Raw genomic sequence first — 264499 nt, 5'->3', positions numbered from 1 at the left:
CATTTTTTGTGTCCCCCGCCATGATATTGCTGGAACATTGCTAAAAGTGGCGTAAATCCCTACTCACTCACTCACTCTCTTGTATATTTCTTACACATAACATTGAAAACCCAAGAACCTCTTGAATGGAACATCGCTAACGCAAATCCTATCATAGCTCCCATACTTTAACATTGACTGACACTGCGTTTTACGCTCGTTGAGATCACAAAAGTTGTCGAACCTATCGAACTCAACAGACAAATGAATGACAAAACCAATTAATAATATACTGTAACATCATTGAGTCAAGGACGCAGATCTTACATGTTATCTCCTGGTCACAGATGCTCCGGTCCATCGCCATCACTGAAACAAAGATATTAATCATTATGTGTGTCCAATGTACATGTACTGCCTGCTCGCACTACTTTAATGCAGAAGGTCTGCCGTGAAGATCCGGGTCAGAATAGGTCAAACGGGATCGGGTGGTCAGACACGCTGACTTGGTTGGTGCATGTCATCGAATCCCAATTGCGTACATCGATGCTCATGATGTCAATCACTGGACTGTCTGGTCCAGGCTTGATTATTTACAGACCGTCGTCATACAGCTGGCATATTGCTGAGTGAGGATTCAAACAACAAACAAACAAATAATGCAGCACGTTCCTGTTTTAACAGTATCATCATGTGAAAAAAGAAGTACAACATGCAATTCTCTGGACGGGACTGTGTCCCTCAGCTTCCACACGTAATGGAATCCCAGCCATCAACGTGCGCCAAGTTGGTGTTCGTCCCATGTCAAGCTGACAGGGCACGATAATGTCTGACAGACCGTTATCCCCTGGATACCACAGGGACATATATGTCTTTGAGGTCGAATAGAACATATTCAACATCATGCATATTAAACGCATTTCAAAGCAGAATTCTGCTGCAGATGTGTTTTTCTGTGATTATCCGGGGTTGAGTCGAGATCACTGGCATCTGATTTGTCAAGACAACAATTTTTTTTCTGAAACGTCACAACGAACCAAAGAATCGTTCAGTCCGTTTTAGAAACACACACACACACACACACACACACACACCGTTGGTTTACGGTTGCTAGTGTACACATGACGTACTATTTGAAGATGTGTACACATCCTTCGAGGTATAAAATAGTGAAATAAAATAATGATAAGAATTCAATTTGACATTTTGTGGGAGGATGGGCTTACATAGAGCAAGGGCCAAACTGTATAAACGTCGGTGCATGCACGCCAATGCTTAAATAACAAAATTAATCATATTTTATTCTTAAAATATGTAAAATACTGAGACAAAATGAAGATAATAAACACATTCTATTTAAACACATACGTCCGATATTACCAAAAGACTTTTTAGAAAAAAAAATGGATGAAATTATATTAATGTCTAACTATAACGCATGTTATGAAATTAAAATAAAGGAACTGATTTATTTTTTCAAAGACATTAATTACTTACATGATATAGGCATAATTTAATGTTGCCGAAAAAGTATCAAATTCTGTTTTACACATCCAGGTTGTTTTTTTCAGTTGAACGAACGTTGATGAAATATATAATAATATTTATCAATATACCACTGTCGTCTTGTCTCAATGCCACATCTCCAAAGATATAAAACAAGTCATGACATCAAACAAACATGTATCAAATTTTCAGTTTTCATCATATATGCTGGCACTTGATTATTAATGGCACACCATGAGTCATGAATGCTTGAATCTGGGGACTAATTCACATGTGTGATACGCCCATCCATTTCGTTATTACTTCCTTTTTATGTAGTATGATATCCTCATTAATTATGATTTGTGACCTCAACGAATTCAGCTTCAGTATCTATATCTGTGAAAGTAAACACTATCATTGAGTGATTATAAGCTGTCTGTTAGTCGAAATGTTAAATAACTACATATTGTTATCGATCAATACTTGCAGTATGTATTCAGGGAACAGTCTTTATGTCTTTTTGTTTATGTTCATAAATGTAACACATCCGCACAAACGTAAGTGTCAATTACGTGTACACTGAAATATTTGCATATTTGTACCTGAGGCTACATATGAAGTCAATTCTTCTAAATAAGTACGTTGAAGTTATGACTTCACAGGGTGTCTTTTTAATCCTTAACACAAAAGAACAACAAAACAAAATCAGTTTATTGTTCAGCGTATTAATGCAACTACGGCCTTATTTGTGTTCGGTTTATGGAAACATAAATCAAACGTAACAACAAACATTTCCATAACAGCGTACATATAGACCAAAAAATAAAGAAATGTACTTTGACTTTCGTTTTGTTTTAATCCTATCATTTTCAGCTGGGGTGTGAAATTAAACATCTATTGGAATTCGTTATGATACATTTTTCAGTCAATTTGTAAGATAACTGAATATTCTGAATGAAATATTTAATGTGACACAGATATGGTTTGCACGTGGATTATCATATGAAGAGTGTTAAATGCTGGTATAAACCAATTAGAATGAATGATGACAGATATCCCCGACAATGTTATTCACAATGAAGGAGCTGGATGAATGTGGTAGAATTACTTGGGCAACTCATATTAAACATTTACTTGACATTTATGGATTTGGTTACGTTTGCACGAGCAGAACATTGGTGATAGTATTGGATATGGAATATTATGTTACAGCTTTCAGAAACATCAGAGACAGATCACAACTTTTGAACAAAAGTGTCGTTTGACGCTCCTAGAAATCTTCGGAGAAAGAACATCCACCAGTGTAACCTAAAAATGCTGAAACGTCGGTGCTGGAATACTGCTCGTCACAAAGTTCACTTTTGGAAAGTTGGAAAGTTGGAATCACCCCCGTTGTGAAACAGTCTTGTGGAGTTATACTGAACAACAAAAGATCGTGTGACATTGAATAGTGAGTGAGTTGTGTTTTACGCCGCATTTAACAGTATTCCAGTTATATCACGGCGTGTCAGCTTCATGTGGGAGGAAAGCCCGATGTGATGCAGGTCTTCCGTGAAACAACCGAGCACGGGTATGGTGCTGACAAACCAAGAAACAAAATCGGGGCGAACCGGGACTCGAACCCACAACTCTGCACAGCGAATCGCGGCTCCTTAGACGACTGGGCCACCCGTGCCCCCTTCAATTCAATACGATTTAATGCAAAGTTATGTTTTTTACCAAATCTGAAACAATTTCGGTTTCCAACAGATAAAAGACTCCTTTCAGAATTCAAATGGTTTAATTTGCCATACTGACTTCAGAAAATGCGTGATTTCATTAAAAAACATGAACATGCCAAAATGTCAATTTACACATCAATAGCGTGTGTGTCCACCTCTGGTTGCGATGCAAGCAACACATCTTCGTCTCATGGAAGTCCTGTGGGATATCTGTCCATGTATGCTGGAATATGTTCCTGGAGCGTCTGTGGAACACGTGGTTGACGTTGAAGGCGCCGATCCATCTCATCCGACTTGTGCTCGATTGGTGAGAGATCGGGGGAGCGAGCCGGCCAGGGGATGACATACACGTTGTTTTGTTGAAGAGAATATCGAACAAGTCGAGCAATATGAGGCCGGGCGTTGTCACGAGGAAAGGTAATGCCTGGGCCATGACGACGCAAAAGCGGTAGAACATCAGGGCCGATGATCTCGTCGGAGAAAGTCAGTGTTTGACCCACAGTCTGGGGAAGGTTTTTGCGAATTGTGAATTTAGGGAGGCAACAAAAGACATCATAGCCGCGGGTTCAAAATCAGTACCTGGTGTGGCCACCACGGGCGTTGACTATAGCCACACTTCTCCTGTACATGCAGTGGACAAGCCTGTTGATGAAAGCCATTAATATTGGGATATGGGCCCATATCCTCAGGAACGCTACACGCAGTTCTGCTGCAGTTGTCGGCCTTGGGCGTACGTCGTTGGGTCGGCGTTGGATCTCATCCCACAAGAGTTCAATGGGATTCTAATCCGGACTGAGGGCAGGCCAAGGCATGATTTGGATGTTGTGCTGCTGGAGGAAGTCCCTGGTGACTCTGGAAGTGTGGGGACGGACGTTGTCTTGCTGAAAAGTGTGGTTTTGATGACGGGCAAACAAAGTTCAGTCCGATTCCACCCAAACCATAATGCTTGGGCCGCCCCACGGGTCTCGTTCCATAACACAAGCATCAGCATTACGTTAGCCCCTCCTTCGCCAGACCCTGACTCTGCCATCCACCGTTGAAACACAGTAGCGACTTTCATTAGTGAAGATGATTCTTCTCCATTGCTGTTGACGCCATTTTTGATGCTGCCTGGCCCAATGCAGTCGGGCCTGTCGGTAACGATCTCTCAGGATGGGTACACGACCAGGATGGTGGCACGAGATGTTGTTGGCAGTTAGATGACGCCGGACTGTACGATCACTGATGGCACGCTGGTGGTTGCCAAAGGTTTGCCGAGCTGTTTCAGTGGCCTTTCGTAATCGATTCTGCAGATTTTGTCGTATCTTGTCTGGGAATAGTAACTCAAGGACGACCACTACGCGGTCGGTCGTCGGTCGTCGGTGGTGATGTTGTGGCGATGTTGCAAACGATATATCGTTCTGACGTTGACATTGAATGCATGTGCAACGATCTGTGCACTCTGGCCTGCTTGCAGTCTTCCGACCGCTTGTTGCCTCTCATTACCTGATAATCTTGGCATAGCTGATTAATCGAAATAACGAAAGCCAGCTTAACAGTTTTGATTGTCTTTTATACCCATACCATTCACGATATGCACGTGCATCATTTTTTTTACAAGACTTTTCCGCAACTGAGTCCCATTCCCTTTTTGTAGGCTGCGTTTGGGTAAAGCACTCCATTTTACACTCAATTGTTAAATGGACTTTAAGGCAACAAAAAGAAGCAGTAGAACGATAAATGAGTTTATTGACCACAGAACATGTAACTGCCAGTGTCTGTTAAGTTTTATCAGTATTTTCAGAAGTGACGTTTCTTTTGCCTTTCAGTATACATATTCAATGTCTTCGATATAGTAACTTCATAAAGAATAACTTACAATTTACGCTGTCAAGATATCACACAAGTCACATGATGACCAGTTATCAAATATCATGACGACAAGCTGATAATGTGAGAAGAATTTCCTTGCCCAAAGAGGCACCACATGTGCATGTGCTTCAGCGTTGGGCAGGACCGAAGCCCTAGACACTCTCAGGAGCCAAGCAGCCGAACACAGTCACCCATCAGGGCTCCCCGTGACTAACGTGACCTGTGGTTTAACGCCGCTTTGAACTAAATTACAGTTATTTTACAGCGTGTCAGGAAATCCCTGAGTGTATGGTTCTGGGGTTCAATTCCACGATCACAGTTTTTTGGTACTTCTACATTTGTAAGGGGGCAGTCGGGTAGACTCGTGGCTGAAGGGTTCGCTCGTCACGCTGAAGACCCGGGTTCGATTCCCGACATGGGTACAATGTATGAAGCCCATTTCTGGTGTCCCCCCGCCGTGATATTGCTGGAATATTGCTAAAAGCAACGTAAAACCTTACGCATTCACTCACTCACATTTGTAAAAGACGCGAACGACAGGGCCGTTGATTTGAGAAGATGTCTGAGACCAGAATTAGATTGAATAGAAATAGCAACGTTGTTTCTTGCTGTGAAGACACATTTCGTTTATGAAAAACGACACAGACAATAACGATATATGAACTATATTGTTGTAAGGGCGACAATCTGACAACGCGACAGTGTCCCTTCTAGGATCCCATACATAGGAGGTAGCTGCACACATGATAAATAGATGAACAATATGTAATAGTTTACTACCTACCTGTAGGGAACTCTGCAGGTTCCAGTGTGATGGCGTTGTATACTGCAGTATCTGGGATATCATTCGGCCTCTCTGTTGGGGAGAACGTGACTGATCTGACCATTCCTGCCATATTGATAGTATCCTGCAGATGTTGTACGTCTGCTTGAACAAAAATTATTCCAGTCCTGTCAAAGGGTATTTCTTGTGGTGACTCCTTCAACATGGAGTTCAAAGTGGCCTCAGATGATCCCATTACTTGTAGATCTTCTACCTTGTCAGCTTTGTTGCGCATCTGTCGCATGTATTCGGAAGAAGATTTCACTTTAGTCAGCAGTAGTCTTGTCGAATCCAAGGCCTCCTCTGTTAGCTTCAGATTCTCAGCAGATTTCCCCTCAACATCTGATAGAAGGAATGTTCTTCTTTGATTCAGCCTATCCTTCAGGTTGTCAGAGATTTTATTGATATCATCTCTTGCTACCTTCATTGACAATTTGATGTTCTCTATCTTCTTTTGAAGGGCTGACTCCGTTTCGCTCAGTCTCTTTGTCTTCTCTTCTATCTTTCCTAAAACATCATTTGTGGACTTCGCCTTTCCTCGGTGTGCTTCATCCACGGACACGACGTTGTGCCCCTTCCCTTTATCGTGATCTACTACAGTGCAGGACACACAGACAACCTTGTCACAAGTGTAGCAGTAGAACTGTAGAGGTTGTTGGTGCTGACTGCACTGATGTAGACGACGAAAACTCTGCACAGGTCGGCCCTTCATTTCATCAAAGGTATTTATAGTGTGGGTCTTTGATACCGTATTCCGTTTGTGGGCACTTAAGCAAATGGAACATAAAAATGTTCCACAGTTGTCACACTGAGCTACAGCTGTTTCCTTGTCAGGGCAATCTGTACATGGAAGATGGAGACCTTTCTGGATCTTGAGGTAGTCCAGGGTCTTCAGGATGACAGTCTCTTTTGGCAGAGATTTCACCCCACCAGGCAGATTATGTCGCCGTCGACACATGGGGCAGGATAGGGTTGCAGCACCTCCACTGCAGGTTTCCAGACAGGGCTGACATATGGACTGTATACAACATGGCATACGACGGGGAATTCGTTTAGCGTCATCAAAGTGTTCTGTACATATTGGGCACTCTGTCAGAAGATCCTTGATCGCAGCAACTGAGACAAGATCCGACATGATGTCTGGCAAAAGACAATCATCACGACCATGTTAAATTAAATGGAATCAATTTCTTTCATGATTGTGATGGATATCAACATATATTATGAATTTGAAAGTGTCGTGAGACAGTGGTTATATATGTGATCAATTTCCCGAAGCATAGACTCCCACCTACACATACGCATCTCATCCCTTCACACGAATGTTACAGACTAGGATTCAGAATTCCACTCCTCATATACATGTTTCTCTTTCGGGTATATCACTTTTGCTATGTGTAAAGCGATGTATTATTTTAACACATGTGAGAGTGATGTTGGGCTTACTCTGCTTACAGTAGTTCAAGTATTTACCGACATGTCAGCTTAATGTGGGCGGCTTCTCGTAGTAACGTACGTACCCAGTGGAGAAACTTACGTGCATGAAAGAGTGCTGACAAACTGGCATCTTAGCAGGAGCAAACATTTTATTCGAATCGCCGATCCTGGTTTCTGCAATTTGCAGAACTGAGCAGCCTATGACCCAAATCACCTCGGAAATAACAGTAGCAAAGGTTAAACCACTGGTACATTTATGGAGGACACGTCTTTGGCACCGCAATTCTCTGACGCAGTTATGTCCTTTAGACATGACAGAAACCTTTGGTCGAATTTGTTTCGAATCCCGCTTTGCCCTGATTATGTTTTTAGGTTTGCCAGTACCATACCCGTGCTGGTTTCACCAACCGGTGACAGTTGCTATAAACATAGCCATGCAGCACTAACAACACTCATCAAGTGACATTGTGAAACATATGTAACCTTAATTTTATATTCTGTTACACGTCCCATTTTAATTCTGGAAATCCAATAGTCCTGAAACTCTACTTTCTTTGTCCACCTATTTCAACTTAATTCAACGATTTTATAGCGATATTGAAATATTTTGCTCATGGGCGAGAATATTTTCCTTTACTCAAAAACTGTGTTTTAGTGTCGCGAATACATCAAGGTGTTCTTAGAAGTTTCCTGTCACATAATTTAACTCATTTTAACTCTAATTCACCTATTTTACGGAGTTATTGAAATATTTCGCCCTGGACGAGAAAGTTTGGCCCATGGGCGAGAATATTTTCCTTTACTAAAACTCATGGTTTTGTTTCGCAAGTTCATACAGATGTTCTTACAAGTTTCAGGACACACAGTGTAACTCATTTTAACTTAATTCAACGATTTTATAGCGTCATTGAAATATTTCGCCCATGGGCAAAAAAAGGTTTTGCCCATGGGCGAGAATATTTCCTTCACTCAAAACCAGTGTTTTAGTGTGGCGAATACATCAAGGTGTTCTTAAAAGTTTCATGTCACAAAATTTAACTCATTTTAACTTAATTCAACTATTTTACGGCCTGTTTGAAATATTTCGCCCATGGGCGAGAAATCTTTCCTTTGCTCAACAGTTTTAGTATCGCAAATACATAAAGGTGTGTCTACAACGATACACATGATTCAACTCATTTTAGATTAATTCAACTATATTATGGCGTTATTAAAATCTTTCGCCCATGTTTTCGTCAGTCCCTTTAAAGCATCAACTGATTGTGTACAAAGTATATTGTATCATGTGAAATATGCTTTATATATAATCATTACATTACTATTTAAAAGGGGCCTTTGGTTGGATGTTTCTTTTATAGAAGTTTTACAAATTTCACCTGTTTTACATATTGTAACGATCTTTAATGAACCCGGCCTTACCTCTTAAAACGTTTTGACAGTTTATCATACGAATTCATGCGCGTGTACTCAAATTCATTGACGTTATTTTCCACATTGTGTAAGTTAAGTTAGTTTCTTTTTCATTTCCCATATTATGTATCGTTGATACATCACACTGGGCCATTACATGACACTAGGTATGCAATAATACAGGTAACGTGCACGTATTTGAATGGAAAAAACCGATTCGTCTTTCATTGCATAACGTTTGACATTCTCACATATCTCACATTCTAACGAAATCTCGAAATAATTACTTAATTACATGCGGTGTCGAACTGACCAATGGGAATTATGTTTTAATGCGATTGAGGAAAACTTGAGTGAATATTATGACAAAAAAGCAACTCTTAAATGTATTGCCACTTTTGGTGTGAAAATGGTTACAGTTCAGAAAAAAAACAGCCTTCTTATGATAATTCTCATATTCTCATTAGTATGTTGTATCTAATTACAGTGTCGGCCTTAAGAAATACATTCATGTAATTGCGAAACAAAAACATGAGTTTTAAGTAAAGGAACATATTCTCGCCCATGGGCCATATAATATTGCTGGACTATTGCTAAAAGCGGCGTAAAACCACACTCACTCACCCACTCTTCAATTAAAAGAATCAGTCGATTAGTACTGTAAAGAAACATCAGCATTGCGTATTTAGCGTTTACGTAGATTATGAGTGAGTGAGTGAGTGAGTTTAATTAAAGTCACGTCGGCAGTATTTCAGCCATAATGTGACTTGAAAGAGTTGGACAAGATTAATAAAAAACTGTCCACGAAGGACAGTAGAATAACTAGCAGTATATCACAGCTTGACTTAAAACTAGTTGTAGAACATTAAAACTATTTGAACAGTTGGATACGACACAATATAAAAATGGGGCTATAGATCACCAGCAACAAGGTGAAGGTCACCATACTAGGGACCAAGGGGACTTACTGTACCTCTGCTACCTGCATGGTTCCCCAGCAGGATTTTCACCTTTACCCGAGTTACCGGTGATTGTTGCAAGTTTAGCCAGAGATTAAAATCAACAAATATTCTGCAGTTAAAATAGAGGTAGATATAAATATACATTGAAAGAGGTGGTCTTACATACCCTCTCAGGGGGACAATAATTTTACGCTACGTCAACCCCCGTCAAGGGCATAGCCACGAACAATCTCTGTTAATAATCATACACTACCGATTCATAAAATACATATCAAAATTTGTGAACTAGTTCAATATCTTTTAAAAAGGTAAGGATTAAATATGAATTAACATTGTTAAAAAGGTCCTTAACTGTTTTGACACTGAAATATTGATCCCTTGTGATGAAAAAATCGATACAGTCAGGCAGGACATGCCTGACTGTGATTCTTTCATCAGAAGGGATGCAAAACGGAGGATCCTCACCTTTCAATAGATAATCATGAGTATATCTGCTGTGGCCAATACGACATCGTCGCATAACGACCTCATCAAATCTGGACTGACAACCCAAGTAGGTGTAACCAATATTGGGTTGAATGGCATGTAATTTATTGTCTACTTGGGTGTCCCACTTCTGTTGCATTAGATCACGGATGTAAGATCTTATTGCAGGCTTCAAATCACTATATGGTTGCAGAAGTGGTGTCACAGACTTGTTGAGCGCCGCCTTTGCAGCAGCATCGGCCATGGTATTTCCGGTTATGCCCACATGGCTCGGCAACCAACAAAATACGATGTCGCATTGGCCAGTTGAAAGATCATTGTATAGTTCTAAAATATGTAAAATAATCGGATGAGTAGAAGATACCTTAGTTAACGCCTGAAGAAAAGAAAGAGAATCCGAAAAAATGATGAACTGTTTACATGAAGACTGTCGTTGAATATATACCAAGGCTGTAAGGATAGCATTGGCCTCAGCAGTGAAAATAGAGCTATTGTCTGGTATTCTAGACGATATAATCTTGGATCCAACGACAGTGGCACTTGCTACTTTGCCACCGTCCTTGGATCCATCAGTAAAAATTGAACGGTGAGTGTCATATTTGCTTCTCAGTTGTAAATATTCCTGTTGATATACTAGTTGATTTGTGTCAGATTTTAGAAAGCGTGTCAGTGAAATGTCTACTTCTTGCCTCACCAACTGCCAGGGAGGAGTAGACAAAGGCCGGAAAGGAGAGACGTAGATTATGAGGGCGGTCTGGTACCCTAGTGGTTAAAGCGTTCGCTCGTCACCCCGAAGACCCGGGTTCGATACCCGACATGGGTACAATGTGTGAAGCACATTTCTGGTGTCCCCCGCCTTGATGTTGCTGGAATATTGCTCAAACCAGCGTAAAACCGTGCTCACTCAGTAGATTATGAAAAACGCAGCAAAAGCCTTTACAGAATCAAAAGAAATCTCTGCTTAAAGGCAAAATCTGTTGTACGATTCCGAATATATCATTAGCAGGTGTCTATGAATCACCATCACTTAGTGACGATACGTAGTGTACACGTAAGGTGAGAGCATTGTGGTCCACCAGTGGCACCCGTCACAAACATATGCAAAAGAAATTCAAGAGTTCACCTGCACAAACGCGGGAACATAAAGAAAAGTTAAAACAAGGAATTACATCGCACATCATTTTCATCACGTGTCCTTCCACATCTGACATAAAACATAGTAGAGTAGAATTTCAGATACAATATCTTTCGAGCCTTTTGGATGAGCAAGGAAGGGAGGGATGGGATGCATACAATGGTCGCTGAGATCTGAACGGGAGTAATGATCATGAAGTCTTTATTCTTTCACAATGGACGTCGGGTGCTGTCCAAGAGACCATCTCCTCTGACGATGTTTTACGCGTTTATCACCATCTAGTCATTTCCTTTCAGATATAACAACAACTGGGTCATTCCTTCTGATAGCGTCAGGTTGTGACCTGATATAAGTTCACACGTCATGTTTGAATCTTGGGATGCATCTAGATACGCCATGACACAGAATGGTCTGTCAAACACAATGTCAGTCACAGACTGAATCACTGTAGTGCTGTCAAGGTCAACAACATAAACTTTACTGTTCCTGCCGTCAAAGTAGAAAGCCTAGATGTAAGGCACCTGCCTCATCAATTTGATTGCAAACAATAGGTATATCAGAGAGGAGCTTGCCATCAAACTTCATCCAGAGACAGAGCTGCTGCTTATGCTTTGGACATCCTATGATGCGTACACTCAGTCCAGTTGATTGGTTCCAGCAAGTATCTACGGGGTTGGCAGTCATTGCTGTCTCAAACACCATGATTCTTTTCTCAGTGACCTGTTTCAAAGAGAAGCTGACTTTCACCAGAAACATCTCTCGGCTTCCAGCTCTGATAACCAAAGGTATTGATGTCAACAGACGTCTCCACGACCTTATTCGACATCCTGTATCTTGTGGCGGAGTTTTGGGCTTTTCATTTGTTCCCAAAGTATCAGATACAGTGATGTCGTCACTCGCTGTACTGCGTCCCATTCAAGGTGCGGACCTGGGGATAAAACAAGAGACAAATCAATAACACAAAACACATTCATTGTAAATCTAATTCACAAATACACATTATTGAATCAGTATAACATTACACCCATTCGAGTTGACAGCCGCCTCATAACAGAATGTTTTTATTAAAATGATACAAGAAGAAATATGAATTTTTTCACCTCCCATGTGTTATTCCTTCCAGTCAAAAAAATTACATTTCATTTCAGCGAAATACAAGAGAACAAGAGAAGCACACCTTCATCTATCCATGCAACTTTCACCACTATCTATAGCGTGTGGTTTTTGTTTGTTTGTTATTTTTCGCCGCCAGCTATATGAAGGCGGTCTGTAAATGTTCGCGTCTGGACCGGACCATCCAGTGATTGAGATCATGATCATCGATCTACGCAATTGGGATATTATGACAAACAACAACCAAGTCAGCGAGCCTGACCACCCGATCTCGTTAGTCGCCTCTTACGGCAAGCATCTGGTGCTTGTGAAACCGACGAGCATGCGTGTGATGTAGACAAACAAAGAGTCATAGTCAGGGTTAAATTTTTGTTCGAACCCAGGCATAACCGTCTACGGAAATCCATAGCAATATATCACAGGTCAAGCAGTGCCCCTTATGTTGATGGGCACATGACATGATATGTTGAATCTTAAACACATGAGATCTCACATGAAATGGCTTCATCTCCACTGGAAATCGTCTTGTCCACATTAGCGACTGAAACAGATTACAATGTAACTAAGAAATGAAATTCACCAACTGTCGAACAAAAGATTATGATATACCTTTATCTGTTTACAAACTAAATGTTAGTTTCACATACTAAAACAAACTATAATAATGTATATATCCAACCGTTTACATTTAGTTATCAAGTTAAGTCATTACAAGCAGACATGGGACAGTAGTCATCACAAATTTTCGAACCACAGCTACCTCATGTCGACAATAACATTTTATAGATATTTTTTACATACATGTACATAATAAAAATTAATATACCCTTTTGAAATTCTGCAGGTGTCATTGTGATGGTATTGTATCTGTCAGCCCCTGGTACATATCCCGGCCTCTGAGTTGGGAAGTATGCGACTGACCTTATCAGTCCTGCTCCCTGGATTGCGGAGGAAAGGTGGGTCAGGTTGGCAGGTACAAAGCCTACGCCTGTCCTCGTATATTGTATCTCAATGTGAGACTCCTGCAACATCTTTCTGAAAGAAACAGCTGATGATGTCATAATTTGTAGATCTTCTGTCTGGTCAGCTCTACTCCTCATCTGCCGTGTGTAGTCCAAAGAAGACTTTACCTTGTTTAGCAGTTATTACTACAAACGTCTTCAAGGTGTAACAAAAGGATGTGTCTTCTGTCCTGAACTTCTTTTATCATTTTATCAAATCTTTGGTGAAGGATATCTTTGGCAGCTTTCTTGGAAAGTTCTAAATTTGTTTTAGATCTGCTTCTGTCCCGCTGAACATTTCTACCTTCTCGTCAAGTTTGACAAGAGTGTCGTCAGAGGCATGTGCTATGTCGTGGGGCGCCTCAGTAATAAAATCAACTTCGTGTCCACTCCCTTTATTGTGCTCAAGTACAGTGCAAGAAACACAGATCACAAATCTGCAGGTATGGCAATAGAACTGTAGTGGCTGTTTGTGTTGTCTTGGAAACACTGATGCCGGGATTCAAAACTCTCCAGCGGCAAGTCTTTCATCTGCTCAAAAGTCACTGTCCTGTGTGTTCTTGTGACTTTTTTCCTTGTGTGAGCATTTAGGCATATCGAACACAGGAATAATCTGCAGTTCATACATTGGGATACCTATATATATATATATATATATATATATATATATATATATATATATATATATATATATATTTATTTTTTTTTTTTATATTTGTATGTCAATATATTTGTGCTTTTATATATCTATATATTCCGTGTTTACACTATATTGCTACCTAATACGAAAGAACGATGTGTGTTCACATTGCTTCATATAGAAGAATGCAGTGGAGTATTGATGATGTGAGGCAAATGAAGGGTAAAACCATTCACAAGCACGAATAGTTTAACATCAGTTTTGAAGATTCTAGATACATATACAGCATTAAACACATATCCAATTAAGAGAGGCTAAAATATATTTATACCACAAGACTTCATATATCCTGTATAACAATGGCCTTTCCTTTCAAAAACAATAATCATGGATTCTAAAACATCCTGCCTCTGGCTCCTGGGGATTCCCGGTTATGTGTGGTCACTTGCAGTCTATGCGGCTCGTAAGAGGCGAGAAAATGGATCTGGTGGTCAGGCTGCAAGACTTGGTTGATTTGGCGTCATCATACCTCAGCATAGATCGCTGTTCATTATATTATCAATCACTGGATATTCTTGGCCAGATTCGATTATATACAGGCCGCCGATTTATAGCTGGATTATTGCAGAGTGTGTTATTAAACAAGAAACTTCTATCCTTGGTCATTGCAACATGTACTCACTGTACTCACTGTACAAACTGTACTCACTTAATACAAACGTCTCTTGAAACTATTTCTGTTGTAATTATTCGTGGGGCGTATACTGACCTACAGCCCTGCATATGTGTCACACACACAAGAACTGACAGGTTTTGACAATGCTCACATAGACGGCCGGGTTATTACAACAGGGTTTGATGTTATCGTTGTTGGTTATCTCAATGGCCGCGTTCCTGTTTTAGTTAGTGAGTGCGTTACACAACATCATTTCGTCAACATTTCAGCCGTATAGCCACAGGAATAATGTTTGCAATCATAAAAAAGGTATATACAATAAAACAGTAAAAAAACAGATTCAGTATAAAATATTCTCTTTCAGATATGTGAAGTTAGGTTTCCGCATTCATTCAAAACTTTTTATCATGTGTATTCTGTAAGTGGTCATACATTGACCAGATAGTGTATTCTGTCAGTGGTCATAGATTGACCAGATAGTGTATTCTGTAAGTGGTCATAGATTGACCAGATAGTGTATTCTGTAAGTGGTCATAGATTGACCAGATAGTGTATTCTGTAATTAGTCACTGATTGATAAAAAGGATGAAATGAAGCTTGTCTTTCTGGCATAGTATACAATGTGCGTGAAATAAGTTTCAGTATACTTTTCCTAGCACTACAACTCAAACTGGAGCATGTATAATATGCAACACCAATTAATAATCGGAGATATTGTGTAGGTTTATAGCTATTATGACAATAAAAAGTCAATAAACAATATTACGTGGCAGTAGATTTGGTGGCTGCTTATTAAAGTGCTCATGAAATGTTTACGTTTCCAGATAAGGGTAGATTTGCAACAAGGTACTTCAAAACACCCACCTTTGTGTATCGACGCTGGGATAGACTTATTATTCGATACTATTTGTGAGGTTTCATGTTCCGGCAGGCTAGCTGTACCTATATAAGAGCAAGGCGAGGGTGATTCGAGGTATTTTACGACCTGACCTACGAATTATTTACTTGTCCAGTGCGGTCGAGATTCCAATCTGGAAGCGCTAATCTTTCTTCCTGCTTTCAACACTGTTTCCCGAATTCATGAACGGAGAACGTGCCTCATTTAAAGCATTCGACTGTGACAAATCCGGGATATAATGTGTCTGCAGCTCCCAACTGCTACTCGAAGAGGCGACCTAATGGATCGGATGGTCAGGTTCGGTGACTTGGTTGATGGCTCGTCAACCAACCGAATCGGCGTGGAACGTTGCTGATAATATCAGTCACTGGATTATATGGTCTTCAGTGGCCTATTTACACGCCTCGATGGCTTGAATAATACGAGGCACACACATACCAAGTGGGTGCAAACATTTTCCTTTATTTCCGTCACATCTTTTCATATAGTTGTGACAGTCTTGAAACAACACAGATGTATTCATATTCAAAAACATAATAAATCATGTACAAAAGTGAGACGTTTGTGCATTATATGCTCCAACCACCCGCGAGGAACAGAATAACATCATGGGTGCTGCTATAGAACATGCATATATATTCAAGAACAATATATAATTACTAAAATACAATAATCATTCAAAACTATCATGGAATCAAAGCTATGAAATTCCGCACATCCTCATCCATGTTGAAAAGTAAATAGATACATATACAATGTCCACTAATAACCAGTCTCGATTATCCAACAAAACAGATTCCAGTGGGTGCACAATAGTATGGGTTATTTGTTGGGATAATTTGAGCTCGATCATGATCAAGTCCTCCACTGGATAAGTATGTTTAAACAACTGGTGTTCATTGTACAGCTGCTGACAGAAGAGAAAACATAAGTCTCCAAAACAAATCACATCATGGCATATGTTACACTAACAAAACACCAATGCAATTTAAATATTGTTACCATTTTGCAAAATATAGATGTGATATAGATATAGATGAGTTACACAGTAGAGGCAATTAAGGATATTGGCTGATCACTATCCACACAAAAGACAATTTATTTCTTCATTACAGTACACATCTTTTTGCGACACCATTCCGCTTTGCTGCTGAATGGATGACGAACAGCTGCTGGTTAGTTAGTGAGTGAGTGAGTGAGTTGGGTTTAACGCCGCTTTTAACATTATTCCAGTAATATCACGGCGTGTCAGCTTAATGTGGGAGGAAAGCCCGAAGTGATGCAGGTCTCAGACGTTTACCACTTCGGTGAACCCACGAGCACGGGAATGGTGCTGACAAACCTAGAAACATAATTGGGGTGAACCGGGATTCGAACCCACACTCATAGGTTTCTGGCGTGCCCAAGGGACGCAGCTCTGCACAGCGAATCGCGGCGCCTCAGACGACTGGGCCACCCGTGGCCCCGCTGCTTAGTTAGAGGGTGCCGAAATTCCTTATACAAATGGTTCACATGTCTCATTCAGATAGTACATCATTTGTACAGTATACAAATAATTAGAACATGTGTTAGTAATTTAAACTTTACATAGACCTACATGTATTATAGAAAGTTGTTGAGAGACATTTCATATTTTTGTCTAAATATTTTGGCTTTACAGACAGAGACAGACTGTATATTCAGCAGAAAGGCCATAGGCCCATAATACAGACAATGTTTGGTTGCATGAACTACGCATGCCAATGAAGTAATCTATATAAGTTTCTCTTAGTTTTGGACTTTGTATAAATATAAACATATGTTATACACAACATCAAATTTTTCTGATAAAATAATTTCAATTTAAGATGTTACAGTATGAGACTTGATATACTGCGTATAATCCGTCGCTACCGTGAAGGTATTGCCACGATAAATATTAACTGACTCACAGTTCAAACATGTGACCCTTCTTGTCAATGTTGTGGCCTGATATTAGTTCCCCTGTCATCTCTGATGTAGATGGTAGAGAAACGTACATCAAGACCCACAGTGGCGTGTTGAGTAGAACATTCGACACAGTGCTGAACGTGTTCCCATCCCTAACATTAATGACATGTATTTTCTGTGTGTTGCCATCAAGAAGAAAATTCCAGTGCAACTCACAGGACATGCCAACTTCATTCTTGAAGAGTGGCAGGTCAGTGACAAGTTTCCCATACCTCACCCAGACACACAGCTTCGTTTTGTGATTAGGACAAGCAACAACACTTACACTCAACCCCAACAACTGATTCCAATCAGAAGCTAATGGTGAAGGGGTAAGAGCTGTTTCAAATAGCATCGTATTCCTTTCTGCCTTCTGTCGTAGGCTGAATCGAGACTTCACCTGGAACATGTCAATGCGACGAGTCTTCATGATCAGAGGTTTCGATGCCATGACACATCTCTGGGATTGTATCCTACAGCCTGTGTCATTTGGCGAGACATCCGGCCTGGCATTAGAGATCGTAGTCCCTTCTACAGTCACGTCACGATTAGCAACGGTTGAGTCCCACTCCAGATGTATACCTTTTGAAAGGAGTAGGAAACATATGGCTAATATTCAGAAATCACGGTCGTCCATGGCAAATGTGGATACATTTTGAATCCATTGTTGAAAATAGATCAAAGTATGTAATCTTAATATCTATGTTACTCACGGTAGATCAGAGAAATTGCAACTGTCAAAGGTTCGATAGATTGGACAAATCTCGCATTCTCGTGTTTTGGGCATATTTACCTCGTTTCCAAAGGTCGAGATCGCGAGAATGTCCCTTACAGTATTCCATAATCATCTGACGGTAACCACTGTTCAAAGTGGATGTGACAGTTTAGAGAAGGATGTTTGTAACATTTACTGATTGTCTTAAGCTAAGGTGCACCCAATAGGTGGGATGTTAAATGGAGACAAATTGCTATACTAGCAGTCGTGTTTTTTTCTTTTTAATACTTGATTAGCTCAGGAGAGGGACTTTATTTTCATGATGAGGTTTAATTACTTAGCAAGAAGCAATGTTTTTCTTTCCCAGTTTGGTCTCTTCTTTCAAGTGCACATCACACTTGTATTGTTTACGTCATTCGATTGTGACATAGGGCCGGAATGACGTCACACTAGAAACGACGTCATAGCTGAAGTTGAAGTCACTCAACAACAGGGGTTTTCTAAGACGTGACAAGGAGTACTTTTAATATTACAATCTTGTTTATTAAACATATGGTATGTGTATATGATCTGTTCGTATTTGTAATAAAAACGTTGTTATGAATAGAAACATATTTAAACTTACATGTTGTAACCATTGTGTCTACCTTCGATAGAACCATGTCACCATCACACACTGAAATGAGATACTGATTGAGTGAATAAAATGAATGCCAAGCCTACCGTTTGTCATATCAAATCATATTACTGAAGCCTTACTAGATTAAAAAAGTTACACGGTGTTTACAACTATTAAACAATACATATCTAATAAGGATCCAGCATAGAACTGGCCCCCCAGTTCTCAATTTCCTTTCGTAAGAGGTGACTAGATTGGAGTGAGGGAGTGAGTGAGTTAGGTTTAACGCCACTTTTAACAATATTCCAGTTATATCACGGCGTGACAGCTTAATGTGGGAGGAAAGCCCGAAGTGATGCAGGTCTCAGACGTTTACCACTTCGCTGACTAGATTGGATCAAGGGGTTACGGTTTGGTGACTTTCTTGGGTCCGGGTGATCGTAGTGTGTGAACTGCTTACTACTTGTGACATTGGGATACATATGGCATATTTTCAGTTAATTCCATGGTCATATATGACGTTCTCTAGTGTGAATTGAGGGACAAGAATTCGTCCCAAGTAATCAATGATTGCTAGAAGAGGAGATTAAAACTGCATGAGATATCGCTAAAAGGCCAACAATTTTCAATCGAGTATGTACATATTGCTATGATTTTGCTGGAATATACATAAAAGCAATTACAGCAAATAAACAAGCTTAAAATAACAGAATTGAACAACCAGTTTAAGATAGGGTCACAAAGGTATTGAAATATTTGAACTATTGCAGAAACCGACCTGCAGGTACCTCAGCTGGCTCCAGTGTGATGGTGTTATATATTGTCTTCTGTGGTACATATTTTGGCCTCTGGGTTGGCGTGTATGTGACAGACCTGACCATGCCTGTCACCTTGATAGTGGACGCGAGATTATTCAGATTGGCTGGGACAAAGGATGTTCCCCTGCTTACAAATTCCACTTTCTTTGGCTCCTCAGCTAGTATGCCATTCAGTGATGGTGTAGAGGAAAGCATCAGATGAAGATCCTCGATGTTATCGGCCATGCTTCTCATCAGTCTAATGTACTCTGTTGAGGATCTCACCTTCGCCAGCAGCTCTCTGGTTGACTGGAGGATCTCTTCCGTCAGCTTTACATCAGCGCCGGTTCTCTCCTCAACGTCTGACAAAAGAGTTGCTTTCCTTTGTTGCAACTCCTCTATCATCTTCTCAAAGCATTTGTTGATGTCCTGTCTGGCTGCAAGTGCTGACACGTGCATGTTGTCGACTTTGTGTAACAATTCTTGTTCTGTTTGACTCAGTTCTACAGCCTTTTCGTCAAGTTGATTTAACATGTTATCAACATGTATTGATTTTTCTTGGTGTGCTTTATCCACAGGTACAAACATGTGTCCCGCTCCTTCTCGATGCTCCTCTACAGTGCAGGAAACACATATGATCTTCTCGCAGGTATTGCAGAAATATTCCTGACGCTGTGGGTGATGGCCGCATTCGTGTAGTCGTCTCAAGGCCTGGATCGGCTGACCTTTAATCTCCTCAAATGTATGAGTTCTGTGATGTCGTGACAATCTGTGTTGATCATGGGTTATCCTGCATTCCTTGCATAAAAATACACAGCATTCTTCACAACGTGCTATTGCCTCGTTGCTGCTTGGGCAATCTGTACATACCACCCGCTCATTTCTTTGGATTTTCTGGTAGTCAAGTATCTTCGATGTGATAGGCTCTGTCGGAAGAGAGGTAACTCCATTATGAAGTTCGTGCTTGTGGTGACTGACAGGGCAGAGCAACGTCTTGTCTTCTTCATTGTAGATCTGCTGTAAACATGGCTGACAGACACACTGTACACAACACGACAGACGGCGGGGAAGGCGCGCGGCATCATCAAATTGTTCAGAACATACTGGACACACTGTGAGATAACTTTGGACATGTGACGATGAGAGAGAGTCAGACATTGTTCCTGCGAAAAGCACACACAACTCGATAATGAATGTTGCAATATTAATTTGTATGAAAGTCCTCTTACCTTATAATGCCCCCTATCTATATGAAAACATGCAATCCAATTATATCAATTAGTACAGAGAAAATAATTGTGATGGTTCATGATAGCGATTGATTTGATGCTAACTCCTTTCGTGTTAAGGTGGTACAGTTTAATGAAAACATGATTATTAATGTTTTCAATACCTTAAATGAAAATTGCCTTGATAAATATAACCCGTGTAGATCCGGGGAAGAATGGTCTTCAGTGACACCTGCTTGCCGTAAAAGGCGACCATGCTTGTCGTAAGAGGCGACTAACGGGATCGGGTGGTCAGGCTCGCTGACTTGATTGATACATGCCATCGTATCCCATTTGTGTGGATCGATGCGCATGATGTCAATTACTTGATTGTCTGATCCAGTCTCGAGTGCGGCGTTAAGCAAAAAACAAATACATATATATATATATATATATATATATATATATATATATATATGTGTGTGTGTGTGTGTGTGTGTGTGTGTGTGTGTGTGTGTGTGTGTGTGTGTGTGTGTGTGTGTGTTTGTGTGTGTGTGTTTGTGTGTGTGAAATTTAATTTGTTAAATGAAAAAAATTATAAAGGACATGTTGAAAGGTGCGTCAAACCTTACTAATTTTAATCCTTAAGTCTCAAGTGGTAACACACACTGACGCTATAACTGTTTGGGACCTACCTTCCTGTAAAAGTGATCTGTGGTCGCATCACCCTGACATACAGACATAGACACAATCGCATTAGCTTTCATGAGTCAAGGGAGATGCAGATATATGTGGGCGGCACAGATCAATGTGACTGGAACACGGACCCAGGGTATGGATTGGATGTACAAAGTCCACACATATCATGTTGATAACCCGTGCACATGTGACCTCATATAGAACATTAGGCTGTTTTGTCTATCATTATCAATGACAAATACCTTTCACAAGTGTAAGGTCTCGATATCATCGCCCATGTATGAATCATGTAGGAAACTAGCTTCGAACATATAGGATTTTATTGCTGATCGTTGCGAAAAATTGGATTGCGTGGTCAGTATCTGTGACTTTGTTGATGGCGTAAAAATTTCAAAAGGTTTGATGTACAATCGATCATGGTCACTCTAAGGAGATTCCAAAGAGCTCCGTGCAACGCTTGGTGTTTGATCAGGGCTACAACACTCAAGGCCTCAGTATTGCTTCCTATTGGTTTAAACACATGGAGGACAGTTGACGCATTTGGTAGTGATTTACATTTATAGAAAAAAATATGCTTATTTTGGAGAGGGAATCGTACAATGGAATTTATAATATCTATATATATTATGATTATGGAATTGGGTTTCATAGCTTTTCTTGTTCATGTTAAATTGTATAGTGCGGTATTAAACAAATTATTAACGCGCACATGAACTTATTTTGCTTACATTACATTATGCTTATTTTCTATTGTATTTATGCGATCACAATCAGGATTTGTTATGTCAAGATCACATTTAACTAAACCATGGATGCTTGTTGACTTTATTGATCACTGTTGCCCAGGGGGCACGGGTGGCCCAGTCGTCTAAGGCGCCGCGACCTTGGGCATGCCAGACCCCATGTGGGTTCGAATCCCGGTTTGCCCCGATTATGTTTCTAGGTTTGTCAGCACCATACCCGTGCTCGTGGGTTTCAACGAAGTGGTAAACGTCTGAGACCTGCATCACTTCGGGCTTTCCTACATTAAGCTGACACGCCGTGATATAACTGGAATACTGTTACAAGTGGCGTTAAACCCAACACACTCACTCACTCACTGTTGCCCAGTCTGTGTATTTGATGTGAGGTTGGAAATCGGAAATCAAGTAAACGAATAAGGTTTAAGGTACAATGTACAGTTCACAAAGGAAACAGAAGCTACAACATCAGGATTTGACACAGGATTTTCAAATGAAGCAAGAGCTTTACTTAGCAGGTAAATGTTTATACCTCAGGTGATCTCATGCAGAAAATATTTTAATGAAAATCACCATTGTAAGTGCAAGATAATATACATTTTCATTTCCTGCTGCAGGACCAGATATTTTGTAAAATAAATGTATGAGCCTGAAATGTTTTTAAGAAAAACACCTTGCAACCAGGTAGTTGTTGTGGCAGACATTTTTTTTACAACAGTCTGAAGCATAATAATGAATGTCAGCGTTGCTTGCCCTTCCGGTAGCACGCCACAAAAATGCATGCAAAGGCTAGTCATGGGATTCGTGCGAACCAACAAAGGAACAAATGCCCTCCATATGTCTACATCCTACATCGTTCAGCACCACTACCATTATTTCCAAACAGGACGGTCGGGTAGCCTAGTGGTTAAAGCGTTCGCTCGTCCCGCCGATGATCCGGGTTCGATTCCCGACATGGGTACAATGTGTGAAGCCCATTTCCCCCGCCGTGATATTGATGGAATATTGCTAAAAGTGGCCTAAAACTATACTCACTCACTCACTCATTTCCAAACAAATCGCGTGCTCATGATCACTGACAGTAGTGTGTGGGAAATTCAGATTCAAACACTTTATTTACAAAAATCTATTGTTAAAATGTTAATATGTTCTACAGATTCTACAGATTAAAGTTGGCAAAGGTTCCTTGGATTTTGTGGCCAGATATCAGTTCTCCTCTTACAACCGCTTTTGTGGGATCACAAACATACATCATAACCCACAGTGGTCTGTCAAATTCTACATCTGTAACAGTGGTGTACACTGAATTGTCAATGGCATTAACGACTAATATTTTGTCACTAGCTCCATCCAGTAGAAAGTATAGCTGAAGGTCATAAGACTGTCCAACTCTGTTCTCAGTGAGTGGAAGGTGAGTGAAGAGCTTTTTATTGTAGTTTACCCGAAGACACAGCTGTTGGTTGTGGGTGGAGCATGTTGCAACATACACACTCAGTCCAATGTGTTGCGGCCGGACAGCATCTTCAGGAGAGGATGTCAGGGCTATCTCTTGTATAAGTTTATTACTTCCTACCAATGTCTTTATAGATAACCCCAACTTTATTCCATACATGCAACGCTGCCCAGGACTGTTTCGGACCACCAAAGGTCTGGACGCTAGACATGATCTGGCATTTCGTATCCGACATCCTGTGTTCGGAGAAATAACAGCCGGTCTTGTGTTTGTGATTACACATTCAGATACGTCAATGATGCATTTTGCAGTGTCAGTGTACCATTCCAGAGTTGGACCTGTGATGAAAAAAACATTCGTAATGAGTACCAACACATCTTGTAGCTAACATATATATCACTTAATACGTGTTTAACTCACAATTTAGTCAATCTACCAAATGAAAGTTATAAGCTATCATGGGGGCACGGGTGGCCCAGTCGTCTAAGGCGCCGCGATTCGCTGTGCAGAGCTGCGTCCCTTGGGCACGCCAGAAACCTATGATTGTGGGTTCGAATCCCGATTCGCCCCGATTATGTTTCTAGGTATGTCAGCACCATACCCGTGCTCGTGGGTTCACCGAAGTGGTAAACGTCTGAGACCTGCATCACTTCGGGCTTTCCTCCCACATTAAGCTGACACGCCGTGATATAACTGGAATAATGTTAAAAGCGGCGTTAAACCCAACTCACTCACTCACTCACTATAACCTATCATTGATATATTATGTATTAATTTAGAAGTGTATTCGTTCTGGGGTTTAATATATATAACTTCAAGATTATTACACGTATAACGTGCATGCACGCGCGCGCGAGGGTGTGTATGTACGTATGTACGTGTCTATGTATGTGTGTGTGGTGTAGGACGACTGCCGAGTTTAAAGTGCTAGCCAACTGAGATACCATGCCACAGTTTAACATGAATACCCCACTCAGTATGCTGACTCCGAAACGACCAGACCTAGTTTTGTCCCCTTAGTGCCGGGCGCCAGGTAGGGTAACAACAAGTACCATCATTTAATGTCTTTTGGTTATACGTGACTGGGGATCGAACCCCCGACATTCAGCTCTCCGGACGGATGTTCTATCCACTACACCAAGGAGGCTTTCTTCTCCTACATTACTTAACATTCAAAAATCAGGCAACCCATGCATGATATGCAACATAGCTAACGTGACGACTAATAAAACTTCTGTACTAAACTATCAAAAGGTAAGCACAAAGTTCAGATCTCGAAAGCGGTGGTAACCTCTCGAAATCAACTGACAGATACAAAACCAATGAACAATATCTTGTAACATCATGTCATGATCAAGGGCGCAGATCTTACATGTTATCTCCTGGTCAGACATCTTCCGGTCGATCTCGATCACTGAAACAAGATATTAATCTTTATGTGTGTCCTATGTACATGTACTGCCTGCTCTCACTATTGTAATGCATATATTAACCGTTATAACAGTATCGCGGGATGAAACAGAAGAACAAACTTCACTGGACGGGGTAGTGTCATTCTGATAAATGTACATATTTGCCGTAGATATTTAGGCAAGAAAGTAGTCATCACCATGGGCATCAGTTTTGCTCCCCTTCTTACTTATCTGTTCTTTTTACAAAAGGATCAGAATTTCTGCCCTGCTTGACAAAGTCAAAACAAGTTAATTTGGATAATACGTTTGATCTCATATAATTCCATTATGGCTAAGTAGCCAGTTCCCTTCAACTGATTTACCAACATGAAGTCATCGATCCCATTTGCATGGATCGATGCTCATGATATCAATCACTGGATTGTCTGGCCGAGACTCGATTATTTACAGACCGCCGTCATATAGCTGGAATATTGCTGAGTGCGGCGTTAAACAACCAACCAACCAGCCAACCAACATTAAGTGGAAATAAAGAGACAAATGATACCGCCTCATCAGTTTCATATTTATATTTATGAATAAAGATTCAGAATAACCAAACAAATTCACCAGACCGTGTAACAAGAGTGATGACTTCAACTTCCAGAAGTCAACTTTCTCTTTATGTCAAGCAAAATCCAGCGGGTCCGGTCTTTGGGTTTTCTATTGTTTTGAGGTGTAATCGAGCATGCTGTTCTTTGACGATTTCAAAGAGAGTCATGGGACTCTTGCTCAAAAGTTGTTTGATAAAAGTTACAACATTTAAGGCCTCAGTCAAGTTTTAAAAAACATGTATAGTAGATACATGGATGACATTTCCAAATTTGACGCAACAGTGACAAGAATGATGCAAATCCCTGTTTTGACTTGTACCATGTGTTCCCGAGTTTTTGCAGGTGAACCCGTTGATTCTCGTGATAAACAACATTTCTCACTTGTTCAGATGTATCAGAAATCTAAACCTTAATACCGATTAACCACTGTGGGTGGAACATAGTATAACATTTCTACATAGAATGGCATGACAACATAAGCTTTCAATACTACATTTTCTTTGGAATAGCGTAACGTCACGTAATTAAGTCCTAAGACGGAACGTTGTATAAAAGTAGGAAATCGTGTAATTTCGAAAACAAAAAAAACTGTCTTGGGACGACGAGTGGATCGTTTTAGAACGCAACAGAAACATACAACAAATTCGATGTACACACGACTGAAAGTTGTAGTATCTTACTACAAATACCTGGGTATAGCGTTTTTCACCCAGCCGTGTAGGCTCCATAAGCATCAAAGGTTTTTATTCCCATTTATAAATTGCTCAAGACCAAAAGCCATTTATATTTCGAGCCAGCTACAATATTGTTTGATGGAAACAAGTCTCCAATAATATTATTTGTGAAATAAAATGTAGTAAATGCCATACTTGGGGGAGCTGGGGTTACAGTATGCATGTCCAGTGCCAATATAGAGTTCAAAGCTGTTGGATAGGTTGCTGGGGATAGATTGTTGTTTAATGTTAAAAGGTTGGGATGACTATGGAAAAGAAAATTTGAGATAGACCTTTTTTCCCTACTGGTTTTGCCTATGTTGCATCTTATAAGAAAAAGGATCTGTTGTTCAGGTGTTTCATTGTGTATGTACACATTGTGACAGTTGTGAAATTGAGGATGAGTATATTTTATTTACATGAGAACCAAAAATCTATTGTTCCAAAATAGGTCTTTACCAAATATGACCCGTGAATATCCGGGCTAGAATAAGTCTTCCGCGACCCATGCTTGCCGTATAGGGTGACTCTGCTTGTCGTAAGAGGCGACTAACGGGATCGGGTGGTCAGGCTCTCTGACTTGGTTGATGCATGTCGTCGATCTCAATTGCTTTGATCGATGCTCATCAAATTAATCACTGGATTGTCTGGTCCAGACTCGATTATTTACAGACCGCCGTCACATAGCTGGAATATTGCTGAATGCGGCGTTAAACAACAAACCAACCAACCAACCAACCAACTTTACCAAATATTGATCGAATTTATAAATGTAAAGAACTCCTTGTCAATATTTTACAGTGAAATCAGTAAAGTAAAATCACGCGTGTTTAACATGTTGTATTGCAGTTATGTTGAGTTATGTCCATTGTATACGCTTCGTACACTTACTTGTCTACTACATTAGACCTTCATACTGTCTGTCTATCGTATCTGTTATTTCCATGAGAAATATATTATTTAGTACTACCTACCTGAAGGTAACTCGGCTGGTTCCACAATGATAGCGGTGTATGCTGCAGAATCTTCCACACCATGCGACGTCTCTGTTGGGGAGAACGTGACTGATCTGACCATTCCTGCCCCCTTGATAGTATCCTGAAGATGTTTTACATTTGCTTGGAAAAAATTAACTCCAGTCCTGACGAAGGGTATTTCCTTTGGTGACTCCTCCTTCAACATGTATTTATGTATTGATCCCAATACTTGCAGATATTCTATCCTGTCAGCTTTGCTGCTCATCTGTCTCGTGTATTCTATAGATGACCTCGCTTTCCTCAGCAGTAGTCTTGTTGCATCCAGCGCCTGCTCTGTTAGCTTGAGACTTTTAGCTGATTTCTCCTCAACATCAGACAGAAGGATTTTTCGTCTTTGCTTCAGAGCATCGATCAAGTTGTCAAAGACTCTGTTGATATCATCTCTTGACACGCGCTTTGACAGTTCGATGTCCTCTATCTTCATGTTAAGATCTGACTCTGTTTTGCTCAGTCTTTTCGTCTTTTCCTCCATCTTAACCAAAAATTCATCGGTGGATTTTATCTTTTCTTTGTGTGCTTCATCCACGGACACGACGTTGTGCCCCTTCCCTTTATCGTGATCTACTACAGTGCTGGACACACAGACAACCTTGTCACAAGTGTTACAGTAGAACTGTAGAGGTTGTTGGTGGTGACTACACTGATGTACACGACGGAAACTCTGTACAGGTCGGCCCTTCATCTCATGGAAGGTATTTATTGTGTGTTTTTTTGTAACCATATTTCGTTTGTGAGCATTTAGGCAGATTGAACATAAAAATGTTCTACAGTTGTCACACTGGGCTACAGCTGTTTCTTTATCAGGACAATCTGTACATGGAAGATGGAGACCTTTCTGGATCTTGAGGTAGTCCAGAAACTTCAGGATGACAGTCTCTTTGGGGAGAGATTTAACACCTCCTTTCAGGTAATGTCGTTGTCGACACATGGGGCAGTCTAAGACTGTTGTGCCTCTACTGCAGGTTTCTAGACATGGTTGGCATAAGGACTGTACACAGCACGGCATACGACGGGGAATTCGTGTCGACTCATCAAAGTGTTCTGTACATATTGGACACTCGGTCAGATGATCCTTGATCTCAGCAACTGAGACAAGATCCGACATGATGTCTGGCAAACGAAAATCATTACGATCATGTAATATGAAATTGAAATAGAATCTGTAACGAGGTAATGTGTATGTACTGTAGTTGTTAAGCATTCAATGAGCAAAGGCATAGTTAGGAAACAATGACAACCACAATATCCACAAAGAGGAAACTCTGTATGATCTGCTTCTAAGAGCAGACACATATACACACCCGTACACATACATATTGACATGTCATCAACCAATTCGTCTGTTACAATGTAGTATACATGTTTTATACAGTTGTTGCTAAGAGACAAGAACAGATTCGGGATTTCACATGTTTTGCCTCAAGTAAAACCCCCGTGCAGTGGGTAATCAAGCGATATTCTAATAGTTTATCTCGCCCCGGATGATGACCTGAGTGGTGTTGGGCTTTAGTCTGCTTTAAAACACTTTTTCAGTAATATAAGGACATGTCAGCATAATGTGGGAGGAACGTTTAAAGTAACAGTGTAGAAACTCACGAGCTTGAATATGGTGCAGACAAACCAAGAGCAATTTATTGGGGTGAATATGGGATTCGAACAAATAATCCTGGTTACCTGCAAAACATCTAATGGGAAATCACAATGACACAGGTCTGAACTCTAGCACACTTATATGCGTGTCAATGTACTCCATATCTATTTTATTCTTACAGTTTTAAGATGTCACGCTTCTGGTGGGAATGACATTAGCTATACATGTCATCTTTGCTTGTGGAAGGGACCGCCCATTTCTAAATAAAGCAATGAGCCCTGAATATTTTTTATTAAAAACACTTTGCAACAATGTTACTTTGTGGCAAACTAGTGTATTTTATACAAACAGTATGATGCATTTTAGGTTTTTTTCGAGCAACGACAGGGACAATGTTTTATTCGATACAAATCAAATCAAATGGTCGAACCCTAAAGGACACACCAAAAATGCCTTGCACGATTCTAATTAGCAAGTTGTAATGTCAACAACAAGTTGTCATTAATAAAAAAAATAAAACATTTTTTTACAATGTTATAGCTTAATTGTATTTTCGTCTCTTTCAAAGAGGAAACTGCCGTTATAAACTTTATCAATTGTATGCAAATGCCAAAATAATTAAATATCATACGTATGTTAGTTGACGTCTAACGAGCGCATCGCTGTCTCGGCTGTCATTGCGTGATACGATGTTTAACTCACAATCTACACATGAGGTATATAACATGTAGTTTATGTGTCTTTGAAGATTGTGCTGAACTGTATTTGCAAGCCTCGACTTCGGACAGATCGAAATTTACGCGAATTACTGAGTCAACCCAACTCGCCCATCTCCGAAACATTCAGTGATGCACAGTAGCCCTGATCGAAACATTGAAATGTCTTTGCTATTACTGTCATACCCAACACAGTAAAAACCTTTTGTCACCAAGCTCCATACTAATACAATACATCTTTCCCTACTTGCAAGAGCAAAGCAATCTCTGCGCATGGCATAAGGTGGTCAACTACAAGATACAACAATATTGTTTTTATTTCAGAAACCCTGATAAGATTCCAGGTTGTCCCAGAAACAAAGAGTTATCATGCTTGTAAAATAAATATGTAAAATTAAATCCAAAGAGCACCTAGAACAATGTTTATCAATCAGGCCCAGGGCTCAGGCATTTAGGACTTGCCAAATCATTCTAGACTTGAGTTCCTTTCTCTATTTATTCATATGTGTCGGAGAGACAGAGGTTCAGGAATGTGCAATCCATATGAGCAGAGATTCTGACACACTTTCATTCATTCTGTACTGCTTAACTATGGTCCTCATGCACGTAGAATATATAAAGTAAACTATATTACAAACAGTTCCAGGTGTTAGATTGACACAACTTTTATCTCCAAACAGTATATGATATGATGCCCTATTTCTATAAAATACACTCTTCAAAAAAGAAACGCATAGGTGTTTTGAGAATTCCAATTAGATTTTTTTCCAAGCAATCGTCATAAAGACAATTCTTATGTTTGCTTCCTGTTAATCGTGTCATGTTTGTTGTGCACTGCGCGCAAACACATTTCAAAATGTTTTTCGGGGAAACGTTTATCAGCAAAAATGCAAAGGATGCACGGAAATTGCTTTCAGAAAACGTTTTCAGCACAATGCACGTGCAAAGTGTTGGAAACAATAGTTGAGACACTGACTATAAAAGACCGTACAAAATTCAACAGTTCACTACGAATTTTCTGACGTAAACGGAGATCGAAAAATGCCAAGATTAACTGCAGCTCACCGAAATATCGCCATTGGACGTTTGGAATCAAGGGAGTACCAGTCTGCCGTTGCAAGACTCTTCAACGTTCACCAAATCTCGACTATGGGATCGATATACCAGCACTAATTCGACTCAAGATCATCACAGAAGTGGAAGACCAAGAGTGATCACCCCTGCTCAGGATCGGTACATCCGGTTACATCACATTCGGAATCGATTTGCTACAGCAACGGACACTGAAGGACAAGTGCCTGGTATGGGAAAAATTTCCGACCAAACCATCAGAAATCGTCTGAGGGAAGTGGGAATTAGAGTGAAACGACCAAAAGTTGGACCTGTCTTGCGACGTCTACACTGTCAACGACGTGTCCGGAGGTGCAACAGAGTACAGGCATGGGATCTCAGGAACTGGCGACGCGTTTGGTTCAGTGATGAGTCACGTTTTCTTCTTCAACGACGGGATGGAAGACAGCGTGTATACCGACGTCGACATGAACGTTTTGCGCCGAACTGCGTTCGACAGGTGCACCGATTTGGTGGAGGGAGTGTCATGGTTTGGGGAGCCATATCCTACACGGATAGATCACAGTTAGTGGTTGTGCAGGGCAATCTTACAGCAAACCAATACATAGACCAAATTTTGCGTCATCACCTCCTCCCAACTTTGGCCCGCCAGAGGGAGCTGTTCCAACATGATAGTGATCTCGATTATGATAGGATCACACATGGGGACAATATTTTTACGCTACGTTAACCTCCTGGACAGTATGAATACACAATGCCATTTAGAAAGTGGTCAAATGTAACTAATGTTATATTTGGGATAACACTTTCTTAGTAAAGTACAGATTCTAGTACTTTTTGGGGGTTGAGTACCGTGCGGGATTCGAACCCACACCTGCCAGGGTGAGGCACCTAATCGCCAGCACACAAAGTCAGCTCCTGGACAGAGCCCTCAATAATGTCAGTTCATAATAGCATCACACCAAATAAAAAACAAGCATTTAATTATTCACATACATATTTAAAATTTATGATACAGACCAATTTCTTTCAAAAAGCTTAGGTCAATCTTCATCTCAATAAAACATTATTATTATTTATAATGCCTTTGGGATCAATTTTCATCCCAATAATCATTGCTATTATTCATAATGCCTGTTGGTTGAATCTTCATCCCAATAAAACATTTCTACTGTTCATAATGCCTTTGGGGTCAATCTTCATCCGAATAAACATTACGATTATTTATAATGAAAGTTGGTTTGAATCTTACTACTACTTATAATGCCAGTGGGGATACATCCCCAATTAAACATTACTGTTATTTATGCCTATGGGCCTGCGACGATACATGCTTTTGGTAAGAGCCGACTAGGAGGATCGGGTTGTCAGGCTCGCTGACTTGGTTAATGCTTGTCATCGTATCCCAATGGCTTAGATACATGTTCCTGATGGTGATCACTGGATTGTCTGGCCCAGAGTCTATTATTTACAGACCGCCGTTGCTGAGTGCTCCAAAAACAACTAAAAAAACAAAAATCATTAATATTTAGGATGCCTAAATTAAAAGCTACTTATGTCTTCGTTTAGACTGAGGTTTTATGTTCGTTTTCGCAAGATGCTTCAACATAAAGCACCTCAACAACAGTGTTGTTATGACGTACTGGTGTGAAAAAATAAAGAAAGAAATACTTTCATATACCTTTTAGATTTGATTTTATTTTTAATATATTCAGCACATGTTTCCAGTGTTTAATTTCCAGGACTAAATGACAAAAAGAAATGTGGCAAACTAAGAGATTACATGTCCAACCGTGACATTCTTGCTTAAAAGCTACACAATCTTTAAACACCACTTTGTAATATACAGTTCGCTTTGTTCATTTCACAGGGATTCACTTATATGATCGTTTGCTTATTTAACAAAGAAGTTACAGGTTGTTTAGGTTATAGTGATTGTACCGCAAACAATGGAGTGCCGGCATATACGCTGTATGGTGTCACAACTCGGCAGAAGTCCGATGCACTTCCGTGTTCAGGTGAGATGCAGTGCGTCCGAAACAAGTGTGGCATGGTCACATAGGTTCCGCCCACTCATGAATATTTTAGACTTAAGACCGTTGTAGGTTTATGAGAGCACCATACGTACTGTATTTCCTCAATTAGACGCCTCGACGTCTATAACGTTCGCGCGATACGTTGTTACGGCGATTAATAGAGAAAATATGGTATATACGGTGAATACTATTGAAGTCGGTGTAAAACCTCTGAATCCCCTCAACCTATTAACTAGCTATTCCACCTGAAAAGCTGCTGCATTACAAACGTTAATCACCCCCTAACCACCACCCCAAGACACTCTCCGATTAACAGACAGATTAACATTCTTACCTTACGAGAACTGACAGCAGAGAGTACAGTTGGTTGCCTATATACATGTACACAAACAATACTGGACCTTCGCCTTATCTGCACACGCGCAGTAGCTACTTTCGTTATCAGAACAACCCGGAAATCACGAATACCTCGTATGGTACAACGGTAAAGTAGGTCAGCTTTGACAATGTTCTTCGATCGCACCGTGTGGGCACACTTGCGCCTCGTGCAGACGGTTGAGATATGAATTCATACCAGTATCAAGGATAATGTGTAGGCTGTCTCACTGTCCCTAAAGCATATTCCTTCCCCTTACGTCCAGGTCTTACTGTTATGATATATCCCTAAATAACGCAAGTCTAGATTTTCCACAAAACTCTCATCTCACTCTGGCTCCTATTCAATTTATATGGTGTTGCTTGTGTCTATCAAAAGTATATATTTTCAAAGATTAACTGTTAGTCTAGGTTAATGGGGATTTTCACACTGAGCGAGAGGAACAAGTTAACTGTATAGCTATCAATATGTGATATCTATCTTGCTTGATCTATGTGTTTGTATTTTTTGTTAACTGGTCGAAATTGTGCCAGAAGAGGAGGTAAAATTCCCATGTACTTACTATATGGAATGAAAATACTTTTGCGAAAGACGAGACACAAGCATTGAAAAGTCTGTATCTTTTTGAAGGTTTTGTATATGTTGCATATGCCCAATTTCAATTTGGAACGTCATACTGAGCGAGGAACGCCTTCAAACCTTTGAATCTAAATCTATCATATATATCATGGTGGAGGGGGCAAATCATATGATGACTTTGAGAAGTCTTGAAACGGTCATTTTGCTGGAAAACATCAATAAACAAAGGAGCTGTCTATAATAAAAGCAAAAAACAATTCCATAATCATACGCAATCCTTGCTAAAAGCAGAATCCATTGTACGATTCCGATTACATATAAGTAATACAATAGAATCAGGTGTCAAACCAGAAGGGGTATCCCTAGTTTTGTGTATGACAGACCCCTTATTGTTGCAGTAATGGGCAATTTAATCCTGGAAAATATATGATCTGTCTTGTAGAAAACGCACTGATTTTTCTTTATTATCATTTCAGGCTGTCAGACGTGGAGATCCAAAGTCCATGTCACGATCAAATGTATTGAATAAGGAGTGTTTAGTGAGGTTTGTTGTGAATGCTGGCTACAATACTGAATAAAATGGTGATTGGAATGATGTACTCACGAAACTAGCACCAAATGGGAAAAAGGGAGCATGGCAAAGTACATAGACAGCTTCCTGCAAGACAGGTCGCTATCAGTCAAAATAGGGAACACTCAATCGAACTTCTACAGATCACTTATCAGATTTAAAACAATAGACTATGTTTGTAAGGCCTTTCAGCATCAGCACTGTTTTGAGCCGCCTCGACAGAATACAACACAAAGCCCAAATGCTAGCACTACAAGTTGAAACAGGAGAACTCCCATTGAAAGGAGGAACAAAAAGCCCTTTGGTAAAAAAAAGATAGGGCAAGCCACCCGAGATGAAGACCTAGTTCTTGGTTTAGGCATTAATTGTCTTGACACCGTCCGGTCCACTCTCCTACCCAGAGTTCCGTGAGGACAGCATTCGTCACATCTAACACAGCCCATTCAAGATACTGAATGTTTTTCATCGGTTTCATTTTTAATGAGTCTACACATCTAGATAAACATTTGGCATGGTTAACTTTCAGTGAGAACGTATCCCAAGACGTGAACAAAAAATTTTCCATTTGCGTAGTTTTCCTTCAAGTTACACTACAGAGAGCTAGCGATACGAGTCACTTTGATGCATAAATATATATTGTCGGGCACCTCACTGTCGCAGTTGTAGTAGCAAACCTATATAATGATGCAAAACAATACGTTAAGTGCACCAAAGGCTTGCATTAGGCAAGTCTGTTCTGATTTCAGTGTTTGTTTAAAAACGAGAGAAAAGTCCGGTCACGGCGACATGCAAATTAGCTGATGGCAGAGGTGTTATGCTAAGTTTGATTAATTAAAAACTATATTTAATTATAGGGATATTTATTTTAGGGATAATTTTGTTTTTGTAGGTAGTTTTAGTACTTTCATTTAAACGCTGGGTGTATTGATTGTTGAACTGATGATCTGGCATGGCCAGCTACATGACCAACAGAATAACAACAAACGTTTTGAGAAAAACTATTTCAAGTTAATTTTACAAATCAGTAGATAAGGCAAAGAAATAGTGATAAACATTAATATATCATCATTATCAATATGCTTATACATCACTGGATGTAGCTAACGATAATTTCTGGTCATACCCTTCTGTTGGATGGCCACCTGCTTTGCTGGGGAAAAGGTGGTAAAATATTTTGTTTTTGTGTATAATATATACGCACCCCTTATTTTGAGTCTAAAAATTCTGAAAAAGTGCGTATTATGTACGAGGTGAGGTGAAATGGGGTATGACGTTGCGTCCATGATTATTGCAGATATATAGCGACGCACATGCATGTGTGTGTGTTTACATGTGTGGCTGCTTTTGCTGGTACTGACTAATGCCGATTTCATAGTGCAAGCCAAATATGATACCATGCAGCAGTATGTCACGCACATCCCTCTCAGTAAACTGACTCCGAGACGACCAGTCCTTAATGCCGAGCGGCAGACAGAGTAACAACAAGTACCATCTTTTAACCTAACGTCTTTTGGTATGACGTGGCCGGGGATCGAAGCCCGGACCTTCCGCTCTCCGGGCGGGCGCTCCACCACCAGACCACAGAGCCGGTCGATTGTACACGACTAAATTTAACATGTAATATTTATGTGATCAACAAATGTGCTCGAGATGGTCCTATCTAATCTGAATACGTGTTCCGCGACATGCATTTAGCAACCGTAGTTGCCTCAGACCCTAGAACACGTGTTAAAGTAGACTTACTCATAGTCTCTGAAAATATTTAATGTTGATAGAAATAAACCACTTAAATTGAAAAGGAACCCCAATGAGATGGGAGATTCAGAACCTCTGGAGAATCCAGACTTGCTTCATTTAGGGATATAGCATCACAATAAGGGCTACAATATTGAAGGGAAAATGAATGTTGGTTATTGCACTTCAGGGTAAAACCGACGATTTCAACTATAAAACATCGGCTCCGAGCAGTCTTACCTATACCTACATGTATACTTTCCGTACAATAGTCCAAAATTACAGGACGCCCTGTGTTACAAGGTGGAGCAATCATTTTGCAGGATTATGTCGATTAGCAGTGTGCAAATATGTCATCATGGGTTAGAAAAAGCCAATGATCATCTTGATTATAGTCCATGGTTAATCGGTACCATACCCCTGCTATTTGGTTACACCAAAATGACTTCCTCCAAAATTAAGCTTTTTTTGGAATCCCGTAAATGCTTCAGTTATGAAATGGGGATTTTCAGCCTCACAGCCGTGCTAACGAAACAAAACATTGAAACGGTCACCTAAGATTTTATTCCTACATTGTAGTCACACATCGTGATAAACCGAAATACTGTAAAAACAACGTTACAATCAACTTTCTTTGAGAATGACCATATTTTACTTGCTACAATTTCGTATAAATGACCAACGTGTCAGACAAACTTTAATTGATTAAACTGACAAAGAGCAGAAATACAATACACATTGATGCCGATGTGCAAAAGAGATCCGGAAAAGTATATTGTTTCATAGAGAATAACCTTCTGGGGATGTTGTATATGTCAATGTATGAGTGAGCGAATAGGTCCCAAACACTCGTATTGTTTGTACGAGGCAACTAGTGGTGATCGGTTGGTCGGACCTAACTATAGTGACATGCTGATCGAGTGTCGGCCTACCCTGAAGGCGTGGGACGTTGCTAATGTGATCCGCCACTTGACGGTCTGTCCAAACATAAAGTCCACCGTTATATCGCTTGACCATTGCTGACAGCTGCATTAGACAATACCCACTCACCCAAATTTGATTGGAACAGAATTACAATATTTCGTTGGTTATGTTGATATTGTTTCTGGTGCATGTAAAGACAATCCTCATCATAAACTCCCTACTAATTAATTCTCTTCAAGAGAGAACAGCAAACCTTGGCCTGCAATGTTGTCTCTACTTGGTACACATTGATTTACTTTTGTGAAAGGACAAAATCACTGGATTTTAAAACTGTTATCATCAAAAGTGAATTTATAAATATTTAAATGCTAAAATGTATACACCATTAGTGTGAAAATTCATTTTTGATTAGTTGTAATGTACCCACAGGGCAGCTGTGTATTAGATTACGAATCATCTGATGTAGATTATACGGGATTTCCCCTTCACTGAATGAGTGTGATAATGGACACAGTTAAAGACAAATGGACACCTGTCAAACTTTTACTCCACTGACCTAGATACGTATATGTTCCAAAAGTTAATTATCATGGTGACATTTCGATAAATATATGAAGATTACCGACTGACATTACTGACGGAGAAATAGTTTTTGTGAATATAAAAAAGGCCTCCCTTGATTGTGTTAAAGATTATGGTTAATCTTTAAAACATGGATTTGGTGGTATATTTGCTGAACCCAACAATATATCTCTCTTTGTACGGATTTCGTTGGAGCTTTGGAATCCAGTACAATCTAGGAGTAAATATGTCTTCAGGTTTCTAGTCAAGTCAAAAGTTGATAGTACTGATGCATGGTTTTGGCAGATTATACTGGATTTCATTTTTTGACGTGACATACTGATGCATGGTTTTGGCAGATTTCTTCTTCAGTTAACATATTGGCCTTATATGTGGCATTATTTGATATGTCACTTATTCCAAATTCTTTGATGAACCAATGTGTGTAGGATGCTAACATGTAATGGTTATGTTATTTGAGGCCTTATCAGTGGGAACAACTACTTTTCATGTAAGGCAGCCAGAAGTTGGATGACTGCTGATTGGGACAGAATTGGTTTGTTCCATTTCTATTTCCTCTCTTTTCAGTTTGTGCATTCTACCACTGACAACACCACGCACAGACTTAACCCACTCTGGAGGACATTCACAGGTTCCTGTTCTCCTTTGCCCCATTTATTGGCATATTCTTCGACAGCATCCCTAAGATTTACAATTGTGATCCAAATTGGAATGATGCTGCTCATTGGAATGATTTTGGTCCATATTTGAATGACTGACGAATGTTATTATTGTCAACAAAAGAGAAGTCACCTGTGATTATATGACCTATAGGCTGGTACATGCTATGTCTTAGAAGGAACAGGTAGTGGAATTCACATTATGAGCTGCCAAGTCCACGTTCTGCAACACTTTCCTTAAATTGAACAGCCTGGATGAAATGGTGCTCGCTTTGGAAAATGGCATTGTTGGTGGTTCCTGTAATTTGAAATATAGAACAAACGGGGGAACATATGGTACAAGTTGACATAGGGAATTATATCTGACATCATTTGAGTCACATGTCCTCCACATATCTGACAGACCCGTGAAGATCCGGGCTAAAACTTGGTCTTCAGCAACCTATGATTGCCGTAAAAGGCGACTATGCTTGTCGTATGAGGCGATCGAGAGCATGGCCATCTGATCCGTATTTGAGTTGCCTTTTTCAGCATGCATGCGGTTATCAGGACTTATTCTAGATCTACAATGTAAATAAATAAAAAAGTGCAAGTTGACAAATACATTTTGATAGTTTTATTAATATTCAAATCAACGAAGGGACAAATATTAAATTACACATTCTTTGCATTTGTTAAGTGATATATTTCGATTGTGTAATGCTACGTGTCGACGTCCAAATTGAAACAAGTTGACCCATTAATCCATGTGTAAAATCATTTAGTGTGAAACCCAACAAAAGGCAAAGAAATGCTATACAATCAACAACTATCATATAGAATTAACTAAGTTTACAAATCGGTACAAATTCCTGCAAAGTAATTACAACGGGTGGACACACTATAGTGGTAGTACAAAATCCACAAAAGTATATGTGAGAGCAATAAAGTCATTGACATTAATATTTACCTTGAAGCAACAACGGTCAATCTTCCAAAATAGGCCTAGTCTGGATGTCCAGGGTGGAAACAATGATCTTCACACGATTATTTTTCACCAGCCTTGACTGTTGACATTTGAGCAGATGCACTCAGTGCATCAATGGAATGTTTGAAGCCTATGTGCGTATACATAGTTGTCTTGTCTACTAGACACTAATGTTTACACAGGACACTAATTCATAGAGCGAAACTAATGATAGATCATGGTGAATGTAGCGTTTTCTCACTAATTATACAGAACCTCTGTGTCAGAGCCAAAACTGTTACATTTCTTTCAAACATTGGCGTCGAATGCCGTGAAATCTTGAAACTGACAGGTCACAAATCACTCGTGTCGTGTCACTCATCTGCAGCCTAAATTGCGGCTGTTCCAGTTCCATTCGCAATCACGTTGCACCAACAGGTTCATTCCCAATAAATCAACAGGTTAATGTGGAACCACATCATAGATCTTGGTTCGTGTAAAGCGCTCGGTTACAAATTAAGGTAAGAGGCATCTCCTCTACAGTGGGACTACATCAAATTTCAAAACAGGGTAAGTTTATATTCTAAATGACGATGTTTCTAACACAAATTCAAGCAATTGTGAAGCCCAATTCAAAACATTGCAACATAACCTATATGTTGCACTTCACTTTTTCATTCATTATCCAGTTAATATAACATCATAATACGAATATACATATATAAATAATACTAACATTGTGAATTGCTGTATACACTTGCACAACTTCACAATAAATGAACACTTTAAGACATTTCATGGTGACATCTTAAATGTATAATAAGTGTATATCTTTCACAATAAGGAACAATCCACACACACGCGCGCGCTATGTACAGCAGCATTAACGCAAGTAGTGTTCGACTACACAGCAAGTATACAACATTGATACTAATGAGGCTCTTTGGTTCTATTTCCTGCAAGAAATATAAGTACCAATGTCTTAAGGAAACAAGGCAGAAACGTTATACATTGTAGAGAGTAGAAACATAAATTATGACTGCTGATACTGATTATTCAATGCGGAAAGAACTTTGGATAATAATTCCACAGAGAATAACATGACCACATCATTTTACCAGATGATTTCTTTCCTGTGATGTTATACAAGGGGCGAAGTCACTTAAAAACTACCATTCGAAAAGGTATCATTGAATACGACTTACTCCCCATACCCAACCCCAAACCAAAACCCACCCACCTCAACCTCACCCCATCCCACATAACCACACAGAGAGGAAAACACGTTCATATTTCACGAGTGGATGTACTAGGTGAAGTTAGCCATCATTATTGTTTCGTCAAAGTAATTTGGGTTGGAGTGTGTAAGGTTTAACGCTCCTTTGAGCAGTAGCTCAGTTAAATAAGAGCGCGTCAGCTTAATGATGAATGAAAACCTTAATCAAGGAAATATTACTCATAAACCAAGAACCTTAATCTAAGTATGAAATTGGAAAGCAGGGCCACCTGACTATGTCCCGTCCATGACACATCGAGCTACGGCGCATTGGACGACTGGGCAGCCCGTGCCCCGAGTCATAAAAACCCTAATGAAAATATATTTTGCAGTCCAGCCTTTACCTTGGAGGTATTTTTACTTACTCAAATGACGTCATATGATTGACATAGCTTTATATAAAACAAGCTCGCTGACATTAAATGACGTAGTCCTTTGTGAACGTCATAAACATTGGTTGAAGTAGAGAAAATGATGTCAGATAAAAAAGTACATAATCATGTCTAAAAAATGAAAATACACAAATGCGGCATATTTACAATTGCAGTAAAACATGGTAATAACAAATATCACGGGACTGTTGAAATGAGTTGATTACAGGCCAGGGTGTATCGATATGGAGCGGGGATAGAGATGTGGTGGTGCCCTACTCAGTAGTACCACACGAGTTATCTCCCATGAATTATTGCCACACGTTGACAATGGCAATGCTTAAATGATTTCAACGAAGACTTTTTTGTCAGGACTTTTATAGTTGCTGTCAATTCTATATTGCTCTCGGGATAGCACTGTTAACCTACATGTTTGTATACATTCATAATGGGCCACAGCAACTACACAGCAATGCCATGTTTACTTGAAATAGTATTTGCCGTGGTCAGCATGCGATAATCGGTAAATGAGAATTGATATGATTACACTCTTCGAAGGTAAGACGCAATTTATGCTAGCATGAGAATATTCAGTCATTAACTTTGTTATTCTAGTTTGCGTTTAAATTATGTCCACTTTGACGCTTAATGTATTGCGACAGTAAGATACTAAGGAAAAGTACTGAACAGCAGCCGTGTTGCAGTATTATGGCTTCAAATTTAATTCGGATTTGCTTTCTTTGTTGTTTGTTGTTGAACGTCGCAATGAGCAATATTCGAGCTATATGACGGCGGACTGAAAATAATCGAGTCTGGACCAGACAATCCAGTGATTGTTGTCATGAACATCGATCTACGCATTTGGGATACGATGACATGCACCAACCAAGTCAGCGAGCCTGACCACCCGATACCTTTAGTCGCCTCTTACGACAAGCATAGTCGCCTCTTACGGCAAGCAGGATTCTAACCCGGATCGTCACGGTTACATTAATATTTGTATTAAATATGTAAATCAAACGTGTTTTTACATATGTACACAAGTTGATAATGTGTCAAGGGCATACATATTATTTTACTGAGCTGTGCTTTTATACATTGCATGTTACATATAGTGTGTGATTGTTGTGGATAGTGTAAACTAGTCTAATGATTGTAGTTGGCGAAGGTTCCTGTGATGTTGTGGCCTGTAATCAGTTCTCCTCTTACATCTGATGTTGCGGGTTTACCAACATACACCATGACCCACATGGGTCTGTCAAAAGCAACATCTGTGACGGTGGTGTACACTTTGTTATCACCGGCATCAATAACTAATATTTTGTCATTAGCCCAATCCATTAGAAAACGCAGTTGTAGGTCAATAGATCGTCCAACTCTGTTTTGAATGAGAGGGCGATGAGTGAGGTAGGTGCTATTATAGACTACACGGAGACACAGCTGCTGCTTGTGGTTGGGGCATGTAACAACACGTACACTCAGTCCGGTGTCTTGACCCCAGGCAGCATCTACAGGGGTGGGGGTCAGGGCAATCTCTTGTATAAGTTTATTATCTTCTAACAATTCCTTAACACAAACTCGAAACTTTACGCGAAACATGCATCGCTGGCCTTGACAGTTTGTAACCATTAAAGGCCTGGATGCCAGACATGAAGTGATATTTTGTAACCGACATCCTGTGTCAGGAGAAGGGACGGCTGAGGTGGTGTCTGTGATAACACATCCAGACACGTCAATAGTGTTATGAGCAGTGCTTGAGTCCCATTCAAGAGTCGGGCCTGTCGGAAGAAAACGTCCATAATAAATACCAACACATCTTGTTGTAGTGTATAACACTTTAACTTCCTAACTCACAAGACACTAGTATCTACCAACCAGATAAAGAAAGTCACAAGTTATCATAGACATTTATAAGAAGTGTCATATCAATTTCAAATGGCATAAGCGTTCTTCTCCTATATATTGGGGTGGTCGGGTAGCCAAGTGGTTAAAGCGTTCGCTCGTCACGCCGAAGGCCCGGCTTCGATTCCCATCATGGGTACAATGTGTGAAGCCCATTTTTGGCGTCCCCCGCCGTAATATTGCTGGAACATTGCTAAAAGTGGCGTAAATCCCTACTCACTCACTCACTCTCTGGTATATTTCTTACACATAACATTGAAAACCCAAGAACCTCTTGCATGGAACATCGCTAACGCAAATCCTATCATAGCTCCTATACTTTAACACTGACTGACACTGCGTTTTACGCTCGTTTAGATCACGAAAGCCGTCGAACCTATCGAACTCAACAGACGAATGAATGACAAAAACCAATGAATAATATACTGTAACATCATTGAGTCAAGGACGCAGATCTTACATGTTATCTCCTGGTCACAGAGGCTCCGGTCCATCTCCATCACTGAAACAAAGATATTAATCAGTATGTGTGTCCCATGTACACGTACTGCCTGCTCGCACTACTTTAATGCAGAAGGTCTACAGTGAAGATCCGGGTTAGAATAGGTCTAAGGGGATCGGGTGGTCAGACACGCTGACTTGGTTGGTGCATGTCATCGAATCCCAATTACGTACATCGATGCTCATGATGTTAGTCACCGGACTGTCTGGCCCAGACTCGATTATTTACAGACCGCCGTCATATAGCTGGCATATTGCTGAGTGTGGATTCAAACAACAAACAAACAAATAATGCAGAACGTACCTGTTTTAACAGTATCATCATGTGAAAAAGGAAGTACAACATGCAATTCACTGGACGGGACTATGTCCCTCAGCTGCCACACGTAATGGAATCCCAGATATCAACATGCTCTAAGTTGGTGTTCGTACCATGTCAAGCTGACAGGGCACGATAATGTCTGACAGACCGTTTTCCCCTGGATACCACAGGGACATGTACGTCTTTGTCCCTCAACCCCACTTTGAGGTTGAATAGATATAGAATACTGCACTCGTTCTCGTAAGATACTATTTTTACGAAACGAGTGAACTTTTTATGGTATCTTACCGAGCGAAAGTGTAGTATTTTATTTATTACCCACATTTTTATGGACGAAAATAGCGTTTTCGTTACTTTATACGCCAAACGCAAACTGTCTCGAACTCTGGTTGCGCATGAATAGTAAAATGCCAAAATATAGACATGCTAACTTATTTACGCCTTGGTAAATAGTTCCTGTTGTTTGTGTATGAATAATTGACAATACAGCTCATGCCAAGAAATAACAGTTTTAATTTGGAGAGAGTAAACTAACTGGAATGTGTATGATGTGTACACACTGAACAAGAACATGTAAAAAAGTAAAACGTCGCCTCCCGTTTGAATCTCGGCCATGCCCCGGAGACGTTCACTCACGCCGCTAGTGCATTCAACAGTTAGCCTACTCAACATTACTGTCGTCAGTGGACCTAGTTTCCAGCTTTTGACGTTTCGGAGCATAGATATCACTGTGGAAGTTAATGTTTATCGTTCCTCCATATATAGGAGCAGAGAAAATGAAATTGACAAAGTCGCACCGAGTTTGCTTGGATTGTGCGGAGGTCACAACATTGACGGAACGAGATGTGCTTTCGGGAAGGGCAAGGTCACCGCGAGTGTTGGAAGAGATCATGTTGCTAATGTCACGATGCTGAATGCTGGAAATACTGCTGTAGTTGTTCACACTTTGGATGTTTTTGTGACCGGAAATTTGCATGATTTCTGTGCTGGGGACACAGATCTCACGGAGTGATTGAATCATGGTTTTCCTGGCCGAGTGATTTGTGACACGTTTTCCAATGATTCCAGCTGAAGTGGATATTCTTTTCATAATTGAGCCAAGTTTATTTTTCCCATCTGGTCCTCGTTTAAACCAAGGATGGTTAGGGGCAGGTGCTAATTTCGAATTCGTAGCCAAATAGAACGGAGTATCTGGTGAACAAAAATCTACAGGGCGCAAACTGGCATACAGTTTGTACAGTGCAACTGGACATCGTGGGTCGTTGGTAGACCATGCACGGGGAGGCGCGTCACGGACATTACGTGTGTCATTGCTAGTGCGTGTCTTTGTTTGACGTTCATTGTACTCAATGAACTCTCTACCATCAGAGTCGAGTTTTAGAACTACATCTCCCCACCTCATCAAGTGATGAGGTTTTACACTTCGGAGACCAAAGTGTCTTGTGATATTCCACCATAGTGTGTTTAGAATGGATTCTGGATTATTAAGACCCAATTCGTTTGCATCAAACATCATGTTGATTTCATCATTGGACAGACTTTCGGCCCTATTAGGTAAGTTTCCTCGCCCTTCTCTTTTTAGAACTTTTTGTTTGGTTGACAGAACTTCGCGAAGTTTTGAAAACTCACGATCCTGCAACAAGGACTTTTCATATCCCCTTGATTTTAGAAATCTGTCAATACTTGATAGCTTTGATGTCAAAGACCTTGGTTCATAGTCCTGGCCGTTAGATTTCTTTGTAAAGATGAAAAAGCTACACAATACATCGCATAGTTCTTTTGGGGGTATGGTTTCAACCGGCCTAGAATCAGCGTTGGCGTTCATGAATTTCTCCAAAATACTTATGCCATATTGGGTTTTTCTCCAGGTGTTTTGATTTCGATTTTGATGTATGAAATTGTCAATGTTTGAACAGTCATACTGATACACATTGTCACCTGGTATATCATCAAAAAAGTCATCCTTAAATAGTTCCTCATAGACACATTTTGGAACATTTTCAAATGGGTTCAAAACGGATATAGGGGCCGACGATATAGTCTCAGGAACAACAGTAAGTCTATGCCGTACTACTTGCCTCATTTCACTATTTAGAGTTTTGATATTGTAGGCATTGAATGTTCCAAGTGGTTGAACAATAGAAAGCACCCGTCCTCTAACTTCTCCGTCAATTTTGACACAATCGTTAACACGAATAGTGGTAGCCATCTTTCGATCTGCGCTAATATTTTAGCAGACGATCGTGCGGGAGATGTTGGTTTTGTGTAGTATATTTGTTACCAAATGCAAAATGTTTCAAGTTAGCCAAACAAAACACCATTTGTTGTCATGACCTGTATTAAAATTGCTTGTGATTGTTTGTAAATGTCTCTCGTTTTCATGAGAATCCTACAGTTCTGCTTCGTAGTAGTAAAGAGTTGTGAAAGCGAATGACGTCTCGTGATTGTTTATGAATGAAAAAAGTAGTTCCGGTGTGACCGAGGTCACGATTGTCCAATCAAAACGAATAAACCGAGGTCAACCTTGTACGACACATGTATGTTGCCACCTGTATCTTCACCACGCGGGTAATAAAACATCTGATTTGTCATGACGCCAAATTATATTTCTGAAACGTCACCACGAACCAAAGTTCGTTTTAGAAAAAAACCTGCAAACATGATCGCCGAAGGGAACTTTCTGTCATTGTATATCATTGTCCTAGCACAATGAAATCGGCATTGGTCTAAACCAGTGCAAGCAGACACACACACACACACACACACACACACACACACACACACACACACACACACACACACACACGTAGCTATATCAGTACAATAATCTGGAAAGCGACGTTAATACCCTATACACATCACTTACATCACTTATTACATTTAGACGTCTTCTTCTTTATGTGAATGTAGTACGAGCCGTTGTAACTGTGACTTTGTGAGGTTGGTTGGTTTACGGTTGCCAGTGTAAACATGACGTACTATTTAAAGATGTGTACACATCCTTCGAGGTATAAAATAGTGAAATAAAAACATGATGGGAATTCAATTTGACATTTTGTGTGAGTTCGAGGATGGGCTTCCATAGAGTAAGGGTCAAACTGTATGAACGTCGGAGCTTGCACGTCAATGCTTAAATAACAAAATTAATCATATTTTATTCTTAAAATATATAAAATACTGAGACAAAATGAAGAGAATAACCACATTCTAATTACACACATACCTCCGATATTAACAACAGATTTGACTTTTTAGATTTCTTTTTTATATGTAGTATTAATGTCTATGTTTTAAAAAAAATAAACGAACTCATTTTTTTCAAAGACATTTCTTACATGATATAAACATAAATCAATGTTGCCAAATAAGTTTCAGATTCTTTTTTACACATCCAGGTTGTTTTGTTCAGTTGAACGCACGTTGATGAAATATATAATTATATTGATCAATATAGCAATGTTGTCATGTCTCAATGCCGCGTCTCCAAACACATAAAACAAGTCATTATGTGAAACGAAATTGTGTCAAATTTTCAGTTTTCATCATATTTGCTAGCACTTGATTATTAATGGTACACCATGAGTCACATTACATACAATCAGGTGAATGTTTGAACCCAGGGACTAATTCACATGTTAGATGTGGTCATCCATTTCGCTATGACTTCCTATGTATATAGTTATTATATCCTCATTAATTATTATTTGAGGTGACGTTGGAATGGATTGGTTAATCGTGAACAAAACAATGCGAAGATACATTGTCGTTATCCACAGCAAATTATCCACAAACTCGAATGCATAACGTTATATATAAACATGCAAATCAACTTGATATAGATTTAAGTCCTTCAGAAATTAGACAGTATTTTGGTGGTGTACGAAAAAATGTGGCGCAATATGCTACGGGTTGCCGTATAACAAAATCTCGGCAACACAAAGCACTGTCGGATTCTCGAGCCAGTTCAATGATTGCAGTTAATTTTACACCATGACTAATTTAATTTTCAGATCTTATAGAAATGTGCGTCATACAACTCATTCATCATCCAGAAAGTAAAGACTGGCATGAACTGGCATTTTTCATCATTGAGTGATTATGAGCTGTCTATTAGTCGAAATGTTAAATAACTATATATATTGTTATCGATCGATACTTGCCGAATGTATTCAGGGAACAGTCTTTATGTCTTTTTGTTTATTTTCATAAATGTAACACATCCGCAAAAACGTAAGTGTCAATTACATGTACACTAAAATATTTGCATATTTGTACCTGAGGCTACATATGAAGTCAATTCTGATAAAGACAGGGTGTCTTTCTAATCCTTAACACAAAAGAAACTGTAGATAACAAACAAAATCAGTTTATCGTTTAGCGCAATAACGCAACTACAGCCAACCCATTTTTTTATCGGCCAATCAGGACACAGAAGTCAGTTAGTGGACGTGGCCTTATTTGTTTTCAGTTTATGGAATCATAAATAAAACGTGACAACAAACATTTCCATAACAGCGTCAATAAACTTTGAGGCAATATCTATACGCATTTCTGAACACTGATTGGTTACCCGTGATCTATGAAGTCTCCGATATTACAAAGGGCACATGCTATTTAATTTCTTCAACCTAATAAAACAGACAAAAAGAACGGCGGAAGCCCATCCGATGTCATTATTTGGAAATACCCCGGATGGTTACATGGTTTAATCGAAAGGTATCCCTGCAATGAAAGCAGTTTTAGATTTCGGATGACATGGCAAACAACAGGGAGACCATATAACGGATAGTCTATATACGATTGCCACTCCCTTGTCATCCATCTTTCGTGGTATACCCAACACCTGTGTATTTTTCTTCATTCACTTGATGCTCAGTTAATGAATTTATTACAGATATAGTTAGTGGTAGAACCAGTATACCTGCCAAAACTTCCAATTTGGTATTTCTTGTGTCTGGGGTAATTCAATCCAAATCCAGGTTTGAACTGGGGGGAAATGCATGTTCTGAACAATACACGTAACAGCGCAGCAAGAAAGAATGATCAGTTGAGTTACAAAAAAACAGCATCCATCAAAGTATTAACCGAAAATACGTCGATTGATTAATCGCTGTTATCTTGCACTGTGGATTTGTCACAAGTAAGTGTTTACATTGGTAGGTTTACTATGCCTATGTAAAAACAACATATTTTGTTCAACGGATTAGCCAATAGTACGTTTTTGATTGTTCACTGATTTTTTTAAAGAACCATGGCCATCATGAACATAGTTGTCATGTGTGCTATCTCAACTGACCAATGAGACTTTACACTCATATGAAACACCTGAAACAAATCTACGTGATCAGTTGAGAGACGAACTCGGATTATAACATCCAGACACGCTAAATAGATTTTTAAATATTATATCTGTATATATGTGTACATACTTAGATATTAGATTGTTACAAAAATACGTGACATCTAACAAGCTTCTTTGTACGGCTGCTAACCTATGGGTATTGTTCCTTTATGTGGATATTCACGGATACATTCCTCAAACAAGGTAATTGCCTAATATTACTTATATAGCTTTGTCCGGTTGTAATAACTAAATTTGCATTTGGTTTTCAATCTCATGCGAGTCAGACAACACCAACTCGTTGTTTTCACAAGCCTTTTTCGTTTGTAGACGTGTATATGTTACAGTTAATGTGTAAAATGTGATTCACTCAGGCAATTTATAAAAGTCTAAATATTCAGTCATTTTACAAATGACCATTTAAATAACAAATTGTCTAAAATATATTGAGACGTTCAAGAGGGCTTAGAACATGACAACAAACTAACACGAAAACGTCGTTTTTTTCCGTATATGGTCATTGGACGGAAAAACGACGTTATTTGGACGTTTTCAAACCATCGTTTTTCCGTCCAAATAACGTCGTTATTTGACATCGGAATGTACTGGGAGAGAACGATATCATCAAGCTCCTCCCTTTCTTGATTGACGTTGTCAATCAAGCAACAGCGTCTACCGGTATTTCTACTTTTCAGATTTCATTGGTCAGTTCTCGCGTGTTAGATTACAGGCCCGCGTTTGACGCTGCACTCGAAGCGCTTAGCGGAGGTAATGAAATCAATCGTTCTGCGCATGCGAAATTACTTAATGCCTTGTCCAAATTTTCCGTTCTGTGCATGCGCGATTTCGCGTATTGTTTCCGAGATTTCATGTCACCACTATTTGACAATGATTCATAAACACAGTCTCGTGAAAGTTCGGAATCGTACAATTCCAAACTGGTGATGCCTATTCAAACTAATGCTTAGTCTCTAAAACTGTATAGTTTTGAAAGAAACAAGTAACTCAATTTAAATTGAAGAGGAGCCCCAGTGCTATGGGAGATTCCGAGATTCTATGGCTATCAAGGCTGCCACCCAAACCGATCCAAACTGCATCGTGATGTCTTCAGAAATATAACTTTCTTTCAATATTTATACTACGAGATAGTAAGGGTAAGGCTTACTCACCGGTGGAACGTAGATAATATCGCTAATACAGATATAACGTTTTTGAATGTTAATACTAAAGACAAACACTCATTATTTTTGCAGTGACGATATAACTCTTATACACGTTTACTAGTAACTTTCGTCAGTTTTGCTCTTCATTTTAATAACTGTGTTTTCACATATACATGTAGCAATAACCGACAAGCCTGTCATACATAATGATGAGGCAGTTTTCAATCTTGTACTGACTTACTCTGGTGTTCCTGAGCGAAGCTTAATGGCTTGGGTGTTACACCTCGTTTTTCTGGTAATCCTATTATTACTTTTTTTTATGTAATGACACCCTGTACACTGGATCACGGCTCCGTGACTATCCATAACAATCAAGATGAACATTCAGTTCAAGTAAATGATGAGTTTTTTTTGACGCCACAGTCAGTCAAAAACCAATGATGTGAGGTTTGATTACACACTTCTACCAGGTCGAACATCGTGGATCCTCATTTTGAGAATCAAAGTTCATATGCTAATCCACCTGCGAATACCGTCCCGCTCAAGATGACCTTACTTGTTGCTCAAACTATCATCTATACCCCACTCTGACCCCCACGCAGTAGTTATTATGTCACTGTTTTATTCTTTCAAAAATATATTACGTGTTCATGAATAACAATTAAGATGAACATTCACTGTGAGTGAGGCACCCAATCGCCAGCACACAAGTCAGCGATCTAACCCATTCTCAGTAAACTACATATTCTCGTAATTTTTAGGGTTGAGATAATAGACGTTGATGGACAAATTAAAGCCAAAACTTAACTTATGAATGATTGGTAATGGGCAATGGACAATGGGCAAACGGGAGGCCGGGGTAATCAGCGCTAATTATTTGTTGGCTTCCCTTGTTACGTTTCCTTCTTTGCTATCTTTTTACTTTTGTTGTTCTTACAGGTACATATATATGTTCTCTGCCTCATAGCATTTATTCACCCGATGAAGGAGTGAGTATATACACCGAAACGTTGTGTTCCTCATAATAAAGACGTTGACATTCATATTTTTTTCCTTATGTGTATCACTTCTTAATGCCCTTCAAAGACTCAATCTAGCTTTGTTTTTAAATGTGGAGATATTTGCTTAGAATATAATATGGTCATGCCTATAAACATTTGGGTCTTTGTCATCTTGAGTATTTAAACATAAATTTTATAGCTGATGACATTGCTAAATCTGCAGGAATGCAGTACACGTCATAGCAAGCTGTGATCTTTATTCACACTTTAGATATTCGAAATGGAGATCTGTAAGTTTATCGTAATCTTCCGCAACTCTCACCTCCTGACCAGTTGAACTTCTTAGTGCATTCTGATGCCATTGGAAAATTCCATGCTGCCCCTCTTTCTGTGATGATTTGACGAATGAAATCTATTGCGTTATGATAATATCTGTTTGCTGATATTTAATATGTACATATTGTAAAATATTTACGATATTTTAAACGTGTAATTCGATGCATGCAATGCAATGTAAACATAAGTGCGGATGCACGAAGGCGGTTATAGTCATAGTTATAGTGCGATGGATATAGGGGAATGGTAGGAGGGTGAATGTATGTAAGCACGAATACCGATACATGAAGGGCGGATATAGTTATTGTTCGATGGATGTTGGGGAATGGTGGGAGGATGGATTATGTATGTAAGCATGCGCATGGATCCATGATGGCTGACGTAGACATATTGGTGGGGAAAGAAGAATGCGATGTGTGTGTGTGTGTGCGCGCGTGCGTGCATGCGTTGTGATACTAGGGTTGATGAGATGATTGTGTAAGTAAGTTAAGTGGGTGAGGATGTGGCAGGTATGAGTATTGATACATGCAGACTTGGGGTTGGGGGACATGGTGTGCCTGTTCTGATGTCTTTTGTTACACTCACTTGTAGTGTTTTCTTTTACTCAAAAAAAATTGTTACGGATTTTAATGACTGAAAATGTAGTGTCTCAAAGGTCATACTGACCGGGCATTCTACATATCTATTCGAACTACGTAGCCATGTTTATGCTGTACAATTCTTCTACTTCTTCTTCTTCACACAGACACAGACACACACACACACACGCACACACACACAAACACACACACACACACACATTCACATTAATTGTTTCATTAAATGTATCATCGAGTATCAGTATGAAACTAGAAACAACTGCCTTTGTTCTGTAAATCTCACCAAGTTTCAGCTTTCGCCTCTTCCTTTGTGGAATGAGGTTTCACATTTGTAAAATTATCTTTCTTATCTGTCTGTACAATCAGCTGTGCCCTCACCCCCTGCAGTTTTCCCGTCCCATATTGCCAAGCAGGTCACCCACAAGGAGGAATACGGCCCTCCCTCATTCCAGTTGTGCCGTGCCTAGCACAATATGTTGTGGTGCCTTGCTGTGGCCAAACATTTTGTAACAATTTGGCAAACTTTGATATGTAAACAGCAAATATAATTCAGTTTTATTTCAACAAAAACGGAAAAAAATCCTACTTATTTTGTGGATACCATAACAATAAATCAAACCAATAGATCATTTGAGCTAGCATAAATATCAAAAATATTTAGCAAGTCGATAGTCATAATTCCCACTGTTGGTCCCAAGTGAAATGTTCTTCATGAATACTGTAAATCATGAAATTAACGCAATAATAACCACATTAATGCGAGTATAGAACCCTGGCTTAAAATGCGTCATGACATTTATGAGAGTAGCCTTTCAAAAATCACCGTAGACTCACAATTCAATAATGTAGTATTGGCTGATAGGCGTTCGACCGAATAATATTATTTGCTTACTTCAACTGTTCATCTTATTTCCATTAATGTATGTTACATAGTTAATATGTTCATGGGCTTCATCACTGAATGTATAGTGTGGAGGACTACTTCAGTTGAGGATAAGTAACATAAATAATGATATTATTATGATATTATCATTATTATTCCTTCAGATTATTATGTTTTCATATTAAACAAAGAGATAGAGGTATTGAGATTGTGGAAGATATTTTTAGCACAGGAATTGTTAACATCATTCTTAAAGATATTATGTTTTGTTTGTTTGTTGTTTAATGTCAAACGCAGCAACTTAAGGATATTACAACATACATACATTTAGGTTCAGTTGTATTTTTAAATTTGTATTATTTTGCAAATGTTACAGAGACCTGATAAGTGATATAATAATGTATAGTCGCTATTCTTAAAAGTATGATTATGTTAGATTTATCAACCAGAAATATTGCACACCAAAGGATAATCATATTTCATGACACTATTCTACGTCGAAGTTAACGATATTTGTGTATGAAATTGCTACATGATTGGCTATGACACGGATACGTCATGATAAAGCAATGATAAATTGATATTTGATGATATAAATAGCTACGCGATAAATTGCAAAGAACAAAGAATGAAGCGATATTTATTTCACGATAAAACATTGTTCTATCATGACGTCATTTATGGAGATTCGAACATGCACTCGCAACTTGAAAACGTTGTAAATATGACCTTATTTTGGAGAGGTATGTGTCTAGTGTGTTGTTTCCAATAGATGTAGCTTGGGAAGGTAGATAAAGGCAGCGCATCCGAAAGTGAGAGCGAAATGGCAATCGGTATTGGGAGAAAAGGTACAGATAATCGACGAGAAAATTGTGAGAATATGACCAAAGACCAAAAGAAAGACCAAATTCAAACCCTCCTGTTCATAAAATGGATTTATCTGGCATGGCCGCGGTCGGATTCTATTCAAGGAGTCATCATTATTTAAGTACGGGTAACTATTTTAAAACGTGTACTTTTTCCTAATTTAACACCCTTAAAAAAGGCTGTAAATAATGTGGATATCTCATATAGAAATAAACGAGTCGTGGTCGTTGTTTATCGTACAATAAACAACTCCCACTCGTCGTTTGTTTCTTAATTACCTGACCATATACACTAACATTATATCTTTTCATGTTTATCAGTCAACCAAAGCGACATAAGCATTTCCATTACCATAAGAAACCCTTGCCAAAAGTAGCGCCAACTGCACGATTACGACAAGACCAGGAGCATGTTTCATGATTCACCATAAAAATAATGACACTGGGTGCTCGCAAAAACGCGAGCTCATTCCGATCCACTCGTGGCACCCGCAAAGGCAAGCAAATTGTTCACCCGAAAAGGCAGAGAATTGCATCAGACATCATTTTGGTCATTGATACGTCAAACCTGGAAATGCCGTCTACACGTTTAACACAAAACCCAAGCAAGGACACTAATCCTTTAAACCCGCCCAAAGTTCTGTTAATTACATAGTTTTTACATTTACCCCTAGCCTTAAGTAATATATACTAGTTCTGAAGTAAATCGTATTTACCCGTATACCCGTATGACCCGTCTTATGTCATTTATTGCCGATAAACAGAATATGCACACTTTCTGAAAGTAATGTGATAAGTCACGCACCAAACCTATACTCTCGATATACATGCTGCTCTTACTTAAAAAACTATTGGGTTAACAAGATACGTATATTAAAGTGCCATGCTTTCCTGATGTGTTATCATTCTAATTTGAAATAATGACATAAATAGTTACCACTCATCTTTCAATATTTTTCAAGATTGGGTTATCACGAACATATTTGAATATATACAACAGCTGTACTTATCTTTATACTTAAAAGCATCAGGTTTGTCTGTCATACAGACCCCGAAACAAATATGTCCAATACAGCCCAATATTTGGCAAAATGAAGAAGATCTCTCGGCTCCTTTTTATTATATTTTATAACTATTGTTTAATAAACTGTGTTTTTTCTGTCAAATCTGTTCCTTTCAGAGATTAGATGTTATTCTAGCATCAGGTCTGTGGTACGTTCACTACATCAGCGTTGACATTAAAACGATATTTACATATATAAATACATACAGAGGAAATGTTTAGCATTTACCTTTTAAGGAAGAGTCCAGGACGACTTGTTTTATACATATATATCTGGACATATATGTATGGACATTTGGATGAATATAGATATACCTCCTTATAGATAGTGATCGTAGATGATTGTAGAACGTGCATGAAGAAAATGGAATAATTATGTGAGTAATCGGGTTAATACGACGTTTAACAATATTCAGCCATATTGCGATATTGGTTTCCAACATACAAGACGGACCGTGAAATTATGACTTGAATTTGGAACTGTCTTTCTGGTGTGATGTAACACCCCATAATCTCCTGTAGAAAAAGAGCTTAAAGCACGAATAAAGATCACGAGATGATACTGATGTACATACATCTGGACATATATTTGCGTAGTATTACTACGTTAATTCATCAGTATATAAAAATTATGTATTTTGCGCAAAAGGATATTGTAGGATCGACGCTGACATGCGCATATAACCTATTCACCAGTGCTGTAATATTTAATTCATTTGTATTTTGACACATATCGATAGGAACATGGAGAGTCTGTCTGAAGATATATAGACATGCATGGGATCTTTTGGATAGTTGTACCTCACGGCTAGACTAACGCTTATTAGTCTCTGAAAATATATTATTTGATCAAAACGAGAAACTATATTTAAATTTAAAAGGAGCCCCAGTGGGATGTAAATTTCAGCCTGAACCTGTTGAACATCTAGGCTTGTTTCATTTGGTGCTATGGCATTGCAGTGAGGCCTGGGCGGAAGGGAAAACCTGTTTACACCCATCAGATTCCAGTCACTACTTCTCTCTCCAAACGAAAATATAATACGAAAAATGTCGGAAGTGTTTCTTCTTAATCCTTCTAATTTTCTATTTAGATACATGTTTTAACTTTAAAGTAATTATATGTATCTCATGTTCAAAAAATGTATTATTGGTATCTGTGGTGCTGGTATCGTTTTGTCGCCATTGTGAAGCTTTTGTGGAGTTGCTATGAATATCAAATACATGTCTTGAAATATGGACTTGTAACCATTTGCAGTCTAACCCATCTAATTGCCGTGTATTTACATATTATCCATCTACTTATACACACTTATTATGGACATATACATAATTTCATTGTACCTTATTATTAAAAACATACCCGTGAAGAATATAGGCCTTCAACAACCCATGCTTGTACAAAGGCGACTTACATTATCGGGTGGTCAGGCTCGCTGACTTGGTTGATGCATGCTCTTGATGATGATAACTGGATTGTCTGGTCCAGACTGGATTATTTACGAACCACCGTCATATACCTGGTATATTGCTGAGTGCGGCGTTTAACAACAAACACTCAAACAAAAACCATTATTAAACACCTTCCAACAATGATATATTAAACTTATATTTTCTATATATTTTGTTGTATTTATAACATAATTTGATTCATAATTTAATTATTGCGTTGCTTTCTTGTCTGTCATTCAATGTACATGTTCAAACCCCTAAACTTTGAATATTTGATTTTTTCACAAATGGTTACGTTAGTGAGTTGCCTAGATCTATCGTTACCTTCTCACACGAACAGATTAAAATAATTTGATTTTACTATCATATTTCAGTTTATTTAATTCATAACACGAAATTAATAATTCATTTATCACTGTATAGATCATATTCGTTTACATCACTATCTGATGTTAAGGTTTTATTGCAGAAATTATAATGAATTCAAAATGTAGAAAGATACACAATTTACCATTATTTGACTTTTAAACTATACAAAGTATAATATAATTATGAGAATTCCTGTAACGGACAGTATTTAAGAAAGAAATATTAGTCGATTAGTCAGATATGCCCTTCAGTAGAATGATTGTATATCTCCAGAGAGAGGTTTACATTGTAGTTCTCATTATTTGTGGATAATTCAACAAGCAACATAGAAAATATATATTCTACCATAACGAAAGAATACAGAGTATACAATAACTCGCAATTGTTCAAAAGAGATTTCAAATCACAATGACATATCCTATATAAACAGAGGTGCTAATGGTTTAATCTCTACATTGTGCCCATGTTCGTGAGCCCTTGTTCTATTCAGCAAATAGCCCAAACCCGAAACTCCACAACATATCCGATTACACTGACCCAGTTCTCCAGTTCTCCATGCGATACTGTCGCTCTTGTACGTCTCCCAGTCCATGGAGAATAAATTTAAAAGGAATCCAAATCAAGTCTAGAACTATTTGTCAAGCCTAGATTACCTCAATTCTATCCATGAAAGTAAGCGTTAATAAAAATATTGTTCTTGGCTGCTTCAGATTATATTTTGTGGATACATATTTTTAACTACGAAAATTGTACTGACACCGGTACTGTCCCTATTGAAGCTATTTATAGCTCAAATAAGAATTTCGAATTGTCGTCCATTGTTCGATGTCAATACATCAATGACAAGTGAGGATGATATAGTAATCGTTGATGCCGCGCTACACTATAATAAAAATTATAATCAAGTTGACTAGTATGTACATTACTACAGTGAACATGTACATGATCATGTCCTAATAATCAAATGTCGTGATATCAAATACTAATATATTATTATGTGATGAATTTGACTGGATCAGTGGTAACATGTGATATTAATATTCCATCAATTTCTTTCCTGGTTGGTCTATCCATGTCTACAAAATGAAAATAATGCAATTAAAAAGGAGCACAGAACATTTCTTAATTTCAGACTAAAGCTGTTGAAATCTAGACATTCCCAATCATTATAGACTTGAGTTGGTCTCACTTTTTACATTATTCTCTTGGGTCTATGTCACAGCTCATACCACACAATAACAAGACCAGTTAGTCCCCCGCCGGAGCGCCTGGATTTTGGTTATATCATCTAACATGGCCAACTCTGCTCTTAAGTAAACAAGAACCTAATTAGCGAGTGGTCCTTTATGATCATGCTGGGTTTTTGTCCTTTGCTTGAACAATAATGTAACTTAACCTCTTTTATTGAGTCGTTTATTTGTAGATAATTTCGTACACATATATTTCATCTAACATGGTAATTATAATCATAACTATTTCAGTAATAATGGTATGCACAGTTCTATATGTTGTTCTGTACACGGATTCCCCAGTGGCTATATTGCATCATATAGAATACTCATGGATGTGTATGCCACTGTACCAAATTAATTATGATCATATTCTTTATTATTATCCCATTCAGACCCGACATTAATCCAATATGATTCCAAAATTATTAGATATATTTATGATCAATTTCATTGTGTAATAAGAAAACAAATGTCTAATTAAATGAATTGTCATGTAAATAAAATCCAGAGGCCAAATATCGGAACCAATGACAGACCCTATCATTAAACACAATTGTTAAGGATACCGGGCGTTCAATAATTCCGCTAAACCACCATTTCACAATGGGAAAATACGGGGCATAATCGGCGATATTTACTTCATCAAATTTTCAAAATGAAGATCGCATCATGTATACGATTTCGTGATAACAGTGAGCTGACACGAAATATTAACGCACATGTCACTGTTGAAAATGTGGTGTGTGTCCGATTTCACCGATGTGACGAACACTTTCGAGTCTCGAAACAGCTTAAATAATGTTTTCCTTCTCTAAAAGTAACAACGGACGTTATTCTCGTGACATATACATTGCAAGAGCATTCATGAAAATGCTAAGACAAGTATTTAACCACCCGTTCTAGCGTTTTTCTATAGTAAATACATGGCGTGTCCGCCATGTTTGTTCGTCTAGTGGAGGCGGCCATTGTGCAGTCATTGCCTGGGTCAGTGTAGCGCCAGCGCAGCATACCCGGGGAACCAGACAGCTTCAATTATCCAATTGATTTGATTAGAATATACTTGCGTCAGTGTTTTTTATTAACGCCCAAAACCGTAATTTAAACACATATAATAACAGATCATATACACGCATGGTGCCATCACTTACTACTAGCTTTAATAGGCCATCCCGGAATAAAATTGTTCCCCCAAAAGCGAGGAACATCCCTTTTAGTCTGTTTATAAGAAATGTATTCCAAACAATATCCTCAGTAGATGAGAAGATCTGTTAAAGAATTGCCTCAGTAAGTCAATCACAATGACAGAGCGTCGTAATACATTTACATCAAGTACAATACGTCAAAATGGCCGACACGATAAACGTGACGGGAGATATTTCCGAAGTTGTTAATAAACCTCTGGTTATTTAAAGCCTTTGTCATCACTGATCAATTGGCCGATCATTGAAAGGTGATTGTAAAGATGTGTCAAATAGATATAACATTTACAAACGATAGAATGAGCAATACTCAGGTGAAATATTAAATAAAAGCGACAAATGCGCTTACTGTTGGCGCAGCACAGGTCGCCAACTAGTCGAGATTTCTGGGATATCACCCGGGTACTTACAGTAAAACACAACAACAAAGGCAACAATCAGACCCGGGGAATTGTTGTAGATCAGTGCTCCTTTAAAGGAGACGAAGCAAGTCTGGTTGATTACCGTTTATGTTCAAGTGACTAATTTACCACAGTACTGTACGAACATGGTGTCGGATCATTTTCCATGCGTTATGTCATTGGAAGTAAATACGGCCCATAGTGCAACGGCTAACCGGGCGACGGACGAGGATAATAATGTATCATCAGATATACAGAGAATACTACACGATTGCCTGTCAGATACCATTTATCTTACAATGAGTTTTTTCAAAACGCTTTCGCTCGTTAGATACGCTTTGAAACAACGAGTTGTAAGAAAAATGGTATCTGACAGGCATCAGTGCAGAATTCTGTTTCTTACACACCCTAAAATCGCACGTTATTAGCATCGAATCGATGCATTTTGTCTGTTCTCATGATCGCATTGGCGCATTCATCAGTAATGTAAGTGAGTGAGTGAGTGAGTGTGGTTTTACGCCGCTTTTAGCAATATTCCAGCAATATCACGGCGGGGAACACCAGAAATGGGCTTCACACATTGTACCCATGTCGGGAATCGAAGCCAACGAGCCAACGCTTTAACCACTAGGCTACCCGACCGCCCAGTAATGTAAGTAATCAGAAACAATCAGATTATCTGCGTACTGTTATTTGTTTTTATGTTTTCGAATGTAACCAAGAGAATGTGTCAGATAACTACCGTCGTCGTTGTGCGCGACTTTGCGTCAGTCATGGCGTAACACAGGACGGAAACGTTTACGATTTCTGTTGAATTTCCCTGATCAATTAGACGAATTGATCCCCAAAATGGGAGAGTGTAAAATCTGAATTTTGCTTTGTTTACATTTCAACAAGTACAGTTTTCCGAGCAAAGTGTTCGTTTCCACACCTAGTTTATTTCGCAATAGCAAGAATGAAATATCCTTTTGGACACTTGTCAACAATATTATTTCTTCACCTTCTGTGACAGGCAGCCCAGGTATTAGCAATGTGCAACAGACAAAATATTTCCAGCATTGGTTTAATTTAAGGGATATACATGTGGAAGGGGACAATCTACATGCGGCACAAGATTTTATCACCAGCCATTCTATTAAAGAGTGCAATTACTGAAATGATGATGGTATGAATAATCTCCTGAATGCTGATGTAACTGAAGAAGAAGTATGACCAGTAATACATAACTTGAAATTGGGTAAATCGGCAGGACCGGATGGAATTTTCCCGAAATTGTGAAATGTTGCAGCACTTCAATCATATCACATTTAAAAATAGTTTTTCATAGGATTATGCATAACGGCGTATTCCCTTACGAGTGGGCAAAGGGTATAATACTTCCCGTGCATGAGAAAGATAATATTAATCTTGTCTATAGTTATAGAGGAAAAACGCTGGTGGATGTATTTGGAAAGTTGATAAGGTGGATGTATTTGGAAAGTTGATAACAACAATATTAAATGAACGGCTCAAGACTTTTGCGGAAACTTAGGAAACGATTTCTGAAGCTCCGGCCGGATTTCGAAGCAGATGGAGTACAATTGACAATATATTCACTTTACAGTGTTAAGCACAAACGTATCTCTCTAAACGTCGAGGTAGATTTTATTGTTTGTTTGTTCATTTCCGAAAAGTGTTCGATTCGATCAAATGGAAGCTCATCTCGTATTTACTACTGAAAATGAAATCAACGGTCGTTGATTGGTGGTTTTGAAGGATCTATACTCCAAGATCCAGTGTGCTGTCAGGACATCAAAAACCTCTTTCAGATTATTTCGAATCACTGACCAGCGTTCGACAAGTCTGAATGTTGAGTCCCTTTACGACGTTTAACCTTGAATTACAGTCTATGACAGAAAGAGGAATGTTTTGTTGCAGAGAAATTCATTGACCAATTACATTTACTATATGCAGGTGATTTGTGTACGAATAAGATATTAAATGTAAAACAGATATGATGTGCATGTGGATTATCATATGAAGAGTGTTAAATGCTGGTGTAAACCGATTAGAATGAATGATGACAGATATCCCTGACAGTGTTATTCACAATGAAGGAGCTGGATGAATGTGGTAGAATTCATAACTCATAACTCATGTTAAACATTTACGCGACATTTATTGATTTGGATACGTTTGCATGCGCACGAGCAGAATATTGGTGATGTTAATTGTTTGTTGGATTGTAGTGAGTGAGTGAGTGAGTTGGGTTTGACGCCGCTTTTAACAGTATTCCAGTTATATCACAGCGTGTCAGCTTAATGTGGCAGGAAAGCCCGAAGTGATGCAGGTCTCAGACGTTTACGACTTCGGTGAAACCCACGAGCACGGGTATGGTGCTGACAAACCTAGAAACATAATCGGGGCGAACCGGGATTCGAACCCACAATCATAGGTTTCTGGCGTGTCCAGGGGACGCAACTCTGCACAGCGAATCGCAGCGACTTAGACGACTGGGCCACCCGTGCCCCCTTGTTGGGTTGTAAAAAGAGTATCCAGATGAGAATTGATGAGTCTTGTAAATTAAGGCATTATAAAGGTATTAAGGTACGTTAAGATAGTATTGGATATAGAATATTATTATGTAACAGCTTTCAGAAACATCAGAAACAGATCACAACTTTTGAGCAAGTGTCGTTTGACGCTCTAAGAAATCTCCGGAGAAAGAACATGCTCCACTGTAAGATAAAACTGATGAAAAGTAGCTGCTGGAATACTGCTCGTCACAAAGGGGAAGTTCACTTTTGGAAAGTTGGAATCACCCCTGTTGTCATACAGCCTTGTTGAGATATTTGTGTCACACTGAAACTTTATGCATAGATCTAAATATGAAACAGATGAGTCTGTGTTAACCCGCCCCTTCCATTTCTGCTTCCGGTGGGTATATCAGTGGAAGGGAATCGGATTTTCACCACCATTGAATGATATCAGATCATCGATATGACTGATGCTTAACTAAAACATCTTGGCCAAATTCACTTGTCTATATTTTATATTTATATTATATTTTATCACCCAGAAAGTGCATGAAGAAATGGATCATCAAGAAAGGGAGCACAATTGGTGCCCTGGACAAACTGCAGCTGGCTTGGCTCAGGACACTCGTCGTCATGATCATGATCACGTTGAACAATATACGTGCATAGTCAATGTATTGTAAGTGGCAATATTAAAAATTGTAGGATATAAAAAAATCATTGACATTGCTAAAACATTATTGTGAAATTCGTGATGCAGTATTGTTTAACGCCGCTCTGAACAGTATTTCAGTTATGTCATGGCGTGTCAGCTTGATGCGGGAGAAAAGCCGGAAGTGATTTAGGTAAAAAATGAAGACACTTAATCAGAAAGAACTGGGAATTCGAACCCATGATCAAAAGGTTCTGGCACGCCTAGGGGAAGTCACTCTGCACAGTGAATTCATCGTAAACAAAGTCACTTGCCCTAAGAGGCACCACATGTGCATGTGCTTCAGTGTTGGGCAGGACCGAAGACCTAGAAACTCTCAGGAGCCGAGCAGCCGAACACAGCCACCCATCCAAGGAGTCCCCGTGACTAACGTGACCTCTGGTTTAACGCCGCTTTAAACTAAATGACAGTTATTTCACAGCGTGTCAGGAAATCCCTGAGTATATGGTGCTGGGGTTCAATTCCACGATAACAGTTGTTTGGTACTTCTACATTTGTAAGGGGGCGGTCGGGTAGACTCGTGGTTGAAGCGTTCGCTCGTCACGCTGAAGAGCCGTGTTCGATTCCCGACATGGGTACAATGTATGAACTTATTTCTGGTGTCCCCCGCCGTGATATTGCTGGAATATTGCTAAAAGCGACGTAAAACCATACTCATTCACTCACTCACTCACATTTGTAAGAGACGCGAACGACAGTGCCATCGATTTGAGAAAATGTCAGAGATCAGACTTAAATTAAATAGAAACGTTGTTTCTTGCTCTGAAGACACATAAGATTTATGAAAAACGACACAGACAATAACGATATATGAACGATATATGAACAAAAACAATATGTTGCATTGTCGTGTTGTCGCGCATTTTAACGCCCTTTTCACACAGTTTTGGTGGGCGACAACGCGACATCTTTTCAAATTGAAAAATGTTGCATTGTCGACCTTTGGTAAAATATGTTCAAAGCGCAACAATACGATGATGTGACAATGTGACAAATAGCCAAAATGTCTCATTGTTGTATTCTTGCATTCTTGCGCTTTGGTTAATTTTGACATCTTTTGCTTGTTTTTGTAAGGGCGACAATGTGACAGTGTGACAACGCGACAATGTCCCTTCTAGGATTCCATACATAGGAGGTAGCTGCACAAATGATAAATAGATGAACAATATATAATAGTTTACTACCTACCTGTAGGGAACTCTGCAGGTTCCAGTGTGATGGCGTTGAATGCTGCAGTATCTGGCATACCATTCGGCCTCTTTGTTGGGGAGAACGTGACTGATCTGACCATTCCTGCCACCTTGATAGTATCCTGAAGATGTTTTACGTTTGCTTGAACAAAGCTGACTCCAGTCCTGTCAAAGGGTATTTCCTGTGGTGACTCCTTCAACATGGAGTTCAAAGAGGCCTCAGATGATCCCATTACCAGTAGATCTTCCACCTTGTCAGCTTTGCTGCGCATCTGTCGCATGTATTCGGATGAAGATTTCACTTTAGTCAGCAGTAGTCTTGTCGAATCCAAGGCTTCCTCTGTTAGCTTCAGATTCTCGGCAGATTTCCCCTCAACATCTGATAGAAGGATTGTTCTTCTTTGATTCAGCCTATCGGTCAGGTTGTCAAAGATTTTATTGATATCATCGCTTGCTACCCTCATTGACAATTTGATGTTCTCTATCTTCTTTTGAAGGGCTGACTCCGTTTTGCTAAGTCTCTTTGTCTTCTCCTTAATCTTTCCTAAAACATCATTTGTGGACTTCGCCTTTCCTTGGTGTGCTTCATTCACGGACACGACGTTGTGTCCCTTCCCTTCTTTGTGATCCACTACAGTGCAGGACACACAGACAACCTTGTCACAAGTGTAGCAGTAGAACTGTAGAGGTTGTTGGTGCTGACTACACTGATGTAGACGACGGAAGCTCTGCACAGGTCGCCCCTTCATTTCATCAAAGGTATTTATAGTGTGGGTCTTTGATACCGTATTCCGTTTATGAGCACTTAAGCAAAGGGAACATAAAAATGTTCCACAGTTGTCACACTGGGCTACGGCTGTTTCCTTGTCAGGGCAATCTGTACATGGAAGATGGAGACCTTTCTGGATCTTGAGGTAGTCCAGAGTCTTCAGGATGACAGTCTCTTTGGGCAGAGATTTAACACCTCCTTTCAGGTAATGTCGTTGTCGACACATGGGGCAGGATAGGGTTGCAGCACCTCCACTGTAGGTTTCCAGACAGGGCTGACATATGGACTGTACACAACATGGCATACGACGGGGAATTCGTTTAGCGTCATCAAAGTGTTCTGTACATATTGGGCACTCTGTCAGAAGATCCTTGATCGCAGCCACTGAGACAAGATCCGACATGATGTCTGGCAAAAGATAATCATCACGACCATGTTAAATTAAATGGAATCAATTTCTTTCATTGTGATGGATTTCAACATATATTATGAATTTGAATGTGTCGTGAGACAGTGGTTATATATGTGATCAATTTCCCGAAGCATAGACTCCCACCTACACATACGCATCTCATCCCTTCACACGAATGTTACAGACTAAGATTCAGAAATCCACTCTTCATATACATGTTTCTCTTTCGGGTATATCACTTGTGCTATGTGTAAAGCGATGTATTAGTTTAACCCATGTGAGAGTGATGATTATGTTTTTAGGTATGCCAGCACCATACCCGTGTTCGTGGGTTTCCTCCCACAATAAGCAGACACGTCGTGATATAAATGGAATACTGTTCGGTGGCATGAACTCGTACATATATAAGTTTGAGTGTACTCAATAAATGTCCATGCACAGAAGCTACTTTCGTAAAAGAAATACTCCATGCCATAGAAAGGTAGGGCAGTACACTACTTACATACAGCATGTCGTATATTGAAGTAGTGTGTACTTAACCAAGTGGGCAGGTCTTACACAAATGCTTAAATTTGAAAAAGAAGCTTCACTGAATGTTCTATCATGTGGTTTATCAAAATGTCAGAAAGATTTGTTATATCCGTGTGTTGATGTCAACGGGTCTTAAAACCAGTCTAGTCACGTTCTAGTGAACGTAACATCACCTCTCTCTTAATTGCGCGTTGCGTCGTCACCTCTCGGCAAACTCCGGCGGATGATAGAAGTATGCGATTTAAACCACTAGAAATTAAAATTTACAGGTCACTGATTCCCTGACAATGAACGTAATGACACCGGAGTATGGCATCCGCCGGACTTAACTTAAGGATTGAAGTTGTATTTGTTGCCATCAACATGGACAGGCAGGACTAACAACACTCATCAATTGACATTGTGAAACATATGTAACCTTAATTTTATATTCTGTATAGAAATGGGTACAGCGACATTGCAGGCTTCATGCGTCTGTCATTGAGTAACAAATGCTGACGCGACCTATATCATGCAGATGTTGATAACAAGCAGGAAGTAACTCGACATTCACATCAACTTTATATAATCACTACTCCAACAGAAACGCTGCTGCATTACAGACGTTCTGTGATCCTGACACAGCAACAAGTCATAATCAACAGACTGATTAACTTTCTTACCTTAAGAGAAATGACAGAGAGAGATATCTATAGGGGGCGTCTACATACACGTACACAGACACCACTCCACCTAAGCCTTTCTGCACACGCGCAGTTGCTACTTTCGTTATTATAACAACTTGAAATACTTGACTACCTCGTATGGCGTGTGCAGTCTCATACAATGGTAAATAGGTCAGTTGTAAACAGTGTACTTCGATCACACCTTGTGGTGTGTCGGGGGTACAACCAGGCACGTTTTTGCACAGACAAAACAAAAAACTCTTGTAGACGAATATGCGCGCAGCTGCAGCAAATTGATAAATGAATTCATATTACCAGTGTCAGTGGAAACTCGAGTTTTTACATGGCATTTTCATGTAACACCTCATATCAAACCAAAACCCCCATGCCATCCCGAGGGCCAAATGAATGATGGCCGATATATGTAATACAATAACCTTTTTATCATATACCATAAAATAATGTGTCCATTCATAAACATCCATAACATTTTCATCTTGTTGAGAAGACGCTATCATGGGAATATTAGCCGAGCAGACGACGCACCAACTCCAATCGGGCTGATATCGATTGCCCGTTCTAAGTGCACTGACAAGGCATAACAGCCCGGCAGGGGTGTAACACGGGTCTGATTATTGTGATACCCCCCGGTGATATGACCATCTCCATATTGGCTCACAGGGATGTAATAACCCGGCCGTGCTGATATAACGATCGAAATCAGCCCGACTTATGTCCCTTAGTGCGTCGCCTGCTCGTTTGTGGACAGTAATATAATGTTTTGCATTCACTGGCAAACAGATACATTTTACAATGTTAAAACGTTATGCCATGGTATATGATAAAAAGGCCATATCAACCCTCGACCCCCATATCAGCCATCTGGCCTTCGGCCCTCGAGCTGATATGAGGGTTGGGGTTTGATATGAAAACTGCCATATTATAACCTCTAAATATCACAGTTAAATCAAAAACTGTATAATCTGAATATGTCATATCTGTCTTGGTTGATCAATCTTTGTTTGAATTTTTTAGTTAATTGGTGTAGTTAATCGAAATTGGTGTTCAAGAAGAGGACATATATTTGCGATTTGCAATAATTGAACTTTAGGTTTTGTATATCTACCTTAGCCCAATGTCAGGGGTAATGTTGAGGAACACGTTCAAACCTATTAATCTGAATCTATCATATCTATCCATATCTTTCAATGATGGAACTTCTTTTTCTCCATATCATTTACCTAGATCACAATTTGACGAACAGCGTGTCTCGCATGCGGGATTCCAACCTGTAAAGTCCACAGCGAAGAACTGTTCTCAACTGTCAAGGCGACATCAAGAGGAATTAACAATGGCATGTTTACTGACATCAATACGTATAGTTAGTCCGTTTATAAAGGTGTGTATTTGTGTTTAATTCAGTTCTGTACTTTGGCCGTACGTATCATTTTCTCAGCATTTCGCTAAAATTACCCTTTTCATGATCAGGGTTATGTTTGCTTAGAATAATGATAATTGGGCTCTATTATCGCCCATCAACATAACGACATAATGCGAATATGTAAACAACATATGTGTGGACGTTCTTTTCTGATTAGGTGTAATTACACACAGGGAACTTGTGTACTTAACTACATTATGTGATGTAGGCAATACTGGATTTTCTGCTCCGGTCGATGATTGTGACAAAGGACATGCTTAAGAACAAAATGGCTCCTGTGAAACTCATAGTCGAGTGACCTAGATACATATATGCCAAATTCCACATGTCACGGTGACATCGTGGTAAGTATACAGAATCTACATCTCCCCAGTAGTGGGGCGATGGGGTAGCCTCGTAGTTAAAGCGATCGCTCATCACGCTGCAGGCCCGGGTTCGATTCACAGCAAGCTTAAGGGTACAATGTGTGAAGCCCATTTCTGGTGTCCCCTGCCGTGATATTGCTGAAATATTGCTCAAAGCAGCGTTAAACCTCAATCCCTGCTGGTTACTGACAGAGCAAAAAGAGTCAAGTAGAGTGCATGCGGGTTGCAGTGTCTCTCGGGTAATATGAAGAATAACCAACTCGGAACTCACACCAAATGTCCTATTATGCTACATGCCGCACATAGCAACGTCACTTCATATCAAGAATAGTTGCAAATAGTTAAATATGATGTCATGCATTGTGATAGTGGTCAGACACAGTTTTATGTAGCGTCGTTCCGAGATATTTTGACTGAGCTTATATATCCATGTGATACACGGAAACCGTGATATTTCACAAAAAGAAACGTGTGCCGTAGGATAATCTCTAAATCATTTGCAAATGCCTATAAATATTCTCATGTGAAACACTGATAATGATGTTAAAGGAGGTGGTCGGGTAGCCTTGTGGTTGAAGCGTTCGCTCGTCACGCCGAAGACCCGGGTTCGATTCCCGCTATGGGTACAATGTGTGAAACCCATTTCTGGTGTCCCCCGCTATGATATTGCTGGAATATTGCTAAAAGCGGCTTAAAACCATACTCACTCACTCACTCTTAAAATTAAAGAATCAATCTAGCAGTACTGTAAAGATATATTACGAAATATCAGCATTGCGTATTTAGCGACAAAAGCCTTTACAGAATCAAAAGAAATCTCTGCTTAAAGGCAAAGTCTGTTGTACGATTCCGACTATATCATGAGCAGGTGTCTATGAATCACCATCACTTAGTGATGATACGAAGTGTACACGTAAGGTAAGAGCATCCAGGTCCACCAGTGGCACCCGTCACAAACACATGCAAAAGTAATTCAAGAGTTCACCTGCACAAACGCGGGAACATAAAGAAAAGTTAAAACAAGGAATTACATCGCCATCATTTTCTTCACGTGTCCTTCCACATCGGACATAAAAAATAGTAGAGTTGAATTTAAGACATACAATATGGTTCGAGCCTTTCGGGTGAGCAAGGAAGGATGGGATGCACACAATGGTCGCTGAGATCTGTACGGGAGGAATGATCACGAACTCTTTATTCTTTCACTATGGACGTCGGGTCCTGGAGACCATCCCCTCTGATGATGTTTTACGCGTTTATTCACCGTCTAGTCATTTCCCTTCAGAGATAACAACTGGGTCATTCCTTCTGATAGTGTAAGGTTTTGACCTGATATTAGTTCACACGTCATGTTTGAATCTTGGGATGCATCTAGATACACCATGACCCAGAATGTTCTTTCACACACAGTGTCAGTCACAGACTGAATCACTGTAGTGTTGCCAATGTCAACAACATAAATCTTACTGCTCCTACCGCCCAGTAGAGTGTCTAGATGTAAGGCACCTGCCTTACCAATTTGATTGCAAACAATAGGTATATCAGAGAGGAGTTTGCCATCAAACCTCACCCAGAGACAAAGCTGGTGCTTATGCTTTGGACATCCTATGATACGTACACTCAGTCCAGTTGATTGGTTCCAGCAAGTATCTGCGGGGTTGGCAATCATTGCTGTCTCAAACACCATGCTTCTTTTCTCAGTGACCCTTTTTTCAAAGAGAAGCTGACTTTCACCAGAAACATCTCTCGGCTTCCACCTCTGATAACCAAAGGTCTTGATGTCAACAGACGTCTCCACGACCTTTTTCGACATTCTATGTCTTTGGGCGGAGTCTTGGGCTTTTCATTTGTTACCAAAGTATCAGATACAGTGATGTCGTCACTCGCTGTACTGCAGTGCCATTCAAGGTGCGGACCTAGGGAGGAAACAAGAGACGAACTAATAACACAAAACACATTCATTGTAAGTCTCATTCACAAATACACATTATTGAATCAGTATAACATAACACCCATTCAAGTTGACAGTCGCCTCATAACTGAGAATGTTTTTATTAAAATGATACAAGACGAAATATGTATTTTCCACCTCCCATGTATTATTCCTTCAAGTAAAAAAAGTGACATTTCATTTCAACGAAATATATAGTACAAGACAAAGCAAATCATATGAACAGTTATATGGGTTTTTTTTAATGTCCTTCATCTATCCATCGAACTTCCACGACTATCTGTAGCTTGGGATTTTTTGTCTGTTTGTTATTTAACGCCGCCAGTTATATGAAGGCGGTCTGTAAATATTCGCGTTTGGACCAGCATCGATCTGCGCAATTGGGATATTATGACAAACAGAAAACAAGTCAGCGAGCCTGACTACCCGATCTCGTTAGTCGCCTCTTACGGCAAGCATCTGGTGCTTGTGAAACCGATGAGGATGCGTATGATGTAGACAAACAAAGAGTCATAGTCAAGGTTCAATTTTGATTCAAACCAATCATCTACAGACTTTGGCATAACCGTCTACGGAAATCCGCACAGGAGCCTTACATCACAGGTCAAGCGGTGCCCCTTATGTTGATGGGCACATGAGTAAGATAAGTTGGAGCTTAAATACATGACATCTCACATGAAATGGCTTCATCTCCACTGGAAATCGTCTTGTCCACATCAGCGACTTAAACAGATTACAATGTAACTAAGAAATGAAATAGACCAACTGTCGAACTAAAGATTATGATATACCTTTATCTATTTAAAACTAAATGTTAGTTTCACTACAACATACCCAAACACACTATAATAATGAATATATCCAACCGTTTACATTTAGTTATAAACTTAAGTCATTATAAGCAGACGTGGGACAGTAGTCATCACAAACTGTCGAACCACAGCTACCTCATGTCGACAATAACATTTTATAGATATTTTTACATACATGTACATAATAAAAATTAATTTACCCTTTTGAAATTCTGCAGGTGTCAGTGTGATTGCAATGTATCTGTCAGCCCCTGGTACATATCCCGGCCTCTGTGTTGGGAAGTACGTGACTGACCTTATCAGTCCTGCTCCCTGGATTGCGGAGGAAAGGTGGGTCAGGTTGGCAGGTACAAAGCCTACGCCTGTCCTCGTATATTGTTTCTCAATGTGAGACTCCTGCAACATCCTTTTGAAAGAAGAAGCCGATGATGTCGTAACTTGTAGATCTTCTGTCTGGTCAGCTCTACTCCTTATCTGCTGTGTGGTTGTCCAAAGAAGACGTTACCTTGTTTAGCAGTTGTTTAGTTGACTCTACGGCCTCGTTAGTGAGTTTAAAACCATTGCTAAAAAAGCCTTCAATGTCTGACAAGGATCCGTCTTCTGTCCTGAAGTTCTATTATCTTTGGTCAGTGCTATGTTTGGCAGGTTACATGGCAAAATCAATAACATGCTCGCGTTGTCATAGCCTCATATGTTTGTAGGTTTGTGTGTGGCTTAAAACTAACACAAATATATATGTGTATTTATTATTTATAGTTATATATATTTGTATGCCAATATATTTGTGCTTTTAAATATTTATATATTCCGTCTTTACACTATATTGCTACCTTATAGTAAAGAACGATGTGTGTTGACATTGCTTCATATAGAAGAATGCAGTGCTGTCAAGCCCGTGGGGTATTGATGATGTGAGGCAAAAGAAAGGTAACACAATTCACAAGCACGAACAGTTTAACATCGGTTTTGAAGAAGCATTTAACACATATCCAATTAAGCGAGGCTTAAATATACTTATACCAGTAGACTTCATATATCCTGTATAACAATGCCCTTTCCTTTCAAAAACAATGATCAGTTTCTGCATTGATTCTAAAACATCTAGTTCCCGGTTATGTTTGGTCACTTGCAGTCTATGCGGCTCGTAAGAGGTAAGAAAGTGGATCTGGTGACCTACAGCCCTGCACATGTGTCAAACACATGAGAACTGACAGGTTTTGACAATGCTCACATAGACGGCCAGGTTAGTTATTACAATAGGGTTTGATGTTATCGTTGTAGGTTATCTCAATAGCCGCGTTCCTGTTTCAGTTAGTGATTGTGTTACACAACATCATTTCGTCAACATTTCAGCCGTATAGCCACAGGAATAATCTTTGCAATCATAAAAAAGGTATATACAATAAAACTGTAAAAAAACAGATTCAATATAAAATATTCTCTTTCAGATGTGTGAAGTTAGGTTTCCGCAATCATTCAAAACATTTGATGTATTATCATGGAAATGCGATATTTGACCTCAGCGACTTCATGCATGAAGCAATTCCTTGAACTTTACTTGATTGTTTTCTCCGCGTGCAAAGACGTCAGTTCCTCGACTTTGTCACTGGTAGCATATTTAGATATGTACTTATCTCCTTGTTAACAATAGTTTGGCTAAAGTTGAAAATATCAGTTTGAGTTAAACTGTCACAGACGGCATACCAAAAACAAAAGGCAAAGAAATGCTATACAATCAACAACTGTCATATAGAATTAACTAAGTTTACAAATCAGTACAAATTACTGCAAAGTAATTACAACGGGTGGACACACTATAGTGGTAGTACAAAATCCACAAAAGTATATGTGAGAGCAATAAAGTCATTGACATTAATATTTACCTTGAAGCAACAACGGTCAATCTTCCAAAATAGGCCTAGTCTGGATGTCAAGGGTGGAAATAATGATCTTCACACGATTATTTTTCACCAGCCTTGACTGTTGACATTTCAGCAGATGCACTCAGTGCATCAATGGAATGTTTGAAGCCTATGAGCGTATACATAGTTGACACAGGACACTAATTCATAGGGCGAAACTAACGATAGATCATGGTGAATGTAGCGTTTTCTCACTAATTATACAGAACCTCTGTGTCAGAACCAAAACTGTCACATTTCTTTCAAATATTGGCGTCGAATGCCGTGAAATCTTGAAACTGACAGGTCACAAATCACTCGTGTCGTGTCACTCATCTGCAGCCTAAATTGCGGCTGTTCCAGTTCCATTGGCAATCACGTTGCACCAACAGGATCATTCCCAATAAATCAACAGGTTAATGTGAAACCACATCATAGATCTTGGTTCGTGTAAAGCACTCGGTTACAAATTAAAGTAAGAGGCATCTCCTCTACAGGGGGACTACATCAAATTTCAAAACAGGGTAAGTTTATATTTTAAATGACGATGTTTCTCACACAAATTCAAGCAATTTTGAAGCCCCATTCAAAACATTGCAACATAACCTATATGTTGCACTTCACTTTTTCATTCATAATCCAGTTAATATAACATCATAATACGAATATACATATCTAGATAATACTAACATTGGGAATTGCTGTATACACTTGCACAACTTCACAATAAATGAACACTTTAAGACATTTCATGGTGACATCTTAAATGTATAATAAATGTATATCTTTCACAATAAGGAACAATCCACACACACACGCGCGCGCGCGCTATGTACAGCAGCATTAACGTAAGTAGTGTTCGACTACACAGCAAGTATACAACATTAATACTTATGAGGCTCTTGGGTTCTATTTTCTGCAAGAAATATTCATACCAATGTCTTAAGGAAACAAGGCAGACACGTCATACATTGTAGACAATAGAAACATAAATTATGACTGCTGATACTGATTAACCAATGCGGAAAGAACTTTGAATAATAATTCCACAGAGAATAACATGACCACATCATTTTACCAGATGATTTCTTTCCTGTGATATTATACAAGGGGTGAAGTCACTTAAAAACTACCATTCGAAAAGGTATCATTGAATACGACTAACTCCCCATACCCAACCCCAAACCCAAACCCACCCACCTCAACCTCACCCCATCCTAACCAAACTCACCCCATCCCACATAACCACACAGAGAGGAAAACATGTTCATATTTCACGAGTGGATGTACTAGGTGAAGTTAGCCATCATTATTGTGTCGTCAAAGTAATTTGGGTTGGAGTGTGTAAGGTTTACCGTTCCTTTGAGCAATAGCTCAGTTAAAATAAGAGCACGTCGGCTAAATGATGAATGAAAACCTTAATCACGGAAATATTACTCATAAACCAAGAACCTTAATCTAAGTATGAAATAGGAAAGCACGGCCACCTGGCTATGTCCCGTCTATGTCGACTGAGCAGCCCGTGCCCCGAGTCATAAAAACCCTAATCAAAATATAATTTTCAGTCCAGCCCTTACCTTGGAGGTATTTTACTTACTCAGATGACGTGACATGACTGACATAGCTTTATATATAACGAACTCGCTGACATTAAATGACGTAGTCCTTTGTGAACATCATAAACATTGGTCGAAGTAGAGAACATGATGTCAGATGAAAAAGTACATAATCATTTCTAAAAAATGAAAATGCACAAATGCGGACTTTTTACAATTGCAGTTAAACATGGTAATAACAAATATCACGGGACTGTTCAAATGAGTTGATTACAGGCGAGGATGTATCGATATGGAGCGGGGATAGAGATGTGGTGGTGCCCTACTCAGTAGTACCACACGAGTTATCTCCCATGAATTATTGCCACACGTTGACAATGGCAATGCTTAAATGATTTCAACGAAGACTTTTTTGTCAGGACTTTTATAGTTGCTGTCAATTCTATATTGCTCTCGGGATAGTACTGTTAACCTAAATGTGTGTATACATTCATAATGGGCAACAGCAACTACACCACGGTGTCATGTTTACTTGAAATAGTATTTGCCATGGTCAGCATGCGATAATCGGTAAATGAGAATTGATATGATTGTAAAACATTACACTCTTCGAAGGTAAGACGCAATTTATGCTAGCGTGAGAATATTCAGTCATTAACTTTGTTATTCTAGTCTGCGTTCAAATAATGTCCACTTTGCCGCTTAATGTTTTGCGACAGTAAGATACTAAGGAAAAGTACTGAACATCAGCCGTGTTGCATTATTATGGTTTCAAAATTCATTCGGATTTGCTTTGCTCGTTCGTTTGTTGTTTAACGTCGCAATGAGCAATATTCGAGCTATATGACGGCGGTCTGAAAATAATCGAGTCTGGGCCAAACAATCCAGTGATTGTTGTCATGAACATCGATCCACGCAATTGGGATACGATGACATGCACCAACCAAGTCAGCGAGCCTGACCACCCGATCCCTTTAGTCGCCTCTTACAACAAGCATAGTCGCCTCTTACGGCAAGCAGGATTCTAAACCGGATCGTCACGGTTACATTAATATTTGTATTAAATATGTAAATCAAACGTGTTTTTACATATGTACACAAGTTGATAATGTGTCAAAGGCATACATATTATTTTACTGAGCTGTGCTTTTATACATTGCATGTTACATGGAGTGTGTGATTGTTGTGGATAGTGGAAACTAGTCTAATGATTGTAGTTGGCGAAGGTTCCTGTGATGTTGTGGCCTGTAATCAGTTCTCCTCTTCCATCTGATGTTGCGGGATTACCAACATACATCATGACCCACATTGGTCTGTCAAAAGCAACATCTGTGACGGTGGTGTACACTGTGTTATCACCGGCATCAATAACCAATATTTTGTCATTAGCCCCATCCATTAGAAAACACAGTTGTAGGTCAATAGATTGTCCAACTCTGTTCTGAATGAGAGGGCGATCAGTGAGGAGGGTGCTATTATAGCCCACACAGAGACACAGCTGCTGCTTGTGGTTGGGGCATGTAGAAACACGTACACTCAGTCCAGTGAGTTGATTCAAGGCAGCATCTACAGGGGTGGGAGTCAGGGCAATCTCTTGTATAAGTTTCTTATCTTCTATCAATTCCTTTACACAAACCCGAAATTTTACGCGATACATGCATCGCTGGGCTTGACAGTTTTTAACCATTAAAGGCCTGGATGCCAGACATGAATAGATATTTTGTATCCGACATCCTGTGTCAGGAGAAGGGGCGGCTGAGGTGGTGTTTGTGATTACACATTCAGACACGTCAATATAGTTATGAGCAGTGCTTGAGTCCCATTCCAGAGTCGGGCCTGTGGGAAGAAAACGTCCATAATAAATACCAACACATCTTGTTGAAGTGTATAACACTTTAACTTCCTAATTCACAAGACACTACCATCTACCAACCAGAAAAAGAAAGTTACAAGTTATCATAGACATTTATAAGAAGCGTTATATCAATTTCAAATGGCATAAGCGTTCTTCTTCTATATATTGGGGTAGTCGGGTAGCCTAGTGGTTAAAGCGTTCGCTCTTCACGCCGAAGGCCCGGGTTCGATTCCCCACATGGGTACAATGTGTGAAGTCCATTTTTGGTGTCCCCCGCCGTGATATTGCTGGAACATATCTAAAAGTGGCGTAAATCTCTACTCACTCACTCACTCACTCACTCACTCACTCACTCTCTTGTATATTTTTTATACATAACATTGAAAACCCAAGAAACTCCTGCATGGAACAACGCTAACGCAAATCCTGTCATAGCTTCTATACTTTAACATTGACTGACACTGCGTTTTACGCTCGTTTAGATCTCGAAAGCCGTCGAACCTATCGAACTCAACAGACGAATGAATGTCAAAACCAATGAATAATATACTGTAACATCATTGAGTCAAGGACGCAGATCTTACATGTTATCTCCTGGTCACAGATGCTCCGGTCCATCGCCATCACTGAAACAAAGATATTAATCAGTATGTGTGTCCCATGTACACGTACTGCCTGCCTGCTGGTCGTGAAGATCCGGGTCAGAATAGGTCTAATGGGATCGGGTGGTCAGACACGCTGACTTGGTTGGTGCATGTCATCGTATCCCAATTGCGTACATCGATGCTAATTGTGTCAATCACTGGACTGTCTGGTCCAGACTCGATTATTTACAGACATCCATCATACAGCTGGCATATTGCTGAGTGAGGATTCAAACAACAAACAAATAATGCAGAACGTTCCTGTTTTAACAGTATTATCATGTGAAAAGGAAGTACAACATGCAATTCACTTGACGGGACTGTGTCCCTCAGCTGCCACATGTAATGGAATCCCAGACATCGACGTGCGCCAAGTTGGTGTTCGTACCATGTCAAGCTGACAGGGCACGATAATGTTTGACAGACCGCTATCCCCTGAATGCCACAGGGACATGTATGTCTTTGAGGTCAAATAGAACATATTCAACACCATGCACATTAAACGCACTTCATAGTTTCTGAATTCTGCTGCAGATGTGTTTTTCTGTGATTATCCGGGATTGAGTCGAGATCACTGACATCTGATTTGTCAAGACAACAATTTGAAACGTCACCACGAACCAAAGAATCATTCAGTCCGTTTTAGAAATAAGCCGCAAACATGATTGCCGAAGTGAACTTTCCGTCATGGTATCTCAGTGTCCTAGCTCTATGACATCGGCATTGGTCCAAAGGAGCCACAGGAGCAGTACAAGGAGCCACACACACACACACACATATATATATATATATATATATACGCATAAATGCACGCACGTAGCTTTTTCAGTACAATAATCTGGAAAGCGACGTTAATACCCTTTACATTTATAAATGTATGTTGTAACCAAACTACAAACGATGTTACTGTGGAACATTTTGAGCATACATACGCTCATCTCACTTCTTTTGAGAAACTATTTCTCCAAGATGCAGCTGGTTGGTTTACGGTGGCCAGTGTTAACATGACCTACTATTTGAAGATGTGTACACATCCTTCGAGGTATAAAATAGTGAAATAAAAGAATGATAAGAATTCAATTTGACACTTTGTGTGAGGATGGGCTTACATAGAGCAAGGGTCAAACTGTATAAACGTCGGTGCATGCACGTCAATGCTTAAATAACAAAATTAATCATATTTTATTCTTAAAAAATGTAAAATACAGAGACAAATTGAAGAGAATAAACACATTCTAATTAAACACATACGTCCGTTATTAACAATAGGCTTTTTAGAAACAAATTTGCATGTAATTATATTAATGTCTAACAATTACGCATGTTATGAAATTAACATAAACGAACTTGTTTTTTCAAAGACATTACTTACATGATATAGTCGTAATTTAATGTTGCCGAAAAAGTTTCAAATTCTGTTTTACACATCCAGGTTGTTTTATTTCAGTTGAACGAAAGTTGATGAAATATATAATAATATTTATCAATATACCACTGTCGTCTTGTCTCAATGCCACATCTCCAAAGACATAAAACAAGTCATGACGTCAAACAAACATGTATCAAATTTCAGTTTTCATCATATATGCTGGCACTTGATTATTAATGGCACACCATGAGTCATGAATGCTTGAATCTGGGGACTAATTCACATGTGTGATACGCCCATCCATTTCGTTATTACTTCCTTTTTATGTAGTATGATATCCTCATTAATTATGATTTGTGACCTCAACGAATTAGGCTTCACTATCTATATCTGTGAAAGTAAACACTATCATTGAGAGATTATGAGCTGTCTGTTTGTCGAAATATTAAATAACTATATATTATTGTTATCGATCAATACTTGCAGTATGTATTCAGGGAACAGTCTTTATGTCTTTTCGTTTATGTTCATAAATGTAACACATCCGCACAAACGTAAGTGTCAATTACGTGTACACTGAAATATTTGCATATTTGTACCTGAGGCTACATATGAAGTCAATTCTTCTAAATAAGTACGTTGAAGGTATGACTTTACAGGGTGTCTTTTTAATCTTTAACACAAAAGAACAACAAACAAAATTAGTTTATTGTTCAGCGCATTAATGCAACTACGGCCTTATTTGTGTTCGGTTTATGGAAACATAAATCAAACGTAACAACAAACATTTCCATAACAGCATACATATAGACCAAAAAATAAAGAAATGTACTTTGACTTTCGTTTTGTTTTAATCCTATCACTTTCAGCTGGGGTGTGAAATTAAACATCTATTTGAATTCGTTATGATACATTTTTCAGTCAATTTGTAAAATAACTGAATATTCTGAATGAGATATTTAATGTGACACAGATATGGTTTACGTGGATTATAATATGAAGACTATTAAATGCTGGTATAAACCAATTAGAATGAATGATGACAGATATCCCCGACAATGTTATTCACAATGAAGGAGCTGGATGAATGTGATAGAATTACTTGGGCAACTCATATTAAACATTTACTTGACATTTATGGATTTGGTTACGTTTGCACGAGCAGAACATTGGTGATAGTATGGCCAACATTCCTCAGTTATGCCCCTTTACTACTTCGCCAAAAGATGGCGCCAAACGCTACGGTCCTGCGCGTACTTCCGGTATATTACGCGGTTCATAGATATTTGCACGACCAACAACTACAACGAAGTATTTACGATGCCTTCGACGTGCTGCTGTGTCCCGGGATGCTGCAATCGAGGTGGTTTGTCGTTTCCGAGAGAACCCATGTTGCTGAAACGATGGTTGATTGCTATTCGGAGGAGCGACGAATCAAACCAAGGCAAGATGTGGAAACTGTCACCTCACAGTGTTGTGTGTCATTCCCACTTCAGACCGTCTGATTTCATTGCTGTAACTAGTTATGGTAAGATATTTGGGTAACTTGTTATGTTTCTATTCGTTGGCAGATTTAATTAACGTGCATGCCAATTATATTTGTTTTATTTTCTTGCATTGAAATTACGAAGAGGGTTTTACGTGACTCAGAAATGTGTATCCAGTATGCAGAAATGTGAAGAATGGACGCAGACAAAATAGAATATGTTCCGTCCCGCGGGACACACTTATTTTCACAGATAGTTTGATTTTGTCATTGAGTTAAATTGAGTAAAGATTCTTAAAACTTCGAAGTGTGTGATTATTTTCACAATAATTTTAGTTCCCTCCTGTCAGAGTAGGCGAGTCAATTTGAGTATTGGCTAATTCTAATGTAATCACGTTTGTGTGTGTTTGAATGTGAACCTATGAGTATATTTCATTGTTTTTTTAAAACCAAGATAGAAATAATGTGTCATTTAGGCCTTACTATAGCAGCCATTTTTTTGCCAGTCAGTGATCATGGTGATGTTTAGGTTTGACCCTCATATATTTCATGCAAGGGCCTTTGAAATCAATTACTAGGGGTCTAGTGCATACCCAGTTAATTAAGGTAAAACCCTGTTTACCACCATTATATTCCCGTTGATGAAGTTGTTGATGTTTGACCATAACCCTTCTTAGTTTTCTTCTTTAATTTGTTGAATTGATGATTACCAGGAATGTCAACACATATTTGACGTTTTTGCCTTTAATGCGTCATGTTACATTTTCCTGCAGGTGCTTGTTTTCCACAGAGATGAGGCACAGATGATTCAAGAATACAGGTTCATGTTTGTTCACTTTTGATGTGTATTTGTCAGAAAAGTGTCATGTGTACGTGTTGAACTTGAAGACACTTCTCTGTATCAGGCATTAGATGTATGTAATGTTGAGACTATATCTACGAAAATTGTCAGCTAATTTATATCATAATTTTCCTTAATTTAAATGTTTGTTTACTTTTCTAATGTATTGATGTGTATCACTATTATGTTCATAATGTGACAAAACATATCGTGCCCATAGAAATTCTTTCTTTCCCTACAAATTAACTTAAATCTAATCATAAAAAGCTATCTCACAGCTGGTAGTAAAAAGATTGCACAATATCTGTTTGGAAAATAATAATCTACTGCTGTTTTCCCCAGGGTGTACACCTCTGAGGAAACAGAGAAAACCAGATGCTGTACCATCAATCTTTCCCTGGACTGCATCAGCCAACGCACTTGAGGCCGATGGGGGATTACGGAAATCCCGCATTGAAAGACGTGAGAGCCAAAAGAGGACATTTAAAGCAATGGATACAGATTGTGATATTGAATGTGATATGAGTGAGGTAGCTGGGGAGGAAATAATTGACAGTGTTGAGTTTGATGACATGAATACCGACTTAAACATTTGTTCTGCAGATAGTGCAGAGGTTGAATATGAAAGTACATCGGCTCAGACGGACAAATTTCCAATGCTTTCATTACAAAGTATTATGTTTAATGCTGCAGCAATTTTGTTTTATACAGGACTGTCAAACTATACAGACTTCACCTTTGTACTTGCAAGTTTGGGTCCGTGTGCATATCACCTAAATTATTTGTACAGCAAAGTTGACAGTATGACAACAGTGTGGAAAATCAATTGCTTTTAACACTTATGAAACTGCGCCGACATAAGACTAACTTTGAACTTGGTCTTCATTTTGGAATTTCAGAGAAAACTGTATTAAATGTATGGATCACCTGGGTAAATTTTATGTATAGACAGTGGAGTGAGCTTGATAACTGGCCAGAACGAGACTTAGTGCATTATTTTTGTCCTTCTGATTTCAAATCCAAATTTCCATCCACACGAATTATCATTGATGGTACTGAATGCCCTATCCAGAAACCAAAACGCCCCATAGCTCAGCAGTCTACCTACTCAACGTATAAAAATCGAAATACTATCAAAATACTTGTTGGATCCACACCAGGTGGTCTTGTGTCGTATGTGTCTCCTGCGCATCGTGTCTCCTGCGTATGGTGGCTCCACAAGTGATCGTCAAATAGTAGAGCGTAGTGGTTTGACAGTGATGTGTGACCCAGGAGATAGTATTATGGCCGATAAAGGTTTCAACGTACAAGATATTTTTGCACCAAAAGATGTTACCATTAATATGCCAACATTCTTCTCAAAGAAAAACCGAATGTCTGGCAAGACTGTTATGCGTGATAGGAAAATATCAAGCAAAAGAGTTCACATTGAACGTATTATTGGTCTGGCAAAAACATTCAAAATACTTACTGAACCTCTTAACAGTTCAGAAACCAAATTAGCCACAGAAATAACCACGGTTTGCTTCATGCTTTGTTCTTTCAAAAAGTGCATTGTTCCCTCTACTTGCTAATCATATTGGTTAGCAAATTATTAAAAATATCTTTCATTCCAGGCGGACGTTAGTCAGACTCAGAGTATGGAGATTTGTTTCTAATTTCTTTCAAAAAGGCCTGTTATTTGCGTTTGCTACATGATTAAAGATAATTGTTGCTAAATATTCATGAGGATAAAGTTGAATGTAACATGTTATCGATTATGTATCATGTTGAGACTAGAATGGGAATCTGTGGTCAAAAAGCAAGTTTGAAGCACATTTACCATTTGTGCAGCCACAATCAATCATACTCTTTTGTCAAGGTACAAACATAAATGTGTTAGTATCAGAGATTATGATAATGTAATGCTAAACTTCCTGTTCAATGTGGTGTTAAACCCATCTCACTCACTGAGTTTGTTTTAAATTTATGACATCAGTAACATGAATTTAAGAATGTTGACATTGTTTGGTGCGTACTGTTACATTATCCCCTGCCACAAAGTGGGAGAGACACATTTCTTGTCCGAGCATAATTCGGAAACTGTTTCATATGTTATTATGAAACTTTGCACATGTATCAAACACAAGTTGAACTGGTGCCCTTTCCTGTTTTCCATGGCAGCAATTTGGATTAAACCCAAATACTGGTTACTTTTATTTCACGAACTTAAAATCTGAATAAGTTGAAGTGTATATTTCTGGATCATATATCGATTATTTTTTCAATGGATACATGTTTACTGAGAAACAAAATGTAATTTATTGTGTCCCATGGCTGTGTATTCTTCATATGATACTGGCAGCAGCTAGACCGGTCCAGATATTTGGCACATCTTAGTGCTGTTGCTTCAGCTCTCTCAGATGTTATAAAAGGCAATCATGACAAGAAAGAAGTCAATGACAATGTTTTTTATCATTCCCTCAAACAGTTCAGCTGCAGATAATAATCACATGACAGTTGTAATTCCTCAGATATAGAGCTGAAGGAGTATGCTTCAAGCAGTGATGATATTTATGAGTATGGACACTGAATTGTGATTATGTATTGCACTGTAGCTTCATCTATATTTAGATCTTCCAACTATTAACTACTGGAGTACTTAACAGATGGTTGCAATCGTCACAAAAGGAGTTAAAAGTTAATGTCACATCAATACTATTTCAGCCATATAGCGACGAGACCAAGTTGATATACACAATTTACTCATGAATGCAAAGGTATATTTAAAAACATTTTTTCATACACATTTGGACATAACAATATCATTTATACAGTTTTAAAACACGGGTTATAGGCCATCAGAAACCAAAGCCGGGGATCATGGGGACTTACCGTGCCTCTGCTTCCTGCACGATACCCCAGCAGGATTTATGTCATTAACTAAGCCACTGGTGGTTGTGCTCAAACCTAGCCAGTCAGCAATGATGTCAGTTGATTATAGCATCACATCAAATTTAAAAACAGGCAATTAATGATTCACATACATATTTAGATTTTTTTTTTTTAAAGACCATTTTTTCTTTCAAGTAGTTGATAATGAGGTGCCTGGTCATATAGTACTGTAACAGTAAGTACGAACTGACATCTGAGATTGTATTTATTTAGACTAGTGAATGCATCCATGTATGGGACCAGTGTGTACATTGTGATATTTAGATTATCCAACTTATAACTACTGGAGTGATTAAGAGATGGTTGCCATTGTCACATAGTACTGTAACAGTAAGTACTAAATGTCTTAATAAACATCTGAGATTGTATTTATTTACACAAGTGAATGCATCAATGTATGGGACCAGAGTTCAACCTGGTTTTGTCTGATGCAACTCTTTTCACGTCAACATGCATCTGGTGAAATATCATCCTTAAATGGAGCCCTGCAAGTTTTTTCATAACTTTTTGTTTGTGAATGTCCATATATGCAGAATATAATATGTTCAGCATTAAACATTGAGACTACAATTCTGTCTTTCTTGTTTATAGGGCTGATGACCATTGACACATGAGTATCAGCAGTAACTGAAATTTACCAGGAATACCTGTCATAATCTCTGAAATAGAATTTGTCAAGTAGTGCCTTTTTGAAAAAAGGTGTCATAAATGCCACAAGTTTTTCAACCATAGATTCAATGAAATGGTCATCTCGAGATACAGTAAAATATTTCAAATCCTTCATCGTGTATACAATAAAAATGCACTGTTTTCTACCAGTACAGTAGAGCTGCCTTTGCAATTGAAAGAAATATGGCTTGCTTTTGTCAAGGGTAAGTTTTCCCTCAGATACCTTCAAATAGGGAACAGTTATCTCAGAGATTAGACGGTCTTTAGATGCAAATGGACATTTCACTTCAATGGTAGTATCATCACCGAGAAGTGAATCTGGTGTAGCTGCGAGAAATGGATGAACATCTGACACAAACATGCCACATGGTGAGGTTTTGAAACCACTTGACTTTTCAAAAGCTTTTATTGCCACCTTTTCATATTTTCTGCCATGTCTAAGTGGTGGACTTTGAATGTCCTCGAAAGGCTTAGTCATTGATCTAGCAAGTTTATGAAAATCAGTTTTGTCTGTTACCAAACAAATTTTCCTAAAATTGGAAGAAGAAATTCTCTGTGTGTGTTCAGTTTTCCAATCCTCGCTCTTTGACTGTTTACGGGTTATTATTTCAAGGTTGGTTTTGTCCATATCTGATATTTCTGATATATTCTGGGATTTCAGGTATTGGTCAGCTAAAGATAACTTAAGAAAATCATGATCATGATTAACAGCAAATGGATTTGCTGGAGGAAACATTTGAGCAACTGGAAATGTATTGACACTAGGGTGGTTCAACAAAACATTGCGGAAAAAGTCAGGGTAATTTGGCACTTTGCGATACTGAACTGGTCGTGGGTCAAATATAACATTCAATTCACTGTTGCATAAATCAAGGTCAGTCGCCTTTATGGGACTGCCTTTATAGGGTTTACTTTTATGAAATGTTTGCAATCTTTGAGTACATGTTTCTTCAGTTAAAACATCGCCAGTTGTTGAAAACTTGTGCATAGCATATAACTCTGCACAAATATGTTTGCAATGTCCTGATGGACCCTGGCCTGCAGCACACTCACACTGCCCCTCCACAACAGAACCATCGTCATCAATTGCAATATCGACTTTGTAAGTCACATCAGACAGCACTCAGACTTCAGGAAACACATGTTACAGAAGTTTCTTCTGAAAAGGCTGTAAGTAATAATTTATAGCTTCATATGCTAAAAAAGGAAGATGACTGTCACCATTTACATCCCTATAAGTTTCAACTAGGGGCAGTGTCATTTCAAACTCAGCTTCAAGTTCTGGCTCTCTCCCAAAATTGCAGTTTCGGTCATAGCTCTCTAGTCTGAAAAACATTTGAAATAAACAACTGTAAAAGAAAAAACCTAATTGAAAAAAATCACTGTAAAATATATGGACTATTAAATTATTTTTGGAGTACACAAATGTGTTAGTTTCCATTTTGTCAAAAAGTACAATTATTTTAAGAACAGATCCCTGTAACTCCAAAGTCAACAAATCAGTATTTCTGTCAGTAAGGAAGCTTAAGCCATCTCTGCATTGTTATCAGTACTAAAACTTGACTTTTGTACAGTAATAATATCTTTACTTGCACTACAGTAATTGTATATAAATTTTTTGTTAGAAAACAAACAACATATAATAATACGGATATTAATTTTATCACAAGAATAAGACATTGTGTCACAAAATAAAAATACATGCTGTGAATAAGGATTCTTGATGTGTTTGCCTTCGACCGGAATCGAACCCATGTCTAAAGATTACTCTGTTAGACTACCATTCAAAGGCTTCATTACATCTAATTTTAATATTAGAAATATAAACGCTGTTATGCACATCAAAGTATGGACCCATCATACTGGTGAATAAATAATAAATGTGTGAACCTTTCACACCTGTGGATGAAATAAGAAATGTGTGAACCTTTCACACCTGTGGATGAAATAATAAATGTGTGAACCTTTCACACCTGTGGATGAAATAAAAAATGTGTGAACCTTTCACACTTGAGGATGAAATAAATGTTCTAGGTGAAACGATACGTACAGGGAGGTCACATCACAGTACATAAGGTCACATTTTTATGTCAAATTGTGTTGAAACTTCTTGACTAAATATTTCAGAGCAGGTTCAAAAGTAAATTTCTAGTAGTGAATTTGAAATGCTAATTACATCATATTTGCAGTACTTGACTGACACTTGGGTGTCATAAAACAAGTAGTAAGAAACTTAATTTAGCAAGTGTAAAAAAGTACTGTGTATCATGCATGAAAACTTGATGCACCAGTGCACCAATGTATCGTTTCAGCCCTAATAAATGTGTGAACCTTTCAAACTTCTGGCTTTAATAATAGATGTGTGTACCTTTCACACTGAGGAAATAATAAATGTGTGAACCAATCACACTTGCTAAAATGAATAAAACTATATGAAAATCTAAAAGGCACTCACTGTAAAGGACGATGAACTTGATAACCCTCAGCCTTTCTTCAGCCATCGGATGGTGCAGAGCTCAAGCAATTTTTAATGTTTTACAAATATTTCAGTACCTACCTCACGCTTTGTTACATCATGTTTTGGCCACAGATGAATCAAAATTCAAAATATGTGTATAGCAACGAAGAAAGGGACGGGGGCATTATGATTATTTAAGATACATTTTTGGGGACTTGTCATTTATTGGGAGGTGGGGGAGATAGGAGAAAATGTTACATTGATTGTGTGGGGGTTGGTGAGTTAAACGCGATGCAGTCCTTAGAGCGCTTCCAAGATACTATCTCTGCTTAAATTTACTATGTATTTTCGTATCGAAGAACGATGTATTATTGAATGATTGCCCAAATAATTATAGAATCTATAAACCGGAAGTTATCCCAACCGCATGTAAAAGGGTGTAATATTTTGCACACTGCCAGTGAGTCATTAATTCGAAGAATAAATTATTGTGACTGACACTTACCTTCCGTACAAGATCCGTGCTCACCGCTCTTTCCCTTGTCAGTGCATCTCAAAGCGTCCTTAGCAATGGGGGCATGTTGTTTACGTGAACGAAAACTGAAGCACTTATGTTGTCGGCATTATCGCGTCGGTGCTTACGTTATTTGTTTAGAGATCTCAGTTGTCTAAACTAATGACTAATGTTCTACCAATGACCATGATACCAATATTGCACTGTGTAAAGTGACAAAATGGGGAATAGTTACTGTTACAATCTTATAAAATAACTGCTCAGTAAGAAAAGCCGAGAAATAGCAATATCAGAAACTTACCGTTCTATCAGATCGATTTTTCTTCCTGACACTCGAGCACCTCGTGCTTTGAGCTCAGTCTTCAGTTTGGGCAACTTCCAGCTTCCGTAATTCATGATAGAAATAGGCCTTCAAGTACTACCGGCTGTTTACAGAAAAGCAAGTGGGTCAATGTCGACTGAAGTTTATATATTCCCGCGGATACTACGATGAATGTTGGACCGTAACTACCGCAGCGCCGCCAAGCGGGCAAGGGGGCGCAACTCCAGGAATGTTTGCCATTGGATATGGAATATGGAGAAAGAACATCCACCAGTGTAACCTTAAAATGATGAAACGTCGGTGTTGGAATACTGCTCTTCACAAAGGGGAAGTTCACTTTTGGAAAGTTGGAAAGTTGGAATCACCCCCGTTGTGAAACAGTCTTGTGGAGTTATACTGAATAACAAAAGATCTTGTGACATTGAATAGTGAGTGAGTTGTGTTTTACGCCGCATTTAACAGTTCCAGTTATATCACGGCGTGTCAGCTTCATGTGGGAGGAAAGCCCGATGTGATGCAGGTCTTCGGTGAAACCAACGAGCACGGGTATGGTGCTGACAAACCAAGAAACATAATCGGGGCGAACCGGGTTTCGAACCCACAACTCTGCACAGCGAATCGCGGCTCCTTAGACGACTGGGCCACCCATGCTCCCTTCAATTGAATAAGATTTAATGCAAAGTTATGTTTTTTACCAAATCTGAAACAATTTCGGTTTCCAACAGATAAAAGACTCCTGTAAGAATTCAAATGGTTTAATTTGCCATACTGACTTCAGAAAATGCGTGATTTCATAAAAAAAAACATGAACATGCCAAAATGTCAACTTACACATCAATAGCGTGTGTGTCCACCTCTGGTGGCGATGCAAGCAACACATCTTTGTCTCTTGGAAGTCCTGTGGGATATCTGTCCATGTTTGCTGGAATATGTTCCTGGAGCGTCTGTGGAACACGTGGTTGACGTTGAAGGCGCCGATCCAGGGGATGACATACACGTTGTTTTGTTGAACAGAATATCGAACAAGTCGAGCAATTTGAGGCCGGGCCTTGTCACGAGGAAAGGTAATGCCTGGGCCATGACGACGCAAAAGCGGTAGAACAACAGGGCCGATGATCTCGTCGGAGAAAGTCAGTGTTTGACCCACAGTCTGGGGAAGGTTTTTGCGAATTGTGAATTTGGGGAGGCAACAAAAGACATCATAGCCGGGGGGTTCAAAATCAGTACCTGGTGTGGCCACCACGGGCGTTGACTATAGCCACACTTCTCTTGTACATGCAGTGGACTAGCCTGTTGATGAAGGCCATTAATATGGGGATATGGGCCCATATCCTCAGGAACGCTACCCGCAGTTCTGCTGCAGTTGACGGCCTTAGGCGTACGTCGTTGGGTCGGCGTTGGATCTCATCCCACAAGAGTTCAATGGGATTCTAATCCGGACTGAGGGCAGGCCAAGGCATGATTTGGATGTTGTGCTGGTAGAGGAAGTCCCTGGTGACTCTGGAAGTGTGGGGACGGACGTTGTCTCGCTGAAAGGTGTGGTTTTGATGACGGGCAAAAAAAGTTCAGTCCGATTCCACCCAAACCATGATGCTTGGGCCGCCCCACGGGTCTCGTTCCATAACACAAGCATCAGCATAACGTTAGCCCCTCTTTCGCCAGACCCTGACTCTGCCATCCACCGTTGAAACACAGTAGCGACTTTCATTAGTGAAGATGATTCTTCTCCATTGCTGTTGACGCCAATTTTGATGCTGCCTGGCCCAATGCAGTCGGGCCTGTCGGTGACGATCTCTCAGGATGGGTACACGAGCAGGACGGTGGCACGAGATGTTGTTGGCAGTTAGATGACGCCGGACTGTACGATCACTGATGGCACGCTGGTGGTTGCCAAAGGTTTGCCGAGCTGTTTCAGTGGCCTTTCGGAATCGATTCTGCAGATTTTGGCGTATCTTCTCTGGGAATAGTGACTCAAGGACGACCACTACGCGGTCGGTCGTCGGTCGTCGGTGGTGATGTTTTGGCGATGTTGCAAACGATATATCGTTCTGACGTTGACATTGAATGCATGTGCAACGATCTGTGCACTCTGGCCTGCTTGCAGTCTTCCGATCGCTTGTTGCCTCTCAATTCCTGATAATCTTGGCATAGCTGATTAATCGAAATAACGAAAGCCAGCTTAACAGTTTTGATTTTCTTTTATACCCATACCATCCACGATATGCACGTGCATCATGTTTTTGACAAGATTTTTCCGCAACTGAGTCCCATTGCACTTTTGTAGGCTGCGTTTGGGCAAAGCACTCCATTTTACACTCAATTGTTAAATGGACTTTAAGGCAACAAAAAGAAGCAGTAGAACGATAAATGAGTTTATTGACCACAGAACATGTCACTGCCAGTGTCTGTTAAGTTTTATCAGTATTTTCAGAAGTGACGTTTCTTTTGCCTTTCAGTATACATATTCAATGTCTTCGAAGTAGTAACATCATAAAGAATAACTTACAATTTACGCTGTCAAGATATCACACAAGTTACATGATGACCAGTTATCAAATATCATGACGACAAGCTGATAAAGTGAGAAGAATTTCCTTGCCCAAAGAGGCACCACATGTGCATGTGCTTCAGCGTTGGGCAGGACCGAAGCCCTAGAAACTCTAAGGAGCCAAGCAGCCGAACACAGTCACCCATCCAAGGACTCCCCGTGACTAACGTGACCTGTGGTTTAACGCCGCTTTGAACTAAATTACAGTTATTTTACAGCGTGTCAGGAAATCCCTGAGTGTATGGTTCTGGGGTTCAATTCCACGATCACAGTTTTTTGGTACTTCTACATTTGTAAGGGGGCAGTCGGGTAGACTCGTGGCTGAAGGGTTCGCTCGTCACGCTGAAGGCCCGGGTTCGATTCCCGACATGGGTACAATGTATGAAGCCCATTTTTGGTGTCCCCCCGCCGTGATATTGCTGGAATATTGCTAAAAGCAACGTAAAACCTTCACATTCACTCACTCACATTTGTAAAAGACGCAAACGACAGGGCCGTTCTGAGACCAGAATTAAATTGAATAGAAATAGCAACGTTGTTTCTTGCTGTGAAGACACATTTGGTTTATGAAAAACGACACAGACAATAACGATATATGAACTATATTGTTGTAAGGGCGACAATCTGACAACGCGACAGTGTCCCTTCTAGGATTCAATACATAGGAGGTAGCTGCACACATGATAAATAGATGAACAATATGTAATAGTTTACTACCTACCTGTAGGGAACACTGCAGGTTCCAGTGTGATGACGTTGTGTACTGCAGTATCTGGGATACCATTCGGCCTCTCTGTTGGGGAGAACGTGACTGATCTGACCATTCCTGCCACATTGATAGTATTCTGCAGATGTTGTACGTTTGCTTGAACAAAGCTGACTCCAGTCCTGTCAAAGGGTATTTCCTGTGGTGACTCCTTCAACATGGAGTTCAAAGATGCCTTAGATGATCCCATTACTTGAAGAGCTTCTACCTTGTCAGCTTTGTTGCGCATCTGTCGCATGTATTCGGAAGAAGATTTCACTTTAGTCAGCAGTAGTCTTGTCGAATCCAAGGCCTCCTCTGTAACCTTCAGATTCTCAGCAGATTTCCCCTCAACATCTGATAGAAGGATTGTTCTTCTTTGATTCAGCCTATCCTTCAGGTTGTCAAAGATTTTATTGATATCATCTCTTGCTACCTTCATTGACAATTTGATGTTCTCTATCTTCTTTTGAAGGGCTGACTCCGTTTCGCTCAGTCTCTTTGTCTTCTCTTCTATCTTTCCTAAAACATCATTTATGGACTTCGCCTTTCCTTGGTGTGCTTCATTCACGGACACGACGTTGTGTCCCTTCCCTTCTTTGTGATCTACTACAGTGCAGGACACACAGACGACTTTGTCACAAGTGTAGCAGTAGAACTGTACAGGTTGTTGGTGCTGACTGCACTGATGTAGACGACGAAAACTCTGTAGAGGTCGGCCCTTCATTTCATCAAATGTATTTATAGTGTGGGTCTTTGATACCGTATTCCGTTTATGGGCACTTAAGCAAATGGAACATAAAAATGTTCCACAGTTGTCACACTGAGCTACAGCTATTTCCTTGTCAGGGCAATCTGTACATGGCAGATGGAGACCTTTCTGGATCTTGAGGTAGTCCAGAGTCTTCAGGATGACAGTCTCTTTGGGCAGAGATTTCACCCCACCAGGCAGATTATGTCGCCGTCGACACATGGGGCAGGATAGGGTTGCAGCACCTCCACTGTAGCTTTCCAGACAGGGCTGACATATGGACTGTACGCAATATGGCATACGACGAGGAATTCGTGTTGCGTCATCAAAGTGTTCTATACATATTGGGCACTCTGTCAGAAGATCCTTGATCGCAGCAACTGAGACAAGATCCGACATGATGTCTGGCAAAAGACAATCATCACGACCATGTTAAATTAAATGGAATAAATTTCTTTCATTGTGATGGATTTCAACATATATTATGAATTTGAAAGTGTCGTGAGACAGTGCTTATATATGTGATCAATTTCCCGAAGCATACATGTAGACTCCCACCTACACATACGCATCTCATCACTTCACACGAATGTTACAGACTAGGATTCAGAATTCCCCTCCTCATATACATGTTTCTCTTTCGGGTATATCACTTTTGCTATGTGTAAAGCGATGTATTATTTTAACCCATGTGAGAGTGATGTTTGGCTTACTCTGCTCACTGTAGTTCAAGTATTTACCGACATGTCAGCTTAATTTGGGAGGAAAGCTCGAAGTAACGTACCCAATAGAGAAACTCACGTGCATGAAAGGGGTGCTGACAAACTTAGAATCATAACAGGAGCAAATATTGGATTCGAACCGCCGATCCTGGTTTCAGCAATGTGGAGAGCTGAGCAGCCTGTGTCCCATATCACCTCGGGAATAACAATAGCAAAGGTCGAACCACAAGTACATGTATGGAGGACACGGGTGGCCCAGTCGTCTAAGGCACCGGTTTTCACTGTACACAGTTGTGTCCCTTAGTCATGATCGTTTTTTTCGAATCCCGCTTCGCCCTGATTATGTTTTTAGGTATGCCAGCAACATACCCGTGTTCGTGGGTTTCCTCCCACATTAAGCAGACACGTCGTGATATAAATGGAATACTGTTCGGTGGCATGAACTCGTACATATATGAGTTTGAGTGTACTCAATGAATGTTCATGCACAGAAGCTCCTTTCATAAAAGAAATACTCCATGCCATGGAAAGGTAGGGCAGTACACTGCTTACATACAGCATGTCGTATAGTGAAGTAGTGTGTACTTAACCAAGTGGGCAGGTCTTACACAAATGCTTAAATTTGAAAAAGAAGCTTCACTGAATGTTCCCATCATGTGGTTTATCAAAATGTCAGAAAGATTTGTTATATCCGTGTGTTGATGTCAACGGGTCTTAAAACCAGTCTAGTCACGGTCTAGTGAACGTAACATTCACCTCTCTCTTAATTGCCCTTTGCGTCGTCACCTCTCGGCAAACTCCGGCGGATGATAGAAGTATGCGATTTAAACCACTAGAAATTAAAATTTACAGGTCACTGATTCCCTGACAATGAACGTAAAGACACCGGAGTATGGCATCCGCCCGACTTAACTTAAGGATTGAAGTTGTATTTGTTGACGTTGATCAGCTGATGAAGATAAAGCAAATTCCGTGATCATTCAATCGATGTTGCTCTCAGTTTTCCCTAATTATTTTTTAATGTTATTTTTTTACATTGAGGAATTCCCCTAAAGTAGTTCTGTATGTCTCCGCGCGATTGACAACGTAATCATGTGACATACTGACGTTCGTCGGGAAATGAACGACAGTAAGCTTGGTAGTGTTCACCTTGGCGAAGTCAACCGCTACTGTCAATATTAAAGGGTGGCGACACCGGGCATATTAGGGAAAGGGAAGCTGTTTGTCGAACGGTGACGACGCAGTAAATCTCAAGAATGTGACCAGACTGGTTTTACGACCCGGTGACAGTTGCCATCAACATGGACAGGCAGCACTAACAACACTCATCAAGTGACATTGTGAAACATATGTAACCTTAATTTTATATTCTGTATAAAAATGGGTACAGCGACATTTCATGCTTCTTGCGTCTGTCATTGAGTAACAAATGTTACGCGACCTATATCATTCAGATGTTGAAAACAAGCAGGAAGTAACTCGACATTCACATCAACTTTATATAATCACTACTCCAACATAAACGCTGCTGCATTACATACGTTCTGTGATCCTGACACAGCAACACGTCATAAACAACAGACTGATTAACTTTCTTACCTTAATTAAGAGAAATGACACAGAGAGATGTACAGAAGGCGTCTACATACACGTACACAGACACCACTCCACCTTAGCCTTTCTGCACACGCGCAGTTGCTACTTTGGTTATTATAACAACTTGAAAGACATGACTACCTCGTATGGTGTGTGCAGTCTCATACAATGGTAAATAGGTAAGCTGTAAACACACCTTGTGGTGTGGCGTGGATGCAACCAGGCACGTATATGCACAGACAAAACAAAAACTCTTGTAGTCGAATATGCGCGCAGCTGCAGCAAATTGATAAATGAATTCATATTACCAGTGTCAGTGGAAACTCGAGTTTTTACATGGCATTTTTCATGTAACACCTCATATCAAACCGAGACCCCAATGCCATCCCGAGGGCCAATGAATGGTGGTCGATATATATGATACAATAACCTTTTTATCATATACCATAAAATAATGTATCCATTCATAAAGATCCATAACATTTTCACCTTGTTGAGAAGACGCTGTCATGGGAATATTAGCCGAGCAGACGACGCACCAACTCCAATCGGGTTGATATCAATAGCTCATTCTAAGTGCACTGACAAGGCATAACAGCCCTGCAGGGGTGTAACACGGGTCTGGTTATTGTGATACCCCCCTGTGATATGACCATCTCCATATTGGCATACAGGGGTGTAATAACCCGGCCGTGCTGATATAACGATCGAAATCAGCCCGACTTATGTCCCTTAGTGCGTCGCCTGCTCGTTTGTTGACAGTAATATAATGTATTGCATTCACTGGCAAACAGATACATTTTACAATGTTATGCCATGGTATATGATAAAAAGGCCATATCAATCCTCGACCCCCCATCTGGCCTTCGGCCCTCGAGCTGATATGAGGGTTGGGGTTTGATATGAAAACTGCAATATTATAACCTCTAAATATCACAGTGAGTTAAATCAAAAACTGTATAATCTGAATATGTCATATCTGTCTTGGTTGATCAATCTTTGTTTGTATTTTTTTAGTTAATTGGTGTAGTTAATCGAAATTGGTGTTCAAGAAGAGGACATATATTTGCGATTTGCAATAATTGAACTTTAGGTTTTGTATATCTACCTTAGCCCAATGTCATTGGTAATGTTGAATATCATACTGAGTTCGAGGAACACGTTCAAACCTATTAATCTGAATCTATCATATCTATCCATATCTTTCAATGATGGGACTTCTTTTTCTCCATATCATTTACCTAGAGCACAGTTTGACGAACAGCGTTTGTCGCATGCGGCATTCCAACCTGTAAAGTCCACAGCGAAGAACTGTTCTCAACTGTCAAGGCGTCATGGAAGAAATCAAGAGGAATTGACAATGGCAAGTTTACTGACATCAAGACTTATAGTTAATCCGTTTATGAAGGTGTGTATTTGTGTTTAATTCAGTTCTGTACTTTGGCCGTACGTATTATATTCTCAGCATTTCGTTAAAATTACCCTTTTCATGATCAGGGTTATGTTTGCTTAGAATAATGATAATTGGGCCCTATTATCGCCCATCAACATAACGACAAAATACGAATATGTAAACAACATATGTGTGGACGTTCTTTTCTGATTACGTGTAATTACACACAGGGAACTTGTGTACTGAACTACACTAGGTGATGTAGGCAATACTGGATTTTCTGCTCCGGTCGATGATTTTGACAAAGGACACGCTTAAGAACAAAATGACTACTGTGAAACACATAGTCGAATGACATAGATACATATATGCCAAATTCCACATGTCACGGTGACATCGTGGTAAGTATACAGAATCTACATCTCCCCAGTAGTGGGGCGATGGGGTAGCCTCGTAGTTAAAGCGATCGCTCATCACGCTGCAGGCCCGGGTTCGATTCACAGCAAGCTTGAGGGTACAATGTGTGAAGCCCATTTCTGGTGTCCCCTGCCGTGATATTGCTGAAATATTGCTCAAAGCGGCGTTAAACCTCAATCCCTGCTGGTTACTGACAGAGCAAAAAGAGTCAAGTAGAGTGCATGCGGGTTGCAGTGTCTCTCGGGTAATATGAAGAATAACCAACTCGGAACTCACACCAAATGTCCTATTATGCTACATGCCACACATAGCAACGTCACTTCATATCAAGAATAGTTGCAAATAGTTAAATATGATGTCATGCATTGTGATAGTGGTCAGACACAGTTTTATGTAGCGTCGTTCCGAGATATTTTTACTGAGCTTATATATCCATGTGATACACGGAAACCTATATTTTTCTACATTTCACAAAAAGAAACGTGTGCCGTAGGATAATCTCTAACTCATTTGTAAATGCCTATAAATATTCTCATGTGAAACACTGATAATGATGTTAAAGGAGGTGGTCGGGTAGCCTTGTGGTTGAAGCGTTCGCTCGTCACGCCGAAGACCCGGGTTCGATTCCCGCTATGGGTACAATGTGTGAAATCCATTTCTGGTGTCCCCCGCTATGATATTGCTGGAATATTGCTAAAAGCGGCTTAAAACCATACTCACTCACTCACTCTTAAATTTAAAGAATCAATCTAGCAGTACTGTAAAGATATATTAAGAAATATCAGCATTGCGTATTTAGCGACAAAAGCCTTTACAGAATCAAAAGAAATCTCTGCTTAAAGGCAAAGTCTGTTGTACGATTCCGACTATATCATGAGCAGGTGTCTATGAATCACCATCACTTAGTGATGATACGAAGTGTACACGTAAGGTAAGACCATCCAGGTCCACCAGTGGCACCCGTAACAAACACATGCAAAAGTAATTCAAGAGTTCACCTGCACAAACGCGGGAACATAAAGAAAAGTTAAAACAAGGAATTACATCGCCATCATTTTCTTCAGGTGTCCTTCCACATCGGACATAAAAAATAGTAGAGTTGAATTTAAGATACAATATGGTTCGAGCCTTTCAGGTGAGCAAGGAAGGATGGGATGCACACAATGGTCGCTGAGATCTGTACGGGAGGAATGATCACGAACTCTTTATTCTTTCACTATGGACGTCGGGTCCTGGAGACCATCCCCTCTGATGATGTTTTACGCGTTTATTCACCGTCTAGTCATTTCCCTTCAGAGATAACAACTGGGTCATTCCTTCTGATAGTGTAAGGTTTTGACCTGATATTAGTTCACACGTCATGTTTGAATCTTGGGATGCATCTAGATACACCATGACCCAGAATGTTCTTTCACACACAGTGTCAGTCACAGACTGAATCACTGTAGTGTTGCCAATGTCAACAACATAAATCTTACTGCTCCTACCGCCCAGTAGAGTGTCGATGTAAGGCACCTGCCTTACCAATTTGATTGCAAACAATAGGTATATCAGAGAGGAGTTTGCCATCAAACCTCACCCAGAGACAAAGCTGGTGCTTATGCTTTGGACATCCTATGATACGTACACTCAGTCCAGTTGATTGGTTCCAGCAAGTATCTGCGGGGTTGGCAATCATTGCTGTCTCAAACACCATGCTTCTTTTCTCAGTGACCCTTTTTTCAAAGCGAAGCTGACTTTCACCAGAAACATCTCTCGTCTTCCACCTCTGATAACCAAAGGTCTTGATGTCAACAGACGTCTCCACGACCTTTTTCGACATTCTATGTCTTTGGGCGGAGTCTTGGGCTTTGCATTTGTTACCAAAGTATCAGATACAGTGATGTCGTCACTCGCTGTACTGCAGTCCCATTCAAGGTGCGGACCTAGGGAGGAAACAAGAGACGAACTAATAACACAAACCACATTCATTGTAAGTCTCATTCACAAATACACATTATTGAATCAGTATAACATAACACCCATTCAAGTTGACAGCCGCCTCATAACTGAGAATGTTTTTATTAAAATGATACAAGTATTTTCCACCTCCCATGTATTATTCCTTCAAGTAAAAAAAGTGACATTTCATTTCAGCGAAATATATAGTACAAGACAAAGCAAATCATATGAACAGTTATATGGGTTTTTTTTAATGTCCTTCATCTATCCATCGAACTTCCACGACTATCTGTAGCTTGGGATTTTTTGTCTGTTTGTTATTTAACGCCGCCAGTTATATGAAGGCGGTCTGTAAATATTCGCGTTTGGACCAGCATCGATCTGCGCAATTGGGATATTATGACAAACAGAAAACAAGTCAGCGAGCCTGACTACCCGATCTCGTTAGTCGCCTCTTACGGCAAGCATCTGGTGCTTGTGAAACCGATGAGGATGCGTATGATGTAGACAAACAAAGAGTCATAGTCAAGGTTCAATTTTGATTCAAACCAATCATCTACAAACTTTGGCATAACCGTCTACGGAAATCCGCACAGGAGCCTTACATCACAGGTCAAGCGGTGCCCCTTATGTTGATGGGCACATGAGTAAGATAAGTTGGAGCTTAAACACATGACATCTCACATGAAATGGCTTCATCTCCACTGGAAATCGTCTTGTCCACATCAGTGACTTAAACAGATTACAATGTAACTAAGAAATGAAATAGACCAACTGTCGAACTAAAGATTATGATATACCTTTATCTATTTAAAACTAAATGTTAGTTTCACTACAACATACCCAAACACACTATAATAATGAATATATCCAACCGTTTACATTTAGTTATAAACTTAAGTCATTATAAGCAGACGTGGGACAGTAGTCATCACAAACTGTCGAACCACAGCTACCTCATGTCGACAATAACATTTTATAGATATTTTTACATACATGTACATAATAAAAATTATTTTACCCTTTTGAAATTCTGCAGGTGTCAGTGTGATGGCAATGTATCTGTCAGCCCCTGGTACATATCCCGGCCTCTGTGTTGGGAAGTACGTGACTGACCTTATCAGTCCTGCTCCCTGGATTGCGGAGGAAAGGTGGGTCATGTTGGCAGGTACAAAGCCTACGCCTGTCCTCGTATATTGTTTCTCAATGTGAGACTCCTGCAACATCCTTTTGAAAGAAGAAGCCGATGATGTCGTAACTTGTAGATCTTCTGTCTGGTCAGCTCTACTCCTCATCTGCTGTGTGGTTGTCCAAAGAAGACGTTACCTTGTTTAGCAGTTGTTTAGTTGACTCTACGGCCTCGTTAGTGAGTTTAAAACCATTGCTAAAAAAGCCTTCAATGTCTGACAAGGATCCGTCTTCTGTCCTGAAGTTCTATTATCTTTGGTCAGTGCTATGTTTGGCAGGTTACATGGCAAAGTCAATAACATGCTCGCGTTCTCATAGCCTCATATGTTTGTAGGTTTGTGTGTGGCTTAAAACTAACACAAATATATATGTGTATTTATTATTTATAGTTATATATATTTGTATGCCAATATATTTGTGCTTTTAAATATTTATATATTCCGTCTTTACACTATATTGCTACCTTATAGTAAAGAACGATGTGTGTTGACATTGCTTCATATAGAAGAATGCAGTGCTGTCAAGCCCGTGGGGTATTAATGATGTGTGGCAATAGAAAGGTAACACAATTCACAAGCACGAACAGTTTAACATCGGTTTTGAAGAAGCATTTTACACATATCCAATTAAGGGAGGCTTAAATATACTTATACCAGTAGACTTCATATATCCTGTATAACAATGCCCTTTCCTTTCAAAAACAATGATCAGTTTCTGCATTGATTCTAAAACATCTAGTTCCCGGTTATGTTTGGTCACTTGCAGTCTATGCGGCTCGTAAGAGGTGAGAAAGTGGATCTGGTGGTCAGGCTGGAAGACTTGGTTGATTTGGCGTCATCATACCTCAGCATAGATCGCTGTTCATAATATTATCAATCACTGGATATACTTGGCCAGATTCGATTATATACAAGCCGCCGATTTATAGCTGGATTATTGCAGAGTGTGTTATTAAACAAGAAACTTCTATCCTTGGTTATTGCAACAGGTACTCACTGTACTCACTGTACAAACTGTACTCACTTAATACAAACGTCTCTTGAAGCTGTTTCTGTTGTAATTATTCGTGGGGCGTATACTGACCTACAGCCCTGCATATGTGTCACACACACGAGAACTGACAAGTTTTGACAATGCTCACATAGATCTAGACGGCCGGGTTATTACAACAGGGTTTGATGTTATCGTTGTTGGTTATCTCAATGACCGCGTTTCTGTTTTAGTTAGTGAGTGCGTTACACAACATCATTTCGTAAACATTTCAGCCGTATAGCCACAGGAATAATATTTGCAATCATAAAAAAGGTATATACAATAAAACAGTAAAAAACAGATTCAATATAAAATATTCTCTTTCAGATGTGTGAAGTTAGGTTCCCACATTCATTCAAAACGTTTGATGTATTATCATGGAAATGCGATATTTGACCTCAGCGACTTCATGCATGAAGCAATTCCTTGAACTTTACTTGATTGTTTTCTCCGCGTGCAAAGACGTCAGTTCCTCGACTTTGTCACTGGTAGCATATTTAGATATGTACTTATCTTCTTGTTAACAATAGTTTGGCTAAAGTTGAAAATATCAGTTTGAGTTTAACTGTCACAGACAGCATACCTTAGAATTATTTAGCTTGTCATAATCTAAAAGAACTAAACCTAAAGTAATAATAGCGCTACAAAGCGTAGTACGTAGTACCCGTAGTATTATCAGTGTATTACACCTTTAAGCACATTTATTGTTTACAGTAAATCAGATACAACTGGCACCGGTTTAAAAGTCGTACATTTGCACTGTCACACCTCCTTCAAGCATCATATTTATCGCATCTGTGGCCTAGTGGATAGTGCGTCTGCCAACATAGCGGAAAGTTGGTGGCTCGATCCCCGGTTGCGACATACCAAAATACTCTAAAAGAAGGTAACCTGTTGCCCTTCCTGGAGATCGGCATTAGCAACATAAATTCTACCTAACTTAATAATTTGAAACAGTCACAAATTCACAAAATAGATTACAGCAGTCACCTTTCACAAGGCTGCTACCAGCAAGTGAGTATAGGTTGTTTTGATGATTGAATTAGTAATGCTCCTTCTGTGTCATGGGGGCCTGTCAATAATCGTGTCTAGATCAGGCTTACCGATGGTTGAAAGCAACATGCATGCCCAGTGACATACAATCAACCTAGTCACAGAGCCTGACTATCTGATCCGTAGTTTGGTTGCCTCTTTCAGCACGCATGGGGTTGTCAGGACGTTTCTAGATCCACAAGGTAAATAAATAAAAAAAAGTGCAAGTTTACAAATACATTTTGATAGTTTTATTAATATTCAAATCAAAGAAGGCACAAATATTAAATTACACATACTTTGCATTTGTTAAGTGATATATTTAGACATGTAAATAATATAGGTTTGTATTATGTTACGTGTTGACGTCCAAACTGAAACAAGTGGACCCATAAATCCATGTATAAAAATATTTAGTGTGAAACCCAACAAACGGCAAAAAAATGCTATACAATCAACAACTGTCAAATAGAATTAACTAAGTTTACAATTCGGTACAAAATTACTGCAAAGTGGCAGTACAAAATCTAATGTCAGTATAATATACACAAGTATATATGAAAGCAATAAAGTCATTGACATTAATATTTACCTTGAAGCAACAGCGGTCAATCTTCAAAAATAGGCCTAGTCTGGATGCAGGGTGGAAACAATGATCTTCACACGATTATTTTTCACCAGCCTTGACTGTTGACATTTCAGCAGTTGCACTCAGTGACCACTCAATGGAATGTTTGAAGCGTGCGTACGCATAGCTGCCTTGTCTGATGGGCACACATATTTATACAGGACACTAGTTCATGGTGAATGTAGCGTTTCCTCACGAAAGATACAGAACTTCTGTGTAAAAGTCACAACTGTCACATCCAAAAAGTAGCGTCGAATGCCGTGAAATCTTGAAACTGACAGGTACAAATCACTTGTGTCATAAAATCCCTAACAAGCGGTTTCATTGGCAATCACATTGAACCAGCAGGCTCATTCCCAGTAAATCAACTGGTTAATGTGGAACCACATCATAAATCGGGTTGTCTTCATTGGTTCGTGTAAAGCGCTCGGTTACAAATTCAAATAACAGGTATCTCCTCTACAGTGGGACTACATTAAATTTCAAAACAGGGTAAGTTTATATACGATGTTTATCTAACAAATTCAAGCAATTCTGAAGCCCCATTCATAACATGGCAACATAACCTGCATGTTGCACTTCACTATTTCATTCATATATAATACTAACATTGTGAATTGCTGTATCCACTTGCACAACTTATGAACAAAAAATGAACACTTCTTAACCTCTTAATATAAAATAAGGTGCAATCCCTACACAGAGTATCACACACACATCATGTACAGCAGCATTAACGTTAGTAGTGTTCGACTACACAGCAAGTAAACAACATTGATACTAATGAGGCTCTTGGGTTCTATTTTCTGCAAGAAATATAAATACCAATGTCTTAAGGAAGCAAGGCAGAACCGTTATACATTGTACACAGCAGAAACATAAATTATTACTGCTGATACTGATTAATCACTGTGGAAAGAACTTTGGATAATAATTCCACAGATAATAACATTACCACAAATTTTACCAGATGATTTCTTTCATGTGATATTATACAAGAGGTGAAGCAGTCACGTAAAGAATATCTTTCAAAAAGGTTTATTTGAAGACGACTTCCTCCCCCATCCCCATTCCGAGCCCCAATCCCCCAATCCCCAAACCACCCAACTCAGCCTCACCCCTCTTAACCAACCTCACCCCATCCTATCTTGAAGCAACAGCGGTCAATCTTCCAAAATAGGCCTAGCCTGGATTTCCAGGGTGGAAACAATAATCATCACACGGATTATTTTTCACCAGCCTTGACTGTTGACATCCTACACAACCTCACCCCATCCTACCTTGAAGCAACGGTAGAAACATAAATTACCAAACCTCACCCTATCCTACATAACCACACAGATAGGAAACACACGTTCATATTTTACGAGTTAGTTAATGTACTAGGTCAAGTTAGCCATCATTATTGTGTCGTCAAAGTAGTTTGGGTTGGAGTGTGTAAGGTTTAACGTTCCTTTGAGCAGTAGCTCAGTTAAAAAAGAGCGCGTCAGCTTAATGCTGAAATCACGGAAATATTGCTCATAAACCAAGAACCTTAATCTAAGTATGAAATTCGAAAGCACGGCCACCCGGCTATGCCCCGTCCATGACACCTCGAATTACGGCGCATTGAACGACTGAGCGGCCCGTGCCCCCAGCAATAAAAACTCTAATGAAAATATGATTTTCAGTCCAGCCTTCACATTGGGGGTGTTTTACTTACTCAAATGACGTCATATGGCTTACATAGCTTTATATATAACAAACTCGCCGACATTAAATGACGAAGTCCTTTGAGAACGTCATAATCATTGGTCGAAGTAGAGAACATGATTACAGATGAAAAAGTACATCATCATGTCTAAAAAATGAAAATACACAAATCCGGGCTATTTACAATTGCAGTAAAACATGGTAATAACAAGTAATAACAAACATCACGGGACTGTTGAAATGAGTTGATTACAGGCGAGGATGTATCGATATGGAGCGGGGATAGAGATGTGGTGGTGCCCCAGTAGTACCACACGAGTTATCTCCCATGAATTATTGCCACACGTTGACAATGGCAACCCTAATTAAATGATTTCAAGGAAGACTTTTTTGACAGGACTTTTACAGTTGCTGTCAATTCTATATTGCTCTCGGGATAGTACTGTTCTACCTACATGTCTGTATACATTCATAATGGGCCAGAGCAACTACACCACAGTGTCATGTTACTTGAAATAGTATTTGCCTAGGTCAGCATGCGATAATCGGTAAATGAGAATTGATATGATTGTAAAACATTACACCCTTCGTTAGATGCATTTTATGCCAGCATGAGAATATTCAGTCATAAACTTTGTTATTCTAGTCTGCGTTCAGATAATGTCCACTTTGACGCTTGAAGGGGAAGTGTACACGCAAAAATCATTTTCTTTTCTTATTTTAAACAAAACGGAATTTTAGAATTAGTCAGTATCAATGTTTGAAAATATACACTCATTTTCCTCACAGTCAATGTAGCGAGCTCACAATAAGTGTGAAAATGTCATGCCGTTATGAGGCCTTCGTTTTCCGAGCTAAACAGGCCTGAGTTATCCCCCTTAGATTATGACGTAATTGGTGCCAATTTAACTGGGTTCCTGTCTTGTCACAACGCAAAAGAAATCAAGTACCAGTTTATGGTGAGACAACATGGCATCCGATACCTTGCCTGGTCCGAAGAAGTTCCCTTGACCCTTCAAGAAATCGCAAAACCATACGATTTTGAACCAAAACGAGCAAGCTTCGCTGTACGGAAACGATGAAAATCAAGTGGAAACAAGAGAAGACCCACATCACCTAATTTGTCACCCGACCCCGACTCGACATCTACACAAGTAGGCCAACCAGTGACAACGTGGTAAGAATAACACTTTGATGTGTGTATACCTAAATTACCTATATGCTCATTATAATATTCTAAGATAATTTTGTCACGCCGGGTGACCCGCATGCTTCGTCAGCAGGCCTATTCATCCTGTCCCACCCTGTTACGGCATTGTCGTCAATCTGAGTTTGTCTGTATTAGGTGTAACTATTCCCACCACCTATAAGCTACAGACCAATGCTACTTGCCAATATCAAGAAACAAATACGATCTGTCGCCAAACGTTGTCTCAACAAGATTACACATTAGGCCTACCAGCTGATGACGAGACCATATGCTTAGAGTAACACGAAAATGGGGTACGTCCCAGTACGTTTCTAAAGTCGGTTGCCGAGTGGAAACGTACTGGGGGAAAAAAGATTCTTTTTGATTTTTTCCCATCCGAGTTCAAAATACCTGCCATATCTATTGATAAGTAATTGGATGTCGTAATTCACACTTCACACCGTCCCCATTTGAAAGTGAAAAGATAGATCACTAAAGTGCAATTGATTTGTTTAGTGTTTGAAACCAGTTACTGCAGTAGGCCTACAGTATCTTATTCTATTTAATAGATAATTGGTTATTGGTTTGTTCTGACAACCATTCATAGAAAATGCATTGCAACTTTGTAGGGAAACTATTTATCATCTATTATGGGGCCAGATTGTTAAAAAAAATGTTTAGAAACTATAAAAAAGAATCTAATGTATATAATTAATTTTTAAAAACAGTGGGTTGTTTAACTGAGTGGACCAGATATATGTAAAATGTTTACAAAAAGCTCATTTACTGTCACAATCAATACATATAAATTATCTAAGAAACTATAAGTAAAACTTGTTGAATATTAGTGAAAAATCTTTGAAATTGTAAATCTTTGTTTGGAAATTAAGACCTCCCAATCAGACCTTTTGGGCAAAACGTCTGTAACACCGCCCCCTAAAATGCAAATGAAATATGCAATCATTTTTTTTATATGAGTGAGTGAGTAGGGTTTTATCCCGCTTTTAGCAATATTCCAGCAATATTACAACTGGGGGACACCAGAAAAGGGCTTCACATGTTGTGCCCATGTGGGGAATTGAACTTGGGTCTTCAGTGTGACGATCGAACGCTTTCACCACAAGGCTAACCCCACCACCCTTTTTATATTAACACTTGAAATAAAGTTAAGAAAACATATAATATGATTTACTTTCATCAATTTATTTTATTATGCATTTTAAGATCTATCATGCACAACAAACAAATCTGACAAGTAAAATAAGAGATTCGAGTACCATAAATGTTTATTTGCCAGCAAGTTGTGAAAGCATATGCAACTTGTAAGGTTATTATATTACATCAGTGATATTGAAACATGCCCACAATATTTCAAGAAGTATTCAAACCTACAGTAATAAACACATCATGTCAACATGATAGAACTATAAACTGTTTTGGTATTTATTGAATTATTAACATGTAATAATTTTTTTACATATATCATCAATACAAGTTACTTCTTATATAAGCATCCCTCCAGATTTAATGACAAAAATATATATGTAAATGGTATGATATTTTTTTGTAATGTTGTGCATAGCTTGACTAATAAAAAACACTTTTTCATTGCAGAATCTATCTACACCTCATAAACAATAGGTTCACTTTGGGGATTTGCAGAAATAGTTGAAGAATAATGAGAAAAGTTATTCAATCATGTGTTGTCGAGGTGATTCATGAAAGATTTCCATCTGATGTATGTAATGTTTTTCTCTATGCTCATTAAAATAAGCTTTTTTCACTGAAATCTTGTTTTATGGTCTCTGACAACAATCAGCCTTTTTCTGCTTCATTTGATAAGTTTCTGTAATACAGGATGGCTGATGCTGGATCAGGTAGTTTTGGGCAAGGGCGAAGGCCGGGAAAAGACTGAAGAAAATATCAAAAGCACTGGCTAAATGCTCAGTGGCCACTTGTTAGTGCACTGGTTGACTATTTCAAAAGTACAGCTCTCTTGATGTCTAAAGCACTGTACCTCACAAGACACTCTAATATTTTATGACTTGTAACTCTGCATGAAAATAAACACAATTTGCACACAATGAAAATGGATCTCAACACCAGGGATTTCTTGTGACACCGTTGGGGCAGGATACTCTCACCTTTCGCGAACACCTGGTATTATCACTATTTGATAGCGATTCATTAACACGTGCTCATGATTTAGTCAGAATCGTACCATTAACTGATTTTTACAGCGTTTACATATGAATATGGAAAGGGTTTTGTCGCATTTATACTCTTCCATATCATTGTGGGACCTGAAAAATATAAATATAATTTAAACATAGATTTGTCAAAATAATATGTACACTGACTAAATAATTGTTAAAGAAGGTGGTAATAATCTTCAGCAGTGTCAGGCATGTCACTGGGTGCCTGAATACAAATATCATCAGTAAACTGTACAAATTGTATCAGATCTAAACTTTTATATGTCATTCACAGTATACGTTCATTTGTCATCCACTCTACACTTTTACAACAAAAGACAAACAATATAGAATATAAGAAATTATTTGCATATAGTATTTACATGATTATTCATTGTCAAAATATTATTTTGTACCTCATACTGTGAAGCATGGTGTGCCATGCTTCTGGTGTACATTGGACAGAGACTTTACACCATGATGGACTGGGGACCTGTACTTTCTGGGCATCAGTGTCTGGCATGACTTGGCTCGAAACTTCATATTTGAAAGATACAACATAGAAACATTAACACTTTTGTCATCAATATCTCACTATCACAAAATATAAAATGGTAACTTGATTTTTTTCATGTATAAATGTGCTATAAATAGTATATGTGTGTAAATTGCAACATGAAATTTGAATATTTTGGGTGGTAGGTGGGAGATGATTTTGGATAGTGACTGGCTATTTTGCCAGCTACAAACCAGCAAAACCAGATATCTTTTTGAATAAAAAATATATAGAGCCCAAATATAAAAAAATAAACATGTTGCAACAATGTATTTTTGCAGATTTTTGCTTCAACAGTCTGAATCAAAATTATTGTACATGATTATTTAAAGATTAGGTACACACACAAACACACACATACACAGAATTTCAATGAGTTTATATAATTTATAATTTGTTTTCCTGTGTTATTATAAAGTTTATTAAATACCGAAATGAGATGATTTGTGTTAATTCCAGACGGGAATGGCTGTTAAACTAAAACATTACGTAACACAACTTACTCCATCAACAGGAGTTTGCTGCATACTGCAACGATCAGCTGATCAGGAGTATCGACATAACCATGCAGGAAGTGAACATGTGAACGAGACAACATCGCGGATATTCATGATTATCAAGTGAAACTATGTACAAATATCACCCTACCCCTGCTAAAATACATTTCTTACATACCACTGTGGTTAGAATAAACTAAAACAGCAAACTTACCTGATGAGTTACTTCAACTTTACGGCGTTTGTTCACAAAAACATCCCAGTCAGGGTCTTGATGAGAGTGCTGTCCCTTTAGCCCGTTTCCATATAAGGATCGTACACCTTCCGCTTCCGATCAGTTTCAGCACAGGACCATATGTAACTAATAACAGTAACAAAAACGGCCTTCGACCTCGTCTATAATTTTTTGGCGAGTTTTTTTTATTGTTATTATTAGTCACATATGGTCCTGTGGTTTCAGAACCAGCAGGTATCTAAACTCTCACGGAAGACGACAGCAAGAGCCAATAAGCGCAACACAAATGAACGAATAAGCGCAATTCATACAACGGACCCTTCCAACCATAATCGCGAATCTTACAGTATGTTATCAGTGCATTGTTGTCTTCTCAGTCGCGATTTTGGAAAACGAAATAATTTTAGAGTAATTGTGCTTAGCGTTGTATCTTGGACAGCTCGGCACCGAACAAAACAATAGCTAGGCTGCGCATCTGAGAAGATAGAACCACACACCTACATACACCACGGGAAACGCGTCTAATAAAGTCTTATGACGTCATTCCTTTATCAATTGGCACCAATGACGTCATATTGCAAGGGGCATAAGGCATGGTGTGTTTATTTTGGAAATAGAACTCTCTGTAAATGTGATAAATATGAACCGATTTTATGAATAAATTAAATTAGATACTTGTGATATTTTAATTGTTTTGCTTCCGAAACTACTAGGTAAATACTTTTCATGATGAAAAAGTGCAAGAAAAATAGGTTTATTTTCGTGTGAACTTGCCCTTTAATGTATTGAGATAGTAAGACACTGAGGAAAAGTACTGAACATCAGCCGTGTTGCATTATTATGGCTTCATATTTCATTCGGATTTGCATTGTTTGTTTGTTGTTCAACGTCGCAATGAGCAATATTCGAGCTATATGACGGCGTGCTGAAAATAATCGAGTCTGGACCAGACAATCCAGTGATTGTTGTCATGAACATCGATCCACACAATTGGGATACGATGACATGCACCAAGTCAGCGAGCCTGACCACCCGATCCCGATGTGGTCGCCTCTTACGACAAGCATAGTCGCCTCTTACGGCAAGTAGGATTCTAAGCCGGATCGTCACGGTTACATTCATATTTGTATTAAATATGTAAATCAAACGTGCTTTTACATATGTACACAAGTTGATAATGTGTCAAGGGGATACATATCTTTTAACAGAGCTATGCTTTTATACATTGCATGCTATATATAGTGTGTGACTGTTGTGGATAGTGAAAAATAGTCTAATGATTGTAGTTGGCGAAGGTTCCTGTGATGTTGTGGCCTGTAATCAGTTCTCCACTTACATCATTACCGACATACATCATGACCCACATGGGTCTGTCAAAATCAACATCTGTGACGGTGGTGTACACTGTGTTATCACCGGCATCAATAACCAATATTTTGTCATTAGCCCCATCCATTAGAAAACATAGTTGTAGGTCAATAGATTGTCCAACTCTGTTTTGAATGAGAGGGCGGTCAGTGAGGAAGGTGCTATTATAGAGCACACGGAGACACAGCTGCTGCTTGTGGTAGGGGCATGTAGCAAAATATACACTCAGTCCAGTGACTTGATTACCGCCAGTATCTACAGGGGTGGGAGTCAGGGCAATCTCTTGTATAAGTGTATTATCTTCTATCAATTCGTTTAGACAAACCCGAAACTTTACGCGATACATGCATCGCTGGCCTTGACAGTTTTTAACCATTAAAGGCCTGGATGCCAGACATGAATTGATATCTTGTATCCGACATCCTGTGTCAGGAGAAGGGACGGCTGAGGTGGTGTTTGTGATCACACATCCAGACACGTCAATATTGTTATGAGCAGTGCTTGAGTCCCATTCCAGAGTCGGGCCTGTGAGAAGAAAACGTCACAAGACACTACTATCTACCAACCAGAAAAAGAAAGTCACAAGTTATCATAGACATTTATAAGAAGTGTTATATCAATTTCAAATGTCATAAGCGTTCTTCTTCTATACATTGGGGTGGTCGGGTAGCCTAGTGGTTAAAGGGTTCGCTCGTCAAGCCGACGGCCGGGTTCGATTCCCAACATTGGTACAATTTGTGAAGCCCATTGCTGTTGTCCCCCGCCGTGATATTGCTGGAATATTGCTAAAAGTGGCATAAAACCTTACTCACTCACTCACTCTCTTGTATATTTCTTATTCATGACATTGAAAACCCAAGAACCTCTTGCATGGAACATCGCTAACGCAAATCCTATCATAGCTCCTATACTTTTACATTGACGACACTGCGTTTTACGCTCGTTCAGATCTCGAAAGTGATCGAACCTATCGAACTCAACAGACAAATGAATGACAAAACCAATGAATAATATACTGTAACATCATTGAGTCAAGGACGCAGATCTTACATGTTATCTTCTGGTCACAGATGCTCCGGTCCATCGCCATCACTGAAACAAAGATATTAATCATTATGTGTGTCCCATGTACACGTACTGCCTGCTCCCACTACTTTAATGCAGAAGGTCTACTGTGAAGATCAAGGTCAGAATAGGTCTAACGGGATCGGGTGGTCAGACACGCTGACTTGGTTGGTGCATGTCATCGTATCCCAATTGCGTACATCGATGCTCATGGTGTCAATGACTGGACTGTCTGGTCCAGGCTCGATTATTTACAGCCCGCCGTCATATAGCTGCCATATTGCTGAGTGTGGATTCAAACAACAAACAAACAAATAATGCAGAACGTACCTGTTTTAACAATACCATCATGTGAAAAAGGAAGTACAACATGCAATTCACTGGACGGGACTGTGTCCCTCAGCTGCCACACGTAATGGAATCCCAGACATCAACGTGCGCCAAGTTGGTGTTCGTACCATATCAAGCTGACAGGGCACGATAATGTCTGACAGACTGTTATCCCCTGGGTACCACAGGGACACGTATGTGTTTGTCCTTCAACCCCACTTTGAGGTTGAATATATAGAACATCTGATTTGTCAAGACGCCAAATTTTATTTCTGAAACGTCACCACGAACCAAAGTTTGTTTAAGGAAAACCTCGCAAACATGATTGCAGAAAGGAACTTTCCGTCATTGAATATCAGTGTCCTAGCACTATGAAATCGGCATTGATCCAAACCAGTACAAGCAGCCACACACACACACACACACACACACACACACACACACACACACACACACACACACACACACACACACACACACATGCACACACACATGCACACACACACACACGCACACGCACACGCACACGCACACGCACACACACATGCACACACACACACACACACTAACACACACACACGCACACACATATGCATGCATGCAGGTAGCTTTATCAGTACAATAATCTGGGAAGCGACGTTAATACCCTATACACCTCACTTATTACATTTAAACGTCTTCTTCTTTATGTGAATGTAGTACGACCCGTTGTAACTGTGACTTTGTGAGGTTGGTTGGTTTACGGTTGCCAGTGTGAACATGACGTCCTATTTGAAGATGTGTACACAAATAGTGAAATAAAAACATGATAAGAATTCAATTTGACATTTTGTGTGAGTTCGAGGATGGGTTTCCATAGAGTAAGGGACAAACTGTATGAACGTCGGAGCTTTCACGTCAATTCTTAAATAACAAAATTAATCATATTTTATTCTTAAAATATGTAAAATACTGAGACAAAATGAAGAGAATAACCACATTCTAATTACACACATACGTCCGATATTAACAACAGATTTGACTTTTTAGATTTCTTTTTTATATGTAGTATTAATGTCTATGTTATCAAAAACGCAGGTTTCAGGTGAACGCACGTTGATGAAATATATCACTATTTTGATCAATATAGCAATGTCGTCACGTCTCATTGCCATGTCTCCAAAGACATAAAACAAGTCATGACGTGAAACGAAATTGTGTCAAATTTTCAGTTTTCATCATATTTGCTAGCACTTGATTATTAATGGTACACCATGAGTCACATGACACTGACACAATCAGGTGAATGCTTGAACCCAGGGACTAATTTACGTGTAAGATATGGTCATCCATTTCGCTATGACTTCCTATGTGTGTAGTATGATATCCTCATTAATTATTATTTGAGATGACGTTGGAATGGACTGGTTAATTGTGAACAAAACAATGCGAAAATACATTGTCGTTATCCACAGCAAATTATCACCAAACTCGTATGCATAACGTTATATATAAACATGCAAATCAGCTTGATATAGATTTAAGTCCTTCAGAAATTAGACAGTATTTTGTTGGTGTACGAAAAAATGTGGTGCAATGTGCTACGAGTTGCCGTATAACAAAATCTCGGCAACACAAAGCACTGTCGGTTTCTTGAGCGAGTTCAATGATTGCAGTTAATTTTACACCATGACTTATTTAATTTTCAGATCTTATAGAAATGTGCGTCATACAACTCATTCGTCATCCAGAAAGTAAAGACTGGCATGAACTGGCATTGTTTATCATTGAGTGATTATGAGCAGTCTATTAGTCAAAATGTTAAATAACTATATATTGTTATCAATCGATACTTGCAGTATGGATTCAGGGAACAGTCTTTATGTCTTTTTGTTTATGTTCATAAATGTAATACATCCGCACAAACGTAAGTGTCAATTACGTGTACACTAAAATATTTGCATATTTGTACCTGAGGCTACATATGAAGTAATTCTTATTAATAAATACGTTGAAGTTATGACTTCACATGATGTCTTTCTAATCCTTAACACAAAAGAAACTGTAGATAACATACAAAATCAGATTATCGTTTAGCGCAATAACGCAACTACAGCCCAACCCATTCTTTTATCAGCAAATCAGGACACAGTAGTCGGTTAGTGGACGTGGCCTTATTTGTTTTCGGTTTATGGACTCATAAATAAAACGTGACAACAAACTTTTCCATAACAGCGTAAATAAACTTTGAGGCAATATCTTTTCGCATTTCCAAACACTGATTGGTTACCGGTGATGTATGAAGTCTCCGATATTACAAAAGTGCACATGCTATTTAATTTCTTCAACCTAATCAAACAGACAAAATGAACGGTCAAAGCCCATCCGATGTCATTATTTGGAAATACCCCTGATGGTTATGGTTTAATCAAAATGTATCCCTGCAATGAAAGCAGTTTTAGATTTTGGATGACATGGCTAACACCAGGGAGACCATACAAAGGATAGTCTATATACGATTGCCACTCCCTTGTCATCCATCTATCCTGGTATACCAACACCTGTGTATTTGTCTTCATTCACTTGATGCTCAGTTAATGAATTTATTACAGATATAATTAGTGGTAGAACCACTCAGTTTACCTGACAAAGCTTCCAATTTGGCTTTTCTTGTGTCTGGGGTAATTATTCAATCCAAATCCAGGTTTTGTTTTAATCCTATCATTTTCAGCTTGGGGATGAAATTAAACATCAATTGGAATTCGTTATAATACATTTTTCAGTCAATTTATAAAATAACAGAACAATTAGAAGTTTGATAAATTGCATAGTTGAACATTTTAGTCATATTACACATTGGCTATAACATTTAAAAACGATAGAATAAGCAGTGCGCAGGTGAAAATTAAATAAAAGTGACAAATGCGCTGACTGTTGGCGCAGCACAGGTCGCGAACAAGTCGAGATTTCTGGGATACCACCAGGGTACTTACGGTAAAACACATCAACAAAGGCAACAATCAGACCCGGGGAATTGTTGAAGATCAGTGCCCCTTTAAAGGAGACGAAGCAAGTCTGGTTGATTTCCGTTTATGTTCAAGTGAATAATTTACCACAGTACTGTACGAACATGGTATGAGTCGGATCATTTTTGTCATTGGAAGTAAATACGGCCCACAGTGCAACGGCTTACCGGGCGACAAACGAGGATAATAATGTATCATGAAATATTAAGAGATTACACTGCAAACACGAAAACGTCGTTTTTTTCCGTATATGGTCATTGGACGGAAAAACGACTAAAAATTCATTAAAATTGATTAATTGGTCAGCGTCTAGAAAGTGTCCAGAAAAGGGTCGAGTTTTTCAAGCGTAAAATGGACGGAAAAACGATGCTTTTTGCTCCGCCTTGTACAACTGTTAACGGCCAATCAGATGGCGCTGGTCCCCCGACGCACGTGATGTCCAAGGCTTCCTTTCGGAAGCTTTAGGTTTCGTATTTCTGGCATGCCTTGCTCTAGTATCTCTCGCGCGCAGTGCAGCGAGATTTGCTGATAAGCTAGTTTTAGGATATGTTACATGTTAATGGAATTCAGACACGCGCCAAGAAGTCAAACCAAACAATGTTACTAAGTTTATTGTGGTGACGGCTATGTACAGTTACCCCTATCGGATAATGGGTTGTGTTTCATTTGGTTATAACAATAACTAATTTTTTAATGTGAAGTTTACAAGATATACGACTTGGACGCGAGGTCGGTCACATGACGTTCTTCACGTGACTGTATTCTTGAAAAGCCGTAAACACTGACTACTTCCACATTCCTGGGGAAAACCCTTGGAATTCCCTGGTACGAATTCATACAGAAGCGTGGTTGCAAGCCCATTTAAGGATACCCTCGCTACAACCCATCCCAGAGAGAAAAAAAACACGAAAAAAAATCCAAACTGTCGCAGTGACAATTTACAGAAATCTATGAATTTACCTTAGTATCTATTTGACACATCTTCACAATCACCTTTCAATGATCGGCCAATTTATCAGTGATGCCAAAGGCTTGAAATAGCCACAGGTTAATTAACAACTTCGAAAATATCTCCCGTCACGTTTATCGTGTCGGCCATTTTGACGTATTGTACTTGATGTAAATGTATTACGACGCTGTCATTGTAATTGACTTACTAAGGTAATTCTGTAAAAGATCTTCTCATCTTATGAGGATATTGTTTGGAATATATTTCTTGTAAACATACAAAAACATATGTTCCTCGCTTTGGGGGGAACTATTTTATTCCGGGGTGGCCCATTAAATCTAGTAGTAAGTCAAGGCACCATGCGTGATCTGTTATTTTATGTGTTTAAATTACGATTTGGGGCGTTAATAAAATACACTGACGCAAGTATATTCTATTCAAATCAATTGGATAATTGAATATGCTTTCTTTTACATATTACATAACATCACTGCACAAAATATGAAAAGTTGCAGTAACACACTACGGTAATCGCATTAAACATCATTTTCAACTGTACAGTATTTCAGTATTTCAGTTATATCATGGTGTATCAGACTGATGTGGGATAAAAATCCGAAGTGGTTCAGGTCATCCAATGGGTGTTCGGGAAAAGGTGAGCGTATCCTGCCACACAAGTGGCACCCGTCACAAACACATGCAAGGACAAGTCAATTGTTCACCTGAACAAAGCACGGAAACACACAATGATGCCCGTCCTCAGTTTTACCGAGCATGTAAATTATTTTGTCCGTCAAAAACATGGACGAGTATAAACAATATGTTCATTCACGTAATACAGGTCATACATTTGACAAAATGTATTGACTCGGAGCATTATTGTTAATCACAGAGTATGCAGTTGAACTCATCTCCCATCCCATTATTGATAACCCCTTCTTGAAGATCTATGAAATCAGAAGCTGCAACACTCTATCTTTTAACTGGCATGTCAGACTTCTATTTCATTACTAAGTTATATTTGCACGGATTACTATGGAAGGGACATTGTCTCGTTGTCGCATTGTCGCATTGACGCCTTTACAACAACAAGCAAAACCTGTCAAAATTAACAAAAGCGCGACAATTGGCCATTTGTCGCATTGTCGCGTGTTCGCATTGTCGCTCTTTGATAATCCTTTTCTTTATTTTACGAAAGGGCGACGATGCCGTAACGCGACATTTTCAAGGTCAAAATATGTCTCGTTGTCGCATTGTCGCCCCATCACAAATGTGTATAAAAGGCGTAAAGTTCAGTTATTGTTACAGTTAGGAAGTTCAACCTGATAAATGTACGTCTTGAAATGAAAACACAAGTCCGTCCGCGAGTCCATAACGTTTTATTAAGAGCTCTTCTCTAAAAGTGCTTAGCGTTCAACTCCCAGTTCCAAACACGTAGTACCTCCTCAATAATCCACATACCTCCAGTGCAGTGGTCTTCCGGAAGATCTTACTCTTGACCGTATTAGACAACTGATGAGTGCACGCCTGACCTGTGACCTCGTTGCAACCCTCGTGATGTGTTTGCCGAAGGGAGAGGTGTAGGAAATGTGTGCTCCAGCCCAGCGCAGAGCTCGCGACACACTGTATACTGATGTATACAGTATATTGCAGTTGATATACTGTATACTGCATGTGATACTTATTTGCAGACATGTTACAACTTTCAAGATTCAAGATTCAATTTGCATATATTTCATATACAACAGACCGCCGTCATATATCACTGGAATACTGCTGAGAGCGGCGTTAAAACAAATTGTTTTCATAATGGAGCGCTGCAGTCATTTAAAATAGAACCGTATACATATGTACATGTGGTACCAACTCACTCTATTTGTTTCGAATATTCAGCAGAAAATATATTATTAACCAGGTCTTTGGGAAAAGATATCAGATTTTCATAAGCAGCCACATAGGGATGATAAAGGACCCCTCGCTGATTAGGTTCTTGTTTACTTAAGAGTAGAGATGGCCATGTTAGATGATATAACCAAAATCCGGGAGCTCCGGCGGGGGGCAAGCTGGTCTTGTTAGTGTATGGTATGAGCTGTGACGTTGACCCAAGAGAATAATGTAAAACATGAGACCAACTCAAGTCTATAATGATTGGGAAAGTCTAGATTTCCACAGCTCTAGCCTGAAATTAAGGATTGTTCTATGCTCCATTTTAATAATTATTGTATTATTTTCATTTTGTAGACATGGATGGACCAACCAGGAAAGAAATTGATGGAATATTAATATCACATGTTACCACTGATCCAGTTAAATTCATCACACAATAATAAATTAGTATTTGACATTACGGCATTTGATTATTGGGGCATGATCATGTACATGTTCACTGTAGTAATGTACACACCAGTCAACTTTATTATAATTTTTATCAAAGTGTAGCGCGGCATCAACGATTACTTTATGATATCCTCACTTGTCATCGATGTATTGACATCGAACAATGGACGGCAATTCGAAATTCTTATGGATAGCTTCAATAGGGACAGCGCCGGTGTCAGCACAATTTTCCTAGTTAAAATAAGTATCTACAAAATATAATCTGAAGCAGACAAGAACAATATTTTTTTATTAATGCTTACTTTCAGGGATAGAATTAAGGCAATCTAGGCTTGCCAACTCGTTCTAGACTTGAGCTGGATTCCTTTTAAATTTATTCTGTATGGTCTGGGAGACGAACGGGCGTCAGTATCGCATGGAGAACTGGGACAGCCTTAATCAGTGTAATCGGATATGTTGTGGAGTTTCGGTTTTGGGCTGTTTGCTGAATATATAGAATTGCGAGTTATGTATACTCTGTATTCTTTCGTCATGGTAGCATATATATTTTCTATGTTGCTTTTTGAATTATCCACAAATAATGAGAACTACAATGTAAACCTCTCTCTGGAGATATGCAATAATACTACTGAAGGGCATATCTGAAAAATGGGACTTCTCGACAAATATTTCTTTCTTAAATACTACCCGTTACAGGCATTCTGATCATTATATCATACTTTGTACAGTTTAAAAGAAAAATAATGGCAAATTGTGTATCTTTCTACATTTTGAATTAATTATATTTTCTGAAATAAAACCTTAGCATCAGATAGTGATATACACGAATATGATCTATACTATTATAAATGAATTATCAATTTCGTATTATGAATTAGATAAACAGAAATATGATAGTAAAACAAATTATTTTAATCTATTCTTGTGAATAGGTAACGAGAGATCTGGGCAACGCACTAACGTAGCCATTTATAAAAAATGAAATATTAAAAGTTTAGGGGTTTGAACATGCACATTGAATGACAGGGAAGAAAGCAAGGCAATAATTAAATTATGAATCAAATTATGTTATAAATATAACAGAATATTTAGAAAATATAAGTTTAATTTCTCATTGTTGGAAGGTGTTTAATAATTATATAGATTTTGTTTGATTGTTTGTTGTTTAACGCCGCATTCAGCAATATACCAGCTATATGACGGTGGTTCGTAAATAATCCAGTCTGGACCAAAGAATTTAGTCATTATCATCAAGAGCACCGATCTACGCATTTGGGATACGATGACATGCATCAACCAAGTCAGCGAGCCAAGTCGCCTTCGTACAAGCATGGGTTGTTGAAAGCCTATTCTAAACCGGATCTTCACGGGTATTTTTTTAAATGATAAGGTACAATGAAATTCTGTATATGTCCATAATAAGTGTGTATAAGTAGATGGATAATATGTCCATACACACCAAGTAAATGGTATATGCATTAATTTAAATGCAAATGATTCAATGATGAGTTCTTTCACAAGTCCATATTTCAAGGCATGTATTTGATATTCATAATAACTCCACAAAAGCTACACAATGGCAACAAAACGGTACCAGCATCACAGATACCAATAATACATGAGATACATATAATTACTTTAAAGTTAAACCATGTATCTAAATAGAAAATTAGAAGGATACACTTCCGACATTTTTCGTATTTTGTTTTCGTTTGGAGAGAGAAGTTGTGATTGGTATCTGATGGGTGCAAACAGGTGTTCCCTTCCGCCCAGGCCTTGCGGCAATGCTATAGCCCAAAATGAAACAAGCCTTGTTCAACAGGTTCAGACTCAAATTTCTATCCCACTTGGGCTCCTTTTAAATTTAAATATAATTTCTCGTGTCGATATGTGTCAGAAGAAATGAAATATTACAGCACTGGTGAATAGGTTATATGCGCATGTCAGCGTCGATCCTATAATATCCTTTTATGCAAAATACATATATACTGATGAATTAAGGTAGTAATACTACGCAAATATATGTCCAGATGCATACATCAGTATCATCTCGTGATCTTAATTCATGCTTTGAGCCCTTTTTCTACCGGAGATTCTGGGGTGTTACATCACACCAGAAAGCCAGGTCCAAATTCAAGTCATAATTTCATGGTCCGTCTTGTATGTTGAAAACCAATATCGCAATATGACTAAATATTGCTGAACGTGGTATTAACCCGATTACTCACATAATTATTCCATTGTCTACAGTCATCTACGAACACTGTACTATCTTTAAGGAGGTATATCTGTATCATCCAAATGTCCATACATATATGTCCACATTTATATGTATAAAGCAAGTCGTCCTGCACTCTTCCTTAAAAGATAAATGTTAAGCATTTCCTCTGTATGAATTTATATAATGTAATATCGTTTTAATGTAATGCTGATGCAGTAAACGTGCCACAGACCTGATGCTAGAATAACATCTAATTTCTGAAATGAACATATTTTACAGAAAAAAACAGTTGTTTAAACAATACTTATAAAATATAAGAACAAGGAGCCAAGAGCCAAATATTGGGCTGTGTTGGACATATTTTTTTCGGGGTCTTATGACAGACAAACCTGATGCCTTTAAGTATAAAGATAAGTAAGTATAGATGTTGTACATATTCAAATATGTTCGTGATTAACCCAACCTTGAAAAATATTGAAAGATGAGTGGTAACTATTTATGCCATTATTTCAAATTAGAATGAGAGCACATCAGGAAAGCATGGTACTTTAATATACGTATCCTGTTAACCCTTGTTATTCTTTTTTTAAGTAAGAGCAGCATGTATATCGAGAGTATAGGTTTGGTGCGTGACATATCTCACAGTACTTTCAGAAAGTGTGCATATTCTGTTTATCGGCAATAAATAACATAAGACGATTCATACGGGTAAATACGATTTACTTCAGAACTGGTAGAGATTATTTAAGGTTAGGGGGAAACGTATGTAATTAATTAAACTTTGGCCCGGTTTGAAGGATTTGGGTCCTGGCTTGGGCTTTGTGTTGGACGTGTAGACGGCATTTACAGGTTTGACGTATCAATGACAAAAATGATGTCAGATGCAATTCTCTGCCATTTCGGGTGAACAATTGGCTTGCCTTTGGATGTGTTTGTGGCGGGTGCCACTAGTGGATCGGAATGAGCTCGCGTTTTTGCGAGCATCCAATGTCATCATTTATTATGGTGAATCATGAAACATGCTCCTGATGTTGTCGCAATGGTGCAGTTGGCGCTACTTTTGGCAAGGGTTTCTCATGATAATGGAAATGCCTATGTCGCTTTTGTTGACCGATAAACATGAAAAGATATAAAGTTAGTGTATATGGTCATGTAATTAAGAAACAAACGACGAGTGGGAGTTGTTTATTGTACGATAAACAACGACCGAGACTCGTTTATTTCTATATGAGATATCAACATTACGTACAGCCTCTTTTAGGGTGTTAAATTAGGAAAACATACACGCTTTACAATATTTACCCGTACTTAAATAATGATGATTCCTTGAATAGAATCCGACAGCGGCCATGCTAGATAAATCCATATTAGGATTTGAGTTTGGTCCCGCATATTCTCACAATTTTCTCGTCAATCATCTGTACCTTTTCTCCCAATACCGATTGTCATATCACTCTCACTTTCGGATTCTCCAGCAACATTTATTGGGAACAACTCACTAGACACATACCTCTCAAAAATAAGGTCAAATTTAAAAATTTTACTTTTCAAGTTGCGAGTGCATGTTCGAATCTCAATAAATGACGTCATGATAGAACAATTTATATCGTGAAATAAATATCGCTTCCTTCTTTGTTCTTTGTGATTTATCGCGTAGCTATCTTATATCATCAAATGCCAATTTCTAATTGCTTTATCATGTTGATCCGTGTCATGTAGCAATAACATACACAAATATCGTTGACTTCGACGTTGAATAGTGTCATGAAATATGATTATCCTCTTGTGTGCAATATTTCTGGTTGATAAATCTAACATATTCTTACTTTAAGAATAGCGACTATACATTATTATATATCCCTTATCAGGTCTCTGTAACATTTGCAAAATGATACAAATATAAAAATACAACGGAACCTAAATGTAATGTTTTAATATCCTTACGTTGCTGAGTGCAGCATTTAACAACAAACAAACAAAACATAATATCTTTAAGAATTATGTTAACAATTCCATTGCTAAAAATAATCTCACAATCTCCATACCTCTTTCTCTCTATGAAAACATAATAACTTTTTTTTAATAATCTGAAGGAATAATAATGGCAATACTATCATAATTATCATCATTATTTATGTTACTTATCCTCAAGCGAAGTAGTCCTCCACATTATACATTCAGTGTAGAAGCCCATGAAGTTAGCAAATGATATTATTCGGTCGAACGTCTATCAGCCATCTATTCTATTCGTGAAGAACATTTCACGTGGGACCAACAGAGGGAATTATGACTATCGACTTGCTAATTATTTTTTATATTCATGCCAGCTCAAACGATCTATTGGCTTGATTTATTGTTATGGTATCCACAAAATAAGTAGGATCCGATTTTTTCCGTTTTTGTTGAAATAAAACTAAATAATATTTGCTGTTTACATATCAAAGTTTGCCAAATTGTTACAAAATGTTTGCCCACAGCAAGGCTACCTATCCCCAACATATTGTGCTAGGAACAGTATCACTGGACTTAGGGAGGGCGGTATTCCTCCTTGTGGGTCACCTGCTTGGCAATATGGGACGGGAAAACTGCAGGGGGTGAGGGCAGTTAAGTTGATGGTACAGACAGATAAGAGAGATCATTTTACAAATGTGAAACCTCAGTCCACAAAGGAAGAGGCGAAAGCTGAAACTTGGTGAGGTTTACAGAACAAAGGCAGTTATTTCTAGTTTCTTATACTGACTCTCGAAGATACATTTAATAAAACAATTAATGCGTGTGTGTGTGTGTGTGTGTGTGTGTGTGTGTGTGTGTGTGTGTGTGTGTGTGTGTGTGTGTGTGTGTGTGTGTGTGTGTGTGTTTGTGTTTGTGTGTGTGAGAGAGGTAGAAGAAGAATTGTACACCATAAAAATGGCTACGTATGTAGTTGGGGTAGATATGTTGAATGCCCGGCCAGTATGACCTTTGAGTCACTACAGTTTCAGTCATTAAAATGCGTAAAACAGTATTTGAGTGAAAGAAAACACTATTAGTGAGTGAAACAAAAGACCTCAGTACAGGCACACCCAGTCCCCCAACCCCAAGTCTGCATGTACGAATACTCATACCCGCCACATCCTCAACCACTTAACTTACTCGCACAATCATCTGACAACATGTTCGCCAACCCTCGTATCACAACGCATGCACGCATGCACACACACACACACACACACACACACACACACACACACACACACACACACACACACACACACACACACACACACACACACACTCACACACACACACACACACACACACACACTCACACATCACATTCTTCTTTACCCACCATTATGTCTACGTCAGCCATCATGGATCCATGCGCATGCTTTCATACATAATCCATCCTCCCACCATTCCCCAACATCCATCGAACTATAACTATATCCGCCCTCATGTATCGGTATTCGTGCTTTCATACATACATACACCCCCCTACCATTCCCCTACATCCATCGCAGTATAACTATGACTATAACCGCCTTCGTGCATCCGCACTTATCTTCACACTGCATTGCATATGCATCGAATTACACGTTTAAAATATCGTAAATATTTTACAACATGTACATATTATATATCAGCAAACAGAGATTATTATAACGCAATAGATTTCATCCGTCAAAACATCACAGAAAGAGGGGCAGCCTGGAATTTTACAATGGCATCTGAATGCACTAAGACGTTCAACTGGTCAGGAGGTGAGAGTTGCGGAAGATTACGGTAAACTTCAGTTACAGATCTCCATTACGAATATCTAAAGTATGAATAAAGATCACAGCTTGCTATGGCGTGTACTTCATGCCTGCAGAATTAGCAATGTCCTTAGCTTTAAATTGTATGTCTAAATGCTTATGTAGACAAAGACCCAAATGTATATAGGCATGACCATATTATATTCTACGCAAATATCACCACATTTAAAAACAAAGCTAGATTGAGTCTTTGAAGGGCATTAAGAACTGATACACACAAGGAAAATATTTATGGATGTCAACGGAGGAACACTGCGTTTCGGAATATATACTTTCTCCTTCATCAGGTGCATATTATTAAATGCTATGAGGCAGAGAACATATATTTGTACCTGTAAGAACAACAAAAGTAAAAAGATATCAAAGATGGGAACGCAACAAGGGAAGCCAACAGATAACTGGCATGGCGCTGATTACCCCGCCTCCCGTTTGCCCACTGTCCATTTCCCATTACCAATCATTCATAAGTTAAGTTTTGGCTTTAATTTGTCCATTGATAATCAACCATCAACGTCTATTATCTCCACCCTAAAAATATGTAGTTTACTGAGAAAGTGGTATCCAAATATAATGTGTGTTGCTGTTGACCACTTTCTTAAAGGCATTGTTGGTTCAAAGCTTTCGGTCATAGAAGCCGTGCCATTTTTCTCTTGTCAGAGGAGTACACAAAGTATACGTCATCTGGACTAACATTTTTGGTTCGGTGGCTGGGTTAGATCGCCAACATTGTGTTCTGGCGATTGGGTGCCTCACTCACAGTGTGGGTTCAAATCCCGGACGGGACTCAACCCAGGAAAGTACGAGAACCTGTACTTTACTCAGAAAGTGTTATCCCAATTATAACATTTGTTGTCAAGAAAACACAATAAATGTATATTCGGCTTTGGATGGGTAATGATATCACAGACATATACGGATATTGATGATGACTTGGAGGAGCTTCGTAACGCACGTCTTCTCAATTCAGGGATTGGTAAATCCAAATATGTGTGTGCGCGTGCGTGCGTGCGTGCGTGCGTGCGTGCGTAAATGTGGGCCTGTTGGATGTTACATAAAACATTCATCTTGAGCGGGATGGTAGTTCGAGTTGGATTAGCATGTTAACTATATGATCTTCTTTAGGCAGAGAATGCCGCGCATGAATGTATTGATGAAATTCCTAGGTACATGGGACCTTTTCGTCCCTAGGAATACCCACAGTGGAGACTTCAATGGGGATAGGGTGTACACAATGTGCTACCTGGTAGATTGTGTGTCATCAGACCGGACAACGTTGGTCTTTGACTGATTGTGGCGTAAAACACACTAATGTATTATTCATTTACTTATATCGGAAATTGAATGTTCATCTTAATTGTTATTGTTGAACATGTAATATATTTTTAAAGACATAAAACAGTGACATAATAACTACAACTTTATGTGAGCGCGAGTAGCTTTTTTGGAATGAGATGAATAAGTCTTATAAAGTTGTAAGCTTCACAACCGTGTAACTATGAATTGACTTTATTGGGTAATCAAAAAAGAGATAAGACCTAAAATAGCCAAATTTCATACGATTTCACTTGTCCACCATCGTGGATGCAAGGCGAAAACATTTCAGCGCGTTTGAAGCCACTGAGAATGCCCCCTGCAGAGTTGGACGGACATTCTGCGGTGGCGCGGCTGAGTTGACCAGAGGCTATCAGCAGTATTTCCTGTCCAGGTTATTTAGGTCAGTTTGTGTGTGTGTGTGTGTGTGTGTGTGTGTGTGTGTGTGTGTGTGTGTGTGTGTGTGTGTGTGTGTGTGTGTGTGTGTGCATGTGCGTGTGTGCGTGTGTGCGTGCGTTGGGGGGGGGGGGGGGCGTGGGGGGTGAGAATGGGGGGATAGATGATAGATTTAGCAACAAGTAAGGTCATCTTGAGTGGGAGGGTATTCGCAGATGGATTAGCATATGAACTATGATTCTCTTTAGGTAGAAAATGAGGATCCACGATGTTCGACCTGGTGGAAGTGTGTTATCAAACCTCACAGCATTGGTTTTTTGACTGACTGTAGCGTCAAAACAAACTCATTCATTTACTTGAACTGAATGTTCATCTTAATTGTTTTGGATAGTCACGGAGCCATGATCAAGAGTACAGGGTGTCATTAGATAGAAATAAACTAAGTAATAATAGGATTACCAGAAAAACGGGGTTTTACACACAAGCCAATAAACTTCGCTCATTAACACCAGAGTAAGTCAGTACAAGATTGAAAACTGCCCCATAATTATGTATGACATGCTTGTCGGGTATTGCTACATATATATGTGAAAACAAAGTTTTTAAAATGAAGAGCAAAACTGATGAAAGTTAACAATGAACGTGTAACGTGTTATATCGTCACTGCAAAAATAATGATTGTTTGTCTTTAGTATTAACATTCAAATACGTTATATCTGTATTAGCGATATTGTCTTTGTTCCACCGGTGAGTCACGCGTTAGCCGTACTATCTCGTAGTATAATTGTATTTCTGAAGACATCACGATACAGTTTTTACGATGCATCACGTCTGCACTAGCGCTTGATAACAGCCTTGTGTTTGGGTGTTTCAGTGGTTTAAATCGCTGCTCTTGATATTGTTGATTAAACTTTGATACTATGAACAATATACTGTTATGTGAGAGGATGACTTTAGAACGGTAACATACTAATAGTATATAGGATGACATAAACAGAACAATGAGAAGTTCGTCCAGATTAGTGTATAGGCAACATTTAATAATTAAAAAAATTACATTCAACAACTCCCCTTTTAAGACCATTTTCCTGACTTATAAGTAAATGCAAGAACAATCGGCCGGAATACAATGTATAGTTCTTGTCCACTTCCATATGACTATATAGCATACAATAAGCTATCGGGTCCCGTTTAGATCGGTTTGGGTGGCAGCCTAGATAGCCATAGAATAGTTTCATCTTGGAATCTCCCATATCACTGGGGATACTCTTCAATTTAAATGGAGTTATTCGTTACGATTCCGAACCTTCATGTGACTGTGTTTATGAACCATTGTAAAAAATAGTAGTGACATTAATTCTAGGAAACAAAACGCGAAATCGCGCATGCACAGAACGGAAAATTTGGTCAAAGCATTAAGTAATCCGCATGCGCAGAACGATTGATTTCAGTACTTCCGCTAAGCGCTTCGAGTGCAGCGTCAAACGCGGGCCTGTAATCTAACACGCGGGGACTGACCAATGAAAACTGAGAAGTAGAAATACCGGTAGACGCTGTTGCTTGATTGACAATGTCAATCAAGAAAGGGAGGAGCTTAACGCTATCGTTCTCTCCCAGTAAATTCCGATGTCAAATAACGACGTTATTTGGACGGAAAAACGATGGTTTGAAAACGTCCAAATAACGTCGTTTTTCCGTCCAATGACCATATACGGAAAAAAACGACGTTTTCGTGTTTGCAGTGTTACTACACGAGTGCCTGTCAGGTACCATTTATCTTACAACGAGTTGTTTCAAAACGTATCTCACGAGCGAAAGCGAGTTTGATACGCTTTGACACCATGGTGTGTAAGAAAAATGGTATCTGACATGCACGAGTGCAGTAATGTGTTTCTTACACAACCTAAAATCGCAACTTTTTAGCTTCGAATCGATGCATTTTGTCTGTTCTCATGATCGCAGTGGCGCATTAACACATAACACAAATATTGTAATGAGTGACTTCATCCGACGTACTGCTTCCTATTCATACATAATGTGACACTTCACATAATCCTAAAAACGTTTCGCCATCTGAGGATTACAAGGCCATGATGATAGTGCAAACTGGATAAGATCAAAGAACCCGCATGATGCTGAGTAAAACAAAATCACCTCAAAGAATTTACCAAATTTTCGTATGTACAACAATGTTTATATATCGTATGACATCACTGCCGGTGACCAATGTCGACAAAATGGCGTGATTTCGCGGGATTTCCAAACGGGGTTTTCGTTGATTGTAGGATGGTATATACATTAATGTGTCATGTCAGTAATAGGAAACAATCAGACTATCTACGTACTATTATTTGTTTTTATGTTTTACAATGTAACCAAGAGAATTTGTCAGAAATGCAGATCACTACCGTCGTCGTTGTGCGCAACTTTGCGTCAGTCATGGCGTCACACAGGAAACGAATTGATCTCTCAAAACGGGAGAGTGTAAAATCTGAATTTTGCTTTGTTTACATTTCAACAATTAAAGTTTTCCGAGCACAGTGTTCGTTTCCACACCTAATTCATTTCGCTTGATGTCATCTTCAATATTTGTATTGGTGACAGAGAACATTTGTCGCTTGATTCTACAATGTAGGAGGAATTCAGGGATGCATGTATCGCAGCTGAGTTTGAAATGTACGTGATCTAATAGGCGTTTCATAACCCGCATACGTGAAACGTGATTTTTGTCAACAGTATCCAATATGGCGGAAAGTGCACTTCGGCGTTCGTGTTTGGGTATTTTTCCAAACGATTCTAAACGAGTCCAGATTCCTCGGCGACGTTTCAGAATTAACGTTGATGTTTCGGTGAAAAACAGATTCCCGTGATCACTAATGTGCTATTTTTGAAATTCAATTCTTCAACTAAATATCCGATATTTAGATTTCTGAACCCACAGTAATTTCGCTTTGCCTAAAGTGACAGTGGATGATATCACAGAAGAGACAAGCGATTTGAGCATGAGGAAGATTGTATAGATGACTTGGTCAATAAAAGCAGGAATGAAATATCCTTTTGGAGACGTGTCAACAATATTATTTCTTCACCTTCTGTGACAGGCAGCCAAGGTATTAGCAATGTGCAATAGACAGAATATTTCCAACATCAGTTTAATTTAAGGGATATACATGTGGAAGGGGGACAATCTACATGCGGCACAAGATTTTATCACCAGCCATTCTATTAAAGAGTGCAATTACTGAAGTGATGATGGTATGAATAATCTCCTGAATGCTGATGTTACTGAAGAAGAAGTATTACCAGTAATACATAACTTGAAATTTGGTAAATCGGCAAGACTGGATGGAATTTTCCTGAAATTGTGAAATGTTGCAGCACTTCCATCATATCATACTTAAATATACTTTTTGATATGATTATGCACAACGGTGTATTCCCTTACGAGTGGGCAAAGGGTATATTACTTCCTCTGCACGAGAAAGATAATATTAATCATGTCAATAATTATAGAGGGATAACGCTGGTGTGTGTATTTGGAAAGTTGAGAAGGTGGATGCATTTGGAAAATTGATAACAACAGTACTAATTGAATGACTCAAGACCTTTGCGGAAATTTATAACACAATTCCTGAAGCTCCGGCCGGATTTCGAAGCAGATTGACAATATATTTACAGTGTTTAGCACAAATGTTTCTCTCTAAACGTCGAGGTAGATTTTATTGTTTGTTGATTTCCGAAAAGTGTTCGATTTGATCAAAAGGAAGCTCATGTGGTATTTGGTACTGAAAATGGAATCAACGGTCGTTGATTGATAGTTTTGAAAGATCCAGTGTGCTGTCAGGACATCAAAAAACCTCTTTTTCAGATTATTTCGAATCTTTGACCAGCGTTTGACAAGCTGAGTGTTGGGTCCCTTTCGACTGTTCACGATTTTTAACCTTGAATTACCATCTATGACAGAAAAAGGAATTTTTGTTGGAGAGGAATTAATTGACCGATTACTTTTACTATATGCAGATGATTCGTGTATATTCGATGACACCGTAATAGGTCTGCAAAGCAAAATTGATATTTTATCTATTTTCTTATAAAACGTGGGGACTTTGTCCAAAACCGAAGGTTTGGTGCTCTGAAAAGGTGGCACTTTAAGGGATGATGAACGATAGTTTTTGAATGATATGCGTATTATTATAGTGCTTACTGTAGTTCTGTTTTCAACTAGATTGTCTTGGACTGAATGCATTGATACCCTCAAGATTAAACCCCAATAAGGCTTTGCTTACAATAAAAAAAGTTTAGTTGAACATTTTATGTAAATTATGTGATATGAAAAATAAAGCCCATTCTTCTTCGTGGTGTGGAGATTTGCGGTTGCAAAGCTGGTCAAACTGTCGATACATTTCATCCTAGTTTTTGTAAAATTTGTTTCAGGAGTTGGTAAAAATATACCTGGCGCATCAAAATTGTCTGAATGACATATTTAAAGAGACACAGATATGGTTTGCACGTGGATTATCATATGAAGAGTGTTAAATGCTGGTGTTAACCAATTAGAATGAATGATGACAGATATCCCCGACAATGTTTTTCACAATGAAGGAGCTGTATGAATGTGGTAGAATTCATAATTCATAACTCATGGTAAACATTTACTTGACATTAATAGATTTAGTTACGTTTGCACGAGCATAATATTGTTTAGGCAGCGTTTGTGGGAATGTAAAAAATAGTATCCAGATGAAAACTGATGAGTCTTGTAAATTAAGGTATTATTCACACGTTAAGATAGTTTTGGATATGGAATATTATGTAACAGCTTTCAGAAACATCAGAAACATCAGAAACAGATCACAACTTTTGAGCAAGTCTCGTTTGACGCTCTTAGAAATCTCCGGAGAAAGAACATGCTCCACTGTAAAATAAAACTGATGAAATGTAGCTGCTGGAATACTATACTATACTATTGGATGAGTGAGTGAGTGAGTGAGTTGGGTTTTACGCCGCTTTTAACCGTATTCCAGGTATATATCATGGCGTGTCAGCTTAATATGGGAGGAAAGCCAGAATGATGCAGGTCTTACGAGCACGGGTATGGTGCTGACAAAGCTAGAAACATAATCGGGGCGAACCGGGATTCGAACCTACAATTATAGGTTTCTGGCGTGCCGAAGGGACGCAACTCTGCACAGCGAATCGCGGCGCCTTAGACGACTGGGCCACCCGTGCCCCCCAATTGAATGATATCAGATCATCGATATCCCTGATGCTTAACTAAAACATCTTGGCCAAATTCACTTGTCTTTATTTTATCACCCAGAGTAGAAAGCGCATAAAGAAACAGATCATCAAGAAAGGGAGCACAATCAGTGCCCTGGACAAACTGTAGCTGGCTTTGCTCAGGACACTCGTCGTCATGATCATGATCACGTTGATCAATATACGTGCATAGTCAATCAAAAATAATAACTTACAATTTACACTGTCAAGATATTTCACACACGTTACATGATGACCAGTTATCAAATATAATGACGACAAGTTAATAATGTGAGAAGAAATGCCATGCCATAAGTATTATGAAGCTGAAAAAATAACGAACATAAAAGAGTGAATGTAAGAACCAAGGTTCGAGGGATCTGAAGATCCCAACAGGGCACGGTCATGCATCTAAGACAACTGGGGAAATAGTGGCAATATTAAAAATTTTAGGATATAAAAAATCATTGACATTGCTTAAACTTTCTTGTGAAATTCGTGAGGCAGTATTGTTTAACGCCGCTCTGAACAGTATTTCAGTTTTGTCATGACAGACACTAAATCAGAAAGAACTGGGAATTCGAACCCATGCTCATAAGGTTCTGGCACGCCTAGGAGACGTCACCGTACACAATGAATTCATCGTAAAGTCATTCATTCATTCAAAGTCACTTGCCCAAAGAGGCACCACATGTGTTGCATGTGCGTCAGTGTGGGGCAGGACCGAAGACCTAGAAACTCTAAGGAGCCAAGCAGCCAAACACAGTCACTCATCAAGGACTCCCCGTGACTAACGTGACCAGTGGTGTAACGCCGCTTTGAACTAAATTACAGTTATTGCACAGTGTGTCAGGAAATCCCTGAGTGTATGGTGCTGGGGTTCAATTCCACGATCTCCGTTTTTGGGTACTTCTACATTTGTAAGGGGGCGGTCGGGTAGACTCAAGGTTGAAGCGTTCGTTCGTCACGCTGAAGACCCGGGTTCGATTCCTGGCATGGGTACCATGTATGAACCCCATTTCTGGTGTCCCCCGCCGTGATATTGCTGGAATATTGCTAAAAGCGACGTAAAACCATACTCATCCACTCACTCACATTTGTAAGAGACGCGAACGACAGTGCCATCGATTTGAGAAGATGTCGGAGATCAGACTTAAATTAAATAGAAACGATGTTTCTTGCTGTGAAGACACATAAGGTTTATGAAAAACGACACAGACAATAACGATATATGACCTACTTTCTGAAGCAACGATAAAAGAGTTGTTTTAACTTTAAGAAAAGCTACTCACATTGCCTTTGCTATTTTGGTTTTGGAACAATTGGAGCTAGCAAATGACCACTGGAGTTTAAAAAGAGGTATAACCATGTGTACGCATGCGTAGATTAATTTACTTACAACGCATGTGCACCAATAATTGAACAGGGCGTCAACTCGTCAATGCAACAAAATCAATATGTCGAATTGTCGTGTTGTCGCACATTTTAACGCCCTTTTCACACAGTTTTGATGGGCGACAACGTGACATATTTTCAAATTGAAAAATGTTGCATTGTCGACCTTTAGTAAAATATGAAATATTGTTCAAAGCGCAACAATTCGATGATGTGACAATGTGACAAATAGCCAAATGTCTTGTTGTTGCATTCTTGCATTATCGCATTGTCCCGCTTTGGTTAATTTTGACACTTTTGGCTTGTTTTGTAACGGTGACAATCTGACAACGCGACAATGTCCCTTCTAGGATTCCATACATAGGAGGTAGCTGCACACATGATAAATAGATGAACAATATGTAATAGTTTACTACCTACCTGTAGGGAACTCTGCAGGTTCCAGTATGATGGCGTTGTATACTTCTGTATCTGGCATACCATTCGGCCTCTCTGTTGGGGAGAACGTAACTGATCTAACCATTCCTGCCACATTGATAGTGTTCTGCAGATGTTGTACGTTTGCTTGAACAAAGCTGACTCCAGTCCTGTCAAAGGGTGTTTCCTGTGGTGACTCCTTCAACATGGAGTTCAAAGAGGCCTCAGATGATCCCATTACTTGTAGATCTTCCACCTTGTCAGCTTTGCTGCGCATCTGTCGCATGTATTCGGATGAAGATTTCACTTTAGTCAGCAGTTGTCTTGTCGAATCCAAGGCCTCCTCTGTTAGCTTCAGATTCTCAGCAGATTTCCCATCAACATCTGATAGAAGGATTGTTCTTCTTTGATTCAGCCTATCGGTCAGGTTGTCAAAGATTTTATTGATATCATCTCTTGCTACCCTCATTGACAATTTGATGTTTTCTATCTTCTTTTGAAGGGCTGACTCCGTTTCGCTCAGTCTCTTTGTCTTCTCTTCTAACTTTCCTAAAACATCATTTGTGGACTTCGCCTTTCCTTGGTGTGCTTCATTCACGGACACGACGTTGTGTCCCTTCCCTTCTTTGTGATCCACTACAGTGCAGGACACACAGACAACATTGTCACAAGTGTAGCAGTAGAACTGTAGAGGGTGTTGGTGCTGACTACACTGATGTAGACGACGAAAACTCTGCACAGGTCGGCCCTTCATTTCATCAAAGGTATTTATAGTGTGGGCCTTTGATACCGTATTCCGTTTATGAGCACTTAAGCAAAGGGAACATAAAAATGTTCCACAGTTGTCACACTGGGCTACAGCTGTTTCCTTGTCAGGGCAATCTGTACATGGAAGATGGAGACCTTTCTGGATCTTGAGGTAGTCCAGAGTCTTCAGGATGAGAGTCTCTTTGGGCAGAGATTTCACCCCACCAGGCAGATTATGTCGGTGTCGACACATGGGGCAGGATAGGGTTGCAGCACCTCCAGTGTAGGTTTCCAGACAGGGCTGACATATAGACTGTACACAACATGGCATACGACGAGGAATTCGTGTTGACTCATCAAAGTGTTCTGTACAAATTGGACACTCTGTCAGAAGATCCTTGATCGCAGCCACTGACACAAGATCCGACATGTTTGTCTGGGAAAAGACATAATGATAATGAACATGATATATGAACTGGTATCAATTTCTTTTATTGTGATGTGTCGTGAGGCAGTGGTTATATGTGTGTATTGTACATGTTAAGCATTCCATGAGCAAAGGCATATTTGGGAAACAATGGATCAGCTTCAAGGCCTTAACATCGAAATATCATCCCTTCACAGGCATGTTACAAACTGGAAGTGTTATATCCAAGCGTTCATAAGAACCAAGAAGATATTCATGATTTTACTCGTCAAATACACAACTCGCAGTGTGAAAGTATTGTACTCCGGCAGCTGATTTCATGAGTTCTGGATCAATGTATATAAAATAGACTTGTATGTGGAGCTTTAATTGTATTTTGTGCGTTTTTGTAGTTGCTGGGTTTTTTAAGATTGGTTGATATAACGTACAGCCACGGGTGACCAAAGTTTAAATCCTGCTGGGAATCATGCAGGGAGCAGACACGCCTTGGAATACTGTTCAATGCGCCATTAAACCCAACTCACTCACTCGTACATATATGCGTTTGATGTAGTTCAATGACCGCCTCCGTTGTCTAGTGGTAGAGCGTCCGCCTGGAGAGCGGAAGGTCCGGGATTCGATCCCCGGCCGCGTCATACCAAAAGACGTTAAAACATGGTACTTGTTGTTACCCTGTCTGGAGCTCGGCTTTAAGGGGCTAAAACAAGGACTGGTCGGCTCGGAGTCAGTATACTGTGTCTGAGTGGGGTATTCATGTTAAACTGCGGCATGGTATCTCAGTGAGCTAGCACTATTAATCGGCATCAGTCCGGACTAGTACAAGCAGCCACACAAACACACACACGTACATGCACGTCACTATATAAGTGCAATAATCTTGGACGCGACGTTAAACCCCATTTCACCTCACCTCACCTTGATGTAGTCCATGAATGTACAAGTGCAGTAGACACTTTCGCCAAAGAAATACTCCATGCCCTAGAAAAGTAGGTCACTACGCTGTGTACACGATCACATCATATAATGAAGTAGTGTGTAGTGCGGAACCTAGTGGGCAGCTCCTGCAGTAATGCAAAATTTTTGAAAAAGCTTTACTGTTTTAACTTTCCTAAACTGTGAAACGCATGAAATGTCAAAATATCAGTAAGTTATAATTACATGCGTGTGTTGGTGATCAACTTGTTAAAATCTGAACATTGCGGCTACTTTCGTTTTCATGTATATTCACAGGGTCTTACAAAATAGTCAGGAAACTCGAACAGCACTCGTCAGTTTACATTGTGAAAAATATAACCTTCATTTTATATTCTGTATATAGAGGCTTCTTGCGATTGACAAACAAACTTTGACGGGGTCCAGGGCGACCTATATCATTCAGGTGTTGATAAGAACCAGGATGTAACTCGAGATTCACATCTATTTATACAATCACTTGTCCAACGGTATAGCTGCTACATTACAAACGTCGTGTGATCCTGGTAAGGCGACATGTCATTATTAACACACTGAGTCACTTTCTTACCTTCGAGAAATGACAGTAGAGAAGAGGGTTTGAACAGGAGGCGTCTACTGCAGACACTAAACGACCTTCGCCTTATCTGCACACGCGCACTAGCTACTTTCGTTATAAGAACTACTCCGAATGAATGTCATGTAACAGTAAAGTAGGTCAGTTGTCAACAGTCTACTTCGATAACTCCGTGGGTGTGCCACGGTTACAACCAGGACCGTACGTATTTGCACAATAACGGCTCTGAAGAAATGACTACCTCGTATGGTGTGTGCAGTCTCATACAATGGTACATAGGTCAGTTTTAAACAGTGTACTTCGATCACACCTTGTGGTGTGTCGTGGGTACAACCAGGACCGTATATGCACAGACCTCTTGCAGACGAATATGGGAGTAGCTGTCGGAACAAATATATAAAGGAATTCATATTACCAGTGTCAGTGGTAACTCAAATTTTTAAACAACAGTTTTCATATCATACTCCATATCAAACCGAGACCCCCATGTCATAACGTGGGCCAAATGAATGGTGATCGATAAAATAACATTTTTATCATACACATTAAAAAAATGCAAAACGCATCCATAACATTTTCACCTTGTTAAGAAGACATTGTCTTGGGAAAGTTAGCCGAGCAGACGACGCACTCCACCCGGGGCTGATATCAATCGCCCATTCAAAATGCACTGAAAAGCTTTATCATCCCCGCAGGGGTGTAACGAGGGTCTGGTTACTTTATATACACCCCCTGTGATGTGACCGTCGTCATGTTGGCTCTATAATAATGTGCAATATCACACTGAGTAAAATCAAAAGTTTATGATCTGAATATATGATATCTATCTTGGTTTGATCTATCTTTGTATTTCTTTAGTTAATTTGTGTTGTTAATCGAAACTGGTTTTCCAGAAGAAAAATAACTTTATTTCCAAGTCGAGACACAATCATTTAACTTACATGTTTTGTATACCAGGGGTAATGGCGACATGGAAGAAATCAAGAGGAATCCATTAAGAGGGATAAACAAAGGCATGTTTACTGGTATCAAGACTCATAGTTAATCCGTTTATGAAGGCGTAAATTTGATATTAATTCAGTTCTGTACATCGGCCGTGCGTGTGATTTTCGTAGCTATTTGTTAAAATTACCCTTTTCATGGTCAGGGTGATAATAACCCCATCAACATACTAAATACGAAAATGTGAACAACATATGTGTTCACACAGGGAACCCGTGTACTGAACTGCATCATCTGATACTGGATTTTCTGCTCAGGTTGATGATTGTGACAAAGGACACGATTAAGAACAAAATGACTCCTGTGAAACTCATAGTCGAGTGACAGATACATATATGCCAAGTTCCACATGTCACGGTGACATCTTGGTAAGTATACGGAATCTATATCTCCCCAGTGGTGGGGCGGTGGGGTAGCCTAGTGGTTGAACCGTTCGCTCGTCACGCTGATGACCCTGGTTCGATTCCCCACATGGATACAATGAGTGAAGTCCATTTCTGGTGTCCCCCACCATGATATTGCTGCAATATTGCTAAAAGCGGCGTAAAACCGTACCCACTCACTCACTCCCTGCTGGTTACTGATAAAGTAAAAGAGTCAAGCAGAGTGCAGGCGGGTTTCGGTGTCTCTCGGGTAGTAAGAAGAATAACTCGCAACTCGGAATTACTGTTAATCTGTCTTTAGGGAATTGGTGAATTCCGTAACTTCTCTTAGATTGTAGGGTCATTTTTACTCATCAGGCGAGAAAAGTGGAGCAATTGTTAAATTAGTAATTCTCACTGTGCAAGAGGATTTTTTTTTCACGTCAATTGGCTGGATCACGCCAAATGTCCCATTATGTGAGATGCGGCACATAGCAACGTCACGTCATATCAAGCATAGTTGCAAATATTTAAATATGATGTCATCCTTTGTGAATGACGTCAGAGAATATATTTACCGAGCTTATATATCTATGTGATACGGAAACCTATATTTTTCTTCATTTCACAAAAAGAAACGTATGTCGTAGGATAATCTCTAAATCATTTGCAATTTCATCGATATATTAGTACTGCAAAGATATATCAAGAAACATCAGCATTGCGTATTTAGCGTTTCGGTAGATTATGAATTAAAAGTTACAAAAGCCGTTACAGAATAAAAAGAAATCTCTGCTTAAAGGCAAAGTCTGTTGTACGATTCCGACTATATCGTAAGCAGGTGTCTATGAATCACCATCAATTAGTGAGTACACGTAAGGTGAGAGCATCCAGGTCCACCGGTGGCACCCGTCACAAACAAGTAATTCGGCAGTTCACCTGCACAAATGCGGGAACATACGGAAAAGTTAAAACAAGGAATAACATCGCACATCATTTTCGCCACATGTCCTCCACATCTGACATAAAACATACTAGAGTAGAATATAAGACGCAATATCGTTCGAGCCTTTTGGGTGAGCAAGAAAGGATGGGATCGGATGCACACAATGGTCGCTGAGATCTGAACGGGGGGGAATAATCATGAAGTCTTTATTCTTTCACATTGAACGTCGGATTCTGTCCAAGGGACGATGTTTTACTGGCTCCTTCTTTCCGCATTTTACACGTTTATTCCCCCACCCAGTCACCTTCCTATAGAGATAACAACAACTGGGTCATTCCTTCTGATAGTGTAAGGTTGTGACCTGATATAAGTTCACACGTCATGTATGAATCTTGCGATTCATCTAGATACGCCATAACCAAGAATGGTCTGTCAAACACAATGTCAGTCACAGACTGAATCACTGTAGTGTTGTCAAGGTCAACAACATACACTTTACTGCTCCTACCGTCCAGTAGAAAGCCTAGATGTAAGGCACCTGCCTCACCAATTTGATTGCAAGCAATAGGTATATCAACGAGGAGTTTGCCATCAAACCTAACCCAGAGACAGAGCTGGTGCTTATGCTTTTGACATCCTATGATGCGTACACTCAGTCCAGTTGATTGGTTCCAGCAAGTATCTGCGGGGTTGGCAGTCATTGCTGTCTCAAACACCATGCTTCTTTTCTCAGTGACCTGTTTCAAAGAGAAGCTGACTTTCACCAGAAACATCTCTCGGCTTCCACCTCTGATAACCAAAGGTCTTGATGTCAACAGACGTCTCCACGACCTTATTCGACATCCTGTGTCTTGTGGCGGAGTTTTGGGCTTTTCATTTGTTACCAAAGTATCAGATACAGTGATGTCGTCACTCGCTGTACTGCAGTCCCATTCAAGGTGCGGACCTAGAGAGGAAACAAGAGACGAACTATTAACACAAAACACATTCATTGTTAGTCTCATTCACAAATACACATTATTGAATTAGTATAACATAACACCTATTCAAGTTGACAGCCGCCTCATAACTGAGAATGCTTTTATTAAAATGATACAAGACGAAATATGTATTTTCCACCTCCCATGTATTATTCCTTCAAGTAAAAAAAGTTACATTTCATTTCAGCGAAATAGATAGTACAAGAGAAAACAAACTATATGAATTGTAATATGTTTGGTTTTTTTATGTCCTTCGTCAATCAATTGAACTTCCACGACTATCTGTAGCTTGGGATTTTGTGTCTGTTTGTTATTTAACGCCGCCAGCTATATGAAGGCGGTCTGTAAATATTCGCGTTGGGACCAGCCAATCCAGTGAATGAGATCATGAGCATCGAACTGCGCCATTTGGATATGATGACATGCAACAACCAAGTCAGCGAGCCTGACCATCCGATCTCGTCAGTCGCCTCTTACGGCAAGCATCTGGTGCTTGTGAAACCGACGAGCATGCGTATGATGTAGACAAACAATGAGTCATAGTCAGGGTTAAATTTTTGTTCAAACCCAGGCATAACCGTCTACACAGGAGCCATACATCAGAGGTCAAGCAGTGCCCCTTATGTTGATGGGCACATGACATGATATGTTGAATCTTAAACACATGAGATCTCACATGAAATGGCTTCATCTCCACTGGAAATCGTCTTGTCCACATTAGCGACCGAAACAGATTACAATGTTACCAAGAAATGAAATTCACCAACTGTCGAACTAAAGATTATGATATACCTTTATCTTTTTACAAACTAAATGTTAGTTTCACATACTCAAACAAACTATAATAATGTATATATCCAACCGTTTACATTTAGTTATATAAAGTTAAGTCATTATAAGCAGACATGGGACAGTAGTCATCACAACTTTTCGAACCACAGCTTCCTCATGTCGACAATAACATTTTATAGATATTTTTACATACATGTACATAATAAAAATTAATTTACCCTTTTGAAATTCTGCAGGTGTCAGTGTGATGGTATTGTATCTGTCAGCCCCTGGTACATATCCCGGCCTCTGTGTTGGAAAGTATGCGACTGACCTTATCATTCCTGCTCCCTGGATTGCAGAGGAAAGGTCGGTCAGGTTGGCAGGTACAAAGCCTACGCCTGTCCTCGTATATTGTATCTCAATGAGAGACTCCTGCAACATCTTTCTGAAAGAAGCAGCCGATGATGTCATAATTTGTAGATCTTCTGTCTGGTCAGCTCTACTCCTCATCTGCCGTGTGTAGTCCAAAGAAGACTTTACATTGTTTAGCAGTTATTTAGTTGGCTCTGAGGCCTCGTTTGTTAGCTTAAAACTATCACTATAAACGTCTTCAAGGTGTAACAAAAGGATATGTCTTCTGTCCTGAACTTCTTTTATTTTTTTATCAAATCTTTGGTCAAGGCTATCTTTGGCAGCTTTCTTGGAAAGTTCTAAATTTGTTTTAGATCTGCTTCTGTCCCGCTGAACTTTTCTACCTTCTCGTCAAGTTTGACAAGAGTGTCGTCAGTGGCATGTGCTATGTCGTGGGGCGCCTCAGTAATAGAAACAACCTCGTGTCCACTCCCTTTATTGTGCTCGAGTTCAGTGCAAGATACACAGATCACAAATCTACAGGTATAGCAGTAGAACTGTAGTGGCTGTTTGTGTTGTCTTGGAAACTCTGATGCCAGGATTCAAAACTCTCCAGCGGCAAGTCTTTCTTCTCCTCAAAAGTCACTGTCCTGTGTTTTCTTGTGACTTTGTTCCTTGTGTGAGCATTTAGGCATATCGAACACAGGAATAATCTGCAGTTCATACATTGGGATACATATATATATATATATATATATATATATATATATATATATATATATATATATATATATATATATATATATATATAAAAAATTATATATTTGTATGTCAATATATTTGTGCTTTTATATATTTATATATTCCGTGTTTACACTATATTGCTACCTAATACGAAAGAACGATGTGTGTTGACATTGCTTCATAGAGAAGAATACAGTGTTGTCAAGCCCGTGGAGTATTGATGATGTGAGGCAAATGAAGGGTAAAACCATTCACAAGCACGAATAGTTTAACATCAGTTTTGAAGATTCTAGATACATATACAGCATTAAACACATATCCAATTAAGAGAGGCTAAAATATATTTATACCACAAGACTTCATATATCCTGTATAACAATGGCCTTTCCTTTCAAAAACAATAATCATGGATTCTAAAACATCCTGCCTCTGGCTCCTGGGGATTCCAGGCTAGGTGTGGTCACTTGCAGTCTATGCGGCTCGTAAGAGGCGAGAAAATGGATCTGGTGGTCAGGCTGGAAGACTTGGTTGATTTGGCGTCATCATACCTCAGCATAGATCGCTGTTCATTATATTATCAATCACTGGATATTCTTGGCCAGATTCGATTATATACAGGCCGCCGATTTATAGCTGGATTATTGCAGAGTGTGTTAGTTAACAAGAAACTTCTATCCTTGGTTATTGCAACATGTACTCACTGTACTCACTGTACAAACTGTACTCACTTAATACAAACGTCTCTTGAAGCTGTTTCTGTTGTAATTATTCGTGGGGCGTATAGTGACCTACAGCCTTGCATATGGGTCACACACACGAGAACTGACAGGTTTTGACAATGCTCACATAGATCTAGACGGCCGGGTTATTACAACAGGGTTTGATGTTATCGTTGTTGGTTATCTCAATGACCGCGTTTCTGTTTTAGTTAGTGAGTGCGTTACACAACATCATTTCGTCAACATTTCAGCCGTATAGCCACAGGAATAATGTTTGCAATCATAAAAAAGGTATATACAATAAAACAGTAAAAAAACAGATTCAATATAAAATATTCTCTTTCAGATGTGTGAAGTTAGGTTTTCGCATTCATTCAAAACGTTTTATCATGTGTATTCTGTAAGTGGTCATACATTGACCAGATAGTGTATTCTGTCAGTGGTCATAGATTGACCAGATAGTGTATTCTGTAAGTGGTCATAGATTTAGCAGATAGTATATTCTGTCAGTGGTCATAGATTGACCAGATAGTGTATTCTGTAATTAGTCACTGATTGATAAAAAGGATGAAATGAAGATTGTCTTTCTGTCATAGTATACGTGAAATAAGTTTCAGTATACTTTTCCTTGCACTACAACTCAAACTGGAGCATGTATAATATGCAACACCAATTAATAATCAGAGATATTGTGTAGGTTTATAGCTATTATGACAATTAAAAGTCAATAAACAATATTACGTGGCAGTAGATTTGGTGGCTGCTTATAAAAGTGCCCATGAAATGTTAACGTTTCCAGATAAGGGTAGATTTGCAACAAGGTACTTCAAAACACCCACCTTTGTGTATCGACACTGGGATAGACTTATTATTCGATACTATTGACGTTTCATGTTCCGGCAGGCTAGCTGTACCTATATAAGAGCAAGGCGAGGGTGATTCGAGGTATTTTACGACCTGACCTACGAATTATTTACTTGTCCAGTGCGGTCGAGATTCCAATCTGGAAGCGCTAAACACTGTTTCCCGAATTCATGAACGGAGAACGTGCCTCGTTTAAGGCATTCGACTGTGACAAATCCGGGATATAATGTGTCTGCAGCTCCCAACTGCTACTCGAAGAGGCGACCTAATGGATCGGATGGTCAGGTTCGGTGACTTGGTTGATGGCTTGTCAACCAACGGAATCGGCGTGGAACGTTGCTGATAACATCAGTCACTGGATTATATGGTCTTCAGTGGCCTATTTACACGCCTCGATGGCTTGAATAATACGCGGCACCCACATACCAAGTGGGTGCAAACATTTTCCTTTATTTCCGTCACATCTTTTCATATAGTTGTGACAGTCTTGAAACATCACAGATGTATTCATATTCAAAAACATAATAAATCATGTTCAAAAGTGAGACGTTTGTGAATTATATGCTCCAACCACCAGCGAGGAACAGATTAACATCATGGGTGCTGCTATAGAACATGCATATATATTCAAGAACAATATATAATTACTAAAATACAATAATCATTCAAAACTATCATGGAATCAAAGCTATGAAATTCCGCACATCCTCATCCATGTTGAAAAGTAAATAGATACATATACAATGTCCACTAATAACCAGTCTCGATTATCCAACAAAACAGATTCCAGTGGGTGCACAATAGTATGGGTTATTTGTTGGGATAATTTGAGCTCGATCATGATCAAGTCCTCCCCTGGATAAGTATGTTTAAACAACTGGTGTTCATTGTACAGCTGCTGACAGAAGAGCAAACATAAGTCTCCAACACAAATCACATCATGGCATATGGTACACTAACAAAACACCAATGCAATTTAAATATTGTTACCATTTTGCAAAATATAGATGTGATATAGATATAGATGAGTTACACAGTAGAGGCAATTAAGGATATTGGCTGATCACTATCCACACAAAAGACAATTTATTTCTTCATTACAGTACACATCTTTTTGCGACACCATTCCGCTTTGCTGCTGAATGGATGACGAACAGCTGCTGGTTAGTTAGTGAGTGAGTGGGTAAGTGAGTTGGGTTTAACGCCGCTTTTAACATTATTCCAGTAATATCACGGCGTGTCAGCTTAATGTGGGTGGAAAGCCCGAAGTGATGCAGGTCTCAGACGTTTACCACTTCGGTGAACCCACGAGCACGGGTATGGTGCTGACAAACCCAGAAACATAATCGGGGTTAACTGGGATTCGAACTCACACTCATAGGTTTCTGGCGTGCCCAAGGGACGCAGCTCTGCACAGCGAATCGCGGCGCCTCAGACGACTGGGCCACCCGTGGCCCCGCTGGTTAGTTAGAGGGTGCCGAAATTCCTTATACAAATGGTTCACATGTCTCATTCAGATAGTACATCATTTTTACAGTATACAAATAATTAGAACACGTGTTAGTAATTAGTTAGTAGACTTTACATAGACCTACATGTATTATAGAAAGTGGTTGAGAGACCTTTCATATTTTTGTCTAAATGTTTTGGCTTTACAGACAGAGACAGACGGTATATTCAGTAGAAAGGCCATAGGCCCATAATACAGACAATGTTTGGTTGCATGAACTACGCATGCCAATGAAGTAATCTATATAAGTTTCTCTTAGTTTTGGACTTTGTATAAATATAAACATATGTTATATACAACATCAAAGTTTTCTGATAAAATAATTTCAGTTAAATATGTTACAGTATGAGATTTGATATACTGTGTATAATCCGTCGCTATACTGTAAAAGTATTGCCACGATAAATATTTACTGACTCACACTTCAAACATGTGACCCTTCTTGTCAATGTGGTGGCCTGATATTAGTTCCCCTGTCATCTCTGATGTAGATGGTAGAGAAACGTACATCAAGACCCACAGTGGCGTGTTGAGTAGAACATTCGACACAGTGCTGAACGTGTTCCCATCCCCAACATTAATGACATGTATTTTCTGTGTGTTGCCATCAAGAAGAAAATTCCAGTGCAACTCACAGGACATGCCAACTTCATTCTTGATAAGTGGCAGGTCAGTGACAAGTTTCCCATTATTAACCCAGACACACAGCTTCGTTTTGTGATTAGGACATGCAACAACACTTACACTCAACCCCAACAACTGATTCCAATCGGAATCTAATGGTGAAGGGGTAAGAGCTGTTTCAAATAGCATCGTTTTCCTTTCTGCCTTCTGTCGTAGGCTGAATCGAGACTTCACCTGGAACATGTCAATGCGGCGAGTCTTCATGATCAGAGGTTTCGACGCCATGACACATCTCTGGGATTGTATCCTACAGCCAGTGTCATTTGGCGAGACATCCGGCCTGGCATTAGAGATCGTAGTCCCTTCTACAGTCACGTCACGATTAGCAACGGCTGAGTCCCACTCCAATTGTGTACCTTTTAAAAGGAGCAAGAAACATATGGCTAATATTCAGAAATCACGGTCGTCCATGGCAAATGTGGATACACTTTGAATCCACTGTTGAAAATAGATCAAAGCATGACGTCTTAATATTTATGTTACTCACGGTAGATCAGAGAAATTGCAACTGTCAAAGATTCGATAGATTGGCCAAATCTCGCGATCTTGCATTCTCGTGTTTTGGGCATATTTACCTCGTTTCCAAAGGTCGAGATCGCGAGAATGTCCCTTACAGTATTCCATAATTATCTGACGGTAACCCCTGTTCAAAGTGGATGTGACAGTTTAAAGAAAGATGTTTGTAACAGTAACTGATTGTCTTAAGCTAAAGTGCACAAATATAGGTGGGATGTTAAATGGGGACAAATTGCTATATTAGCAGTCCTGGCTTTTTCTTTTTAATACTTGATTAGCTCAGAAGGGGGACATTATTTTCATGATGAGGTTTAATTACTTTGCAAAAAGCAATGTATTTCTTTCCCAGTTTGGTCTCTTCTTTCAAGGGCACACCACACTTCACGCACACCAATGTATTGTTTACGCATTCGATTGTGACATAGGGCCGGAATGACGTCACACTAGAAACGATGTCATTGCTGAAGTTGAAGTCACTTGACAACAGTGGTTTTCTAAGACGTGACAAGGAGTACCTTTAATATTACAAACTTGTTCATTATACATATAGTATGTGTATATGATCTGTTCGTATTTGAAATAAAAACGCTGTTATCCATCAAAAATATCCTTGACACAGAGACAGTTTATGGTGATAAAATATGTTGAATAGAAACATATTAAACTTACATGTTATAGCCATTATGTCTACTTTCGATAGAACCATGTCACCATCACGCACTGAAATAAGACACTGATTGAGTGAATAAAATGAATGCCAAGCCTACCGTTTGTTATATAAAATCATATTACTGAAGCCTTACTAGATTAAAAAAAGTTACACGGTGTTTACCACTATTAAACCATACACATCTTATAAGGATCCAGCATAGAATTGGCCCCCCAGCTCTCAATTTCCTTTCGTAAGAGGTGACTAGATTTGAGTGAGGGAGTGAGTGAGTGAGTTGGGTTTAACGCCGCTTTTAACAATATTCCAGTTACATCACGGCGTGTCAGCTTAATGTGGGAGGAAAGCCCGAAGTGATGCAGGTCTCAGACGTTTATCACTTCGCTGACTAGATTGGATCAAGGAGTTACGGTTTAGTGACTTTCTTGGGTCCGGGTGATCGTAGTGTGTGAACTGCTTACTACTTGCGACATTGGGATACATATGGCAAATGTTCAGTTAATTCCATGGTCATATATGACGTCCTCTAGTGTGAATTGAGGGACAAGAATTCGTCCCAAGTAATCAATGATTGCTGGGAGAGGACATTAAAACTGCATGAGATATCGCTAAAAGGCCAACCATTTGCAATCGATTATGTACATATTGCTGGAATATACATAAAAGCAATAACAGCAAAAATAAGCTTAAAACAACACAATTGAACAACTAGTTTAAGATAGGGTCACAAAGGTATTGAAATATTTGAACTATTGCAGAAACCGACCTGCAGGTACCTCAGCTGGCTCCAGTGTGATGGTGTTATATATTGTCTTCTGTGGTACATCTTGTGGCCTCTGGGTTGGCGTGTATGTGACAGACCTGACCATGCCTGTCACCTTGATAGTGGACGCGAGATTATTCAGATTGGCTGGGACAAAGGATGTTCCCCTGCTTACAAATTCCACTTTCTTTGGCTCCTCAGCTAGTATGCCATTCAGTGAGGGTGTAGAGGAAAGCATCAGATGAAGATCCTCGATATAATCGGCCATGCTTCTCATCTGCCTAATGTACTCTGTTGAGGATCTCACCTTCGCCAGCAGCTCTCTGGTTGACTGGAGGATCTCTTCCGTCAGCTTTACATCAGCGCCGGTTCTCTTCTCCACGTCTGACAAAAGAGTTGCTTTCCTTTGTTGCAACTCCTCTAACATCTTCTCAAAGCATTTGTTGATGTCCTGTCTGGCTGCAAGTGCTGACACGTGCATGTTGTCGACTTTGTGTAACAATTCTTGTTCTGTTTGACTCAGTTCTACAGCCTTTTCGTCAAGTTGATTTAACATGTTATCAACATGTATTGATTTTTCTTGGTGTGCTTTATCCACAGGTACAAACATGTGTCCCGCTCCTTCTCGATGATCTTCTACAGTGCAGGAAACACATATGATCTTCTCGCAGGTATTGCAGAAGTATTCCTGACGCTGTGGGTGATGGCCGCATTCGTGTAGTCGTCTCAAGGCCTGGATCGGCTGACCTTTAATCTCCTCAAATGTATGAGTTCTGTGATGTCGTGACAATCTGTGTTGATCATGGGTTATCCTGCATTCCTTGCATAAAAATACACAGCATTCTTCACAACGTGCTATTGCCTCGTTGCTGCTTGGGCAATCTGTACATACCACCCGCTCATTTCTTTGGATTTTCTGGTAGTCAAGTATCTTCGATGTGATAGGCTCAGTCGGAAGAGAGGTAACTCCATTATGAAGTTCGTGCTTGTGGTGACTGACAGGGCAGAGCAACGTCTTGTCTTCTTCATTGTAGATCTGCTGTAAACATGGCTGACAGATACACTGTACACAACACGACAGACGGCGGGGAAGGCGCGCGACATCATCAAATTGTTCAGAACATACTGGACACTCTGTGAGATAACGTTGCACATGTGACGTTGAGAGAGAGTCAGACATTGTTCCTGCGAAAAGCACACACAACTCGATAATGAATGTTGCAATATTAATTTGTATAAAAAAGTCCTCTTACCTTATGCCCCGTATCTATATGAAAACATGCAATCCAATTATATCAATTAGCACAGAGAAAATAATTGTGACGGTTCATGATAGCGATTGATTTGATGCTAACTCCTTTCGTGTTAAGGTGGTACAGTTTAATGAAAACATGACAATTAATGTTTTCAATACCTTAAATGAAAATTGCCTTGATATAAATATAACCCTTGTAGATCCGGGGTAGAATGGTCTTCAGTAACACGTGCCGTAAAAGATGACCATGCTTGTCGTAAGAGGTGACTAACGGGATCGGGTGGTCAGGCTCGTAGACTTGGTTGATACATGTCATCGTATCCCAATTGTGGGGATCGATGCGCATGATGTCAATCACTTGATTGTCTGGTCCAGTATCGAGTGCGGCGTTAAGCAAAAAACATATATATATGTGTGTGTGTGTGTGTGTGTGTGTGTGTGTGTGTGTGTGTGTGTGTGTGTGTGTGTGTGTGAAATTTAATTTGTTCAATGAAACAAATTCTAAAAGACATGTTGAAAGGTGCGTCAAACCTTCCTAATTTTAAACCTTAAGTCTCAAGTGGTAACACACACTGACGCTATAACTGTTTGGGACCTACCTTCCTGTAATAGTGATCTGTGGTCGCATCACCCTGACATACAGACATAGACACAATCGAATTGGCTTTCATGAGTCAAGGGAGATGCAGATATATGTGGGCGGCACAGATCAATGTGACTGGAACACGGACCCAGGGTATGGTTTGGATGCACAAAGTCCACACATATCATGTTGATAACCCGTGCACATGTGACCTCATATAAAACATTAGGCTGTTGTGTCTATCATTATCAATGACAAATACCTTTCACAAGTGTAAGGTCTCGATATCAGCGCCTATGTATGAATCATGTAGGAAACTAGCTTCGAACATATAGGATTCTATTGCTGATCGTTGCGAAAAATTGGATTGCGTGGTCAGTATCTGTGACTTTGCTGATGGCATAAACATTTCAAAACGTTTGATGTACAATCGAGCATGGTTATCTCTAAGGAGATTCCAAAGAGCTCCGTGCAACGCTTGTTGTTTGATCAGGGCTACAACACTCAAGGCCTCAGTATTGCTTCCTATTGGTTTAAACACATGGAGGACAGTTGACGCATTTGGTAGTGATTTACATTTATATAAAAAAAAACATGCTTATTTTGGAGAGGGAATCGTACAATGGAATTTATAATATCTATATATATTATGATTATGGAATTGGGTTTCATAGCTTTTCTTGTTCATGTTAAATTGTATAGTGCGGTATTAAACAAATTATTAACGCGCACATGAACTTATTTTGCTTACATTACATTATGCTTATTTTCTATTGTATTTATGCGATCACAATCAGGATTTGTTATGTCAAGATCACATTTAACTAAACCATGGATGCTTGTTGACTTTATTGATCACTGTTGCCCAGGGGGCACGGGTGGCCCAGTCGTCTAAGGCGCCGCGACCTTGGGCATGCCAGACCCCATGTGGGTTCGAATCCCGGTTTGCCCCGATTATGTTTCTAGGTTTGTCAGCACCATACCCGTGCTCGTGGGTTTCAACGAAGTGGTAAACGTCTGAGACCTGCATCACTTCGGGCTTTCCTACATTAAGCTGACACGCCGTGATATAACTGGAATACTGTTACAAGTGGCGTTAAACCCAACACACTCACTCACTCACTGTTGCCCAGTCTGTGTATTTGATGTGAGGTTGGAAATCGGAAATCAAGTAAACGAATAAGGTTAAAGGTACAATGTACAGTTCACAAAGGAAACAGAAGCTACAACATCAGGATTTGACACAGGATTTTCAAATGAAGCAAGAGCTTTACTTAGCAGGTAAATGTTTATACCTCAGGTGATCTCATGCAGAAAATATTTTAATGAAAATCACCCTTGTAAGTGCAAGATAATATACATTTTCATCTCCTGCTGCAGGACCAGATATTTTGTAAAATAAATGTATGAGCCTGAAATGTTTTTAAGAAAAACACCTTGCAACCAGGTAGTTGTTGTGGCAGACAATTTTTTTACAACAGTCTGAAGCATAATAATGAATGTCAGCGTTGCTTGCCCTTCCGGTAGCACGCCACAAAAATGCATGCAAAGGCTAGTCATGGGTTCGTGCGAACCAACAAAGGAACAAATGCCCTCCATATGTCTACATCCTACATCGTTCAGCACCACTACCATCATTTCCAAACAGGACGGTCGGGTAGCCTAGTGGTTAAAGCGTTCGCTCGTCCCGCCGATGATCCGGGTTCGATTCCCGACATGGGTACAATGTGTGAAGCCCATTTCCCCCGCCGTGATATTGATGGAATATTGCTAAAAGTGGCCTAAAACTATACTCACTCACTCACTCACTCATTTCCAAACAAATCGCCTGCTCATGATCACTGACAGTAGTGTGTGGGAAATTCAGATTCAAACACTTTATTTACAAAAATCTATTGTTAAAATGTTAATGTGTTCTACAGATTCTACAGATTAAAGTTGGCAAAGGTTCCTTGGATTTTGTGGCCAGATATCAGTTCTCCTCTTACAACCGCTTTTGTGGGATCACAAACATACATCATAACCCACAGTGGTCTGTCAAATTCTACATCTGTAACAGTGGTGTACACTGAATTGTCAATGGCATTAACAACCAATATTTTGTCACTAGCTCCATCCAGTAGAAAGTATAGCTGAAGGTCATAAGACTGTCCAACTCTGTTCTCAGTGAGTGGAAGGTGAGTGAAGAGCTTTTTATTGTAGTTTACCCGAAGACACAGCTGTTGGTTGTGGGTGGAGCATGTTGCAACATACACACTCAGTCCAATGTGTTGCGGCCGGACAGCATCTTCAGGAGAGGATGTCAGGGCTATCTCTTGTATAAGTTTATTACTTCCTACCAATGTCTTTATAGATAACCCCAACTTTATTCCATACATGCAACGCTGCCCAGGACTGTTTCGGACCACCAAAGGTCTGGACGCTAGACATGATCTGGCATTTCGTATCCGACATCCTGTGTTCGGAGAAATAACAGCCGGTCTTGTGTTTGTGATTACACATTCAGATACGTCAATGATGCATTTTGCAGTGTCAGTGTACCATTCCAGAGTTGGACCTGTGATGAAAAAAACATTCGTAATGAGTACCAACACATCTTGTAGCTAACATATATATCACTTAATACGTGTTTTACTCACAATTTAGTCAATCTACCAAATGAAAGTTATAAGCTATCATGGGGGCACGGGTGGCCCAGTCGTCTAAGGCGCCGCGATTCGCTGTGCAGAGCTGCGTCCCTTGGGCACGCCAGAAACCTATGATTGTGGGTTCGAATCCCGATTCGCCCCGATTATGTTTCTAGGTATGTCAGCACCATACCCGTGCTCGTGGGTTCACCGAAGTGGTAAACGTCTGAGACCTGCATCACTTCGGGCTTTCCTCCCACATTAAGCTGACACGCCGTGATATAACTGGAATAATGTTAAAAGCGGCGTTAAACCCAACTCACTCACTCACTCACTATAACCTCATTGATATATTATGTATTAATTTAGAAGTGTATTCGTTCTGGGGTTTAATATATATAACTTCAAGATTATTACACGTATAACGTGCATGCACGCGCGCGCGAGGGTGTGTATGTACGTATGTACGTGTGTATGTATGTGTGTGTGGTGTAGGACGACTGCCGAGTTTAAAGTGCTAGCCAACTGAGATACCATGCCACAGTTTAACATGAATACCCCACTCAGTATGCTGACTCCGAAACGACCAGACCTAGTTTTGTCCCCTTAGTGCCGGGCGCCAGGTAGGGTAACAACAAGTACCATCATTTAATGTATTTTGGTTATACGTGACTGGGGATCGAACCCCCGACATTCAGCTCTCCGGACGGATGTTCTATCCACTACACCAAGGAGGCTTTCTTCTCCTACATTACTTAACATTCAAAAATCAGGCAACCCATGCATGATATGCAACATAGCTAACGTGACGACTAATAAAACTTCTGTACTAAACTATCAAAAGGTAAGCACAAAGTTCAGATCTCGAAAGCGGTGGTAACCTCTCGAAATCAACTGACAGATACAAAACCAATGAACAATATCTTGTAACATCATGTCATGATCAAGGGCGCAGATCTTACATGTTATCTCCTGGTCAGACATCTTCCGGTCGATCTCGATCACTGAAACAAGATATTAATCTTTATGTGTGTCCTATGTACATGTACTGCCTGCTCTCACTATTGTAATGCATATATTAACCGTTATAACAGTATCGCGGGATGAAACAGAAGAACAAACTTCACTGGACGGGGTAGTGTCATTCTGATAAATGTACATATTTGCCGTAGATATTTAGGCAAGAAAGTAGTCATCACCATGGGCATCAGTTTTGCTCCCCTTCTTACTTATCTGTTCTTTTTACAAAAGGATCAGAATTTCTGCCCTGCTTGACAAAGTCAAAACAAGTTAATTTGGATAATACGTTTGATCTCATATAATTCCATTATGGCTAAGTAGCCAGTTCCCTTCAACTGATTTACCAACATGAAGTCATCGATCCCATTTGCATGGATCGATGCTCATGATATCAATCACTGGATTGTCTGGCCGAGACTCGATTATTTACAGACCGCCGTCATATAGCTGGAATATTGCTGAGTGCGGCGTTAAACAACCAACCAACCAGCCAACCAACATTAAGTGGAAATAAAGAGACAAATGATACCGCCTCATCAGTTTCATATTTATATTTATGAATAAAGATTCAGAATAACCAAACAAATTCACCAGACCGTGTAACAAGAGTGATGACTTCAACTTCCAGAAGTCAACTTTCTCTTTATGTCAAGCAAAATCCAGCGGGTCCGGTCTTTGGGTTTTCTATTGTTTTGAGGTGTAATCGAGCATGCTGTTCTTTGACGATTTCAAAGAGAGTCATGGGACTCTTGCTCAAAAGTTGTTTGATAAAAGTTACAACATTTAAGGCCTCAGTCAAGTTTTAAAAAACATGTATAGTAGACACATGGATGACATTTCCAAATTTGACGCAACAGTGACAAGAATGATGCAAATCCCTGTTTTGACTTGTACCATGTGTTCCCGAGTTTTTGCAGGTGAACCCGTTGATTCTCGTGATAAACAACATTTCTCACTTGTTCAGATGTATCAGAAATCTAAACCTTAATACCGATTAACCACTTTTGGTGGAACATAGTATAACATTTCTACATAGAATGGCATGACAACATAAGCTTTCAATACTACATTTTCTTTGGAATAGCGTCACGTAATTAAGTCCTAAGACGGGAACGTTGTATAAAAGTATGAAATCATGTAATTTAGCAAACAAAGAAAACTGTCTTGGGACGACGGGTGGATCGTTTTAGAACGCAACAGAAACATACAACAAATTCGATGTACATACGACTGAAAGTTGTAGTATCTTACTACAAATACCTGGGTAAAGCGTTTTTCACCCAGCCGTGTAGGCTCCATAAGCATCAAAGGTTTTTATTCCCATTTATAAATTGCTCAAGACCAAAAGCCATTTATATTTCGAGCCAGCTACAATATTGTTTGATGGAAACAAGTCTCCAATAATATTATTTGTGAAACAAAATGTAGTAAATGCCATACTTGGGGGAGCTGGGGTTACAGTATGCATGTCCAGTGCCAATATAGAGTTCAAAGCTGTTGGATAGGTTGCTGGGGATAGATTGTTGTTTATAGTTAAAAGGTTGGGATGACTATGGAAAAGAAAATTTGGGATAGACCTTTTTTCCCTACTGGTTTTGCCTATGTTGCATCATATAAGAAAAGGATCTGTTGTTCAGGTGTTTCATTGTGTATGTACACATTGTGACAGTTGTGAAATTGAGGATGAGTATATTTTATTTACATGAGAACCAAAAATCTATTGTTCCAAAATAGGTCTTTACCAAATATGACCCGTGAATATCCGGGCTAGAATAGGTCTTCCGCGACCCATGCTTGCCGTATAGGGTGACTCTGCTTGTCGTAAGAGGCGACTAACGGGATCGGGTGGTCAGGCTCTCTGACTTGGTTGATGCATGTCATCGATCTCAATTGCTTTGATCGATGCTCATCAAATTAATCACTGGATTGTCTGGTCCAGACTCGATTATTTACAGACCGCCGTCATATAGCTGGAATATTGCTGAATGCGGCGTTAAACAACAAACCAACCAACCAACCAACCAACCAACCAACCAACTTTACCAAATATTGCTCGAATTTATAAATGTAAAGAACTCCTTGTCAAAATTTTACAGTGAAAGCAGCAAAGTAAAATCACGCGTGGATCTATTGCAGTTATGTTGAGTTATGTCCATTGTATACGCTTCGTACACTTACTTGTCTACTACATTAGACCTTCATACTGTATGTCTATCGTATCTGTTATTTCCATGAGAAATATATTATTTAGTACTACCTACCTGAAGGTAACTCGGCTGGTTCCACAATGATAGCGGTGTATGCTGCAGAATCTTCCACACCATGCGACGTCTCTGTTGGGGAGAACGTGACTGATCTGACCATTCCTGCCCCCTTGATAGTATCCTGAAGATGTTTTACATTTGCTTGGACAAAATTAACTCCAGTCCTGAGGGGTATTTCCCTTGGTGACTCCTCCTTCAACATGTATTCATGTTTTGATCCCAATACTTGCAGATATTCTATCCTGTCAGCTGTGCTGCTCATCTGTCGCGTGTATTCTATAGATGACCTCGCACTCCTCAGCAGTAGTCTTGTTGCATCCAGCGCCTGCTCTGTTAGCTTGAGACTTTTAGCTGATTTCTCCTCAACATCAGACAGAAGGATTTTTCGTCTTTGCTTCAGAGCATCAACAAGTTGTCAAAGACTCTGTTGATATCATCTCTTGACACGCGCTTTGACAGTTCGATGTCCTCTATCTTCATGTTAAGATCTGACTCTGTTTTGCTCAGTCTTTTCGTCTTTTCCTCCATCTTGACCAAAAATTCATCGGTGGATTTTATCTTTTCTTTGTGTGCTTCATCCACGGACACGACGTTGTGCCCCTTCCCTTTATCGTGATCTACTACAGTGCAGGACACACAGACAACCTTGTCACAAGTGTTACAGTAGAACTGTAGAGGTTGTTGGTGGTGACTACACTGATGTACACGACGATAACTCTGTACAGGTCGGCCCTTCATCTCATGGAAGGTATTTATTGTGTGTTTTTTTGTAACCATATTTCGTTTGTGAGCATTTAGGCAGATGGAACATAAAAATGTTCCACAGTTGTCACACTGGGCTACAGCTGTTTCTTTATCAGGACAATCTGTACATGGAAGATCGAGACCTTTCTGGATCTTGAGGTAGTCCAGAATCTTCAGGATGACAGTCTCTTTGGGGAGAGATTTAACGCCTCCTTTCAGGTAATGTCGTTGTCGACACATGGGGCAGTCTAAGACTGTTGTGCCTCTACTGCAGGTTTCTAGACATGGTTGGCATAAGGACTGTACACAGCACGGCATACGACGGGGAATTCGTGTCGACTCATCAAAGTGTTCTGTACATATTGGACACTCGGTCAGATGATCCTTGATCTCAGCAACTGAGACAAGATCCGACATGATGTCTGGCAAACGAAAATCATTACGATCATGTAATATGAAATTGAAATAGAATCTGTAACGAGGTAATGTGTATGTACTATAGTTGTTAAGCATTCAATGAGCAAAGGCATAGTTAGGAAACAATGACAACCACAATATCCACAAAGAGGAAACTCTGTATGATCTGCTTCTAAGAGCAGACACATATACACACCCGTACACATACATATTGACATCAACCAATTCGTCTGTTACAATGTAGTATACATGTTTTATACAGTTGTTGATAAGAGACAAGAACAGATTCGGGATTTCACATGTTTTGCCTCAAGTAAAACCCCCGTGCAGTGGGTAATCAAGCGATATTCTAATAGTTTATCTCGCCCCGGATGATGACCTGAGTGGTGTTGGGCTTTAGTCTGCTTTAAAACACTTTTTCAGTAATATAAGGACATGTCAGCATAATGTGGGAGGAACGTTTAAAGTAACAGTGTAGAAACTCACGAGCTTGAATATGGTGCAGACAAACCAAGAGCAATTTATTGGGGTGAATATGGGATTCGAACAAATAATCCTGGTTACCTGCAAAACATCTAATGGGAAATCACAATGACACAGGTCTGAACTCTAGCACACTTATATGCGTGTCAATGTACTCCATATCTATTTTATTCTTACAGTTTTAAGATGTCACGCTTCTGGTGGGAATGACATTAGCTATACATGTCATCTTTGCTTGTGGAAGGGACCGCCCATTTCTAAATAAAGCAATGAGCCCTGAATATTTTTTATTAAAAACACTTTGCAACAATGTTACTTTGTGGCAAACTAGTGTATTTTATACAAACAGTATGATGCATTTTAGGTTTTTTTCGAGCAACGACAGGGACAATGTTTTATTCGATACAAATCAAATCAAATGGTCGAACCCTAAAGGACACACCAAAAATGCCTTGCACGATTCTAATTAGCAAGTTGTAATGTCAACAACAAGTTGTCATTAATAAAAAAAATAAAACATTTTTTTACAATGTTATAGCTTAATTGTATTTTCGTCTCTTTCAAACAGGAAACTGCCGTTATAAACTGTATCATTTGTATGCAAAAGATATGCCTTTGTTAAGTCACATCGACATCAAACCACTACTGCCTAGGACGTCATGAACGTCGCCAAAATGATTAAATATCATACGTATGTTGTGCCCTTAAACCTACACTGGTCTTAAATTTACAATATTCATGAGTAGGCGTGGCTTATGTATGCACGTAACACTATCTTCCGCAAAGCTAGCTGACGTCAAACGAGCGCATCGCTGTCTCGGCTGTCATTGCGTGATACGATGTTTAACTCACAATCTGCACATCAGGTATATAACATGTAGTTTATGTGTCTTTGAAGATTGTGCTGTACTGTATTTGCAAGCCTCGACCTCGGACAGATCGAAATTTACGCGAATTACTGAGTCAACCCAACTCGCCCATCTCCGAAACATTCAGTGATGCACAGTTGCCCTGATCGAAACACTGACATGTCTTTGCTATTACTTTCATACCCAACACAGTAAAAACCTTTTGTCACCAGGCTCCATACTAATACAATACATCTTTCCCTTCTTGTTATATGCAAGAGCAAAGCAATCTCTGCGCATGGCATAAGTTGGTCAACTACAAGATACAACTATATTTTATGTATTTCAGAAACCTTGATAAGATTCCAGGTTGTCCCAGAAACAAAGAGTTATCATGCTTGTAAAATAAATAGGTAAAATAAAATCCAAATAGCACCTAGAACAATGTTTATTAATCAGGCCCAGGGCTCAGGCATTTAGGACTTACCAAATCATTCTAGACTTGAGTTCCTTTCTCTATTTATTCATGTGTGTCGGAGAGACAGAGGTTCAGGAATGTGCAATCCATATGAGCAGAGATTCTGAGACACTTTCATTCATTCTGTACTGCTTAACTATGGTCCTCATGCACGTAGAATATATAAAGTACACTATATTACAAACAATTCCAGGTATTAGAGTGACACAACTTTTATCTCCAAACAGTATATGATGTGATGCCCTATTTGTATAAAATACATTCTTCAAAAAAGAAACGCATAGGTGTTTTGAAAATTCCAATTAGATTTTTTTCCCAGCAATCGTCATAAAGACATTTCTTATGTTTGGTTCCCGTTAATCATGTCATGTTTGTTGTGCATTGCGCGCAAGCACATCTCAAAATGTTTTTCGGGGAAACGTTTTTCAGCAAAAATGCAAAGGATGCACGGAAATTGCTTTCAGAAAAAGTTTTCAGCACAATGCACATGCAAAATGTTGGAAACAATAGTAGAGACACTGACTATAAAAGACCGTACAAAATTCAACAGTTCGTTACGAATTTTCTGACGTGAACGGAGATCGAAAAATGCCAAGATTAACTGCAGCTGACCGAAATATCGCCATTGGACGTTTGGAAGCAAGGGAGTCCCAGTCTGCCGTTGCAAGACACTTCAACGTTCACCAAAGCACCATATCTCGACTATGGGATCGATATACCCGCACTAATTCGACTCAATATCATCACAGAAGTGGAAGACCAAGAGTGACCACCCCTGCTCAGGATCGGTGCATCCGGTTACATCACAATTGGAATCGATTTGCTACAGCAACGGACACTGAAGGACAAGTGCCTGGTATGCGAAGAATTTCCGACTAAACCATCAGAAATCGTCTTAGGGAAGTGGGAATTCGAGCGAGACGACCAAAAGTTGGACCTGTCTTGCGACGTCTACACCGTCAACGACGTGTCCGGTTGTGCAACAGAGTACAGGCATGGGATCTCAGGAACTGGCGACGCGTTTGGTTCAGCGATGAGTCACGTTTTCTTCTTCAACGACGGGATGGAAGACAGCGTGTATACCGACGTCGACAAGACGTTTTGCGCCGAACTGCGTTCGACAGGTGCACCGATTTGGTGGAGGGAGTGTCATGGTGTGGGGAGCCATATCCTTCACGGGTAGATCACAGTTAGTGGTTGTCCAGGGCAATCTTACAGCAAACCGATACATAGACCAAGTTCTGCGTCATCACCTCCTCCCAACTTTGGACCGCCAGAGGGAGCTGTTCCAACATGATAGTGACCTCGATTATGATAGGATCACACATGGGGACAATATTTTTACGCTACGTTAGCCTCCTGGACAGAGCCTTCATAAAAGCATCACACCAAATAAAAAACAAGCATTTAATTATTCACATACATATTTAAAATTTATGATACAGACCAATTTCTTTCAAATAGCTGAGGTCAATCTTCATCTCAATAAAACATAACTATTATTAATAATGCCTTTGGGATAAATTTTCATCTGAATAAAACATTGCTATTATTCATAATGCCTGTTGGTTGAATCTTCATCCCAATAAAATATTTCTACTATTCATAATGCCTTTGGGGTCAATCTTCATCTCAATAAAACATTACTATTATATATAATGCCTGTTGGTTGAATCTTCATCCCAATAAACATTACTATTATTTGTAATGCCTGTTGGTTGAATCATCATCCCAATAAACATTACGATTATGTGTAATGCCTGTTGGTTGAATCTTCATCCCAATAAACATTACTATTATTTGTAATGCCTGTTGGTTGAATCTTCATCCTAATAAACATTACTATTATGTGTAATGCCTGTTGGTTGAATCTTCATCCCAATAAACATTACTATTATTTGTAATGCCTGTTGGTTGAATCTTCATCTCAATAAACATTACTATTATATATAATGAAAGTAGGTTTAAATCTTACTACTACTTAAAATGCCAGTGGGGATACATCCCAAATAAATCATTACTGTTATTTATGCCTGTGGGCCTGCGACTATATATGCTTTTGTTAAGAGCCGAGTAGAAGGATCGGGTTGTCAGGCTCGCTGACTTGGCTGATGCTTGTCATCGTATCCCAATGGGTTAGATACATGTTCATGATGGTGATCTCTGGATTGTCTGTCCAGGAGTCTATTATTTACAGGCCGTCGTTTTGCAGCTTGAATATTGCTGAGTGCGCCGAAAAACAACTGAACAAACAAAAATCATTAATATTAAGGATGCCTACACTAAACGCTTCTTCGATATGTATTCGTTTAGACTGAGGTTTTATGTTCATTTTCGCAAGATGCTTCAACATACAGCACCTCAACAATAGTGTTGTTATGACGTACTGGTGTGAAAAAATAAAGAAAGAAATACTTTCATATACCTTTTAGATTTGATTTTATTTTTAATATATTCAGCACATGTTTCCAGTATTTAATTTCCAGGACTAAATGACAAAAAGAAATGTGGCATACTAAGAGATTACATGTCCAACCGTGACATTCTTGCCTTAAAGCTACACAATCTTTAAACACCACTTTGTAATATCCAGTTCGCTTTGTTCATTTCACAAGGATTAACTGATATGATCGTTTGCTTATTTAACAAAGAAGTTACAGGTTGTTTAGGTTATAGTGATTGTACCGCAAACAAATGAGTGCCGGCATATACGCTGTATGGTGTCACAACTCGGCAGAAGTCCGATGCACTTCCGTGTTCGGGTGAGATGCAGTGCGTACGAAACAAGTGTGACGTGGTCACATAAGCTCCGCCCATTCATGAATATTGTAGACTTAAGACCGTTGTAGGCTTATGGGCACTGTATTTCCTCAATTAGACGCCTCGACGTCTATTACGTTCGCGCGATACGTTGATACGGCGACTGATAGAGAAAATATGGTATATACGGTGAATACTATTGAAGTCGGTGTAAAACTCTGAATCCCCTCAACCTATTAACTAGCTATTCCACCAGAAAAGCTGCTGCATTACAAATGTTAATCACCCCCTAACCTCCACCCCAAGACACTCTCCCATTAACAGACAGATTAACATTCTTACCTTACGAGAACTGACAGCAGAGAGTACAGTTGGTTGCCTATATACATGTACACAAACAATACTGGACCTTCACCTTATCTGCACACGCGCAGTAGCTACTTTCGTTATCAGCACAACCCGGAAATCACGAATACCTCCAAGGTACAACGGTAAAGTAGGTCAGCTTTGACAATGTACTTCGATCACGCCGTGTGGGCACACTTGCGCCTCGTGCAGACGGTTGAGATATGAATTCATACCAGTGTCAGGAATAATGTGTAGGCTGTCTCACTGTCCCTAAAGCATATTCCTTCCCCTTACGTCCAGGTTTTACTGTTATGATATATGCCTAAATAACGCAAGTCTAGATTTTCCACAAAACTCTCATCTCACTGTGGCTCCTATTCAATTTATATAATGTTGCTTGTTTCTATCAAAAGTATATATGTTCAAAGATTCACTGTTAATCTAGGTTAATGTGGATTTTCACACTGATCGGGCGGAACAAGTTAACTGTATAGCTATGAATATGTGATATCTATCTTGCTTGATCTATGTGTTTGTATTTTTTGTTAACTGGTCGAAATTGTTCCAGAAGAGGAGGTAAAATTCCCTAGTACTGACTATATGGATGAAAATACTTTTGCGAAAGGCGGGACACAAGCATTGAAATGTTTGTATGTTTTTTAAGGTTTTGTATATGTTGTATATGCCCAATTTCAGGTTAATTTGGAACGTCATACTGAGTGAGAGGAACGCCTTCAAACCGTTTAATCTAAATCTATCATATATATCATGGTGGAGGGGGGTAATCATATTATGACAGTGAGAAGTCTAGAAACGGTCATTTTGCTGGAAAACATTAATAAACAAAGGACCTGTCTAGAATAAATGCAAAAAAACAATTCCATGAACATACGCAATCCTTGCTAAAAGCTAAATCCATTGCACGATTCCGATTACATATAAGTAATACAATGGAAACACTTGTCAAACCAGAAGAGGTATCCCTAGTTTTGTGTATGACAGACCCCTTATTGTTGCAATTATAGGCAATTTAAACCTGGAAAATATATGATCTCTCTTGTAGAAAAACGCACTGATGTTTCTATATTATCATTTCAGGCTGTCAGGCGTGGAGATACAGATTCCATGTCACGATCAAATGTATTACATAAGGAGTGTTTAGTGAGATTTGTTGTGAATGCTGACTGAAATACTGAATAAAATGGTGAATGGAATGATGTACTCACCAAACTAGCACCAAATGGAAAAAAGGGAGCATGGCAAAGTACATAGACAGCTTCCTGCAAGACAGGTCGCCATTAGGAACACTCAACCGAACTTCTACAGATCACTAATCAGATTAAAACAATAGACTATGGTTGTAAGCTCTTTCAGCATCAGCACTGTTTTGAGCCGCCTCGACAGAATACAACACAAAGACAAATGTTAGCACTACAAGTTGAAACAGGAGAACTCCCATTGAAAGGAGGAACAAAAAGCCCTTTGGTAAAAAAAGATATGGCAAGCCACCCGAGATGAAGACCTAGATCTGCATGTATTTCGTTACCAGTTCTTGGTTTAGGCATAAATTGTCTTGACACCGTCCGGTCCACTCTCCTACCCAGAGTTCCACGAGGACAGCATTCGTCACATCTATCACAGTCCATTCAAGATACTGCATGTTTTTCATCGGATTCATTTTTGATGAGTCTACACATCTAGATAAACATATGGCATGGTTAACTTTCATTGACAACGTATCCCAAGACGTGAACAAAATATTTCCATTTGCGTAGTTTTCTTTCAAGTTACACTGCGGAGAGCTGGCGATACGAGTCACTTTGATGCATAAATATATATTGTCAGGCACCTCACTGTCGCAGTTGTAGTAGCATACCTATATAATTATGCAAAACAATACGTTAAGCGCACCAAAGACTTGCATTAGGCCAGTCTGTTCTGATTTCAGTGTTTGTTTAAAAACGAGAGAAAAGTCCGGTCACGGCGACATGCAAATTAGCTTATGGCAGAGGTGTTATGCTAGGTTTGATCAATTCAAAACTACATTTAATTATAGGGATATTTGCATATATTTACTTCAGAAAATGTTTATGAATTTTGTTTTGTAGGTAGTTTTAGTACTTTCATTCAAACGCTGGGTGTGTATTGATTGTTGAACTGATGATCTGGCATGGCCAGGTACATGGCCAACAGAATAACAACAAACGTTTTGAGAAAAAACTATTTCATGTTAATTTTACAAATCAGTAGCTGAGACAAAGAAGCAGTGATAAACATTAATATATCATCATTATTAATATGCTTATACATCCCTGGATGTAGCTAACGATAATTTCTGGTCATACCCTTCTGTTGCATGGCCACCTGCTGTGATGGGTAAAAGGTGGTAATATTTTGTTTTTGTGTATAACAATTCTGGTTATAAAAATTCGTAGTGCGTATTATGTACGAGGTGAGGTGAAATGGGGTATGACGTTGCGTCCATGATTATTGCAGATATATAGCGACGTGCATGCATGTGTGTGTGTTTACATGTGTGGCTGCTTTTGCTAGTCCTGACTAATGCCGATTTCATAGTCCAAGCCAAATGTGATACCATGCAGCAGTATGTAACGCACACCCCTCTCAGTAAACTGACTCCGAGACGACCAGTCCTTAATGCCGAGCGCCAGACAGGGTAACAACAAGTACCATCTTTTAACCTAACGTCTTTGGTATGACGTGGCCGGGGATCGAAGCCCGGACCTTTCGCTCTCCGGGCGGGCGCTTTACCACCAGACCACAGAGCCGGTCTATTGTACACGACTAAATACAACATGTAATATTTATGTGATCAACAAATGTGCTCGAGATGGTCCTATCTAATCTGAATACGTGTTCCGCATCATGCATTAAATAACCATAGTTGCCTCCGAGCCAAGTACATGTGTAGACCTACTCATAGTCTTTGAAAATATTTAATGTTGATAGAAATAAACCACTTAAATTGAAAAGGAACCCCAATGAGATGGGGGATTCAGAACCTCTGAAGAATCCAGACTTGCTTTATTTAGGGATATAGCATCACAATAAGGACTACAGTATTGAAGGGAAAATGAATGTTGCACTTCAGGGTATAACTGACGATTTCAACTATAAAACATCGGCTCCGAGCAGTCTTACCTATACCTATACTTTCCGTACAATAGTCCAAAATTACAGGACGCCCTGTGTTACAAGGTGGAGCAATCATTTTGCAGGATTATGTCAATCAGCAGTGTGCAAATATGTCATCATGGGTTAGAAAAAGCCAATGATCACCTTGATTATAGTCCATGGTTAATCGGTACCATACCCCTGCTATTTGGTTACACCAAAATGACTTCATCCACAATTAAGCTTTTGTTGGAATCCCGTAAATGTTTCAGTTATGAAATGGGGATTTTCAGCCTGACAGCCGTGCTAACGAAACAAAACATTGAAACGGTCACCTAAGATTTTACTCCTACATTGTAGTCACACATCGTGATAAACCGAAATACTGTATAAACAACGTTGCAATCAACTTTCTTTGAGAATGACCATATTTAACTTGCCACAATTTCGTATAAATGACGTACGTGTCAGACAAACTTTAATTGATTAAACTGACAAAGAGCAGAAATACAACACACATTGATGCCGATGTGCAAAAGAGATCCGGAAAAGTATATTGTTTCATAGAGAATAACCTTCTGGGGATGTTGTATATGTCAATGTATGAGGGAGCGAATAGGTCCCAAACACTCGTATTGTTTGTACGAGGCAACTAGTGGTGATCGGTTGGTCGGACCTAACTATAGTGACATGCTTATCGAGTGTCGGCCTACCCTGAAGGCGTGGGACGTTGCTAATGTGATCCGCCACTTGACGGTCTATCCAAACATAAAGTCCACCGTTATATAGCTTGAGCATTGCTGACAGCTGCATTAGACAATACCCACTCACCCAAATATGATTGGAATAGAATTACAATATTTCGTTGGTTATGTTGATATTGTTTCTGGTGCATGTAAAGACAATCCTCATCATAAACTCCCTACTAATGAATTCTCTTCAAGAGAGAACAGCAAACCTTGGCCTGCAATGTTGTCTCTACTTGGTACACATTGATTTACTTTTGTGAAAGGACAAAGTCAGTGGATTTTAAAACTGTTATCATTAAATATTTAAATGCTAAAATGTATACACCATTAGTGTGAAAATTCATTTTTGATAAGTTGTAATGTACACACGGGGCAGCTGTGTAATAGATTACGGATCATCTGATGTAGATTATACGGGATTTCCCCTTCACTGAATGAGTGTGATAAGGGACACAGTTAAGGACAAATGGACACCTGTCAAACTTTTACTCCACTGACCTAGATACGTATATGTTCCAAAAGTTAAATATCATGGTGACATTTCGATAAATATGTGAAGATTACCGACTGATATTACTGACGGAGAAATAGTTTTTTGTGAATATAAAGAAAGTCCTTCCTTGATTGTGTTAAAGATTATGGTTAATCTTTAAAACATGGATTTGGTGGTACATTTGCTGAACCCAACTATATATCTCTCTTTGTACGGATTTCGTTGGAGCTTTGGAATCCAGTACAAACTAGGAGTAAATATGGTTTCAGGTTTCTAGTCAAGTCAAAAGTTGATAGTACTGATGCATGGTTTTGGCAGATTATACGGGATTTCATTTTTTGACGTGACATACTGATGCATGGCAGTTAACATATTGGCCTTATAGGTGGCATTATTTGATATGTCACTTATTCCAAATTCTTTGATGAACCAATGTGTGTAGGATGCTTACATGTGATGGTTATGTTATTTGAGGCCTTGCCAGTGGGAACAACGACTTTTCATGTAGGGCAGCCAGAAGTTGGATGACTGCTGATTGGGACAGAATTGGTTTGTTCCATTTCTATTTCCTCTCTTTTCAGTTTGTGCATTCTACCACTGACAACACCACGCACAGACTTAACCCACTCTGGAGGACATTCACAGGTTCCTGTTCTCCTTTGCCCCATTTATTGGCATATTCTTCGACAGCATCCCTAAGATTTACAGTTGTGATCCCAATTGGAATGATGCTGCTCATTGGAATGATTTTGGTCCATATTTGAATGACTGACGAATGTTATTATTGTCAACAAAAGAGAAGTCACCTGTGATTATATGACCTATAGGCTGGTACATGCTATGTCTTAGAAGGAACAGGTAGTGGAATTCACATTATGAGCTGCCAAGTCCACGTTCTGCAACACTTTCCTTTAATTGAACAGCCTGGATGAAATGGTGCTCGCTTTGGAAAATGGCATTGTTGGTGGTTCCTGTAATTTGAAATATAGAACAAACGGGGGAACATATGGTACAAGTTGACATAGGGAATTATATCTGACATCATTTGAGTCACATGTCCTCCACATATCTGACAGACCCGTGAAGATCCGGGCTAAAACTTGGTCTTCAGCAACCTATGATTGCCGTAAAAGGCGACTATGCTTGTCGTATGAGGCGATCGAGATCTGGTGGTAAGGCTGGCTGACTTGGTTGATGCCTTCGTATCCCAATAGCGTGGATCGATGCTCATAATGTCAATCACCAGATTAATTACAGACTGCCGTCATAAAGTTGGAATATCACTGAGTGCGGCGTTGAACAACAAAACACATATACAAAGTTGAATTTAAGCCTTACATATTTTGAAGAAAATGTTGACGGTGGAGAAGCGTGAGAGGCCATGGAATTGACATTGATAAAATGCTAACTTCTATTGGCATATGCTTGATTATCCTGCGTCTGCAATCTGGGCGAACATTTCACTAAATCGCATTCATGTACGTGACATTTAGATATATATGTTCATATGTACAACGCACTGTGAATATTTCCATTGCATGTGGTTTTCTGGAACATGACTATTATGTATTCCCTTACACTTGTGTTCATGCATATAGGGAAAAAATGACAAGGACATTTGATGTATTTTAGAGTTATCAGCTTGTGGGGATTGGAAAAAATACCAGAGCTACAAAGGTACAGAAGTTTACCTTCATTTAATTGTATAACAATCTCCCACAAAATCTGATGTTATTCGGGTCAAACACAGTTTAATTTGTATGATCATTTCGTAACTAGTGACCCTGAGCTTCAAAATAGGACTATGTCTTGATAGAGTAATAACCGTCACATGTAAATGGTTTGTTATAGCACGACGGGCACGACAGACATAAGATATTGCACATATTAAGTATATTTAAGCCTCTCTGAAGTGGATATGTGTTTAAAGCTGTATGTTTATCTAGAATCTTAAAAACCGATGTTAAACTATTCGATAAAGTGTAAACACGGCAATGATGTATTGGCGATGTGACACAGTGATATATACTGAAAACACTTGTGTTAGGTTTACGCTACATACAAACCAACAAATATGTTAGGCTATGTACTGCATATGAGTACCTAAAACCTAACATTGACATCGCGAGCACGTTATTTCCCTTGCCATGACTTGTGTGATAGATCAGGCTTACCGGTGGTTGAAAGCAACATGCATGCCCATTGGCATACTATCAACCTAGTCACAGAGCATGGCCATCTGATCCGTATTTGAGTTGCCTTTTTCAGCATGCATGCGGTTATCAGGACTTATTCTAGATCTACAGTGTAAATAAATAAAAAAGTGCAAGTTGACAAATACATTTTGATAGTTTTATTAATATTCAAATCAACGAAGGGACAAATATTAAATTACACATTCTTTGCATTTGTTAAGTGATATATTTAGATTGTGTAATGCTACGTGTCGACGTCCAAATTGAAACAAGTTGACCAATAAATCCATGTGTAAAATCATTTAGTGTGAAACCCAACAAAAGGCAAAGAAATGCTATACAAACAACAACTATCATATAGAATTAACTAAGTTTACAAATCGGTACAAATTGCTGCAAAGTAATTACAACGGGTGGACACACTATAGTGGTAGTACAAAATCCACAAAAGTATATGTGAGAGCAATAAAGTCATTGACATTAATATTTACCTTGAAGCAACAACGGTCAATCTTCCAAAATAGGCCTAGTCTGGATGTCCAGGGTGGAAACAATGATCTTCACACGATTATTTTTCACCAGCCTTGACTGTTGACATTTCAGCAGATGCACTCAGTGCATCAATGGAATGTTTGAAGCCTATGTGCGTATACATAGTTGTCTTGTCTACTAGACACTAATGTTTACACAGGACACTAATTCATAGAGCGAAACTAACGATAGATCATGGTGAATGTAGCGTTTTCTCACTAATTATACAGAACCTCTGTGTCAGAGCCAAAACTGTCACATTTCTTTCAAATATTGGCGTCGAATGCCGTGAAATCTTGAAACTGACAGGTCACAAATCACTCGTGTCGTGTCACTCATCTGCAGCCTAAATTGCAGCTGTTCCAGTTCCATTGGCAATCACGTTGCACCAACAGGCTCATTCCCAATAAATCAACAGGTTAATGTGGAACCACATCATAGATCTTGGTTCGTGTAAAGCGCTCGGTTACAAATTAAGGTAAGAGGCATCTCCTCTACAGTGGGACTACATCAAATTTCAAAACAGGGTAAGTTTATATTCTAAATGACGATGTTTCTCACACAAATTCAAGCAATTTTGAAGCCCCATTCAAAACATTGCAACATAACCTATATGTTGCACTTCACTTTTTCATTCATTATCCAGTTAATATAACATCATAATACGAATATACATATATAGATAATACTAACATTGTGAATTGCTGTATACACTTGCACAACTTCACAATAAATGAACACTTTAAGACATTTCATGGTGACATCTTAAATGTATAATAAGTGTATATCTTTCACAATAAGGAACAATCCACACACACGCGCGCGCTATGTACAGCAGCATTAACGCAAGTAGTGTTCGACTACACAGCAAGTATACAACATTGATACTAATGAGGCTCTTTGGTTCTATTTCCTGCAAGAAATATAAGTACCAATGTCTTAAGGAAACAAGGCAGAAACGTTATATATTGTAGAGAGTAGAAACATAAATTATGACTGCTGATACTGATTATTCAATGCGGAAAGAACTTTGGATAATAATTCCACAGAGAATAACATGACCACAAATTTTACCAGATGATTTCTTTCCTTTGATATTATACAAGGGGCGAAGTCACTTAAAAACTACCATTCGAAAAGGTATCATTGAATACGACTTACTCCCCATACCCAACCCCAAACCAAAACCCACCCACCTCAACCTCACCCCATCCTAACCAACCTCACCCCATCCCACATAACCACACAGAGAGGAAAACACGTTCATATTTCACGAGTGGATGTACTAGGTGAAGTTAGCCATCATTATTGTGTCGTCAAAGTAATTTGGGTTGGAGTGTGTAAGGTTTAACGCTCCTTTGAGCAGTAGCTCAGTTAAATAAGAGCGCGTCAGCTTAATGATGAATGAAAACCTTAATCAAGGAAATATTACTCATAAACCAAGAACCTTAATCTAAGTATGAAATTGGAAAGCACGGCCTCCTGACTATGTCCCGTCCATGACACATCGAGCTACGGCGCATTGGACGACTGGGCAGCCCGTGCCCTGAGTCATAAAAACCCTAATGATAATATATTTTTCAGTCCAGCCCTTACCTTGGAGGTATTTTTACTTACTCAAATGACGTCATATGATTGACATAGCTTTATATATAACAAGCTCGCTGACATTAAATGACGTAGTCCTTTGTGAACGTCATGAACATTGGTCGAGGTAGAAAACATGATATCAGATGAAAAAGTACATCATCATGTCTAAAAATTGAAAATACACAAATCCGTGCTATTTACAATTGCAGTAAAACATGGTAATAACAAAAATCACGGGACTGTTCAAATGAGTTGATTACAGGTGAGGGTGTATCGATATGGAGCGGGGATAGAGATGTGGTGGTGCCCAAGTTGTACCACACGAGTTATCTCCCATAAATTATCTGTAACCACACGTTGACTGAGGTGATATTGCAATCCTCAGATGATTTCAACGAATACTTTCAAAGTTACTGTCAAATCTATATTCCTCTCGCAATAGTACTGTTCTCCCTACATGTGTGCATGCATTCATAATGAGCCACAACAACTACACCACAGTGTCATATTTACTTGAAATAGTATTTTCCTTGGTCAGCAAGCGATATTCGGTAAATGAGAATTGATATGATTGTAAAACATTACACTCTTCGAAGGTAAGACGCAATTTATGCTAGCATGAGAATATTCAGTCATTAACTTTGTTATTCTAGTCTGCGTTCAAATAATGTCCACTTTGCCGCTTAATGTTTTGCGACAGTAAGATACTAAGGAAAAGTACTGAACATCAGCCGTGTTGCTTTATTATGGCTTCAAATTTCATTCGGATTTGCATTGTTTGTTTGTTGATTAACGTCGCAATGAGCAATATTCTAGCTATATGACAGCGGACTGAAAATAATCGAGTCTGGACCAGACAATCCAGTGATTGTTGTCATGAACATCGATCTACGCAATTGGGATACGATGACATGCACCAACCAAGTCAGCGAGCCTGACCACCCGATCCCTTTAGTCGCCTCTTACGACAAGCATAGTAGCCTCTTACGGCAAGCAGGATTCTAACCCGGATCGTCACGGTTACATTACTATTTGTATTAAATATGTAAACCAAACGTGTTTTTACATATGTACACAAGTTGGTAATGTGTCAAGGGCATACATATTATTTTACTGAGCTGTGCTTGTATACATTGCATGTTACATGGAGTGTGTGATTGTTGTGGATAGTGGAAACTAGTCTAATGATTGTAGTTTGCGAAGGTTCCTGTGATGTTGTGGCCTGTAATCAGTTCTCCTCTTACATCTGATATTGCGGGATAACCAACATACATCATGACCCACATGGGTCTGTCAAAAGCAACATCTGTGACGGTGGTGTACACTTTGTTATCACCGGCATCAATAACTAATATTTTGTCATTAGCCCCATCCATTAGAAAACACAGTTGTAGGTCAATAGATTGTCCAACTCTGTTCTGAATGAGAGGGCGATCAGTGAAGAGGGTGTTATTACAGACTACACAGAGACACAGCTGCTGCTTGTGGTTGGGGCATGTAACAACACGTACACTCAGTCCGGTGACTTGATAACAGACAGCATCTACAGGGGTGGGGGTCAGGGCAATCTCTTGTATAAGTTTATTATCTTGTATCAATTCCTTTACACAAACCCGAAACTTTACGCGAAACATGCATCGCTGGCCTTGGCATTTTTTAACCATTAAAGGCCTGGATGCCAGACATGAAGTGATATTTTGTATCCGACATCCTGTGTCAGGAGAAGGGACGGCTAAGGTGGTGTTTGTGATTACACATCCAGACACGTCAATAGTGTTATCAGCAGTGCTTGAGTCCCATTCCAGAGTCGGGCCTGTGGGAAGAAAACGTCCATAATAAATACCAACACATCTTGTTGTAGTGTATAACACTTTAACTTCCTAACTCACAAGACACTAGTATCTACCAACCAGAAAAAGAAAGTCACAATTTAGTGTTATATCAATTTCAAATGTCATAAGCGTTCTTCTCCTATATATTGGGGTGGTCGGGTAGCCTAGTGGTTAAAGCGTTCGCTCGTCACGCAGAAGGCCCGAGTTCGATTCCCCGCATTGGTACAATGTGTGAAGCCCATTTTTGGTGTCCCCCGCCGTAATATTGCTGGAACATTGCTAAAAGTGGCGTAAATCCCTACTCATTCACTCACTCTCTTGTATATTTCTTGTACATAACATTGAAAACCCAAGAACCTCTTGCATGGAACATCGCTAACGCAAATCCTATCATAGCTCCTATACTTTAACATTGACTGACACTGCGTTTTACGCTCGTTTAGATCTCGAAAGTGGTCGAACCTATCGAACTCAACAGACAAAATGAATGACAAAACCAATGAATAATATACTGTAACATCATTGAGTCAAGGCCGCAGATCTTACATGTTATCTCCTGGTCACAGATGCTCCGGTCCATCTCCATCACTGAAACAAAGATAGTAATCAGTATGTGTGTCCCATATACACGTACTGCCTGCTCGCACTACTTTAATGCAGAAGGTCTACCGTGAAGATCCGGGTCAGAACAGGTCTAATGGGATCGGGTGGTCAGACACGCTGACTTGGTTGGTTCATGTCATCGTATCCCAATAGCGTACATCGATGATCATGGTGTCAATCACTGGACTGTCTGGTCCAGACTCGATTATTTACAGACCGCCGTCATATAGCTGACATACCGCTGGGTGCGGATTCAAACAACAAACAAACAAATAATGCAGAACGTACCTGTTTTAACAGTATCATCATGTGAAAAGGGAAGTACAACAGGCAATTCACTGGACGGGACTGTGTCCATCAGCTGCCACACGTAATGGAATCCCAGCCATCAACGTGCGCCAAGTTGGTGTTCGTACCATGTCAAGCCGACAGGGCATGATTATGTCTGACAGACTGTTATCCCCTGAATACCACAGGGACATGTATGTCTTTGTCCTTCAACCTCAGTTTGAGATTAAATAGAACATCTGATTTGTCAAGACACCAAATTATATTTCTGAAACGTCACCACGAACCAAAGTTCGTTAAAGAAAAAAGCCGCAAACATGAGTGCCGAAGGGATCTTTCCGTCATGGTATCTCAGTGTCCTAGCACTATGAAATCGGCATTGATCCAAACCAGTAAAAGCACACACACACACACACACACACACACACACACACACACACACACACACACACACACACACACACATGCACGTAGCTATATCAGTACAATAATCTGTAAAGCGACGTTAATACCCTATACACCTCACTTGTTACATTTAGACGTCTTCTTCTTTATTTCAATGCAGTACGACCCGTTGTAACTATGACTTTGTGAGGTTGGTTGGTTTACGGTTGCCAGTGTAAACATGACGTGCTATTTGAAGATGTGTACACATCCTTTGAGGTATAAAATAGTGAAATAAAAACATGATAAGAATTCAATTTGACATTTTGTGTGAGTTCGAGGATGGGCTTCCATAGAGTAAGGGTCAAACTGTATGAACGTTGGAGCTTGCACGTCAATTCTTAAATAACAAAATTAATCATATTTTATTCTTAAAATATGTAAAATACTGAGACAAATTGAAGAGAATAACCACATTCTAATTACACACATACCTCCGATATTAACAACAGATTTGACTTTATAGATTTCTTTTTTATATGTAGTATTAATGTCTATGTTATCGAAAAAAAATAAACGAACTCCTTTGTTTTTCAAAGACATTACTTACATGATGTAAACATAAATCAATGTTGCCGAATAAGTTTCAGATTCTTTTTTACACATCCAGGTTGTTTTTGCAGGTGAACGCACGTTGATGAAATATATAATTATATTGATCAATATAGCATGTCTCAATGCCGCATCTCCAAAGACATAAAACAAGTAATGACGTCAAACGAAATTGTGTCAAATTTTCAGTTTTCATCATATTTGTAAGCACTTGATTATTAATGGTACACCATGAGTCACATGACACTGACACAATCAGGTGAATGCTTGAACCCAGGGACTAATTCACGTGTTAGATGTGGTCTTCCATTTCGCTATGACTTCCTATGTGTGTAGTATGATATCCTCATTAATTATTATTTGAGGTGACGTTGGAATGGATGGGTTAATCGTGAACAAAACAATGCGAAAATACATTGTCGTTATCCACAGCAAATTATCACCAAACTCGAATGCATAACGTTATATATAAACATGCAAATCAACTTGATATAGATTTCAGTCCTTCAGAAATTAGACAGTATTTTGTTTGTGTACGAAAAAATGTGGCGCAATATGCTACGAGTTGACGTATAACAAAATCTCGGCAACACAAAGCACTGTCGGTTTCTCGAGCCAGTTCAATGATTGCAGTTAATTTTACACCATGACTAATTTAATTTTCAGATCTTATAGAAATGTGCGTCATACAACTCATTCGTCATCCAGAAAGGAAAGACTTGCATGAACTGGCATTGTTTATCATTGAGTGATTATGAGCTGTCTATTAGTCGAAATGTTAAATAACTATATATTGTTATTGATCGATACTTGTCGTATGTATTCAGGGAACAGTCTTTATGTCTTTTTGTTTATGTTCATAAATGTAACACATCCGCACAAACGTAAGTGTCAATTACGTGTACACTAAAATATTTGCATATTTGTACCTAAGGCTACATATGAAGTAGTTCTTATTAATAAATACGTTGAAATTATGACTTCACATGATGTCTTTCTAATCCTTAACACAAAAGAAACTGTAGATAACATACAAAATCAGTTTATCGTTTAGCGCTATAACGCAACTACAGCCCAACCCATTCTTTTATCAGCCAATCAGGACACAGAAGTCGGTTAGTGGACGTGGCCTTATTTGTTTTCGGTTCATGGAATCATAAATAAAACGTGACAACAAACATTTCCATAACAGCGTAAATAAACTTTGAGGCAATATCTATACGCATTTCTTAACACTGATTGGTTACCCGTGATCTATGAAGTCTTCGATATTACAAAGGGCATGCGCACATGCTAATTAATTTCTTCAACCTAATAAAACAGACAAAAAGAACGGCGGAAGCCCATCCGATGTCATTATATGGAAATACCCCTGATGGTTATGGTTTAATCAAAATGAATCCCTGCAATGAAAGCAGTTTTAGATTTCGGATGACATGGCTAACACCAGGGAGACCATATAAAGGATAGTCTATATACGATTGCCACTCCCTTGTCATCCATCTATCGTGGTATACCCAACACCTGTGTATTTTTCTTCATTCACTTGATGCTCGGTTAATGAATTTATTACAGATATAATTAGTGGTAGAACCACTGACAAAACTTCCAATTTGGCATTTCTTGTGTCTGGGGTAATTATTCAATCCAAATCCAGGTTTGAACTTGGGGGAAATGCATGTTCTGAACAATGAACGTGACAGCGCAGCAAGAAAGAATGATCAGTTGAGTTACAAAAAAACAACATCCATCAAAGGTTAAACCGAAAATACGTTGATTGATTCATCGCTGTTATCTTGCACAGTGGATTTGTCACAAGTGTTTACATGGGTAGGTTCACTATGCCTATTTAAAAACAAGATGTTTTGTTCAACAGATTAACCAATAGTACGCTTTTTATTGGAATTCGTTATAATACATTTTTCAGTCAATTTGTAAAATAACTGAATATTTAAAAGTTTGATGTATTGCCTAAGTGAAAATTTTAGTCATATTACACATTGGCTATAACATGTACAAACGATAGAATAAGCAATGCTCAGGTGAAATATTAAATAAAAGCGACAAATGCGCTTACTGTTGGCGCAGCACAGGTCGCGAACTAGTCGAGATTTCTGGGATATCACCAGGGTACTTACGGTACACAACAACAAAGGCAGCAATCAGTCCCGGGAAATTGTTGAATATCAGTGCCCCTTTAAAGGAGACGAAGCAAGTCTGGTTGATTACCGTTTATGTTCAAGTTACTAATTTACCACAGTACTACACGAACATGGTGTCGGATCATTTTCCATGCGTTATGTCATTGGAAGTAAATACGGCCCATAGTGCAACGGCTAACCGGGCGACGAACGAGGATAATAATGTATCATCAGATATAAAGAGAATACTACACAATTGCCTGTCAGATACAATTTATCTTACAACGAGTTTTTTCAAAAAGCTTTCGCCCGTTAGATACGCTTTGAAACAACGAGTTGTAAGAAAAATGGTATCTGACAGGCATGAGTGCAGTAATCTGTTTCTAACAAACCCTAAAGTCGCACGTTATTAGCATCGAATCGATGCATTTTGTCTGTTTCCATGATCGCAGTGGCGCATTCATACAAAACCAAACAGTCATGAGTGACGTCATCCGACGTACTGCTTACTATTCATAAATAATGTGACCCTACACCTAAGCCTGAAAACGTTTCTGCCTTTTTGTGGATTACAAAAGCCATGATTTTAGTGCAAACTAGATAAGATCAAAGAACCCGCATGATGCTGAGTTAAACAAAATCACCTCAAAGAAATAACCAAATATGTACAACAATGTTTATATATCGTATGACATCACTGCCGGTGACCGACGTCTACAAAATGGCGTGTTCACTGACAACAGTACGTTTATGTAAAACGTTTACGATCGATGTTGAATTTCCCTGATCAATTAGACGAATTGATCTCTCAAAATGGGAAGGTGTAAAATCTGAATTTTGCTTTGTTTACATTTCAACAAGTACAGTTTTCCGAGCACAGTGTTCGTTTCCAAACCTAATTTATTTCGAACGATGTCATCTCGATAATTTGTATTGGTGATAAAGACCATTTGTCATTTGATTCTACAATGTAGGAGGAATTCAGGGATGCATGTATCGCAGCTGAGTTTGAAATGTACGTGATCTCAAAGGCGTTTCATAACCCGCATACGTGAAACATGATTTTTGTGAACAGAATCCAATATGGCGGAAAGTACACTTCGGCGTTTGTGTTTGGGTATTTTCCCAATCGTTCAAAACGAGTCTAGATTCCTCGGCGACGTTTCAGAATTATCATTGATGTTTTGGTGAAAAACAGATTCCCGTGATCACTAATGTGCTATTTTTTGAAATTCAATCCTTCGACTTAATATCCGATATTTAAATTTCTGAACACACAGTAATTTTGCTTTGCCCAAAATGACAGTGGATGATATCACAGAAGAGAGAAGCGAGTTGAGCATGAGGAAGATTGTATAGATGATTGTATAGATCCTTTTGGAGACGTGTCAACAATATTATTTCTTCACCTTCTGTGACAAGCAGCCCAGCTGCAGGTATTAGCAATGTGCAATGGACAGAATATTTCCAGCATTGGTTTAATTTAAGGGATATACATGTGGAAGGGGACAATCTACACGCGGCACAAGATTTTATCACCAGCCATTCTATTAAAGAGTGCAATTACTGAAATGATGATGGTATGAATAATCCCCTAATACTGATGTAACTGAAGGAGAAGTATTACCAGCAATACATAACTTGAAATTTGGTAAATCGGCAGGACCGGATGGAATTTTCCCGAAATTGTGAAATGTTGCAGCACTTCAATCATATCACACTTAAAAATAGTTGTTCATAGGATTATGCATAACGGCGTATTCCCTTACTAGTGGGCAAAGGGTATAATACTTCCCGTGCATGAGAAAGATAATATTAATCATGTCAATAATTATAGAGGAAATACGCTGGTGGATGTTTTTGGAAAGTTGATAAGGTGGATGTATTTGGAAAGTTGATAACAACAATATTAAATGAACGGCTCAAGACTTTTGCAGAAATTTATGAAACGATTCCTGAAGCTCTGGATTGATTTCGGAGCAGATGGAGTACAATTGACAATATATTCACTTTACAGTGTTTAGCACAAAAGTATCTCTCTATATATAGCTAAACGTCGAGGTAGATTTTATTGTTTGTTTGTTGATTTCCGAAAAGTGTTGGATTCGATCAAAAGGAAGTTCTTGTGGTATTTACTACTGAAAATGAAATCAACAGTTGTTGATTGGGGTTTTTGAAGGATCTATACTCCAAGATCCAGTGTGCTGTCAGGACATCAAAAACCTCTCTTTCAGATTATTTCGAATCACTGACCAGCGTTCGACAAGTCTGAATGTTGAGCCCCTTCATGATGTTTAACCTCGAACTACAGTTTATGACAGAAAGAGGAATGTTTTTTTGAGAGGAATTCGTTGACCAATATTACTTTTACTATATGACGATGATTTGGATATATTCGATGACACCGTAATAGGTCTGCAAGGCAAGATTGACATTTCATCTATTTTTTTATAAAACGTTGGCACTTTGTCTAATACCGAAGGCTTGGTGTTCAGAAGAGGTGGCACTTTAAGGGATGATAAACGATGGTGCTTGAATGATAAGCATATTAATTTAAGTACTTACTGAAGTTCTGTTTTCAACCAGATTGTCTTGGTTTAAATGCATTGATACCCTCAAGATTAAACGCCAATAAGGCTTTGCTTACCATCAAAATGCTGCAGTTTCACTTTATAAATATGCCAGTTAACATTTTATTTAAATCATGTGATATTAAATAAAGCCCTTTCTTCTTTGTGTTGCGGAGATTTGCGGATGCAAAGCTGGTCAAACTGTCGATACTTATCATACTAGTTTTTGTAAAATTTGTTTCAGGGGTTGGTAAATATGTACCAAGCACTTCAAAATTGTCTGAATAAGATATTAAATGTAAAACAGATATTATGTGCATGTGGATTATCATACGAAGAGTGTTAAATGCTGGTGTAAACCAATTAGAATGAATGATGACAGATATCCCCGACAGTGTTATTCACAATGAAGGAGCTGGATGAATGTGTTAGAATTCATAACTCATAACTCATGTTAAACATTTCCGCTACATTTATGGATTTGGCTACGTTTGCATGCGCACGAGCAGAATATTGGTGATGTTAATTGTTTAGACAGCGTTTGTTGGATTGTAAAAATAGTATCCAGATGAGAATTGATGAGTCTTGTAAATTAAGGTATTATTCACATGTTAAGATAGTATTGGATATAGAATATTATGTTACAGCTTTCAGAAATATCAGAAACAGATCACAACTTTTGAGCAAGTGTCATTTGACGCTCTTAGAAATTTTCTGAGAAAGAACATGCTCCACTGTAACATAAAACTGATGAAACGTAGCTGCTGGAATACTGCTCGTCACAAAGGGGAAGTTCACTTTTGGAAAGTTGGAATCACCCCTGTTGTCATACAGTCTTGTTGAGATATTTGTGTCACACTTAAACTTTATGCATAGATCTAAATATGAAACAAATGAGTCTGTTTTAACCCGTCCCTTCTATTTCTGCTTCAAGTGGGTATATCAGTGAAGGGAATCGGCTTTTCACCGCTGGGGAAATAGTGGCAATATTAAAATATGTAAGATATAAAAAACACTTTCATTAATATAAAAACCTTCACTTTAGACATTACATACCATATGATGGAATCCTGGAAGGGACATTGTCGCGTTGTCGCATTGTCACCCTTACAACTAATGCCAAAAGTGTCAATATTAACCAAAGCGTGATAAAGCGATAATGTGACAATTCATCAAAAAGTTGCGTTGTCACATTGTCGCCCTTTTATTGGTCACTGCTTATTTTGGAGATTTTAACAAAACACTATCTATGGTTATAAAGAAATGCTCTTAGAGATCGAACTCAGTTACAACAATTACAAATGCGCATACATATATGTGCGTCCGCGAAGGAGCTAAGTCTGTGAGCTTAAGGGTCGTCAGTTATCTGAAGTTCGATGTATTGACTCCGAAAAAGTACATATGATTCAAATATTGACATTGCTGAAACATTATTGTGAAAATCGTGAGGCAGTATTGTTTAACGCCGCTCTCAACAGTCATTGCGTGTCAGCTTGATGTGGGAGAAAAGCCTGAAGTGATTTAGGTCCAAAATGAAGACACTTAATCAGAACGAACTGGGAATTCGTACCCACGATCATAAGGTTCTGGCACGCTTAGGGGACATCACTCTGCACAGTGAATTCATCGTAAAAACAAAGTCACTTGCCCAAAGAGGCACCACATGTGTTGCATGTGCTTCAGTGTGGAGCAGGACTGAAGACCTAGAAACTCCCAGGAGCCAAGCAGCCGAACACAATCACCAATCCAAGGACTCCCCGTGACTAACGTGACCTGTGGTTTAACGCCGCTTTGAACTAAATTACAAGTTATTCCACAGTGTGTCAGGAAATCCCTGAGTGTATAGTGCTGGGGTTCAATTCCACGATCACAGTTTTTTGGTAATTCTACATTTGTAAGGGGGCGGTCGGGTAGACTCGTGGTTGAAGCGTTCGCTCGTCACGCTGAAGACCCGGGTTCGATTCCCGACATGGGTACAATGTATGAAGCCCATTTCTGGTGTCCCCCGTCGTGATATTGCTGGAATATTGCTAAAAGCGACGTAAAACCATACTAATTCATTCACTCACTCACATTTGTAAGAGACGTGAACGACAGGGGCATCGATTTAAGAAGATGTCAGAGATCAGAATTAAATTAAATAGAAACGTTGTTTCTTGCTGTGAAGACACATAAGGTTTATGGAAAATGACACAGACAATAACGATATATGAACTACTTTCTGAAGCAACGATGAAAAAGTTCTTTTAACTTTGAGAAAAGCTACTCACATTGCCATTGCTATTTTGGTTTTGGAACAATTGGAGCTAGCAAATGACCACTGGAGTTTGAAAAGAGGTATAACCATTTGTACGCATGCGTAGATTAATTTACTTACAACGCATGCGCACCAATAATTGAACAGGACGACAACTCGACAATGCAACAAAATCAATATGTCGCATTGTAGTGTTGTCGCGCATTTTAACGCCCTTTTCGCTCAGTTTTGATGGGCGACAAGGTGACATATTTTCAAATTGAAAAATGTTGCATTGTCGACCTTTGGTAAAATATGAAATATTGTTCAAAGCGCAACAATTCGATGATGTGACAATGTGACAAATAGCCAAAATGTCTTATTGTTGTATTCTTGCATTGTCGCGCTTTGGTTAATTTTGACACCTTTTGCTTGTTTTTGTAAGGGCGACAATGTGACAAAGGGACAAAGTCCCTCCTAGGATTCCATACATAGGAGGTAGCTGCACACATGTTAAATAGATGAACAGTATGTAATAGTTTACTACCTACCTGTAGGAAACTCTGCAGGTTCCAGTGTGATGGCGTTGTATACTGCAGTATCTGGCACAACATTCGGCCTCTCTGTTGGGGAGAACGTAACTGATCTGACCATTCCTGCCACCTTGATAGTATCCTGAAGATGTTTTACGTTTGCTTGAACAAAAATTACTCCGGTCCTGTCAAAGGGTATTTCCTGTGGTGACTCCTTCAACATGGAGTTCAAAGAGGCCTCAGAAGACCCCATTACTTGTAGATCTTCCACCTTGTCAGCTTTGCTGCGCATCTGTCGCATGTATTCGGAAGAAGACTTCACTTTACTCAGCAGTAGTCTTGTCGAATCCAAGGCCTCCTCTGTTAGCTTCAGATTCTTAGCAGATTTCCCCTCAACATCTGATAGAAGGATTGTTCTTCTTTGATTCAGCCCATCGATCAGATTGTCAAAGATTTTGTTGATATCATCTCGTGCTACCTTCATTGACAATTTGATGTTCTCTATCTTCTTTTGAAGGGCTGACTCCGTTTCGCTCAGTCTCTTTGTCTTCTCTTCTATCTTTCCTAAAACATCATTTGTGGACTTCGCCTTTCCTTGGTGTGCTTCATCCACAGACACGACGTTGTGCCCCTTCCCTTCTTTGTGATCTACTACAGTGCAGGACACACATACGACCTTGTCACAAGTGTAGCAGTAGAACTGTAGAGGTTGTTGGTGCTGACTGCACTGATGTAGACGACGAAAACTCTGCACAGGTCGGCCCTTCATTTCATCAAAGGTATTTATAGTGTGGGTCTTTGATACCGTATTCCGTTTATGGGCACTTAAGCAAATGGAACATAAAAATGTTCCACAGTTGTCACACTGGGCTACAGCTGTTTCCTTGTCAGGGCAATCTGTACATGGCAGATGGAGACCTTTCTGGATCTTGAGGTAGTCCAGAGTCTTCAGGATGACAGTCTCTTTGGGCAGAGATTTCACCCCACCAGGCAGATTATGTCGCTGTCGACACATGGGGCAGGATAGGGTTGCAGCACCTCCACTGCAGGTTTCTAGACAGGGCTGACATATGGACTGTACACAACATGGCATACGACGGGGAATTCGTTTTGCGTCATCAAAGTGTTCTGTACATATTGGGCACTCTGTCAGAAGATCCTTGATCGCAGCAACTGAGACAAGATCCGACATGATGTCTGGCAAAAGACAATCATTACGACCATGTTGAATTAAATGGAATCAATTTCTTTCATTGTGATGGATTTAAACATATATTATGAATTTGAAAGTGTCGTGAGACCGTGGTTATACATGTGATCAATTTCCCGAAGCATAGACTCCCACCTACACATACGCATCTCATCCCTTCACACGAATATTACAGACTAGGATTCAGGATTCCACTCCTCATATACATGTTTCTCTTTCGGGTATATCACTTGTGCTATGTGTAAAGCGATGTATTAGTTTAACCCATGTGAGAGAGTGATGTTGGGCTTACTCTGCTCACAGTAGTGCAAGTATTTACCGACATGTCAGCTTAATTTGGGAGGAACGTTCGAAGTAACGTACCCAATAGAGAAACTCACGTGCATGAAAGGGATGCTGACAAACTTAGAATTATAACAGGAGCACATATTGGATTCAAACCGCCGATCCTGGTTTCAGCAATGTGGAGAGCTGAGCAGCCTGTGTCCCATATCACCTCGGGAATACCAATAGCAAAGGTCGAACCACAAGTACATGTATGGAGGACACGGGTGGCCCAGTCGTCTAAGGCAACGGTTTTCACTGTACACAGTTGTGTCCCTTATACATGACAGAAACCTATGATCGTTTTTGCGAATCCCGCTTCGCCCGGATTATGTTTTTAGGAATGCCAGCACCATACCCTTGCTCGTGGGTTTCCTCCCACATTAAGCAAACACGACGTGATATAAATGGAATACTGTTCGGCGGCATGAACTCGTACATATATGAGTTTGAGTGTACTCAATGAATGTTCATGCACAGAAGCTACTTTCGTAAAAGAAATACTCCATGCCATAGAAAGGTAGGGCAGTACACTACTAACATACAGCATGTCGTATAGTGAAATAGTGTGTACTTAACCATGTGGGCAGGTCTTACACAAATGCTTAAATTTGAAAAAGAAGCTTCATTGAATGTTCCCATCATGTGGTTTATCAAAATGTCAGAAAGATTTGTTATATCCGTGTGTTGATGTCAACGGGTCTTAAAACCAGTCTAGTCACGGTCTAGTGAACGTAACATCACCTCTCTCTTAATTGCCCGTTGCGTCGTCATCTCTCGGCAAACCCCGGCGGATGATAGAAGTATGCAATTTAAACCACTAGAAATAAAAATTTACAGGTCACTGATTCCCTGACAATGAACGTAAAGACACCGGAGTATGACATCCGCCGGACTTTACTTAAAGATTGAAGTTGTATTTGTTGACGTTGATCAGCTGATGAAGATGAAACAAATTCCATGATCATTCAATCGATGTCGCACTCAGTTTTCCCTAATTATCTTTTTAATGTTATTTGTTTACATTGAGGAATTCCCCTAAAGTAGTTCTGTATGTCTCCGCGCGATTGACAACGTAATCACGTGACATGCTGACGTTCGTCCTGAAACGACAGCCAGCTTGGTAGTGTTCACCTTGGCGAAGTCACCCGCTACTGTCAATATTAAAGGGTGGCGACACCGGGCATATAAGAGAAAGGGAAGCTGTTTGTCGAACGGTGACAATGCAGTAAATCTCTAGAACGTGACCAGACTGGTTTTACGACCCGGTGACAGTTGCCATCAACATGGACAGGCAGCACTAACAACACTCATTAAGTGACATTGTGAAACATATGTAACCTTAATTTTGCATTCTGTATGGAAATGGGTACAGCGACATTGCAGGCTTCTTGCGTCTGCCATTGAGTGACAAATGTTGACGCGATCTATATCATGCAGATTTTGATAACAAGCAGGAAGTAACTCGACATTCACATCAACTTTATATAATCACTACTCCAACAGAAACGCTGCTGCATTACATACGTTCTGTGATCCTGACACAGCAACACGTCATAATCAACAGACTGATTAACTTTCTTACCTTAAGAGAAATGACAGAGAGAGGTGTACAGAAGGCGTCTACATACACGTACACAGACACCACTCCACCTAAGCCTTTCTGCACACGCGCAGTTGCTACTTTGGTTATTATAACAACTTGAAAGACATGACTACCTCGTATGGTGTGTGCAGTCTCATACAATGGTAAATAGGTCAGTTGTAAACAGTGTACTTCGATCACACCTTGTGGTGTGGCGTGGATACAACCAGGCACGTATATGCACAGACAAAACAAAAACTCTTGTAGACGAATATGCGCGCAGCTGCAGCAAATTGATAAATGAATTCATATTACCAGTGTCAGTGGAAAGTCGAGTTTTTACATGGCATTTTTCATGTAACACCTCATATCAAACCGAGACCCCCATGCCATCCCAAGGGCCAAATGAATGGTGGTCGATATATATGATACAATAACCTTTTTATCATATACCATAAAATAATGTGTCCATTCATAAAGATCCATAACATTTTCACCTTGTTGAGAAGACGCTGTCATGGGAATATTAGCCGAGCAGACGACGCACCAACTCCAATCGGGTTGATATCAATAGCTCATTCTAAGTGCACTGACAAGGCATAACAGCCCTCCAGGGGTGTAACACGGGTCTGGTTATTGTGATACCCCCCTGTGATATGACCATCTCCATATTGGCATACAGGGGTGTAATAACCCGGCCGTGCTGATATAACGATCGAAATCAGCCCGACTTATGTCCCTTAGTGCGTCGCCTGCTCGTTTGTTGACAGTAATATAATGTATTGCATTCACTGGCAAACAGATACATTTTACAATGTTATGCCATGGTATATGATAAAAAGGCCATATCACTCCTCGACCCCCCATCTGGCCTTCGGCCCTCGAGCTGATATGAGGGTTGGGGTTTGATATGAAAACTGCCATATTATAACCTCTAAATATCACAGTGAGTTAAATCAAAAACTGTATAATCTGAATATGTCATATCTGTCTTGGTTGATCAATCTTTGTTTGCATTTTTTAAGTTAATTGGTGTAGTTAATCGAAATTGGTGTTCAAGAAGAGGACATATATTTGCGATTTGCAATAATTGAACTTTAGGTTTTGTATATCTACCTTAGCCCAATGTCATTGGTAATGTTGAATATCATACTGAGTTCGAGGAACACGTTCAAACCTATTAATCTGAATCTATCATATCTATCCATATCTTTCAATGATGGAACTTCTTTTTCTCCATATCATTTACCTAGAGCACAGTTTGACGAACAGCGTTTGTCGCATGCGGCATTCCAACCTGTAAAGTCCACAGCGAAGAACTGTTCTCAACTGTCAAGGCGTCATGGAAGAAATCAAGAGGAATTGACAATGGCAAGTTTACTGACATCAAGACTTATAGTTTATCCGTTTATGAAGGTGTGTATTTGTGTTTAATTCAGTTCTGTACTTTGGCCGTACGTATTATTTTCTCAGCATTTCGTTAAAATTACCCTTTTCATGATCAGGGTTATGTTTGCTTAGAATAATGACAATTGGGCCCTATTATCGCCCATCAACATAACGACAAAATACGAATATGTAAACAACATATGTGTGGACGTTCTTTTCTGATTACGTGTAATTACACACAGGGAACTTGTGTACTGAACTACACTAGGTGATGTAGGCAATACTGGATTTTCTGCTCCGGTCGATGATTTTGACAAAGGACACGCTTAAGAACAAAATGACTACTGTGAAACTCATAGTCGAATGACATAGATACATATATGCCAAATTCCACATGTCACGGTGACATCGTGGTAAGTATACAGAATCTACATCTCCCCAGTAGTTGGGCGATGGGGTAGCCTCGTAGTTAAAGCGATCGCTCATCACGCTGCAGGCCCGGGTTCGATTCACAGCAAGCTTGAGGGTACAATGTGTGAAGCCCATTTCTGGTGTCCCCTGCCGTGATATTGCTGAAATATTGCTCAAAGCGGCGTTAAACCTCAAATCCTGCTGGTTACTGACAGAGCAAAAAGAGTCAAGTAGAGTGCATGCGGGTTGCAGTGTCTCTCGGGTAATATGAAGAATAACCAACTCGGAACTCACACCAAATGTCCTATTATGCTACATGCCGCACATAGCAACGTCACTTCATATCAAGAATAGTTGCAAATAGTTAAATATGATGTCATGCATTGTGATAGTGGTCAGACACAGTTTTATGTAGCGTCGTTCCGAGATATTTTTACTGAGCTTATATATCCATGTGATACACGGAAACCTATATTTTTCTACATTTCACAAAAAGAAACGTGTGCCGTAGGATAATCTCTAAATCATTTGTAAATGCCTATAAATATTCTTATGTGAAACACTGATAATGATGTTAAAGGAGGTGGTCGGGTAGCCTTGTGGTTGAAGCGTTCGCTCGTCACGCCGAAGACCCGGGTTCGATTTCCGCTATGGGTACAATGTGTGAAACCCATTTCTGGTGTCCCCCGCTATGATATTTCTGGTATATTGCTAAAAGCGGCTTAAAACCATACTCACTCACTCACTCTTAAATTTAAAGAATCAATCTAGCAGTACTGTAAAGATATATTACGAAATATCAGCATTGCGTATTTAGCGACAAAAGCCTTTACAGAATCAAAAGAAATCTCTGCTTAAAGGCAAAGTCTGTTGTACGATTCCGATACAATATGGTTCGAGTCTTTCGGGTGAGCAAGGAAGTATGGGATGCACACAATGGTCGCTGAGATCTGTACCGGGGGAATGATCATGAACTCTTTATTCTTTTACTATGGACGTCGGGTCCTGGAGACCATCCCCTCTGATGATGTTTTACACGTTTATTCACCGTCTCGTCATTTCCCTTCAGAGATAACAACTGGGTCATTCCTTCTGATAGTGTAAGGTTGTGACCTGATATTAGTTCACACGTCATGTTTGAATCTTGGGATGCATCTAGATACACCATGACCCAGAATGTTCTTTCACACACAGTGTCAGTCACAGACTGAATCACTGTAGTGATGCCAATGTCAACAACATAAACCTTACTGCTCCTACCGCCCAGTAGAATGTCTAGATGTAAGGCACCTGCCTCGCCAATTTGATTTCAAACAATAGGTATATCAGAGAGGAGTTTGCCATCAAACCTCACCCAGAGACAAAGCTGGTGCTTATGCTTTGGACATCCTATGATACGTACACTCAGTCCAGTTGATTGGTTCCAGCAAGTATCTACGGGGTTATCAGTCATTGCTGTCTCAAACACCATGCTTCTTTTCTCAGTTACCCTTTTTTCAAAGAGAAGCTGACTTTCACCAGAAACATCTCTCGGCTTCCACCTCTGATAACCAAAGGTCTTGATGTCAACAGACGTCTCCACGACCTTATTCGACATCCTGTGTCTTTGGCGGAGTCTTGGGCTTTTCATTTGTTACCAAAGTATCAGATACAGTGATGTCGTCACTCGCTGTACTGCAGTCCCATTCAAGGTGCGGACCTAGGGAGGAAACAAGAGACATACTAATAACACAAAACACATTCATTGTAAGTCTTATTCACAAATACACATTATTGAATCAGTATAACATAACACCCATTCAAGTTGACAGCCGCCTCATAACCGACAATGTTTTTATTAAAAGGATACAAGACGAAATATGTATTTTCCACCTCCCATGTATTATTCCTTCAAGTAAAAAAAGTTACATTTCATTTCAGCGAAATATATAGTACAAGAGAAAACAAACTATATGAATAGTAATATGTTGGTTTTTTTATGTCCTTCATCTATCAATTGAACTTCCACGACTATCTGTAGATTGGGATTTTTTGTCTGTTTGTTATTTAACGCCGCCAGCTATATGAAGGCGGTCTGTAAATATTCGCGTTTGGACCAGCCCATCCAGTAAATGAGATCATGAGCATCGATCCGCGCAATTGGGATATTATGACAAACAACAACCAAGTCAGCGAACCTGACTACCCGATCTGGTTAGTCGCCTCTTACGACAAGCATCTGGTGCTTGTGAAACCGACGAGCATGTGTATGATGTAGACAAACAATGAGTCATAGTGAGGGTTAAATTTTTGTTCAAACCCAGGCATAACCCTCTACGGAAAACCGCACAGGAGCCATACATCAGAGGTCAAGCAGTGTCCCTTATGTTGATGGGCACATGACATGATAAGTTGAATCTTTAACACATGAGATCTCACATGAAATGGCTTCATCTCCACTGGAAATCGTCTTGTCCACATTAGCGACTGAAACAGATTACAATGTAACTAAGAAATGAAATTCACCAACTGTCGAACTAAAGATTATGATATACCTTTATCTACTTACAAACTAAATGTTAGTTTCACTACAACATACTCAAACGAACTATAATAATGTATCTATCCAACCGTTTACATTTAGTTATAAAGTTAAGTCATTATAAGCAGACGTGGGACAGTAGTCATCACAAATTTTCGAACCAAGCTACCACATGTCGACAATAACATTTTATAGATATTTTTACATACATGTACATAATAAAAATTATTTTACCCTTTTGAAATTCTGCAGTTGTCAGTGTGATGGTATTGTACCTGTCATCACCTGGTACATATCCAGGCCTCTGTTTTGTGAAGTATGCGACTGACCTTATCAGTCCTGCTCCCTGGATTGCGGAGAAAAGGTGGGTCTTCTGTCTGGTCAGTTCTACTCCTCATCTGCCGTGTGGAGTCCAAAGAAGACTTCACCTTGTTTCGCAGTTGTTTAGTTGGCTCTAAGGCCTCGTTCGTTAGTTTAAAACTATCACTATAAACGTCTTCAAGGTGTAACAAAAGGATATGTCTTCTGTCCTGAACTTCTTTTATTATTTTATCAAATCTTTGGTCAAGGCTATCTTTGGCAGCTTTCTTGGAAAGTTCTAAATTTGTTTTAGATCTGCTTCTGTCCCGCTGAACTTTTTTACCTTCTCGTCAAGTTTGACAAGAGTGTCGTTAGTGGCATGTGCTATGTCGTGGTGCGCCTCAGTAATAGAAACAACTTCGTGTCCGTTCCCCTTATCGTGCTCGAGTACAGTGCAAGATACACAGATCACAAGTCTGCAGGTATAGCAATGGAACTGTAGTGGCTGTTCGTGTTGTCTTGGAAACTCTGATGCCGGGATTCAAAACTCTAAAGCGACAAGTCTTTCATCTCCTCAAAAGTCACTGTCCTGTTTTTTCTTATGACTTTGTTCCTTGTGTGAGCATTTAAGCATATCGAACACAGGAATAATCTGCAAGTCATACATTGAGAAACATACATATGTATATATATAATATATATATATATATATATATATATATATATATATATATATATATATATATATAATTCATTTTTATATATATTTGCATGTCAGTATATTTGTGCTTTTATATATTTATATATTCCGTGTTTACACTATATTGCTACCTAATACGAAGGTACGATATGTGTTGACATTGCTTCATATAGAAGAATGCAGTGTTGTCAGGCCCGTGGAGTATTGAAGATGCGAGGCAAATGAAGGGTAAAACCATTCATAAGAACGAATAGTTTAACATCAGTTTTGAAGATTCTAGATACATATACAGCATTAAACACATATCCAATTAAGAGAGGCTAAAATATATTTATACCACAAGACTTCATATATCCTGTATAACAATGGCCTTTCCTTTCAAAAACAATAATCAGTTTCTGCATGGATTCTTAAACATCCTGCCTCTGGCTCCTGGGGATTCCCGATTATATTTGGTCACTTGCAGTCTATGCAGCTCGTAAGAGGCGAGAAAATCTGGTGGTCAGGCTGAGAGACTAGGTTGATTTGGCGTCATCATACCTCAGCATAGATCGCTGTTCATTATATTATCAATCACTGGATATTCTACCGTAATATTGCTGGAACATTGCTAAAAGTGGCGTAAATCCCTACTCACTCACTCACTCTCTGGTATATTTCTTATACATAACATTGAAAACCTAAGAACCTCTTGCATGGAACATCGCTAACGCAAATCCTATCATAGCTCCTATACTTTAACATTGACTGACACTGCGTTTTACGCTCGTTTAGATCTCGAAAGCCGTCGAACCTATCGAACTCAACAGACGAATGAATGACAAAACCAATGAACAATAAACTGTAACATCATTGAGTCAAGGACGCAGATCTTACATGTTATCTCCTGGTCACAGATGTTCCGGTCCATCTCCATCACTGAAACAAAGATATTAATCATTATGTGTGTCCCATGTACACGTACTGCCTGCTCGCACTACTTTAATGCAGAAGGTCTGTCGTGAAGATCCGGGTCAGAATAAGTCTAACGGGATCGGGTGGTCAGACACGCTGACTTTGTTGGTGCCTGTCATCGTATCCCAGTTGCGTACATCGATGCTCATGGTGTCAGTCAGTGGACTGTCTGGTCCAGGCTCGATTATTTACAGACCGACGTCATATAGCTGGCATATTGCTGAGTGAGGATTCAAACAAAAAACAAACAAATAATGCAGAACGTTCCTGTTTTAACAGTATCATCATGTGAAAAAGGAAGTACAACATGCAATTCACTGGACGGGACTGTGTCCATCAGCTGTCACACATAATGGAATCGCCATGTTGGTGTTCGTACCATGTCAAGCCGACAGGGCATGTATGTTTTTGTTCTTCAACCCCAGTTTGAGATAAAAATAGAACATCTGATTTGTCAAGACGCCAAATTATAATTCTGAAACGTCACCACAAACCAAAGAATCTTTCAATTCGTTTTAGAAAAAAGCCGCAAACATGATTGCCGTCGTTGTATCTCAGTGTCCTAGCACTATGAAATCGGCATTGGTCCAAACCTGTACAAGCAGCCACACACACACACACACACACACACACACAAACACACACACACAAACACACACACACACACACACACACACACACACACACACACACACACACACACACACATGCATGCACGTAGCTATATCAGTACAATAATCTGGGAAGCGACGTTAATACCCTATTCACCTCATTTATTACATTTGGACGTCTTCTTCTTTATGTGAATGTAGTACGACCCGTTGTAATTGTGACTTTGTGAGGTTGGTTGGTTTACGGTTGCCAGTGTAAACATGACGTACTATTTAAAGATGTGTACACATCCTTCGAGGTATAAAATAGTGAAATAAAAACATGATTAGAATTCATTTTGACATTTAGTGTGAGTTCGAGGATGGGCTTCCATAGAGTAAGGGTCAAGTTGTATGAACGTCGGCGCTTGCACGTCAATGCTTAAATAACAAAATTAATCATATTTTATTCTTAAAATATGTAAAATACTGAGACAAAATGAAGAGAATAACCACATTCTAATTAAACACATACCTCCGATATTTACAAGAGATTTGACTTTTTAGATTTTTATTGTATGTAATATTAATGTCTAACAGTTGTTATCAAATTAAAATACACGAACTCATTTCTTTTCAAAAACATTGCTTACATGATATAAACATAAATCAATGTTGCCGAAAAAGTTTCAAATTCTTTTTTACACATCCAGGTTGTTTTTGTTTCAGTTGAACGCACGTTGATGAACTATATAATTATATTGATCAATATAGCAATGTCGTCATGCCTCAAGGCGGCGTCTAACCAAATAGTGCCAAATCTTCAGTTTTAATCATATTTGGTAGCACTTGATTATTAATGGCACACCATGAGTCATATTACACTGACACAATCGGGTGTTTGCTTGAACCCAGGGAAAGTATCACCAAACTCGAATGCATAAACATGCAAATCAACTTCATATAGATTTATGTCCTTCAAAAATTAGACAGTATTTTGTTGGTGTACGAAAAAATGTGGCGCAATATGCTACGTGTTGACGTATAACAAAACCTCGGCAACACAAAGCACTGTCGTTTTCTCAAGCCAGTTCAATGATTGCAGTTAATTTTATACCATGACTAATTTAATTGTCTAATGTAGACCCAGAGCCGCGGGACTGCAATTCTCGCACAACGTTCTCTTTTCAGATCTAATAGAAATTTGCGTCACACAACTCATTCGTCATCTAGAAAGTAAGACTGGCATGAGCTGCAATTGTTGATTATTGAGTGATTATGAGCTGTCTATTAGTCGAAATGTTAAATAACTATATATTGTTTTCAATCGATACTTGCAGTATGGATTCAGGGAACAGTCTTTATGTCTTTTTGTTTCTGTTCATAAATGTAATACATCCGCACAAACGTAAGTGTCAATTACGTGTACACTAAAATATTTACATATTTGTACCCGAGGCTACATATGAAGTCAACTCTTATAAATAAATACGTTGAAATTATGACTTCACATGGTGTCTTTTTAATCCTTAACACAAAAGAAACTGTAGATAACAATACAAAATCAGTTTATCGTTTAGCGCAATAACGCAACTACAGCCCAACCAATTCTTTTATCAGCCAATCAGGACACAGTAGTCGTTAGTGGACGTGGCCTTATTTGTTTTCGGTTTATGGAATCATAAATAAAACGTGACAACAAACTTTTCAATAACAGTGTAAATAAACTTTGAGGCAATATCTATACGCATTTCTGAACACTGATTGGTTACCCGTGATCTATGAAGTCTTCGATATCACAAAGGGCACATGCTAATTAATTTCTTCAACCTAATCAAACAGACAAAAAGAACGGTGGAATCGCAGCCGATGTCATTATTTGGAAATACCCCTGATGGTTATGGTTTCATCAAAATGTATCCCTGCAGTGAAAGCAGTTTTAGATTTCGGATGACATGGCTAACACCAGGGTGACCTTATAAAGGATAGTCTATATACGATTGCCACTCCCTTGTCATCCATCTATCCTGGTATACCAACACCTGTGTATTTGTCTTCATTCACTTGATGCTCAGTTAATGAATTTATTACAGATATAATTAGTGGTAGAACCACTCAGTTTACCTGACAAAGGTTCCAATTTGGCTTTTATTGTGTCTGGGGTAATTATTCAATCTAAATCCAGGTTTTGATTTAATTCTATCATTTTCAGCTGGGGGATGAAATTAAACATCAATTGGAATTCGTTATAATACATTTTTCAGTCAATTTATAAAATAACTGAACAATTAGAAGTTTGATAAATTGCATAGTTGAACATTTTAGTCATATAACACATTGGCTATAACATGTAAAAACGATAGAATAAGCAGTGCGCATGTGAAATATTAAATAAAAGCGACAAATGCGCTGACTGTTGGCGCAGCACAGGTCGCGAGCAAAGCGAGATTTCTGGGATATCACCAGGGTACTTACGGTAAAACACATAAAAAAAGGCAACAATCAGACCCGGGGAATTGTTGAAGATCAGTGCCCCTTTAAAGGAGATGAAGCAAGTCTGGTTGATTTCCGTTTATGTTCAAGTGAATAATTTACCACAGTACTGTACGAACATGGTGCGAGTCGGATCATTTTCCATGCCTTATGTCATTGGAAGTAAATACGGCCCATAGTGCTACTGCTAACCGGGCGACAAACGAGGATAATAATGTATCATCAAATATAAAGATATTACTACACGATTGCCTGTTAGATACCATTTATCTTACAACGAGTTGTTTCAAAACGTATCTCACGAGCGAAAGCGAGTTTGATACGCTTTGAAACCATGACGTGTAAGAAAAATGGTATCTGACAGGGGCGAGTGCAGTAATGCGTTTCTTACACAACCTAAAATCTCACCATTTTAGCTTCGAATCGATGCATTTTGTCTGATCTCATGATCGCAGTGGCGCATTAATATATAACACAATTATTGTCATGAGTGACGTCATCCAACGTACTGCTTCCTATTCATACATAATGTGACACTTCACATAAACCGGAAATCGTTTCGCCATCTGAGGATAACAAGGCCATGATGATAGTGCAAACTGGATAAGATCAAAGAACCCGCATGATGCTGAGTAAAACAAAATCACCTCAAAGAAATTACCCAATTCTCGTATTTACAACAATGTTTATATATCGTATGACATCACTGCCGGTGACCGATGTCTACAAAATGGCGTGATTTCGCGGGATTTCCAAACGGGGTTTTCGTTGATTGTAGGATGGTATATACATAAATGTGTCATGTCAGTAATAAGAAACAATCAGACTATCTACGTACTGTTATTTGTTTTTATGTTTTACAATGTAACCAAGAGAATTTGTCAGAAATGCAGATCACTACCGTCGTCGTTGTGCGCAACTTTGCGTCAGTCATGGCGTCACACAGGAAACGAATTGATCTCTCAAAACGGGAGAGTGTGAAATCTGAATTTTGCTTTGTTTACATTTCAACAATTAAAGTTTTCCGAGCACAGTGTTCGTTTCCACACCTAATTCATTTCGCTTGATGTTATATTCAATATTTGTATTGGTGACAAAGACCATTTGTCGCTTGATTCTACAATGTAGGAGGAATTCAGGGATGCATGTATCGCAGCTGAGTTTGAAATGTACGTGATCTAATAGGCGTTTCATAACCCGCATACGTGAAACGTGATTTTTGTCAACAGTATCCAATATGGCGAAAAGTGCACTTCGGCGTTCGTGTTTGGGTATTTTTCCAAACGATTCTAAACGAGTCCCGATTTCTCGGCGACGTTTCAGAATTAACGTTGATGTTTTGGTGAAAAACACATTCCCGTGATCACTACTGTGCTATTTTTGAAATTCAATCCTTCGACTAAATATCCGATATTTAGATTTCTGAACCCACAATAATTTCGCTTTGCCTAAAATGACAGTGGATGATATCACAGAAGAGACAAGCGATATGAGCATGAGGAAGATTGTACAGATGACTTGGTCAATAAAAGCAAGAATGAAATATCCTTTTGGAGACGTGTCAACAATATTATTTCTTCGCCTTCTGTGACAGGCAGCTCAGGTATTAGCAATGTGCAATAGACAGAATATTTCCAACATCGGTTTAATTTAAGGGATATACATGTGGAAGGGGACAATCTACACGCGGCACAAGATTTTATCACCAGCCATTCTATTAAAGAGTGCAATTACTGAAGTGATGATGGTATGAATAATTTCCTGAATGCTGATGTAACTGAAGAAGAAGTATTACCAGTAATACATAACTTGAAATTTGGTAAATCGGCAAGACGGATGGAATGTTCCTGAAATTGTGAAATGTTGCAGCACTTCCATCATATCATACTTAAATATACTTTTTGATATGATTATGTACAACGGTGTATTCCCTTACGAGTGGGCAAAGGGTATAATACTTCCACTGCACGAGAAAGATAATATTAATCATGTCAATAATTATAGAGGAATAACGCTGGTGGGTGTATTTGGAAAGTTGAGAAGGTGGATGCATTTGGAAAATTGATAACAACAGTACTAATTGAATGACTCAAGACCTTTGCGGAAATTTATAACACAATTCCTGAAGCTCCGGCACGATTTCGAAGCAGATTGACAATATATTTACAGTGTTTAGCACACATGTATCTCTCTAAACGTCGAGGTAGATTTTATTGTTTGTTGATTTCCGAAAAGTGTTCGATTCGATCAAAAGGAAGCTCATGTGGTATTTGGTACTGAAAATGGAATCAACGGTCGTTGATTTATGGTTTTGAAAGATCCAGTGTGCTGTCAGGATATCAAAAACCTCTTTTTCAGATTATTTCGAATCATTGACCAGCGTTTGACAAGCTTGAGTGTTGGGTCCCTTTCGACTGTTCACGATGTTTAACCTTGAATTACAATCTATGACAGAAAAAGGAATTTTTGTTGGAGAGGAATTAATTGACCAATTACTTTTACTATATGCAGATGATTTGTGTATATTCGATGACACCGTAATAGGTCTGCAAAGCAAAATTGATATTTTATCTATTTTCTAATAAAACGAAACCGAAGGTTTGGTGCTCTGAAAAGGTGGCACTTTAAGGGATGATGAACGATTGTTTTTTAATGATATGCGTATTAATATAGTGCTTACTGCAGTTCTGTTTTCAACTGGATTGTCTTGGACTGAATGCATTGATACCCTCAAGATTAAACCCCAATAAGGCTTTGCTTACAATTAAAAAAGTTCAGTTGAACATTTTATGTAAATTATGTGATATGAAAAATAAAGCCCTTTCTTCTTTGTGGTGTGGATATTTGCGGTTGCAAAGCTGGTCAAACTGTCGATACTTTTCACCCTAGTTTTTGTAAAATTTGTTTCATGAGTTGGTAAAAATGTACCTGGCGCATCAAAATTGTCTGAATGACATATTTAAAGAGACACAGATATGGTTTGCACGTGGATTATCATATGAAGAGTGTTAAATGCTGGTGTAAACCAATTAGAATGAATGATGACAGATATCCCCGACAATGTTTTTCACAATGAAGGAGCTGTATGAATGTGGTAGAATTCATAATTCATAACTCATGTTAAACATTTACTTGACATTTATAGATTTGGTTACGTTTGCACGAGCAGAATATTGGTGATATTAATTGTTTAGGCAGCGTTTGTTGGAATGTAAAAAATAGTATCCAGATGAAAACTGATGAGTCTTGTAAATTAAGGTATTATTCACACATTTAGATAGTTTTGGATATGGAATATTATGTAACAGCTTTCAGAAACATCAGAAACAGATCACAACTTTTGAGCAAGTCTCGTTTGACGCTCTTAGAAATCTCCGGAGAAAGAACATGCTCCACTGTAAAATGAAACTGATGAAACGTAGCTGCTGGAATACTATACTATACTATTGGATGAGTGAGTGAGTTGGGTTTAACGCCGCTTTTAACAATATTCCAGTTATATCACGGCGTGTCAGCTTAATATGGGAGGAAAGCCAGAAGTGATGCAGGTCTTACGAGCACGGGTATGGTGCTGACAAACCTAGAAACATAATCGGGGCGAACCGGGATTCGAACCTACAATCATAGGTTTCTGGCGTGCCCAAGGGACGCAACTCTGCACAGCGAATCGCGGCGCCTTAGACGACTGGGCCACCCGTGCCCCCCTATTGAATGATATCAGATCATCGATATCCCTGATGCTTAACTAAAACATCTTGGCCAAATTCACTTGTCTATATTTTATCACCCAGAGCAGAAAGCGCATAAAGAAACAGATCATCAAGAAAGGGAGCACAATCGGTGCCCTGGACAAACTGCAGCTGGCTTGGCTCAGGACACTCGTCGTCATGATCATGATAACGTTGATCAATATACGTGCATAGTCAATGTATTGTAAGTGGTAGAATCATAAAAAATAACTTACAATTTACACTGTCAAGATATTTCACACACGTTACATGATGACCAGTTATCAAATATCATGACGACAAGTTAATAATGTGAGAAGAAATTCCATGCCATAAGTATTATGAAGCTGAAGAAATAACGAACATAAAAGAGTTAATGTAAGAACCAAGGTTCGACGGATCTGAAGATCCCAACAGTGCACGGTCATGCATCTAAGACAACTGGGGAAATAGTGGCAATATTAAAAATTGTAGGATATAAAAAATCATTGACATTGCTAAAACATTATTGTGAAATTCGTGAGGCAGTATTGTTTAACGCCGCTCTGAACAGTATTTCAGTTATGTCGTGACAGACACTAAATCAGAAAGAACTGGGAATTCGAACCCATGATCATAAGGTTCTGGCACGCCTAGGGGACGTCACCGTACACAGTGAATTCATCGTAAACAAAGTCACTTGCCCAAAGAGGCACCACATGTGTTGCATGTGCGTCAGTGTGGGGCAGGACCGAAGACCTAGAAACTCTAAGTAGCCAAGCAGCCGAACATAGTCACCCATCAAGGACTCCCCGTGACTAACGTGACCAGTGGTGTAACGCCGCTTTGAACTACATTACAGTTATTGCACTGGGTGTCAGGAAATCCCTGAGTGTATAGTGCTGGGGTTCAATTCCACGATCTCCGTTTTGGGGTACTTCTACATTTGTAAGGGGGCGGTCGGGTAGACTCGTGGTTGAAGCGTTCGTTCGTCACGCCGAAGACCCGGGTTCGATTCCTGGCATGGGTACAATGTATGAACCCCATTTCTGGTGTCCCCGTCGTGATATTGCTGGAATATTGCTAAAAGCGACGTAAAACCATACTCATCCACTCACTCACATTTGTAAGAGACGCGAACGACAGTGCCATCGATTTGAGAAGACGTCGGAGATCAGACTTAAATTAAATAGAAACGTTGTTTCTTGCTGTGAAGACACATAAGGTTTATGAAAAACGACACAGACAATAACGATATATGAACTAATTTCTGAAGCAACGATAAAAGAGTTGTTTTAACTTTAAGAAAAGCTACTCACATTGCCATTGCTATTTTGGTTTTGGAACAATTGGAGCTAGCAAATGACCACTGGAGTTTAAAAAGAGGTATAACCATGTGTGCGCATGCGTAGATTAATTTACTAACAACGCATGTGCACCAATAATTGAACAGGGCGTCAACTCGTCAATGCAACAAAATCAATACGTCGCATTGTCGTGTTGTCGCGCATTTTAACGCCCTTTTCACACAGTTTTGATGGGCGACAACGTGACATATTTTCAAATTGAAAAATGTTGCATTGTCGACCTTTAGTAAAATATGAAATATTGTTCAAAGCGCAACAATTCGATGATGTGACAATGTGACAAATAGCCAAATGTCTTGTTGTTGCATTCTTGCATTATCGCATTGTCACGCTTTGGTTAATTTTGACACTTTTGGCTTGTTTTTGTAACGGCGACAATCTGACAACGCGACAATGCCCCTTCTAGGATTCCATACATAGGAGGTAGCTGCACACATGATAAATAGATGAACAATATGTAATAGTTTACTACCTACCTGTAGGGAACTCTGCAGGTTCCAGTATGATGGCGTTGTATACTTCTGTATCTGGCATACCATTCGGCCTCTCTGTTGGGGAGAACGTAACTGATCTGACCATTCCTGCCACATTGATAGTATCCTGCAGATGTTGTACGTTTGCTTGAACAAAGCTGACTCCAGTCCTGTCAAAGGGTATTTCCTGTGGTGACTCCTTCAACATGGAGTTCAAAGAGGCCTCAGATGATCCCATTACCAGTAGATCTTCCACCTTGTCAGCTTTGCTGCGCATCTGTCGCATGTATTCGGATGAAGTTTTCATTTTAGTCAGCAGTTGTCTTGTCGAATCCAAGGCCTCCTCTGTTAGCTTCAGATTCTCAGCAGATTTCCCATCAACATCTGATAGAAGGATTGTTCTTCTTTGATTCAGCCTATCGGTCAGGTTCTCAAAGATTTTATTGATATCATCTCTTGCTACCTTCATTGACAATTTGATGTTTTCTATCTTCTTTTGAAGGGCTGACTCCGTTTCGCTCAGTCTCTTTGTCTTCTCTTCTAACTCTCCTAAAACATCATTTGTGGACTTCGCCTTTCCTTGGTGTGCTTCATTCACAGACACGACGTTGTGTCCCTTCCCTTCTTTGTGATCTACTACAGTGCAGGACACACAGACAACCTTGTCACAAGTGTAGCAGTAGAACTGTAGAGGTTGTTGGTGCTGACTGCACTGATGTAGACGACGGAAACTCTGCACAGGTCGGCCCTTCATTTCATCAAAGGTATTTATAGTGTGGGCTTTTGTTACCATATTCCGTTTATGAGCACTTAAGCAAAGGGAACATAAAAATGTTCCACAGTTATCACACTGGGCTACAGCTGTTTCCTTGTCAGGGCAATCTGTACATGGAAGATGGAGACCTTTCTGGATCTTGAGGTAGTCCAGAGTCTTCAGGATGAGAGTCTCTTTGGGCAGAGATTTCACCCCACCAGGCAGATTATGTCGGTGTCGACACATGGGGCAGGATAGGGTTGCAGCACCTCCAGTGTAGGTTTCCAGACAGGGCTGACATATTGACTGTACACAACATGGCATACGACGAGGAATTCGTGTTGACTCATCAAAGTGTTCTGTACATATTGGACACTCTGTCAGAAGATCCTTGATCGCAGCCACTGACATAAGATCCGACATGTTTGTCTGAGAAAAGACATAATGATAATGAACATGAAATATGAACTGGTATCAATTTCTTTTATTGTGATGTGTCGTGAGGCAGTGGTTATATGTGTGTATTGTACGTGTTAAGCATTCCATGAGTAAAGGCATAGTTGGGAAACAATGGATCAGCTTCAAGACTCCCACCTTAACATCGAAATATCATCCCTTCACAGGCATGTTACAAACTGGAAGTGTTATATCCAAGCGTTCATAAGAACCAAGAAGATATTCATGATTTTACTCGTCAAATACACAACTCGCAGTGTGAAAGTATTGTACTCCGGCAGCTGATTTCATGAGTTCTGGATCAATGTATATAAAATAGACTTGTATGTGGAGCTTTAATTGTATTTTGTGCGTTTTTGTAGTTGCTGAGTTTTTTAAGATTGGTTTATATAACGTACAGCCACGGGTGACCAAAGTTTAAATCCTGCTGGGAATCATGCAGGGAGCAGACACGCCTTGGAATACTGTTCAATGCGCCATTAAACCCAACTCACTCACTCGTACATATATGCGTTTGATGTAGTTCAATGACCGCCTCCGTTGTCTAGTGGTAGAGCGTCCGCCTGGAGAGCGGAATGTCCGGGATTCGATCCCCGGCCGCGTCATACCAAAAGACGTTAAAAGATGGTACTTGTTGTTACCCTGTCTGGAGCTCGGCTTTAAGGGGCTAAAACAAGGACTGGTCGGCTCGGAGTCAGTATACTGTGTCTGAGTGGGGTATTCATGTTAAACTGCGGCATGGTATCTCAGTGAGCTAGCACTATTAATCGGCATCAGTCCGGACTAGTACAAGCAGCCACACAAACACACACACGTACATGCACGTCGCTATATAAGTGCAATAATCTTGGACGCGACGTTAAACCCCATTTCACCTCACCTCACCTTGATGTAGTCCATGAATGTACAAGTGCAGTAGACACTTTCGCAAAAAGAAATACTCCATGCCCTAGAAAAGTAGGTCACTACGCTGTGTACACGATCACATCATAAACTGAAGTAGTGTGTAGTGCCGAACCTAGTGGGCAGCCCCTGCAGTAATGCAATTTTTTTGAAAAAGCTTTACTGTTTTAACTTTCCTAAACTGTGAAACGCGTGAAATGTCAAAATATCAGTAAGTTATAATTATATGCGTGTGTTGGTGATCAACTTGTTAAAATCTGAACATTGCGGCTACTTTCGTTTTCATGTATATTCACAGGGTCTTACAAAATAGTCAGGAAACTCGAACAGCACTCGTCAAGTTACATTGTGAAAAATATAACCTTAATTTTATATTCTGTATATAGAGGCTTCTTGCGATTGAGAAACAAACTTTGACGTGGTCCAGGGCGACCTATATCATTCAGGTGTTGATAAGAACCAGGAAGTAACTCGAGATTCACATCTATTTATACAATCACTAGTCCAAAGGTAAAGCTGCTAAATTACAAACGTTGTGTGATTCTGGTAAGGTGACATGTCATTATTAACACACTGAGTCACTTTCTTACCTTCGAGAAATGACAGTAGAGAAGAGTGTTTGAACAGGAGGCGAATACTGCAGACACTAAACGACCTTCGCCTTATCTGCACACGCGCACTAGCTACTTTCGTGATAAGAACTACTCAAGGAATAGCTCATATGGTGTGTGTCGTGTCATGTAACAGTAAAGTAGGTCAGTTGTCAACAGTCTACTTCGATAACTCCGTGTGGGGTGCCACGGTTACAACCAGGACCCTACGTATTTGCACAATAACGGCTCTGAAGACATGACTACCTCGTATGGTGTGTGCAGTCTCATACAATGGTCATAGGTCAGTTGTAAACAGTGTACTTCGATCACAGCTTGTGGTGTGTCGTGGGTACAACCAGGAACGTATATGCACAGACCTCTTGCAGACGAATATGGGAGTAGCTGTCGGAACAAATTGATAAATGATTACATATTACCAGTGTCAGTGGTAACTCAAGTTTTTAACAACAGTTTTCATATATATCATACTCCATATCAAACCCAGACCCCCATGTCAAAACGTGGGCCAAATGATTGGTGGTCGATAAAATAACATTTTTATCATACACAATAAAAAAATGCAAAACGCACCCATAACATTTTCACCTTGATTAGAAGACATTGTCATGGGAAAGCTAGCCGAGCAGAGGACGCACTCCATCCGGGGCTGATATCAATCGCCCATTCAAAATGCACTGAAAAGCCTCATCATCCCCGCAGGGGTGTAACGAGGGTCTGGTTACTTTATATACACCCGCTGTGATGTGACCGTCGTCATGTTGGCTCTATAATAATGTGCAATATCACTCTGAGTACAATCAAAAGTGTATAATCTGAATATATGATATCTATCTTGGTTTGATCTATCTTTGTATTTCTTTAGTTAATTTGTGTTGTTAATCGAAAATGGTGTTCCAGAAGAAAAATAATTATTTTTGCAAGTTGAGACACAATCGTTTAACTTACAGGTTTTGTATATCAGGGGTAATGGCGACATGGAAGATATCAAGAGGAATCAAGAGGGATAAACAAAGGCATGCTTACTGGTATCAAGACTCATAGTTAATCCGTTTATATATATATTCGATATGTGAAACACTGATGATAACTTTCTGTCTTCAATTAAAAGAATCAATCAATTAGTACTGCAAAGATATATCAAGAAACATCAGCATTGCGTATTTAGCGTTTCGGTAGACTATGAATTAAAAGTTACAAAAGCTGTTACAGAATAAAAAGAAAAATCTCTGCTTGAAGGCAAAGTCTGTTGTACGATTCCGACTATATTGTAAGCAGGTGTCTATGAATCACCATCAATTAGTGATGATAAGGTGAGAGCATCCAGGTCCACCGGTGGCACCCGTCACTAAGACATGCAAAAGTAGTTCAAGAGTCCTCCTGCACAAACGCGGGAACATAAGGAAAAGTTAAAACAAGGAATTACATCGACATAATTTTCATCACGTGTCCTCCACATCTGACATAAAACATAGTAGAGTAGAATTTAAGACACAATATGGTTCGAGCCTTTTGGGTGAGCAAGAAAGGATGGGATGGGATGTACACAATGGTCCCTGGTATCTGAACGGGTGGGGATAATCATGAAGTCTTTATTCTTTCACAATGGACGTCGGATTCTGCCCAAGGGACCATCCTCTCCAACGATGTTTTACTGGCTCCTTCTTTCCGCATTTTACACGTTTATTCCCCCGCCCAGTCACCTTCCTATAGAGATAACAACAACTGGGTCATTCCTTCTGATAGTGTAAGGTTGTGACCTGATACAAGTTCACACGCCATGTTTGAATCTTGGGATGCATCTAGATACGCCATAACCCAGAATGGTCTGTCAAACACAATGTCAGTCACAGACTGAATCACTGTCGTGTTGTCAAGGTCAACAACATACACTTTACTGCTCCTACCGTCCAGTAGAAAGCCTAGATGTAAGGCACCTGCCTCACCAATTTGATTGCAAGCAATAGGAATATCAGAGAGGAGCTTGCCATCAAACCTAACCCAGAGACAGAGCTGGTGCTTATGCTTTGGACATCCTATGATGCGTACACTTAGTCCAGTTGATTGGTTCCAGCAAGTATCTGCGGGGTTGGCAGTCATTGCTGTCTCAAATACCATGCTTCTTTTCTCAGTGACCTGTTTCAAAGAGAAGCTGACTTTCACCAGAAACATCTCTCGTCTTCCGCCTCTGATAACCAAAGGTCTTGATGTCAACAGACGTCTCCACGACCTTATTCGACATCCTGTGTCTTGTGGCGGAGTTTTGGGCTTTTCATTTGTTACCAAAGTATCAGATACAGTGATGTCGTCACTCGCTGTACTGCAGTCCCATTCAAGGAGCGGACCTAGGGAGGAAACAAACGACAAACCAATAACACAAAACACATTCATTGTAAATCTAATTCACAAATACACGTTATTGAATCAGTATAACATAACTCCCATTCAAGTTGACAGCCGCCTCATAACTGAGAATGTTTTTATTAAAATGATACATGACGAAATATGTATTTTCCACCTCCCATGTATTATTCCTTGAAGTGAAAAAAGTTACATTTCATTTCAACGAAATATATAGTACAAGAGAAAGCAAATCATATGAACAGTTATATGGGTTTTTTAAAAATGTCCTTCATCTATCCATCTAACCTTCACGACTATCTGTAGATTGGAATTTTTTGTCTGTTCGTTATTTAACGCCGCCAGCTATATGAGGGCGGTCTGTAAATATTCGCGTTTGGACCAGCCAATCCAGTGAATGAGATCATGAGCATCGACCTGCCCAATTGGGATATTATGACAAACAAAATACAAGACAGCGAGCCTGACCAGCCGATCTGGTTAGTCGCCTCTTACGGTAAGCATCTGGTGCTTGTGGAACCGACGAGCATGCGTATGATGTAGACAAACAAAGAGTCATGGTCAGGGTTAAATTATGATTCAAACCCATCATCATCAGACATTGGCATAACTGTCTACGGAAATCCGCACAGGAGCCTTACACCACAGGTCAAGCAGTGCCCCTTATGTTGATGGGCCCATGAGTAAGATAAGTTGGAGCTTAAACACATGACATCTCACATGAAATGGCTTTACCTCCACTGGAAATGGTCTTGCCCACATAATCGACTAAAACAGATTACAATGTAACTAACTGTAAATTCAACACCTGTCGAACTAAAGATTATGATATACCTTTATCTATTTAAAAACTAAATGTTAGTTTTACTACAACATACTCAAACAAACTACAATTATATATATATATATATATATATATATATATATATATATATATATATATATATATGTATATACACAACCGTTTACATTTAGTTAAAAAGTTAAGTCATTATAAGTAGACGTGGGACAGTAGTCATCACAAATTGTCGAACCACAGCTACCTCATGTCGACAATAACATTTTACAGATATTTTTACATACATGTACATAATAAAAATTAATTTACCCTTTTGAAATTCTGCAGGTGTCAGTGTGATGGCATTGTATCTGTCATTCAATGGTACATATCCCGGCCTCTCTGTTGGGAAGTATGCGACTGACCTTATCAGTCCTGCTCCCTGGATGGCGGAGGAAAGGTTGGTCATGTTGGCAGGTGCAAGGCCTACGCCTGTCCTCGTATATTGTATCTCAATGTCAGACTCCTGCAACATCTTTGTGAAAGAAGCAGCCGATGACGTCATAATGTGTAGACCTTCTGTCTGGTCAGCTCTACACCTAATCTGCCGTGTGGTTGTCCAAAGAAGAGTTTACCTGAGGTTTGTCTAGCAGTTGTTTAGTTGACTCTAAGGCCTCATTATTGAGTTTAAAACCACTGCTAAAAAAGCCTTTAATGTCTCACAAGGATCCGTCTTCTTTCCTGACGTTCTATTATCTTTGGTCAGTGCTATGTTTGGCAGGTTACATGGTAAGGTCAATAACATGCTCGCGTTGTCATAGCCTCATATGTCTGTAGGTTTGTGTGTGGCTTAAAACTAACACAAATATATATATGTATATATTATTTATAGTTATATATATTTGTATGTCAATATATTTGTGCTTTTATATATGTATATATTCCGTGTTTACACTATATTGCACCCTGATACTAAAGAACGATGTGTGTTGACATTGCTTCATATAGAAGAATACAGTGTTATCCACCCCGTGGAGTATTGATGATGTCAGGCAAATGAAGGTTTACACCATTCACAACCACGAATAGTTTAATATCTTTTTTCACGATTCTAGATACACACACATCTTTAAACACATATCCAATTAAGCGAGGCTTAAATATACTTATACCAGTAGTCTTCATATATCCTGTATAACAATGCCCTTTCCTTTCAAAAACAATAATCAGTTTCTGCATGGATTCTGAAACATCCTGCCTCTGGTTCCTGGGGATTCTCTATTAAATTTAGTCACTTGCAGTCTATGCGGCTCGAAAGAGGCGAGAAAATGAATATGGTGGTCAGGCTGGAAGACTTGGTTGATTAGGCGTCATCATACCTCAGCATAGATCGCTGTTCATTATATTATCAATCACTGGATAATCTTGGTCAGATTCGATTATATACAGGCCGCCGATTTATAGCTGGATTATTGCAGAGTGTGTTATTGAAAAAGAAAGTTATATCCTAGGTTATTGCAACATAAACTGTACTCACTCACGAACGTCTCTTGAAGCTATTTCTGTTGTAATTCGCACGTGGGGCGTATACTGACCTACAGCCCTGCATATGTGTCACACACACGAGAACTGACAGGTTTTGACAATGCTCACATAGACGGCCGGGTTAGTTATTACAATAGGGTTTGATGTTATCGTTGTAGGTTATCTCAATGGCCGCGTTCCTGTTTCAGTTAGTGATTGTGTTACACAACATCATTTCGTCAACATTTCACCCGTATAGCCACAGGAATAATCTTTGCAATCATAAAAAAGGTATATACAATAAAACAGTAAAAAACAGATTCAATATAAAATATGCTCTTTCAGATGTGTTAAGTTAGGTTTCCGCATTCATTCAAAACGTTTGATGTATTATCATGGAGATGCGATATTTGACCTTAGCGACTTCATGCATGAAGCAATTCCTTGAACTTTATTTGATTGTTTTCTCCGCGTGCAAAGACGTCAGTTCGTCGTATTTATCACTGGTAGCATATTTAGATATGTACTTATCTCCTTGTTAACAATAGTTTGACTGAAGTTAAACTTTTCAGTTTGAGTTTAACTGTCACAGACGGCATAGCTTAGAGTTAGTTAGCTTGTCATAATTTAAAAGAACTTAACCTAAAGTAATAAAAGCGCTATAAAGCGTTTTAACCCGTAGTACTATCACCTTTAAGCACATTTATTGTTTACAATGAATCAGATACAATCAGGTTGTACATTTGCCATGTCACATCTCCTTCAAGCATCATATTTATCGCATCTGTGGCCTAGTGGATAGTGCGTCTGCCCAGATAGCGGAAAGTTGGTGGTTCAATTCCCGGCCGCGTCATACCAAAATACTCTAAAAGATGGTACCTGTTGCCCTTCCTGGCGATTGACATTAGCAACATAAAATACTACCTAAATTAATAATTTGAAACAGTCACAAATTCACAAAATAGATTACAGCAGTCGCCTTTAACAAGGCTGCTACTTGCAAGTGAGTATAGGTAGTTTTGAAGATGGAATTGGTAATGCTCCTTCTGTGTCATGGGATGGGGGCCTATCAATAATCGAGTCTAGATCAGGCTTACCGGTGGTTGAAAGCAACATGCATGCCCAATGACATACAATCAACCAAGTCACAGAACCTGACCATCTGATCCGTAGTTTGGTTGCCTCTTTCAGCACGCATGAAGTTGTCAGGATCTTTCTAGATTTCCAAGGTAAATAAATAAAAAAGTGCAAGTTGACAAATACATTTTGAAATTGAAATTGAAACAAGTTGACCTATCAATCAATGTGTAAAAGAATTTAGTGTGAAACCCAACAAACGGCAAAGAAATGCTATACAATCAACAACTGCCATATAGATTTAACTAAGTTTTCAAATCGGTACAAATTACTGCAAAGTAATTACAACGGGTGAATACACTAAAGTGGCTGTAGAAAATCCACAAAAGTATATGTGAGAGCCATAAAGTCATTGACATTAATATTTACCTTGAAGCAACAGCGGTCAATCTTCCAAAATAGGCCTAGTCTGGATGTCCAGGGTGGAAACAATGATCTTCACACGATTATTTTTCACCAGCCTTGACTGTTGACATTTCAGCAGATGCACTCAGTGACCACTCAATGGAATGTTTGAAGCCTACGTGCGTACGCATAGTTGCCTTGTCTAATGGGCACAAATGTTTATTCTGGACACTAGTTCATGATGAATGTAGCGTTTTCTCGCTACAGAACTTCTGTGTAAGAGCCACAACTGTGACATTTCTTTCAAATATTAGCGTCGAATGCCGTGAAATGTTGAAACTGACAGGTAAAAAAATCACTTGTGTCATAAAATGCCTAACAAGCGGCTGTTCCAGTTCCATTGACAATGACATTGCACCAGCAGGCTCATTCCCAGTAAATCAACCGGTTAATGTGGAACCACATCATAGATCGGGTTGTCATCTTATTTCGTGTAAAGCGCTCGGTTACAAATTCAAATAAGAGGTATCTCCTCTACAGTGGGACTACATCAAATTTCAAAACAGGGTAAGTTTAAATACGATGTTTATCACACAAATTCAAGCAATTTTGAAGCCCCATTCATAACATGGCAACATAACCTGAATGTTGCACTTCACTATTTCATTCATAATCCAGTTAAGATAACATCATAATACAAATAGATATTTGTTGTAGACAGTAGAAACATAAATTATTACTGCTGATACTGATAAATCACTGTTGAAAGAACTTTGGATAATAATTCCACAGAGAATAACATGACCACAAATTTTACCAGATGATTTCTTTCCTGTGGTGTTATGCAAGAGGTGAAGCAGTCACGTAAAAAATATCATTCGAAAAGGTTTCATTGAATACGACTTCCTCCCTATCCCCAACCCACCCAACTCAGCCTCACCCCATCCTACCCAACCTCACCCCATCCTATCTTGAAGCAACACCGGTCAATCTTCCAAAATAGGCTTAGTCTGGATTTCCAGGGTCGAAACAATGATCTTCACACGATTATTTTTAACCAGCCTTGACTGTTGACATCCTACTCACCCTCACCCCAACCTACCTTGAAGCAACGATAGAAACATAAATTACCCAACCTCACCCCATCCTACATAACTACACAGGTAGGAAACACACGTTCATATTTTAAGAGTGTTTCTTGTTCCAGGTCAAGTCAGCCATCATTACTGTGTCGTCAAAGTAATTTGGGTTGGAGTGTGTAAGTTCCTTTCAGCATTAGCTCAGTTAAATAAGAGCGCGTCAGTTTAATGTTGAAATCACGGAAATATTAGTCATGAACCAAGAACCTTAATCCAAGTATAACATTCTAAAGCACGGTCACCTGGCTATCCCCGTCCATGACACATCGAATCATGTTGCATTGGACGACTGGGCAGCCCGTGCCCCGAGTCATAAAAACCCTAATGAAAATATAATTTCCAGTCCAACCCTTACATTGGGGGTGTTTTACTTACTCAGATGACGTCATATGACTGACATAGCTTTATATATAACAATCTCGCTGACATTAAATGACGTAGTCCTTTGTGAACGTCATAAACATGGTCGAAGTAGAGAACTTGAAATCAGATGAAAAAGTACATCATGTCTAAAAAATGAAAATACATAAATACGGGCTATTTACAATTGCAGTAAAACATGGTAACAACAAACATCACGGGACTGTTGAAATGAGTTGATTACAGGCGAGGATGTGGTGGTGCCCCATTAGTACTACACGGGTTATCTCCCATGAATTATCCGTTGCCACACGTTGACTGAGGTGATATGGCGATCCTCAGATGATTTCAACGAAGACTTTTTTTGTGTCAGGACTTTCAAAGTTGTGGTCAATTCTATATTTATATATTATATTCTATGATAGTACTGTTCCACCTGCATGTGTGTATACATTCATAATGAGCCACGGCAACGACACAACAGTGTCATGTTTACTTGAAATAGTATTTGCCGTAGTCAGCATGCGATGATAGGTAATTGAGAATTGATATGATTGTATGATATAACACTCTTCGAACGTAAGACGCATTTTATGCTAGCATGAGAATGTTCAGTCGTAAACTTTGTTATTCTAGTCTGCGTTTAACGAATGTCCACTTTATCGCTTTATGCTTTGAGATAGTAAGATACTGAGGAAAGGTACTGAACATCAGCCGTGTTGCTTCAAATGTCAGAAGTGTCTGGACCCAATGATTCGTGTCATGAACATCGATCTACAAAATTAGGATACGATGACAAACATCAACCAAGCCAGCGTGCCTGACCACCCGATCCCGTTAGTCGCCTCTAACGACAAGCAACGTCGTCTCTTGCGGCAAGCAGGATTCTAACCCGGATCTTCACGGGTACATTCGTATTTGTATTGAACATGTAAATCAAACGTGTTTTTACATATGTACACAAGTTGGTAATGTGTCAAAGGCATACATATTATTTTACTGAGCTGTGCTTGTGTACATTGCATGTTACATAGAGTGTGTGATTGTTGTGGATAGTGTCAACTAGTCTAATGATTGTAGTTGGCGAAGGTTCCTGTGATGTTGTGGCCTGTAATCAGTTCTCCTCTTACATCTGAATTCGCGGCACAACCAACATACATCATGACCCACATGGGTCTGTCAAAAGCTACATCTGTGACGGTGGTGTACACTGTGTTATCACTGGCATCAATAACTAATATTTTGTCATTAACCCCATCCATCAGTAAACACAGTTGTTGGTCATAAGACTGTCCAACTCTGTTCTGAATGAGAGGGCGATCAGTGAGGAAGGTGTTATTATAGCCCACACGGAGACACAGCTGCTGCTTGTGGTTGAGGCATGTAGCAACAAGTACACTCAATCCAGTGCCTTGATAACAGAGAGCATCTACAGGGGTGGGGGTCAGGGCAATCTCATGTATAAGTTGATTATCTTCTATCAATTCGTTTACACGAACCCGAAACTTTACTCGATACATGCATCGCTGGGCTTCACAGTTTTTAACCATTAAAGGCCTTGATGCCAGACATGAATTGATGCTTTGCATCCGACATCCTGTGTCATGAGAAGGGCCGGCTGAGGTGGTGTTTGTGATAACACATCCAGACACGTCAATAGTGTCATGAGCAGTGCTTGAGTCCCATTCCAGAGTCGGACCTGTCGGAAGAAAACGTCCATAATAAATACCAACACATCTTGTTGTAATGTATAACACTTTAACTTCCCAACTGACAAGACACTGCTATCTACCAACCAGAAAAAGAAAGTCACAAGTTATCATAGACATTTATAAGACGTGTTATGTCACTTTCAAATGTCATAAGCGTTCTCCTCCTATATACTGGGGTGGTCGGGTAGCCTAGTGGTTAAAGCGTTCGCTCGTCACGCCGAAGGCCCGGGTTTGATTCCCCACGTCAAAGTGGCGTAAAACCTCACTCACTCACTCACTCACTCACTCACTTACTCACTCACTCACTCGTATATTTCTTAAACATAACATTGAAAACCCAAGAACCTCTTGCATGGAACATCGCTAACGCAAATCCTATCATAGCTCCTATACTTTAACATTGACTGACACTGCGATTTACGCTCTTTTAGATCTCGAAAGTGGTCGAACCTATCGAACTCAACAGACAAATGAATGACAAAACCCATTAATAATATACTGTAACATCATTGAGTGAAGGACGCAGATCTTACATATTATCTCCTGGTCACAGAGGCTCCGGTCCATCTCCATCACTGAAACAAAGATATTAATCATTATGTGTGTCCCATGTACACGTACTGCCTGCTCGCACTACTTTAATGAAGAAGGTCTACCGTGAAGATCCGGGTCAGAATAAGTCTAACGGGATCGGGTGGTCAGACACGCTGACTTGGTTGGTGCATGTCATCGAATCCCAATTGCGCACATCGATGCTTATTGTGTCAATTACTGGACTGTCAGACTCGATTATTTACAGATCGCCGTCATATAGCTGACATATTGCTGAGTGCTAATTCAAACAACAAACAAACAAATAATGCAGAACGTTCCTGTTTTAACAGAATCATCATGTGAAAAGGGAAGTACAACATGCAATTCACTGGACGGGACTGTATCAGCTGCCACACGTAATGGAATCCCAGCCATCAACGTGCGCCAAGTTGGTGTTCGTCCCATGTCAAGCTGACAGGGCACGATAATGTCTGACAGACCGTTATCCCCTGGATACCACAGGGACATATATGTCTTTGAGGTCGAATAGAACATATTCAACATCATGCACATTAAACGCACTTCATAGTTTTGAATTCTGCTGCAGATGTGTTTTTCTGTGATTATCCGGGGTTGAGTCGAGATCACTGGCATCTGATTTGTCAAGACAACAATTTTTTTCTGAAACGTCACCACGAACCAAAGAATCGTTCAGTCCGTTTTAGAAAAAAAGCCGCAAACATGATTGCCGAAGTGAACTTTCCGTCATGGTATCTCGGTGTCCTAGCTCTAAGAAATCGGCATTGGTCCAAAGGAGCAACAGGAGCAGTACAAGGAGCCACACACACACACACACACACACACACACACACACACACACACACACACACACACACACACACACACACACACACACACACACATATATATATTATATATATATATATATATATATATATATATATACGCATACATGCACGCAAACGTAGCTATGTCAGTACAATAATCTGGAAAGCGACGTTAATACCCTTTACATTTGTACATGTATGTTGTAACCAAACTACAAACGATGTTACTGTGGAACATTTTGAGCATACATACGCTCATCTCACTTCTTATTTTGAGAAACTATTTCTCCGAGATGCAGCTGGTTGGTTAACGGTGGCCAGTGTAAACATGACCTACTATTTGAAGATGTGTACACATCCTTCGAGGCATAAAATAGTGAAATAAAAGAATGATAAGAATTCAGTTTGACATTTTGTGTGAGGATGGGCTTACATAGAGCAAGGGTCAAACTGTATAAACGTCGGTGCATGCACGCCAATGCTTAAATAACAAAATTAATCATATTTTATTCTTATAATATGTAAAATACTGAGACAAAATGAAAAGAATAAACACATTCTATTTAAACACATACGTCCGATATTAACAATAGACTTTTTAGAAAAAAAATTGGATTAAATTATATTAATGTTCAACAATTACGCATGTTATGAAATTAAAATAAACGAACTAATTTTTTTTTTTCAAAGACATTACTTACATCATATAGGCCTAATTTATTGTTGCCGAAAAAGTATCAAATTCTGTTTTACACATCCAGGTTGTTTTTTTCAGTTGAACGAATGTTGATGAAATATATATTTATCAATATACCACTGTCGTCTTGTCTCAATGCCACATCTCCAAAGACATAAAACAAGTCATGACGTCAAACAAACATGTATCAAATTTTCAGTTTTCATCATATATGCTGGCACTTGATTATTGATGGCACACCATGAGTCATGAATGCTTGAATCTGGGGACTAATTCACATGTGTGATACGCCCATCCATTTCGTTATTACTTCCTTTTTATGTAGTATGATATCCTCATTAATTATGATTTGTGACCTCAACGAATTCAGCTTCAGTATCTATATCTGTGAAAGTAAACACTATCATTGAGTGATTATGAGCTGTCTGTTAGTCGAAATGTTAAATAACTATATATATTGTTATCGATCAATATTTGCAGTATGTATTCAGGGAACAGTCTTTATGTCTTTTGTTTATGTTCATTAATGTAACACATCCGCACAAACGTAAGTGTCAATTACGTGTACACTGAAATATTTGCATATTTGTAGCTGAGGCTACATATGAAGTCAATTCTTCTAAATAAGTACGTTGAAGTTATGACTTCACAGGGTGTCTTTTTAATCCTTAACACAAAAGAACAACAAAACAAAATTAGTTTATTGTTCAGCGCATTAATGCAACTACGGCCCTATTTGTGTTCGATTTATGGAAACATAAATCAAACGTAACAACAAACATTTCCATAACAGCATACATATAGACCAAAAAATAAAGAAATGTACTTTGACTTTCGTTTTGTTTTAATCCTATCATTTTCAGCTGGGGTGTGAAATTAAACATCTATTGGAATTCGTTATGATACATTTTTCAGTCAATTTGTAAAATAACTGAATATTCTGAATGATATATTTAATGTGACACAGATATGGTTTACGTGGATTATCATATGAAGAGTGTTAAATGCTGGTATAAACCAATTAGAATGAATGATGACAGATATCCCCGACAATGTTATTCACAATGAAGGAGCTGGATGAATGTGATAGAATTACTTGGGCAACTCATATTAAACATTTACTTGACATTTATGGATTTGGTTACGTTTGCACGAGCAGAACATTGGTGATAGTATTGGATATGGAATATTATGTTACAGCTTTCAGAAACATCAGAGACAGATCACAACTTTTGAACAAAAGAGTCGTTTGACGCTCCTAGAAATCTTCGGAGAAAGAACATCTACTAGTGTAACCTAAAAATGCTGAAACGTCGGTGCTGGAATACTGCTCGTCACAAAGGGGAAGTTCACTTTTGGAAAGTTGGAAAGTTGGAATCACCCCTGTTGTGAAACAGTCTTCGGGAGTTTGCTGAACAACAAAAGATCCTGTGACATTGAATAGTGAGTGAGTTGTGTTTTACGCCGCATTTAACAGTATTCAAGTTATATCACGGTGTGTCAGCTTCATGTGGGAGGAAAGCCCGATGTGATGCAGGTCTTCGGTGAAATAAACGAGCACGGGTATGGTGCTGACAAACCAAGAAACAAAATCGGGGCGAACCGGGATTCGAACCCACAACTCTGCACAGCGAATCGCGGCTCCTTAGACGACTAGGCCACCCGTTTTTTACCAAATCTGAAACAATTTCGGTTTCCAACAGATAAAAGACTCCTATAAGAATTCAAATGGTTTAATTTGCCATACTGACTTCAGAAAATGCGTGATTTCATTAAAAAACATGAACATGCCAAAATGTCAATTTACACATCAATAGCGTGTGTGTCCACCTCTGGTTGCGATGCAAGCAACACATCTTCGTCTCATGGAAGTCCTGTGGGATATCTGTCCATGTATGCTGGAATATGTTCCTGGAGCGTCTGTGGAACACGTGGTTGACGTTGAAGGCGCCGATCCATCTCATCCGACTTGTGCTCGATTGGTGAGAGATCAGGGGAGCGAGCCGGCCAGGGGATAACATACACGTTGTTTTGTTGAAGAGAATATCGAACAAGTCGAGCAATATGAGGCCGGGCGTTGTCACGAGGAAAGGTAATGCCTGGGCCATGACGACGCAAAAGCGGTAGAATAACAGGGCCGATGATCTCGTCGGAGAAAGTCAGTGTTTGACCCACAGTCTGGGGAAGGTTTTAGCGAATTGTGAATTTGGGGAGGCAACAAAAGACATCATAGCCGGGGGGTTCAAAATCAGTACATGGTGTGGCCACCACGGGCGTTGACTATAGCCACACTTCTCCTGTACATGCAGTGGACTAGCCTGTTGATGAAGGCCATTAATATGGGGATATGGGTCCATATCCTCAGGAACGCTACACGCAGTTCTGCTGTAGTTGTCGGCCTTGGGCGTACGTCGTTGGGTCGGCGTTGGATCTCATCCCACAAGAGTTCAATGGGATTCTAATCCGGACTGAGGGCAGGCCAAGGCATGATTTGGATGTTGTGCTGCTGGAGGAAGTCCCTGGTGACTCTGGAAGTGTGGGGACCGACGTTGTCTTGCTGAAAGGTGTGGTTTTGATGACGGGCAAAAAAAGTTCAGTCCGATTACACCCAAACCATGATGCTTGGGCCGTCCCACGGGTCTCGTTCCATAACACAAGCATCAGCATAACGTTAGCCATCCACCGTTGAAACACAGTAGCGACTTTCATTAGTGAAGACGATACTTCTCCATTGTTGTTGACGCCAATTTTGATGCTGCCTGGCCCAATGCAGTCGGGCCTGTCGGTGACGATCTCTCAGGATGGGTACACGAGCAGGACGGTGGCACGAGATGTTGTTGGCAGTTAGATGACGCCGGACTGTACGATCACTGATGGCACGCTGGTGGTTGCCAAAGGTTTGCCCAGCTGTTTCAGTGGCCTTTCGGAATCGATTCTGCAGATTTGGGCGTATCTTGTCTGGGAATAGTGACTCAAGGACGACCACTACGCGGTCGGTCGTCGGTCGTCGGTGGTGATGTTGTGGCGATGTTGCAAACGATATATCGTTCTGACGTTGACATTGAATGCATGTGCAACGATCTGTGCACTCTGGCCTGCTTGCAGTCTTCCGATCGCTTGTTGCCTCTCATTACCTGATAATCTTGGCATAGCTGATTAATCGAAATAACGAAAGCCAGCTTAACAGTTTTGATTGTCTTTTATATCCATACCATCCACGATATGCACGTGCATCATGTTTTTGACAAGACTTTTCGCAACTGAGTCCCATTGCACTTTTGTAGGCTGCGTTTGGGCAAAGCACTCCATTTTACACTCAATTGTTAAATGGACTTTAAGGCAACAAAAAGAAGCAGTAGAACGATAAATGAGTTTATTGACCAAACAACATGTTACTGCCAGTGTCTGTTAAGTTTTATCAGTATTTTCAGAAGTGACGTTTCTTTTGCCTTTCAGTATACATATTCAATGTCTTCGAAGTAGTAACACCATAAAGAATAACTTACAATTTACGCTGTCAAGATATCACACAAGTCACATAATGACCAGTTATCAAATATCATGACGACAAGCTGATAATGTGAGAATTTCCTTGCCCAAAGAGGCACCACATGTGCATGTGCTTCAGCGTTGGGCAGGACCGAAGCCCTAGAAACTCTTAGGCGCCAAGCAGCCGAACACAGTCACCCATCCAAGGACTCCCCGTGACTAACGTGACCTGTGGTTTAACGCCGCTTTGAACTAAATTACAGTTATGGTTCTGGGGTTCAATTCCACGATCACAGTTTTTTGGTACTTCTACATTTGTAAGGGGGCAGGCGGGTAGACTCGTGGCTGAAGGGTTCGCTCGTCACGCTGAAGACCCGGGTTCGATTCCCGACATGGGTACAATTTATGAAGCCCATTTCTGGTGTCCCCCCGCCTTGATATTGCTGGAATATTGCTAAAAGCAACGTAAAACCTTACGCATACACTCACTCACATTTGTAAAAGACGCGAACGACAGGGCCGTTGAATTGAGAAGATGTCTGAGACCAGAATTAAATTGAATAGAAATAGCAACGTTGTTTCTTGCTGTGAAGACACATTTGGTTTATGAAAAACGACACAGACAATAACGATATATGAACTATATTGTTGTAAGGGCGACAATTTGACAACGCGACAGTGTCCCTTCTAGGATTCCATACATAGGAGGTAGCTGCACACATGATAAATAGATGAACAATATGTAATAGTTTACTACCTACCTGTAGGGAACTCTGCAGGTTCCAGTGTGATGGCGTTGTATGCTGCTGTATCTGGCATACCATTCGGCCTCTTTGTTGGGGAGAACGTGACTGATCTGACCAGTCCTGCCACCTTGATAGTATCCTGAAGATGTTTTACGTTTCCTTGAACAAAAGTGACTCCAGTCCTGTCAAAGGGTATTTCCTGTGGTGACTCCTTCAACATGGAGATCAAAGAGGCCTCAGATGATCCCATTACTTGTAGATCTTCCACCTTGTCAGCTTTGTTGCGCATCTGTTGCATGTATTCGGAAGAAGATTTCACTTTAGTCAGCAGTAGTCTTGTCGAATCCAAGGCCTCCTCTGTTAGCTTCAGATTTTCAGCAGATTTCCCCTCAACATCTGATAGAAGAATTGTTCTTCTTTGATTCAGTCTATCGGTCAGGTTGTCAAAGATTTCATTGATATCATCTCTTGCTACCTTCATTGACAATTTGATGTTCTCTATCTTCTTTTGAAGGGCTGACTCCGTTTCGCTCAGTCTCTTTGTCTTCTCTTCTATCTTTCCTAAAACATCACTTGTGGACTTCGCTTTTCCTTGGTGTGCTTCATCCACAGACACGACGTTGTGCCCCTTCCCTTTATCGTGATCTACTACAGTGCAGGACACACAGACGACCTTGTCACAAGTGTAGCAGTAGAACTGTAGAGGTTGTTGGTGCTGACTGCACTGATGTAGACGACGAAAACTCTGCACAGGTCGGCCCTTCATTTCATCAAAGGTATTTATAGTGTGGGTCTTTGATACCGTATTCCGTTTATGGGCACTTAAGCAAATGGAACATAAAAATGTTCCACAGTTGTCACACTGAGCTACAGCTGTTTCCTTGTCAGGGCAATTTGTACATGGTAGATGGAGACCTTTCTGGATCTTGAGGTAGTCTAGAGTCTTCAGGATGACAGTCTCTTTGGGCAGAGATTTCACCCCACCAGGCAGATTATGTCGCCGTCGACACATGGGGCAGGATAGGGTTGCAGCACCTCCACTGCAGGTTTCTAGACAGGGCTGACATATGGACTGTACACAACATGGCATACGACGGGGAATTCGTGTTGCGTCATCAAAGTGTTCTGTACATATTGGGCACTCTGTTAGAAGATCCTTGATCGCAGCAACTGAGACAAGATCCGACATGATGTCTGGCAAAAGACAATCATCACGACCATGTTAAATGAAATGGAATCAATTTCTTTCATTGTGATGGATTTCAACATATATTATGAATTTGAATGTGTCGTGAGACAGTGGTTATATATGTGATCAATTACCCGAAGCATAGACTCCCACCTACACATACGCATGTCATCACTTCACACGAATGTTACAGACTAGGATTCAGAATTCCACTCCTCATATACATGTTTCTCTTGCGGGTATATCATTTAATTTTGCTATGTGTAAAGCGATGTATTATTTTAACCCATGTGAGAGTGATGTTGGGCTTACTCTGCTCACTGTAGTGCAAGTATTTACCGACATGTCAGCTTAATTTGGGAGGAAAGTTCGAAGTAACGTACCCAATAGAGAAACTCACGTGCATGAAAGGGGTGCTGACAAACTTAGAATCATAACAGAAGCAAATATTGGATTCGAACCGCCGATCCTGGTTTCAGCAATGTGGAGAGCTGAGCAGCCTGTGTCCCATATCACCTCGGGAATAACAATAGAAAAGGTCGAACCACAAGTACATGTATGGAGGACACGGGTGGCCCAGTCGTCTAAGGCACCACTTTTCACTGTACACAGTTGTGTCCCTTAGTCTGATCGTTTTTTTCGAATCCCGCTTCGCCCGGATTATGTTATTAGGTATGCCAGCAACATACCCGTGTTCGTGGGTTTCCTCCCACATTAAGCAGACACGTCGTGATATAAATGGAATACTGTTCGGTTGCATGAACTCGTACATATATGAGTTTGAGTGTACTCAATGAATGTTCATGCACAGAAGCTACTTTCGTAAAAGAAATACTCCATGCCATAGAAAGGTAGGGCAGTACACTGCTTACATACAGCATGTCGTATAGTGCAATAGTGTGTACTTAACCAAGTGGGCAGGTCTTACATAAATGCTTAAATTTGAAAAAGAAGCTTCACTGAATGTTCCCATCATGTGGTTTATCAAAATGTCAGAAAGATTTGTTATATCCGTGTGTTGATGTCAACGGGTCTTAAAACCAGTCTAGTCACGGTCTAGTGAACGTAACATTCACCTCTTTCTTAATTGCCCGTTGCGTCGTCACCTCTCGGCAAACTCCGGCGGATGATAGAAGTATGCGATTTAAACCACTAGAAATTAAAATTTACAGGTCACTGATTCCCTGACCACGAACGTAAAGACACCGGAGTATGGCATCCGCCCGACTTAACTTAAGGATTGAAGTTGTATTTGTTGACGTTGATCAGCTGATGAAGATGAAGCAAATTCCATGATCATTCAATCGATGTGGCTCTCAGTTTTCCCTAATTATTTTTTAATGTTATTTTTATAACAGTGAGGAATTCCCCTAAAGTAGTTCTGTATGTCTCCGCGCGATTGACAACGTAATCACGTGACATACTGACGTTCGTCGGGAAATAAACGACAGTCAGCTTGGCAGTGTTCACCTTGGCGAAGTCACCCGCTACTGTCAATATTAAAGGGTGGCGACACCGGGCATATAAGAGAAGGGAAGCTGTTTGTCGAACGGTGACGACGCAGTAAATCTCAAGAATGTGACCAGACTGGTTTTACGACCCGGTGACAGTTGCCATCAACATGGACAGGCAGCACTAACAACACTCATCAAGTGACATTGTGAAACATATGTAACCTTAATTTTATATTCTGTATGGAAATGGGTACAACGACAGCGCAGGCTTCTTGCGTCTGCCATTGAGTAACAAATGTTGACGCGACCTATATCATTCAGTAGTATAGGTAATAGGACCACTTCCACTGGAGCAGGATTCTTATACCTATACTGCTACTACAGGAGGAATTTTTTATGCCAAAATGATGATGCGATTTAATGATAGTCATGAGATTAAGTTAAATTGGCTCTAGCTCACCAATACCTGGGGCCAATCATTGCTTCTATTAGTGATGTGATTCAGCGAAAGTCGTTTTAAAAGAAATATTAATATTAATTAATAATGGATAAAATTTACTATAGCCCACGAGGATATTGGAAAGGTGTAGGAGCAATAAAAAAATTAGCCACCACGGCTAAGGTATCTAAAGATGTGGCCAAGGATTGGTTAAAGAAACAAGCGATGTGGCAGATATATTTACCGGCACCGCGTTATATACCGAGGAAGAAGTTTGATATTTTTACAACGAATGAAGTTCATCAGGCTGACCTCTTGTTTCTTCCCCACGATAAGGTAAAACGCAAAACGTACAAATACGCTTTAACCGTAGTGGATGTGGCTAGTCGATACAAAGAGGCTGAGCCATTAACATCGAAAGAATCAACAGAGGTAGCTAATGCACTGAGTCGCATATATAAACGTGGACCGCTAAAATGGCCTAAGCTATTTCAAGTAGATCCCGGTCGCGAGTTTATGGGATCGGTAACTAAACTGTTAACAAAGAACGATGTCAAAATCGTCCGTGGTGAAAGAGAGGCCCACCGCAGTCAAGCTATCGTCGAAAGATTTAACAGGACATTAGCGGAACGTTTGTTTGGCTATCAGTATGGGATCGAAATGAAATCCGAGCGATTGAGATCAACCGAATGGGTGACACGATTATCAGCCGTTGTATCAGCGCTGAATAATGAAGTAACGAGATTAATAGGGAAGAAACCATCCGATGCTATTAAAATGAAATCAGTGACTTCCGAATCTTCAGCACCGAGGAGAGGCAAAGAACGAAAACTTCCGGATAGAGTAAGGGTAAGATATTTATACCAGGCCGGTGAACTCGAAGGAGGCCTACGTCGCGCAACCGATCCCATATGGTCCCTTAAGACGTATAACATTAGTCGATTGGTTACGAAAGAAGGAGAGCCCATTCTTTATTATCTTCAAGATGGACCGGGTAGGGCATTTGTACGAGAAGAGTTGTTCACAGTTCCCGACGGTACGGTATTACCACCATAACCATAAGCATAGGTATTTACACCATCATTATCAATCCATCTCTTTGTATCTAAGGGGGATAATGACGTCTTGTTCATTCTTAATCCATATATCCTATGATCGTAACTTCTTAAAGAGTTCATCTCGTGTTTGAACGTTCTACCGTTGAATAATGATTCTTTATACTGTTCATGTTTGATATGCTTTTTTACAACATACTTCTTAACGCCCTTAGCTTTTCTTATCTCTCCATTATCGGACTTCTTTATAGAATACATCTTAGGTCTTAATCCCACATACTCCGCTATAGGGGTCCCAGCACATTCATCCTTCATCTTACCTAACACCTTTTTATTTACTACGCTGTGCAGTGGATTATCTTTAGGGTAATCGCTCGTGTCGTACATATCTATTTTTTCTGCCATATCTTTATACACATCCTCGGTTTGTATTTCCATCAACAAAGAATCTGTGTCGGTATATAACACCTCGCATCTATCGCCGTATTGCTTCTTAAGTTTGTTGTAATAAAAGTCATACATTAAGTGTTTTGACAAGTCGAGAATACTCATACCAACGTACACCGGTCTGTTGAATTTTATATTACTCTTCTGCATATGCAACGCGGCTAAGTCGTTATCAAATATCTTGCTTCTGTTAAAAGCCGGACTGGCTATAAGTTTCCTGAGTCTTTCTTCCTCATTAGATCTGACTAATTTAACATCAACACGCTTCCTTAGATTCTCCATAGTTTTACCAAATACCGAGTTATTCATGAGCTTATACAGATTCTTTTCGAAATCGCTGGTAGCTATCTTTCTTAAATCTGTGTTCAACCTTATGTAGGGCTCCATCCAAGGGCTTTGATCAAACTTTAGAACTCTGTGTATTTTCTTAAGTTTCATACCTAACGATAGATACAACTGGAGATTTCTGAAGTGAACTATATATTTTGTTTTATCCATCAAATTTGGTACGAGTTTTTCTAGTTAGCTAACCTACTATTACCCATCAAGGAGCGTTGATATTTCGACATCCAATCTTTATTAACCATTAATCTTTCGGGAGCTAGCGGATAACTGTTATGATCTTTATGTAACGAACTTGGATATTCCAAGTCAACTTCTAGTATGTACCCATTATTTACTTCGATATTATGGATATTATTCACATTGATATCATTGACCCATTCAAAACCACCCGTGGGTAAAGGTTGACTCATAGCCCATCCGTACAAATTGTTAGCGTCGAGATATAATATGTGGGTGTCGGGTTTACTGGGATCGTATCCTTCCACTAATTTATTATTAGCCTTAGAATACCTTTTAGCTGCCATCGATATACCACCTCTTAATCCTTTCTCAATAAACAAGTGCATATCGTAATCTGTGAGTAGTTTTAGTTCTATGCCGGTCTTCTTCAACAATGCATCCCACGATAGTCCGGGACTGGAATAGTACCATGCCGGGTCCAAGCCGTATTGTTTGAAACATGTCTTTCTAAATATCTCGAATATATCGGCGAGTAACAGTACATCGGTTTTTAAGTACAGATCGTGATAATCGCCTAAATTCTTACAACCTAATTTATCCCACACCATCAGAGCGTGTTCATAATCAGCATCTGTTATTCTAGATTCTGTTAAGTTACTATAGAATGATTCGAGGGGTGGTAATTCAGTTTCTTCGAATCTAGACCAATCATCCATATATTCGTAAGGATATACACCTTTTCTCAGCAACAAATGACGTGTTATCTTATCGGTATGTTTATTTGTTATCGCAAAGTCATCGGGATTGTTCGCATTAGCTAAATTGTCCAGGGAAGATAACAGAAACTGTACGGAGTCTATGAATCTTAGCCCATTACTTTGCTTTGTTCTAGATTTCCCATCCTTGTCCCTATAATGTATAGGTTTAGTCAACGAGAACGATATGTATTTTTCCATATTGTTAGGAATGCACGTTAAACCACCGTCGGTCTTCGAGATAGCTTGCATAATGAGATGTGAATCGTATCCCCTAAGGTTATGAAACACAACGGGGATGGGTATTGTTTGAGAGTTCATTTTTAGTTTCAAGTTACACTCGTTATGAGCGGCTCCCCGATAATTACCCGTGACGTGACAATGATCTCTTACGGAATCCCCATCCAGGGGTTTATTACAAACGTGACAACTCGTTGACTTCTTATGGGCCCTCCAATCATCCCTCGTCATACGCATGGGTATCTTACACGATAATTTTTCCCTGATTATTCTCTCTTCATTTTGTAGATATTCTAGGAACTTTCCCGCTGCATCGGGTCCTCTGTAAATCACGGGAGTGTTTGTTTTCCCATCATACCTTACAACTATGTATCCAAACCCACAAGGAATATGTTCTTGAGTTTTGTACGTAAAACTATTATCAGTATTATTGCGTTCGGTATTTTCTATGGGTTTGATAAGCGCTTCGAAGTCGGCGTAAATTACGTACGGTACTGGCATTTGATTACAATAATGTTCAAATTTTAATATATTTTTTCCTTCTTTAGGCATATCGATCCTAATAGCATTCTGTCCAACACCTCTACAGTCTTCTTTATGCGCTTCTAATAGATCTTGTCTGCTGTACCCATGCAGGCATCTTTCGCAGAAATATTTCTTTCCCTAATATTTAGTTTGATCGTATAATAGCCTGTTTAAACTCTTTATCCACGTATAATGATATTTACCATCTTTTTCGATCAGAAATGAATTGATTCTGGGGATATTTTCCGGAGCGGAGCTTATCCTGTGTACAACAATTCCTTTAGAATGTCCGAAAACATTTATAGCTAAATTATTTTGCTTTTCCACCTTATCAATTTGTGATATTGGTGTAGGTTCGTCTATACCATCGAAGTTGAGTCCATCGTTTTGGGGATAGCTAGAAGGTCTATCTGGATGCTTGTCTACGGGGAACAATGCAGATCTTATCATCATTCTTAAACAGTCATCAGATTTATTTTTTACGTTAATTATGGCTTTTTTCTTCTTATAATACGGAGGTAAACCTATATAAGATCCACCTTTGAAAGGCATATAATTTGCTATATCTAAATATAAACTATCGATTTTATCAACACCCCAACCCGAACCTCTATTAATCCAGCGTTCTAAAGTTTCCTGTATCCTCTGAATTGATGTATCTAATGATGAGTTTATAGTATCGGATTCGGTTATAACTTCTTGATTGCTACGGAAATATGGTTCGGTATATTCGGTGCTATCATCTGTGTTACTTTTACTCAATGTCATTTTAATCGTCAGCTGGTATTTTATACTATGTAAATCATCTAATTCCTCGTTAATTTTACTCGATATGATGGGTTTAATATCGTTAACATCCATGTTGGAATTAATATCCATCTTCCAACCTCTTAGATATTTACCAACGCCGGCGGATGTGGGTACAAATATTAATTCTTGTTGTTGATTCTCAACATCATTATCATGTTGATTATCATTATCATTATTATTAGGTTGAATATCATTATCAATAGGTTGATTATTATCTAGTAAAGCGATCAATTCAGCTCTTCTCATTCGAGAATAACCTCTCAGCCCACTGTTTCTCGCTCGAACTTTGAGTTCTCTAACAGTCTGGGGTCTGTTGTATTCCAAACCGAGTAAATCCATCAATTCAGCTTTTCTCATACGAGAATATCCACGCAGTCCACTTTGCTTTGCCATAGCTTTTAATTCTCTGACAAAAACCATTGTGGTTGAATGGTATATGCAAAATGAGACAAATGTCTAATTGGTTGTTTTCATATATCTAAATACATATTCTCCCCAACCTATTCCTCTCATTGATGTAATCTCTCTTCCTAGCATAAATAATCTGGTTCCTGACCCTATCGGCACCGTGTTCCTTGCATAAACAATAACGACCTTTGACCCCTATCCCGCATACAGAACACGTATAGTTGATGTTTCCGCGCCTGATGTAATAGTTGTGTATCCCGCAGTAAAAAAAATCAACACAGCGTCGGTTACATAGAGTTTTTTTACCCATGAGTGTAAACTTGCAGTTATTCATGGTATATACATCTATCATATCATTTGTCTAAATGCAAATCACAGCTACACTGTGAGATATTGATTATTCATAGCCACAGCTGTCACTCTGACTTATGCATGGTATAGCTGAAAATCAATAGAGAACTCAAACCCAACATGATAAATGTGATCTCTCGGTTCTTTTGTTCCTCTGACGGTGTATAAAACTGACTCATTGTTGGTCTTGGTATTGGGTCTAGTTTTTTCCCATAAACGAGGAAGTATTCGTGCATGGCAGATTCGACATCCTTAAACGTTTGAATTGAATGTCCTTCCTTAATCAGTTGTTCATGAATAAAGTCTAATCTCTTCATTCTCTGTTGTGTATATTGTAACTGGGCTGCTTGGTATTGTTCTAAAGCTTCGTTATGTCGTTTACGCTCCTCTTCAACTTCTTTAGCGTTTGATCCCCTCATACTGGAAAATAAATAATTACTCCCCGAAAAAGCTAGAGCATTAACAACAGCTCCACCGACCATCATCGCAATTGTTGCCATATTTATATGAATATAAATATTCAAATGTTTAATTACTTCATTATGTCTTCCGGGATAAGTCCTTGTTTGATGAGCATATCCTTCGTTGCCATAGCTAATCCAATATCCAGAACCATCATTGGTATGTCATATCCATTAAAATCTAGCCTTGGAGGTGTGGCTTTAGTAATCATTTTAGCCATACGGGCATATCCAATGGCCAAGCCGGTGACCACCGCTGAATGATACGTCGCGTTTACCAACATTTTACCGTCTGTAGCTGGAGTAGTCATGCTTCTTATAGCATTATATGAGGACTAACCTCTAATTGAACTTGTTGTTGCGGCGGGGGTGACGTTTTCTCTTCTCCGGTCTTATAAAAGAACCATACAACCGCTATACCAGCAACTCCTACTAGTGCCCATGTTTTAATCGGATTTGAATTATTTATTAATTTCGCTTTGCGCGCCAGCCCTCCCTTTCTTCCTGCGGCTATTTTCAAAGGATTCTTAGTAACTCTGGGTTGTTTTTTTGTTTTCTCATTCACATCCTCATTCACTGGTGGTGGTTCCTCATTCACTTGTTGTTGTGTGTTCACAATCTGTGGTTCCTCGTTCACAATCTGTGGTGTCACCTGTTGTGATTGTGTTTCCGCAATCTGTTGTGTCTCCATTTATATTATTAAGTGGGCACGTATGTTTAAATTGACAATACCTAGCCGTTATTAAAGCTGTGGTGAACGGAGCTAAAAACATTCCGTATCTATGATAAAACTCACAGCTCACTGCGCTTATAGCGTGTTCGATGAATGGGTCTTTCTCGAGAGATTCGCATAAATACAGGCGATGTTCTGCCGGGATGGGGAGAAACGTACTAGCTACGGCTGTGTATAGTTGTAATATAGAAGACCCTATCGTTTTAGTCATGGTAGCTCCCAGTCTAGACTCGTAACGAGTGTACAGTTTTTTAATCTCTTCATCGGTCATGTTATCAATTTTTTCGATGGTATAATTTTCTCCCAAATATTGGGAACATTTTCCACCGGCTACCAAAGCGGCGAGTCTTTCTCTATGTTTATCTAAAGATTTATCAGCATTTTGATCTGCATCAGATTCTTTGAGCATTTGTTCGATGAGTTCGTCGCATTCCATAATGTAATACCTAAGGAGATATTTAAGTCTAACATAATATAATATGACATATCCAATACAACCCGTAATAATGAACTGTTGTGAAAGAATGAGGATTTCGAACCACATTTTATGTAATATTAACCGCTAATGTTCAATTTGCTACATTTTTGCTACATTCTGCTATAATTTTGCTACATTTTGCTACATTCTGCTATAATTTTGCTAAGCAATTGCATAAGCAGCTGGTTGATCGGTTTTTAATACGAGTTTACAGTGCTTCGTTGCCGCTAACACTTTTCTGACTTTTTTTCTCGTTCGCCCTTGGTATAAATGACATCATTTTCGCGTAAACATTCCTCGAATGAATCTCGATCTTTGCAATGAAAAAGCGCTACCCATTTGGTCTGCTCTCTGAGATCTTTCAGGACAGAGTTGTATTTTTGAGTAAGTACCCAAACGCTATGTTGAGTATGCCGACCGGAGAATGCTAAATAGGAAAGCATATCTTTCTTTTTTGTGAGTTCTTTACTCGCGCTGCAGTCGTCTATTATGAAAAGGGTCGATTCTCCTTTGTATTTTTCGTGACATACTCAGAGACAGTCTTGTAAACGATCGCCCGGATCGACTCTGTGTACCCCGTCGTCATTCATTACCCAATCTCTCGATAGGTATGTTTTATTAACGCTTATAGTCGGGCACAGAATAATGATATGATCGAAAACGTCCCGATAATGACTTTCTAAAATATCTAGAATAAAGGCTGTTTTTCCGCAGCCCGTTTGCCCGCATATGATAGCGCAGTGCGGATCTTTAGGTAAAAGATTATCAATAGATTGCTTGCACGAATCTCCCATTCTGTATATTAAGTTGCGCATCCATAATCACGTACAAATATATGTTTAATTTACCAGCTGCTTCCTGGAGCTTCGTTATCTGTATGGTAGCACCCTCGCTAGCATTTTCTATTCTCCTCCCACTGCCGTGTAATTGGTCATCGTCCGTTGTTCGCATGTCGAGCCATAGCGCGTACTTCGTGGTGAGGTATTCACCCATCGATACACTCCCGAGAGACAGATCTTTCACGACCGCGTTAACTTCCGGAGAACGTTTTATAGAAGGAAGTTTTTTAATCTCATCCCACTGGTGATACGCTAACATTCCTTGGCTATATAGTTGATTAGGAACGCCCTCGATAGTCAATTCTACTTTTGTAATCTTGGGATTGTAGAACTTCTCGGTATTTCTTTTAAATGCATCGGAGGGGTCCTCGAACAACATTAAAATACCCTTCAACGACCTCGTGGGAACGTTTAGATTGATATTCCACATCGTATCTTTTTTGTCCCTCGTGATCTTTCGGTGTCGCAGCACGCGATCGTACAAAATGGCTAAACTTCCCGAATACTGGTTACGAATTTGTCTGGCTAATTCGGGATCCGTTATCATATCGTACTCCAGCGATATATTGTCAATAGAATAGCTAGCATCATCATTAGCAGATCTGATTACTCTACCGTAGTCATTAAAAGTGAGTTCGTATTCTAACCTATCGCCTAGGGATGCTTGATAAAAGGGCATGTGGGAATCTAGTAATTCAAAGTCTAAGGGAACATAGAATCTGTTACCTAATGCGTCGGCAACGGCCTTATCTTTTTCGTTGGTATCAGCGCCATTTTCAGCACCCACGCGCAGTCTCAATGTGTTCTTATTACAAATACCTTGGTACTGTAAGTTTTCCCGCTCTTTATCCGTTCTCCAGAGATCCATGTAGCAATAGTATACATCGCTATCGTCGATACTCAAAACCTCATTACCGCTAATTTTAATGGCGATTTTCTTAACGATAGCACGACCTATGTTCTGAACGGGCTCCCTGTTAACGTCTGTAGAAGTCAAACTAATCGTAAATGCTAGTCGGACAGTTCCCGGAACTAACACATCGTGTGCGCCGAGATTAGGAAAGCGAACCAGAAGCGTTTGATTCTGATCGATGGTACTAGGGTTATTAGTTATAGTTACAGACTGACGAATTGCTTTGACCCCTAATGGATCTCGAAGTCTACGTTGTGGGTTTAACTTGCGTCCGTATTGCAAAGACATTGTTTATATTGAAATTATGTACCCTATGTTTAATATAAAAATGGCTAATTTTGATATTGATGACTATGATCTAAGTACCTTTGATGATCCGAATCCAATCGAAGAGGGTACTGATGAAACCAGGTTTAGTAGTCTTAACGATGAACTTTTACAATCGTCCGTCAATGATTATTACGATGCCTTAAAAGATGATACCCCAATAGGTCGTGACTATTCAAAGTTTGAGATAGATAGTAAAGGAATATTGCGACTGCGTGACTCTCCGGATATTGATCTTATGCATTCTCGTACTCGTAAGCCCCTAGCCTTGTCTACGATAGCTGCTAAACACGGCATCAGCACTGTTCGTGATAAATTAGGTTTTGTGGACTACCGACGACTTTCCGCGAAGACTACTAAAGTTCTTCGAACCGTGCGTTAATCGTTAATACAGATGATTTGGAAGAAGCCTCTAACGTGGCCTCGAACGGACTCGGAGAAATCTTAGATACCTATTACGATAATTCCACGGTCAGTGTATCACCATATTCGGAGTTCAGTATTAGGGAATTACGAGGTCTTGACAAGGCAATGCGAACAATGCGTGGAGAACTCATCAATAATACAGCCAAGATATCCGAAATCGACAAGCATATAGCTAAAGAGAAAACAAAACTCGAACAGGCGGGTGATGAGTTCAGTAGACGCCGCGTAGCGGAAAGATTACGTAACTTAGAAGACGAAAGATCGGCCCGCCTCGAAGCTGCTTCCAGTAATAGAAAGGCACTTCGTTCGCAAATCAGTCGTATTCGAGAAACTATCGATCAAGTCCTCAACGATGACACTACACTGGCCGATAAAATTAAAACATTGTTCAGAGAACAGGGAATAACCATTGCCAGTATTTTAACCGCGTTGGGATTTATTATATCGACTTTGACTCTCTCGTTAACAGGTGGCAGTACAGGTGGAGGTACACCGCCTAACGATAAAAATGGTATAAAAGAGTGGATAAAAAAGCATTTAAAAGCATTAGGTTCAGCACTGGGAAAGCTCGCTGAGAAAGCCGCAGCCGCACTTCCCGGTATAATAGGGAGTGTTGTTTCCTGGCTATTGAATTTATTAGCTAAGACCACCACTTGGCTTAGTCAAAACTTGTGGGGGTTGATCGTAGCAATTGCAGGGCTGTTGTACGTGTTCGCTAAGAACTATTTAACCACCAAATCATGAGTAAGCCAACCGAGACTCCACCCACTACAAGCGCTGTTTTTTCATCGATATGTTGTTGATTTTTAGCCTCAATATGCGGTGGTACTTGAGCATTAGTAGATGGTTGAGCGATAGTTGGTGTTTGCGGCTTGACTATTCCCTTTTCGCCCGTGATCGTTTGCGTTATTAATTCAACGTTAATATCTGAATTTATACCTGGTTTTTGTTGATCGGTAGAGATAACAATTTTATTATTATAGCCTATCACTTGACCGATCTTAAGTTCCATATTACTCGGGGACATGTATAGTCCCGGCGCATAAACGAAGTCCACTTTTGATTGAGCGTACTGTAATGCATCTTGAAAACGCTTTATAGACGATGGTATGTCAACTGGTGAATTAATGGCGTCCTCCACGTTTGAGACAAACTGTTTTTGCGCATCAAACGCCGTCCCAGTACCGATAATGGACGTTCGTGTTTGCGATTGTGCTCCGAGAATTGCCCATACATAAGTTCTTATCGATTCATTAACTCTTTCAAATCCTGGGTTAGTAAAATTATTTTCCGTTTTATCATTAAGAAATTCATTCCAAGCATCTGTTGTATCGTTTGGATGCACAAACTTTGTTATAAGATAAGGAATGCCACTCTCAAAGTTCATACGATCTGCTCTAAACTGTTTATCCGAGAGAGCAAAGCCTGAAGGGATCACACCCGCTTTAATTAAATAATCGCTTTTATCTTTAATAGTTCTTTGTCCATTGTACGGAATACCTAGACCATGGCTAGGTCCACTAATGCGCCAATCTTTACTCGTAGAAACATTAAATTCATTACAAATACGTTCGAAGGCCCTCTTATTATAATGATTATTTGCATGATTCCATGCTGGATCCATCGGTAATGGAGCACTAATTTCTTTAAGTATACGTCTAATCTGATAGTACACGTGAAATAATATAACAGACTTATATAGTTTAAATCCTGGGGCATTAACAGATACACCACATCCCGTTGTGGCACACCATACGGCAAAGTTTAACTGATTCTGCCAAAATTGCATCGGACGGTTAAACCAATCGTCCACCATTGTATCGTTAGTTGCCGTGAAACTGTATTTTTCAAAGATATCGTGGAATTTAACGGTAAACTCAGCACCGGAGACAGTTACCATAATCGATTGATTAGTAATGTGAGTCGATTTCATATTTAAGTTATGATATAGTATCATTGTATATTTAATATGTATGTTACACTACCTGGAATAACAAATGGTCAGTCTATTGAACTGCTTCATACTATCGATAACTCGGATGGACAACTCGAAGTAGCTCTATGCGATGTAACGTATTACCCACTGTGGACCAATATAAGTGCTGTGAGAAGAAATAATAGTGTAGATATAATAGGTGAAAACAATGGTATTGAAAAATTCATTACTATACCTGATGGGTATTACAGCGTATGCTCACTCAATGATGAAATTTTTAAGCCTAATGGAGCTAGTCTAACACAAAATGAGTCGAATGGGATAGTGAAAGTCGACTCTGGAGAAAACGTTGTAGTTCTTAGGCCATACTTAGAAGTTACACTTGGATTTCATCATAGAATAGGAATTATAAATTCTAACAAACCACGACAGGGAATTAAATTACCCGATTTAGTTCCCTATAAAGAGTTGTTCATCCATCTTGATCAAATAAGCACGACGGATAATTTTCAACTAGAAAGTCCTTCAACTCTACTCAGAAGTGTTCCAGTGAAAAATGAAAAATATAATAGCGGTAGAACGGAATCATTCTCGTTATTACAATATAAAAAATTGAAGCGTGGTATTATTTCAGACCTCAAAATTTCTGTATTAGATGTAAAACATCAACCTGTACATATAGGATACTTAAGTGTAACACTCCATATTAAAAATAATGGTTGATGCATCAGGCCCTGGAACAGTAAGACAATGTAATACAATTGCGCTTTCCGATCTCGGAGACACAGAAGGATTTGATAAACCCGGTTACAATGGTAAGTTATACGCTTTACACTTACACGATAATGTATACAAGCGGAAAGAAGTCACATTCACGGGTAATCTAGGAGATTTAAGCGATGTCGATGTTAGTAGACTCCTTAAAAACACTTCGTACAATATTACTCGCAACGATGATAATAAATGGACTATGGTCGAAGCAAACATCGAGTGGCTACTGAATATCGTCATTATCCCACCTTATGTGATGATGGGTAAGGGACATAATTTAACTAAGATAATAAATAGTGGCATCGTACTCATAGTCTGTCAGCCGGGCACCCATATTTGACTAATCGGTACCATTCAAGGGGGCAAATTCTAACCTTGTTTTTTCAAAAGGGAAATATCCCTGCTTCATAAAAATGCATGATAGCAGTCTGTAACTGGTAGCTTTATATATGAAATATGTCCACGAGTACGTCCACCATTTTGTGACAAACTAAAATCTTGTCATTCCATGAAACGATGCTCTCTTTCAACAAACAATTCAAGGACAGTTTAACTTGTGAAAAGAAATATCTGTAATATCTTTTCATTGCATAATATTACACAATTGATTCATTCTTTGCACTCACAATGTTATTGGACATTGAAAAGTCCTCTTGTGGTTGATAACCTCTAACCACACTAAAAGTCGACTTCATCAAATTCATCCTCAGATGAAACATCAGTTCCTGTGTCAACCTCATCCTCTTGATTTTCACACATTTTCAGTTTACACATGCTAGAGCACTTCATTCTGTTGACCATGCATGGACATGATGGCAGCTTGCATGATCGTGAGCATTTGCATGCAAGAAATTCAAGTACTGGTTCTGGTGCTGGTGCACCGTCCATCCAATCAATGACAAGCTTTTCTCCTCCCTCAGGTGCACACTCAATTCTCCAGCCAAAGCCATCAGGACTAGGCACCTCTGGTTTCTGCTGCAGGCTCCTCTTCCAAACTGCTGCTTGGTAGTTTGCCCTCTCTGCATGTTTGTGAAGAGCATCCTTACATGGTGGCATCTGGTGTGACTCAATTGCACCTTTCTTGCTGTAGAATAGGTGATAACGGAAGTCGTTAACTCTCATTGATGGCATTCGAGATCCATATAGCTGGCAGGTGTACGTTTCCAACTTGGAAAAGAGTGTTGATGACAGTGTCCATTCCTGACCAAGTTCTTTAAATACATCCTGTGCAGCTTTGTCATTCTCTAATGTTCTTAGTGCACGAATCTTCCCACGACCAGCAAAAGCACTGACAGAATCACAACCTGTGAAGGCATGAAGTCCAAGTATTCCTTTACACACATCCATACCAACAGCTCTTGCAACTTTTCCAACATCAATGAACCTTGTTCTGGTGATATTGCCACATTTCTGGTAAAGTGGAACATGTATGGAGTCACTGAAGGCAAGGCACAGAAGAAATACATCAGTGTCTTCTGAGGCAATAACAACTGCAGAAGTATGATTGTCAGCAGCATGGGCAGCGTGGAGTAGTAGTCTGGTATCAGCCTCCTCATGACTGGACTCCAGCTCTAGTACCTCTTGTGTGTCGTCTTTTGTGATTCTATAGCATTTTTCTTCATTTGTCACAAACAATTCCTTCTCTGCTAATAGTTCACGTGAGGTTGGATGTTTCCATTCAGTGACGAGGAACTCAATCAGTGAGGTCTTATTGTCAGTACTTGACAAGAAGTTTCTCCATTGGCGAACAACGTGTGCTGATGCTATGTTCTTGTACTGGACACCATTGTCTTGACAGCGATTCAGTCTCTCTGCCTCCTTGATACTGTGATGCTGATAAACATCAAATACTATGTCAATCCGTGAACTATGGGCTCCTTCTCTGAGGGCTGATGACAGAATCAAAGTTGCGACTTGACCAAACGTTTTCTGATCTCCCTTCATTTTTTGAACAAGGGCCATGCCATCAATTATTGTTGTAGATGGCTGTGGAATGTTTTCAGCTACAGATGCTCTCTTCTGCAAATCTCGTGCCAGTACTGCTTTGTTGGTTTTCCTTGGTTTACCATCAGATGTTGAGAGCGACCATGGCAGTGGTCCAAGGGGATAGCAAAGAACAGTTTTCATCTGCAGCTCTTTTCTGGCCTGTGCAATCAGAATCATCTGTGCAAAAAGTTTTCTTTCTGCCACGAGGATGATATCTTTCCCACATGAGTTTACTTTGGTTTTCTTCTTTGACATGTTTGTGAAGGTTTGTAGCTTGTGTTGTGGCAATTTGTCATGAAATTTGATTGTTGGTGATTCATTGTCCAATCGTTCTTCTCTAAATCTTTTATAGGCATTCTCACCCACTTTCTCTGCCCTAAGGAGGTCATTGGCAATTTCTGTAGTAGCAGCTGTTGCAGTGGACAGGCTCACTATTTCCTGATGTCCATCAAAAGGATTTATCCAATTCTCAATGGTATCAACAACTGTTTTCACTGCTTGTTCATCTTTCAGCATTCTTGGTGACTTGAGTTCTGCATGATGCAGATCACATCTGTTTAGTCCCAACATGTCTCTGAACTGACGAAGGAATGCACTCCGGTATTCAGCAGTTAAGTAGAATCTTGTTACAGCCCCTGCTTTCAAACTGTATTTCCTGATTCCTCCTGGCACTTTGGTGTCCTTGTTCACGGTCTCTTCAGTGGCTTGGTCGACTGGAATTTTGCCAAAAGGATTATCTTGACTGAGTTGCACAGAGAACCTCCCATGCTGAAATTGTTCATATACATCAGGATGTTGTGTTGGTAGCATTGTCATATTCGCATAGTAGACAGGCAAATATCTTGCATAGTTCACTTTGTCATAGGCAAAACACCAGGGAATCATAGCACGCACTGCTGCCAAGTGAAGTTCCCAGTTTCCTTCACGTGACGCCCTTATCAGTCCCAGCAATTTTTTCTGTACCATGTCAATGTAAGACATCCAGTAAGAAGAGAGCGGTCCATTGTCATTCCTCAGAAAATCCAGGTAAGATTGGAAGGCTTTGACTGTAGCTATGAAGGAAGTGTTTTCCAAGACTTCATCAAACTGTTTCTGGCAGATATTGTCTTGAAGTTCAGTTATCAGTTCCTGTGTTTCTTCAAGGTTACATACTTCTCCAGCTTGAGTTTCTCTGAGCCAGGGTACAAAACCTTTCCAAGCAATCCTCATCATTGCTTCAAGCAGATACTTGTGAACACGATGTGCTCGGTTGTACTGTCGTCCTTCCATTACAGCCCCAAGAGAACCTTCTGCAACAATACCCGACTCTATGCAAAGATCTCTCAAGCCTGCATCCTGAAAGCGTTTCCCTAAAATGCTCAGTACATTGCAAATGGTGTGAAATGTGCCAAGTCGAAGGATGATACCAGGATAATGGTCCTTGCGCTTCCAGATAACTTCAGCAACTTTTGCAAACATTGCTTGGTCAAAGACTATTACCACCTTTTTCAGATGTAAGTTCCCCATGATATTCTTCGCCTGGTTTAAGATTTCAAAGCATGTTGCTAGGCTTGTTGCAGGAGCGTTGATTGTTGGAAGGTAGCCTATGTTGTCTTGGCAGACATCAAGATCTTGGCGGACTGAAATGTTAAACCCTGTCCAGCTACCAATGGTTTGCTGTGGTGAATCTGTTTGCCGAGTGAGGAACCATAAGACATCTTTTCTCAATGCCTGATGCAATGTGTCATCTCTGTTACTGTCAGTAGTGGTCAGCTGCCCAGGTCCACATCTTTCGCCGGTATTATATACTGGCAGTGCAAACTCTCCATCAGGAATGCTTCTCTGTTTCTTTTTTTCTACTATTGGTAGCTGAGGTTTCTCTTCATGTGGTCCGTGCATTCTTGGCTGAACGATAATGCCATTAACCCTATGACTTGTGCCTTCCCCTGTCAATGTCTCTTCTAGGATGCCAATATTATCCCACGCCATGGTTGTGAATACATGGGGCTGAGCAGTACTTGGAAGCACAACATCACCATCTACAGAAGATGCCATTTTCTGTAGGCAGAGTGCAATCTCGTTTTCCTCAAGCTGTAAGTAAGACACCCCATGGCCGAGTCTATTTAGTGCTTGAATCAGTTCGGCATTTCCAGTGAGATTCTTGACAACAGCTGGCAAAAGGATGTGTTTTGGTGGTTTCTGCTTGCCACAGCTCACAGCATAGAGGAGGTCCTGTCCAAATGAGTTGACAAGCCAGGTTACCCTCGCTGACGGTTGCTTTGGTGAAATGTCACCAGTTAGTAGCCCAAAAAGAAATTGTTTCAGTGACAAAGGCAGTTTTATTGCAGCTATGTTAAGTGATTCTGGTAAGTGCGGCCATTCCAAAACATCATCTTGCTCCTTGATCCTTGAGCGCAGCAATATGGCAGCAGAGGTTATAACCCCCTTGTCTTCTGATGACTGACTCTGCTTGGAATGAATATCATCTGTAAGTTTTATATTCTCCTTGGCAAGTTCATAGATACTCAGGTTGTCTGGTATAACAAGAAGTTTGCCTTTATCATCTGGAAATATGTGAATTGCTTGACAGAACTCAGCTTCAAGTTTTCTCCGAATATGCTTCTTTGTAGATTCCCTGATGTTACTTATTCCAGCCATCTTCATGTGATCCACCAGGACTGTTGTGAGGTCTACCATTTTAAGAGTCTTTGGGTTTGAAAACAGGGTGTTTCTGATATAGCTAAACAGATGAAAATATGCATCAGCTTCTGCTTCCTGGTACTGGATGTCATGTTCATCAACTTCTGGAATAGAACAGGGAGTGCAGTCAGGTGCCCTTGTGTACTTTTTATAACATGAGCGATGGTAGTGAGCCTCTGCTGCAACAATATCACGTGCTACAAAACTTAGTACTGCTACATCTTGTTTTTTTATGGCCATGTCCCGTACTCTTCTATCTGCACGGAGATCAACACACTGTATAAGGAGTTCTCGACTTTTCTGGCCCTTCTTATACTTAACCTTCCGGCAAAATAAGCATTGCTTTTCATAAACCCTTGATGAAGTTGGTGATTGCCTGTTCGATCTCCGGTTTTCAACACAAGCATGGCTACCTTCTTCTGTTTTGCTTGACTGTAGTGACTGTAATTCCCGTTTTATTGTAAATCTACAACGACATTTCCGATGGTAGAAAATGTTTGGTATCTCAGATGTACTCTTTGCAAACTCCAGAAGTGGTTTGTGATTTCGTATTTGTGCTGCTCTCAGTAGAGCTTCCCACGATTCAAAGCTATTAGGTTGAACCAAGTGGCTTTCCATATCTTCACCTTCATAGTGAATGATGCAGGATGTACTACTCCTGGGCTTTTTGCATGGCGGTTCATCGGTGACAATGTCTTCCATATTGCAGTCACTACAGCTATCAGCACTTGTCCCATCTTCATATTTGTCCATTAGAAGTAGTAGTAATACGAATGGCAACTTGGTGTTTAGTTCATGGTTGAAGAATGAATTTGTAATCTGTAAGATAATGAAACAAAACATTACAAAATATGTTTAATGTATACTGTATAATTGTGAATAGATCATGTGTTTAGTATGAATGACTAATAATTTTAAATAAATTTAACATGTAAGGATACTAGTATGTGAACTGAAACAATCTTCATTATTTGCAGTTGTTTTTTGTAGATTTTCTGTTTCTTATTTCAAAAGTAGGCATCATTCATTTTTAGGTATGAGAATAATTTTAATTTTCTCATTTTGGGAATTTTATCATATCATAAAAGAAATAATCAATTACATTCAAATTAACATGTGTTTTAATATTTCACATCTAAGGATACTTGCATGTGAATTGAAACAACCTTCATTAATTGCAGTTGTTATCTGTAGATTTTCTATTTATCAATTTCTAAATTCAAAAGTAGGCATCTTTCATTTTTAGGTCTGTGAATGAGAAAATTTAATTTTCTCATTTTGGGAATTTTATCATCATATCATATAAAAATATAATCAATTACATTCAAATTAACATGTGTTTTAACATTTTATTGGAAAATGTAATAATTATGCAGAAAAAAAATAATTTTCCAACAATAGTTCAAATAAAGGTGAAAATAAGATAGTAATGATAATTAGTTGTAAGTAAGTGCTATGTACCATTACATCATTATTACATCATCATTACATCATCATTACCAAATTCAGAGATGCTACTGATGCCATTAACTTTTTTATTGAATTGTTTCATAACATTAGTTAAGAGTCAACACTTCTACAGTGTACCCTACAACTTTGATGAAATAAAAATTACAATTTTATGACATGTTGTCTGACAGTTATTGATAAATAAAACGTTTGGCACCACTTGGTGCCATTTACTTATATACTGTGTCTGCAAAGCAGTTTTTGGCTCCCTTTTTTATTGGTAAGATGTATAGTAGTATATGCAACAGCCAAAACAGCAACTTACCCCTGATAGGTTGAAATATGATCACTTATGTTCATTAATTACTGTTGCTATGGTCAAATCACCAAGACAGGAAGTAAACAAAGAAGTGAATTATATACTACTCACCGGACAACATATTGTACTGGCCATTCTTCTGTGCCAACTTTGGAGACCTTCAAAAGAACTTAAAAAAACATGCAAAGCTACTCGATTTCAAATGCTATCATATTTATTCTACATATAGATAGCATTACCTTCAATTTTAAACCGGTCACAATTTGCCCCCTGTTTGGTACCGAAATTTTGCCGGGCTGATAGACTATCACGGCTTATATCCCATCAAAACGAAAAAGTGTGTTGGTCACTCCCCTGCCAGATGACCCAGGTCATATGATATATAGTCGTCCGGCCTTAAAAAACTTTAGTTTAAATTTGGTTACTGAATTCGAAGATATTAAAGTTAACCTGAGTGCAATACCTAATATTTCTACGCTTATTATTGAAGTCTTGTTCGGAGATGTACCGGTAGATGCCTTCGAAATATTACCAGGTCTATCGATTAAATGGTTCAAGAATCACGAGCGTCAACGTTGCAGTATTATTCATATCGGAGCATCGCCCGTTGCAACCCTCGAGGGGGTCCAAATTATTAAGAGTGGTAGTATTTCTCTTTCTAAGATATTCTTGCCGTATAATATACATTTAATAAGGTTGATGTATAGTCTCAAAACATTTAAGCAAGACCAATTAAAGACTATTATATGATCGTTATATACACTATGAGTTTATATCCGGCGCTCAATGAAGCATTTGAAAAGATGGAAACTGTTGATGGATTTCGATTACATCAAATAAGCGACATAAAACATCGAATAGAGAAGGATAGGGAGTTGAGACTTGGATTGTATAAAAGGTATCGCAGAGCCGTGAATGCTCTGGACGGAGTTCACACCACTCTTATAGTATCTGGCATGGGACTCGGTGTAGCGGGTATCGGTTTACTATCAACTATAATCGCCGCGCCTATCGTGCTCGGCATGGAAATAACCGCTGGAGTATCGGGACTGGCAGGAATAGCGATAAAATTCATTTCTCGTAGGTTACAAAAGAAAGCATTAAAACACGATAGTATTCGGATACTCGCCGAAGCAAAGTTGAACAGCATTGAGGATCATATTTCGACAGCAATGGCCGATAGTAAGATATCCGAGGATGAGTTTCGTTTAGTGCTGTCGGAGCTTAACAAATACAACGAAATGAAGCAGGAGATTCGATCAAAATCTCGTAAGACCAGTGGTATTAGCGAAGACGAGAAAAAAAAGTTCATAGAAGAGGGGGGGCAACAAGCTCGTCAATTATTCCGTGCCAAAAGCAAAGAACTGGTTGGAGATTAAAAATAGATTGCTTACTATCGTGTGATTACATTTAGACAAATGCTAACATAAATATATAATAATGGAGAAAGCTATTCAATGGAAAGAATTACCACAAGGTTTTTATTATATCAGTGATGCCAAACCAACCAAATACGGTTATCAATTGTTTCTTATCAATTTACAAAAAGAGTGTAGTTATATAGTCTGGTCTCCTAGTAAAATGAACGAAGAACTTAATAAAAATGTTGAATATCGCTTTATCGATAAAAATAATGAAGAATATTTTTATTACCATTTAGGCTCATCTAAAGCAATGATTAGCCCCAGGTATTGGTGAGCTAGAGCCAATTTAACTTAATCTCATGACTATCATTAAATCGCATCATCATTTTGGCATAAAAAATTCCTCCTGTAGTAGCAGTATAGGTATATGAATCCTGCTCCAGTGGAAGTGGTCCAGAACCCCTATTACCTATACTACTCATTCAGATGTTGAAAACAAGCAGGAAGTAACTCGACATTCACATCAACTTTATATAATCACTACTCCTACAGAAACGCTGCTGCATTACATACGTTCTGTGATCCTGACACAGCAACACGTCATAAACAACAGACTGATTAACTTTCTTACCTTAATTAAGGGAAATGACACAGAGAGATGTACAGAAGGCGTCTACATACACGTACACAGACACCACTCCACCTAAGCCTTTCTGCACACGCGCAGTTGCTACTTTCGTTATTATAACAACTTGAAAGACATGACTACCTCGTATGGTGTGTGCAGTCTCATACAATGGTAAATAGGTCAGTTGTAAACACACATTGTGGTGTGTCGTGGATGCAACCAGGCACGTATATGCACAGACAAAACAAAAACTCTTGTAGACGAATATGCGCGCAGCTGCAGCAAATTGATAAATGAATTCATGTTACCAGTGTCAGTGGAAACTCGAGTTTTTACATGGCATTTTTCATGTAACACCTCATATCAAACCGAGACCCCCATGCCATCCCGAGGGCCAAATGAATGGTGGTCGATATATATGATACAATAACCTTTTTATCATATACCATAAAATAATGTATCCATTCATAAAGATCCATAACATTTTCACCTTGTTGAGAAGACGCTGTCATGGGAATATTAGCCGAGCAGACGACGCACCAACTCCAATCGGGTTGATATCAATAGCTCATTCTAAGTGCACTGACAAGGCATAACAGCCCTCCAGGGGTGTAACACGGGTCTGGTTATTGTGATACCCCCCTGTGATATGACCATCTCCATATTGGCATACAGGGGTGTAATAACCCGGCCGTGCTGATATAACGATCGAAATCAGCCCGACTTATGTCCCTTAGTGCGTCGCCTGCTCGTTTGTTGACAGTAATATAATGTATTGCATTCACTGGCAAACAGATACATTTTACAATGTTATGCCATGGTATATGATAAAAAGGCCATATCACTCCTCGACCCCCCATCTGGCCTTCGGCCCTCGAGCTGATATGAGGGTTGGGGTTTGATATGAAAACTGCCATATTATAACCTCTAAATATCACAGTGAGTTAAATCAAAAACTGTATAATCTGAATATGTCATATCTGTCTTGGTTGATCAATCTTTGTTTGCATTTTTTAAGTTAATTGGTGTAGTTAATCGAAATTGGTGTTCAAGAAGAGGACATATATTTGCGATTTGCAATAATTGAACTTTAGGTTTTGTATATCTACCTTAGCCCAATGTCATTGGTAATGTTGAATATCATACTGAGTTCGAGGAACACGTTCAAACCTATTAATCTGAATCTATCATATCTATCCATATCTTTCAATGATGGAACTTCTTTTTCTCCATATCATTTACCTAGAGCACAGTTTGACGAACAGCGTTTGTCGCATGCGGCATTCCAACCTGTAAAGTCCACAGCGAAGAACTGTTCTCAACTGTCAAGGCGTCATGGAAGAAATCAAGAGGAATTGACAATGGCAAGTTTACTGACATCAAGACTTATAGTTAATCCGTTTATGAAGGTGTGTATTTGTGTTTAATTCAGTTCTGTACTTTGGCCGTACGTATTATATTCTCAGCATTTCGTTAAAATTACCCTTTTCATGATCAGGGTTATGTTTGCTTAGAATAATGATAATTGGGCCCTATTATCGCCCATCAACATAACGACAAAATACGAATATGTAAACAACATATGTGTGGACGTTCTTTTCTGATTACGTGTAATTACACACAGGGAACTTGTGTACTGAACTACACTAGGTGATGTAGGCAATACTGGATTTTCTGCTCCGGTCGATGATTTTGACAAAGGACACGCTTAAGAACAAAATGACTACTGTGAAACTCATAGTCGAATGACATAGATACATATATGCCAAATTCCACATGTCACGGTGACATCGTGGTAAGTATACAGAATCTACATCTCCCCAGTAGTGGGGCGATGGGGTAGCCTCGTAGTTAAAGCGATCGCTCATCACGCTGCAGGCCCGGGTTCGATTCACAGCAAGCTTAAGGGTACAATGTGTGAAGCCCATTTCTGGTGTCCCCTGCCGTGATATTGCTGAAATATTGCTCAAAGCAGCGTTAAACCTCAATCCCTGCTGGTTACTGACAGAGCAAAAAGAGTCAAGTAGAGTGCATGCGGGTTGCAGTGTCTCTCGGGTAATATGAAGAATAACCAACTCGGAACTCACACCAAATGTCCTATTATGCTACATGCCGCACATAGCAACGTCACTTCATATCAAGAATAGTTGCAAATAGTTAAATATGATGTCATGCATTGTGATAGTGGTCAGACACAGTTTTATGTAGCGTCGTTCCGAGATATTTTGACTGAGCTTATATATCCATGTGATACACGGAAACCGTGATATTTCACAAAAAGAAACGTGTGCCGTAGGATAATCTCTAAATCATTTGCAAATGCCTATAAATATTCTCATGTGAAACACTGATAATGATGTTAAAGGAGGTGGTCGGGTAGCCTTGTGGTTGAAGCGTTCGCTCGTCACGCCGAAGACCCGGGTTCGATTCCCGCTATGGGTACAATGTGTGAAACCCATTTCTGGTGTCCCCCGCTATGATATTGCTGGAATATTGCTAAAAGCGGCTTAAAACCATACTCACTCACTCACTCTTAAAATTAAAGAATCAATCTAGCAGTACTGTAAAGATATATTAAGAACTATCAGCATTGCGTATTTAGCGACAAAAGCCTTTACAGAATCAAAAGAAATCTCTGCTTAAAGGCAAAGTCTGTTGTACGATTCCGACTATATCATGAGCAGGTGTCTATGAATCACCATCACTTAGTGATGATACGAAGTGTACACGTAAGGTAAGAGCATCCAGGTCCACCAGTGGCACCCGTCACAAACACATGCAAAAGTAATTCAAGAGTTCACCTGCACAAACGCGGGAACATAAAGAAAAGTTAAAACAAGGAATTACATCGCCATCATTTTCTTCACGTGTCCTTCCACATCGGACATAAAAAATAGTGGAGTTGAATTTAAGACATACAATATGGTTCGAGCCTTTCGGGTGAGCAAGGAAGGATGGGATGCACACAATGGTCGCTGAGATCTGTACGGGAGGAATGATCACGAACTCTTTATTCTTTCACTATGGACGTCGGGTCCTGGAGACCATCCCCTCTGATGATGTTTTACGCGTTTATTCACCGTCTAGTCATTTCCCTTCAGAGATAACAACTGGGTCATTCCTTCTGATAGTGTAAGGTTTTGACCTGATATTAGTTCACACGTCATGTTTGAATCTTGGGATGCATCTAGATACACCATGACCCAGAATGTTCTTTCACACACAGTGTCAGTCACAGACTGAATCACTGTAGTGTTGCCAATGTCAACAACATAAATCTTACTGCTCCTACCGCCCAGTAGAGTGTCTAGATGTAAGGCACCTGCCTTACCAATTTGATTGCAAACAATAGGTATATCAGAGAGGAGTTTGCCATCAAACCTCACCCAGAGACAAAGCTGGTGCTTATGCTTTGGACATCCTATGATACGTACACTCAGTCCAGTTGATTGGTTCCAGCAAGTATCTGCGGGGTTGGCAATCATTGCTGTCTCAAACACCATGCTTCTTTTCTCAGTGACCCTTTTTTCAAAGAGAAGCTGACTTTCACCAGAAACATCTCTCGGCTTCCACCTCTGATAACCAAAGGTCTTGATGTCAACAGACGTCTCCACGACCTTTTTCGACATTCTATGTCTTTGGGCGGAGTCTTGGGCTTTGCATTTGTTACCAAAGTATCAGATACAGTGATGTCGTCACTCGCTGTACTGCAGTGCCATTCAAGGTGCGGACCTAGGGAGGAAACAAGAGACGAACTAATAACACAAAACACATTCATTGTAAGTCTCATTCACAAATACACATTATTGAATCAGTATAACATAACACCCATTCAAGTTGACAGTCGCCTCATAACTGAGAATGTTTTTATTAAAATGATAAAAGACGAAATATGTATTTTCCATCTCCCATGTATTATTCCTTCAAGTAAAAAAAGTGACATTTCATTTCAACGAAATATATAGTACAAGACAAAGCAAATCATATGAACAGTTATATGGGTTTTTTTTAATGTCCTTCATCTATCCATCGAACTTCCACGACTATCTGTAGCTTGGGATTTTTTGTCTGTTTGTTATTTAACGCCGCCAGTTATATGAAGGCGGTCTGTAAATATTCGCGTTTGGACCAGCATCGATCTGCGCAATTGGGATATTATGACAAACAGAAAACAAGTCAGCGAGCCTGACTACCCGATCTCGTTAGTCGCCTCTTACGGCAAGCATCTGGTGCTTGTGAAACCGATGAGGATGCGTATGATGTAGACAAACAAAGAGTCATAGTCAAGGTTCAATTTTGATTCAAACCAATCATCTACAGACTTTGGCATAACCGTCTACGGAAATCCGCACAGGAGCCTTACATCACAGGTCAAGCGGTGCCCCTTATGTTGATGGGCACATGAGTAAGATAAGTTGGAGCTTAAATACATGACATCTCACATGAAATGGCTTCATCTCCACTGGAAATCGTCTTGTCCACATCAGCGACTTAAACAGATTACAATGTAACTAAGAAATGAAATAGACCAACTGTCGAACTAAAGATTATGATATACCTTTATCTATTTAAAACTAAATGTTAGTTTCACTACAACATACCCAAACACACTATAATAATGAATATATCCAACCGTTTACATTTAGTTATAAACTTAAGTCATTATAAGCAGACGTGGGACAGTAGTCATCACAAACTGTCGAACCACAGCTACCTCATGTCGACAATAACATTTTATAGATATTTTTACATACATGTACATAATAAAAATTAATTTACCCTTTTGAAATTCTGCAGGTGTCAGTGTGATTGCAATGTATCTGTCAGCCCCTGGTACATATCCCGGCCTCTGTGTTGGGAAGTACGTGACTGACCTTATCAGTCCTGCTCCCTGGATTGCGGAGGAAAGGTGGGTCAGGTTGGCAGGTACAAAGCCTACGCCTGTCCTCGTATATTGTTTCTCAATGTGAGACTCCTGCAACATCCTTTTGAAAGAAGAAGCCGATGATGTCGTAACTTGTAGATCTTCTGTCTGGTCAGCTCTACTCCTCATCTGCTGTGTGGTTGTCCAAAGAAGACGTTACCTTGTTTAGCAGTTGTTTAGTTGACTCTACGGCCTCGTTAGTGAGTTTAAAACCATTGCTAAAAAAGCCTTCAATGTCTGACAAGGATCCGTCTTCTGTCCTGAAGTTCTATTATCTTTGGTCAGTGCTATGTTTGGCAGGTTACATGGCAAAATCAATAACATGCTCGCGTTGTCATAGCCTCATATGTTTGTAGGTTTGTGTGTGGCTTAAAACTAACACAAATATATATGTGTATTTATTATTTATAGTTATATATATTTGTATGCCAATATATTTGTGCTTTTAAATATTTATATATTCCGTCTTTACACTATATTGCTACCTTATAGTAAAGAACGATGTGTGTTGACATTGCTTCATATAGAAGAATGCAGTGCTGTCAAGCCCGTGGGGTATTGATGATGTGAGGCAAAAGAAAGGTAACACAATTCACAAGCACGAACAGTTTAACATCGGTTTTGAAGAAGCATTTAACACATATCCAATTAAGCGAGGCTTAAATATACTTATACCAGTAGACTTCATATATCCTGTATAACAATGCCCTTTCCTTTCAAAAACAATGATCAGTTTCTGCATTGATTCTAAAACATCTAGTTCCCGGTTATGTTTGGTCACTTGCAGTCTATGCAGCTCGTAAGAGGTAAGAAAGTGGATCTGGTGACCTACAGCCCTGCACATGTGTCAAACACACGAGAACTGACAGGTTTTGACAATGCTCACATAGACGGCCAGGTTAGTTATTACAATAGGGTTTGATGTTATCGTTGTAGGTTATCTCAATAGCCGCGTTCCTGTTTCAGTTAGTGATTGTGTTACACAACATCATTTCGTCAACATTTCAGCCGTATAGCCACAGGAATAATCTTTGCAATCATAAAAAAGGTATATACAATAAAACTGTAAAAAAACAGATTCAATATAAAATATTCTCTTTCAGATGTGAGTGTTAGGTTTCCGCAATCATTCAAAACATTTGATGAATTATCATGGAAATGCGATATTTGACCTCAGCGACTTCATGCATGAAGCAATTCCTTGAACTTTACTTGATTGTTTTCTCCGCGTGCAAAGACGTCAGTTCCTCGACTTTGTCACTGGTAGCATATTTAGATATGTACTTATCTCCTTGTTAACAATAGTTTGGCTAAAGTTGAAAATATCAGTTTGAGTTAAACTGTCACAGACGGCATACCAAAAACAAAAGGCAAAGAAATGCTATACAATCAACAACTGTCATATAGAATTAACTAAGTTTACAAATCGGTACAAATTACTGCAAAGTAATTACAACGGGTGGACACACTATAGTGGTAGTACAAAATCCACAAAAGTATATGTGAGAGCAATAAAGTCATTGACATTAATATTTACCTTGAAGCAACAACGGTCAATCTTCCAAAATAGGCCTAGTCTGGATGTCAAGGGTGGAAATAATGATCTTCACACGATTATTTTTCACCAGCCTTGACTGTTGACATTTCAGCAGATGCACTCAGTGCATCAATGGAATGTTTGAAGCCTATGAGCGTATACATAGTTGACACAGGACACTAATTCATAGGGCGAAACTAACGATAGATCATGGTGAATGTAGCGTTTTCTCACTAATTATACAGAACCTCTGTGTCAGAACCAAAACTGTCACATTTCTTTCAAATATTGGCGTCGAATGCCGTGAAATCTTGAAACTGACAGGTCACAAATCACTCGTGTCGTGTCACTCATCTGCAGCCTAAATTGCGGCTGTTCCAGTTCCATTGGCAATCACGTTGCACCAACAGGATCATTCCCAATAAATCAACAGGTTAATGTGAAACCACATCATAGATCTTGGTTCGTGTAAAGCACTCGGTTACAAATTAAAGTAAGAGGCATCTCCTCTACAGGGGGACTACATCAAATTTCAAAACAGGGTAAGTTTATATTTTAAATGACGATGTTTCTCACACAAATTCAAGCAATTTTGAAGCCCCATTCAAAACATTGCAACATAACCTATATGTTGCACTTCACTTTTTCATTCATAATCCAGTTAATATAACATCATAATACGAATATACATATCTAGATAATACTAACATTGGGAATTGCTGTATACACTTGCACAACTTCACAATAAATGAACACTTTAAGACATTTCATGGTGACATCTTAAATGTATAATAAGTGTATATCTTTCACAATAAGGAACAATCCACACACACACACGCGCGCGCTATGTACAGCAGCATTAACGTAAGTAGTGTTCGACTACACAGCAAGTATACAACATTAATACTTATGAGGCTCTTGGGTTCTATTTTCTGCAAGAAATATTCATACCAATGTCTTAAGGAAACAAGGCAGACACGTCATACATTGTAGACAATAGAAACATAAATTATGACTGCTGATACTGATTAACCAATGCGGAAAGAACTTTGAATAATAATTCCACAGAGAATAACATGACCACATCATTTTACCAGGTGATTTCTTTCCTGTTATATTATACAAGGGGTGAAGTCACTTAAAAACTACCATTCGAAAAGGTATCATTGAATACGACTAACTCCCCATACCCAACCCCAAACCCAAACCCACCCACCTCAACCTCACCCCATCCTAACCAAACTCACCCCATCCCACATAACCACACAGAGAGGAAAACATGTTCATATTTCACGAGTGGATGTACTAGGTGAAGTTAGCCATCATTATTGTGTCGTCAAAGTAATTTGGGTTGGAGTGTGTAAGGTTTACCGTTCCTTTGAGCAATAGCTCAGTTAAAATAAGAGCACGTCGGCTAAATGATGAATGAAAACCTTAATCACGGAAATATTACTCATAAACCAAGAACCTTAATCTAAGTATGAAATAGGAAAGCACGGCCACCTGGCTATGTCCCGTCTATGTCGACTGAGCAGCCCGTGCCCCGAGTCATAAAAACCCTAATCAAAATATAATTTTCAGTCCAGCCCTTACCTTGGAGGTATTTTAATTACTCAGATGACGTGACATGACTGACATAGCTTTATATATAACGAACTCGCTGACATTAAATGACGTAGTCCTTTGTGAACATCATAAACATTGGTCGAAGTAGAGAACATGATGTCAGATGAAAAAGTACATAATCATGTCTAAAAAATGAAAATGCACAAATGCGGGCTTTTTACAATTGCAGTTAAACATGGTAATAACAAATATCACGGGACTGTTCAAATGAGTTGATTACAGGCGAGGATGTATCGATATGGAGCGGGGATAGAGATGTGGTGGTGCCCTACTCAGTAGTACCACACGAGTTATCTCCCATGAATTATTGCCACACGTTGACAATGGCAATGCTTAAATGATTTCAACGAAGACTTTTTTGTCAGGACTTTTATAGTTGCTGTCAATTCTATATTGCTCTCGGGATAGTACTGTTAACCTAAATGTGTGTATACATTCATAATGGGCCACAGCAACTACACCACGGTGTCATGTTTACTTGAAATAGTATTTGCCATGGTCAGCATGCGATAATCGGTAAATGAGAATTGATATGATTGTAAAACATTACACTCTTCGAAGGTAAGACGCAATTTATGCTAGCGTGAGAATATTCAGTCATTAACTTTGTTATTCTAGTCTGCGTTCAAATAATGTCCACTTTGCCGCTTAATGTTTTGCGACAGTAAGATACTAAGGAAAAGTACTGAACAGCAGCCGTGTTGCATTATTATGGTTTCAAAATTCATTCGGATTTGCTTTGCTCGTTTGTTTGTTGTTTAACGTCGCAATGAGCAATATTCGAGCTATATGACGGCGGTCTGAAAATAATCGAGTCTGGGCCAAACAATCCAGTGATTGTTGTCATGAACATCGATCTACGCAATTGGGATACGATGACATGCACCAACCAAGTCAGCGAGCCTGACCACCCGATCCCTTTAGTCGCCTCTTACAACAAGCATAGTCGCCTCTTACGGCAAGCAGGATTCTAAACCGGATCGTCACGGTTACATTAATATTTGTATTAAATATGTAAATCAAACGTGTTTTTACATATGTACACAAGTTGATAATGTGTCAAAGGCATACATATTATTTTACTGAGCTGTGCTTTTATACATTGCATGTTACATGGAGTGTGTGATTGTTGTGGATAGTGGAAACTAGTCTAATGATTGTAGTTGGCGAAGGTTCCTGTGATGTTGTGGCCTGTAATCAGTTCTCCTCTTCCATCTGATGTTGCGGGATTACCAACATACATCATGACCCACATTGGTCTGTCAAAAGCAACATCTGTGACGGTGGTGTACACTGTGTTATCACCGGCATCAATAACTAATATTTTGTCATTAGCCCCATCCATTAGAAAACACAGTTGTAGGTCAATAGATTGTCCAACTCTGTTCTGAATGAGAGGGCGATCAGTGAGGAGGGTGCTATTATAGCCCACACAGAGACACAGCTGCTGCTTGTGGTTGGGGCATGTAGAAACACGTACACTCAGTCCAGTGAGTTGATTCAAGGCAGCATCTACAGGGGTGGGGGTCAGGGCAATCTCTTGTATAAGTTTCTTATCTTCTATCAATTCCTTTACACAAACCCGAAACTTTACGCGATACATGCATCGCTGGGCTTGACAGTTTTTAACCATTAAAGGCCTTGATGCCAGACATGAATAGATATTTTGTATCCGACATCCTGTGTCAGGAGAAGGGGCGGCTGAGGTGGTGTTTGTGATTACACATTCAGACACGTCAATATAGTTATGAGCAGTGCTTGAGTCCCATTCCAGAGTCGGGCCTGTCGGAAGAAAACGTCCATAATAAATACCAACACATCTTGTTGAAGTGTATAACACTTTAACTTCCTAATTCACAAGACACTACCATCTACCAACCAGAAAAAGAAAGTTACAAGTTATCATAGACATTTATAAGAAGCGTTATATCAATTTCAAATGGCATAAGCGTTCTTCTTCTATATATTGGGGTAGTCGGGTAGCCTAGTGGTTAAAGCGTTCGCTCTTCACGCCGAAGGCCCGGGTTCGATTCCCCACATGGGTACAATGTGTGAAGTCCATTTTTGGTGTCCCCCGCCGTGATATTGCTGGAACATATCTAAAAGTGGCGTCAATCTCTACTCACTCACTCACTCACTCACTCACTCACTCACTCTCTTGTATATTTTTTATACATAACATTGAAAACCCAAGAAACTCCTGCATGGAACAACGCTAACGCAAATCCTGTCATAGCTTCTATACTTTAACATTGACTGACACTGCGTTTTACGCTCGTTTAGATCTCGAAAGCCGTCGAACCTATCGAACTCAACAGACGAATGAATGTCAAAACCAATGAATAATATACTGTAACATCATTGAGTCAAGGACACAGATCTTACATGTTATCTCCTGGTCACAGATGCTCCGGTCCATCGCCATCACTGAAACAAAGATATTAATCAGTATGTGTGTCCCATGTACACGTACTGCCTGCCTGCCTGTCGTGAAGATCCGGGTCAGAATAGGTCTAATGGGATCGGGTGGTCAGACACGCTGACTTGGTTGGTGCATGTCATCGTATCCCAATTGCGTACATCGATGCTAATTGTGTCAATCACTGGACTGTCTGGTCCAGACTCGATTATTTACAGACATCCATCATACAGCTGGCATATTGCTGAGTGAGGATTCAAACAACAAACAAATAATGCAGAACGTTCCTGTTTTAACAGTATTATCATGTGAAAAGGAAGTACAACATGCAATTCACTTGACGGGACTGTGTCCCTCAGCTGCCACACGTAATGGAATCCCAGACATCGACGTGCGCCAAGTTGGTGTTCGTACCATGTCAAGCTGACAGGGCACGATAATGTTTGACAGACCGCTATCCCCTGAATGCCACAGGGACATGTATGTCTTTGAGGTCAAATAGAACATATTCAACACCATGCACATTAAACGCACTTCATAGTTTCTGAATTCTGCTGCAGATGTGTTTTTCTGTGATTATCCGGGATTGAGTCGAGATCACTGACATCTGATTTGTCAAGACAACAATTTGAAACGTCACCACGAACCAAAGAATCATTCAGTCCGTTTTAGAAATAAGCCGCAAACATGATTGCCGAAGTGAACTTTCCGTCATGGTATCTCAGTGTCCTAGCTCTATGACATCGGCATTGGTCCAAAGGAGCCACAGGAGCAGTACAAGGAGCCACACACACACACACACACATATATATATATATATATATATATATATATATATATATATATATATATATATATATATACGCATAAATGCACGCACGTAGCTTTTTCAGTACAATAATCTGGAAAGCGACGTTAATACCCTTTACATTTATAAATGTATGTTGTAACCAAACTACAAACGATGTTACTGTGGAACATTTTGAGCATACATACGCTCATCTCACTTCTTTTGAGAAACTATTTCTCCAAGATGCAGCTGGTTGGTTTACGGTGGCCAGTGTTAACATGACGTACTATTTGAAGATGTGTACACATCCTTCGAGGTATAAAATAGTGAAATAAAAGAATGATAAGAATTCAATTTGACACTTTGTGTGAGGATGGGCTTACATAGAGCAAGGGTCAAACTGTATAAACGTCGGTGCATGCACGTCAATGCTTAAATAACAAAATTAATCATATTTTATTCTTAAAAAATGAAAAATACAGAGACAAATTGAAGAGAATAAACACATTCTAATTAAACACATACGTCCGATATTAACAATAGGCTTTTTAGAAACAAATTTGCATGTAATTATATTAATGTCTAACAATTACCCATGTTATGAAATTAACATAAACGAACTTGTTTTTTCAAAGACATTACTTACATGATATAGTCGTAATTTAATGTTGCCGAAAAAGTTTCAAATTCTGTTTTACACATCCAGGTTGTTTTATTTCAGTTGAACGAAAGTTGATGAAATATATAATAATATTTATCAATATACCACTGTCGTCTTGTCTCAATGCCACATCTCCAAAGACATAAAACAAGTCATGACGTCAAACAAACATGTATCAAATTACAGTTTTCATCATATATGCTGGCACTTGATTATTAATGGCACACCATGAGTCATGAATGCTTGAATCTGGGGACTAATTCACATGTGTGATACGCCCATCCATTTCGTTATTACTTCCTTTTTATGTAGTATGATATCCTCATTAATTATGATTTGTGACCTCAACGAATTAGGCTTCACTATCTATATCTGTGAAAGTAAACACTATCATTGAGAGATTATGAGCTGTCTGTTTGTCGAAATATTAAATAACTATATATTATTGTTATCGATCAATACTTGCAGTATGTATTCAGGGAACAGTCTTTATGTCTTTTCGTTTATGTTCATAAATGTAACACATCCGCACAAACGTAAGTGTCAATTACGTGTACACTGAAATATTTGCATATTTGTACCTGAGGCTACATATGAAGTCAATTCTTCTAAATAAGTACGTTGAAGGTATGACTTTACAGGGTGTCTTTTTAATCTTTAACACAAAAGAACAACAAACAAAATTAGTTTATTGTTCAGCGCATTAATGCAACTACGGCCTTATTTGTGTTCGGTTTATGGAAACATAAATCAAACGTAACAACAAACATTTCCATAACAGCATACATATAGACCAAAAAATAAAGAAATGTACTTTGACTTTCGTTTTGTTTTAATCCTATCACTTTCAGCTGGGGTGTGAAATTAAACATCTATTGGAATTCGTTATGATACATTTTTCAGTCAATTTGTAAAATAACTGAATATTCTGAATGAGATATTTAATGTGACACAGATATGGTTTACGTGGATTATAATATGAAGACTATTAAATGCTGGTATAAACCAATTAGAATGAATGATGACAGATATCCCCGACAATGTTATTCACAATGAAGGAGCTGGATGAATGTGATAGAATTACTTGGGCAACTCATATTAAACATTTACTTGACATTTATGGATTTGGTTACGTTTGCACGAGCAGAACATTGGTGATAGTATGGCCAACATTCCTCAGTTATGCCCCTTTACTACTTCGCCAAAAGATGGCGCCAAACGCTACGGTCCTGCGCGTACTTCCGGTATATTACGCGGTTCATAGATATTTGCACGACCAACAACTACAACGAAGTATTTACGATGCCTTCGACGTGCTGCTGTGTCCCGGGATGCTGCAATCGAGGTGGTTTGTCGTTTCCGAGAGAACCCATGTTGCTGAAACGATGGTTGATTGCTATTCGGAGGAGCGACGAATCAAACCAAGGCAAGATGTGGAAACTGTCACCTCACAGTGTTGTGTGTCATTCCCACTTCAGACCGTCTGATTTCATTGCTGTAACTAGTTATGGTAAGATATTTGGGTAACTTGTTATGTTTCTATTCGTTGGCAGATTTAATTAACGTGCATGCCAATTATATTTGTTTTATTTTCTTGCATTGAAATTACGAAGAGGGTTTTACGTGACTCAGAAATGTGTATCCAGTATGCAGAAATGTGAAGAATGGACGCAGACAAAATAGAATATGTTCCGTCCCGCGGGACACACTTATTTTCACAGATAGTTTGATTTTGTCATTGAGTTAAATTGAGTAAAGATTCTTAAAACTTCGAAGTGTGTGATTTTTTTCACAATAATTTTAGTTCCCTCCTGTCAGAGTAGGCGAGTAAATTTGAGTATTGGCTAATTCTAATGTAATCACGTTTGTGTGTGTTTGAATGTGAACCTATGAGTATATTTCATTGTTTTTTTAAAACCAAGATAGAAATAATGTGTCATTTAGGCCTTACTATAGCAGCCATTTTTTTGCCAGTCAGTGATCATGGTGATGTTTAGGTTTGACCCTCATATATTTCATGCAAGGGCCTTTGAAATCAATTACTAGGGGTCTAGTGCATACCCAGTTAATTAAGGTAAAACCCTGTTTACCACCATTATATTCCCGTTGATGAAGTTGTTGATGTTTGACCATAACCCTTCTTAGTTTTCTTCTTTAATTTGTTGAATTGATGATTACCAGGAATGTCAACACATATTTGACGTTTTTGCCTTTAATGCGTCATGTTACATTTTCCTGCAGGTGCTTGTTTTCCACAGAGATGAGGCACAGATGATTCAAGAATACAGGTTCATGTTTGTTCACTTTTGATGTGTATTTGTCAGAATAGTGTCATGTGTACGTGTTGAACTTGAAGACACTTCTCTGTATCAGGCATTAGATGTATGTAATGTTGAGACTATATCTACGAAAATTGTCAGCTAATTTATATCATAATTTTCCTTAATTTAAATGTTTGTTTACTTTTCTAATGTATTGATGTGTATCACTACTATGTTCATAATGTGACAAAACATATCGTGCCCATAGACATTTTTTCTTTCCCTACAAATTAACTTAAATCTAATCATAAAAAGCTATCTCACAACTGGTAGTAAAAAGATTGCACAATATCTGTTTGGAAAATAATAATCTACTGCTGTTTTCCCCAGGGTGTACACCTCTGAGGAAACAGAGAAAACCAGATGCTGTACCATCAATCTTTCCCTGGACTGCATCAGCCAACGCACTTGAGGCCGATGGGGGATTACGGAAATCCCGCATTGAAAGACGTGAGAGCCAAAAGAGGACATTTAAAGCAATGGATACAGATTGTGATATTGAATGTGATATGAGTGAGGTAGCTGGGGAGGAAATAATTGACAGTGTTGAGTTTGATGACATGAATACCGACTTAAACATTTGTTCTGCAGATAGTGCAGAGGTTGAATATGAAAGTACATCGGCTCAGACGGACAAATTTCCAATGCTTTCATTACAAAGTATTATGTTTAATGCTGCAGCAATTTTGTTTTATACAGGACTGTCAAACTATACAGACTTCACCTTTGTACTTGCAAGTTTGGGTCCGTGTGCATATCACCTAAATTATTTGTACAGCAAAGTTGACAGTATGACAACAGTGTGGAAAATCAATTGCTTTTAACACTTATGAAACTGCGCCGACATAAGACTAACTTTGAACTTGGTCTTCATTTTGGAATTTCAGAGAAAACTGTATTAAATGTATGGATCACCTGGGTAAATTTTATGTATAGACAGTGGAGTGAGCTTGATAACTGGCCAGAACGAGACTTAGTGCATTATTTTTGTCCTTCTGATTTCAAATCCAAATTTCCATCCACACGAATTATCATTGATGGTACTGAATGCCCTATCCAGAAACCAAAACGCCCCATAGCTCAGCAGTCTACCTACTCAACGTATAAAAATCGAAATACTATCAAAATACTTGTTGGATCCACACCAGGTGGTCTTGTGTCGTATGTGTCTCCTGCGCATCGTGTCTCCTGCGTATGGTGGCTCCACAAGTGATCGTCAAATAGTAGAGCGTAGTGGTTTGACAGTGATGTGTGACCCAGGAGATAGTATTATGGCCGATAAAGGTACAAGATATTTTTGCACCAAAAGATGTTACCATTAATATGCCAACATTCTTCTCAAAGAAAAACCGTATGTCTGGCAAGACTGTTATGCGTGATAGGAAAATATCAAGCAAAAGAGTTCACATTGAACGTATTATTGGTCTGGCAAAAACATTCAAAATACTTACTGAACCTCTTAACAGTTCAGAAACCAAATTAGCCACAGAAATAACCACGGTTTGCTTCATGCTTTGTTCTTTCAAAAAGTGCATTGTTCCCTCTACTTGCTAATCATATTGGTTAGCAAATTATTAAAAATATCTTTCATTCCAGGCGGACGTTAGTCAGACGCAGAGTATGGAGATTTGTTTCTAATTTCTTTCAAAAAGGCCTGTTATTTGCGTTTGCTACATGATTAAAGATAATTGTTGCTAAATATTCATGAGGATAAAGTTGAATGTAACATGTTATCGATTATGTATCATGTTGAGACTAGAATGGGAATCTGTGGTCAAAAAGCAAGTTTGAAGCAAATTTACCATTTGTGCAGCCACAATCAATCATACTCTTTTGTCAAGGTACAAACATAAATGTGTTAGTATCAGAGATTATGATAATGTAATGCTAAACTTCCTGTTCAATGTGGTGTTAAACCCATCTCACTCACTGAGTTTGTTTTAAATTTATGACATCAGTAACATGAATTTAAGAATGTTGACATTGTTTGGTGCGTACTGTTACATTATCCCCTGCCACAAAGTGGGAGAGACACATTTCTTGTCCGAGCATAATTCGGAAACTGTTTCATATGTTATTATGAAACTTTGCACATGTATCAAACACAAGTTGAACTGGTGCCCTTTCCTGTTTTCCATGGCAGCAATTTGGATTAAACCCAAATACTGGTTACTTTTATTTCACGAACTTAAAATCTGAATAAGTTGAAGTGTATATTTCTGGATCATATATCGATTATTTTTCAATGGATACATGTTTACTGAGAAACAAATTGTAATTTATTGTGTCCCATGGCTGTGTATTCTTCATATGATACTGGCAGCAGCTAGACCGGTCCAGATATTTGGCACATCTTAGTGCTGTTGCTTCAGCTCTCTCAGATGTTATAAAAGGCAATCATGACAAGAAAGAAGTCAATGACAATGTTTTTTTATCATTCCCTCAAACAGTTCAGCTGCAGATAATAATCACATGACAGTTGTAATTCCTCAGATATAGAGCTGAAGGAGTATGCTTCAAGCAGTGATGATATTTATGAGTATGGACACTGAATTGTGATTATGTATTGCACTGTAGCTTCATCTATATTAACTACTGGAGTACTTAACAGATGGTTGCAATCGTCACAAAAGGAGTTAAAAGTTAATGTCACATCAATACTATTTCAGCCATATAGCGACGAGACCAAGTTGATATACACAATTTACTCATGAATGCAAAGGTATATTTAAAAACATTTTTTCATACACATTTGGACATAACAATATCATTTATACAGTTTTAAAACACGGGTTATAGGCCATCAGAAACCAAAGCCGGGGATCATGGGGACTTACCGTGCCTCTGCTTCCTGCACGATACCCCAGCAGGATTTATGTCATTAACTAAGCCACTGGTGGTTGTGCTCAAACCTAGCCAGTCAGCAATGATGTCAGTTGATTATAGCATCACATCAAATTTAAAAACAGGCAATTAATGATTCACATACATATTTAGATTATTTTTTTTTAAAGACCATTTTTTCTTTCAAGTAGTTGATAATGAGGTGCCTGGTCATATAGTACTGTAACAGTAAGTACGAACTGACATCTGAGATTGTATTTATTTAGACTAGTGAATGCATCCATGTATGGGACCAGTGTGTACGTTGTGATATTTAGATTATCCAACTTATAACTACTGGAGTGATTAAGAGATGGTTGCCATTGTCACATAGTACTGTAACAGTAAGTACTAAATGTCTTAATAAACATCTGAGATTGTATTTATTTACACAAGTGAATGCATCAATGTATGGGACCAGAGTTCAACCTGGTTTTGTCTGATGCAACTCTTTTCACGTCAACATGCATCTGGTGAAATATCATCCTTAAATGGAGCCCTGCAAGTTTTTTCATAACTTTTTGTTTGTGAATGTCCATATATGCAGAATATAATATGTTCAGCATTAAACATTGAGACTACAATTCTGTCTTTCTTGTTTATAGGGCTGATGACCATTGACACATGAGTATCAGCAGTAACTGAAATTTACCAGGAATACCTGTCATAATCTCTGAAATAGAATTTGTCAAGTAGTGCCTTTTTGAAAAAAGGTGTCATAAATGCCACAAGTTTTTCAACCATAGATTCAATGAAATGGTCATCTCGAGATACAGTAAAATATTTCAAATCCTTCATCGTGTATACAATAAAAATGCACTGTTTTCTACCAGTACAGTAGAGCTGCCTTTGCAATTGAAAGAAATATGGCTTGCTTTTGTCAAGGGTAAGTTTTCCCTCAGATACCTTCAAATAGGGAACAGTTATCTCAGAGATTAGACGGTCTTTAGATGCAAATGGACATTTCACTTCAATGGTAGTATCATCACCGAGAAGTGAATCTGGTGTAGCTGCGAGAAATGGATGAACATCTGACACAAACATGCCACATGGTGAGGTTTTGAAACCACTTGACTTTTCAAAAGCTTTTATTGCCACCTTTTCATATTTTCTGCCATGTCTAAGTGGTGGACTTTGAATGTCCTCGAAAGGCTTAGTCATTGATCTAGCAAGTTTATGAAAATCAGTTTTGTCTGTTACCAAACAAATTTTCCTAAAATTGGAAGAAGAAATTCTCTGTGTGTGTTCAGTTTTCCATTCCTCGCTCTTTGACTGTTTACAGGTTATTATTTCAAGGTTGGTTTTGTCCATATCTGATATTTCTGATATATTCTGGGATTTCAGGTATTGGTCAGCTAAAGATAACTTAAGAAAATCATGATCATGATTAACAGCAAATGGATTTGCTGGAGGAAACATTTGAGCAACTGGAAATGTATTGACACTAGGGTGGTTCAACAAAACATTGCGGAAAAAGTCAGGGTAATTTGGCACTTTGCGATACTGAACTGGTCGTGGGTCAAATATAACATTCAATTCACTGTTGCATAAATCAAGGTCAGTCGCCTTTATGGGACTGCCTTTATAGGGTTTACTTTTATGAAATGTTTGCAATCTTTGAGTACATGTTTCTTCAGTTAAAACATCGCCAGTTGTTGAAAACTTGTGCATAGCATATAACTCTGCACAAATATGTTTGCAATGTCCTGATGGACCCTGGCCTGCAGCACACTCACACTGCCCCTCCACAACAGAACCATCGTCATCAATTGCAATATCGACTTTGTAAGTCACATCAGACAGCACTCAGACTTCAGGAAACACATGTTACTAGGTTTTGAATAACGAAAAAATTTCAAAAACCTACTAGTGTACAGATTCTTTGAACTTGAACCAAGTTTCTTCTGAAAAGGCTGTAAGTAATAATTTATAGCTTCATATGCTAAAAAAGGAAGATGACTGTCACCATTTACATCCCTATAAGTTTCAACTAGGGGCAGTGTCATTTCAAACTCAGCTTCAAGTTCTGGCTCTCTCCCAAAATTGCAGTTTCGGTCATAGCTCTCTAGTCTGAAAAACATTTGAAATAAACAACTGTAAAAGAAAAAACCTAATTGAAAAAAATCACTGTAAAATATATGGACTATTAAATTATTTTTGGAGTACACAAATGTGTTAGTTTCCATTTTGTCAAAAAGTACAATTATTTTAAGAACAGATCCCTGTAACTCCAAAGTCAACAAATCAGTATTTCTGTCAGTAAGGAAGCTTAAGCCATCTCTGCATTGTTATCAGTACTAAAACTTGACTTTTGTACAGTAATAATATCTTTACTTGCACTACAGTAATTGTATATAAATTTTTTGTTAGAAAACAAACAACATATAATAATACGGATATTAATTTTATCACAAGAATAAGACATTGTGTCACAAAATAAAAATACATGCTGTGAATAAGGATTCTTTATGTGTTTGCCTTCGACCGGAATCGAACCGATGTCTAAAGATTACTCTGTTAGACTACCATTCAAAGGCTTCATTACATCTAATTTTAATATTAGAAATATAAACGCTGTTATGCACATCAAAGTATGGACCCATCATACTGGTGAAGAAATAATAAATGTGTGAACCTTTCACACCTGTGTATGAAATAATAAATGTGTGAACCTTTCACACCTGTGGATGAAATAATAAATGTGTGAACCTTTCACACCTGTGGATGAAATAAAAAATGTGTGAACCTTTCACACTTGAGGATGAAATAAATGTTCTAGGTGAAACGATACGTACAGGGAGGTCACATCACAGTACATAAGGTCACATTTTTATGTCAAATTGTGTTGAAACTTCTTGACTAAATATTTCAGAGCAGGTTCAAAAGTAAATTTCTAGTAGTGAATTTGAAATGCTAATTACATCCTATTTGCAGTACTTGACTGACACTTGGGTGTCATAAAACAAGTAGTAAGAAACTTAATTTAGCAAGTGTAAAAAAGTACTGTGTATCATGCATGAAAACTTGATGCACCAGTGCACCAATGTATCGTTTCAGCCCTAATAAATGTGTGAACCTTTCAAACTTCTGGCTTTAATAATAGATGTGTGTACCTTTCACACTGAGGAAATAATAAATGTGTGAACCAATCACACTTGCTAAAATGAATAAAACTATATGAAAATCTAAAAGGCACTCACTGTAAAGGACGATGAACTTGATAACCCTCAGCCTTTCTTCAGCCATCGGATGGTGCAGAGCTCAAGCAATTTTTAATGTTTTACAAATACTTCAGTACCTACCTCACGCTTTGTTACATCATGTTTTGGCCACAGATGAATCAAAATTCAAAATATGTGTATAGCAACGAAGAAAGGGACGGGGGCATTATGATTATTTAAGATACATTTTTGGGGACTTGTCATTTATTGGGAGGTGGGGGAGATAGGAGAAATTGTTACATTGATTGTGTGGGTGTTGGTGAGTTAAACGCGATGCAGTCCTTAGAGCGCTTCCAAGATACTATCTCTGCTTAAATTTACTATGTATTTTCGTATCGAAGAACGATGTATTATTGAATGATTGCCCAAATAATTATAGAATCTATAAACCGGAAGTTATCCCAACCGCATGTAAAAAGGTGTAATATTTTGCACACTGCCAGTGAGTCATTAATTCGAAGAATAAATTATTGTGACTGACACTTACCTTCCGTACAAGGTCCGTGGTCACCGCTCTTTCCCTTGTCAGTGCATCTCAAAGCGTCCTTAGCAATGGGGGCATGTTGTTTACGTGAACGAAAACTGAAGCACTTATGTTGTCGGCATTATCGCGTCGGTGCTTACGTTATTTGTTTAGAGATCTCAGTTGTCTAAACTAATGACTAATGTTCTACCAATGACCATGATACCAATATTGCACTGTGTAAAGTGACAAAATGGGGAATAGTTACTGTTACAATCTTATAAAATAACTGCTCAGTAAGAAAAGCCGAGAAATAGCAATATCAGAAACTTACCGTTCTATCAGATCGATTTTTCTTCCTGACACTCGAGCACCTCGTGCTTTGAGCTCAGTCTTCAGTTTGGGCAACTTCCAGCTTCCGTAATTCATGATAGAAATAGGCCTTCAAGTACTACCGGCTGTTTACAGAAAAGCAAGTGGGTCAATGTCGACTGAAGTTTATATATTCCCGCGGATACTACGATGAATGTTGGACCGTAACTACCGCAGCGCCGCCAAGCGGGCAAGGGGGCGCAACTCCAGGAATGTTTGCCATTGGATATGGAATATGGAGAAAGAACATCCACCAGTGTAACCTTAAAATGCTGAAACGTCGGTGTTGGAATACTGCTCTTCACAAAGGGGAAGTTCACTTTTGGAAAGTTGGAAAGTTGGAATCACCCCCGTTGTGAAACAGTCTTGTGGAGTTATACTGAATAACAAAAGATCTTGTGACATTGAATAGTGAGTGAGTTGTGTTTTACGCCGCATTTAACAGTTCCAGTTATATCACGGCGTGTCAGCTTCATGTGGGAGGAAAGCCCGATGTGATGCAGGTCTTCGGTGAAACCAACGAGCACGGGTATGGTGCTGACAAACCAAGAAACATAATCGGGGCGAACCGGGTTTCGAACCCACAACTCTGCGCAGCGAATCGCGGCTCCTTAGACGACTGGGCCACCCGTGCTCCCTTCAATTGAATACGATTTAATGCAAAGTTATGTTTTTTACCAAATCTGAAACAATTTCGGTTTCCAACAGATAAAAGACTCCTGTAAGAATTCAAATGGTTTAATTTGCCATACTGACTTCAGAAAATGCGTGATTTCATAAAAAAAAAACATGAACATGCCAAAATGTCAACTTACACATCAATAGCGTGTGTGTCCACCTCTGGTGGCGATGCAAGCAACACATCTTTGTCTCTTGGAAGTCCTGTGGGATATCTGTCCATGTTTGCTGGAATATGTTCCTGGAGCGTCTGTGGAACACGTGGTTGACGTTGAAGGCGCCGATCCAGGGGATGACATACACGTTGTTTTGTTGAACAGAATATCGAACAAGTCGAGCAATTTGAGGCCGGGCCTTGTCACGAGGAAAGGTAATGCCTGGGCCATGACGACGCAAAAGCGGTAGAACAACAGGGCCGATGATCTCGTCGGAGAAAGTCAGTGTTTGACCCACAGTCTGGGGAAGGTTTTTGCGAATTGTGAATTTGGGGAGGCAACAAAAGACATCATAGCCGGGGGGTTCAAAATCAGTACCTGGTGTGGCCACCACGGGCGTTGACTATAGCCACACTTCTCTTGTACATGCAGTGGACTAGCCTGTTGATGAAGGCCATTAATATGGGGATATGGGCCCATATCCTCAGGAACGCTACCCGCAGTTCTGCTGCAGTTGTCGGCCTTAGGCGTACGTCGTTGGGTCGGCGTTGGATCTCATCCCACAAGAGTTCAATGGGATTCTAATCCGGACTGAGGGCAGGCCAAGGCATGATTTGGATGTTGTGCTGCTGGAGGAAGTCCCTGGTGACTCTGGAAGTGTGGGGACGGACGTTGTCTCGCTGAAAGGTGTGGTTTTGATGACGGGCAAAAAAAGTTCAGTCCGATTCCACCCAAACCATGATGCTTGGGCCGCCCCACGGGTCTCGTTCCATAACACAAGCATCAGCATAACGTTAGCCCCTCTTTCGCCAGACCCTGACTCTGCCATCCACCGTTGAAACACAGTAGCGACTTTCATTAGTGAAGATGATTCTTCTCCATTGCTGTTGACGCCAATTTTGATGCTGCCTGGCCCAATGCAGTCGGGCCTGTCGGTGACGATCTCTCAGGATGGGTACACGAGCAGGACGGTGGCACGAGATGTTGTTGGCAGTTAGATGACGCCGGACTGTACGATCACTGATGGCACGCTGGTGGTTGCCATAGGTTTGCCGAGCTGTTTCAGTGGCCTTTCGGAATCGATTCTGCAGATTTTGGCGTATCTTCTCTGGGAATAGTGACTCAAGGACGACCACTACGCGGTCGGTCGTCGGTCGTCGGTGGTGATGTTTTGGCGATGTTGCAAACGATATATCGTTCTGACGTTGACATTGAATGCATGTGCAACGATCTGTGCACTCTGGCCTGCTTGCAGTCTTCCGATCGCTTGTTGCCTCTCATTTCCTGATAATCTTGGCATAGCTGATTAATCGAAATAACGAAAGCCAGCTGAACAGTTTTGATTTTCTTTTATACCCATACCATCCACGATATGCACGTGCATCATGTTTTTGACAAGATTTTTCCGCAACTGAGTCCCATTGCACTTTTGTAGGCTGCGTTTGGGCAAAGCACTCCATTTTACACTCAATTGTTAAATGGACTTTAAGGCAACAAAAAGAAGCAGTAGAACGATAAATGAGTTTATTGACCACAGAACATGTCACTGCCAGTGTCTGTTAAGTTTTATCAGTATTTTCAGAAGTGACGTTTCTTTTGCCTTTCAGTATACATATTCAATGTCTTCGAAGTAGTAACATCAAAAAGAATAACTTACAATTTACGCTGTCAAGATATCACACAAGTTACATGATGACCAGTTATCAAATATCATGACGACAAGCTGATAAAGTGAGAAGAATTTCCTTGCCCAAAGAGGCACCACATGTGCATGTGCTTCAGCGTTGGGCAGGACCGAAGCCCTAGAAACTCTAAGGAGCCAAGCAGCCGAACACAGTCACCCATCCAAGGACTCCCCGTGACTAACGTGACCTGTGGTTTAACGCCGCTTTGAACTAAATTACAGTTATTTTACAGCGTGTCAGGAAATCCCTGAGTGTATGGTTCTGGGGTTCAATTCCACGATCACAGTTTTTTGGTACTTCTACATTTGTAAGGGGGCAGTCGGGTAGACTCGTGGCTGAAGGGTTCGCTCGTCACGCTGAAGGCCCGGGTTCGATTCCCGACATGGGTACAATGTATGAAGCCCATTTTTGGTGTCCCCCCGCCGTGATATTGCTGGAATATTGCTAAAAGCAACGTAAAACCTTACGCATTCACTCACTCACATTTGTAAAAGACGCAAACGACAGGGCCGTTCTGAGACCAGAATTAAATTGAATAGAAATAGCAACGTTGTTTCTTCCTGTGAAGACACATTTGGTTTATGAAAAACGACACAGACAATAACGATATATGAACTATATTGTTGTAAGGGCGACAATCTGACAACGCGACAGTGTCCCTTCTAGGATTCAATACATAGGAGGTAGCTGCACACATGATAAATAGATGAACAATATGTAATAGTTTACTACCTACCTGTAGGGAACTCTGCAGGTTCCAGTGTGATGACGTTGTGTACTGCAGTATCTGGGATACCATTCGGCCTCTCTGTTGGGGAGAACGTGACTGATCTGACCATTCCTGCCACATTGATAGTATTCTGCAGATGTTGTACGTTTGCTTGAACAAAGCTGACTCCAGTCCTGTCAAAGGGTATTTCCTGTGGTGACTCCTTCAACATGGAGTTCAAAGATGCCTCAGATGATCCCATTACTTGAAGATCTTCTACCTTGTCAGCTTTGTTGCGCATCTGTCGCATGTATTCGGAAGAAGATTTCACTTTAGTCAGCAGTAGTCTTGTCGAATCCAAGGCCTCCTCTGTAACCTTCAGATTCTCAGCAGATTTCCCCTCAACATCTGATAGAAGGATTGTTCTTCTTTGATTCAGCCTATCCTTCAGGTTGTCAAAGATTTTATTGATATCATCTCTTGCTACCTTCATTGACAATTTGATGTTCTCTATCTTCTTTTGAAGGGCTGACTCCGTTTCGCTCAGTCTCTTTGTCTTCTCTTCTATCTTTCCTAAAACATCATTTATGGACTTCGCCTTTCCTTGGTGTGCTTCATTCACGGACACGACGTTGTGTCCCTTCCCTTCTTTGTGATCTACTACAGTGCAGGACACACAGACGACTTTGTCACAAGTGTAGCAGTAGAACTGTACAGGTTGTTGGTGCTGACTGCACTGATGTAGACGACGAAAACTCTGTAGAGGTCGGCCCTTCATTTCATCAAATGTATTTATAGTGTGGGTCTTTGATACCGTATTCCGTTTATGGGCACTTAAGCAAATGGAACATAAAAATGTTCCACAGTTGTCACACTGAGCTACAGCTGTTTCCTTGTCAGGGCAATCTGTACATGGAAGATGGAGACCTTTCTGGATCTTGAGGTAGTCCAGAGTCTTCAGGATGACAGTCTCTTTGGGCAGAGATTTCAGCCCACCAGGCAGATTATGTCGCCGTCGACACATGGGGCAGGATAGGGTTGCAGCACCTCCACTGTAGCTTTCCAGACAGGGCT

At 39.4% G+C, this 264499-nt stretch overlaps 10 protein-coding genes and 3 long non-coding RNA genes across 15 annotated transcripts in view; 2 read left to right on the top strand and 11 right to left on the bottom strand.

Annotated features, from left to right (window-relative positions):
- Nucleotides 1–12200: 12200 nt before the first annotated feature.
- Nucleotides 12201–13249, bottom strand: LOC125380081. The gene is made up of 3 exons (XR_007221053.1): nucleotides 13232–13249; nucleotides 12899–12946; nucleotides 12201–12220 (listed from the first exon to the last, which is right to left on the bottom strand). It is a non-coding gene; the product is annotated as an uncharacterized LOC125380081 (long non-coding RNA).
- Nucleotides 13250–16986: 3737 nt separating this feature from the next.
- LOC125380076 (E3 ubiquitin-protein ligase TRIM56-like) lies at nucleotides 16987–21712 on the bottom strand. Its single transcript, XM_048396311.1, has 4 exons — nucleotides 21623–21712; nucleotides 19701–20882; nucleotides 18929–18979; nucleotides 16987–18170 (listed from the first exon to the last, which is right to left on the bottom strand). Exons 2-4 carry the CDS (start codon nucleotides 20875–20877, stop codon nucleotides 17548–17550), a joined length of 1851 nt encoding a protein of 616 aa, XP_048252268.1. The 5' UTR covers nucleotides 20878–20882; nucleotides 21623–21712; the 3' UTR covers nucleotides 16987–17547.
- Nucleotides 21713–23431: 1719 nt separating this feature from the next.
- Nucleotides 23432–66798, bottom strand: LOC124135193. The gene is made up of 5 exons (XM_046500443.2): nucleotides 66426–66798; nucleotides 64050–65228; nucleotides 27512–28684; nucleotides 25192–25233; nucleotides 23432–24157 (listed from the first exon to the last, which is right to left on the bottom strand). Exons 2-5 carry the CDS (start codon nucleotides 65221–65223, stop codon nucleotides 23526–23528), a joined length of 3021 nt encoding a protein of 1006 aa, XP_046356399.2. The 5' UTR covers nucleotides 65224–65228; nucleotides 66426–66798; the 3' UTR covers nucleotides 23432–23525.
- Nucleotides 66799–68976: 2178 nt separating this feature from the next.
- LOC125380077 (E3 ubiquitin-protein ligase TRIM33-like) lies at nucleotides 68977–94031 on the bottom strand. The gene is made up of 4 exons (XM_048396312.1): nucleotides 93912–94031; nucleotides 90816–91994; nucleotides 76894–76935; nucleotides 68977–76290 (listed from the first exon to the last, which is right to left on the bottom strand). Exons 2-4 carry the CDS (start codon nucleotides 91987–91989, stop codon nucleotides 75659–75661), a joined length of 1848 nt encoding a protein of 615 aa, XP_048252269.1. The 5' UTR covers nucleotides 91990–91994; nucleotides 93912–94031; the 3' UTR covers nucleotides 68977–75658.
- On the top strand, nucleotides 79543–81104 carry LOC125380080. Its single transcript, XR_007221052.1, has 3 exons — nucleotides 79543–79850; nucleotides 80582–80628; nucleotides 80992–81104. It is a non-coding gene; the product is annotated as an uncharacterized LOC125380080 (long non-coding RNA).
- Nucleotides 94032–104013: 9982 nt separating the features above from the next.
- Nucleotides 104014–134760, bottom strand: LOC125380075 (E3 ubiquitin-protein ligase TRIM33-like). The gene is made up of 5 exons (XM_048396310.1): nucleotides 134697–134760; nucleotides 131757–132936; nucleotides 110322–110363; nucleotides 107032–109796; nucleotides 104014–106723 (listed from the first exon to the last, which is right to left on the bottom strand). Exons 1-4 carry the CDS (start codon nucleotides 134730–134732, stop codon nucleotides 109177–109179), a joined length of 1878 nt encoding a protein of 625 aa, XP_048252267.1. The 5' UTR covers nucleotides 134733–134760; the 3' UTR covers nucleotides 104014–106723; nucleotides 107032–109176.
- A 2309-nt stretch (nucleotides 134761–137069) lies between these two features.
- Nucleotides 137070–147317, bottom strand: LOC125379946. The gene is made up of 7 exons (XM_048395852.1): nucleotides 147192–147317; nucleotides 145341–146522; nucleotides 144577–144627; nucleotides 143129–143747; nucleotides 138851–138964; nucleotides 138422–138474; nucleotides 137070–137711 (listed from the first exon to the last, which is right to left on the bottom strand). Exons 2-7 carry the CDS (start codon nucleotides 146515–146517, stop codon nucleotides 137074–137076), a joined length of 2652 nt encoding a protein of 883 aa, XP_048251809.1. The 5' UTR covers nucleotides 146518–146522; nucleotides 147192–147317; the 3' UTR covers nucleotides 137070–137073.
- A 1956-nt stretch (nucleotides 147318–149273) lies between these two features.
- On the bottom strand, nucleotides 149274–164455 carry LOC125380079 (transcription intermediary factor 1-beta-like). The gene is made up of 4 exons (XM_048396314.1): nucleotides 164348–164455; nucleotides 153084–154252; nucleotides 150765–150806; nucleotides 149274–149732 (listed from the first exon to the last, which is right to left on the bottom strand). The coding sequence occupies exons 1-2, from the start codon at nucleotides 164376–164378 to the stop codon at nucleotides 153483–153485; spliced, it is 801 nt and encodes a 266-aa protein (XP_048252271.1). The 5' UTR covers nucleotides 164379–164455; the 3' UTR covers nucleotides 149274–149732; nucleotides 150765–150806; nucleotides 153084–153482.
- Nucleotides 164456–168837: 4382 nt separating this feature from the next.
- On the bottom strand, nucleotides 168838–202972 carry LOC124135191 (E3 ubiquitin-protein ligase TRIM33-like). Of its 3 annotated transcripts, XM_048396307.1 has the most exons (7): nucleotides 202886–202972; nucleotides 201098–202149; nucleotides 200393–200571; nucleotides 200051–200188; nucleotides 197084–198263; nucleotides 170236–170277; nucleotides 168838–169670 (listed from the first exon to the last, which is right to left on the bottom strand). In XM_048396307.1, the coding sequence occupies exons 4-7, from the start codon at nucleotides 200072–200074 to the stop codon at nucleotides 169039–169041; spliced, it is 1878 nt and encodes a 625-aa protein (XP_048252264.1). In that variant the 5' UTR covers nucleotides 200075–200188; nucleotides 200393–200571; nucleotides 201098–202149; nucleotides 202886–202972; the 3' UTR covers nucleotides 168838–169038. The 3 variants fall into 3 exon arrangements, with proteins under 3 accessions (XP_048252264.1, XP_048252265.1, XP_048252266.1); XM_048396308.1 differs by lacking the exons at nucleotides 200051–200188; nucleotides 200393–200571; nucleotides 201098–202149; nucleotides 202886–202972 and adding an exon at nucleotides 199784–200037; XM_048396309.1 differs by lacking the exons at nucleotides 197084–198263; nucleotides 200051–200188; nucleotides 200393–200571; nucleotides 201098–202149; nucleotides 202886–202972 and adding exons at nucleotides 179075–180253; nucleotides 182176–182328.
- Nucleotides 202973–206890: 3918 nt separating this feature from the next.
- LOC125380078 (E3 ubiquitin-protein ligase TRIM71-like) lies at nucleotides 206891–216672 on the bottom strand. Its single transcript, XM_048396313.1, has 3 exons — nucleotides 215490–216672; nucleotides 209694–209735; nucleotides 206891–209147 (listed from the first exon to the last, which is right to left on the bottom strand). The coding sequence occupies exons 1-3, from the start codon at nucleotides 216661–216663 to the stop codon at nucleotides 208516–208518; spliced, it is 1848 nt and encodes a 615-aa protein (XP_048252270.1). The 5' UTR covers nucleotides 216664–216672; the 3' UTR covers nucleotides 206891–208515.
- A 24857-nt stretch (nucleotides 216673–241529) lies between these two features.
- On the bottom strand, nucleotides 241530–245006 carry LOC125380074. Its single transcript, XM_048396306.1, has 3 exons — nucleotides 243761–245006; nucleotides 243424–243471; nucleotides 241530–242713 (listed from the first exon to the last, which is right to left on the bottom strand). The coding sequence occupies exons 1-3, from the start codon at nucleotides 244032–244034 to the stop codon at nucleotides 242463–242465; spliced, it is 573 nt and encodes a 190-aa protein (XP_048252263.1). The 5' UTR covers nucleotides 244035–245006; the 3' UTR covers nucleotides 241530–242462.
- Nucleotides 245007–246643: 1637 nt separating this feature from the next.
- LOC125380072 (E3 ubiquitin-protein ligase TRIM33-like) overlaps nucleotides 246644–264499 on the bottom strand; it is a 20027-nt gene continuing 2171 nt past the window's right edge. Inside the window, exons 2-4 of the mRNA XM_048396305.1 lie at nucleotides 263453–264499; nucleotides 249454–249495; nucleotides 246644–248850 (exon numbers count right to left, since the gene is read on the bottom strand). The exon at nucleotides 263453–264499 is cut by the window's right edge and continues 132 nt beyond it. Coding sequence (XP_048252262.1) covers nucleotides 248219–248850; nucleotides 249454–249495; nucleotides 263453–264499 — 1721 coding nt within the window. The 3' untranslated portion in view covers nucleotides 246644–248218. The remainder of the gene's footprint in view (nucleotides 248851–249453; nucleotides 249496–263452) is intronic.
- On the top strand, nucleotides 252141–253702 carry LOC125380073. Its single transcript, XR_007221051.1, has 3 exons — nucleotides 252141–252448; nucleotides 253180–253226; nucleotides 253590–253702. It is a non-coding gene; the product is annotated as an uncharacterized LOC125380073 (long non-coding RNA).

Source organism: Haliotis rufescens, unplaced genomic scaffold (assembly GCF_023055435.1).
Source record: "Haliotis rufescens isolate VD_foot unplaced genomic scaffold, xgHalRufe1.0.p SCAF_15, whole genome shotgun sequence".
In the NCBI taxonomy this organism is placed as follows: domain Eukaryota; kingdom Metazoa; phylum Mollusca; class Gastropoda; order Lepetellida; family Haliotidae; genus Haliotis; species Haliotis rufescens.
The sequence above is the reverse complement of the archived record's forward strand: the minus strand, read 5'-3'. Positions and strand labels throughout refer to the sequence as shown.

What these genes read in the sequence shown, in the direction of transcription:
- LOC125380076 (XM_048396311.1), bottom strand. Translation starts at nt 20,877, where the DNA reads ATGTCTGACTCTCTCTCATCGTCACATGTCCAAAGTTATCTCACAGTG. An exon ending in GCCAGCTGAGGTACCTGCAG is followed by an intron (nt 18,980 to 19,700) that starts GTCGGTTTCTGC and finishes ATCTCATTTCAG; the next exon opens with TGTGTGATGGTGACATGGTT. An exon ending in AGACACAATGGTTACAACAT is followed by an intron (nt 18,171 to 18,928) that starts GTAAGTTTAAAT and finishes TCCTTTCAAAAG; the next exon opens with GTATACATCTGGAGTGGGAC.
- LOC124135193 (XM_046500443.2), bottom strand. Translation starts at nt 65,223, where the DNA reads ATGTCGGATCTTGTCTCAGTGGCTGCGATCAAGGATCTTCTGACAGAG. An exon ending in ACCTGCAGAGTTCCCTACAG is followed by an intron (nt 28,685 to 64,049) that starts GTAGGTAGTAAA and finishes TTCGTTTGCCAG; the next exon opens with ACATCATGTCGGATCTTGTC. An exon ending in GTCTGACCAGGAGATAACAT is followed by an intron (nt 24,158 to 25,191) that starts GTAAGATCTGCG and finishes TTTTCATCACAG; the next exon opens with GTCCAACTCTGGAATGGTAC.
- LOC125380077 (XM_048396312.1), bottom strand. Translation starts at nt 91,989, where the DNA reads ATGTCGGATCTTGTCTCAGTTGCTGCGATCAAGGATCTTCTGACAGAG. An exon ending in ACCTGCAGTGTTCCCTACAG is followed by an intron (nt 76,936 to 90,815) that starts GTAGGTAGTAAA and finishes TCTTTGTTTCAG; the next exon opens with TGATGGCGATGGACCGGAGC. An exon ending in CTGTGACCAGGAGATAACAT is followed by an intron (nt 76,291 to 76,893) that starts GTAAGATCTGCG and finishes TTCTTCCCACAG; the next exon opens with GCCCGACTCTGGAATGGGAC.
- LOC125380075 (XM_048396310.1), bottom strand. Translation starts at nt 134,732, where the DNA reads ATGTACCATTGTATGAGACTGCACACACCATACGAG. An exon ending in GACTGCACACACCATACGAG is followed by an intron (nt 132,937 to 134,696) that starts GTAGTCATTTCT and finishes GTCTTTTCCCAG; the next exon opens with ACAAACATGTCGGATCTTGT. An exon ending in ACCTGCAGAGTTCCCTACAG is followed by an intron (nt 110,364 to 131,756) that starts GTAGGTAGTAAA and finishes TCTTTGTTTCAG; the next exon opens with TGATGGCGATGGACCGGAGC.
- LOC125379946 (XM_048395852.1), bottom strand. Translation starts at nt 146,517, where the DNA reads ATGTCTGACTCTCTCTCAACGTCACATGTGCAACGTTATCTCACAGAG. An exon ending in GCCAGCTGAGGTACCTGCAG is followed by an intron (nt 144,628 to 145,340) that starts GTCGGTTTCTGC and finishes GTCTTATTTCAG; the next exon opens with TGCGTGATGGTGACATGGTT. An exon ending in AGACATAATGGCTATAACAT is followed by an intron (nt 143,748 to 144,576) that starts GTAAGTTTAATA and finishes TCCTTTTAAAAG; the next exon opens with GTACACAATTGGAGTGGGAC.
- LOC125380079 (XM_048396314.1), bottom strand. Translation starts at nt 164,378, where the DNA reads ATGTACCAGCCTATAGGTCATATAATCACAG. An exon ending in TATAGGTCATATAATCACAG is followed by an intron (nt 154,253 to 164,347) that starts GTGACTTCTCTT and finishes TTCGTTTGCCAG; the next exon opens with ACATCATGTCGGATCTTGTC.
- LOC124135191 (XM_048396307.1), bottom strand. Translation starts at nt 200,074, where the DNA reads ATGAGACTGCACACACCATACGAG. An exon ending in GACTGCACACACCATACGAG is followed by an intron (nt 198,264 to 200,050) that starts GTAGTCATGTCT and finishes GTCTTTTCTCAG; the next exon opens with ACAAACATGTCGGATCTTAT. An exon ending in ACCTGCAGAGTTCCCTACAG is followed by an intron (nt 170,278 to 197,083) that starts GTAGGTAGTAAA and finishes TCTTTGTTTCAG; the next exon opens with TGATGGAGATGGACCGGAGC.
- LOC125380078 (XM_048396313.1), bottom strand. Translation starts at nt 216,663, where the DNA reads ATGTCGGATCTTGTCTCAGTTGCTGCGATCAAGGATCTTCTAACAGAG. An exon ending in ACCTGCAGAGTTCCCTACAG is followed by an intron (nt 209,736 to 215,489) that starts GTAGGTAGTAAA and finishes TCTTTGTTTCAG; the next exon opens with TGATGGAGATGGACCGGAGC. An exon ending in CTGTGACCAGGAGATAATAT is followed by an intron (nt 209,148 to 209,693) that starts GTAAGATCTGCG and finishes TTCTTCCGACAG; the next exon opens with GTCCGACTCTGGAATGGGAC.
- LOC125380074 (XM_048396306.1), bottom strand. Translation starts at nt 244,034, where the DNA reads ATGAGGAGTAGAGCTGACCAGACAGAAGATCTACAAGTTACGACATCA. An exon ending in ACCTGCAGAATTTCAAAAGG is followed by an intron (nt 243,472 to 243,760) that starts GTAAATTAATTT and finishes AATCTGTTTAAG; the next exon opens with TCGCTGATGTGGACAAGACG. An exon ending in TGGAGATGAAGCCATTTCAT is followed by an intron (nt 242,714 to 243,423) that starts GTGAGATGTCAT and finishes TTTCCTCCCTAG; the next exon opens with GTCCGCACCTTGAATGGCAC.